Source organism: Apostichopus japonicus, chromosome 17, assembly GCF_037975245.1.
Source record: "Apostichopus japonicus isolate 1M-3 chromosome 17, ASM3797524v1, whole genome shotgun sequence".
Lineage (NCBI taxonomy): Eukaryota > Metazoa > Echinodermata > Holothuroidea > Aspidochirotida > Stichopodidae > Apostichopus > Apostichopus japonicus.
The window spans coordinates 2,522,446-2,797,500 of NC_092577.1; the positions used below are offsets into that span (position 1 = coordinate 2,522,446).

Below are 275,055 nucleotides of genomic sequence, written 5' to 3' on the forward strand. Positions count from 1 at the left end.
TTTTAGCAAAAAAATATCCCAGTGTGCCTGAGCATTTCAATGGAAGTTTCATCACTTTGACATTGACCAACAATCTAACTGTTTTCTTTTTTCTTTCTATTGATTTGGGAGTTGTTCTGATAGCAGTAAAACTTATTTCCAAGAGTAGCAACTGTACTCATTCGAAACAAAGTATTTTTACTAGAAGAAATCCTTTTAAGTACTCTAAGCATATAAATAGTATTTGAGTTTCACACTGTTAATAGCTTTTTGTTTCAGGTTCAGTTTCAATGCACCTTAAGTGGTTTCCAGGTTCATGTTATTGTTTTGTTTCTTATTTCTTTAGTATGTCATAGAATAGTATTTTTTAGTCGTTGCTATTTCATTCTAGACACTATCTCTTTGTAAGAGTGCTAAGTGCAATGGACAGCAGTATCCTTGGTAGGTTCATAAGGTAAATTGACCCCCTACTATTCAGCATTTATCAATCTTGCTTGAATAGTATTTTACCTTTGGAAGTCTAGTATCATCAGGAAAGTCCAGATTAATATGCTGAGATAGTTTAGTAGTAGCATGATAATATCACTGTTTTTCAATGCACTGGTAGACAAATTCACACTTTATCCCTGTTTTGGAATGATATCTAAACTGTTCATGTTAGTGTAATATATTGTTACATTGTTCTTTGCAGTGCTAATTCCACATATGCTGTATATGATGTTATCCTAAAAGTCTAAAACACCTGTCAAGATTGCATGTTGGTAAATAAAGATATGTGTGTTTGGTAAATTTGACTCTCGCAATGTGTTCCTCTTGGTATAACATTTATTTTTTCATCTAAATCTCGTTCATGTACAACAAATTCCTCTCCACATAGGATTCGCCCAGGATCACAAATTACTTTACCCATATATAGCAGCTTCATTTGAATACATAATTTTTACTTTCAACCACAACTTTTTACCGTGTATACAAACTGTTATTTGGTAAATTAACGGAAACATTCTGTCAAGAAACGAAAAAAGTTCGACCAATATACAAAAAGTATCTTGAATTTTACATCACTTTTTCCATGTTGCCACATAAAATTCTACCTGAATAAATAGAAATGAATCTGTTTCTACACAAACCGTAGTTGTGCATTTACAGGTGCTGTTGTACACTGATGAAAAAACAGATGGAAACTAATTGACAGCTTTTCTTTTGTAAATATACAGAGAAATTTTTTACAGTGTATATAACAAGTTTTAGTAGCCATTTGTCAGTCTGGGTTATTGTTTTCTTTAATTGAATTTCGTATTTAAGACAACCGCGGAAAGCTGACTGTTAACTTAGAGGTTGACCTTATATGCAGTTTTTCAAAAAATATGAAAAACAAACGAATGTTAGTCATGCAAGTACACAGGCTTACATGTACGAAAACGTTGGGTTATCGTTGCTTCGTACAATAAGGACCTTTTCTGACAGGCAATCCCCTCCCACGCACACACCCCCACATCCACATACAGGCTCCGTCCCGCGCATGCGTATATACCATTTCACGTTTGGAGATTCAGCAAAAGTTTAACCTGCAATATTCTGATGGTATAATGACTTATCTTGTATACGTTTCCACTATGCGCAACTTCATTCCCGTCGAGCTGCCTAAAGGGGTGTCGTATGTATCATTGTACATTTGTACGCTGCCATTTGTCTCTTTCCTTACCATATCTAACGCGTCAGGAGGAATCTCTCCACATGGGGGGGGGGGTGGGGTGGGCGGGGAGGGGGATATAGTCCTAACGTTCATTGCTTTTCACTTTACCAAAACGTTTCTTCCAGTTACTCGGAGTGATGTCGTTCCAGCTGCAGCACTTCAAGCAGCCTGTCAAGACAATGAAACCAATATACTGACAATGGAAGATCTTATCGAAACTGTTTTTAACCTGAGCTACAAATCATGACCAAGAAAGAGAAGTTTATACTGACTGATTTAAACGAAATCTTGTTCTATATGTAAAACGAATAAAAAGTTCAAGAAGCCATCAGATATAGCCACAGTTTCAGTTTATTTAATTTGTGTATTGAACACGTTACAGTTTATTTTACATCAGTAACATTTCGCTTTAATTACTTGAAGTGACATATGTCATATATATGTGTTATAATAAAATACAGCAAGTTCAAACTTTGTGCACAAAACTGTCTGAAACGTTCTGATTTAACAATTTGATATAATATCATCCGGATACATTTAATAAATGTCAGTGATTAATGTCGTAAATATCGTTTCAAAATTACTTTGCGTATACGCGTACAGTACGCCCTTTCTCTTTAAATAATTTCCACCAAAAATATTTCGTTTTTAAACTGAACATCCACAGATTATAAATGATGTGCTGAACGCTTCAAAATCATTCTCCTTTTCTTGCCAGAGACAGTAAAAAATGAGACAGTTTTTTCGGTGAATATTTTCCAGGGAAGAAGAGGCTTCATCACTACCTGGCCGAGGTATCTCTGCGCGCAGAAAGTAACGCCGGTTTCCAAGTCCATCTTGTTAGTAGCGTGAATGAAGATGTAATTCCCGAGTTGTCCACTTCTATAAAAGCCAATTTCAAGATCACCAACTAAATGCTTCGCCAGCTCATCTTCAAAGTGTCTCTTTAACATGAACACGTTTGTATGGATTAATTTTAAGTTGAGTGCTACCACGAGGTTTTCACACGTTACCGAATCACTGATGACGTCAGTCTGTGTTTCAGCGTGGGCAAGTTCAGGTAAGGATGAATCACACTGACTTCCGACGGATATGACGTTATCAATAACTGTGACGTTATTATTATTATTGATGACGTCATCAGATGTCGATTCTTCAATTGCGTGGCTGGTAACGTTGGTTACGGACGGTTTGGATGTCTTGTCAGATGGGAGAGGGTCGTCGAGTGAGCACCCACTGTCCTCCCTGCTGGTTACGCGCCTAGTATTACCGGAGTTTTCTGATCCAAAAAGGCTCCGGGTGAATTTATACGTAATTGCAGCGGTGGCGGCCACGCCCAACCCAAACACCAACAGATGGTTTCGAGTGAAACTGAAATAAAAAGGGATAAAACGAGGATATGAAAATGTAAAGTACAGCTGTATTAGTGGCTTGAAATCATAATTTCAGTTTATGCAGATATAAATAAAAGTCATAAGTTGATCCTCAAAAGATGCTAGAACACGTAAATATGGTCACCCAGACAAAGAATTCTTTGGGTGGCCAGAAGCACCCCTATGGACTTTTAAAAGGTATTAGCGCTTTTTAGGTAAAATCGACAGTGATACCCTCCGTTGAAGTTAAATTTCCTATACACGAATTTAATCAATCGTATAGTAGGCTACCCATAGGAAATGCCCACTTTATTTTTGTGTTACTACGGTGACTAAGGTAATGCCCTAGAGAACCCCCCCCCCCCCCCTTCATCATCTAAAATATAATCCATTCTGGAGAACAATTTTCTTCAGATGCAAAATTTTCATTCACATTATAACATGTAAAAAATAAATTTCATCAATACACTTTTGTATTCAATCATGAAATTATTTACGTATATATGAATAAGTTAATTAGCCATTTCATTAATCCTCCGAATATTATTCAAATATCGTCATGTGTGGATCTTTCGATTCGAAGCTTCTCCTATGAAATATTTAAATTAAGTAATCTCAGCTCTGAGAAACTCACCTTGTTACAACAAGCTATTAAACAGGACTTTTGTATTTTAATTCTGATCGAGTAGGATACTTCTTAAATATTATTTTCAGATAAAATAACACACGTTTTAAAGATGCAGAAGACAGTTGAAAGCTCATCAACGTTAACCAAGCCTGTTAAATGTTTACTTTCGAAAAGGTGATACCCCACTTGACAAACCACCGTCGAGATCACATGGGTTAACGTCTCGGTTGGAGAAAGGACCAAGTTGTTTGGATTTTGCGACCAGGTTCTATCTTGGGTGAATTTCCTTAAAAAGAACTACAATAGCTTAACAATTACAAATATCCGAATGGATCCCACAAACCTTCGTTGCTAAGTTAAGGTTAGTTAATGCAGCGGTCGTAGTTATTGTAATAAGTAGGCCTAAGTCTATTTCTAGGCTGCGGGTAGGCCTATAGAATCTACGCATTTGGGGAGTTACCTCTCAGTATTGTAAACGAGAAAGCTAAGAATTCAAGTTAGCTCAAGTAATTTTGTGAGTCAAACTTACTACATGTTCATCTGATCTTCTAGAACCAAATTATCACTTTCCATGCAAGTTAATACGTCCTGTGAGAACTACGTCCGTGACACGATGTAACAACACAAAACATATCTCAACAATAAACTACCGAAATAACATTACGTCACAGAGACTTTACGCGCGTCTCGCGTTGTTGAGTGTGGCTCTACGCATGTACGCATTCAAGGCCTTGGCTGAATTTAGGCAATACGCAGAGATCTATGATATCACTTGCCCAGAGATATATTGTAAAGCGCCGATGGAGAAATATTTATGACCAAAGATTAATTATATAACTATAACGAATATATGGCAAAGATTTTGTATAGCACCAAAGACGTAGATTCATGATACATATAGTGCTATTCTTACGGTTACATCTCTATGTTCCGACGTCTCTATGTTACGACGTCTCTATGTTCCGACGTCTCTATGTTCCGACAAATTGTTGGGACTCTAATTTTTTTTGACCAAAATTTTTTCGGACCCAATTTTTTTGTGACCCAATTTTTTTCGGACCCCATTCTTTTTGGACCCAATTTTTTCAGACCCAATTTTTTTCGGGCCCTTTTTTTCTCTAGCCCAATTTTTGGTCACCCAAATTTTTTTGTGGACCCAATTTTTTTTGGACCTAATTTTTGTGGACCCAATTTGTGGGGACCCAAATTTTTTTGGGACTTAATTTTTGGGGACCCAATTTTTGGGACCTAATTAGGAGTCAGGGAAAAAATTGGTTAGAAATCATGTTGGTCCAAAAGTTGGGTCCCAAAAAATTTGGGTCCGAAAAATTTTGGTCCAAAATAATTGGGTCCCAAAAAAATGGAGTCCGAAAAAAACTTGCGTCACAAAAGAATGAGGTCAGAAAAAAATGGGGTCCGAAAAAAAATTGTGGTCCAAAAAAATTGGTTCCAAAAAAATGGGGTCCGAAAAAAAATTGGGTCACGAATGGGATCCGAATAAAATTTGGTCAAAAAAAATTAAGAGTCCAAACAGTTTGTCGGAACATAGAGACGTCGGAACATAGAGACGTCGGAACATAGGGATGTCACCATTCTTACACACAAACACGTGAAGCCAGTACACTCTGCGTGTCTGCAGACGTATGATTGTATTATATCTGAGAGCGAGTTCGTATACACTTAACGATGAAACCGATTTGCGCGTATACTGCTTTACCGTATTTCTATGATGGCAACCAAACTTTATTTTTATTCGTAGTACAGAAAAGACACCGTTAGAGCAGAATAAAACTAAAACTTAGGCACACTTGATTTAATGTTAGGGTAGTAGTGTTTCTGACACGATATACAAGTGCCACTAAAAAATACAGTAAGGCTTCATTTTCAGTAAGGGAGGCAGTTCTCTTGTACCTTCCGAGCTGTAACATATCTCTACACACAACAGTACACGCACGCGCATATCTTAGGTCTTTGACAAAACGAATCTTAGAATAAGAAAGAGGGAGAATGATGTCACGTGATTTGAACTAAAGCACGCATATGTTAGTTGAGCTTTGTTAATACGACCGGAGGGAACCGGCGGGTAAGAGAAACGCTGTAAGGGCTGCAGAAATTGACTTGAACTGTCGCCCCAAGTTTTCATTGCTTGTGTGTTTGCAAATACCAAGTCTCTATAACCCCACGCCTCCGTTTGTGTCAGTATTAAAACTCCGAAGTACAGAAAAATGGCCATATACAGATTGATTCCTTGTTGTTGATATGTCTACTATCTTCGGGAACGTAATACCAACAAGTTATCCATTTTTTCCTCCTTGGGGAAAGAACGATGCGATACGGGGGAGGGGGTGGGGGGATGGCACCCCTCTGGACTCATTTTACTTACGATACATAGAAAACATTAATAAAGTATACAGACATTGTGCACGTTTTGACAAAATCTTTTTTTTTTATTAACCGAAATATCGCCAGGAGCTTACTGGAAAATGGTTCAAATTAATCACATATTTTGTTTTTAAACAAAATATACAGAAAAACAATAATCGGTAAAAATATTACCATTTGTAAAACGATATCTAGACAGTTATCATGGTAAAGATTTTCTTCTTTATAATTAAATGAAAGCTTCAGCCAGAAATTTGAAATGGTGGCGCAATTGAAGTTCTACACGTCAACAAGTTTGTATTAAAACCGGACACAGTAACCGCATTCCGCAAGTAAATAGAAATGGTGGCGCAATTGAACTTCTACATGTCAACAATTTTGTATGAAAACACTACAAAGTAACCTCATTCCCCAAGTGCATAATACCAACCCCCTTCACCCCTTCGAGACTGATCTAGGGAAGGGGAAGAAGAATACCAACATTTATGTGAACAGTCATTTTTAGATGCGAAATAATAACTTCAAATGCAGTTCCAGATACATTAAAACAATATCAAAATTTTCAAGCCTGGGTAACACCCAACCAAATATCATTTTGGAAAAATGAGATGTTTTACTTGTCCACATAGACTGCATCAAACGGACCTTCTTGTGACCTTCTCCTTGCTAAACGCTGGTTGTGTTTTATGCCTAAATTGGGTGTGCATTTTCCCTCACCAACCTCTATCCCAGACAGACTTCAAATGAATAGCTTTTTGTTGGTGGATTTCCAGAATTAGGTGACTTTTATTTTAATACTAAAATTCCAATGTAGTTCTTTAACTTGACTAGAAACACAATCAGTAGGTTAAATAAATCTTCTGTAAACATACACACACACACACAAATTGTTTTAAAATGGGTTAAGACACACTAATTCTGTAAAATAACTGACAACTCTGACGGCTACATCGCATGCATACAAATGTATGTACACACATACAAACATTAGAGACAAACATACATACATGTCCAATAAGATTCGCTTCACTTGTACTGGTAGTCAGCTTCTCAAATCTGTTTAACGTAAATGTCATTCAACCCCCCTTACCGATACACACTTCCTTGCCCTCCCCCTCCCCAATTCACACCCTTCCACCAAAGCAAATCAATGTTCATGAAAACAGAGAGTGGTATTAGAAGACATTGCTATGTACGATAAATTTTCGACCAAATATCAGAAATGACAAAGTAAATTGATAAAAACAAACATAATTATACAGATTAGGCATAAATTACTGCAACAACTAAATATGGCTCTTCTGAGATGAAACGTAACATTGTTTCCTGATTTATTATTTACATAGGAAATGAATCTGCTGAAATATGAAAATGACATGCCCCCTCTACAGATTGGTGTACCTTAATTATTCATTGTGACTGTCACACAGTGATGAGTGGTCGGTCACATGCCAGGCCTGATGTTTGCCTGAGATAGAGATATACAGATGAATATTCCCATACTTCCTTGCTGCCAGTATAGGTTGAACTACTTAGCGATGTTGGATTTGTGGTAGATGAGACAAGTTCTTGCATTCGAAAATACGTTAAAGAAATTAAACAAATGCTACACGATTACATTTAAAGTTATGATGTTTCCATATTCTCTTCAAATGTGTCCAAATATTTACAATGAAATCTATACATTTCTTTCTAGTGGAATGTACAAAACCACACAGTTGACTTTGTTTTTATTGCAATGGTAACAATGCCATACATACTTGTCGATCATGGGGGGGGCGGGGGAGGGGGGTCACATGCATGGAAAGTAGGCCCATCTATGGCAGTTACAGGCAGGGGTGGATTGGCCTTACAGTTTACCAGCTCGTAACAAGTGACCTGTTTGGGTGCGAGGAATATACTAATCAAAAGACTCATCTAGCAGAATGAGAATGAATTATCTATACGGGGAGGGGGAAGGGGTACGGGGTCACACAGAGTTACTCTTGGTTGCTAATTTCTTCCAAGGCATCAAATTCACCTCGTTTCAAAGGCCCCAGTGCCACGGATTGGATCACTGAGCTTGTAGTAATTTCGTTCCAGGTTCACTTTCATAGATAAACATTTATCTTGCTGGATCCCTTACACAGGTTCACTTTCACCAAGGTAAACATTTATCTTTCTGGATCACTTACACAGGTTCACTTTCATCATGGTAAACATTTATCTTGCTGGATCACTTACACAGGTTCACTTTCATCAAGATAAATATTTATCTTGCTGGATCACTTACACAGGTTCACATTCATCAAGGTAAACATTTATCTTGCTGGATCACTTACACAGGTTCACTTTCATCAAGGTAAACATTTATCTTGCTGGATCACTTACACAGGTTCACTTTCACCAAGGTCAACATTTATCTTGCTGGATCACTTACACAGGTTCACTTTCATCAAGGTAAACATTTTTCCTGCTGGATCACTTACACAGGTTCACACTCATCAAGGTAAACATTTATCTTGCTGGATCACTTACACAGGTTCACTTTCACCAATGTAAACATTTATCTTGCTGGATCACTTACACAGGTTCACATTCATCAAGGTAAACATTTATCCTGCTGGATCACTTACACAGGTTCACATTCATCAAGGTAAACATTTATCTTGCTGGATCACTTACACAGGTTCACTTTCATCAAGGAAAATGTTTATCTTGCTGGATCACTTACACAGGTTCGAATTCATGAAGGTAAATATTTATCTTGCTGGATCACTTACACAGGTTCACATTCATCATGGTAAACATTTATTTTGCTGGATCACTTACACAGGTTCACTTTCATCAAGGTAAACATTTATTTTGCTGGATCCCTTACACTTGTTCACTTTCATCAAGGTAAACATTTATTTTGCTGGATCCCTTACACAGGGTCACTTTCATTAAGGTAAACATTTATTTTGCTGGATCCCTTACACTTGTTCACTTTCATCAAGGTAAACATTTATTTTGCTGGATCACTTACACAGGTTCACTTTCATCAAGGTAAACATTTAACTTGCTGGATCAGTTACACAGGTTCATTTTCATCAAGATAAACATTCATCCTGCTGGATCACATAAAATTAGATGAAAACTTTAGGAAAATAAAACTAGATTCTAGATACATATGTATGTGATATCACCATAGCAACATCACACAGAAGTATATAAGACATTAAGTCTGCAAGGATCAACTATAGATGTGAGACTGGAAGGATCACTTTATCTAGCTACTAAATGTAAGTCTGGAAGGATCACAGGGATCAACTAGATGTAAGTCCATCAGGAACTTCTTACAACAACTAGTTTTACAAGTCTGTCCACACAAGATCAACACCTTAGCTCTGAAGCTATCAGGGTAAACATAATCAAAGTCAAAACAGTGGACGTAAGTACGTTAATTGTCAGAACAATATTCATGAAACAAACATGTGATTCCAAGAACAAAATTAAAAAAGTACATAGTACTTGGCTCAATGCCAGCATTCTATGATATCATACTCTGTCAGATGAAATATTACAATTACTCTTGCCAGTTGTATCCTTTCCGTGACCAGACTCAAATATCAATGACCTAAATGTTAGTTGCAAATAATCATACTTATAGCGTGTCAATTCATTTCCAAGTCAAGTCAAGTCATAGTAAGTAATTTTCCTGACTCAATTATCCTTGACTTGACACCTGATATTATCTCTACAGAGAAGACCTAACTTCACAATCTTCTTCTTCTTCCAGCAGCTGGGACTCATGATTCTGGTCACTTGTTTCTGAATTCATCTTAGTTATTTACATCGGGCCTCCTCTTCTATCCACCATCTATCTGCCTTCATTCTTCATGATCGGACGAGTTCTCAACCTTCCCATCCTCGCCAAATGCCGACACTGAAATTATAACCATCGAGACAATTACTGAGCTAAAGGCCACTAGATCTTGAGATCCCAACACATGAGTGAGACCACACTGTGGTCTTTATTTACCTATAGTTTATGTTGCATTAAACATTCCATTTGATATTAATATCAAATTCATGAATGCTTCAGTCATGTAAACAATTTTTAAACTAAAACTAAATTGATTAACTTTTGTTGAGTACATTTGATGCAGTCCGTGGTAGAAATATTTATGAAGGATGACAAGACTAGACCAATCATATTTCAGAAAAATGCTGAAACAACCAAAGAGAACAGCAGCAATCACTAGAAATACCATTTATCATAAGACTTCCTAAAGATGTAGAGAACGTCAATTTACAATAACATCCGGGTGGTTGTTCTTATTATATATTAAATTGATTGAAATGATTCTGTGCGTGTTTTTGTCCCTTCTGTTACTGTTACTTGTCATTTGGGCTATTTAGCCTCTGAAGAAGATCCTGCTAGGATCGAAATGTCAGGCCAACTTACTTTTACACATTCTCTTACACAGGCCCTCTAGTGGATAAGCAGTTTGCTAACAGTTTTATTTGATTTTTATATATTAAACATTTACATAGAGCATTTCCACAACAAGTTTACACTACAAAGATTTATTAATGTTATTATATACAATGTTTTGATTCCCTGTTTGATATAAACAAATCCTATTGTAATACAGGGCACAGTCAAATATTAATATGAGCTGTTTAATACGCTTTATGTACTTTACTACTGTAGTATACAAATTAGTCAGTAAGGATGTGTGTGTGTGTGTGTGCGTATATATACTTCCGTCTGTGAGAATCTCAGGAAAAGTGGAGCAAAGAGTTAAATTCACCTGCTGGATGGGTTCTCGTCATCCAATCCTTCAATTCTCTGAGGTTCTATGGAAAGACAAGATATTCTCTATGATTATAATAATTCAAAGCCAGGCCCTATCCGACTTTCTTTATTTGGGGGGGGGGGGGGGCAGGGGTAGAGGATTGAGACCATTATGGAATTTTCCATGTTTATGGCAGATTTTGCTTTCTAATTACATGGAGTCTTTTATTTTACGTATGATATATGTTTTGGGGATTAAATAAGAAAGGAAATCTACTTTTGAAAATCTACTTTGGAAACCTTGATTTCAGCTTTAATTTGTTAAAGGAACTTAGAGAATGTGTTCAGTTTTAATATAGAAATCACTCTGTATGCTTCAAAGTACGATTCTTGATGCTGAAACAGACCTTGATTTCAGCTTTAATTAGTTAAACGAGCTTAGAGAATGTGTTCAGTTTTAATATAGAAATCACCCTGTATGCTTCAAGGTACGCTTAAATTTTCCTGTTAATCCATCTATTTACATTCCTGTTCTGAATTTCTATTACAATGTAGGTGACTAACGACTTCAATCTCAAACAAATTAAGTTAAACTGCAGTTAGTAGTCTTGAAAGTTCCAATTTATCTTCTTTCGTGAGTAATACATATTAGAATTAAAAAAAAACCTGTCAAGGACTTTTCTTTAATCGTTTCATGAAACATCCAGGAAGGTGTCTTAGATTGACAAGGTTTAAAAAAATGGGCAACTTGTTCTTCCATTTTTGTTTGTTGTACCAATGTCTTATTTTTGGAGATTTTAGTTAAGTTTGTCTTAAGTGCCAGCAACCTCAAAATTGTGATTCCTGTAACCTACCAAGTTGATAGAAATACTTAGGTAAAGAAATAGTCTGAAGGATTAGAAAACAAAAAGCAAAAATTAAGAAATAATTTGATTTTGTTTTTCCAATCCCATGAGATAGTAAAATGCACATGTATAGCAAAAAAAAATCCACTTTTTGGGACAAGTCAATAATCGATATCCTAAATAAATAAAAAAAAAGCTTGACTGTTATTTCCAAATTTCTCCATCAGTATATATATATATTAGAAAACCTACCTATAACTGGTTGAGACTGTGCTGCTACCTTTCCAGTACTGTTCAGTGTGCACTGGTTAGAACCGTAACAGACTTTCAAGAATCTCACTTCTTGACTGAGAACAGTCTTACTGTTGGTCTCAAGCTCCCTGATTGCATTCGTAAGCTGTTTAAGAGAAAAGAAAAGAAAAAAAACCCCAAAAATACAGATCGGAGACAGAGAGACGATTGCTATCTTGATTGCTTTCAAGCGTCTATTAAGCTCAGAATTAAGAAGAGACTAAACATTAATTGCAAGTGCTGCTATTGAGTTATCAAAGGTTTATAACACAATTTTCTATCTGTTTTTGTGTTCGACTATGCAGGAATGCAACAGATACAGAGAAAAATAAAATAGAGGAAACAAATGCAAGAGAAAGGAAGAACAAATATAAATTACGAAATGAAATAAATTAATGAAATGAAATAAATGAAAATAAATGAAATGAAATAAATAAGAAATGAAATAAATTAAGAAATGAAATGGGGAGAAAAGAGAAAGAATAAGTGTAAAAGAGAAAGGACAGGGAGGGGGGGGGGTGAGAGAAAAAGCAAAACAGTGAAAGGGGAACAAAGGAGAAAAAGAAGTAGAAAAAGAAAGAATGGGTATCAGGATAAAGCAAGAAAAAAAAGCAAGAATAATAAAAGCCAAAAAACATAAAACATCGAATACAACCAAAACAAACAAAAGAGGGCAAGAACAAAATCAAGAAAAAATTGGAAAAAAAAAGAGAGAACGAAATAAGGATCAACGAATTCTATACTCATGGTGAAAATTTCAATTTTTATCTCGAAAAATTCTTTTTCCTCCATTTTGAGTCAATCTCTTGCATTGATTGGCAGTGAAATAATTTAATAGGTCAGGATATATCAGAAATCTTCGTTTTGATCAAATTTAGCCAATATTGATGAACTTTCAAAAGCTGTAAATCATCTTAAATTTTTGTCACTAAATTTGGTTGAACCTTGAGTTTACTCAACCTTTTTAGAAAAAAAATAGGAAAGGTACCTGGGAAACATTGATTTGAATGTTACATTAATAAAGTCCAACAAAATCACATCATGATAAATTGAAATTAGTTAGATTCAAATTGATTCAAAGATTTAAAATGAAACAAATTTTCTGGAACAATATCGATATCCTGTCTTCATAAACCCGCTAATTAATTAAGGAATAAGATTTCGTTTTGCAACCACACAGATCTCTTTGTTTCATTGATGGGGAATTAAAATTATGTGAAAATACATTAAAAAGTTTAGTAAGAAGGATTTTGCAGTGGTACAATAACCCAATGCACAAAATACCAGTTTACTGTAACCCTATATAATTGTTTTTTCAAAGTACAGTTGCTTATACATGCTTTTCTGTTACAAATTATTCTGTTATGTTATTTTGTTGTAAATTACAGAGAAATTTGTTGTTTTGTACAGAATTTTGATTTCTGTGAAAACATTTACTTATCTGCTTTTAAATTAATAAGAGAAATTTAAACTACACTCTCATATCAGGATTTATCATGGACTTATGACTTTTTATTAACTTTGGAAAATGGTTTGATAATTGGCCATGGCAACCATTGAATGGATGACATCACCATGGTAACTGACCTGAAAATGTCATTGTTTTTGTAAATTATGTACAAAATAATTTATTCATACGGAAAACAAAACATTCTCAAAAACCATCTGTATTATGACCAAGTCTGGAATTAAAAATGTTAACGACAAAGAAAATGCTACTTAGTATTTTTGAGCTAATAAAAGGCCTCATCGGTGTTTCTGAAACACATCGTTTCATTCTAAATGTTAACTAAAAACAAAAAAATGCACCTGAGAATACAAGTTAATTGTGCTACCATGATGGTCATGCCCAATCAGTAATATTTGTGACGGCACCTCCTGAGGTATGGAAAGTACAGCCTTCACTCCACACTACGTGCTATAACAAACATGAACTCCTTCAAAAACTGTAAGGTACTTTTATAAGTCTAATTTATTATTATTATTATGGTCATTATATTATCCCTTTCCCCTCCCCCCTTCTCCCACCCCTCCCCCTTCTCCCACCCCCTCCCCCTTGCCCCACCTGTTGTCTTCTTCTATTCTTACCTGGAATGGATCTTTCGATGGCCTCATGTCAAAATATTCTAGAAAACCGGTCACGTACTCGCAGTAGAGGAAGTTGTGTGTGTTGTTAATAGTTCTAATACACCAGTATGAATTATTCTGATTGTTGGTGCAGCCACAGACTGGAGCATCTGAGCACAAATTAATTACAGAAACAAAACAAGGGTCGTAATTAACGATGTATACAAAATAATCAACCTAACTCTCATAAATCCCTTTAATTATATAAAATCTAATTAGCGATTTAAAATACTGTGGAGTGAACAAGAAGGAAAAATAAGAGTATTTTGTGCTGGAAGTGATATATCACTTTATAAACTTTATAAAGCAGTATTCCCCATAAAATAACAGCCCAAGATGTCTACGTATATGTTAATGAGTAGACATAGACATTTAATGTAGGATGGACTTAGGCAGAATTTAAGTCCTGATACGTCTAACTCCAAGAAAAAGAAAAAAAACAAGGAATTCTTGTATTGTTTATATATTTATGCAAACTCTGTGAAATGGTCTTTTAAGGCTAAATTGATGATGATGATGATGATGATGATGATGATGATGATGATGATGATGATGATGATGATGATGATGATGATGATGATGATGATGATGATGATGATGATGATGATGTCAATGATGATGATGATGTCAATGATGATGAATTGAAGATGATGATGACGATGACGACGATGAAAGCAATTCAGCCACTTTTATTAACTTTGCCTTAGATCAGCATTCTCAGAAAACTAAACTATGGTACACAAATAAAACCTAAACTAATGGCAGTGTCTCTTTTTTTGTTTCTAACAATTTACAAGTGGGCAAACTTTCTTTCACCCACGAGAGAATATTTAAAGGCCTATGTAGGTAGAACTTCAAATGACCGATCTTCCATTTCCTGTATTACGTATGTTACACAATCATAAGTTGTACACAAACTTTCACTACAGCTCAACCAGATCGACTCCTCACCCACCCTTACATTACAACATAACAAAATTAATTTTGTGCCTTAAAGTTACCCTCAAAAAGCTTACAGATGTGTTTGTTTTTTGTTTTTTTCAATGATAAAATTTACCATTCCACAATGGAGGTGTCTTCCAGTGGGTGTCGTCGTGATAGAAACAACTCATCCCTGCGTCCTTACATCCCGTCTCTTCTTTCAACTCTTTCTTCTCTTTAGATTTTCTTCCACTCTTTCTACTCTGTCTTCTGCCTGTGTTTCTCCTATAACCACAAAAAAAAATAACCCCCCATAAACCCCATTATAGTAACTTCTTTTGTCCTTTCATTGACAAGGAATATATGAAATTAAAACAGAAGAATGAATAGTATGACCAACATTCTTGCCACTTGATAAAAAACCAAACTCTTTACACCTCACATTCTCTTCTGAGATATATTACTCGTCCCAGGAAATGATTTTGTAAAGCGATAAGATTTAAATTTCTTTCAAAATACTGAATATGGTGGTATGGACTCTGTATGTAAATACTGCAATGCACTTTGGGAATTGTGAAGCAATTTTCCCATTTTGCAATTTAGGATTTTGCTATGCAATATGTTTTGATAAACTATTCTATCTCCATGTTGATAGTAATAATCAATCTAGGTAAACTGCTTTGTGTTTCTGACATTTTTATTGGATAGGTAATCTAGTGGATAAATTTTCTTGCGAACAACATTGCTGGAATGTTTTCTGCATCTGTAGGTCAAACACCACATCCTCATAGCAGTTTGTTTTAGTTTGTACAAACTTTGTAGGTGAAAGTATAAATCTGGTTATGATGTCTTCATTGCAATTGAAATCAAGATATTTCTGTTTTAAATGTCGTTTACAAAATTTAAATCATTAATCTGTATAGGGAAAAAGAATTTTACAATAGAGTTGCTTTTTGATGAAAAGAAAACTGGCCCAATGTATCAAAATTTCAACAAATCAACCGAACAACTAAATGCCATTTTGTATAATTCCTGGCCCAGCAACTATTTAAGAACAAAAGTCTGTATGTAACAGACATGAACCAATGGAATTTTTTTTTATATTTTCAGTATCGGAAATAATGTTTCCTCAGGTAAACAACTGTCAGTTTGTCAGATAGGACTCTTAGGTGTAAAAATGTGTCAAGAACCTGACACAAATTGACTAATAGAACACTACTCTAAGTTTTGATTGCAACTTCCAATCTAACCAACTATATCTATCTCTTCCATACGGTTGCAGTATTTTCAATCTAACTAATCCGTACCTTTCTCTTCTGCATAGTTGCAGTACTTTCAATCTAACCAAACCGTACCTATCTCTCCAGTACAGTTGCAGTACTTTTGATACTAACCAAACCGTATCTATCTCTTCCATACGGTTGCAGTATTTTCAATCTATAAACCAAACCGTACCTATCTCTTCTTTGTGGTTGCAGTATTTCAATCTAACCAAACCGTATTTATCTCTTCTGTATGGTTGCAGTTCTTTCAATCTAACCAAACCGTATTTATCTCTTCTGCATGGTTGCGGTAGTTTCAATCTAACCAAACCGTACCTATCTCTTCTGTATGGTTGCAGTTCTTTCAATCTAACCAAACAGTATTTATCTCTTCTGCATGGTTGCGGTAGTTTCAATCTAACCAAACCGTACCTATCTCTTCTGTATGGTTGCAGTTCTTTCAATCTAACCAAACAGTATTTATCTCTTCTGCATGGTTGCAGTAGTTTCAATCTAACCAAACCGTACCTATCTCTTCTGTATGGTTGCAGTTCTTTCAATCTAACCAAACAGTATTTATCTCTTCTGCATGGTTGCAGTAGTTTCAATCTAACCAAACCCTACCTATCTCTTCCGCATGGTTGCAGTACTTTCAATCTAACCAAACCGTACCTATCTCTTCTGTATGGTTGCAGACTTTGACCCAGTGGTAGTTCATCAGATGGGTCCAACTCCTCACACATGCAATTTTTTCTTTTCCCACTTTTCCCACTTCTTGAGAAATTGCGATTTGCCCTGGAGGACTCTGGGAATGGTATCAAGTTAGCTCCTTTGGCTTTCTTAAGGTATTTGTGGATGTGTTTTAGATCGGTGATGTGCCGCCGATAAAGCCGCAAGTGAGCCTTGACGAGCCTCTCCTGGGCTTCGATTACGCTGTCCTCCAGCAGGACCTGGGGGAAGACAAAAATGTCGCAAAACTGCTCAATAAAAACCCTAGGGGGTTATTCGGGACATTAATATATGCAAATTTATGCATGAAGGATGGGATAAACGTGAAGCATGAATATATGCATGTTGCAATAGTTTCCTTAAAAGCAAGCATGTTTTTACCCCTAATTCTGAAGAACAGTATTGTTTTCTACAAAAAATGTTCTGAATCTTAGATCCATTTTAAAGCACAAGGGAACAGAGTTGATAATGAAGGGATGGGTCAAACATATCGGCCAAATTTTTGATAAAAGAAAGGAACCCTATTTTACCTCTTTGCTGCATTTGACTACTTTCTTCTCAACCCAACACATTGGTACTCCACCGACTGCATTCCTCCTAGCCGAAGAACGACGAGGACGAAAGAGGTTGCCAAATTTGTCTGCCCGAAGAAAAAAATTATTTAGACGTATAGGTACCGCACCACAAGTAGAGTAGTGTTCATCCGCTCAAAAGGTTAACCGTCAGAGAAAAGAGGTAAAAAGAACCTAAGGTAAAGCTTGTTTAAGCATGTTAACAGTTACTGTTAAAGTACAGATGGTGTGAAAATAGGGAGGATCGAAGGTGATATAAACCATTTTAGAAAATCTTTGGTTAAATGTTGATATTACTCCAAGCGAGCAGATGGACAGGTTTGGGTTCAGTATGCTAAACTTGCTCCTCTTCTAGCTCAAAATCTAAACGGTCATGATATGGAAGTTTACAAGTGCCATGATAGGGCCAATATCGCAGCTATCATGTGGTGGGTAGGATATACCAGTTGAAAACTTCTCTCTATGCTTTGGCAGTTCTTGAAAGTGACGAGTTTAATGTGTAAGTCAATGGAACAATTAATTGTCATGCGATACCTTTAAGTTTTTAAGTTTAAGCTTCTACCTATGACTTGAGTCTCGTGATAATTGATCAATGGAAAACAAACAAAATAAAAACAGAAATGGATCTAGTTATTCATGTTGCCTCATCAACACTGCACGCCCTGACCTCAGATCCATCATCCCGGAACCTTCTCTTCAAAGTCGCAAGAGAGAACGGCTGATTTTGAATACTAACAGTCTAGCAGGGCTGTACACATGTCGAGTAATAATAATGTTTCATAGAAGATACCTTTTTCTTACCACTGTAATGCATTAGCCATATTCTTTATATTAACATTTAAAACTAAGATATCTCCCAAATTTCAAGAGCTATTTCTAAGCTGTTTTTTTTTGGTGGGGGGTGGGGGGTGGGGGGTGGGGGGTGGGGGGTGGGGGGAGGGTTATTCACAAAGATCTCTGTCGTTTAAGTGAACAATGTATGGTCAACCGTTTGATTGAAGGTTTGAGTGAAGGTTCATTTCAAAGTCATAGTGTAAAACTGGAAAATCTATGAGAAAAATATCAAATTCAATGTTTATTTTTATTTCAAATTATTTTAAAAAAAAGGTTTAAATTCATCACCTAAAATTCCATTGACTCACTTTACTGATATGCTCTTTAATTGATAAAACAAATCTTTGAAGAGTGTCTCAGTTTGATTGATTGAAATCTTGTTTTAGAATTCTACTCTCGGAAATTTTGGCATAAGATATTGTTGCTAATTAAACTGCAGAAAACAAAAGAAGCTTTATTAAAATGAGATGTTTAGGACATCAGAGATACCATCTCCTCTCTAACCTCTGCTGCTGCCTCTCTTTGTGTGCCTCCTTCGTTTATCATCTCGTCTCCTCTCTGTGGAACTTTCGTCATCTTCATCATCGCAGTCACACTGATATGCTACACATTTTCTCACTACCCAGGCGCCGGTTTCATCCTTTTCACAATATTTCCCCTGGTTATCACAAGGAAGTAAACAATAACAGAAAATTAACAATTCATGGACAGTTGAAAGTGACATTAATAGACAAAACTATTGGTCTCATCAAAACGTTGATCGAACACATTTTTACATCCCCTCACCACACTTTTGAGGGGGGGAGGGGCTTTATCCCCAGAATAAAATTAAGGATAAAACAAGGTTCAGACCCCCCCACACCCCCCATCACTGGCAGGCTGAATATTACACAAACTCCTAGTGTACAGTGCATATGTGCGGTACTACTTAAAACAGTCGCAAAACTTTGCAACGTTATTTCATAAACTGCAAACTATATCACTAATTTGCATCCAAGCATTCTCCATTTTAGCAAACTTTATCAGAGTGGGGGTACCATCCCTCTCCTGGACAGCATAACATGGTCATCACCTTCTCCTCCTCAATCTTATCAGCCCCCTCCCCCGTACAAAAAGTCCCCACCTCCTGGGTCAACACATTGAACATTGTTTGATTTTTCCTTTAACTAGGTTATAACTTCTATTGATTGTACATTTTAGGCGTTATGTGTCCTACACCCTCTTGAAATATCTTTGCTTAAGAATGATCTTCTCATTGCTAAAGCTGATTGTTAAGTAAAATGATCCACATTTTTCGGTTCGAAACCACTTCCTCATATTATTCTTCATCACAAAGATATGAACTTTTCATAATTTAGTGATACTTTGTGAAATGGCATCTGGCAACAGCTTCAAGGTTTCAAGGATAAATTCACAAGAAGAATAGCATGAATAAAAGCTTTGTAAGAACATTCTACCCTGTAATATGTCAGGGAATGTTTTGACAGCCAATAAAAGGTAACATTCAAACAACCACTGAAATAACATTCAAACAATCTCCAGTTAGGGACAACATATTGAGACTTTTCAACTAATTGTGTGGACTGTTTTTCTCTTCAAAATAAGTTTTAACTGTCTGCCAAATTAAGGATTATCCCTTTGACTGTATCTCATGTCACTCCCCTTGGGGTGATGAATCCTTCCCCCTTCCCCTTGTCTATCTGTGGGGGGTCTCACCTGTCCCTCTTGACATGGATATTGGTAGTCCTCCCCTTTACACATCTCTGTTATACTATTTGCTCCTGCCTTCAACTGCCTCTGTATCAACCTCTCAACATCTTCTGGAGATCGGCTGCCAGAAAAATATATAGATAAAAAAATAATTGCAATGGCTCAAGTTCTGAATCCTCAATATCCCCCCACATGACTATGTGTCAACACCCACACTTCCAATATACTATGGCTTGTTACAATGGGGGGGTATGCAGCTTTTACAGTGGGTTAAAACTTGCTGGCTAGTGGGAAGTCACACAAATTTGATCGGTATAAACCATGTTTCTTTCGAAATATGGCAGTAGACTTTTCTCCCTGTTACATACTGATTTTTTCCTCAAGTTTTAATAAAATGTGTTTTGGCTGTTGTTGGTTACTTACTTTCATTCAATGTGCAATCAACTCATTAAATATGTGGAAAGTATATTTATATATGGTGATTCAGCCTTTAAAAATTTATGGGCAGTGACTAGCCTAGGGAAAATCGGGGACAAACTAAAACGAATGACAGCGAATGACCGAATGAAAATTGACTTTGTACAGGGTTAATTATCACTTGCGAATGACAGCGAATGACAGCGAATGACAACAAATGACAACGAAGGACAGTGTTGAGTGGAGATAGAATGATCAACGGAGTGGAGTAAATGCGGTTATTGGTTTTCTGCGCAAAAATGATTTGAGGAAAATCGCATGTTACGTGGTTGCAGGGTTTTGGTGTAATTTACGGATAGAAACCACAGGGAAAGTTTTTGTGTGAGAATGCGCTTGAGTGCTGAGCTTTTTACCTCTGTAGATTTATATAGAAAGATTACTGAAGCCGTTTCAAGATTATAGTAGCCTATTGTTAGTTTCTAACAATTAATATCGGAAAAATGACATTAAATTTACTTTTTAAAATCAGCCTTACAATTTCGCTTACTATAAGGTGCGTTTTTATCTTGTCCGTACTTTACTAGATCTAGATACCCACGAAGTCTGAACTGTGATATCCGGTTGAAGCAAATGTCTGTGCTGTCATTACTGTCATTCGTTTTAGTCAACGCAATTTTTTAGTGTGTACAACATATTGTCATTCGTTACGTGTAACGCAATTGTCATTCGTTTTAGTAACACCCGAAAATCGCAGCATGTGTCGCAAAGGAAAACATTTGGGAAGCAGGGAATGATTTATCCAGTATCACATCACAAAATGTTTACACTGCTACAAAAGTCCAAAGATGTAGAGCAGTTGTTCACACAGAAATCATAGTATTTCATGAAATACAAAGACTGCAAAACTGCTGCACAAAATTTTGCAGTGTACGGCCTAACCTTACGTTGTTAAAATAACAACTTCAAAGTGAAACTTGGTTGGGTCTGATGCAATGTTTTCATGAAACATGCTCATTTCGATTCCCGTTCGACTAAGGTTGGGCGCATTCTTCTGGTTTGTTCACCAATTATACTTAAAAATCAATCAATAATTGATGAATATATGTTTATTAAGTCAATTTGGACTAATATGTAGGATGGAAACCATGATCAAAATTTAAAAATTAAAAATTCATATCGCTGCGATACAAACAGCTATAAGGACATGGTTGTCACAGATGCAGGAAAGTTTCCAGGAAGTTTGTTAGACAATCAAGTTTCAGTCACTGCAGGGGTGGGCAACTTTTTTGAATGAATGGGCCAGATATATGGAGCGAAATATTGACTGGGCCGCACCTAACCAAGATTCCAAGGACTTTCAAGCAATAGGTGTGTGTACTTAATTTGTATTCACAAAAACACAATGTCAATACAGTACAGTTGATAATTAATGGGGATAATAGGCCTACCTGACAGCATCATTAGTGCCGATAAATTCTAAGCAGCTAGCTCGTTTTTTGTGATGATGTAAAATAGATTGATTTTTTCTTTTTCTTGAGACATCTCACAGGCCGCAAAAATATCAATGGCGGGCCGCATGTGGCCCGCAGGCCTTAGTTTGCCCACCCCAGAGTTACTGGAATGTCCCTTTAAATAATTTCTGAAGATGATGAGGTATTTACCTTCTCTCCACCATGAAAGAATCTCTCCACTCTTCATCTCCCTTGTATTTCCATCTCTTGGATTTATGATGAACTCTATAACTATACAATCACAAAAAAGACCGGAAGAAAGATTAATTCAAAATCATAAACAGACGCCATCAATAACATGGTTTATTACAGCTAAACCAGAAATTATCAAAAAGACGTTTAATTGAGAAAAAATGAGATGATAAATATGAAAATTACTTGGCGATGACATATATTTAAAAAAAAGGTCAGATATATAGCAATATGAGTTAAAGAGAGATGTCCTTTGAAGAAAGTTTTCATCATAAAGAATAAAATGACAGTTGAATTTTTTTCTTATCCCTCCACAAAAGAGGGCCACATTAGGCAGGTATTTAGCAATAGTGGATAAAAACGGACATATCTTTATTGATATGAGATAAACAGAAGGAGTCTTCGAGCGATGAGTAAATAAACAATAGATCAATTTTATCAGTGAGAATAATAAAGACACAAAACCAGACTAAATTTGACAAAAACAAGGTTAAAATGATATACTTTAGCAAGAAATATTTAGAAATATTCGACATAAAAGAAAGAAGGCTCACTAGCCTATATATAAGAATGGAAAACAATGAGATTTCACCAGGGAGAATTAGCAAAAAATAATACATTGTAACCCCCCCCCCTCTCCAGCATCCTCTTAAATCACAAAAAGGAGACAAAAAAAGAAAACACCAACAAAAGAAGGACAGACTGACCTTTAGCAATAAAGAGTTACAATGACATGTTGAATATCAACATTTGGACATAAACAGAACCTTCTACCACTTTTATACTTCGAAGGTAGGAATAATAGTAATAGAAATAATAATAATAATAGTAATAATAAAAATAAAAATAGTTATAATAATAATAATAGTTATAATAATAATAATAATTATCATCATAATTATAATAACACAAAAAAGCTGCAAACGGACCATATTTTGCATATAAATTCTGAGACCTAATGTATGCCAGGTCATTGGCATCTAGTCAAAAATGCAACACAGAACAGACATTTTTTATTGTAAGTGACAGTTCATAGGTGACAGTTCTTCTTTCTGTCAAACATTCCTCTTTTGCACTCATAAAAGATTATTTAGACCACACACATCACCATTCCAACATACTCAATTTTTGTGAGAATTTTCGTTATTTTTTGTTATTTCTGTTATTTCTAGTCAGAAAACTGGACTTTAATAGTTACCAAAAGTTTATGACTAAATCTTAAAATTCTACCATAGTTACTCAAAAATTGTTAAACAGCAACAATTTTTAGCATAACTGTGGTCACCTGTTTGGAACCTTTATTTCCTTTTGGCCTACTTTTAATAAATATAAACATATTCAGTTTATGAGAAATTGAGTTTCTGAAAGATCAATAAAAAGAAAAAGATATCTAGGAATTGAGTGCCAGTTTCACCAGGATGCTTAGAATATGTATCTTTTTTTTTCTCTTGATTAATATCCTTTAAAGTTTCTAGAGCCTATTTTCGAATTTATTTCAATCGTTATTAAGCATACTACACGAATAAAAGAAAATAATTCTCACGAATCAGGTGGAGGCTTTGACTGTATTTCCAAACTTTCTCCAATTATGATTAAAGAAATTATTTAGTGGCAGTCTATTGGGTATATGAAAATAACTCCATAACTTTTTCATTGCCACAGTCCTAGTTCGAGGATTTTACATCCTATGATTCAGGAGTAGTGAAGTTTTGAACGTCATGCCAACTTAATCTAATATATATAGTGAACAGTAGAGAACGATGAGTGACTGTGATGTCATCGCAGCACTTCATTTCGTGGGCTGCAGGGACACTATTATTAGCAAACTACACTGTAGCGAGGAAAGTTCAAATTTCTGAAAGTAAAATAGTGATTTTAGATGGAAGTTCCCAGTAAAGTTGTAAGTTAGCAATCTTTTGAAGAGTTGAAACGTCCAGAATTCCCTAACTCGGTTTTCTTCATAATATGTTGTTCAGATATTTGATATTTGAGCGAAGTCTGTACACATTCCTGTGTATTGTACAAGGCCACGCTTAGAGTGACATCTGATTGATTCTGACCAATGTGCTGCATTGACGTCACGTCTCAACGTAAGTCAGTATTAGATTCGAATTTTCTGGCAGGACGAGCCAACATTTCAAGCACTCTATCACATAAACTAAAATTTATCACAGGGCGATACAAAGACAAAAACTGATATGACCGGAAGGACTGGATCCTGTTTACACTAAAAAACACCTTATATTTTCTGGTTATCAAGTGATTCTACCGCTGATGTTTATTCCAAATATAAATACCGCAGAGTTTTGCAACGGAGAATTGCACTCATTCGATGCATGAGACAGGAACTGAAATTGTGAAATGTGTGGTGCTAGAGCAGTATAAATTTTAAGATGAGAAAACGAAACCAGCTGCTCTAAGTGACCCATTGTTATCTTTATCTCCTCTGATAAACTCTGTCTATTCTGGACCAGGTGTGTCTGGTCAAAAATTTCTTCAAAGTACACCTCCTCTTGGACAAAGGAGGTCTTCAAAACCTGAAGGCAACTTATATTTAACCACAAGTATAACAGTTTCTCCTCCACTCTCACAGAACAAGATTTGTTTATGTTTTTTTCTGTTTTTTATGAAAGGAAATCAGAACTCATAAATCTCCATTCTGCGAGGTGGTGGCCTCAATTGTTTGTGATTATAGCAATAAATATCTCTCACTGTTGATCATTAACTTTAACATAAATGTCCAAACAATGTAGACTCAATATGAATGCTTTCAGGGGGATTAAATATTGGTTGGGGGGGGGGGGGGGAGAAGAAGAAAGATTGGTCTCTTACTTTGATCTGGGTAGAAATAACTTGAGGAGAGAGACACCATCCATGTAGCTTGGAATTTCAGCACCAGCAATGTCTAGCAGGGTGGTGGCAATGTCAATATTAAGAACGATGTTGGGTACTCTGCAGACATAGAAAAGAAAAGATGTTGTCAGCTCTGTCTGTAATTTATATTTGTCTGACAGACAGATAGATAGACAGACAGACAGACAGATAGATAGACAGACAGATATACAGACAGACAGACAGATACATAGATAGATAGACAGACAGACAGATAGATAGATACATAGATAGACAGTCAGACAGACAGATAGACAGACAGATAGACAGACAGACAGAGACAGACAGATAGATAGATAGACAGATAGATAGATAGACAGATAGATAGATAGATAGATAGACAGATAGACAGATAGATAGACAGATAGATAGACAGATAGATAGATAGACAGATAGATAGATAGACAGATAGATAGATAGATAGATAGATAGATGGACAGATAGATAGACAGACAGATAGACATATAGACAGACAGACAGACAGATAGATAGACAGACAGATAGATGGACAGATAGATAGACAGATAGATAGATAGACAGACAGATAGACAGACAGATAGATAGACAGACAGACAGACAGATAGATAGATAGACAGACAGATAGACAGATAGATAGATAGATAGATAGAAAGATAGATAGAAAGATAGACAGACATACTGACTGACTGACAGATATATAGATAGACAGACAGACGGACATATAGACAGATATATAGACAGACAGACAGATAGATAGATAGACAGACAAAGAGACAGATAGATAGACCCTGTAACATGTCTCAACACTTTTAACTAGTTATGCATTGTAGTACTGTCATACAATTACATATGAAATACATTCACAACAAATTGGCCTCCTTAAATATATACACATTCCATCACTATTCTATCTATAGTCAGAGAGCCTGATGTTTTGATCCTGGTGGAATCTTCCATTTTTTTTCACAGGCTATTACATCTGAAATGAAGCAAGACTAAAGACACATTAAAACTAGACAGATGAACAGACAGTTAAATTGAACAATTACATGAACAGAATTTTTACTGAAAAAAAGGTGCTGTGATCTTACATAGTTGAAATTGGAATATCCATACTATGATTTTGGCCAGAACATAAAAGTACACTAAAAACTGATCTGTTTATAAGAGCTGTTTATAAAGTCAATCTTCCCTATTACAAAGTTTAATGATGATGATAATCATAATTGTAAAAAAAGAAGCATAAAATGAAATTAGCTTACTCAATATCCCGAGGTATGGCTGGTCCCCTCATGTAAAATGGTACTCGAATATCAAAATCATACGGGAGGGATTTTCCCTTGAGGACTCCAAATTGTCCGAGATGGTAGCCATGGTCTGACGTATATATGATGTAGGTATTGTCTAGTTCGCCCATGGCCTCCAATTCCCTGCAGACCTGTTATTAGACAGTACGAGAAATAAACATGTATGATAATTTTATTTTCATCTCTGTATGTTGTAGATATACATACATATTCACATGCATGCATATAAATACACAAATAGGCCTACATTGTAAGAATCCAAAATAGTTTAGGTAAATTTAAACCATCACTAGGGATAGTGCTCAACCAAAGGGAGCAGGTAACAAATAAAAACTATTAAGTAAACTTTAGTGGCACATTTTATGGATACAAATTTGTTTGGTATAGATGGCCAAGTCCACAGCCTACACTCCTTAGTCTCAAAATGTACACATTTGTAAATTTTGAGACTAGGTTTGCATTTACATACATAGATTGCACAAACACGGGACACTAGAAAAACACTCAAATGTTAATCAGCATTACCAAAGCAACAGTGGTGGAGCGTCCATACAGTCGGGGGGGGGGGGCAAATGCCCCCCCTGACGGACTCAAATGGACTGCTGGCGCCCTTTTCAGCTTTTTACCACTTTTTACTTATTCGCGATTATTGACTTTTTGATTGCGCTCTCATCTACCTATTGACATTTGTCACATTTTGTTGGTGTAATTTGGCGACGACACCTATTTATTCTTCATTTATCTGCAAATTAGCCAGGCCCGAAAAGAGTCATTTCCGGCGATCTAGGGAGTATCTTTACTCAATAAATGTCTGTACGCTACACGCCAACCTGTGGTGGCGCTCTGCTTAGATAGTGTGGAAAGCGCCCCTACAGACCATTTTCGCCCCTCCTGACCAATACCCTTAGCTCCGCCACTGCATAGCAACCTTTACCAGGAGAGAGAAACCAATCACGCAATCTGTCTGATGTCTTGGTATGCAACTTTGTTAACAATAAACTTCAGCCACAGGAACATTCCTTTAAAGTCTACATCTGAGAAGATCTCCAGCCACAATGGTTGCCAGATACATTCACAAAAAAACAATGTTAAATATCTCAATGATACAGAAAATGTTCAAAAGAAGTGATTTTGACAAAAGGACACAGAAAAAAACAATTCCCATCAATTTTGTTACACAGTGAACTTCAGTTACTGGATATCTGTTTAAGTCTATACATGAGAAGAGTCCACAGTGGACCGGTGTTTACATACCTTATCCACTGCGTCATCTACAGAGAGTAACGTCAAAAGTCTCTTCCTGTGCATGGCATCTGTGAAGTTCTGTTCTAGGGGAGTCATCTGTTGAGTGTATTGTAGTAACCAATGCTTGTCGTCGTTAGGTCCGTAATTCCAAGACGGTGTTCTAGAAGAAAAATAAAAAGAAAGAAGGCAGGTGAGTAGAACATCAAGATTAGAATAGGGGGGGGGGGGTGTCTAGTGGGGAAAGCTTTTCATTCTATGGTATTTAAATATGTGGGCATGTAATGAGAGGGGAGTGGGATTGAAAGGTATAAGGAGAGGGGGAGGTGAGAAGTGGGGGTCTGGGTACCAAGGCAAAGGGAAGAGAAGGCCAGCATGGAGAATAACTTCCTAACTGTTTCTCAGAAGGCAATGAACAAAGGGAAATCTTACTAACAATTAATGACAAGGTTTATACCTCAAACTTATCAAGGAACGGAACTGAGACTGAAGAGGGCACCCTCCTAGGTGTATACAAAATATTCTTAAACAGTTTATCAGTTCAATTGAAAACCTATCCATGTATTCATCTTTCATGAACAACTGTCTTTATAATCAAGCTTTCTCTTCAAAGAATGCGTAAGTTGGAAATGTTTCACTCCGATATTCTGCTTCTGTACACCGCGTTTCCCCTCTCCCTGTTTTAGTTAGTTACATGGCAAGGTCATCAAAGAGGATACATGACCACAACATACCCAAATGACCGTACTCTTTAAAACAAAACACACAAAGGACACAATTACAATTTTATTACTTGGAAGATCATATTTATAATTTCCCATTATCAAAAATGGTCAGCCAGGGCAAAACTTTCAATCGCGGTTCACCATGTTTTCTTTTCAAAATAGTTCATCATCCTGAGACAGGTAGAGAATCAAAACTACGATATGAAATGTTTCCCGAAAGTAAGTGAGGGCAGTATTGAAGTACTTAGCATGCATAGACTCCGCTGGCCAAACAAAGAAGTCTTCAGCTTTGAGTACAGTGTTTCTGTATGTTGCAGTGTTGGAAGTCACTAACTACAGATACTCATTTGTGCCTAACTCTATCCATATATTTAATTCACAAGTGAGAAGATAAGTTTCTTATTTGTAGGACTTGCTGTATATATGCACAGTCTATTGATACTTATACTATTGCTTTCCTTTTTTTCTTTTCTTTTTTCGTTTACGACCTGTGTAAAGCCGAATTTCCGATTGTGGACAATAAATTCAAATTCAATTCAAATTCAATTCAACTGTAATAGTAATTAATACCGACTTTGCGATCCGCATTATAGTCATTGCCCACTTTGCCCTCCGCCGTCCCCCTCACAAGTTTGCAAGTTCGGTAAAAGTGTCTCCTTAGTTTTTCCCTTTTGGGAAACCAAAAATGAATACTTCTAACTCACTTCAGGAGTCATAGAATAATTTGAAGCCTGGGCTACTTTTGAAATCTTCAAACATCAGTTCTATTAGCGTGCTTAAATTTACCTAATTATCCTTCACTTTTACAGGATAAACCATTAAATTTAAAGTGGATTGGAAATCCAGAACGAAGAAAAAGTAACATTTCTTCTCCAAATAAAGAAAAAAAGAAAACATGCACCATTAATCAGTGACAGCTTCGATGAATAACATTCTTTGGTCGATAAATTTTATAAATGATCCTTTCGTAGGTGGAAATGAGTTTGTGCGACGTCTAACGGGAGACGAGCCGAGCCTAGAGCTCCCTTCGCCTGCGTCGATTCTACGATATCCGTCTGGTGGTCTCATTTCATGCCTCCTGCAAACGTCTTCTCTAGTTTCTGACTGATTAGAATCGGGATTTATGGACAGGTATTTATAGGCTTGTGGCGGTGGTGGTCTTCTATGCAAGGTTATTTTAGGAGATTTATATAGCAAGGGAGGTTTTTTATTTGATTTCTTCTCGAGCTAAACGTCACATGATCACGGCATGGCTGTGTCTGCATGTTGTGCATTTCTGTTTTTTAAAAAGGTGTCCTTTTTTGCTTGAAATTTTTAAATTGTAATTAAAAAATTGGCTTTTGTTGTGTCAAAACTTAATTTTGACATGAATAATTGTTAATCTATTTTCACTACTTGAAATCAAACATTCCTAGTCAAGCTACAGGGTCTACATTGTCAAGGGATTATAGTATCAATAAAACACCAAAATGTTCTAAACAAATCAACTAAGAAAAATTGCATTATTTATTACAAAGAAGCATACAAAGAGTGTACTGTACTTTATGGTACAACCCTTCTCTATGAAGTTATTTCGATTCCCAATTTTCTACTGCATTATTTTGTATTTATGTAAGTATGCGTGTATGTATGTATTTTAGATCCTCCTGCAGGCAGGAACTCGCGCAGAAGCCATCACTGGCTTATCAAAGCCGCAAGCTGACCGAAGTCAGTCTCTTAGATATTAAACGTCCATGATTATGAATTGTCAATTGTCGACAACTCTGTGACTGGATGACATACATTAATCTTGGAGTGACTCGAACTGGGGACCTTATGATTGGAAGGCACCGGCGTTAACCACTGAGCTAACACTTCTGTGCAAGGCTTTGTTAGTATATATCACAAACTTCTCAATTCTAATACAAGCAAACAATTCTTATACAAATTTCTCAATTCTAATACAAATTTCTCAATTCTAATACAAATTTCTCAATTCTAATACAAACTTATCAATTCTAATACAAACTTCTCAATTCTAATACAACAAACACATTTACTTCCTCATCAACATGCAAGAGTAAAACATTGACAAACTGTCCGACCATAAAAATTCACATTTTCTGACAGCGTTTTTTGTATATTTTTTTCCTGGAGACAAAAATCACTCAATCACTGTTTTAAGGCAACATTCCTCGCAAACACGTCCGCCGCCCCCCCCCCCCCCATTGCAAGAATATTTCATCAAGGTGAAGAGATCATAAAACTTCATCTTTTATAGAAGGAATCCATCTCTCTTGATTTTAGACTGATTTATCAAACCGCAAAACAAGCTGTCCATCAATTTCTTCGCAAATTTTCAAAGATTGTGAAACATCTGACAGTAACCGGAGCCATTGTTTACATAAATGAAACAAACAAAACGAGTAACCTGCTGTCAAGAAATCTTTGGAGTTATCAGACAAATTGAGAGAGGAATAGGAAGAAAAACAAGTCCTTGCCATGATTCCTTCCGGAGAAGTACATCCGAGGAACAGGCCTTAAAGGAATCTAGTCCAGAGGAAAATTTATTGCTGACTTATAAAATAGGAACATATAATGTACTTAGCATATCGTGGTGACATTGTACCCCCCCCCCCTGCACCCCCTCCAAAAAGAATATTACTAAATCAAGTTTTTAAGGCACACATTCCTTGCAGACATGTCCGTCCGTCGTGGAAATATTTCATCAAGGCAAAGAGATCGTAAAGTTTCACCTTTTATAGAAGGAATTTATCTCTTCTCATATCCTGGTGAAATCTGCATTCAGTGCCTACATTGCAGATTGATAAGTTGAAATTCAGCAAGAGGAAATTCCCTCTAACATCCTCCAACCGTATAAACAGTATCAACTTTGTTAGTCGTATAAAGAAACTATCATTTTACTGAGCGGTGATATCAAACACCAGAGACTTGTTTTCCCTTTTTATATGCAGTGACCTTTTACAACGATCGGATATTACTAGGTCATCAAGGTAACCTTTATTAGCCAAATTTCATCTCACATCTAGTTTGGCAAAGACATAAAATTGGCAACAGTCTTCTTTTCAGAATCGCTTGATTCTATTATGGAAAGATATATTGAGGATCGAATCAAATGAATAGTTTCCTCTATTTATTTTTTGAAGAAATTTCTTGAACCTAATGTGAAGAAGACGTAGGAGAGAGATTTTAGGAAATATGTAAAAATATGCAAAAAAATTTAAAAAGTAAAAATTAAAGGCAGCGTTTTCGACATGTTTCCAACTTTAAGTAACTCCAGTAAATCAAATGTTTAATATTGATAGCTGTACACTTTTTTAACATGTTTTATAATTTTGTGATATATTCAGTGTGTGGTTCATTGCATTACATTGTCTGTTGGGGTGGGAACGCAGCCAGTGCAGAATGAATTAAAACGAATTGAAACCATTATAAAGCAACCGATTCAAATTTCAAGAGAGGAACAACCTAAAAACAACTCATCCGATAAAATAAGGTCTTCTTGAGGCTAAGCTAAATTCTGTTCTTAGCGACAGTAACCCCCCTTATATATGGATCTTTAGGTATAATTTAAAGCTGTCACAATCAATCATATGTTATGAACAAATGTTTAATTCTTTCGTGAATGAGAAAATTAAGGGCTCTCCCAAACGGTAAATGAATATAGATTCACATTTCTTATCCTTACCGGTGAAGCTGGTTATTCTTGAACTCCTCAGTGTATTGGGGGGCGCAGTCCTCTGGTCCATGGGGGCTTGGAAATGATAGGACCATGGCGACGGGTCCGTCTGGGAACGCTCTCTTAGACACCTTGAAGAATGACATGCTGTCGTTAGCGATAAGGTCTGGCAAGTAGTCCCTGGCGGGTGAAAAAAAATTATAAATAATCATAATAATGTCAACTTCCCAGAAAGAACTCAAGACAAAGTTCTTATTCATGAATGCGTATCCATTTGTTTAATAACTGTTGTGTCCATTTTGCAACGCTTCTGCTCCTGCAGCGCTTCTGAGCAGTTTTTTTTAACTGGATAAAAGCGCTTTACAAATTATTATTATTATTATAAAATACATGCATGTAACATCATATATATAGGTAAAACAGCTGTAGGCTACTACTGCAGTAAACGGTGCGTTTATATACTAGCTCTAACTACCATTTAACACACTGCTGATACTGAAAAACATTAAATCGACTTCAAATTTACTTTGAAAGGACAGATTTAACTTGCAAATTCTTACTTGTATATTAATAAATATATTGCAGGGAACGCATGAAATATGTATTCCATAGTAGATCGGTTTGGTGAGGAGGGGGGTTGGGGGGGGTAAGAGGACAGTCGTTGTGTGAGAGTAACGTTTCTATGGTAACCATATCAGAGGTACACTATCAAAGGCATGTCAAGCCTACAAAGGTTATCTGAGATTACTTGGTCTCGTAACATAACTTGAATTTGTAACTATGTCACCTTATGTGCATTATATTGTTGTCCACTGTATGTTACGAAAAACTAAATAAATGAAATGAAATGAAGTTTCCTTTACACACTTTTGTACACACACTGCCTGCATAATTGTCATTTGTTCAAAGTTCAAATAAAACCAATGTCACCACAGTAGAACCGTTCATACAATTTGTGCTCTAGCTGATCATTTTTGTTGCGCAGATGAAACATTTCTAACCTTTCCCATCCCCCCCCCCCCCCACAATACCTCTAATTTACAACCTTCTGAAACTGACCTGAAAGTTGACAAATCACCTCAGTTGAAACTGTCCCTCTCATGGGATCAGCTGACATAATTTTTTACAGATTCTTGGCATAATTCAAACTTTTTCTTTCATTTTTTGACTGTGTCATGTGCATGATGGATTCGATCATCTTGATGAAAACCTGTAATCCATTGCCAACTAGAAGCAAATATTCTTCTAGAACCCAACAATTGATTTTGATTATCTCACCCCTTTGTTCAAGTGTTAATTTACAAAGACAAATTTAATCACATAATTTTGGAAGAAATTGAGTTAATGTTCAAACCAAATTAAGTAAGTGATTTCTACTATTTCTAAACATGCACTAAACAAAGTTGCAACAATTAATACAGGACACTATAGAGAGGAACATTGGAAGGGGGATGTTGTATGTGTGTGTGTGGGTGCATTTGTTTTGCTATCTGACCGAGGACTTGAACAAAAGAATTTCAGGTCCTCGGTTGTGATTTCTAAAGAATCACCACGTCCTCGGAAGAATTCTGTTGTATGGGGTATTGTTAAGGTTAGGGTACGTGGATTTGAACAATGGAAAATACAATGGGGTCCTCGGTCTGAATGTAATACAAACATGCGTGTGCCTGTGTGTGTGGGGGGGGGAGGGATGATGAGGGAGGGGCTTAAACATTGGAAGAGGGATCCTATGGAGGAGGATAGGTGGGGTGATTGGGAGTGACATTTCCATGCAAGAGCAGCCAGATAAAGCTTTGATCATCAAGACTGAATATTTTCTTCCACAGTCGGTTTTTAAAGTGAGACCGATTGACCGGTATCTGTTCTCGATGACTCAGTTCAAACACAATGAGGATCATAATCTATTAGTCCCTGAAGTCTTGTCTTTAATTAATAATAATATCACCAAGTTCATCCAGGCAAATCTCTTGATATTTCGACATCTTCAATCATTTTTGCTCTACCTGCTTCTCTCCTCATTATGACATTTGTTTAGTACACATACAGTGTAGCTAAACGCAATGCAATGAAGTGTGACCCTACAGTATAAGGTTGTGCAGTGTGTATTCCAGTATCGGTTCACACAGTGTTCCAATTGGAACTTTTTTTTGGTCCACATAGGTATTTTTATTTCAAATCCCTTCTTCTTTCGATAAATAATGAAGACTTAAAAATATTTAAATATCTTTTACATGATTCAACAAAAGAATTAAGGACAAAGAGAATAGCTGGAACTAGTCTAAAAGTAAATAAAAAGGTGCAAATTTCTTGACACCATTTGCTTATAAATATGCAATAAATAGTATGCAAATATATGCAAAATATATGCAAAAATATGCAAAATATTGCAATAAATATGCAAAGAGAATAAAACTGTCAAAAAAAACTTCTTATCTACTGTATAAGCCTCTGTAGGTAAATATATGTCAGAGTTAGAAGTTAGAAGATGTGTAAAAGTAAGTGGGCGGGACGTTTCGCTCCTAGCAGGATCCTACTAGGATCGAAACTTTGCCCACTTACTTTTACACATTCTCTTACATAGGCTCTTTAGTGGATAAGCAGTTTGCTAACAGGTTTGTTTTTTTATGATTTTAGAAAGTACTGACGGTTCTATCCTAGAAAGCTCTTCTTGAGAAGAGCTTCAGAACTAAATGAAAACAGACTAAGACTACATGAAGAGACAGACAGACAGACAGACAGACAGACAGTTGAGACAACTTTATGTGCAATCAGTGTAAGAAACTTTGAGGTATAATATTCACGTTGATATTTTGCGTAGCAATTTCCAAAGCACTCATTTTTTTTCCTTTAAATCAAAAGTTTCAAAAATTCTTTGCTTTCCTGTCTAAAAATGTAAATAAGAAAAAAAGAAATGATATGATATGATATGATATCCCATAAATTATTCCCCCACTGAAGAGATTTTTCAATATTTTTTTCCTTCAATTTATCAATATTTTGTTAACTAGTGACCTAGATTTGGATCCACATCATCCTCACTGTATTAAAAATACCTAACTATCGCTGCAACCTCATATTTGCAGTCAGGGACGTTGCTAGAGGTGTGGGGGGTGTCTCACCCCCTAAATCTTGGTAAAACTGACATACCTGTAGTTGGAGAATTTGAGTGCGACAGTCGGAATTTCCGACTGTCGCACTCTAATTTTCATATATTCTTGTAATTTGTGAGTGACCTAAAATTTTCAGTCAAAATTGACCTTTAATCAGTCATAATTACCACGTTTTTCTTGTCACATTGAGGAATTGTATCTCGCGATCCTTATACTCCACCATACAAAATTTTGTATGATTTTGAATACTCTAATAAAAATGCCTAATAGAACTAATGTACTGTATAACGTTTGCCAGCTTCAATTCGGATAATTTAAGTATTAATTTAGCTATTGGGTGGGTTGACCCTGTTCGCTAGCTTTGAGTAAGTTCAGGATATACATTTAATAGTATACAATTAAAACACTCAATGCTAATCTACGGAAACTTAAAAGTGCCTTCAACATAAGAAATATAAGGTGACATTTTTCTGTAAATACGTCCCTGTTTACAGTAGCTCTCTTTGAGTCAAAACTGAGTTGTAAGTTGAAGCAGACAAGATAAAGACACCCTGGGAAAGTTTTGGTTGTTCATGTTATCAGCCATTGTATGAACAGAAACACCTAGGTTCTTTAACCTATGGTGTTATGAACAAATGTCTCCAACCGTGCCAGTAATTCTTCCAAAAGGGTTTATCTTTTGATACTCTCCACCAGGATGACAAACAAGTTTGTTGTGAAGGGTTTTAAGATGTCTCTATTGCTTTCATCACCATTCATGGCTATAAACTGGTGGCTTAGATGGTATAAAGTTAAAGGCGATATCTATACACGCATTGATCCTCATTTATCCAGTGGGGCTTAGGTTTAAGGAAAGCCAGATCCTAAAACTGTTGACATTCTGCCCAAAATTTCCAAAAGTGTCCAGAGGAAATTCTCTGGCTATAATCCATGGGAATTTATTAAAGGTCAGTGGTCATTTTTCAACCGAAATGATAGTGTTTGTCTCTACCAGGGGGCTAATATGGGCGCGTTATTCTCGACCTGGAGGGCTACCGTAGGCGCATTATTCTCGACCGGGGGCTACTATGGGTGCGTTATTTTCGACCAGGGGGCTACTATGGGCGAAAGAGAAAAAATTGTTGGAGCAAAGAGCCCAGATAAAACTAATATCTCACAAATAGCCAGATTGAGAAATTTGGATAGTAGGCCAGTAGGGTGCTCAAGTTGAGTCCATTTTGGGTTATTTTTATTTCACAGGGTGATTGTGCCCTCCTTGGGGTAGAGCAACCCATAAAAGATACTTCCATAGCAAATATAGCCAGCCTAGCCTACTCTGAATATATTAATTAATATATTAATTAATTAAAAATGATTATTCAAAGCTGCCAATGTGGTTATCTTATATGTACCAGCTACAGGTAGCTACATCATTTTGGAAGATAAAACAAACTTTACAAGGTTCGGACTTCAGTGAATGGGATGAGGAGGGGTGCAGGGTAATAGAATAAACCCCCTTCTGTATTTTTTTGGATTCAACTTGTGAAACTCAATTTCACAAACATATCTTAGTGTTCTGGCCACTGTCCAAAAAATGATCACTAATTTTTTTTTTATCCTTCGGGCTGTGGAACAGATCAAATAAAACTTTTTGGCCCATAGTGACTAATCAAGTTTTATAGTTCATGGAATTATAAATAAAGTTTTTCTTGTTTGCAATCAGTAACATTATAAGAGCCAAAAAGATGATTTTCCCTTCATAGAGTAAGTATACAGTCCCTTTAATTTTTCTTTAGCTATTGTTACTGATAAAAAGTTCTCAGCAAATCTCGACTTTTCTGGCTGATGAGAGTCAGTAAAAGAGTGTGCTAAGTCACCGCGACAAATGTTGGATTTAACAAATCCTTCAGACTATTGAAACTGATCTCTGAGTTAAAATTTGTAAGGAGAAAATCCTATCGATGATGTTAAGGCTATTACTGTCTTCCAGTTGTGCCGCTCAAATGCCCTTTCAGGATTGCTTAATAGAAGGTCTGTTAACTGTCTTAAAAACAAGCCTGTCAACTTTATTTGGAATTAAGCAGTAAAAAGAAGATATATAAAACCTAGAAAAATCAACCTGTCACAAATCTCTTATTGATTGATTAAGAGCAGTATTCGAATCTAGTATGATACAAGATGTACAGTAGACAACCCCCCTGAACTGGCCTGAGGGTGGAGAGGCGGGGTGGGGGGGGTGATTTACCGCTGTACCGCTGACATATATCAGATAATTCCTCAATTTGTTAATATATAATATATATATATATATATATATATATCTCTATATCTCTATATATCTATATATATATATATATAAGCAAATCAAGAAGTAACAGAATAGAGATATTTCTATCCTCAGATTTTCTTTTGGTTCATGACAAAGTGAAAGATTACATATATAGGCCTATGTCATCATTCGTTACTCATCAACAGAAAATTGATTTTACAACAGGAAACGGTTACAAATCCCCCCAAAATGCTGCAAAGTGTATTCAACAACTTCACTTCACAGCCTCGAAGGCAAGTAAAACAATTTGGGTGAAGGTGTGACTAATATCCGCGGGAATGTCTCACACGATCGAAAACACTCCTTCTCTTAATCTCAGGGCTTATGACCCTTTACCCTACATTTGGTAAAACACTATAGTCTTTATTTGATCACGTCGTCCTACGCCTGCTACCAGCCACCCCCTTTATACATCTGGACTTACAAAGCCTGTCAATGTAATGGCAGGCTTAAAATTGCAATCTACTGTTAAGTGTTTGCTAAGCTCTTGTCCTAGTCCCCGATGACATTCTAATGGGATCTGGGTAGTTGTTTGCCCAATCGGTCATGTCCATGGAATAAATTAAAATACGGACAGGAGTGGCTGGAACAGAAGTACAGTATCAAGACGACGAGGAAAGATGTGTTGAAGAACTAAATGAATATTTTGTGGAATTTAACTTGATGCTCATTTACATTTATATGAGAAACCGTGTAGTACTTGCTGTTTGCTTGTTTTTATTATTATTATCTATTATAAGTTTGAATCTCAAGCCTAAAGTCTGATCTACTTCAAACATTAGCTTGAGAATTTGTTTTTAGATTTTATCTCCCTTTTACCACCTGTACCTCTCTCCATCCCATCAAAACCCCCACACCTCCCCTCGTTTCTCCCTTCACCATCTTCTCACAACTTTCTCCCACTTTCCTCCCGACCATGCCCTGGATTGGTTGCATGTTCTGCAGTATTGGAATTTAGCGATTTATGCCATATTTGTCTTTTAAAATATTAAAAATAAAATTTTGCATAACTGCTAGCTGTGTGCAGACATATGTATATTATTCAAAGTAAGCTGTAAGCCTTCAAATTTCTAAGCCGTTATTTGAAGAATCATTTATTTAGCTCTGTTTATCTGTTCCTGTATGTTATTTATTAATTAGTAAATATTGTGTTGTTCAGCCCCAAATAATAAATAAATAAATAAAATCATAATTAAAGATAGAAGGTAACAAATGGAAAACAAAAATGAAAAAATAATAACATTTCAATAAATATCAATTTTACTTGACCTGCTAAATTGTCATTAGCTGATGTAACATTTATATTTCTATTAATATGATCACAACTTCTCGGATACGTTCGGTCTGCAAAAATGTGTTGTGTTTAATAACTAGTGTTGGCTTTTTTAACTGCCTTGGGCAAAGTATCCTCTTAGTGATATTTACGATGAGTGAGGCTTGTGAGGCCCGAGAGCAGAAGATGGCGTTAATACTCACTGATGGTAGTCGTAACCGTGTCGTTCAACTTGCCCGTTGTGGTTGATGGCGTATTTATAGAACTTGGAGTTACCGATAAGCCCCGCCCACTCTGTCCAACCCGGGGGAATATAGCTCCCGTCGTAGTTGTTCAAGTATTTACCGAAGTAACCTGCGAGGGGGACAAAATTGAAAAGTATTGATTTCTGGAAAGGTGAGGGAGATAATAAAAAAAAGAAATTAGTATGATATCTAAATAATATACAGAATTAAAGGAGAAGTGAACCTAGCCATCAGGTTTTACCTTCGGGTAAATTTGTAACTAACAATCTAACTCCCATAAATATCTAAGAATAGAATACTGACTCTCGTTGGCAGATATTTCGATGTAATAGTTGTCTCACAGAGCTGCGATTCTTGTCATGTCCTTGCGCCACTAGGAGTTGAAACCTTCAACGTTTGTCTTTTGTTCTTTTCATATTTCAAGATGAACATACACATGTAATAATAATCAGCAATTATTTTCACGACGCTTAAGCGACCACAAATGTGGGAGAAGCCTGCAAGGTTTTATGGATTACAACTTACACGTCTGGTGGCTTCCAATTCAACATTTTAACTCAAATTTGGAAACTTTAGGAGAGTCATTTCAGATGGAAAAACTGTAGATTGCCCTTGGATGAATAACCCACCTTACTATGACCCGGCCGGGTATCGAAACCCGGAACCTCCCGATTGCTTAAGCCTCATTGCTTCAAATGTATATAATGTATGTGTGTTTGTATGTGCATGTATGCGTGTGCATGTGTATGTGTGCATGTGTGTATGTATGTATGTATTGATGCTGAAACCAGTGCTACTATCAGGTCGTACATGTATATTTAAATACCGGAGTATTTGCATTCCACATTCCCAAACACAATTGCTGTTAATGAAAATTTATATAGCATAGAGCATTATAGCATTAAGTTCTCGACACAGCAAATTTGTAAAAATTGGTGAAAGTTTCACGAAATTGCGATCTGGCAAAAACAGACTTAGTTATGCCATTTGCATCAGTTGAGCTGACAAAAAGTCTTTGTTTTTCTTTGTAATATATATATACAAACCATTTGTCCATCAAGGAAAACAATATTCTAATATTCTTACTGTAAACGAGTTGCATATAGATTAAATTCTAGCATTTAAGAGAACATAGAACGTTAAGCCATCGTTTCCAAATTTATCACATTTTATGGATAAATCAACCACGATATTTAAGAAACAGGAGAGTAAATCTCTTCAAGGGCATCTGCTATGATGATAAGTTGCCATGGTGACAGCTAGCTCTAAAAATCACCTACTATTGTCTATTTTCTGACTTAAGGAAAGGCTTATTTGCATGGTAAAAATTATAGTTCACATTAAGAATAATACCAATACTTAGAGTTTGCGACAAGATAAATTGAGATGAGGTTTTCAACTGACATTCTGGAATATATCTCTCCTGTAGGTAGGCTATTATAAAGTGTTATAAATCGTTTGCTACTAGAAGAATTTTTCATATTTAGCTTAAAGGCATTGAAGACTCGCCACCAACCAGCGTGCCGCCATCTTTATAAAGTAAACTTTCCGTTGCTTGCAAGTGAAGTTTGTCTCTTGTCGCTACAAAATGCAGACAGTAATGAAACGTGATACCTTGTTATCTTTAGCTGGACCTGAGATTTCATCACTGTATCGTTTGTACACTGTGCTGTGGGTATTGACCGCAGCTGTATGTACTGACTGTACACTAGTGTCTAATTACTAACAGTAGCAAACTGTGTGTGTATTTTCTGGGATCGATGGTGGTGTCTAAACACTTCTGTTACACCTCATTCGAAACTAGGTCAGATTACCGGCATGAGACGTTTCTTTGTGCGCGAGTCTTCGCACCCTTTAAGGGAAGGCTTCTCTGCATGTTAAAATAATAGTTCACATTAAGTGGATACCTTACTTAGAGTTTGCGATAAGATAAGTTGAGATGAGGTTTTCAACTGACATTCTGGAATATATCTCTCCAGTTGAAAGGCTTTTATAAATCGTTATAAATTGATTGCTACTAGAACAAAAATTTTCATTTTTAGCTCAATATCCAGCTACAGGCGCGTAGCGAGGAATTTGCAAAGGGAGGGGCAAACCTGCGTACCAGAAAATTTTGGCCGATAATGCCTCCCAGATCGCACTTCCCAGGCCTTGCAAGTTGCATCTACGCATTTTCTACTTGAAATTACTAGCAATATCATAAAAACGTACCAAAAAAATATGCTCAAGGGGGGGGGGAGGTCGCCCCCTTGCCCCCCCCCCTTGGCTATGCGCCTGTCCAGCTATGTTATACATACCTGTCCTATAAGATGCTGCTTGCAGGAAGGCACCAAAGTTCCTTCTCTCCGGTCCTCTCCTCCAGTGAGGTGCTACACAGTAGGAATCCACGTTAGAGTAGACCTTATGATTGTGTACGTACTGACCCGTCAGTATGCTGCTTCTAGACGGACAGCACATCGGACTGGTCACAAACGCATTTATAAAGTTAGCGCCTTTACTTCCCAGATGATATCTAGTTTTATTCATTACAGTCATGGAACCTAATGGAAAAAATATATATAGATGACAGGAATTTAATGAAAAAAAATAAAAAAATTGGGAATTCAAGCTTCAGAAATGTTTAACATGGATATTACTGCTTCTTTAACATGCCTGCCTATTTATTTATTCTCAGAACACTCATCAAAAAGAGGAGGCCTGATACTACTGATTCAAATTAGCTTGAACTGTTTGTTGGCTTTCTTAACCTTGAGAATAATTACTAAACTACCCTTTTTTTCTTGCCATAGTTTGTTGTAATTGACAATTTAGCTAATTATGAATTTCTCTCACCCACATCGAATATAAAGACAGTCCTTTAAGGTTTCAATGGGTATATGCTACCTGCACTCCTGTATTTAACAGGTAGGGGCTACCTGCACTCCTGTATTTAACGGGTATAGGCTACCTGCACTCCTGTATTTAACGGGTATAGGCTACCTGCACTCCTGTATTTAACGGGTATAGGCTACCTGCACTCCTGTATTTAACAGGTAGGGGCTACCTGCACTCCTGTATTTAACGGGTATAGGCTACCTGCATATTCCTGCATTTAATGGGTATAGGCTACCTGCACTCCTGAATTTAATGGGTATAGGCTACCTGCACTCCTGTATTTAACGTATAGGCTACCTTCACTCCTGTATTTAACGGGTATAGGCTACCTGCACTCCTGTATTTAACGGGTATAGGCTACCTGCACTCCTGTATTTAACAGGTAGGGGCTACCTGCACTCCTGTATTTAACGGGTATAGGCTACCTTCACTCCTGTATTTAACGGGTATAGGCTACCTGCACTCCTGTATTTAACTGGTATAGGCTACCTGCACTCCTGTATTTAACAGGTAGGGGCTACCTTCACTCCTGTATTTAACGGGTATAGGCTACCTGCACTCCTGTATTTAACGGGTATAGGCTACCTGTACTCCTGTATTTTACGGGTATAGGCTACCTGTACTCCTGTATTTAACTCACCTAATAATAAATCTTGATCATCTGTTAATATAAATACTATGTTGGGCTTTCTGTTACTTTCTGGTGGAACAGTATTTGCCGATTTCCTCCTCTCAGGTGACCCTGCATTCCCACAATGCATCAGGATTGGTAATAATAAAAAAAAGCGAAGCATTCTCACTTCTGGAAGCAGCTTCATGGCACTTGCAAAGAACTGTGGACGAATAAGAAGTCAAAAAATGTCACAACTTGCAGGATAAATGTTCAAACATTCACCTTTAAATTTCACTTAAACAATGGAAACATCCAAACTCACCCACCCCTCCCTCCCTCCCTCCCTCCCTCACCCACTCCACCCCCCCCCCAAATTAGATGCATTACTGTTTTTAATCTTCAATCTGGCCTAGATATGCTGTTCTGGCTCATCCATTGCAGGTACTCTACTGAGATGATACGCTAAGTGAACCATCATAAGTCCCTCCATCGCCGCCCCCTCACAATCTCACTCCACCACCACCACCCCACTCAAACACCTGAGGACAATTAATCTCTGGTGCCTTTTCTTTGTTTTGTTATTCTCTCTTTTTCAAACAACCTTGAGAGGATGGAGCTTTACTTCTCTTTTTAGTTCTCTGCAGGGCATGGTTTGCTTTATCAGATTTTAAATGACTATATTTGAGTTAGGTACAAGACTATCTCTTTGAAACTAATCCCTGCCTTCTAATAAATTGGACTATCCCTTTGAGACTGATACTGCCCTCTGATACAGTGGACTATCCCTTTAAGACTGATCCCTGCTCTCTCACATATAATGGACTATCCCTTTATGACCAATCCTGCCCTCTGATACAGTGGACTATCCCTTTAAGACTGATCCTGCCCTCTGATATAGTGGACTATCCCTTTAAGACTGATCCCTGCTCTCTGATATACAGTAGTGGACTTTCCCTTTAAGACTGATCCCAGCCCTATGATATAGAGGACTAGCGGTGGCACCAGTCTCTCTCTCTCTCTCTCTCTGGATAAAATGTAGGTTAATGGTGAGAAACAAGAGACACATTGTGAGACTAATGTTACCCTCTATGAGCAGCTAATGGACGAAGAAGAGACAGAGAAATTGATTGATACGATGCATGTTGTGTGATGTTAGATGGAGATACCTCCATATGACTCACAACTCTTCGCTAACGACATTAATAAAGCTCCCACTGTTTATGAAGTCATCAAATCTAAGCAGATGTTGTAGCACTTAACCCTCTGTATTACTGAGCACCAAACTCTTAGATCGTGAAAAGACAATCAGAAAAGAAACATATTTTTATTTTTTTTTTTAAAGCATTCAATCCTATGATCTATTGTTTGCTAAGTCAAGAAATAAAATACATCAAAATTTTTCCAACATGAAAGATTGAAAAGAGAAAAGAAGATACATTTTCTCAGATTTTACGAATTCAATAATTATTATACATTTTGCTATATTTAGCATTATATTCCTATACTATAGGATTAATGCTATACTTATTCTCAGACTGCATTACTGTAGCCTTTACTTATGCTTTACTGTAGTAGGCTAATACCCTATAAAGTATTTAATAGCCCTCAAAAAGATGAAATCAGCAAGTCAAAAGAATAATCACTCGTTGACGACAAATTTTGTCGAAAGTGTACAGTATATATGCAAATTAGACTAGGTCCATTCAGAACCATTGGGCAAGTCATACATTAAGATTGTAACCAAAGAAATTAGTTGAATAAATATTTCCTTCAAATACTCTAACATCCAAAAACATGCAGTAAGCATCTTTACATCATGACAGTCAAAGACAAAGACAAACTACAGCTGCTAGCTGGCCTGAATAGATCTGTGGCAACTGTATTCTGAATTGGTTTGTAATTAATGCCAATATTTGTAATAAAAGTTACATACAACTGTATACAACTGTATACAACTGTATACAAACTGTATATAAACTGATACTAACTGTATACAAACTGGGGAATAATTAAATTTCCTTATTCCGATATAGCAAATTTCACCACGATCGACAAAAAAATCTAAACTTTAAATTAGGCATTTTTATGGTTTCATAATATTATTTCAGTTGGAAAAACAATAGACATTTAAGTCTAACATGTCATCATTGAATCCTGCTGCATATTTGCACCGAGGTAACAGAATATTTTTTTAAATGCGTTAAACTTTCACACTTGAATATTGCTAGGAAATTACCAATAGATTGTGACAAATTCATGAACAATCTAACACAAATTCCAGACTTACTTGAAATATTAATATATACCAAACACTTTTGAAACTCCTTACTTCCTCGTCACTAGTTTTCAGTTATCACTAATTTAATACTTGCCACGGAAAATATGTTATCTCTCTTCTTGAAACGACTCGCAAGCACAGACTTTTGCCGTAAAGTTTAAACTTCCGAAAAACGCCAGAAGTATTAGGTCACAACGAGGAGTATTTTCGGGCGACACCCTCTTTATCGTAATAATGTTAAACTTAAAACTGGAAGATTGATTTTCCCAAATTTCCCCCCTCCATTCAAACTGCTCAGAGGGTAAAAGAGAGAGTTCATCTGATGTTCTTTGACCAATTTGTAACTTGGCACCTATTTGCGCCTCGAAGGTAAACAAATTACCAAGAAGGCAATGCTAGTAAGGGCTATTCGACACCTGTAGTCATATATGAGCAAACTAACCAATGTGTGCAATTCGTATCAGAGGGAGACAAATTCACAACGCTGTGTGTGTTAGGAGATACTGTACATGTAATATGAGAATGGAAGGGAAACCTCAAAAAAAGGAATATTGAAACAGCTCTATATTGTTCCAGGAATAATAGAAGAATAAAAAAAATGAACCTGATAGTTTTACGAGAAATACACCGAATTTTTTGTCAAACTTGGAATATTCTAAAACGTCTGAGTAAAAATTAAGATTAAATATTCATTTACAATTGAAAGAAACCCAATTTACTTACAGCTTGACTTTAGAGATCAATCTTTTTCATTCTTTTCGTATTGAAAATGGGTGTGGGGGGGAGGGGAAGAATGGTGGGGGAGAAGACAGTTGTACCCAGTGAAGTCCTTATCCAAAATATCCACCCAATATACCAAGGATACCAATGTACACACTATGAAATTTACTTTACAGATATACAGTACTATGTCATAAGTTATAATGTGTCGAACTGAGCACAAAGGTGGGTAATGCACTGGAAAACACACTAAAACATTTACCATGGCCACTATAGTGTCCAATCGTGTCGGTATCCACCATATATCCGAAGCATACTGTTCTGTGGTACACTGTGTTAAGAGTGTTGGACACTACAGTGTCCTACTGTTTATACAAGGATGTCCACCATATGCCAGTTTCAGTATACTGTACCATGATCAACTGCGTATAAGACTTTGGACACTATATGTAGCGTCCTACTGCATAGAGACTTTGGACACTATATGTAGCGTCCTACTGCATAGAGACTTTGGACACTATATATAGTGTCCTACTGTGTAGAAACTTTGTACACTTTATGTAGCGTCCTACTGCATATGGGACTTTTGACACTATATATAGCGTCCTACTGCGTAGAGGCTTGGGACACTATATGTAGCGTCCTACTGTTTATGTTCTAGCTATGTCAACCCCATCCCATTGATATTGTAAGTGCAATACACTGGGTTAGAGTGCTGGCCACTAGTATGTATGGAATACCACTGCGTCCATCTAATTTCGGTGATACTGTACTATGTTATACAATAAGTGAGTGTGTTAAATAGACACTATAGTGTCCTACCTGTTTACCATTGTGTCCAACCAATCCCAGATGACTCCTACATATATTACATTAAGATACTCATCGTGTACATGGATACTAAATAAACAATACAGTTATAGCAGTGCCCTATGTATATTTTTTACCATACATACTTATCGATTAAATTGCAGAATTTAATAATTTGAACATATTTACAGTTGCGTATTACATTTTGTTCCCATCTATTAGATTATTCATCAAACTGGCAGCTATTGGGCATCCACAGAAAAATTGGATAACATACATCAAGTCTGTAATTTATGCATATATACATCTCAAATTTGATAATATCTTGCGAAATGGTAAAAGCCAGGGAGATGCTATTTTAAATGCTATAGCACCTCCCTGGTATAATGGACCTCCCCTCCCCCTTCCCCCACAATGACATCGAACCTTCTGTACTGGCAAAGCTCCATAAAAATAATGATAATAATATTGGGTCCATATTGCAACATCATGCAATCATTAATATTGTACACAATAGAAAGTTGTTGGATGGCCAAGTTTTTGAGCATGAATATTTTAAGTTGTATTTGATTAAAGTTCTAAATTTCTTATGAAGGAAATATTCTCATGAATAATTGATTTACTTTGAGAGCTAATTAACGCAGGTCTATGCAAAGATACTTAAATTTCTTCTCCAGGCCTTTGCAGTCAAGTTTCTACATGTAGAGAAACCTATACAGTCTTAAGCAAGTCAGGAATGTATTAAGATCATCAAAATAGTTTTGAATTTAAAGTTTTGATTTCTATGAAACCAAGTCACATTTCATGGATCATGAACAATGTACTTAATACAAGCATATCAGACACTGCTACACCATTTTTTGTTGAAAATTGTATTTAGCTACCATACGTAGTTAATTATTAATCCTTTAATCCAAACTAGAAATATCTATGTCTCACATAAGTAAGCCCCATAAGTAAACATAAGTCCCCCCCCCCAACCCCTTTCTACTAAATAATTTACATAGATTCAAACTTTGTCGTTCCTATTTTTGTTGAACTTACTGAGGGCATCTTGAATCTCTTCATCAAGTAACAGTATAACTTGTCACATGATTTTGTGTTTATTTAATTACTACACAAGGTACTATATATCCAATCAGAACAACAACAATTTCGCAGCTAGTATTGATTCCTTGGAGCAACCCCAGTTAATTCCCAACTTACAGCTATGTTAGTGTTAAAAGGAATGGAATATTGTTTTAATGTGACAGTGCGCTTAAATAAGCTTATTTGGCTCCATTCAAAATTATAAAAACAAATGTTCAAGTTATGCCCTATAATTTAGAAAAACTTACATTCTTTAACATCATTTATAATAAAATGTTTAGAAAGGGCTAACCTCCTGCCAGTATAAAGAGATTGTTGCAAATCATAAGCCAAACACAGCAATAGCAACTTTATGCTGTCCAAAATGAAAATATTTAATTACAATATTTTACATTAGAGAAGAATCTATGAAGCCATCCAGACTTGAATCACTCAAGTACTTTAAAGGGTGTGAAGACTCGCGCAAAAAGAAACGTCTCATGCCGGTAAGCTGACCTAGTTTCAAATGAGGTGTAACAGAAGTGTTAGACACCACCATCTATCCCAAAAAATACACACACAGCTTGCTACCGTCGGTAATTAGACACTAGTGTACAGTCAATACATACAGCTACGGTCAATACCCACAACACAGTGTACCATAGCAGCGTGGACATCTCAGGTCTAGATAAAATATAACAAGGTATCACGTTTCATTACTGTCTGCATTTTGTAGCGACAAGAAGAAATCGTCATTTGCAAGCAACGGAAAATTAACCTTTTCAGAGTGCGGCACGCGATTTGGGGCGAGTCTTCAATGCCTTTAACACACATATCTCTGCATTATATATATTTCCATAAGTTCACACTTGCACTTTCCCAAAGCATTGTCTTCAAGTTAGCTAGACCAATTATTCAAATCATTCATCCATGGATTCAAGATGCTATGTTCACTATTTTTATTAATGAATAGTCTAGATCTACATAAATGTATATAACCACCAAATATACAATCTGTCTAAAGGTTGACTATATCAAGAAAGTTGCTGCAATGCACACACATACTGTACACGTCCCCCCACCCCCCCACCCCACCCCCAACCTCCACCATACTACACAGATGCTAAAGAAATGAAAAATATGACAGATTGCAAGTAGTCGACCATAACAGGTTTACAATCTTCAGAAAAAAAAATTCAAAGAGCAAAACAAAAACTGGTCTACAACAAGAAACATGTTCCTGGCATATTTAGAATAATAACCTCAATCCTTCATTTGCTTGACTGAATCTTGTGATACAGTTGGTCTGTAATTCACTGAATTTTGTAAAGTACATGTGATATCTAAAACTGATGAGCTCTTTTGGTTAATAGTTCATGTTACTTTCCTTTTTTAATAATAAATAATAATATTAATAAATATATGTTCAAAATTGAGTTTCCCATTAGTAATCAATCCCCTTGAGGCACAAATAAAATAAAGTGTCTGGGAATTGTCCCTCCCCCCCCCCCCTTCTCCCATTCCTGCCTGCCAACTTTAGTCTTTAGCTTTAAAGTGTTTAAAAGAGTAGTACCAAATTCAACATAAATTTTCTGCCCCCCCCCCCATCCCCTGTCCTGCCATTCATTTTTTCTTTAGCAGCTTGAGGTAAAAGATTACTAACTATGTAACTATGTGTGTAAAGGGCGGCACCAACCTCTTACAGGGGAGGAAGGAAAGAGTGGCTGAAGATATTGTGAGGGGGTAGTGGTTGGATACAGTACCAATTAATAAAAGGACTACTTTTTACGGTTTCTCGTGTATTGGATGTAACTGACGCAAAATAAAATGGTTTGGGTTTTATTTGAATCATGTCAAAACTGGACCAGAACTGGGCCAGACACTGACCAGCCATCTACCGATCAAACGTAGTAAACATGACCTGGAAATCCTGGTCATATCAAGAGGCAGGATTCCTGTTGACAATTAGAGTAGCTTCATGCAGGAGATTTCAAATATTTGTTACTTTTGCTTTCAAAGGGATGGATATTCAGTGATGGGTGAATAAAATCATCACATGGCTTAATAATTAGAATGACTGAAAGTTAGAGAACAAACTCAACCAAATCTCCTCTTCAACAGCTGTCAATATATATCACATGAATGGCAAGTACTTACTTTTGACAAGACATTTAAGAGAGAGAGTTGAGAGATATAAGAGGAGATTTGGACTGAGAAAGTCCTCACAAAGCTTCTCCTGCCTGGATGGTCATTCTAAAAGCATCCCTGGCTATAATCCACATCTCCATCTCCATCTGTGATTAGAATTTCAATTAGTGAACCACGGAGCATGACACCTCCATACAACCTGGTTAAGTTGTAAACAAGATATTCAGAGGTTGTTTACCTGGTTGTCTGCCCGATGGTATGTATTCATTCCAGTCCACAAAAGTATACAAAGTCACCTGTCAGGACGTGATTAACTTCATCGTTGCTTTCATGTACAGAATGCATGAGTCTTGTTCAGTGTTGTTAGCTAGATGGGATCAGGGGGTGTTGTAGACTTTGTTTCTAGAGGCAAGCAATACTTTTCTAGCGGGGAATGCAGAACCAATTTTATAAGATATAATCTTTTGCATTATTATATTTGGGGGGAGGGGGGAGGAGACATATCAGTTTTATCTCACAGGTTCCTGGGTGAAGAGAGGCAATGGAGATAAAGTGCCTTGCCCAAGGACACAACGCAATCATCTGGCCAGGATCGAATCTGTAATCCTTAGATCACAAGTCCACTGCCTTAACCACTCGACCACAATGCTCTCAAAGACCCAAAATTAGGATCTTTCTACAATATATGATTTCACTTTGTGTTGATATCAGCATATTATGAGAAATGAATGACACAATTTTATGACAACCCCAGCTATGAATAATTTGTCAAACCTATCAATCACTAAACCAATCCATCAGTAATACACAGAGTGTTTCGACACCAGTGGAGAGGCTGCCAAAAACAACCTGTGAGGGATTGGATTGCTGTTGATAGATATTTAGCCAGGAATGATGATCACAAACAAACTCAACAGCTTTTCATAAATAAAGTTAACTTAAAAGCACAACGAATCACTGGGTTTAGATTTGTGATCATTTCAATGCAGTCACAGCTCCTTCAGCGATAATAAAAAATTACATGACAAAACCCTTTACTTTATGATTCTGCTAAAATTGCTAAATTAGGGAGGAAAATTACTGCCATATATTTAGATACTTACATCCTTTTCAAAAAATGAAAAAACACTTTTTTTCTTCATTTTGTACATAAATGGACATGAATATATACAAGTTTTGCACTGGGAATGGTGTTATGGTGAACTGTTATGAAATCGATACATATTCCCCACCCCCACCCTCCACCCCCACCCCAAGATATAAGCCAGAGAAGGGGACTACTAATACTATGCTATATCCTGGCTTACAAAACATGCATTAGTTTCTTCCAACCTACTGTGTCTGTGCCCATTAGCTTTACATCCAGTACAAATGGCTGCAAAGTAAACTTTGGCATAAATATATACACCAGCATGAAATGGGATGGAGCCAACACGATTACGGCAATTATTTATTTTTTTGCTTTCCTTTTTCATTCCGAGAAAACTTCCAGGAGCTAATGGAGGACAGTATATATTTGCCTAGTATTGATTTGTTTTAATTTGTTGGGGCTGACTCCATGACGGCACATTCGAGGACTCGTTATTTTGTGGTTTTTCTCGTAGCTCTAGGGTTCAACAGAGACACGGGCGATTATTTCACAAAGCTGCATGATTTAAAACCAAGTTCCATTTAGAGTCGGCGAATCACGTACTGAGGGTTTGGAAACCAGAGGTGGCCTGTAGAGAGGTTAATTGAAATGCAAAGTTTGAGTGAGTGACTAATTCTGTCGATGGGTGCTCTGTGAGAGAGACGGTGAAAAAACCTGGAGGGAGGATGCAGAATGGGAATACTTGAGTAAGTCGAGAGGTCTTAGCAAACTCTTTAACCTTCTCAGGCGCCTGGTAAGACGGAGCTTTAATACTGTATATAGAGCATATCTCACTGTATTGGAATGTTGTCATAGCAACCACATATATATATATACATCCAAAGAACTATGTACTGAATATTGGACTCATTTGCAATTTTCTATGTTGAGACTGTTTAACTGTTGTTGAATATAGTTTACAGTAAGAATACGTTACAGTAGATTGCGTGGTAAAAAAAAAAAAAAAAAGGTGTTCAGTATGGGGGGGGGGTATATTAAAGCTATAAATGCTGAGTTAGTTTAGTCTAATCCCATGCTGACTTATGTACAACGACTCGCAAAAGTATTCGTAACTTACTGCCGTAACTGTGACTGAACTATCGACCAAAATTTACCGTATAGGAGTAAAAAGTCAAAAAACTTGGGAATGCCTACTTTCTGTATTCTACAACTCATTCGATAATTTGAGGTTATTTTCGTGGAAAATTTGCTGCTTTGTTAGTGGATTTAAGAACGTGCTCATGCCATGGTATGCAAACGCAGCATTTGAAAATATAACTAAATTAAGAACACACTGCAGTATAAATAAATATATTGTAATGATAGAAATGTCTCAAAATAAAAAATCTATCTCTATATTACATGAAACATGTCTATAGGTCAGCTAAACATTTTCTGAAAATCCACAGGCATGAAATCTTATATAATCAGTTACTTAAGTAACAATTTAGGTTTTAGAATTACACAATTTTAGCCTCTGGAGCTATAATAAAATGCCAGTGCGTAAAATATCTTTCTTAATTGCATAAATTAATATCCCACTTTCATTTTACTTGAATAAATTTGACTGAAGAAACATTACTTTTGTCCCAGCAGAAAGAAAAAAATACAAGTGCCCTTTTTTTCATCTAAGTGGAAACCAGAAAATCAGCCGGAAGTTCGAGGCCTGGGAAAAAGACAAAAATATTTCTGTTCTTGGCCACACTATGGCATAGAGTTTGCATTTTATATGCCGATATTCATAAAATTGTGTAAAATGTGAAAATTCTGGATGTTGCTTTAAACAAGTGAATAAACGGCTGGTGGTGTTTCCATGTGACTTTGAAGAAGACAGCTACAGTAGGTCATGGAAAGAGAAGAAAATGAAGAAGGGGAAAAAGACCATGGTGTGAATTGTAACTAATGAGAAGGTTATTAAAAAGTCAGCAGGGAATCTAAAACAACTTGGTTTATAATTGTGACAGATAAGGTGAATATTCTGGCCTTGCTCTGGGACTAATATGAAAGCTAGTTCTGTACTCCTAAAATCAGCTGCAGGCTACAATAGGTCTGGAGAGATTGTATATATCCCAGCATGGAATGGTATGTAACAATAGGTACAAGGCTACACACATCTCCCTGCATGCCAGCAACGTTATACTAAAATAAACTTATAAATTCTACCTGAAATCGTTCCTTTGAAGGTATTTTGCAAGAAGTGATGGCCAAAAGTCCCCTGATTGACCTCAGTTTTTTTCTTGGGGGGGATGGGGGGAGAGTGGAATGTTCCTTCTTAGGGGTGGGGGAAGGGATTGGATTTTCAATGGCTGCAGATCAAGATTATTAGTGATATTTCTTAGGCATTTTATAAATTTAAGGCCTGGAGTTGGTGGGCGTCAAAATATATTGTGCACTATTCTGTATAGGATATGGAGGGGGGGGGGGGAGGGGAGTTGGGTGAGTAAGGAGTCATCACTTGTTTGCACCAAATCATTTCATTTAGTGTGTAGTACTGTAGGATATCAGGCAATTGATGCTAGTTCACATTAGCTACACTGTTAAATTAATTTCAATATCATAGAAACCTTGATCCACTGATCGAGATATATATCAATCAATTGGTCTTTCTACTCCTCTGCTGTCCATTCCCCGGTCAAACTACATAATTTAATTGCATTGTATTTGCAAGTATATATGGCAACATCTATCTAGCCTAACACATTTTTTCCACTGAACCTGACTGGTCTTAAGGTAATTAATGAGATACATTATTAGATACATTAATTAATCAGGGTACATTGCTATGGGGATTTTAGTATCATAAAGTTATCAATACATTGTAGAAATGAGGTGTAGCAATTAATGAGGACAATTGTCAGTGAGGTGTACCATAAGCTACAGTGTTAAAGGGTGTGAAGACTCGCCCAAAAAAAAACGTCTAAATGCCTATAATCGTCCATTGCAGGTAATCTGACCTAGTTTCGAATGAGGTGTAACAGAAGTGTTGGACCCCACCATCGATCCCAGAAAATACGCACACAACTTGCTACCGTCGGTATAGACACTAGTGTACAGTCAGTATATACAGCTGCGGTCAATACCCACAGCACAGTGTGTAAACGATACAGCGATGGACATCTCAGGTCCAGCTAAAGATAACAAGGTATCACATTTCATTGCTTTCTGCATTTCGTAGCGACACGAACAAAACGTCACTTGCAAGCAACAGAGAGTTAAATTTTTCGGAAGGCTGCATGCGGTTTGGGGTGAGTCTTCAATGCCTTTAACATATGTATATATATATACATATATATATATATATTACACCTCTACTACAGCCTGTTAGCACTGTAAACTTGATCTATATCTCTTGTACAGCTCCTGAGATATCTCGTCATGATCTTATAGTCTAAACAATATTATCTATTTGTTATCAATTTAATGGAAGGGATTAATTTAGATTGATTAATAACGTCAAATGATATTATTGATTAAACTGCTCTCCCAAAGTACGGAAACAAAACGATGCAAACATCTGTACCTCGAAACGTACTATATAGATCTTTCAATGAAGCCGAGAAGAAATATGCCAAAAATTGCAATTAACCCAAGTCGGGGGCCTGAATCAACATCAGGAACATGTTTCAGTGAATTGGCCTGTTAAAAGGAAACCAAAAACTGAGTTACTTAATGAGAGGACTGCTTTTGGTTTTATAATGTTTGCATTACAAAATCCAGACAAAGATTTGTGTTCTCGATACCAGCTCGGCAAATTCCGGCAATGCTGAACAATTTGTTTGTTTACAATGTTTACTTTAATACCAGCAAATAGCTTGCCCTACATATGACACCAGTGATAAATCGCCACATTGTTTGTTGACTTGAAACTTTCAATGAGCTGCATGCTCCGTTGTTGACCAAGCTTATAGTCACTTCCATTAACTTCATATACTTTAAAGAAAAAGAATATTTGAAGTAGTGACAAAATACATTTCAATGGTTTTTTGAAATTTTACACTTTTAATATGCACGCACTTATGCTGATGAACTCCTTGATAAAAAACCGAGCAAAGAGACCGAGGAGGACTGTACACAGTTTTTTTCAATTTTTTTCTTCACGAACTATTAAAATTGTATCGTGAGCTTTCTTGTACGTGTGGGTTACATTCTGTCCTAGCGTCAACAACCAGAGCCCACCGAAACACTTTGAGAAAGAACAAAACAGCGGGTTGTGCACAGGCTTCCATCTGAGTATCATTTAGCTTACTACAGAATTACAGTATCAGCTCTACAAGATGGAATATCGAGGAGACAACGGTAAAAAACACTTTGCATTTTAATTTATGTCCGTACAATAGTTAATAGCTAGATTGGAATTGTATGTCTGTTTACAAACTACTGTAATGCAAGTATAACGTTACCATAGTCAATTACTGTAGGCCTATAGCATAGGTGGCACAGAGTGGCCATATGCTGCAGCAGCACCCACAGGCCAATTTGTGGCCCCATGGACAAGTTTCTGCGACATACTTCTTCAATTCCAAAGTACACAAGGTCTACCAACTCCAGTACAGGATAAAGTTACAACCCCCCCCCCCCACCCTCTGCCTTCATTGATCCACATCAGACCTGTCATGCACCCACTACTTTGCTACCTCTAAATTCTCCCATTCAGAAATAATATCCATTCAGAAGATATCCTTGTTTGTGGACCACTTCATCAAACCTCTTGTTCCTCAGATATATTCTTATATCCATGACACTACAGATTTCCTCAGGATACTTGAAGATATCAAGAACCAAATCCCCAGTACAGCCATCATCAGTACTTTCGACGTCACTTATCTTTACACTAACATCCCTCATGCTGAAGGTATCGCAGCCACGTGTGCAGCCCTGTCTAAGAAGGTCCACCCTTGTCCACCCATCTCTGACATCAAAGTTCTCCCATTCAGAAATAATACTACTTAGAAAATAAATGCACTATTACATCTGGGAATACAAAAACTGCACACTATCTATCCCCTATCTGCCCTGTATCTATCCCGTATCATGCCCTGTATCTGCCCCTATGTTCCCCCTATCTGCCCCCTATGTGCACCACAAATACTGACACTGGAGCCTGGTGGTACAGTATGGTACTAAAGTGTTGCTTGACGTTATTCTGTCATACCTCTTAACTCATAAATCAAACTCACAGTGTAGCCTGTACATTTGTTGCTTAATACAGATGTGCACATTATTTATTCGTCTTCAAAGTTCCACGTAATATGACCGTACAGCCTCTAGCAGTCTCGGAAACCAATGTGTAAGTTAACCTGTTGACTTAACTTTAATAGTTGTGCCGCAGTGCCCCACACTGCGTGCTATTTAGTCACGCGCCAACAACAGTAGTCTGTCTGCACAGTGAGAATTTGAAAATGTAAATTTAAAGATTTCACCATATTCATAGCCCAATAACCTATCGAGCAGCACCATTCGAGAAGATTTGCACCACTTCTGCCTGCGTAATACTTACAAATCTATCAGCATTGTTACGAACGCAGGATTCTGTGTCTGGGACGCAATCTTTTAGCCTGGGACGCAAAACCTGCAAATTGGGGACGCAAATTCTTTTGTTTTTTTCAGGAACTTCAAATACATACGTGATGTCACAAACTTCAAGTACACACACTCGCAACTAGGCCCATGCAAGCATATTAACGACCAATTTTTTGAATGTCTTTCTTTCTTTCTTCCTTTTCAAAACAACCACCACTTCTCAAAAGAACCAACATTTCTTCCAATACCTTGTACAGATGATTGAATTTGTTCGAAAACAAATAATTCTGACATTCTTAGCGTATTCATAGCCCATAGCATTTTCATAGACGTAATGTAAGAGAGTTGTAGAAGTTGCAGAAGTGAGCACTGCATGATGCCTAGGCCAACATATATGGTAACATATAGTCTACCACAAAATTTCCCGATTAAGAATTTGACAGTAATTTTGTTGTATACTAGTTATTTACAGCTTTCACCTTTTTTTTTTTTTTTGTGCACAATATAGACCAATCACTATAGGCTTCCGCTACGTACAAGCCAATATTTTGTCAGGGGTCATTATAACTAAGCATTGTGCATTCCTGTAGAGGTATTTCAAAGTGCATGTTTAATGGAGGACTGCAGGGATGCCAGTCTTTTGGAGCAAACATTTTAATATCCTGGTAACAATACTGAAATATTGGGGTGTCAATTCAGACAAGCACATGTGAATATTGCAAATAGCAGTATCATGAGAAACTGTCAGAAAATTAGGCCAATTAAACAACTCTTTTCATCTCTAATTGCCAAACACATATAACGGTGTCTGCTAACTCTAATGACCATGCAGTCTGCAGAGCTCAGAAAGTGACATTTCTGAAGGCAGAATTTTATTTAAATTTATGATTACTTAGCTCAAAATTCGTGAGTGGAAGGCACAGAATGGGGTTAAAGCAAACTTGTGTCGGAGGCAATGCCAGAGTGAGGTCTCGCCTAATTAGGATCCCTGGTTGGGGTCTACGCCCTGCAACATATTTTCTGTTCATTTATAGGCCTAAATGTTAGGCTTATATAGCCTAGCTTTAATAATGTATAGGATACCTTTGCAGAACTTGTGCATGGCTAACCTAACCCTAGATTATGTGAGTTTGTCACATAAGTTCTAGCTGCCATCTTACAGTTACATGCACTTCTAAGTTCTAATAGAGTTCACTTTGACAATACAGAGTCTAACAATGTATGCCTGCATGACTTACTTTGTCCAGCCTAACAAGTTACGCTATACTAAGTCTAATGTTAGGTTGATCCTAGGAATCTCTACAGGCCTAGGTTACTTCAAGCGGAATAAGGCCTACTGTAGTCAGTAATACTATTAACAGTTCGGATATATGCCAAGCCGAACTGTCAGGGCCTAGGCTAGGCTTAATGTTAGGCCTAGTTACACAAACATACCTCCGAGTTAGTCTTCCCGCAGTTGTAAAAGAAATAACATCTCCTTTGCTGACAAAAACGGTTAATTCAGTTTATCCTAGGTCAGACTTTTAATTTCCACGTTCAACAAGAATCCCGAAGTTACCCATACGAAGTTAGCTGGAGTAATACTAACTTACAGAACTTTCTAACAAGTTACAAGTTACATTACTGGCTACCGCACTTGCATTAGGCGTTATGACGTATGAGTCACTAACGTTAGTTGGATGTTCCCAACACACAGACGCCACACTTCTGTATTGAGGCGCTTACTTTTTGCCTTCAAGATTTACCATATAACGTGTGTCATCCATTCTAATAACTGAACGCTCTCAAAATACTCTGCATAGCTACTTACCACGTTTATGTGAATAACTTTACAATGCAGAAGAATAAGTGTAGTCAAGCCTGGAGAACAAATCGTTAGATTCCTACTCCCGCTTCATCAGTTTCCTTCCGATTTTGCTTTCTTCGTCTTCGCAAGTTCTCCATGAAACTTAGTATAAGAAATAAACAACCTGACTAATTTTGCTGTGGCAGTCGCTATGAATGTTGGCGCTATGCAAAATAAAAGCAACGACGCACATTTGGGCAAAACAACGTCACTTAAACGGACGCCATTCATTGGTTTAAAGTTTATATCCAGTGATTTGGTTCAAGAATATTGAAGCCATAGCACTGTTAACAACGGGATTAGCTGGATACGTTTTAATATCACGACACAAACACAAAAGATAATCCAGACATATGTTTTCCCTTTTATTTTGAGAGTTTTTCAAAACATTCAATCGTTAAATTTAATCCAGTGTTAATTGTCAATTATTAAGATAAACTGACCCCGTCCTATAAGACGTGTTTAAAAATCCAAAATTGATTGTTCGCAATATTATAAACTTTCGGGTTACGTGTAAGAAAATAATAATAATAATAATTGTAACACGAAGAATTGCTCATAGTTTTGCATTCAAGGCGAATAACTCTCCAGTGGTTAGGTTCGAAAGTCGTAAAGGTATATTCTGCACACTTCATCAACATCACACATGTATCAAGGTCAAAGAATCAATTCTTTTACGTCATAATTTTATTTGGTGTAAATGATGTAGGATCGCATAGGAACATAGGATGATTTCATTGGTCTATTTCAAATGGTATGACGTCATAAAATTGATATTGTTAATGTCCAAGTTATATTGAGTATTAATTTCAAAAGTTATAATTTTTCGGGAAAAAAATAAATGTCATTTAGTCTGGTATTAAATTAAAGAAACATCATCTCTTAATTGCACGTTTTGGGACGACTGGGCATTCAATACGGTACTTAATCACATATATTGAGAATTAACTATCTGAGGGCGTCCCGGATAATGACTTTATAGGGGAGTGACTAATACACCCTTACAAAAGAGATTTTGTGTTTCAATTGATTAAGTGTAGATCGCATAAGACATAACGTTGACAGATTTCACCGTGATTAACAGATTGTATCCATTACTCGAAAAAGTGATCATCGTAAACACTTTCAAAAAATATTTCTCATGTTTTCGAAAAACTATGAGCAGTGGCTTGCGCAGATATAGGTTGGGGGGGGGGGGGGTGAGGGCCACAACCCTACCTCCCATCATCAGTCGGGAATAGAAAGCTCGCTTTGGGGGAAAAGATTCGGTAGAGAGAGTTTTTTGTTAACATTCAGCCGGGGAAACCTTTAGACCACTGTAAGGGTGGATACGATCAACATATGCAACTTCTTACAACATCTTATATTTATTAGCACCAGCTTACATTTAGAGCTAGTAGTATATACTAATATATGGTTTAAATATGCCTCAGATTACACCAGTGGACGTCTTTTAACTTTTAAGAGAGAGGTGAGGTGAGGAAGGCGAGGGACATGGAAGTCGCCTTCTTGATCCCAGGGACACAGCCCTTGTTTTTTCTTCAAATCCTTGATTTTTCCCTGGACCTTTCATGAAGCTTTAGCTACTCTTCCTAAAATTAGTCGGGGTCAATTTAGATTTCCCGCCAACCACCCCCCTCCCCTGAGTCCCCTCCCCGCATCCAAAACTTTGAAATCGTATCCACGTCACTGATTAAGAGTGGACATCTTATCAGTCTTCTACGCGGGGAATTTGATAGGGGTTTTATCTGAGTGAATATAAAAAATAATTGAATAGGCTATATAATGTTGTATACAGACCATTTATGAAACACAAGAAACTACTGTCCTTTGTATCAGCATTGTATGATATAGTTATGCTAATTCATAAATGGATAGCGATATTTGCCAGCCAATTTTTAACCAATTGTAATAACAAGGAGAGCGTGTATAATCGGAATTTGCTGGGTCGGATCCAGGATTTTAGAAAGGAAGGAGAGGATATGCCCACGGGGTCGTTCAACCCGACGCATAATTAGGAAGACTCGGAGGGGGTCTGGGGTTCCTCTCCCAGAAAACAAAAGTAGACTTGAAATGGTGAAGTCTGAGGCATATTTAGGCTATTAATTAGGTATATAATTAAGATCTAAAAATAAGTCTGTGCTTATGACTACTTTTATTTTGGGTGTTAAGAAAAAGGGTGGACCTACACATTAAATATAATTCTGCCTTCAGAAATGTCACACCGTCACACTGTCACATCGTCACATCGTCACACCGTCACACCGTCACACCGTCACACCGTCACACCGTCCTTGTTATAGGGTGATTTTAAGCGTCAAGAGGTAGCTTTACACGTTATCTATATATGATATTGTCACTGACAAAAGCTCAAAGGTGTAGGGATTAACGACTACATACGGTATATCCTAGCAGAATCTTGGCATTGTTGCTTAGGTATGATACGATGGGTTTGGCTTATAATGTCCTGAATAAATACATGCCGTTAAAGTTCCATTTAGAATTGTTACTATTAAATTAACTTAATTATTCATGTGTGCATAGCACAGGAAAATATCGGTGAATATATATTAGAGAAAGACATTTTATTGACATTAGCTTCTAAATGCGTCATTAAGTCTGAATGTGATCGACCGCTTTTGCACTTTCTAGCAAAATCTTGGGTGACCAATGTGAAGACCTTAAAGATAAATTGACGTTTACAAATAGCTCCCTCAGTTTTACACTTTCTCGTCGGCGCAACTGCATACAAATAAATACAGTTGTTTACCACAGTTGCTTTGAAGCCGTTTCCGCCATAGTCGATTAACCACCTGTTAATGCAATTCTGCCTTCGATTAAGCCATATTTCCAAGTAGTGGGCAACTGTTGGTTTCACACGGACATCATCATTACAAATACATTGAAAGCCTTCGTCATATAAAAATAAGATATTGGTGATATTGATGCATGGTATACCTATTGTTTTCATACAAAATAGTCTTAAAACAATTGTACTCATTCTAAGGGCGAATCGAATTGTACTCAAGTTGATTTTACAGCGGTTCTACTAATCTGCATCATATACCTGTTAAATGGGAACAAAATCATGAGTGGAGTACATTGTCCCGTGTTTTCGAGTACACAACCACATCCCCCATGCCCACCTCCCCCCCGTTTCTTTGAGTACGATTATTGGGGAAAACACGATGAGTATATACGAGCAAATAAATGTTTAATGCACTACTACTACAGAAAAGTCTACTCGAGTACGCCTTAGGACTCGAGTACCACATATTCGATTCTACGGCGTTGCCTGTATGAATTCCAGACTGGCTTTTATACAGTCGGGTATATATACTTGTTATAACGATACGGGTCTGGATGGATTTGTCATCGATTTTCAGAAATGTAAATAACCTTACGAGTCAGTTATCAAAGTATGACAATTTATATCAAATCATTTGACAAGAGTTTTTAAATACAATGAAGTATAATTTAGAGGAAATTAAGTTTGATGAAATTCCTTCGATTTTAATAATTTTGATAAATTCCATACTATCCCTCATCGAAAATATTCATCTGACATTGATTGAATGATGAGCTATAGTGAACTACATTTTTATAGGCTCAAGATGACTAAATTTCAACGCGCGCAGCTGTTTCAAAACCAATCGCAATATTACAATGACTATGTACACTGCCGCTAACAGACTAACAAAAGGTTATAGACAAATAATGTTGTTAATACTTCCCTTGGAAGTCAAAAGTCAGACATCAATTTGACAATTGAATAACCAAATGTATGTATTAAAGCCGATAATTCGTAACCTCAACATCTACTAAAGCTTCCTGGAATATTTCCTGGATTTTTCTTCGAAATCACAGGTTCCCCGGGTTATAGATCGATCTGCATGTATTGTAATTTCCGCTGCAACCTTTATTTCATCGTCTTTCAGCTCAGCTTGCGAGCCAAAATTTCTGTCACTTTTTGCCACCGTATTTGAATGACTGCCATTTCGTCATTTTGCCTTCGATGTGGTCATTTGAGGTCAAGAGAGGTCATTTTCTGAAAACTTAAAAATACTACTCCTCGCAGAGCATTTGTCCAAATTTGCTGAAATGTTGAGGATATAACGTTTGAATGTTGAAAGTTGTTCAGGAAAAAGAATTGTTGTCGTCATGTGAGGGCCCACATGCAGTCGCCTTGAACACACAATAAATAAATAAATATATATATATATATATATATATATATATATATATATATATATATATATATATATACATATATATATATATATATATATATATATATGTATATATATATATATATAAACATACATATATATCTCTCTCATGTGGCCAGATTTCACTCGTTTGCTACGATGCTGTCTAAATATATTAATACAGACCACGAAGTTCTTCATCGTTAGCAGTGCATGAAGAGATTATTAATTAATAACGTAACCTATACATCAATTCCTCAATATATAGGCATACTATATACTGCAGTGTAACAAACACCTTTAATCTGCGAATCAAAGGATTTGTCACACCACCTGTAGCACTTAAAGGGATATCATAATGTTGGTAGACGATGTCAAACTTATATTGAAGAGGAAAATATTCCAAGCCGTTAAACGAAATCTCCATCTAACTTTACCTTCATATATCTTGTCCCGGCATAATTTGAGGTATGAATGATTGAATGTAGCCTATTTCGACTGGTTAAACATTTCTTTTCACCAAGAACTGGATCACAGTGGGCGTCCTGCGATGTCATCAGGGTTGTTATTCATGACGTGGCGGTGGTGGTGGTGGTGGGGGGGGGGGGGTGGGGTTCTAAGGGGACGGGCTAAAAACGTGGAGGGCAATGAGATTGCAAAATGGTGCTATAGTTTGCAAATTTTGAAACAATGTTGAATAATTTTCGGCTGTTAAGACATACTTTACAAACAAGTATACAATTCAGATTATAATATACCGGTATTATATCGCGGGTATAATATACTGGTATAATATACCACGGGCTTGCATGGAAAGACCTATTATAGATTAAACTGAAACGTTACACCGGATGTTATCCCACGTGACCTATAATCTTCTACCTATCCATACCCGCCTGATTTACCCAGAATCCAATCAATTAGCCACTACCCTAACCTTTAATCCGTCTATCCGGGTAATCTGTTTTCAAATATTAATCATATCATACCCTTCATTGATCCCGCCAAGTTGTCCTGATATATCCACGAGAAGATCCTGTACATCATATGTCAAATACGTTACATCTAATTGGAAGTTATAACTGATCGTGTCCGACAAGCCTTTAATTTGTAGAACAACGTTTTTTCGATCATCACTAAACAACTTCATTTGAATTAATCGTGTCGTGATTTGGTTGCTTTTTGCCATGATTTTATGAACAGTATTTTGTTATACAGACGGTGCAGTTTGGTGTGCAAGTGTTTCTTCTATACACTGCTATTGAATCATAGAAGTTTTTTTGCTTCTTGCCGTCGGTCAATCATTTATTTACAGGACGATTTTAGTGTCGTGCGCAAAAGTTATTTCAGAGTTTTTTTACAGAGTTGCCCTTATCATTTTAACACTACCGTCATTTTTGTATCTAATGTTTACATCGCCGTTGAAGTCCAAGAAGGATAACGATCATATTACATTGGTATATGCAATAAGCACCATTGTACTCATTACAGAACAGAAAGAGAAAAGAAAACAAAAACAGGTTACGAAATTATCATGAAAGGTAAGCTCTTGATTTTTACTCTAATCTCAATCTTTACGTAATATATTTTTGGCTTTCTTTCTGTCTCCGTGAAGATGGTATAGAAGCGATAAGGATAAGGTGAGTTTGATACCGGTAATGCATATTGTAAAACATTCTTGCAAATTCAAATTGACTTTTTGTATGGGTCACATGGCCGTGTAAGATTACAATAGTAGAGTGTACAAGGCTATAAAAGCGATTATATATAGGCTATCGTATACGGTAGCCTACCCACGAAATAATAATAAAAGTAAGAACGAAAGGAAATCGGCAAACTTATATATGGGTCTCCTTTTATTGGTGGTACAGACGTTTATCTTCACGTAAAGACATTCCTCTATTCAACATGAAAAACACATTTATTCATGTGCTGTTATATTTAGTCATGTGTAGTCACATTACTTATATTTATATATATATATATATATATAGATATAGATATAGATATATATATATATATATATATATATATATATATATATATATATATTTAATTGAAATTGTAATTAGTTGGAAAATATATACATATATATCTATATAGTTATGTGGAGTCACATTTATTCATATGTAGTCATATATGTAGCCATGCATGTGGAGCAACATTTATAAGTGTGTAGTGATAGGGATATATGTAGTCACATTAAGTCATATGCAGGCATGCATGTAGTCTTCTGTAGTCGCAAAATCCATATTCTGGCATGTGTAGTCATGCAGAGTCATATCTAGTCGTATGAAAGTTTTCGGCCCTCTCCATTGGTCAATCAGGTCACATGATCGACGCAAATATTATATTGATATAATGGTATTAATATACATAGTTTTGTTACTGAAGGCACGGTGAATGTCAAGGGTTGGTATATATCCGTGAAGCACATCCATTCGTTTGACTGATGTGGCTTTTACTTTGAATGGATAAGAAACAATTCCTCTCGGGGGGTTAATTATGGTACTGAATGCAACCTGCATTAATTTCCCTGTTTTCAATGGTCTATCACATACGAAATCAATAATTATTACTGACTTTGTTTTTCTGTATAAAAGTCATGCCGTTTGAGTTTAGAATTAAAGGAATGTGGTGTATAAAAACACATCTTAATTTAGTACGTAATATTTTTTAATTAAATGAGATTAAGAAGGGGGGGGGGGGGGAGCGTCAATGATCAGAATAATATACAGGGTCGACTCATAGGAACGGGGTCTAGGGTTCCTCTCCCAGAAAAAAAACACCCATTAGATTTGAAATGGTTCCTCGGTCCCCTATCCAGGGAATTTCTTGGTCTACCTTTGACCCTGCAGATGTTTGCTTCAAGTAGATTCGTCAAGAATCATATGAATTGGTTCGAAAATGAAACAATAACAACAACAGCACATCAAGTTCAACTAAGTCCTCATGGTTTTATCTCAATGTTGGATAAAATAGTTCATCCAGCCTATAACTAGCCAGCACAAACGAACAATAAATTGTAACCACACCGACCTGTTAACCAAAGACCGAAGGTTATATATGCTGACGTCAGATGACGTCATATAATTCAAACCAAAGTATACAAATTTCAATATTTGGCTAAACGAATCGTCTTGGCCCTTCAGTTGTTACATTGATAAAGTACATTTTTTGAAAGAGGGGATAATGAAAGCTGAGACTTAAACGAAGCAAATTGTTATAACAACTCCCAGCTTAATATCTTGCGTCGTTGTTGAGATATAAAACATTACAGCCCCCTCCCCCTCACTTTGGATAAGTGCATTGCGCAATAAGATGTGACGTCATTCTTGCAGGTACTATATACACTAACAGCTGGTGTGTTGCTTTCTCTGTAATTGAAAATATTATACTGTATAACCTTGAAATATAATTTGATTGTGTGATGGGATGTTATTTTATGTTGGTAATGTGTGATTAGGTGACTTCATCATTAACTAAACAGTTATATCAATTATTATTATTATGTATAAGGGCCCTCATTGCAGCATCAGTTTAAACTAGTGCAACAAGACATAGAGACAGTTTGTTGTGTTACCCATGTATGTGTCAACACACACTATTAAGCAATGTACTAATCTGAATAAAAATAAATCAATTTCAAAAAGTTTAGTTCTCCGTAACGGATCGAGCGATGGAGATGGGAGTTGAATTCTATTTTAATTGCTCTGTGATATTATTATTATTATTTTTTTTTGAAGTTTTAGGCTTTGTTATCCCTTTAACGTGTCACCGTACTTTTCATTACATAAGCAGTTGGTGTACAAAAAATACAAGGTAATCATATAATAATAAAAAAGACAAATAATAAATATAATAACAAAAAAATTAAAAACAGTAATATTCAGTGATAATGCACAGAATACTGACATTCACCATAAAACATGCATCAAAGAACGATGGTATTTCATAGCCTAATCCATGTAAAACATTTTATGAAAGAAACGCTTGGTCAATTTTTCAATTTAGAAAAGCTTTCCCCGCACCCGGAGAGATGATTACCACTAACTGTATCGACCCGTAGCGAGTAACGAGGCCTCATGGTAATGGTTTAAACAACGTACTTTGGGAAATTGTATTGCTTCAATTGAAGTCTATACAAAAAATAGGGTAGGCCTATTTATTAGAGAGAAAAAAGGTAAACTTACAAAAACCTCGCTATATGCAAGTTCTAAATCAAGGAATATTCTTTTTCCTCTCTTAATAGCTTTTATGATGACACTGACCAGGTTTAATATTAAAAAATAGGCAAATTTTGTCAATATTCCGTGGTTGAAATCGTTTTCCTAAGTGGTATAATGATTGCCATATTTCCGTTTGGCGAGGAGGAATAAAATTGATATCGAAATTTCGATGATTATTAAATTCGTATATTAGCTTACTTCTCATAAAGAGCCATCCCGACAATCATGGTTTGTCAACGAATTCAAAAGTCTTGTTATGGAGAACAAATGTTAAAACAACCGATTCTGAGTCAATCCTCCATTTATTGTTTATTACAAAGCACGAAGATTAGTGGGTAAAAAGATAGGTATTATTACCGTGTAAAACATCTCAATTTGCATTTGGAAGACACTTTCACTAATTAACATGGTATTTACTCAAGGTAGTATTGCAAGGGGTCGAAACCAAGTCACGTGTCTTTTAATTTGCACCGACTGTAATTCAGAGGCGGATCAAGGGTTGTAACCAAAACTACAGAATGAAATGCTTCCCGAAAGGAATATGAGGGCGGTATTGACGAACTTAGCATGCATAATGCATATACATGTGTGACCTGATTAATTCGCTTTGACTTAGGCTTTGAGTACAACGTTTTCTGTATGCTGCCGTATAAGACGAATCTAACCGTATAATAATAGTAGTAACCGACTTTACGACCCGCGTTGAAGTCATTGCCGACTTTGCAATCGGATATCCCACTCACAATTTTGAAAAGGTCTCTGAGAGTGACTCTATAGTTTCCCCTTTCGGCGAACCATAAAGGAGACATTATGGTTCTGTGGCCGTTGCTGAAGCCAACTACCGTATATATATTGCTCATCACCAGCCAAAAATAAAGGAAAGATAGATAGAAATGAGAAGGTGAATTCTGAGGCATATTTAAGCTATAATTTTCAATCTTAATTATAGGTTCACACGCAAGGTTGTGTTTTATACGTACTGTTATTTTTCTTGTGTGTTAAAACGGGGTGGGGTGGGGGTGGGAAGGGATGTGTACAACCCCAAATACCATGGATCCACACCAGTAATTTTAGTTAAAACCTCTTTTCTATGTTGGAGTTAACAGCAGTTAAAACGCAAATAGAAAAACTATCAAAAATTGTATTTTTCAACTTTTAGTTGATTATTTGAATTACCTTTAGATATTCAAGCTAATAGAGTGAGTGAATGATATGTATTTGAAACGGTCATGCGTTGGCAAACCCACAACGATTAAAAGAAAAGCCATTCTAACCTCCACGGGGATTCCAACCATGGCCTTAAGCTTCTAATGCGAGGAACGTTTATAACATTGTGGACATTGCCTATTTGTCCAGAGATGCGTACAATGAGATCTTCATTCCTCTGTAGTCCTCGGCACCTTTTCTCTATAGAGATCAAGCATGGTCATATACTTGCAACCCGTAATCACTTGCGAATCTTCAACTCATGGGAGACCCAGAATATCTCGGAAGAAGTAGCCCAGGAGACACGTACGTGGGTACCGAAATTATACCAGCAAAAATATCGGAGCATAAGAAAACTTCGAAAGTATAGACTGCTTGCGTGCAAAGTGCCCCTTACCGAGTACTTGATTTTAAGAAAACACTTACAGTATGTTTGAAGGTACTTTTAAGTATCAAAACAGTTACAAAAGGGGGAGGAGAGTGGGTGGGTGAGGCGGTGGGGTTGTGTGTTCCGGTACAGCGGTCCCCGTCCTTGGATCCGCCCCGTATTCTGAATGTGATCAAAATGTGCTAAGCAACCACCTGTAACATTTCTTGGACTGAAGGCCAGAACTAAATGTGTATATATATCATGCACAATTTATTCCGAGCCAAATGAATTATGACGTCATCGCAAGCACATCATATCACAGTGCGTACGGATGAAGTTGGGTGGAGGGAGATGTGGTACAATGTGAGATGACATGGTGTAGGGGTGTGCGTGTGGTGGTGGGGGGGGGAGGTTCATGTAGCCCATGCATGATATCAATCGTTGGATTCACCAATTGCTAGTATTTTAATTTGCATATCTTCATTATTTATTCCAGTATTTGTACATGCTTTTCAACAAAAGGGCTCATTCAAAAATGATGCTTTCCCATTTCATTTTTCAACAGATTCGGGCGCTTTGTTTAGTCACAACTTTTAAAGTTTCAATGAAACAACACATTTTAATTAACAAAGGGTTATATTTTGCTTTACCAAAAGGAAATGGTAAGAGTGTACCGTACTTTTTTATTCTCAACATCTTTCAATCATAAATTAACAAGGTGATTATAATAACCTAATTCAGTACTTTGAAGGGCATCTATTTACCCGGAACGACATCAGATGCCATCTGCTGTAATTCACTGCCTGGCTTAACGGCCGGGTAAGACCAGTCGAAATAGTTTACATTCAATTAAGACACATCTCGTGTTGAGATTTTGGGTTTCCAACTAATGTACATATTCATTGTAGGGCCCGTCTAAGTGCATCATACATAGCGTCTCAGTGCATCGTACATAGCGTCGAAGTGCATCGTACATAGCGTCTAATTGCAACGTACACTGTGTCTTATTGAGCGTCCATAGCGTCTAATTGCGTCGTACAAAGCGTCTCAGTGCATCGCACGTAGCGTTTAATTACATCGTACACAGCGTCTAAGTGCATCGTTCGTAGCGTGTAATTACATCGTACAAAGCGTCTAAGTGGCATCGAAAACCAGGTTGGATCCACAAAGAGAGAAATGAAATCTTCAATTTTCCTAAAACATGAGAATAAATCACATTCATCCCATATTACCCCGTCTATTGCGGCATGACAACTCTCAGGCTTGGGGAGTAGCTAATTTGATACAGTGTCCCTTATTATAATTTATCAATGTTGTTAAAATCCAGTGCGTAATCAGAAAGTCGCAAACCAGCTTACTTTTTTTCAATAAGGAACGTGTCGCACAAATGTAATATACCATTAGGGGTACAACCAGGTGGTCATCACCCCCCCCCCCCCACCACGGCACCTGAACTGGCTGTCGTCGTCTCGAACACTAGATTGGAACAAATTCAAACCCCACCCCCCTCCACCCACAAAAAATTAACAGTCATCAGGAGCGACCGAAAAGTTTAGAATGTTAAACATTCTAAACATTTTCAATTTATTTTTCATGACACTCCAAACTTTCTCCTGGCTTTCGTTTAGTGTTACAATTTAGAAACACATTTAATTTTAAGTCAAAACCGGATATTTATTTGCATAACTAACTATCGGTGTTGTAGATTATGTATATTTGGAATAACAACAAATGTTACAGGTGGCGGTATCTGTTCGGTCGCTTTTCATTATATTTTAGATCTTATCTTAATTATTTCCTTACTTTAATTCGGATTTCCCATGTATATCTACTATATCCTTCAACCAGTCATCGGAACGAACTATTGTACGATTGTAATCGGTGACATATAGACCTTCTATGCGTTTTTTTTTATTCACGTACACAAACACACACACGCGCACGCACACAAACGTACAGACTAACCAATCCATCCTTAATTCGAGTGATCCTTTAAGCATACAACATGCCATAACAACTCCCTGCTTTAAGTAACCATAGAATATTGTGTGCTATCATCTTCACGCAAGCAAACTCTCTCGAATTCCTTTATGACTCGATTTTTAAGCAAAGTCATGATGCTTCAGTCTCGCTACTACTTTTTCTTCTATTTCTTACAAGTAAAAGGAAGAGAGGCACCCATTCGTTATTAAGTGTTATGGGTAACAACAACACGGTATCGTTAATGTTAGAGAAATGGAGAACGAGAGGAAAATTCATCTCCTAGTAAAGTATCTTCTTCATCTTCTCTGCCTCTCATAGCTCCTGCTAACCAACAAACCACCATATATGGTATTGCAGACAGCGCCAGTGTGATATCGATTGAGGAGGAGGAGGAGCAGAATGAGGCGGAGAAAGAGGAGAAAGAGGAGTCTGAAGTAAAAGAGGATGGGTACCAAGCATCTTCACCATCTTGTCGTCAAGTGTGTACCTTCATCAGCCTGGCATTGGCCCTCATAATGGACAACGCCTCTTACTACATGAAAGAACCATTCTTCCCTGTCGTGGTAAACAGCTTTCAAGTTACTGCCATATCAAGTCAAAAGTTTAATCAAAAATAATAAACAATAAGTTGGTGGGAGGGGCAGGGGAGGGGAGGGGAGGGGGAATAGGTTCACATTCTCGCGTGGGGATGTGATAAGAACAGCGGGTGGGGTTGGGAATTTAAACGGCGGCCAACGTTCAGCCCTTCTTTTAGAATGTTACCATGACTTATGAGACCATTGGGCTCGATATCCTAGGTAACATGCGTAACACAGGTGTTTGTTCCTCTGATGACAGAGTGTTAATTAGGCCGTGTTACTGTTGTTATAACACCACTGTGTTAAAGACCATTTTATATATAATTTAAAGGTACAATGTCCTCTCACTACAGAGACTGCTTATAGACTCTGTTACTGTTGTATCAGTAACAGTAGGCTACTGTGTTCGAAATCCTTGAAATATACCTTAAAGATGTGTTTTGGAACTGTTTTCTTTATCGTCATGCATAAGTTTATCATCAAACTGGATGTATTCAAACATGGAGAGGTTACTGAATCATCGATATAATCAGGGGAGGATCCAGAAATTTAAGAAAGAGAGCGTGTGGCTCAGAGGCAGTTGAAGCCGATATCAATGATGTAGGGTCTGGTCCCTCCCACCCCCCCCCCCGACCGCCCCTCTCAGATAGAAGTGGAATGGTGCAATCTGAGGCGTTTACTTCGATAAAAACATATCCATAATTAGGTCTAAACGCAAGGTTGCGCGCGTTTATAGCTACCTTATGTTTTGGTGAAATTTAAACGGGGGTGGGTGGGGAGAGAGGGAGACGGGAGAGGGGGGGGGTTGTTCATCCACACCCTCTGAAAGAACGACTGGCAGTTAACTGATTTGTTCTAATTCATCACAAGGATTTTAATTTTTACTACTCTGGTCATAATGATTCAATATGTCTTGATAATTTTCTTATAAACAGTATACTAATTGTATTTACAGGCAAAAGGACATAACGTAACGGAAGCCGAAATCGGTGTTATCTTTGGAAGTCATTTCCTGGTGGCATTGTTATTTTCACCAGTTGTTGGCAAGTTTGTGAGTACCAATTATTATTATTATTATTACTATTCTCAGGGACGTAGCCAGGGGGGAGCATGGGGAGCGACCGCTCCCCCCCTTTCAGTGTCGATTTTTTTTTGTAACTGTCGTTTTTTAGCATGGTATTTTGTCAGTGCTCTTTTGATCTTGAATACTCGTCAGCTCCGTTAACTCGATTGTAATCGTAGTAACATTCACGCCTACTGATTCAACTACTTAGTTTGGCAGATGCAATTAGCTAAATTTAGCTTATAGCCAATTACAAACCTACAGTTGGCCACTGTGTAATAAAATGCATATTGCCTACCTAACCGCACTCTATGGAATGTCACGAACTGTATGCACAACAACGTCGACAACGTTCGTTCTATGAGTCGTCCTAAGGTGTTGCACGAACAGCATGTTATGAAGCTATAAGCTAGCAATCGTACGTGATACGCACTTCCTGTAATAATTATTACACTGCTAATACACTGCGATAACGATATTTGTTTTTAGGCCACTGCATATCTGGCAATATTACAAAATAAAAAAGTTTATATTGTCCATCAGTTAAGTTCGTCAAATGTATTAAAGTCCAAACAATGGACAATAAACAAGAATCATCCTACTGGAAAAATTGTAAATGAGCACTATGTTTGTCTTTCTGATATATTATGTAAAAGAACATGTAAAAAGAATTCAAACAGGAAACAAAATCTGCTGATTATGATATCATATGATCAGGGGCGTAGCCAATATGTAGCACTGTAGGCCCGGGCCTACATTTTTTTTTGGCCAAGTTATCTTTTTTTTTTTAAAAACACCCATAATTCAAATCGATAAGCTTGCTGGACGAGTTCAAGAGTCTATAGACAGGAAAAACTATTGAAATGAACGTAGCAAGAATATGGCTAAATTAGGTGACCTATTCTTCTGTCATCTAGGCTGTCATTTCTATCGCGTGCCGTTTCATTCAACACTCTACCCGCCGAAAAAGACTAGGATCCGATCTTGTCAGTTTTTTTAACATGTAGTTAAGAACCCGTTTACGCAGATAATATTTCAGTTGAGAAAACAGTTGAGAAATTTACATCAGATTGCAATCGTCGGATACCTCTCGCCTTCTCTTATTAGGCTAACTTAAACATTTAGCTACAGTTGTATCAAAGACAATTACTGGCTATAGTTATATCAAAGACATTTCAGGCCTATCTTTGTATCTATAAGTATCAGAAGTTGAAACGTAAGACTACTCTGTACGTGTACCTTGCTAATTTTAAATACATTATGTAGTATTGAATTAGACATTTAATAGCTACAGTTGTATCAAAGACAATTACTGGCTATAGTTGTATCAAAGACATTTCAGGCCTATCTTTGTATCTATAAGTATCAGAAGTTGAAACGTAAGACTACTCTGTACATGTACCTTGCTAGTTTTAAATACATTATGTACATTACGTACTGTTTTAACTCATTTGTTTTTTGGGTTTAAAAGTGATATTGAATGAGGTGTCTCAATATTAGCAAGAGGCCAGGGAACCAGAATGAACACTCGGGAAGGGCCGTTTCCGGCCATCTGGGGGGTTTGTAAACCAACAATTTTCTTGTACGTTCCGCGCCAACCGATGGTGGCGCTCCGCTTAGAAAGTCGTGCCTACAACTTTGAAAATCCATATCAATCGCAAAAAGTGCTCCCCCCTTTCAAATTCCTAGCTACGTCGCTGACTATTCTTATTACAAATCTATTTTACAAGGCAGAACGCTTAGGTGGGAGGCAAGAATTTGTAACGACAACATGACATACCCGATACTACTTCCTACTTGTCGGTAGAAGTATATTTTGCTTAACCTCTTTAGATACAGTCTGAAGGTTACTTCTTGTTTATATCCCGAGAGAGAGAATTATAAAGAGCCATTTTGTTTAAAGGTGACACAAAACAAAACAACATCCCTATAGAACCAGATATTTCATACTCTATATTTCATACTACTAATATACTCACAATAAGCTTATACTAGTGCTCTCGATCGGAGTGTGAAAATACAAATATAGAAAAATTAAATTTTCCCACCTGGTTGTTTTCTATAATTTGTTTGCGAAATAAGGAACCTTTTTTCTACCTTTTTTTGGGACAACAAATGACTTATACTTCCCATAAGGTCGAGTATATATAGGCAGTACCTATACATTGTGTACACCTGCAGGGCCAACTTTCAACACGGATTTCCAACTTTCAATCTCCACTTTTGTTAAAGTTTTCATGAACTTTTTATACTCATGTTGGAGCTTTTTGAGGATTTGAAACCATGGGATTACTGGGATAAGACGTAGCTTGAATAAATAACTTTAGGTCTTAGCTATAGTTAATATGTACCTTTCGAGAGGTACAGACCGACCCTTCATGACACCTCTTTTGTCACCTTCTTGACCGTGTCTGCAGGTCTGTCCATTGCCGTCCGAAATCTGGATGTTTTCAGTTGCGATCACTTCTACATAATGGATTTATTGTGCGGTAGATTTTGGCTCATACTGTAAACTATAAGAAATATGACGCCTTATCTCTGAAATCAATGAAAAATGAGAGATAAAAGCGGGGATAGATTATCGATATTGTAAAGGACAAAATAACACAACTTTGAACTGTTGAACGTTTTACCCTTTTCTTCGGTATTTTGAATTCATCGTCGTTTGCCAACAGAGAGTCCTGATTGCCTTGAGGGAAATCAAACTCAAATTTCTTAGAATAAGAAAAACATCACGATGAAATAAAATAAATAAATAAATAAATAAATAAGACAGCAAAAAAAAATTGGAAAGAATAAGAGCGTGGTAGATTTTACACTAGTTTGTTGGATATCGACTCAACATAAAATATTAATATCTTTTATACTCTATTGGGCGCTAATTTTTTTTTTTTTGCAATTTGCATATGAAATACTATCTTGCCCATGGTTGGCGTGAAATGGATCTCGTCAAGCAAACCGAGGAATATTTTCTTGAATGCGTTGTCTTACATGGTCTTAATTGATGTTATTGATCGTTCAATACAGTCAGTTAATTACTTATAATTGTAGCTGAAATCAGCTCGATTAACACAAATGAAGAAGATATGTTAGTTTAGACTTCAGTGACATTTACAAGGACAGAATGAGATGCAATGTTAACATTTGAATCAGAACCCCCATTCTCAAGGAATTAAAGGGATTAGACGGCGTACTTCCGGTGGCTGAAATTTGACGGCTTATCTAAAATGCTGGCGACTCGCTGCATCGTTTAGATGTTAACTTTATTTTCCCAAGTCACAAACTTTAACACATGAAATCGAATTCCACATTTTGGTGTGATTTTAAGTAAAAACGTATCTTAATGTCTAATATAAGAAACAAACCAAACAACATGTACTTTATCATATCATTTCTACACCCGATTCCTATATGCAAATTAGACTAGGTGATATACGAGAAAATCGTCATGATTGTTTTACAAATAAAGGAACTAAATTAACATGCTTTCTCTCAAGATTTTGAGGGGAAAAAATCCAATATGCTATTTCATTAATGCACATTCAGTCCTGATTTTACTCGCTAGGAAATATCCATAGGAAATGTTTCTTCTCTGTGAAGGATATACGCCTATAGGAAGTGTGTTGTGTTGTTCATGAAAATGTATACCCACTATCGGATATGTCCTTACAATTAAGTCCAACTAAGATAACTAAATTTTGAATGACAAATATTCATTGAATATTCATGTCCATTGAATATTCATCAGCGTATAACCAATTGGGACAATTTCCTAATGCTAATACCTCTCTAAACTGTACTCCAATATCATGCTCTCAAAGCACTGGTATTGACAGTACAAACAGTTCCTAACCTTGATCTGATAGAAACATGATATTCGTACTCCTCGTATCGACAATACGAGAGCTCTGAAGCGAGACATAACACTATACAGTATAGAAACAACTGTCCCAACTGGGTGCCATGGGCAGCCAATGAGGACAATTTTCCACTGCTAACATCACTGTACACTGCGGTTCTCTCCATATCATGCTAATTCAAGGCACTTTACACTGTCAGTACGAGTGCCTTGGAGCAGGGAGTTGTTATGCAACAACTACCTGCTTGGAGTTTGGTTTCGAACTACAGTACACAGACAGCATTGTCCTGTTGGGTGCAATGATTGTATAACCCCCCCCCCACCGCCCCCTGAGGCAAACCTCAACGGCAAAGCCAGACTTATAAAAGTACAATGGCGTCTTTCCGAGTAGGATTCCTCTCCTGCTATGTTATTCGCAAAATCACTGCATTGAAACAGATATGAATTGTGTTACTGCTAATGGGACTCGGAAAACGTAAATCCGATTCAATTCCGACTACCACAAAAAGAAAAGAAAAAGAAAAGACATCATGTTCTTAGCTACAAACAAATCAAAGCCACATTGTGACGTAAGTTATAAATACGTGACCGCGGATACGTGACGGGATTCGCGAATCCCTGACATGAATATACAAATGTTCAATGACTCACGTGACCAAATCATGGAGCTATCCGCAAATACAGAAAAGTATATATAATTAAGTTCTGTATAAATATGAGATCCTTGGTAATTCTTATACAGATTCAGCCACAAAATGGTTTCTATTGTGCTCTATAATCATTGGGGAGGAAGGGGAGGAAGCTTCCAAAAAGTGGGGGGGGGGGGAGGGGCACAACATCAGAGGGGCACTTTCTCATTCCACAACGAACACTCGTTATGCTTTCGACCGATACACACCGGCCTTCTCCCTTAAATATATATGATATGTTAGTATCAATACTATTATGGTACACGTGAATAATTAAAATAAAATATTAAAATTAACAAAGGCTTAAGGATATCCAAAAGACAGTTCTTCATCAAAGGGGCAAATTTTATTTGCCAGCAGGGCAAAGTTGCTATTTTGGAAACAAGTGGGGGCGGTGCCCCACCCCGGCTCCTACCCCCTGTATACAATCCTGTTTTTTCTTCTCTCTCTCCCTCCTCTCTCTCATTCTGTCGTGTAAGTCAACGGCTCATAATTAGGGAGGTGGAAGAAGGCTTAGTGCTGGGGGGGGGGGGGCAGACAAAAACTTAATGGGCGAGGGGATATGTGTCTTCAATTTGTAGAGGGGTGGGGGTGGAACAAACCACAAAGTTATCTCAAAACTTCCGCATAAAGTGGATCATTTGTGTATTCTCTGCCATAAATTGCAGTATTTGAATGTTTTTCAACAAAATTCAATTTTTTTTAGCAATAATCCAGGGAAATTCTTAATTACAATATTGCTAAATTTTCCTACACAAAAGACCCTTTTTGGGAAGAACTGTTTGTATAGTGTTATTTTGTATTACCCCAGGGAACGTTTTGAGGAAGGCTTTTATTAACCCATAATTATATAAATAACAAGAAAACTAACACATTTTATTTTAGCAATAACCCACTGGGAACTTCTTAATTACAATATTGCTAAATTTTCTAACAAAAATTCCCATTTATTTTGGGAACCGTTTGTATAGTGTTATTTTGTATTACCCCAAAAGGGAAACGTTTTGAGAAAGGCTGTTATTAACTCATAATTATATAAATAACTAGAAAACTAAGTTTCCTTTCGAATCTGAAGGAATTATTTTCAACTACTAAACAGAATCATCGCAACCGGTTACACGGCGCCAAGTGCAATTCTTTTAGAGTATATATGACGCAAACAATTTTCCATTTTCCCCGGTTTGGTACTTTTGATATAATCGATTTCATTTATTGAAAATTCTATTATTGTATTATTCTAAGAGACAAAAGAATAATAATCACCTAAAGGAAAGTAACAAAAGAATTTTCAAAATTATCAAATAAAGCTGTTTCAAAAACAAATAGCAATACTTAGCTATAGAAAAATTACTGGCACAATTTTTTTTTTGATATTTCCTTAACTATGATTAATATATAAAGACTCAAATTCTGCCTAAAAATCATCCTTTAATTGTATTTCTATTGTTTTAATCCCTTAATTATATTTCTACTGTTTCAATAATTTTAGCTTGAATATTTTTTTCATTTCGTATATAGTTATGATAATTAACACAATGTAAAATTGTTGGCATTTGCGATGATAAGAATTATCTTGTAGATCAAATGAACATGATGTCTTCGTTGTGTTGTTTATTGTTAGCAAACTTTGATAAAGACACACAACGGCAACAGCTACAACGAACACACAGCAAGTATGGAACGCGAAAAGGGCAAACTTATTTCGTTGCTAAGATTATCGTATAAGTTTAGACAACGGGATGTTAGACATCAACGTGAGTTTGAGCAACAGCATGGTAAAACAGCAGCAACAACTTTAATTTAGACAACAACAAACTTAGTTAAGACAACGAAATCAGTTTGCCCTTTTCGTGTTTCATAAGCAAGAAGCATACTGAGTAGAAATGCGGAATAAAATGATTCATTCTTATAAAAAAAATCAAAATGTTTTTTTTTGTACCCTGCCATCTTTTCCTCTTTAGCTGCCAGTATTCGGTACCAGACGTACGTTCCTAACAGGTCTGGCTATTGGAGTCGTTACTGATGTCATGTTCATGTGAGTTACCCACCCACACCCACCCCCACCCACCCGTCCCCCACCCACCCCCCTAAAACAAGTAAACGATATAATTAGCAACGATTTAACATGTAGCAAGGTAATATAGCTTAACCTAACACTCGGGTTTCACACATTGCTATTCAGGCGCTAATCCTCTGGGAGTGGAGAGATACGATTGGGGGGGGGGGTTGGGGAGGAGGGGTTGGCAGTTAGCACCTCCACATTTCAACCCCACACAAAATTGACGAGTATAGTTATTAGCAAAACCTTGCGTTTGGACCTGGGTAAACGACCCCATGATTGCACTACTTCTGTATAAAATCCTGAGCCCATGCATGGCTGCACCCCTTCTCCCCTTGATCGAAAAACTCCTACTGAAATACAAAGTAGCATTAACTCATTTCCCAAATAACCAAAACCTTTCCGTATTCAAAACTGTTACATAAAGCCTCAATCCCAACAGAAAATTCTCTTTCCTAAGTGGTTCTAACCCCCGACTCCAGGTGTACTATATATATTAAGAATAAAGCAAAAATTCCGACTAGAAAGTAGCAACCACTTCCGACCCAAACAATAGAAACCGCTCCGTCTCCAAAAGCCTATTTACATAGAAATTCCTCCCCTTTATAGAGATCCCTACCTAATTGTCTCTTTAGTTCCGACCTCGTGTTTATGTATGGCTTCTATTTACATACGTTTATTCTATACAATGTTATATAATACTTCACTTACCAACTCCTTGACTGAACAATAGACAACTTTCCCAAGAAAAACGAAAAGAAAAAAAAAGTGTCTATTCTATAAAAACAATGCTATTATCCCCGTATAGGACCTCTCGCGAGGTCGATTAGGGGTTAAACTCATTTTTTGGTTGGTTTTGCACCCCTTCTGTATAAAATCCTGCATCTGCCTTTGTTTCTGTACCATAATAAAACACATCAACCTCCAACAGGTACATGGGCATATGACATTGGACATTGAATTGAAGGTGAATGAGGGGGGGGGGGGATACGTTCCAACCAAACGATTCGACGTCTTAATAACCCTTTTTTTTCTTTTTCTTATAATATCATCAGAGTACAATATAATTACAATTGTAGTCATTTTTATTTAGTTTTGCAACAACAGAAATTTAAATACTAAAGGACAATTGTTACTAAAAATAACCCGAAAGAAAGCAAACTTTGTACTTTGTTTTAACAATTGGGACTAATTCTTACTTGTGCAAAAAAGGGGCACTTTTGAGGTTTTTTAAATAAATTGGAGGAGGGGGCCATGCCCCTGTGCCCCTTCAGGTCCACCCTCATTCACAGCTTGTACGATTGCAATATATTATTAATATTCGCTAGGTTTTGTAAGTTTGTACAGCACACCCCAGATTGTAGATTTTCTTTGTTTGTGGATTCTTTTGATAGTTACGTCAAACTTTGCGAGAGCAGACACGCATTCTTCTTTGCATCTTTATCCACGGAGTGTGTTGCGGCAATCGGAAGCGCTGCTACAGACACCGCGGCACTCGCCATCGTAGCACAGGTATTCCCTCAGAACGTCGCAAAAATGATTGTAAGTATTTTCAAACTTTTTTCTTTAACAAATATGTTTTCGTGTACTTTACAAAAAAAAAAAATCTAAAGTGATAAAAAAGAGCTGAAGGAATGAAGGGCTTTTGTATTGTTTAAAGGTTAGAGGTTAGAATGGTTCATAAAAGTTCCAACCATTCAATATATTCCCCTGACAAAAAAGAAGATTTAAATGGATCATTACATGTCCTGGTTAAGGTAACATGCTGTGACGGTTTCACTAAACAAGGCACGATATAAACAACAATAACAACAACAAACACACAAGAACAACATACGTTTTTGGAACATTCCAACATATTTGAGAGGAATATTTGTTAAGTTTAATGACATTTTTATTTATAGGAGAGGAGTAAGGATATTTATTAATATATAAATGAGCATGTCACACAAAAATCAAAATATTTATAAATAGCGAAAAACACAAAGCAAAATAAAAATAAACACAAAACAGAAACAATAATTACAAAGCGAAATGAATAAACAGAAGTAACGATGATCATAAATACAAACAAATATAAATAAACACCCAAAAAATAAATAAACACAAACAAAAATCAAAATATTTATAAATAGGGAAAAACACAAAACGAAGAAAAACGAATAAACAGAAAGTAACGATGATCATAAATACAAACAAATATAAATAAACAACTCAAAAATAAATAAACACCAAAAAAATCAAAATATTTATAAATAGGGAAAAACACAAAACAAAGACAAATGAGTAAACAGAAAGTAACGATAATCATAAATACAAACAAATATAAATAAACAACTCAAAAATAAATAAACACCAAAAAAATCAAAATATTTATAAATAGGGAAAAACACAAAACGAAGAAAAACGAATAAACAGAAAGTAACGATGATCATAAATACAAACAAATATAAATAAACAACTCAAAAATAAATAAACACCAAAAAAATCAAAATATTTATAAATAGGGAAAAACACAAAACGAAGAAAAACGAATAAACAGAAAGTAACGATGATCATAAATACAAACAAAATATAAATAAACAACTCAAAAATAAATAAACACCAAAAAAATCAAAATATTTATAAATAGGGAAAAACACAAAACAAAGACAAATGAGTAAACAGAAAGTAACGATAATCATAAATACAAACAAATATAAATAAACAACTCAAAAATAAATAAACACCAAAAAAATCAAAATATTTATAAATAGGGAAAAACACAAAACGAAGAAAAACGAATAAACAGAAAGTAACGATGATCATAAATACAAACAAATATAAATAAACAACTCAAAAATAAATAAACACCAAAAAAATCAAAATATTTATAAATAGGGAAAAACACAAAACAAAGAATAATGAATGAACAGAAAGTAACGATAATCATAAATACAAACCAATATAAATAAACAACTCAAAAATAAATAAACACCCAAAAAAATCAAAATATTTATAAATAGGGAAAAACACAAAACAAAGACAAATGAGTAAACAGAAAGTAACGATGATCATAAATACAAACAAATATAAATAAACAACTCAAAAATAAATAAACACCAAAAAAAATCAAAATATTTATAAATATAGGGAAAAACACAAAACAAAGACAAATGAGTAAACAGAAAGTAACGATAATCATAAATACAAACAAAATATATATAAACACCCAAAAAATAAATGAACACAAAACAAAATGAATGAACACAAAACAAAAAGGACAAGCACAAAACAAACAGAACAAAGAACAAAATAAAAGAACGAGCAATCCATGACTATTTGGGGGTTGATTTTCATTCTGTCCTTTCCCTTATTTTCATGAATTCATGAATGTAATATACAATCTCACCCATTCCGTCTAGTATGCTAAGCATGAAACCGGCGTTGTTTTTCTCTCCCTGCCATGACTATGCAATGACGTGACATAACACTTTCCAAGCAATAATACCGGTTTAGTGCATTTTCCAATGACATGTTTAACAGCTTTTCCTGACATATCACTTGTTCGTTGGATTACATAAAGATGTTCCCAGCCATCTCCTCCTACGAATCATGTCGATAATAGAAAACAATTTACAGCTTTGATGTGATAATTTTTACACTAGACCGTGTTAATGACACGAACTGCCCGATGGTGTTTGACATAATTAATCTTAACACATACATATTCAATGAATACGAAACACATAGCAGGCTTTCTGATTGTCAGACTCAACAGAATAATCATGTCAAGAATAAGACGCAAAGGTCGTCTCCATTGGCCGAAAAAACTGCTAGAATGTCCAACTATATATGGTCATCTCATGGTCTGACCCTTACAAACATTTTGGTGTATTTTTACTTTTCATCTATTTTTTATTTTAATATATGTATCTTTAGGGCAAAACTTAATCCTCCTTGTATTTTTGTATGTTGGAGGTATAAACTTTTCGAAAGCATTTGGCAACAGCAGAATGAAAGATCTCATCATAGCAATTTAGCTAAAAGTTTTTTATTTTCTTCTTTCTTTTTATCTCATTAATTATATTGAAAATAATTTTCCACAGAGGAATATATGAATAGTTCTACCAACAACAAAAAATCAGTGGCAATTTGATGAAATTCAAAATACAATGAAAATTATACCAGATAATCAAAGTTTCGAATTTATCACATTTTCAAGGATAAATCAAAACGAATAATTATATTACGAACATTGTAAAGCATTTTGGAGATGATCTGATAAGATGACATTACAGATAACCTATACATTCACTTCCTGAAGTCAAAGAGAGTTTAAATAAAGTTTAGAAAAGGTAACATTCATTCAATCAATCATATCTCGAGTCTGGGACAATCTGTGAACATATCTGTAAAGGATTCAACCCCCCCAAACACCACCACATCCCCCCCAAAAAAAACCACACACACAACAGCCAGGAACGTTTTTTTCTTTGTCTTCAAAAGTTTCTATTTTGTTTAAATTCTCCTGTTCTCTCATAAATAACTGTTCATCATCTCATAGTCAGTTTTGCTGCTGTTGATTTCAGTAAAGTAGGACACTCCAAACTCCTATCCTCTTGTGCACCAAATGCGCGGCGCTCATTGTTACGTTAATGTAGACATGGTCATTATGCGCATCTCGCAATGTAAACTGAGGTGTTAATTCAGTTAATATATTTAGTCTATACGAGATGAATATGGGGCTCGGTTTTAATGTGCGTTTGTCCCCGGTATTACGGTTGTACAAACTAGAAATAGGCCGTTGCATTGACTATTGAGGTCATGTCAACTCTATATAGTCATATTGCGAGGATATCCGGTTATGTTGTTCTAAGAATGGTGTATATTAGTCTCAGGTAATAACGCAATTCTGCAGTAATGCCCCCCCCCCCCCCCCCATGCAGAGCGATGCTAAATCATAGTTTCTGAGAAAACGGACTCGCGAAAGGTTTCTATCTGGTCCCCGTGAAGAATAAACGGGATATTCGGACTCTTATAGCATTAAAAATGCACCTATCATTGACTTGCTCTACCTTATCTAGGTATATAGTAAATTACCAGTCGTTAGCTAAACCTTTGTTGTTATTAAAGAAAACGCACAGACCACCCCCCCCTTCCCCGGGACTTAGGTTCCCAACCCGGTGCCAACGAATGTACAAGAAGACACTCTACGGTCGACATTTACAATTTTTATGCAAATTGAAACACATGCAAGCCCCAAGGGAACATTGATATACTTTAAGAGGTGAATTGCACATTGGAAGTTAAATAATCGGGAAAGCATTTAGCTACGAACCCAGCCTGGATGGACTTAATTTTCCGTTTCGGAAATAATTAAAGTGTCCCAAGTATTTTGGTAACATAATTCAGGGATTTGCATTTAATGAATTCTATATCCATGTAAAAACTCAAAAGTATATATATTTAAAAGTTATTTGTTAAATTTAAGGAATTTCCTCTTCTCTGGCATCTGCTTGATATTTTAGGTTAGGCCTACAATGATCTTAGCAAACAAACCTTAAACACTAAAGGGATAAACTAAGCTTAAAAACTTTATCCTGTATAATTTGACTCTATTGTTCAGTGGCCCCCAACTATCTCTCCATATTTCTGAAATGTGTCTTTAGTCTGTCTGTTCGTCTGTCTGTCTGTTGGTATCAGTTTGCCTCAGTGAAGGAGTTTCTGCCAAATAACGTGGAAAATCCTTCAATCGTGAAGAACACTAGTCATGTGACTCGAGAACACAAAACGTTATCATAACATTTTTAAAAGAGCCTCTAAAATATGTTTTTATAACGTTAAATGTGGTGTTATAAAAACGTCGGCATAACGATTTTATGAGATATTAATGTTATATTAATGTTTTAACGAAAAAATGTTTTGAAATAATAGCCTGAAAACGTTTTCGTGACATATTTATTACACCACAAATGACGTTATCAAAACAAAAGACTAAACGTCTTAATAACGTTTTAAAAACGTTTTTGTGTTTGCTGGTATGGCCTTACACCAGGGGTTCCCTAACTGGGGTGCATGAACCCCCAGGGGTGCGTGAGTCCATCCCAGGGGGTTCGTGGGACGTTTCTGAAAGTCAAAAGTAGAGTACTTTTTGTTGAACTAAAATCTGATATATCATATATAATTTAGTAATGTACAAAAGTGGTACCTATATGGACAAACTCTTTTCGCGTTCCATACGCATATGCTGCCATAGTAGTACCGTACCGTGCATGTCATAAATAACTGAAATATGAAACAGACAAAGGCCGCGTGACTTTGATGAAGTTGGTGTACGCATGACAGTACGTTGTGAAGATTAAGCGCTGATCTGATCTTGAAGTTTCCAAATAAATATTTGTTTATCTATTGTTTTTTTTTTCATTACAATATTACACTATGAACTTGATCTTTTACGAAGCACTGTTATGCATATTATAGTATAATAATGACTCAGATCGTGTCTCGAAATGTTGGGGGTTCGTGGACAACTCTGACATCCACAGGGGGTTCGTGGGGGGGGGGGGGTGGAAGGTTAGGGAAACCCTGCCTTACACACTGAGCTACTGATCAGTGCACACAACGACTGTTTGCTGTTAATGACCGGAGCTCGTATAGGCAGGTCACATTATTCAAATGATTAATATAACTCGTTATTTGGTCTATATTTGTTAAAACTGTACAGTTTCAGTTGTGAACATCCCGCAAACAACACGACTGCCCGCAGGCGGGAAAAAAACCCCGCTACTATTCAGTTTTCTTTCCGACTGAAGTCGACGTGACTTTAAAGTGGCAAATTCACGATCAGTCGTAATCGTAAACCCACGCATACTGCCTGCCTATCCATGAGTTTTGTTTTCCTACTAAATAACGAGTCGCGTGCGTCGGGATGGTGCATTCAATAGGTGACAGCGACTCTCAATTCGTGACTATATTTGGTAGTCAATAACTGCTATATTATGTGCTTTTCCTGTTAAAAGTAATGATTGTTTCAGTTCAATCTAAGATTAGATCAGGGGTATAAACAATGTCTAATTATAGACTGTATTGTCATGAAAGTATAGAGTTGTTTTCCCAAATTTGTTATTTGTTCTTTTTCTCTGAAGGGTATGGTAGAAACCTTTTCTGGGATCGCTTGTCTCTTCGGACAACCGATGGGAGGATTACTCTACCAGGTAAGGATATGAAATCCATTTGCCTGTTTTCAACAACATATTTCAACAAATATGTTGTGAGAGCGTGGTGGCCAATTGGCTAAGGCGTCGGACTCTTGATCCAAGGATTGCTGGTTCGAATCCTGCCTGGTTCATTACATTGTGTCCTTGGGCAAGATGCTTTATCTCACTTGCCTCTCTCCACCCAGGGCTTAAATTGGTACCTGTGAGGTAACTTGTCATTGGGCGCAGTATATAACTGCTGCCAACTGGTGGGATTGTCTCTGGGACAGGTTATCATTGACCAGAGGTAATATAACGTCTGTAAAGTTGAGACCTATCGCTGGTATAAAGCGCTATATAAAAAAAGAAGCAAAACAAGCAAAAATATGTAATAATTCATGGATTTGTGAAGATTTTGACCTATAAGTGTGACCCCCACATCCCCACCCCTTCCCCCAAAACAACTACAACACAGTTCTACTATATAGATTGAATTATACCGGTTCTATTCTGTTCTCAAACACTCCTTCACACAGCCATTTTCCCTCTTCATATGGGCTAGTATCAAATCATATATAACGGTAAAAGCAGCTATGACAATTTCAAATATTTGTCTTTTATTTTTTATTTATGATATTTTTTGAAATTATATTTTATCCAGCCAATCATCTACATGTCTCTTGGAATGGCCTTTCGAAGCAAAAAAGAAATAAAATATTAAATACCATCATTAAGCGCTGTGATCTTTTGTAGAGCGCTCTATCAAATACATAGTAATAATAATAATCATCATAATAATAATAATACAACCTTTCGCGTTCAATCCACCAACTAGAAAAGATAAAATCCTTGACCTAAACATCCGCAGTGTGCTAATAAAAGAATAATTTAGTACGGTAGTGTACTTCACTGAAAAGAGAAGTCTTTTATAGATCTAAGTGGATACAGACCATCAAGCACTTTGGTAATTTGACTAAGCGGACATTTCTTGGTTAAACCATCTCTAAAATTGCACTTTCCAATGGACACTGTATCAAACAACAATGAAATATGATAAATCTATTTTTGGCTTCGTCCAGTTGTCATCTTCCGATTATACCTCATAGCAAACTTTAATTACGTTTAATACGTCATAGTCCTCGCAAACGTTTGGTCACTTAATAAACCTTTACACATGCGCTCTTGAATTGCTTTGTCAACTTGAACGGGCAAATATAATATTTAATAATTCGTATTAAATTGTTTTTAAAGTTTTATGTATTGTTTTTAACATGTGGTTATTGTTTTTATTCTGTATTGTATTGTACTGTATTGTTTGTTATATGTATGTGTTGTTTGTATTTATTGTTGTTAACATGTTGTTGTTGTTTGTAAGACGTTTGTATTGTTTCGTGTTTATTGTTTATGGTATGTATCTATTGTTTTTTGAAATGCAGCTTTTGTTTTTATTCTGTATTGTATTGTACTGTATTGTTTGTAATATGTATGTGTTGTTTGTATTTATTGTTTTTAACATGCTTTTGTTGTTTGTAAGACGTTTGTATTGTTTCGTGTTTATGGTATGTATCTATTGTTTTTGAAATGCAGCTTTTGTTTTTCATCTGTACAATACTATATTGTATTGTATTGTAATATGTATTTGTTTTTATTGTTTTTAACCTTCTTTTGTTGCTTGTAATACATATTTATTGTTTATTGTTTGTATTTATTTATTTTTAATATGTATTTGTAGTTTGAAGTATTTATTATCAGAATACGTTGGATATCAGTTGAACTTTCAACGTTCTATTTCCTACAGTTTGGTGGTTACGAGCTTCCATTCCTTGCATTTGGCGCCATTACGTTAATATGCCTTGTTATCAACTTTATCTTACTACCGTCCATCGGTAAGTTTACAGGTTTTTAGTTTTTTTTTGTCGAATTTATCAGGTTCTACTAATGGAGAAAGTAAACTCCTTTTCCGTAACCAGTTAATTTTGAAGGAGACATGTACACATACATAAGGTTTTAGAATAGTCACCTAGGATATTGAACCTGGGCAAGAAAATCGAATCAATTTGATCCACACTCAAGCCCCAGTCTCCTCCCTGGTTCTGACTGTAACCGTTCGATCATGACAATTTTATTTCAAGTGAGTATCACGAGTTCATTCTAAAAGGTAATTGGTACTACATATCATGGTTAAAGATGGAAGGGCGATATATTACGCATACGAAGTAAATCGGGTAGCTCACCAACTGCGCTGTTCACATAAACCGTTACAGTGAAATGTGGATACTTTCTGTTTACCTTACGAAGTGACTCATGGTACTTCAACTGGTACTTCACTTGACGTAACTCCGTCATTGTAAATTTCCTTAAAACATTGTCCTTACCCCTCTCGTGGATGCCTTACCCTTACGGCAATGCCTTACCCCTCCAGTCGATGCCCTACCCCTCCCGACAATGTCTTACCCCTCCCGTCGATGCCCTACCCCTCCCGACAATGTCTTACCTCTTCCGTCGATGCCCTACCCCTCCCGACAATGTCTTGCCCCTTCCGTCGATGCCTTACCCCTCCCGACAATGTCTTACCCCTCTCATCGATACCTTACCTCTCTCGTCGATGCCTTAATACCTTCGTCGATGCCTTACACCTCTTGTCGATGCCCTACCCCTCCCGTCGATGCCCTACCCCTCCCGACAATGTCTTACCCCTCCCGTCGATGCCTTACCCCTCCCGACAATATCTTACCCCTCTCGTCGATGCCTTACCCCTCTCGTCAATGTCTTACCCCTCCCGTCGATGCCTTACCCCTATCGTCAATACATTACCCCTCTCGTCGATGCCTTACCCCTCTCGTCAATGTCTTACCCCTCTGGTCGATGCCTTACCCCTATCGTCAATACACTACCCCTCCCGTCGATGCCTTACCCCTCCCGACAATGTCTTACCCCTCTGGTCGATGCCTTAACCCCTTCGTCGATCCATAGTTCGAGACCATGTTACATACATGTGAGATAGACGAACAAGATAGGAATTAGCTTACCTGAAAGCGTTTTTCTGGTCGATGATTAGTTTCAGTTTTAGACAATCCAGGGATAAGGCATTGATAGGGTTCTTTAGATATCTAACAAATTATAGCTTCAGTTCAATCAATCTTGTAAAAGGGTCGTAACACGGACAGGATATGGCATATGCAACGGAAGTAATATGAAACCCATTAAGCAGTAGCGACTCTCTTGGTTGTTGCAGTACAGAACAAGTTCACCAGTTGTTTATTCCAAGATTATATGCTTTAGGCAAAAATAAATAATCAAGTTTGATCTGTAATAGACTGTAGTGCTGTCATCAGTCAAGGTTATATTGATATTTCCATTTTTAACTTTTGAGATTCGATCCGTTAGAGAAAGACTTTAGGGCCGGCCCAAACTTAAACTTGACATGTTTTAGACGGATACGAACCTCTGATATCGGTCTACAATGTATTTCCATGGTACTTTTAGGTTTTGTTGTTGTTCCTGAAATGTACCTTTGAAACAAATGATGCTAATTAATGGCATAGTGACTGATCTACTTAGTATCGCAGATAGACCATCAGATCAGATCACCATAAGCAACACAAAACTGAATAGGAAAACAAGGAAACTTCATGGCATTGACTAACATGTTAACAATACATTGTTTTAGACGACATCCAAAAATCTTCTCTCGTTTATATGAAGTGAACTGGCTTTGTTTGAGCTGCGTTATTAGACTTTATAAGATAATTTAACATACAGACACATATCGAGGAAGCCACCACGTCATCATAAATTGAAAAAAGGGCATCCCATGGACTTGACATATTTTAATGGAACGTTACAATCACTTAGTAGTTTTAGTAGCCTTTGCTCTTTAGACAAATCCATCAGCGTTTATGTAGTGGCTATGATATGCCACTTGAAAACTTCCATTTATCCTATAGGAGGCTTGTAGAGTGACAAATTTTGTATGTTAAGTCAATAGGTCAATTAAGTGTGGCACGATGCCTAAAGAGTACGGATCGAATAGTACGTCACGATTTTTTGTGTAGAGACCAGATCATAATACGTTTTCTTTTAGTTTTCAAATGATAGTACAAATTAATGTCATACCAATAGACCAATAATGACAGAGTGACAATAATAAATTGTTAAGTTAAACGACTTTAATTTAATTTTGAATGTACATTTACAAACAATTCTTTGATTTTTTTTTATTGTTTTGCAGAGAAAACGTCCTCATCTCCGGGTTCACTCAGGGAGTTGATTAGAATTCGTGATGTTTATCCTATCTGCCTCTTCGTCTTTGTGGTGGCCTTCTGTGATGGCTTTCTTCAGCCGATACTGGCTCTCAAAGCTTATGAGGTACATGTGTTACGCGTGTTACGCGTGTTACGCGTGTTGAATGTTGCGTGTGTTACTTATGTTGCATGTGTGTTGCGCGTGCTGCGCGTGTTGTGTGTTGCGTGTTGCGTGTGTTACCTTATGTTGTATGTGTGTTGCGCGTGCTGCGCGTATTGCGCGTATTACGCGTATTGCGCGTTACGTGTGTTACGTGTGTTACATGTGTTAAATGTGTTACATGTATATATATATATATGTCTCCACATAACACAGAAGATCACATCAGAGAAATGGCACCACTAACGACCTGTAATTGAACTAGCCGACTTTTTTTCCGGCTATGAGAAACCACATATACTTCATGGGATGCCAATTAACTTGGCATATTGTCATATTAGTTCAGGAGATGACGTAAGCGTTTAGAGCGGAGGTTATTTCCTATATAGTTCTTTATATCTTCAAATATCACATGGTTACTGTAGCTGCATCCTCTCTGGAGTACGAGTGTATGTTTAAATAGGATGAGAAATGCAATGCCATTTTCTCTTAGATTTTTATTTAATGGAATAAATGTTTTAATTATTAATTTAGTGAACAGACGGTTTAAAAAGTGGTGTGCGCAAGGGAGGGGGGGGGGTGGAGTTAGTGGCAGCGCGACATGGCCCGATCGCCATTGTCAGTAAAGGGTAAATGGTTCAGTCGAGGGGGTTGTTTCATTGATTCAGGGAAGAATGAGAACAATTCTCCCTCACTCCCCTATTAAGGGTATGTATTAGAATCATCTTGCATTTAAACCTAATTTATGGCATCAGAGTGCATTATTTGAGGTCTACATTTTCCAGTCGGCTTCACTGACAATATAAGGACATAACCCTATTTTATATAATCCTTGATTTGCCCTTACCATTTCCATAAGGTCGAAGGATATTTAGAATTCCACCGTTTTGTACTTTTTATACTGTTAACATAATACAATTCAATAACATTGCAGTTCCTTATTAGTTTGAGGTTTTGCGAACTTCCAATTAATGAAGAATTATTATAAAAGCTTTGAAACTTCGGATTTGCTTCATGTTTACTTCACTCTTTTACCTGCCTCCTCTCAAATCATGCACTTTCCTATCTACCTAACCCTCTGTATAGCGTTTCAGTACTACGCCCCCAATAACATAAATCGATTTAATGTGCAAGTTTGTAACACGAGCAAGTTGCATCAAATAGTTGGCGCTATTCATAAATACAAATAATAATAATCACTTTGATATACTTTCAGGCTACCGACTGACCACTTTGCCGCCCCTACTATATCTATACTAATGCGAATTTGTTTGTTGAATTTTGGCGGCAACCTCACCGTACACCATCAAAGTTAAATCTTTCAATAAATCTTCTAATCGGGTGAATAAGTGTAAAGGATTTTAAAGGAACCGTCCCAGCAAACAGCGTGCCATATGACACTGTTTGAATTGTGACATAATCTCTAACTAAAGTAATCTACTAATGATTGTTAAAAGAAGCTAGGCTTGACTAGTCTAGCACTTTTGCTAACTTCCCAAGTAAGATTTGCAGAGTTGATGCATCTAGAAATCCTAACACAAGTGTGTAAGAATTGACCAATCATAGAAACATGGAATATTGTATTTCGTTGTACTATTAATTCATGGAAACAATGTTTCTTATCGCCGTATTTTTTATCTCTCTTCTCTCTTTTCTGTTTTAAGCTTGATCTTTCCGCAGCCTCCGTTGGCGTCCTCTTTCTACTACAGGGCATCGTGTACACAATCTTTGCGTCAATGTGTGGGTGGATAGCAGATTCTAATGGGGTAAGTGGAATATATTTTTTTACCTTGATACTATCATTACTTGCTTAAGGTGATACCGTGTCCTACTTGCTCACCAAATTTTTAATTTGATTTGCTAAAGTTTCTGTAATCGTAAAAACCGGTAAACCTTAATTTATTGTTAAGGATATATGCTAAAGGCCTTATGGGATTCCAATATGATTTGTCTCCGTTTCATATTTCGTAAAAGAAGTTGCTGGTGGGAACTTTGTCTATCTTTATGTAGGAAGTGTATCTTGTTAATCTTGTGAAAATAACCATGCATTAAACCATATTAAAACAGATAGTTTCATGTACATGGACTAAAAGTTAATATCACATAAAGAAACTATTAAACAATCAAAATTATTTTTGTCCTTTTACAGAGTTACTTAAATAAACCAATGGCTCTGACTGGGGTCTTCATCATCTCAATCTCGTTTCTCGTTATGGGCCCGTCACCAATATTTTCTCTCACCAGCGAGTGAGTAATACCTCATGGATATTCAATTTGTCTATTATTGTGATGTCACTCATGAATAATCAATTTCGCAATTGTTGTAACTTCATCGTATTAAAAGACAAATCTACTGTTTGATAATGAACTGCGCGTGCGTGCTACAACATTGGCATTACAGGCCATGTGCACGATAAACCTACTTGACTGGACGTTGAAACTTAAAGTTTCATATAGTCTCTGCTCAGTTGCAATTTCAGAGGCTAGCTGCGTAGCCAACTAGTTCGGAGCCTGTCACGGCGCTCACAAGCGCCCTCACTTTGTAAATACCTACATGACTATATTCCCTGGTATGTTGTCCGCCCAAAAATAACACCATGAAAAACCGTAAAGTTCTTCCTAATACTGCAAGCACTCCACGCGCACTACAATTCTGCGTATTTGCAGGCACATGAAGTTCTAGTTACATTTGTGTTTACCTGTATAGCATTTTATCCTATGCGGCATCAGAACGCCCTCTCTGGCCCTATATTGCTTTGTATAGCAATTACCACATTTCCAGAAGATGGGTACGGCTAGTTACAAGGAACGACTGCCAACAAAGCCATTGTATAAGCCTGTCCAGTGTATTACATTACAGAACATGTGAAAGGCATACGAGAAAAGTGAAATTACCGTCTTTATTAAATATATATTACATATATTATATTAAATATTACTATAGGTTCCTATTGAAACGACTTACTGAGAAAGACCGAAATATACATGTTCCCGGTTTCCAAGCTTCGTTTTGATTGATATCCATTTGATGTTTTATACTATACACTATCGGTAAAGACCGTGAAGCTTGGACGTTACTAAGTACTATAACACTTGAAGAAGAAAAAACTGCAACAAATAAGCATTGTTTGACGAAAAATCAAAGACTTCGTGAATTTTCTTGCTTTTTATGATGTATTTACTCATTTCTTTTTGATATATATTTTTTTAGGAGTATGCAAACTCCAGTGCTAGCAGTTGGATTATCATTGATGGGTGTTGGCCTAGCCATGGCGTATGTTCCCACATACCCGGAACTGATTGGAGCTGCTTTGTGAGTTGAAAACCATGACACATTTTTATCAATAAGGTAAATCAAGTTTAATCATGAAAAATTCAAATCAAAAATGCGCCCTAGATTCATTGAAATTGCTTAATGGTTATCTGTCCAGTCAAAATGGAATCTGTTATAGTAATAGAAGTCAAGGGCGGACTAACGTTTGGGGCAATCGATTCAACGCCAGAGAGCCCGGGCGATATGAGCCCACCAGCCTCCATAATCGTCCAATCAAATATGATCTTCACTCACGTTTCGATCCAGTATTGCGCGTTCTACGACATTATATTTAGAGGTGGGGCCAAATCGTGACACAATGATTGATGTAACGGGATGAGACCCCGTCACCTTTCTCGGATGGCTAATCCGCTCCGTAGAGGGGGCCCATCAATGACCCATTTTGTCCAAGGTCCGTATCAACGTCAATACGCCCTTAGAAATGTTATGTTTTGTTAGTTTATCTGTCAGTATAGTAAACCAACATTCCATGGAATTTTATATCAGTAGAATAAATAAATGAATTAACAATATTTTTACTCTATTTTTCATTTATTTCAGTGATAATGGTATGGTAAATGACTTGAAGACACAGGGCGTAGCTGCGGGACTATCAATGGCTTTGTTTAGTCTTGGGTAAGTCACTTACTGGATAAATGGCTTTACATTAAATCCTCGCAATTAAGACGGCAATATTTAATCGCTAAAGAAAACTTCAGACTAAAACTAGAAGCAGTTCAAACCTACTGCAGCTACAGCCTCGTTGTATGATAGCCTACTAGTTAAGATTGCTTGAACTTATACTTGTACATTTTCTGTTAGCTCTTAATCACACTAATAAATCAGTAATAGGCCTATATTTGTTTTACAATACATATGAACACTTGAGTCGATCACTTTGTGTCACAATTGCATGTATAAACCGCTCAGTGGGTAATTATTCAACGTAATGTGACCGCAATTCATTTGATATAAATTTCGTCTACCCGGTTCGGAAGTACTGTGGAAAGTTAATAGCCTGTCAGGCGGGTGAATGCCCCAAATCGACCTAAAAATTGACTGTTGTTGCACCTTACCGAGGTTTGATAGGTGGTTATAATAGAGGGATACTTCAGCAATGAGTTTTCACTTGCTGGACATTATATGAGGTGTTCCCAATCGTCTGAAGAAATAAAGAGGTCATAATAACAATAAAGTAAACTACTTTTCAAAAGTTTTTTTTTTTAACAGGGTTTAGCTAAAAGTTTAGCCATTTTGTATGAACCTTAAAAGCCGCATTCCATTTTAAAGTGTAGAATCGATCGGGTACAATACGAGAAATGATAATGCTGAGTTCATCCAATTATTCGCATCTTCGCTCGCAAATATCCAGTTATACGAAATATTCTAATTTCTAAAGGGTTTATACATCTTCGCTCGCAAATATCCAGTTATACGAAATATTCTTATTTCTAAAGGGTTTATACGACGGGAATGTGTTCTTTCTTCATGGACATGCATTTTCATTAAGTTATACCCTTTAATCTTATGCCTAGATGTGATCAGAAAGGTGTTGCCCAATGATTGCTTCAGGCATATTCGTGACTATGTGCTTTTTGCTGAATTTCTTTTGTTTACAGAAATGCTTTTTTGCTTTCGGATAAACCCTGCTTCATGTTATGCCTAACGGCAAATTAGTCATGTCAGGGTATACGGGTAACAGCTAAATGCTTGACTTGTATCGACAATACGTCGTAAATGATATGTGATTTCTACATACATTTCTACATGTATTTCTCATACATTTCTAGGTGGTTAGTGCCATGTAATAAAATGCATGTCTAATCGCTACTAAGCTTGGCGAAAATGTATGAACTGGGTGGAATGCTATATGGTGAACTGAATATTTAAACCTTACATAGTGAATATTCATGAAACCTAAGATGTGTACCATAGCGATGAATATTCATGACCCTGTGTACTTCTCTATTTTAATCTTTCAGTTCATTCATTGGCCCAATCGCCGGAAGTTCAGCGTATCAGTTACTTGGATTTGCATATTCAACGTCTTTGGCCTCTATCTTGTGCCTCTTCTTTGGCTTCATAATATCCATATTTTACATTTGGAGGACGTTTTCTAAGACTTGAAGCAACAAAGTGTCGATCATCAACTGGATTATGCAAAATGTGTGAAGAAAAAATTCCAAAAACCATTTTATTTGTCTTCACAAATTCATTAATGTGGTCTTTCACAATTTACCATCGTTTGACGTTAATAACATGATTAGCGTGATTGAAGAAGAGGAAAACAGAGAAAAGTAGAAAGAAATGATAACAACAAAGCTTGAATGAGAGAGACAAGTTATGTTGCTCCAAGATTCGGAAAGTCATATGCTGGATTATAGCTGTTTACAGGTACTCTAGTTATAATACAAGACAAAATAAATATGTTTAAACTAGAGAGCCTGGCGTTTCGATCAGAGGCTGACTGAAACGAAACGATTAAGAACAATGAATAGAGCAACAATAGAAACAACAATAGAGAGGAAAGATGAAAGGAAAGAGCGATGAGAGGATTAAAGGCAGTGGAGGTAAACTCTGCGGGGTGTAACAATAGGTTTAAGGCCTGTTGAGATAAACTTGAGGGGGTGTAACAATGGGTGTAAGGGCTGTAGAGATAACTCTGAGGGGTGTAACAATGGGATTACGGGCTGTAAAGATAAATCTTAACGGGTTGTAACAATGGGATTAAGGGCTGTCAAGATAAACTTGAGGGGTTGTAACAATGCATTACTTTGTATACAACAAATACCTAAAGATCAACTATCAATGCATCTCTGGATTATTGTATTCATCTCGCTTATCATCCTCACACACACATATTAAAAGTTGGTATAAACACAGTTGGTTTGGACCGAGGAGACTGCTACACCCTCCCATCCTTCAACTACATGGGGCATCGTCTTCAATGCCCTCAGGACCACATACCTACTTTTACAGAATCCTACATCCGCCTCTGCAGAGACATATCCGATCCACAAATTAATCCGATTAACACTTGCTTACATGTCGCTTTTCAAACTTAAATTTAAGTTTAATATTTTATTAAGTTATGCAGCTGATTTATGATATCACAAATTCATATTTATCTCAAAGTTTAGTTTCATACCGAAAGATTGTTTAATAAAACCAAGTTCAGGCAACTGGAACAAGCATGTTATCCTTTCTTGTTATCTCTCCTACTTCTTGCCCAATTCAAATGACTTTTGAGGTTATTATTTCAGTTTATTTTCGATCTTATTTTTTCGGATGACAAATGCAGCTCGTAAGGTGAATTTTTTTAATTCTTTTTTTTTTTTTTAAAGAAATTACCCAAAAAGTTATACATTTTTGCAAGACATCTCAGTGGCTGTTGGAATGTGCCGATAAGGCGTAGGCGGTTGACGAAAAGATAAGACTCCAAACTAAATTAAATAGTTGTCTATTGCTTCACGTTCAGTTGGTGCAATATAAGGTAAGCGGTGTGTTGCACCCGAACCGAATTGTACAGTTGCTTATAATAGCGTTTTCGACTTGAATATATTGCGCATTTATATGCATCCGTGTTATAACATGATAACACGTGTTATGCTAGAGGCACATTTTATTGCGGCCTGTGTTAAAAAAATATATATATATAAAAATATAAAAACATATACAAAATACAAAATATATAAATATTTTATATTATAAAGAAAAATAATAAATAAATATAAAAAAAATAAAAATAAATATAATACCACTACGATTTACTGTATTGTATCTTTAACATATCTAGCTCTCGCATGCTCCCTAAACATAACACGTGTTAGTGTGTTATAACACCCTGGCATATAAATGCATAATATGCTATACGTTAAGAACAAATATAAGCTCACACCTTTTCGGCTTGGGTGGGTATTTTAGGTATGTCAACCAGCGGTGACCGCAAAAGAGGAGGAGAGGGGGAGGATGGCGCGCCGCATATTCCCCATCGTCTATCAGGGAAGATGGTCCAGTCAAGGGAATTTGTTCATTAATATAAAAAAATATATGCCCTTTTAGACATTAATTAACATCAAGTATGACTGACAAACAGTTTCCCCTTATTTTTTTGGGGGGGGGGGGGAGGGGGAGAAAACGTTTACTATTTGCCCTTATTAGCACTGACATTAGGAAAGGCCCTAGCCCTTGGCCCAAACTCTTTGACAATTTTTTCTTCAACTCTAACAAGACTTCAAATATGACAATATCGTAATATCCTGATTTATGAAAGAAAATACCTGACAATTTTTTTTCTTCAACTTTAACAAGACTTCACATATGACAATATCGTAAGATCCTAATTTATGAAAGAAAATACCACTTCCTTTTTGTCTTCGGTTGGGGCAACCGAATGCAAGGCAGAATTCTGGCATGTTTACATTTTGGTAAGTTGGTATTAACATTATTGTGCTGAAATTGACAGTGAGCTTAAGAACGACTTTCGCATCTTGCGCAATTTGCCAGATTTGGTAATGACCACGGAATCTCCATGTTGGCACATGTCTTTTAACCTTCCGCACCATCCCAAAACAGGAGTGGTCGAGCAGGGGGTGCGTGGGAATAGCTCCTTAGTCCTTCCCCTCCATCAGTGGTAGCAAAAACTTAAAATGGAGAAGCACTAATTTTCCATATGTGTAAAAAGGAGTGCCTCTTCCGTTGAAAGTTGAAAGGAAGCTGGCAAAGAAAAATGCACAGAGGTGTTCCTTTTGTCATGGCGTGTTGAGGTAATGTTGTGGTTTACTCAATCGTATTCAATTTATGCATGTTCCACTTACTGCCCTCCGAAGATTTGCTCCCCCTCCCCCTCTTACCCCCCCTCCCTCCCCTCCCAAACCACATCATCGTCCACCGCCTCTGATCCCAATTCTCATCCAGAAAATAAATGTCGATCACCTTGGACTCATTATTTTGATTACCAAACGTATAGTCACAGCATCTGTCACAGTTGCTTTAATGTTAGTTCTGTTTCCGTCGACCATTCGTGTAAACGATCAATTTAACTCTTAAAGGGATATGCTCGATATCAGCCAGAAACTGTAACACGATGTACACAAAGTAATCAACGTTACAACGTCAATGCCCTATCGCAACCAATTTTGTTTTGCCAACTCCCTCCCTTCCTCTCCCCACCCCCTCCCCCTCTCTCTTTATGTACTTCTTTTAGTTTCTTCCTCTTTAAGAAACAAAAGAGTTATTTACTCTTTGAATAGTCAATAAATGTCAATAGAGTGGAGATCGTTATAACCTGAATATATATTAACCATTCAATCAATACTGCTTGCTTTACAAAGGGAATCATATTCCTACAAAACAGTTACCGCTCTTATTGGCTTATGTCTTAAAAACGGCTGTTTCTAACAGAAATATTGTTCCCTTTGAACGATATCATTGATTAAATGACAGTAATGGAAACTGGAGCAAGGTTTGTAGAGATCTCAGTATATATAAGCGAGTCACTTGTGATAAGATTTTTAAGTTCTTTTTAATGGCTGTACTGCTTATTAAACTGCTCATCATAGATGTGAGTTTGCCAACATGCTAATTCTGCAATATAAAATGTGTGCGTGTGTGTGCCAATATGACCAACCTAAATATGGATTCAATATGTGTTCAACAAATTGTGTTCAACAAACAAATGGTGTTTCCTTCAAGATGCACCTATGAAATCACAGATTTAATTTGACAAAAAGACAGTCTCTGACACAACTTTGAAAGCATGATACATCACAAAACAGTGCGATTTCTACTGGTTGCTTTGGGTCTCAGAGGGTTTCTGTTTTTTGGTCTCAAACATATATTTATAACAAACTCAGCCAGTACGATAAATGTCAGACCTATGGTAGTACGCCTATATTTGATGTACCTCAGTGACTACACACGTCACATGGTTAATAGTCAAATAGCTTACGATAACATACCAAACAAGCATGTCATTAAGACATAACACATGCGAGCCCTGAAATAAATATGTGTATAGAATAAACTCATGGTGTGTTGAGAATCGTATTCCTGACAGCCAGAGTTACATATATTTTTAAGTACTGAACGAGGAAGAATCCTGGTGACGTTCGCAAAACCACTTCGTAGCTATTTATAGTTGTCAATGCAATAGTGAAATATCTTTTATATCATAATAAGATATATAAATCACAACATGAACATAGATATATAAGTATTGATTAATATTCGTCAATATTGTAATGTGCATTTGAAACATATGGCGGGTCTTGATTGGTTAATACAGCTATGTTTGTTCCGAACTCACTCCTTAAATGCACAACGATTTACGCTCGAAAATCAATGCATATTGTCTTGTGTTTCAGGAATCGATGATATTTTAAAAGGAAGCTTAAAGAATGTGCTTTGCCCTTGAACTGTGTGCTGCTTTAGTCACGTGTCACTGAACATCATGGTGTACCGTTATGAAGTTAACGCACATCTCTGTATTGATATTATTATAATACAACCTAACCTAAATTAGAAACGTTTCATAACAATCTTTCATACCAAATCATGTTTCCATCTGTAGGCGTGTTTTTGTCAGCCTGTTAGATTGTTGTATTGGGAAAAACAAAGCCATCGATAAAATCCTTAAAAGAATTATCTGGTAGCCCTTATAAGTTACTTTATAAAACGATAAATAATTTTCCAAAAATGTTTTCAAAGTATGAGAACGCTGATATTGCGTTTGACAGAGAAAATATTTTTAATCGTTTAGGATGGAAATTTCAAATATACTTTGAACAGTAGAAAACGTGACGTCAACTTCTCAAATACAGATCGCGCCATAACCCACGCTCAATAAAGTTCCTACAGTAATCACAACAAAAACAGCGTTTTAATACAGATTAATTTCTTCCTTAATTTTCGGTGAAATTTCTTATAAAATACATAGCCTATGTTATTAAAAAAATCGTTGAGTCGTCATATAGGGAGTGCATCGGTGATTTCGTGACTATTGGGTAACAAGAGGTAAGTTTGAACAGTAGACTCCTCTCGGTAGGCTACTATATACATTCTACTCTGACATCGATTTCGCCAAGTTTCATCTTTCGATGTTCCAATACTTTTCAAGCTTCCTTATACTGTAAATTTGATCCGTGAATTTATTTAGGCTATTTCGAAGAACTGTTCATGAACTGTGGTTTGAGTGAGCGAGTGTATTATGTGCAACGCTATATGTATGTACCAACTGGGCATGGTAGGCTGTATATACGTACATTCGCGATGTGTACGTATAATAGGCAATCACCTGTGCGTGTATACGCGAGAGTGTGATTGCTGCGGAAATGGGAGTGCTAACTTCAAGTCGCTCGATTTGCCTATTTGCCTGCACTACGTCATTCACCAAATCGAACAAACGGTAATTTTGGTGAGAAACTGAAGAATTTGAAAACCAGATTTCTAGAAGAAGAAAACGTCGAATGGGGACAATTTTCACATGGTCAGAAAGAGTAAAATTAGAACTATGAGGACAATGTATCCAAATCTTCCACCAGACAATTCCTTCAAGGCAAAGAAAAGAATACACTCTTGCTGTTTAGTAGGTAATGGTGATGGTGATGGATAATGATGATGATGATGATGATGATGATGATGATGATGATGATGATGATGATGATGATGATGATGATGATGATGATGATGATGATGATGATGATGATGATGATGATGATGATGATGATGATGATGATGATGATGATGATGATGATGGTGATGATGATGATGATGATGTTGATGATGATGGTGATGATGGTGATGGTGATGATGGTGATGATGGTGATGATGATGGTGATGATGATGATGATGCTGATGATGATGATGACCATGACATAGGAATAAAAAACGTTTGATAAATAATAACAAGTCTCAATTGTCCTTAACGGGGATTCCATGGATAAAATTGCTAGGGTGTTCAACGTAAAAAGAGAGTCAATAAATATACGAGAAGGAAAACTTTTCAATGGAGTTAGTAAGTTCGATAACACGATAACATAGAGTCCATTTATTGAAAGAAACTGTCTTCTATCTAAACTACATTCTGGGTTTCTTTTTACGATACAAAATAAAAACCTGAAATGACTTAGTTGCACAAGCATTGCACATGATATAATACTCAAATGATTTTACACAGAATATTCAAAATAAATAAAAAAAAAAGCCAAACCTTTGCTGTTATACTGCGCCTACACGAATGCTGAACAAAGTACTATACAATATATGGTTAAAGTATAAGCTAGTTTCGACTAATATGGCATATGTGTGTTGACACAAAGTGAATGATGACATTGGATCTCATGGTCCAAGCGGTTGTAATCGAATATATACAATTTGTGATATAGATCTGTTAGTATAACTTTGTCGTGAACCCCCCCCCCCCCCCATATATACCATTAAGTGTAGTTATTACACATAGGGAGGTGTTTCCTCAAAAGCTCACCACTTCTTTCACTTATACCATCTCTAGTTACACTCATTGACAATTAAAATTGAGAAAATAGTGATTTACAGTTAAGTCGTAACAGCAATAATCGTGTTTAGGAAAGCCAAAAATATATTAAAGTATAAAAAGAACACAATTTAGAGCAAGGCTTTATTTAACCCTTGTGAAAAAAATTATGTACATCACTGTATTGTATGACATATATCTCCTAGCCATACCTCATGCATGCATACCTCATAGGGTATTTAAAACTCATCTCTAGTAAGAAGTTTCTAGAAGCAGCCAATTCTACCCCCACCGCCCCCCTTTCATGATGACTTAATTATTTTAAAATTATATTATGTAACATTTCTCCTCGTTTCCCTCATGAAAACGACTTCCTACCAAAACAGGTGTTTGATGATTAAAACATATGCTCAAAATAAGCTAAAATCCTCTCTTGATAAGCTAGATTTCAAAAACTGTGAGGCCGTGGGCTCTGGCAGAGGGAGGGGGCCCTCGGTCTAGGAACCCGTTAGCTGGAGGGGTTTACTCTCAGGGAGTGTTTTATTTTTGTGATTAGTCACTCCTGATGTGTACGCTGGTTTTGACAGGGCTGGGAGAGTCAGTGTATAGTCAGCTCCCTTTACCATGGTTGGTTGTTGGTTAATTTTTGTATGCTATACATTCTGAGTAATTTGCACCTTTTTGAGTTTTCGCCATATTATTCATCTTTATATATCCGCCATCCTGCAGGATCTGCTCGATCAGGCTTGACCGCCCCCTCCCCACTCCCGCCCAATTGTAACACACTGCAACTGTGAGGACTCACATCCTGCTCATCAGTACTTCCAGTTCTTGCCCTCTGGTAAAAGGTTGCGTACATTCAGAGTATCAAAGAGGCTCACAAATAGTCATTATCCTGATCTTGTAAAAATATATAATATACATAATGCCCGCTGATTGGTTCTAGTCTTGCCTTCACGTTTTAGCCACTGCTTCTTATTGTGAAATATGCTATATTTGTTATACTTTTTTTACCTCTGAATACTCTTTTTATATCATGAGCAGTATACATAGTACCCTTTTATATCCTTTACCTAGTCATACGAATTGTTTACATTTTTATTTATTGTCTTAATCGTTTCATTGTTTTCGCTTGAGCTCCTGTTTTCATCCAATTTCCACTGTATATATTCTATCCAATGGCTGAATAAATATCTATCTATCTATTTATATCCTCCGTTTTGCTAAGAAATTGACAATACATGGGATTGCGTTTCAAGAGTATATATGTGAGAGAGCACAGAAATAGAACATGGGACAAATAGCACACATTTTCAAACAAAAAAAAGTAATCAAACGAAACATAACTTTAACATGAACAAAGCGACACACTTGTAACTCGATCATTACATGTTAATTTAATGGCATCAATTAACCATGTTTACATACCAACAGAACCGCTCATAGACACGTACAAATGAAAAAATATCTTCACTTAGCTCAGAAAAGGGAATATTTTTTACATTATCCGATGTATTTTACCATTTTAAATTTATCAGTAATAATTAGACTGTAAGGGGGTCGGAGTGGCACAATGACTCCATGCACATAGTACAACATTGATTTTCGGTACAGCTTAAGTCATTTAGCTTCCAGTTGGTTCCTTGTAGCCAACCTATCACACAATTCTCCGAGCCTCCATCATTATTAGGCTCACCAAGACCCCACCAACTGCAGAAATAACAAAAGACATGATGAAGATGAAGTTGATGAACTTGGATGGTTTGCAGTAAATTACTAAAATCGTTATACACGTCGTTTCAGGTTCACTCTATACTTTCGACTGTAAAACTCAACAAACTGTTGCTAACAGACAATAGGAAAATGCTCTTCCACTCGGGCAAAACAGTGAAAATCAGCTGCCACATTTGTTATCATCGTGTATATACTTTTATTTATTGTTTTATTCATCGTGTTAACCCTATTTGTGTTCCTTTTGTTGTCCTATAGGTGTTGTCCGTTTGGCGTCTCATATATACCATTCACCAGAATGGTCAGAACATGTGGTTCTCCTTTCATCGATCAGAAATACATTTCCAGCAGGACAATTCTTTCATGTTAAATTTGAAAATTAACGAACTTGTCTGATATATTTTTTCAGCTATAGTTTTTTTTCTCTTGAAAATACGGTACGTGCAAAAATAAGCCTTCGTAAATGCATTTATACCTGGTGGTAATAATATCGATGTAGGCAATATCTATATATATATATATATATATATATATATATATATATATATATATATATATATATATATATATAGACTATACATATCAGTATTGAACAATGGCTGAGCAGCCTTTGATAGGGAACACAAGAACGGACTGAGATTCTGGCTAGCCTGATACATACCTATCACTCAGATTTAAGTCAGGACCTTCACTCCATTTGAATTGATTATTAGTTCCTCGAATGATATCGACCCACACCCGGTCGCAAGAAGAAGATTTTGTATGTGTATTCATCAGATCATTGAATATCTCCTGATGAAAGAATAAAATATTGGCTAAGCTAAATAGTCACAGGTTACTGACATTACACTGACGAGAAATAGATGTGTGTCTAATACTATAAAAGCAATATTAGGTATATAAATGGTAGATACATTATATGTTCAATTGAGACCCTTTAAGACCTAATACTGTCTTTGAAAACTCGGACATATTAAGTTGTTTTATATATATATATATATATATATATATATATATATATATATATATATATATATATATATATATATATATATATATTTATATATATATATATATATATATATATATATATATATATATATATATATATATATATATATATATATATACATATATATATGTATATACATATATATATATATTAGGCAATAGTTTGGCCAATTATACCAGTATAGGTGTTTAAAAGTTTGGAAGAGGCTAATTATAAGAGGTGGGGATATTGTAGTTATTGGTACAAGCTACAGTTGTACCATGGAACTATTTAGTTTCACTGACATTTAACACATAGTTGACCTTTACAAAAGATTTCAAGAGATTTCAAGACACTCTGTGTAGGTTTATTGGCTCTGACCCCTATTCCTTCTCTTGTACTAATCCCATGTAAGTACACCTAGTTAAGCCAGTCATATTATACTTATTGTTTACATTACATGAATTTTAGCACTTAACAGTTTAATATCCCACAGAGAGTAAAAGAAAAAACAACAGAGAAAAGTGATTGTTTTCATTTTAATGTATCGCGACATTAGTCTTCCGTGCTTACCTCTGCTGTTTTGTTGGGCTGCTGCACATGCTCAAAACCGAACATTTTCCCGCCAATTTCTCGGCAGGCATTCTTTGCCATGTCATAGTACTTTAAATCAGCAATTAAAGAATTGCAACCTTGAAAAAAAAATCAATATTTATATTTAACAAAATGAAATAAGAACATAGGAACACATCAAAATCGTTAATCGTCATGGAGGTCTTCATCTTATTTTATTTATATGGCTGTTATGATTATGTTGTACTGTCGTTACGTTCGCTATTGTCAACATAATATTATCGTACTGAGAAAACCAAATATCAGTTGAGATCGGAAACAGGAGAATTGTGGAAAGTGTCTGTAGACTATTAATATCACCTTTTATTAAAAACATTGTTTTTCTTCTTTCATGTTTCTAAGTGTATGGTTGTTCCGAGCTATTCTGTCATGCTTTAAAGTGCTTTTGTTCTTTTATTGTTTCTAGGCTGTATAAATACAAATCTTGCAAAAGGGCTCAGAAAAGAATATTTACGAGGTGATTTTTCAATATTCTCTGAAGTGGCGGGGGACACCGCTGTAGTAATGTCGTTTTCAGCTTCCTGTGAGCTGCTAGGAGGTTTGTTACTATTAGTTGGCGTCAGTTCTTCAATCATATAAGAACGAAAGAAATATTAGCTGTAAAAATCGTGAGATGTTATTCGGTATAAAACTGCATACATATTATAAAATAATAAAAAGATTTGCAATCTTTTGACGATAAATATTGATATTTCACAAAATAACATGATATGTAAGTATAGGCCTGACGTTTCGATCCTAACAGGATCTTCTTCGGAGGCTGAATGACAAGTAACAGTAACAGAAGGATCAAAAACACGCACAGAATACACACAGGTTTGTATCTATCCCTTCTGTTACTGTTACTTGTCATTCAGCCCCTGAAGAAGATCCTGGTAGGATCAAAACGTCAGGCGCACTTACTTTTGCACATTCCCTTACCAGGGGCGTCGGAAGCTATTTGGGATTGGTACGGCAGATCAGAGTGTGGCCATCTATCATAATTATCGGGGGACGTTTGGCAAGTCAAACTACGCTACGCGCCACCATGGTTGGCGCGTAGCGTAACGGAGAAAAAAAAAATGCCTCCCAGATTGCAGGAAATGGCACTTCACGAGCTTGAAAACAAGACCCCTGCCATGCCAGAGTAGCCACATTTAGCCTAATTGCTTGTTTCATTTTGGTTCTTTATATTTTGCCTTTTTTTTTCTTAGTCCTACTTTTTTTTTCTTTTTTTTTGGCGCCGTGAATATTGGTCCGGCGTTCGCCGGACCTACCGTACCGGCTCCGACGCCCCTGCTTACACTGTTTCTTTAGTGAATAATCATGCAGTTTGCTAAGAGTTTTGTTCAATTTTCATTAAAATAAAATACTATTGGAACATTGTACCAAATCATCATCGTTATCGTCATAGTAATCATTACATCTAATCAGAAAGATGACGATTTTGAAAAGTGCCTGGAGGGTTTTAGTTATACATACTAGTTCGATTCAACACGATTTTCATTTAACATTACATCCTCTGCTATAGATTTCTTGTTAATTTTGTTGTAGAATGCTGCATTAACCCCCCCCCCCCCCTTTTTGTTATTGATATCTCACAACTTTTCAATCTATCATTTTATGCTATTAGCTGCTTTTGCACTTATAATTCATAATTGGCTACAAAGTGAAGCAGAGGTCCATACTTACGAGGTGTGGTTTCAGCAGCCTCTGTAATAGAGGGCGTCACATCTGTGGTGCTGTCGCTTTGAGCTTCCGGTAAGCGCTTGGAAGGTACGTCGAATACGTTACCTGTAGTGAGTAAACCGTAGTGAGCACACTAAATGTCATTCGAGATTAGAAAGTTGACGATTTTGAAAGGTGTCTGTAGGTTTTTAATTATTCATGCTATAACTGGATGTACTGACCTGGTTTTCAGACTGGACAGCCTATACTTCCTTGTCCAGTCTGTTGTTAAATGCTATATTAAGTTGTTTATTCCATTCTTTTTGCTAAAAGTAAGTGTTTTCTCAAGTTATTTCGTAATGCTAAATGTGGTTTGGTATACTTTATTTTGTTATTGGTCTATATAAATATCATCTTAAAACGAGGTCCAGAAATGAATATTTACGATATGCAGTGGTCTCAACAGGCTCTTTAGTGGTCTCAACAGGCTCTTTAGTGGTCTCAACAGGCTCTGCAGTGGTCTCAACAGGCTCTTTAGTGGTCTCAACAGGCTCTGCAGTGGTCTCAACAGGCTCTGCAGTGGTCTCAACAGGCTCTGCAGTGGTCTCAACAGGCCCTGCAGTGGTCTCAACAGACTCTGCAGTGGTTTCAACAGGCTCTGCAGTGGTCTCAACAGGCTCTGCAGTGGTCTCAACAGGCTCTGCAGTGGTCTCAACAGGCTCTGTAGTGGTCTCAACAGGCTCTGTAGTGGTCTCAACAGGCTCTGCAGTGGTCTCAACAGGCTCTGCAGTGGTCTCAACAGGCCCTGCAGTGGTCTCAAGAGGCTCTGCAGTGGTCTCAACAGGCTCTGCAGTGGTCTCAACGGGCTCTGCAGTGGTCTCAACGGGCTCTGCAGTGGTCTCAACGGGCTCTGCAGTGGTTTTAACAGGCTCTGCAGTGGTCTCAACAGGCTCTGTAGTCGAAAGAGACACATCTGTGGTACTGACGTCTTGAGATTGCTTTGAACTGCTAGGAGATGTGTTTCCATTGGTTAGCGCTCCACCTTCAAATATAAAATGGGTGAAGATATTATAAGCTATATACAACGCGCCGTGTCATTGGGAACACTGCATGCTTATCAACACAATAGAACTATACAAATGTATACGTCAATGCGTAAAACCACTTTGAATCTCTGCCGTTATTTCGAAGTAGTAAACAACAAGATGGCGACGATGATGACGACGATGCAGACGATTACGATGACGATGATTAAATGTTAAATTGTTACTCCAGCTTTGCTTTTGCATGTGTCGACTCCAATATTTGTGACTGCGATCAAACATATATGTATATGTGATATCTGAACGTACCAGTTGCTGTATCTTGTCCAAGTGAGACGCCCCCAAGACGATATGAAGTGCAAGGAGCTGTGGCATTCCTCGTTCTATTAACACAATCAAAGCTTCCATTCACTAATCGGTGATACTTGTAACAGACCTTAGCTGTCAAATGATAAAAGTACTATACATATGTGTTTACCTCCAAACACAACACTAATGCTTCATATATCCCTTCGAGATCCAGCCTTTCTCTAAAGTTTAAACGCAGCATATAATGTTGTTCCACATTTCCCATCGTTATTCCTATATTCAAGAAACGTCAAACATGACAGTTAACCAATCCATGTCCTGCTTTTCTTTAAAACATTTGTAGGAAAATTTCGTCCCAATAATTCTTAACCGATTGAAGTGCAATACCAACAAAGTTTCATTATCAGACCCACGAAGCAGTATGAAGGAGAATGTTTATTTTTAACGAGCCAGTAATGTAGGTTGCAAAAATGGAAAAACTGCAGTGTCTTAATATCCAACACAGCAACATATGGCAGCCTGAGAAAGTATAGATCTCCCGTTAAAGTCAATAGAAAAGGACACTTCTCTTCCCATTAACCTATGACCCTGTAGAGCGGTAACATTATTCAAGAGAATAGACCTGTATGCAAACGTTGTGGCCCTCGGTGTTAAGATAAGCTTAGAGAGACGTTAATTACAGTTGCTTATTATGTAAATTGGCCTTCAATAGGCTTTATGCATTACTAATATCATAAATAAAAGTGAGTGGCAAAAATGTTGATATCATGCTCAGTAAAAAACAAATTGCTGCCATAAATCTAACTAATCTAACTATAGAGGCTAATATATATATATATATGCTAATAAGAGATTTATCGAAGAAAGCTTTTCCAAGGCCTTTAATGATCATCAATAACCATTCTTATTTATATTTATATATATATATATATATTTATATACATATACATACATATACACACATATACACACACACACATATATATATTTATATATATATATATAAATATATATATATATATATATATATATTTATAACTATATATAACTTCAACCATACAGATCATAACAGAAACAAATTATGCTTACCTTCCGCCATGACTATCACTGTTAAGAGGAGGAACGAAAGTTTTTCCAGACGCATTTTCGTTGAATTCTGAAGAACGTAACATTTGATGCTCCCAAAAGGATGGCATGTAAACCGCAGAGAGGACACAAAATATACTAAACTATAATCGAGTGTAGTACCCCACACAGTAGATGTAGAATAAATGAAATATCGACTTAAATATAATCCACTTATTACAATATAATTCTCCTCGCCGTTCACTTCATTTCCACCGGTATATTATTTGTTCTTTTCTGTGTGCAATTGAGTTACTTTATGTTCTTTCTGTCTGTCTTTCTGTCTGTCTTTCGTTCCTTCAAACTTTAGTAAATAAATGATTTTACTTTACTCGACCAATTAAACACACGAAATTCAACAGAATTCTTACTAATAAAAGCTTTCCTTCCTATATTTTAATGGAAAATATGATTTTATCCAAAACTAGCCTGTAAAACAACGCGCATCAGCCTGCTCACGTCGCTGTCACCGACCAATATAACGTGTCGTCAATCGTATATTTATCATCACTTTTTGAAGGCAACTCTCAGAGCCGTATGTAGAGATCTGGCAACTATGTGACGCTCACGCCCTCAAGTTAAAGCCATAGTATACTTGCGGCACGTTAACCAAGGCCTTGTGTGCCATTGTTGGGCTAAAATTATATTAGCTAATGTTCCGAATGACTAAGAAAATGATAAAACTGTCTCTACTTGAACCTCAAATCTACGATGACCGCATATTAACACCTATTTACGTCACTCAGACATATACGAATAAACCAAGGTATAGAAATGGAATTCTAATTTCAAGATTTCCTTGAAATTCTGTTTATGCAAAGATGCATGTGACAATATTTGTATACAATTATATATATTATTTTCATCAAATACTAATATTTTTATTTTATTTAGAAAATTTTATTAACAAGAGTATTTCCCGCAGTGGTGCGATTGTTAAAAAGGTTACGATGTCATGGAAATGCTTGATATGAGTAATAAATGAGGACCATCATGGTCATATAGGAATAGGTGATGGTGGTTCCATGCATTCTGTGGTCTGGTTGGGAACCGTCTGTTTGTGTGAATGTGCGTGCCAACGCGCGCTTGATAAAAAGTATTTCGCAAATTCCTCCATAATTGGCAGTAATTGGCGTATAATTGGCGTATGGGATGTCGTGTCTCCATAACCCATAGCGTCTTAAGGTCATATTCATAGGTCAAAAGTCAAAGTTCAAATTAAAATGCGCATCATTTAGCCTTGAAGGGCTTAGCGAAATGACAAATTGGCCGAAACTCTCAAATTCATTTGGGATATTAGACTTTTAACATTGGCTGCGCACTGATTAATGTAAAGCGTCAAAAGTCATATGCTCATTGGAGGTAAAACTTCTGCCAATTTGTGGCGAAAAGGTGTTTCTAAGGTGTGCCATTAACCGGATGGACTTTTGAGGGTATATGGCTGGGCATGGGTTGTAGTGCGTCCGTGATCTATGTCGTCATAAGGTCAAAGGTGAAATGACCAAAAACAATATTTTGGCCTTTACGAGCATACCAAATGACAGAATTACGGAGACCTATATGTATTCAAATCACCAAATTTAATTTAGGAATAGATTTGCAACTTCAGTTAAACGGCGTTTTATTATGATCTTCTTTACCACATTTTTCATGTCTCAATTTTTTGTATGTTTTTTTTCATCTTGGTAACATGTTTCTTACAGAAACAAAAACCGCCTATGTCATGTGAAAGGCAAATAAAAATATCACCCATAGTTTTCTGTAGGTTGCTTGATGTATTATATTTTGGTGGAATAATTGGCCCAAGCTATAGTTCATCTTCTCATTATTTGCTTATGGCAGTCTATCACTAACGCTCCATGACCATTAACTATTCACTCACATGATTTAAGGAAACATTTAACTCCCAAATTAAGTATGTTACTGAACTATATATTATCTTTATGGAGACTTGAGTAAGTCAGATTTTAAGGAAACCGTCTTATTATTACATAACACCAGAGTAACGACTGTATACTTGTGATGATAAAACTTCAACCAAATTGTTTAATAATCACAAGATATTTAATCAAAATATTTCACACCTGTTTCAAACTCGTGGCACATTTCACATAATATTCAACTCGAAAATGTGACACCAAACAGCTAACTACCATGCTGATGAAAGCATGATATGTTCAAAATAAGACGTTACAATGTAAAACAGCGAATGTGTACAAAAAAAAGTCCAAACATTTGTTATGCTGCTCCTCCTCGAATGCTGAGTAAAATACTTAACTCAATCTGATGAAAGCAAAGGCAAGTGCTAAATATCCATGTTTAGCCTTTTGGCACTCTCGGCGGCCCATATGACATACATGCCCATATGCCTGTGTAGAAATGTGCGTCTAGATAATCATTAATATAGAAGCAATAGGCACAACAATACTGGATCAAAGCCCAAGTTGTTGTGATCCAAAGTCTTATATCTGATGCACATTTATTGTTTTAGTTGTATGAAACCTCGTCATAAAATATATTCATATACCATTCACATTCGGTACTACACACAATATTCCGGTCTACATCCATCCTTTAGATGCAATTAATTAAAAATTAGTCAAAATTAATAACATTTACATAAAGTCGTGAAAAGAGTATTCGTGTTTAGAAAATGTAAACTTAACATCTTCAATCTGTATAATGAAGTACGCAGTACATACCGATAAATAAGGATCAAACTCATATTTCAAACCATAAGAAAACTATCATTAATGATTATTATCACATAACTTTACGAAATCTATGCTGAGTTGGAGTCAATGTGGTTTCCTGCTAACAGTCTTGTTTCTTTGAAAGTCGCAGGGATTTTCGTCCACATTGATAGCATAGAATATATAGTCCCCTGCCTCTGGTCTTTACATGGTAAAATATAGGCTACAAGAAGGCAATTTGGGTACATATTTACTGGTCAGCTTTGAAACCTGTTTGTCGAAATATTAGTAAAAGAAAATGAGTAATACCGGAAAAGTGAAAGCATGTTAAAACATGATATGATTTCAAACAGTCTAACCAACTCGAATATTTATATTTTCAATTAAATACAAACCAATAAAAAGATGCATTTTGCCTAGGCGCGTAGCTTTATAAGTCTATTCCCTGCGTCTAAACACGCAAGAGTACACAGCCGACCTAGTCTTTGCATAATTTACCGTCCCACAGTTACCAGTTTGGACAATATTGAGTCCCATGACCACATTGTTGTATCACCTATCGACCAAAAGATTATGCAGATGCAGGTTGTTCATTTTAGATCTTACCTTTATCGATTTCTAACAAGAGTAGTAATGGTGCATGCATATTGGTCATTCTTATCGTCTGACTAAATCAACTAATTTGATTGGTTTAGGAACCATTTTCACCTCGTGTTAGGAAGTTAGTTAGTCTTGCCGCACACATCAAAAGGCGTAAGGTATCAAGGGCTTTCACGGACTTTCACGGAATAACCACAATATCACTAAATATGTACAATTCTTACTAAACATTCCTATAAGGTAAATGCAGGACAAATGAAGAACGGGTCATTTTCGTTAACATAAAGTGGGACATCACTTCTTAATCATGAAATGGGCATTTCGGGTTGGTCAAGAGGAAGCTGGGGGAAACGTTCCCTTGAGCTCTCACAACCGGTGTTCGTTGTCTGTTTAACTTGTTATAAGTAATAGCCTCTGTATGACACGGAGGCAAGTCTCTAAGTTGCTCATTTCGTACATAATTTATCTATTCTCTTAGAATACATGTCAGTACATTCACTTGCATCAAGATATGTGTCGTGGGCAGCATACAAAGAACAAACACCCGTCGAAGACGTAAACAGCACTGCGCAGCAATCCACTGTTTGGCTTCCCATTAACTGACAGGCTGTAAAATCTGGAAGAAACATCTCTATTATGTTTGTCCCAACTGCGCATGCCTGGGTCACACGTGACCACTCCCCCAAGTCGATTCTGTCTGCGTATCTCCAGCCATTTCCACCTCCACATGGCTGTTCGAAATTAGATGGGTCCAAGATATTGTAGCGATTCTTTTTGTTTAGATGGCAGATTTGTTGCACCTTGTTGTAGTTTACTGAGATGCATGTTTCAGATTCCAGACTCTCCTTACTGCATTGAGCTTTACATTTTGCTAGACCAAGGACGTCGTTCAATATGATTTGGTCTTTAGTAACTAAGCAAGCGATTAACGTTTCGCTCCATGGATCTGCAAAATATGAAAGTTAAAGAGAGAAATTATGAAAGATCATAATATTGCAAAGAATGTCGTTGTTATCAAATGACAGAGAATTTGGGGTTAACATTGATGGGTCACTTAAGCAGGTACACCTGTTGGCTTGTAGGACATTAAATGTCGCTCTTTGCTAAGGATCGACTATGAAAACCAAAACTGCTACACCTATCGTAATTACTTCAGATCCACTCAACGCTTGCGACCATAACTTCCATATGACGATCAATTGAGCTGACAATTTCAATGTTTAACCCTATAGGAGAGGGTCATTCGAGACGAATGGCTGGAATCAACTAGAACTGCATTTGCCTGCAAAAAGGCAGAATGGTAGTGCTCGTGGAGTGCTTGCAGTATCAGGAAGGACTTTTTGGTTGTTCATGGTGTTAGTTTTTGGTTGGACAACACACCAGCGAGTATAGTCATGTAGGTACCTACAAATTGAATGCGTTTGTGAGCGCCGTGACAGGCTCATAATAAGTTGCCTACGCAGCTAGCCTCTGAATCTACAAATGTACATAGACTATATGAAGCTGTACGTTTCAACGTCAAGTCCTGTAGGTATCGTTCACTTGGCAAGAAATGCGCGCACGCGTACTACAGCTACGAAGCCCAGAGAAAGTGGGGAGTTTATCAACTAAGGGAGGGACCTAAGAAGCCTAGAGAAAGAGGGTGAATTTGTCAAATAGGGAAGAGACCTAAGAAGCCCAGATTCAGATTCAGATTCTCTTTATTGCATCCCAAGCTGCAGAAATTGATTGCTCACAATATAAAACATACGTATAGTACATGAAATACACACAAAATATATCAGACTCTCAAATACTAAGACAAAAGACTTAGGCAAAAAAGACTTTGGCAAGATACGTAAAAACGGTAAAATACAAAATACAGTAAAAACAGCACCAGAGATACTTGTGAAACATTGGATTGCACAATGAGCAAGATAACTGACCTGACGAGTAAAAGATTCATTATGAAGTTTAATACAACGAGGGATAAAGGAGGATTTGTAACGGTTTGTAACGGCACGGGGTAGTCTCATCCGCCGACTGCGGGGTATTATTGCACTTTCCAAATTAATGTGTAGAGGGTGGCTACTGTTGTTGAGATCCCCAGCAAGTTTACTTTGAAGGTGAAGATGATATGAGGTGTTCACTGACTGCTGACGTTCGCCTAGGATGCGACTGACTTGGCTTATAATAGAATCTATCCGTTTTCTGTCGGTACCATTTGACATTACCTCCCCAATAATTAATGCAATATGACCACACACTGAAAATCGCAGAATTGTAGAAATTAGAAAGAATGTTTCTACTGATGTTGAAGGTGTTCAATTTCCGCAAGCAATAGAGTCTTGGATTGATCCGTCTTACCAAATAATCAATGTGGTCATGCCAATTCAGCTGATCATCCAAAACTACGCCAAGGTACTTATAGGACGAGACCCGGTTTACAGCCAGGTCTTTGATAACAACAGGAGGAGGTTCATGATCTCCTTTCCTAAAATCAATCACCATTTCCTTTGTCTTCTCCACGTTAAGCTCAAGGAAATTTTGATCACAGTAGTCTACAAACCAATTTATTTGAGACAAATATTCACCTCCATCATCTCTTGTAATCAAACCCACTTATGCAGTATCATCAGCAAATTTAATTACAGGGCAGCTGTCATGTTATGATCTAGCATCTGAAGTATAAACAGTGAATAAAACGGGGCAAGAACAGTTCCCTGTGGTGCACCAGTGCTCGAAACTAATGTGCTGGACACACAGTTGGACTGGTTGATCCTAACATACTGCGACCGATTAGTGAGATAATTGAATAACCATGTGACCAGGTTATGCGGGACGTTCATGTTTAGCAACTTATGTACCAAAACATGTGGTTGGATCGTGTTGAATGCAGAGGAAAAGTCAAAATACGTAATTCTAGCAGAATGACCTGCATTTGACTTTTCCAGATGGGAATACACTTTCTCTAAGCAATAAAGAATTGCGTCCTCAGTATTGCGCTTTGCATGATAAGCAAATTGCAGCGGATCAAAGTGTTCACTCACTAAGGGTTTCATGTACCTTAACACAATGAAAGAGGGTGAGATTCTCAACTAAGGTAGGGACCTAAGAAGCCTAGAGAAAGAGGGTGAGTTTTTATCAACTAGGGTAGGAGGGACCTAAGAAGCCTAGAGAAAGAGGTGAGTTTATCAACTAAGGGAGGGATATAAGAAGCCTAGAGAAAGAGGGTGAGATTTTATCAACTAAGGTAGGGGAGGAACCTAAGAAGCCTAAAGAAAGAGGGTGAGTTTCTCAACTAGGGGAGGGACCTAAGAAGCCTAGAGAAAGAGGGTGAGTTTCTCAACTAAGGGAGGGACCTAAGAAGCCTAGAGAAAGATTATGAGTTTTTATCAACTAAGGTAGGAGGAACCTAAGAAGCCTAAAGAAAGAGGGTGAATTTCTCAACTAGGGGAGGGACCTAAGAAGCCTAGAGAAAGAGGGTGAGTTTCTCAACTAGGGGAGGGACCTAAGAAGCTTAGAGAAAGAGAGTGAGTTTCTCAACTAGGGGAGGGACTTAAGAAGCATAGAGAAAGAGGGTGAGTTTCTCAACTAGGGGAGGAACCTAAGAAGCCTAGAGAAAGAGGGTGAGTTTCTCAACTAAGGGAGGGACCTAAGAAGCCTAGAGAAAGAGGGTGAGTTTCTCAACTAGGGGAGGGACTTAAGAAGCCTAGAGAAAGAGGGTGAGTTTTATCAACTAGTGTAGGAGGGACCTAAGAAGCCTGGAGAAAGAGGGTGAGTTTCTCAACTAGGGGAGGAAATTAAGAAGCCTAGAGAATGAGGGTGAGTTTTTCTCAACTAAGGGAGGAACCTAAGAAGCCTAGAGAATGAGGGTGAGTTTTTCAACTAGGGGAGGGACTTAAGAAGCCTAGAGAAAGAGGGTGAGTTTCCCAACTAGGGGAGGGACCTAAGAAGCCTAGAGAATGAGGGTGAGTTTCTCAACTAGGGTAGGAGGGACCTAAGAAGCCTAGAGAAAGAGGGTGAGTTTTTATCAACTAGGGTAGGAGGGACCTAAGAAGCCTAGAGAAAGAGGGTGAGTTTCTCAACTAGGGGAGGGACTTAAGAAGCATAGAGAAATAGGGTGAGTTTCTCAACTAGGGGAGGAACCTAAGAAGCCTTGAGAAAGAGGGTGAGTTTCTCAACTAGGGGAGGGACCTAAGAAGCCTAGAGAAAGAGGGTGAGTTTCTCAACTAGGGGAGGGACTTAAGAAGCCTAGAGAAAGAGGGTGAGTTTTTATCAACTAGTGTAGGAGGGACCTAAGAAGCCTAGAGAAAGAGGGTGAGTTTCTCAACTAGGGGAGGAAATTAAGAAGCCTAGAGAAAGAGGGTGAGTTTCTCAACTAGGGGAGGGACTTAAGAAGCCTAGAGAAAGAGGGTGAGTTTCTCAACTAGGGGAGGGACTTAAGAAGCCTAGAGAAAGAGGGCGAGTTTCTCAACTAGGGGAGGGACTTAAGAAGCCTAGAGAAAGAGGGTGAGTTTCTCAACTTAGGGAGTAAATTCATGGAGAGGAGTTGAGAATGTCAAAGGAGCAGAGGAATATGGAGTTTTATTAAAATGTTATACATATATAGAAACAAATGTAACTAACCTTTACATTCAAAAGTGTTTGGCATAGACCAAACTCCTACTGGACCGCCTTGGCTGACACAAGTTGTTTCCGCGGCAAAGTTGGGAATATCCCCGGAACTGTCACAGATCAGGAGGCATGTGTCATTGACCCTGGTTCCGGTACAATTAACGGCTTGGAATGTGCCGTCTGTTGCATTAGGGAGGTCAGCTAGCAAACATCTTACTTCTGTATACATTAATATAAAAGGATGATTATCTACAACAGTTTGTTATTCTAGTTAAGGGCTTCGAGTTGATAATCACTGTATGTGAAAAGTAACAGATTGTCTTATAATGTATTAAATCTCTCTTGCATTTAGCTAATAATTAAAAAAAAAATGTGTGACATTACACTAGCTTTAGGGCTTTGATTCTGGCGAATGCTCGGTATTAACATTTCAAAGGAATTTGGTTAATTATGATCATAACTGTTCAAATTTTGCTGCATGTCTAATTGATTGAAAATTATCCGGTGTGCTTTGTAGCGGGGTTTGCTTCGTTTGGGATTGCAAGGCAATATGACTGGGAAAAATAGGGGATTACGATTTTGTTTAAAATCATATGGAATCACCTACTTGCTGAGTATTTATGGAATCACTACTTACTTGTTGAGTATTTAAGAAACGTATAATTTGAATTGTAATATAGCATATAGTCTCATTTGGTCAATACCAATCTTGGTAAACGAAGAAGAAAATGTGTCATAAAAACAAACTTATCCTATATTGATTATCAAATAACACATAACGCATGAACCATTTTTCCCGTTGACAGCGAATAGCAAACCTTGATAGGACATTGGTTTCTCTGGTCACATGTGTAGGCTAGCGCGATCATTTCATGACAAATATCCGACAATTAAATTTTGTAAGGTTTTCATCAATATGAGTAAGCTCAGCTGGATTTATACCTGCGATTTTTCTCATAATTATTAAAGACGGGATCTGTTGAAACGTATTTTCAAAACTAGCGTATAGATTGATATATACTTCTAACAGCGTTATAAATAATCAAAACAAAACAAACACCGCTGTTAAAATGCTGAAGACTCCATTGACAAAACTTCAATAAAATTGCCTGTTTATGAGACGCTAAAAATGGAGAACAATGCAGAGGTCAACGGTTGCATTTTTTCTTTTGTTTTTCTGTTTTGGGCGTTTTCTATAGTTTTTCCTTATTCATCTGCCTCCGATATGGATTTTATCAAATAACATAAGGTTTGCGTATATAGTTGTTCACGAGAACTGTTGAACGCAAATATCTCCATCAATTGAGATTGAGTTTGACGTTTGTGTTCCTTCTCCTTTTTGTTTAATAAAGTACAAGATTGATTATCATATTTTCTTCACTCAGAAGTGTAGACTGAATTCGTCCCTATTCTTAGATTTGTCTATGGCTGAATCATTTGAAAAAAACTTACCTTGGCATGAATAATCTGATATTTCGTTTGACCACACCCCGGTGGTTTCTCCATCTATCAGCTGACAGTGTGTTTCAGTATTCGTGACTGGATAGTATCCATCATAGCAAGTCATATTACACGAGTCCCCTACGTTATTAGTGCAGTTACTCTCGTCAAAATAACCATTCAAAACAGATGGTAGACTGGCAAAATCACATGTGATTGCTGTATAAAATATAGAGTAATGATTAAATTTACACAAACATTAAGAAAGTCATAAAAACTAGGTGCCTAGAGAGCTGCTGTATCTCTCTCCCAAGGTGAGGGTTGGATGTGACAGGATTATGCTGCTTGCCCCTCAATCCCTAAAAAGTACATTTGGAAATTTCAGTTCATTTCGGTTGGCTGGAATAGGAAACATCAAGATCAAGAAGAATGCAAAAATGCATTGTGGTTTCGATGATGTAACATGAGCAGTTTTCTTCAAGAATTTGACATAATGTATAGTGAGGGTGTACATGTTTACAAGGGTTTCACTATTTGACTCTGATGACCTTTGACCTCCACCAAAAACAATAGGCTTCTTGTACTCAATATGGTTCTTCTACACACTAAATATGAGGTCCTCCCAAGCTTTTGTTCTTGAGTTATCGTGTTTACAAGGTGTTCACACTTTGACCACTGGTGACCCAAATGACCTTTGAACTCCACCAAAAACAATAGGCTTCTCGTAATCAATGTGGTACTTCTACACATCAAATATGAATTTGGTTAGACCTTTTCATCTTGAGATATCGTGTTTATACGCTCGGTGGCACAAATGCATACACACACGTCGTCATCATGAATGCATAGGTTACGATTATCATCGAAACCAATGAAAACAAAATATATCACCATAAGATAAAGGAGGATAAAGGATGAGAGGCCATCCCCATTATCAGTCGGGAGAAATGGTCAGTCTGGGATCAATGATTTCAGCTGGGGATGAACTAGACCAATAGATATAATAGTCATGAACAAACTTCTACAACAACTAAGAAAGATCTCCAATCTCGAGATACGACAGTGCTAGAGACTTGATCAAGTTTCAATATGTGCCTCAATTGTTTATATTTTCCATCAATTATTACAATGTTTATTTCCTGTAATGCAGATACGTTGGTATTGCAAACACTGAATTTAAGTTCTTAATGTCCCAATTTTGTGAACCCTTGGTGCATTTTAGCAAATCGAGCAATATTTATTTCACTATCGAATGCCTTATACCTTTGCTCACTGAAATTACAATTTTTGTAATGATCATGAAAAATCGATTTTACGTAGAGACGACAGGTTAACATCGATAAAGACATTTATGTATATATATGCAATATATGCATATGTTTACACGGGATACATACATATATATGTTTACACATATAGATGCATATCGTCAAATATATATATACATATATATATATATACATAGACATGTCTGTTGGCGTGTGTTGGAAAGTAAGATATATCCACGAGGAAAAAATGGAAAAATGATACTTTCATTTCCAATTTAACGTTCTAAGTAATAAAGTTGGAAATGAAAGTATCATTTTTTTTCCATTTTTTCTTGTGGATATATATATATATATATATATATAAATATATATATGTATATATATATAGATATTTATATATATATATAGATATAGATATATATAGTATTTGATTAAAACAACAACTTCCACACTATCTGAAAGACAATTGAAACAGATACCTTCACAGGTCAACCCATCACTTGGAGACCATTCTCCGGTTACAGCTAGAAACCATGACGTCGTTTCTGCTTCAATACAGCCAACTTCCATGATGTTCGAGGAAAAGTATCCATAGTTACAGGATAATGTGCAAATAGTACCACCATCATAAGAAAATGATGAAGAGGGACAAGAAGGGAAAGTACCGTGGGGAACTTCCGGTAGAGATGAAACTAAACACTGCGGTCCTGTGCAATCAAGAAACAAAAAGCAGAATTTCTGTATTACTTTCAACCATATGTGTAACATTATGTGTTACATTATATGCATCTCGCTGTATTTTTAATGATATTCATTGATAAGTAGATCTATACCAGAGAGTAAGAGGAAACGAGAAATTTAATTAATCTATAAACAGACGCCTGAAATGGGCCGGCCATGTCTTTAGGATGCCGGAGCATCGGCTTCCATACCAAGCATTCAAGAATGACTTCAGCAAGCCAAGACCTCCAGGACGACCACCTTCAAGATGGAAGGACCTAATCCAGAAAGACCTATATATAGGTATGACAACCCAAGCTGCTGAAAGCTGCGCAGCAGATAGACCAGATTGGCGGAGGATTACTCGCCAGAGGGCAAAGGGACACAGCGTCCTACGCACCTAAGTCAGTCAGTCAGTCCTAACGATAGAACAAATTGTGGACATACTTATAGTAATACATGCATATTGAAGAGAATGAATTACATGCGCTAAGACATAGGAACAGAGGAAGATGGTGCCGGTGCACTGTTGCCTCCAACCCTTTCTCCACAAACTAAATTGGGGCCAGGATTGTTCTGCTATCTCACTCAGCAACTAGAGTCGCACTCTACGACAGCGCTAAACTTTATTCAAACAGATTATTTTCATTACCAAAAGAATGCCAGGCAATGAAATAATCAATGATTTGTTTCAATACGTCCAATTATTTTTCCCCCAATTTTTTTTAAAAGATTTTTATGCCTTGTGTTTTAAGATCTTGACTTTTAAAGTTAACATCTCGATGCAAAACAGACATTTGTGTACATCTTGACAAAAGGGGACATTTGGACATAATAGAAAATTTCCAATGTCCTATCTGGGTACCCAATGTACATGGCTTGATCAGTTTGTAAATGTGCATAAGAGACAACCATTAATCAGTATAAACTGAAGTGTGTTATAACACCGTAATCAGTATATAAACTGAAGTGTGTTATAACACCGTAACACTTGTTAGACATGTCAGAAGACGCTACTATGGAATTTGTAACAGAGAATTCATTAATCAAATGCTGTTTCAACTAATGACTGGTTAAGAGTCTAAACAACTGTCCCTATACGTTTGACCAGTAAGTGTATACCGTGTAAAGATGGTTCAAAATTGAAGACTTTAAGCGTTTTGCAGTAAACTGTCATACACGTCTGTTAAAATGTGGACGAAATTATTGGTGAAACCTTTAGAGTCGTCTGGTTAGTCCAGTCAATCATTATGTTTAGGCTTGTGTATTTAGTATTTTCTGTTTGTAAGTCCTTTCTCGGTAGCAATGAACTGGTCATAAATGTAAGACATGTTAAGAAATGATTATAACACACATCAGTTTTTACCTGATTAACGGGTACTCACCTTTACGCATGCCTATGTAAATACATGACAGACAGAGAGAGGCTGGGATGGGGGGGGGGAGGGTTGAGGTAGGGGTGGAAGGGCTGGGGTGAAGAAGGAGATGACAAAATAGTTGACTATACTTACTAGTGCAATCCAGAGATGTATCTGACCAAGTACCATGACCGTTGCTGTTACCACAAGTAGAAGTCGGTGTATCCAAAAATGAAACATGATAGTAACCGTCTAAACACGTGACCGGACATTGGTCTCCAAAGCCGTTTCCAGAGCACAGCGAGATATTAAAATAACCACCGCTTACTTCTGGCAGATCCGAATATGTGCACATCACGGCTATCAATTATTGCAAATAAATGATAAACAGATATAATACAAAAGATAAAAAAAAGTGAACATTTATTTCACGGTGTTGAAATTGTTGATAGGGACACACTGTTGTCAGAAAATGTAGACTTTATCTTAACGGGACAATATTCCAGTTGAAAAGTCCCTCTTACTGCCTTGTTCCTAACTCGAGATTTAGTTGGTTGGAATGTATTACATATATATACTGACTGGCTAAATTCCACACTATAATCCTAGGGCTTCAAATAAGAAAAAAGGTCGTCTGTGTGATTTCAACATGGTAGAGATTCTCCAGAATGAGTAAAGGTGTGAAGACTCGCGCACAAAGAAACGTCTAATGCCGGTAATCTGACCTAGTTTCGAATGAGGTGTAACAGAAGTGTTAGACACCACCATCGATCTCAGAAAATACACACGCAGTTTGCTGCCGTCGGTAATTAGACACTAGTGTACAGTCAATACATACAGCTACGGTCAATACCCACGACACAGTGTACATAGCAGCTTGGACATCTCAGGTCCAGATAAAAGATAACAAGGTATCACGTTTCATTACTGTCTGCATTTTGTAGCGACAAGAAGAAAACTTCACTTGCAAGCAACAGAAAGTTAACTTTTTCAGAGCGCGGCACGCGGTTTGGGGCGAGTCTTCAATGCCTTTAACTTCCCTGTTATTTAATTATCCTTGAAATGTGATGCATTTGTTTGCTTATGGCCATTAATGATTCCTGCATTTATTCAAACTCAAATTGCCTATTTTTGTTATAGAAGATTATTTTTCCTCTATGTAAGAATGATTGACATTTTATTCAGCAAACACAAAACATGCTCATTATATCTTAGTCTTTATGGTGATAACCTCATTCACTCTGCTGTAGCCATATGTCATCACAAAATATCACCAATTTAAAACAAATTCATATCTTTGCGATACAACATGCTAAGGATGCAATGGCCTATTAGAACTTCAGTCATCTTCAATAATAATCTTTTCTTTATACACCGTGGTTGGAAGACTCACGCAAAGATAATGCTTCTGTCTATTTATTTTTAATTATTTATTTATTTGTTTTGCCACAAAAGTACAAGGTGGAGGGAAGTCTTCCATTAAGCTTAAAAGCCTAACAATGTGGAAGACTCCCTGAAGAAAGAAAAAAAAAGAAAAGAAAAGACAAATATACATATATATATATATATATATATATATATGTATAAATGCATATACATAAATATAAATCCAAATTAAATGTTCAATATATATATATATAGTAATTACATACAGGTATACTTTGGTAGTAGTCAGTAACTAGCTATTATTTCCTTACAAAACCACTTCTTAAATGATGTCTATAATTATGTGTTGCATCGTGAACATAAAAGCTTGATTTCGCAATCTCTCCTTGCGTGATACGTTTGTATCACCCAGTTGGGACAATTTTTTCTATACTGTAGTGTCATGTCCCGCTTTCAGAGCACTTGTATTGTCAGTACGAGTAGTATGAATATCATGTTTGTATAAGATCAAGGTTAGGAACTGATTGTACTGTCAATACCAGTGTTTTGAGAGCATTATATTGGTGTACAGCTTAGAGAGGATTTAGCATTAGGAAACTGTCCTAACTGACTGGTTTACATACCTGAGCAAGTCACATTGGACCAAGTGCCAACATCAGTTCCTACATATTGGCATTGTGTTGACGAGCTGTGATAACCCTCGTTACATTCCACCGAACAGGTATCACCCACCATGATGCCTGTACATGTTTCCATGTTTATGAAACCATTTTGAATGGTCGGAAGATCATCTAACGCACATCCTACAACTGTAAAGAAACCAAGATATAGTGATATTAAAACAGCGTTGACCTTGGTGAAAAACATGGGGGGGGGGGACATTTTTTCATATCTGCTGCCATGTACCTTCTATCGAAAATTTCAAATCGGATGAATTTGAAAGTACGTTGACAAACTTGATCATTATTATCCTGTTACATGACTGGCATAACTTCCTGAACAATTTCGACATCCCGACAACGCCGTCACTAAAGGGCAATTTAAATATTGTTACCCATATAAAATAATTACTGGGCTTCGGTGTATTTACCTGCAAGTTCAATTCTGTCTAGTTCTCGAATGACTTTATACAGGAAAATCGCATGCTTAAGCATTATAATGTCATCGTCATGTTTTGTTTCATGGCTCGATTGGTTTAGTACCAACATCATAATACATAACGGTTCGTCTTTAATGGTCCATGCAAGTATCCATATTTGAGACAATTAGCTGGGTTTTTTTTCAATAATGTATGCAGTATCCTACAAACCCAGCGTTAAAATTGTCAAAAATCAAGTAAAAACGTCACTTTTACCTTGGCATGAATAATCTGGTATTTCGTTTAACCACAGCCCGAAGGTCTCTCCAGCTATCAGCTGACAGTGTGTTTCAGTATGTGTGACTGGATAGTGTCCATCATAGCAAGTCATATTACACGAGTCCCCTATGCTGTTAGTGCATTGACGCTCATCAAAATAACCATTCACAACAGATGGTAGAGTGGTCAACGCGCAATGTATTGCTGTACAAGAAGAGAAAACAAAATCTAATAAAAGATCAACGAAATCAAACTTGCTAGATTTATGCACTTGAAACTATTTTCTATACGTGTCCATACAACTGGGGTGGGCAACTTACGGCCCGTGGGCCACCTGCCGTCCGCCTGTGACTATTTTGCGGCCCGTGAGATATCTCCAAGAAAAAAATCAATCCATTTTACATCATCACAAAAAACGAGCTATAGCTGCTTAGAATTATCGGCACTAATGATGTTGTCAGGTAGGCCTATTATCCCCAATAATTATCAACTGTACTGTATTGACATTATGTTTTTGTGAATACAGGTTAAGTACACACACCTATTGCTTGAAAGTCCTCGGAATCAAAGGTTTCAAATCAACAGCAGGTCGCTGGTTAGGTGCGGCACTGTCAATTTTCACTCCTAGTATCTGGCCCCTTCATTCAAAAAGGTTGCCCACCCCTGTGGCATACAAGGTAAGAAAGTTTTCCCTTGTCGTTAATATGGGAAACTAAGGTGGTAATTGAAAAAAAAGGACATGAATCTTTGTATATGTATGTGGGTATTAGACGCCTTGAGTTAAAGAAGCGACGATAACTCGGTGAGAAATACCTGGAGTTAATTACATATGTAATGTCCACGTGTCCTTTGCGAAGGACGAAATCCTTTTTGTTATTTGGATTGGGTCAAATGTGGTGTACGAACGACAACATAATAGTTTTATACAGTCATATGTTGTCGGTGTGGCAGTACTTGTTATTAATATTTATTTGTTTCATCACAAAGTATAACAAGGTGAACAAGACAATATAACTGCAAATAAGTAAAATATGTGAAAGGAAGTAAACCAAGAAACCCTTTTGGGCTTAATCGCACAGAGTACTCTCATCAAAGAAAATAGATAACCTTAACACCTATAAAAGAACTACCCCCACAAAAAAAGAATATATAACTAAATCTACACCGGACCTGTGAGGCTTACAATATTTTATCTTGAGAAAGAGAGGAATAGACTGTTGTTTGGGGCAAGGAGCAAAGTTGAGGGTTCCCCTGCCTTTTTTCGAAACAAAACGTAAGTTACATAACTATGAATTGAGTGACAAAAATCAGTCTACACTGTAGAATCAGATGGTCACTATTGACAATTTGTCTTTCTGTTTGTGATTTGTCTTCCAGTCACAGCATAACATGTAGAAATAATGAATGACATACCTTCACATGCCACACCATCACTTGGAGACCAAATTCCGGTGCTGTAAAATGATGTTATCGGTAGTAGAACATTGCAGACAACTTCCTCTGTGTTCGATGCAAAGTATCCATAATTACATGATAAGCGACAAGTTGTACCCACTTCGTAGGATGGTGTTGTTGAGGGACACGATGGATAAGTACCATGGGGTACTTCCGGTAGAGATTGACTGGAACATGTTGGTTCTAACCAGTGAGTTTAAACAGAATAAGATTTTTCAGTTAAGTATGATAAATTTGCAAATTACAACCTTCCATCTACAGTATTCTATACATTGGTCATGTATTTCAAGTGCTCATCATCCTAGCTGATACAATAAGTAACATTGAGTGAGAGGGACCTCATTGACTTTTCTTAAATCATGACACTTACTAGAAAAATTGCATATTTATGAAGCAGAGAGGAGAGCAAAGTAACTTTACTTTGCTTTCTGATAATCGCTAAAAGTTGATCAATATCACAAAGAACGATCTGATTGGCTCCCTTTGGTTCATCATTGTTACTACATTAATGCATATTCATGAGGCAGAGAAAGAGAACCTTAACTTTACTAATCCCACTCAAAACTGCTCATAGGCCTACGTAATGACAACCTGAACTAATTAGCATAAAACAATGCCCTTAAAATGCTACAAAGATATAGAAATGAAAAAACTTTCTCCGATCTTACAGTAATATGAATATTCATAAGCACTGGCTGTCTTCACTCTTCTGTATTGCCATCCATACACAGCTGAATATTTGTGGATACACAGTGTCAGACAAGAGGTCTTATACCATAACAATGTTTCATGGCCAATGCCAGCGGTTGGAAGCATTTAATGATATATCCATACGGTGGGGAAAGATTTCTATGCAGAAGGTTCACCGTACCACCCCATTCGCGAAACATAGCTCCACAAAGCCAATTTTAAGGTGGAATATTTGTCAATTATTGACTTTGCCAGCAACTTTGGGATCAGAGTATACATACGGTGCGTGAATAAATACCACTGTGTTCAGTCTGATTCTCAAAGTGTTATATAAAGAGAGAGTGAGCGATACCCTAAAGAACAGCAGCAAGTTCACAGTGTACGATAGTATCAATATAGGGATCAATATTTATAGAAGTGTCTATTCTCACACATGCCAAAAAAACACAAAATATATGATATTACGAAGGTTAAGCGACCAAGTATGTTGGAGAAGCCCACAAGGGCTTATGGATTACAACTTTCACGTCGGTTGGCTTCCAATTCAACACATTAAATCAAGTTTGGAATCTTACATACTTACTAATACAAGGCAGAAAGAAGGAGATTGACCAGGTCCCATGATCTCCATTGTTCTGGCAGGTAGAGGTCGCCGCGTAACTGAGAGGATAATAACCATCTGAACACGTGACATGACACTCGTCACCGGGATTATTCCCAGAACATAACGAGATATTATAATGACCACCGATTACTTCTGGTAAATCCGTATAACTACAAGTCACGGCTACAAAAGAAAATAAATAAATGAAACAAAATACAGAAATAAAACATCACAGATGAAACCAGACAGTAATATGAGAGGCCGTGCTTCAAATTACGAAAAAACTCATCAAATGATCATCTTTGATTTCGAAATTATACTGAAAACATGCATCTATTATGAACGGAAGAATGATTTATTACGTATTACAATATATACTACATGACCTGTCACATCCCACGTCGCATCACTTACATCAGATTACCTTGCCGTACACCGCACCATATCGTAACATATAATATCATTTCATACCTTACCGCACGGTATCATACCGCATTATATCATATTATATCAAGGCATAGCATATCTTATCTTACCATACCTTACAACACTGTATCATACCATATCATAACTTACCATATGATACGGTACCATATTATAACATCCGTACCGTAACGTACCCTGAAAGACATTCATCCCATTGAAACAGTTAGGTGTCTAAAATGAATCCTCATCAATGTCTGGGAACAACTTGATCACTCAGAACCTCCAAGATATTATATTTGAAAACATTTAGAAATTGAAACCAGCTCAAAGTTGGAAAGCATTACTGACAACACCTCGATAACTAGGGATATCAAGTGGTGAATACCTTGACACGTGACACTTTCACCTGACCAGACACCAGCCTGCTCGCCAATATTTTCACACACGGTGTAAGTTTTGGTGTAATAGTTATGGTTGCACGTCACGTTGCATACGTCACCGATGCGATTACCAGAACACAAAGAAGTGTTAAAACTCCCTTCTGTAACAGGAGGCAGTTCCTCATAAGGACAAGTAATAGCTAACAATATAGAGAGAGAAAAAACAATTCAAATACAAACTACACCCTATTTTGTATGGTGATATGGTTTCAAACATTGCTAATATTGTTTAACACGTCCGTACCTCATTTCCCTTTAACAAACAAAAAGATGGAATGATATCTATACAACATTAGAGCACGAATACACAAAACAATGGCACGTCTACCTCTCCCGAAACCCAGTTGATGGACAAAAAACTCAGCAGTGACCCTTTTTATCAATAAACGAGGCCTCTTTTTCATAAAGTGCTTTGTTCTCTCTTTAATGAATAGGTGCACTTTTCTTTTGGTGCAGGGAGAATTAAGTGTCTAAAAGGAATTCTCATCAATGTCTGTGAAAAACTTGGTCACTCAGAACCTTAAAGATATATCACTTTAAGAAATTGAAGCCTGCTCAAAGTTGGAAAGTATTACTGACAACCCCTTGATAACTAGGGGTAACAAGATGTGAATACCTTGACACATGACGATTTCACCTGACCAGACACCAGCTTGCTCGCCAATATTTTCACACACGGTGTAAGTGTTGGTGTAATAGTTATGGTTGCACGTCACGTTGCATACGTCACCGATGTGATATCCAGAACACAAAGAAGTGTTAAAACTCCCTTCTGTCACATGAGGCAGTTCCTCATAAGGACATGTAATAGCTAAAATAGAGAGAAAATAATAAAACAATTAACATACAAGCTACACCAGTATTTTTTATGGTGATATGGTTTTATATAGTGTTTAAAATGAATTCTCATCAATGTCTGGGAACAAGTTGGTCAGTCAGAACCTCCAAGATAGTATATTTGAAAACTTTCATAATTGAAGCCTGCTCAAAGTTAGACAGTATTACTGACAACCCCTAGATAACAAGGGGTATCAAGTGATGCATACCTTGACACGTGACGATTTCACCTGACCAGACACCAGCCTGCTCATCTAAATCTAGACTCTTTTCACACACGGTGTAAGTGTTGGTGTAATAGTTCTGGTTGCACGTTACGTTGCATACGTCACCGATGCGATTACCAGAACACAAGGAAGTGTTAAAACTCCCTTCTTTAACAAGAGGCAGGTCCTCATAAGGACAAGTAATAGCTAAAATAGAGAGAAAAAATAAAACAATTAAAATACAAACTACATGTGCTCTTATTATGGTGATACCGTTTCAAACATTGCTGATATTTTTTACCACGTCCGTACCTCATTTTCATAAGCAAACATATCGATGGAAATGATAACTATATATACAACATCAGAGTACGAATACACAAAACAGTGGCACGTCTCCTTCCCCCGAACCCCAGTTGATAAAATAAACTTACAAGTGACCCTTTTTATCACTAAACGAGGCCTCCATTTCATAAAGTGCTTTGTTCTCTGTTTTAATGAAAAGGTGCACTTTCCTTTTGGTGCATGGAGAATTAAGTGTCTAAAAGGAATTTTTCATCAATGTCTGGGAACAACTTGGTCAGTCAAAACCTCCAAGATATATGTTTTAACACTTTTAGCAATTGAAGCCTGCTGAGAGTTGGAAAGCATTACTGACAACACCTTGATAACTAGGGTTAACAAGATGTAAATACCTTGACAAATGACGATTTCACCTGACCAGAGACCAGCCTGCTCGCCTAAATCTAGACTTTTTTCACACACGGTGTAAGTGTTGGTGTAATAGTTATGGTTGCACGTCACGTTGCATATGTCACCGATGTGATTACCAGAACACAAAGAAGTGTTGAAACTCCCTCTTCTCACAGGAGGCAGGTCCTCATAAAGACAAGTAATAGCTAACAATACAGAGAACAAAAAATAATTAAACAATTAAAATACAAACAACACCACTATATTTTATGGTGATATGGTTTCAAACATTGCTAATATCGTTTAACAGCCCTGAACCTCATTTCCCTTAACACACATAATCGAGATGGAGGATATAATACCTATACAACATTAACGTACGAATACACAAAACAATGGCACGTCTGAATCGCCCGACCCACAGGTGATTGATAAAGTAAGAAATCACTTTTTATCACTAAACAGGGACTCCGTTTCATGAAGTACTTTGTTCTCTCTAATAATGAAAAGGTGCACTTTTCTGTTGGTGGAAAAGTAAATGTTTAAAATGAATTCTCATCAATGTCTGGGAACAAGTTGGTCAGTCAGAATCTCCAAGTGTTATCTTTTAAAACTTTTAGCAATTGAAGCCTGCTCAAAGTTGGAAAGCATTACTGACAACAACTCGATAACTAGGGGTATCAAGTGGTGAATACCTTGACACGTGACACTTCCACCTGACCAGACACCAGCCTGCTCGCCAATATTTTCACACACGGTGTTAATGTTGGTGTAATAGTTATGGTTGCACGTCACGTTGCATACGTCACCGATTTGATGACCAGAACACAAAGAAGTGTTAAAACTCCCTTCTGTAACAGGAGGCAGGTCCTTATAAGGACAATTAATTGCTAGAATAGAAAGGAAATATAAAACAATTAAAAAGCAAACCACACCAGTATTTATCATGGTGTTATGGTTTCAAATATTGCTAATATCGCTTAACACGTCGGTACCTCATTTTCCTTAACAAATATCGAGATGGAAATAATTCCTATACAACATTAGTGCACGAATACACGAAACAATGGCCCATCTCCCTCCCCCGACCCCCAGTTGAAGGAAAAAACTCAGAGGTGATCCTTTTTATCACTAAACAGGCATGCTATAAAAAAAAAGTGCTTTAATATCTCTTTTAATGAAAAGTGCATTTTTCTATTGGTGGAAAACTAAGTGTCCATCATGAATTCTCATTAATGTCTGGGAACAACTTGGTCCGTCAGAACCTCCAAGATATTATATTTGAACACTTTTAGCAAGTGAAGCCTGCTCAAAGTTGGAAAGTACTACTGACATCACCTCGATAACTAGGGATATCAAGTGGTGAATACCTTGACACGTGACTCTTGACACGCGTGACTTCAGAGAAAGTAAGAAATTACTCTAATCACTAAAACAGGGACTCCGTTTCCTAAAGTACTATGTTCAGTCTAATAATGAAAAGATGCACTTTTCATTTGGTGGAAAAGTAAGTGTGTAAAATGAATTCTCATCAATATCTGGGAACAACTTGGTAATTATATATTAAAACTTTTAGAAATTGAAGCCTGCTCAAAGTTGGAAAGTATTACTGACAACACCTCGATAACTAGGGATATCAAGTGGTGAATACCTTGACACGTGACTCTTTCACCTGACCAGACACCAGCCTGCCCGCCAATATTTTCACACACAGTGTAAGTGTTGGTGTAGTAGTTATGGTTGCACGTCACGTTGCATACGTCACCGATGCGATTACCAGAACACAAAGAAGTGTTAAAACTCCCTTCTGTAACAGGAGGCAGGTCCTCATAAGGACAAGTAATTGCTAGAATAAAAAGGAAATATAAAACAATTAAAATACAAACCACACCAGTATTTATCATGGTGTTATGGTTTCAAATATTGCTAATATCGTTTAACACATCGGTACCTCATTTTCCTTAACAAACATTGAGATGGAAATAATTCCTATACAAAATAAGCGCACGAATACACGAAACAATGGCCCATCTCCCTCCCCGACCCCCAGTTGATGGACAAAGCTCAGATGTGATCCTTTTTATCACTAAACAGGCCTGCTTTTCAAAAAGTGCTTTAATATCTCTTTTAATGAAAAGGTGCATTTTTCTATTGGTGGAAAACTAAGTGTCCATCATGGATTCTCTTTAATGTCTGGGAACAACTTGGTCCGTCAGAATCTCCAAGATATTATATTTGAACACTTTTAGCAATTAAAGCCTGCTCAAAGTTGGAAAGTACTACTGACACTACTTTGAAAACAAGGGATATCAAGTGGTGAATACCTTGACACGTGACTCTTTCACCTGACCAGACACCAGCCTGCTCGCCAATATTTTCACACACAGTGTAAGTGTTGGTGTAATAGTTATTGTTGCACGTCACGTTGCATACGTCACCGATGTGATGACCAGAACACAAAGAAGTGTTAAAACTCCCTTCTGTAACAGGAGGCAGGTCCTCATAAGGACAAGTAATTGCTAGAATAAAAAGGAGATATAAAACAATTGAAAGTACAAACCACACCAGTATTAATCATGGTGTTATGGTTTCATATATTGCTAATATCGTTTAACACGTCGGTCCCTCATTTTCCTTAACAAACATCGAGATGGAAATAATTCCTATACAACATACGCGCACGAATACACGAAACAATGGTCCATCTCCCTCCCCCGACCCCCAGTTGAAGGACAAAGCTCAGAGGTGATCCTTTTTATCACTAAACAGGCCTGCTTTTCAAAAAGTGCTTTAATATCTATTTTAATGAAAAGGTGCATTTATCTATTAGTGGAAAACTAAGTGTCCATCATGAGTTCTCATTAATGTGTGGGAACAACTTGGTCCGTCAGAACCTCCAGGATATTATATTTGAACACTTTTAGCAACTAGAGCCTGCTCAAAGTTGGAAAGTACTACTGACAACACCTCGATAACTAGGGATATCAAGTGATGCATACCTTGACACGTGACACTTTCACCTGACCAGACACCAGCCTGCTCGCCAATATTTTCACACACGGTGTAAGTATTGGTGTAATAGTTATGGTTGCACGTCACGTTGCATACGTCACCGATGTGATGACCAGAACACAAAGAAGTGTTAAAACTCCCTTCTGTAACAGGAGGCAGGTCCTTATAATGACAAGTAATTGCTAGAATAGAAAGGAAATATAAAACAATTAAAAAGCACACCATACCAGTATATATCATGGTGTTATGGTTTCAAATTTTGCTAATATCGTTTAACACGTCGGTACCTCATTTTCCTTAACAAACATCGAGATGGAAATAATTCCTATACATCGAGATGGAAATAATTCCTATACAACATAAGCGTACGTATACACGAAACAATGGCCCATCTCCCTCCCCCGACCCCCAGTGGAAGGACAAAGCTCAGAGGTGATCCTTTTTATCACTAAACAGGCCTGCTTTTCAAAAAGTGCTTTAATATCTCTTTTAATGAAAAGGTGCATTTTTCTATTGGTGGAAAACTAAGTGTCCATCATGAATTCTCATTAATGTGTGGCAACAACTTGGTCCGTCAGAACCTCCAAGATATTATATTTGAACACTTTGAACAATTGAAGCCTCCTCAAGTTGGTGAGTATTACTGACACCACCTCGATAACTAGGGATATCAAGTGGTGAATACCTTGACACGTGACACTTTCACCTGACCAGGCACCAGCCTGCTCATCTAAATCTAGACTCTTTTCACACACGGTGTAAGTGTTGGTGTAATAGTTATGGTTGCACGTCACGTTGCATACGTCACCGATGTGATGACCAGAACACAAAGAAGTGTTAAAACTCCCTTCTGTAACAGGAGGCAGGTCCTCATAAGGACAAGTAGTAGCTAACATAGAGAGAAAAAATGAAACATTTAAAATACAAACTACACAAGTATTTTTCATGGTTTCTATTTTTTTCAAATATTGCTAATATCTTTAAACACGTCAGTACCTCATTTTCCTTAACAAACATCGAGATGGAAATAATACCTATACAACATAAGCGCACGAATAAACGAAACAATGGCACGTCTCCCTCTCCCGACCTCCAGTTGATGTAAAAAGCTCAGAGGTGATCCTTTTTATCACTAAACAGGGCCTGCTTTTCAAAAAGTGCTTTAATATCTCTTTTAATGAAAATGTGCATTTATCTATTGGTGGAAAACTAAGTGTCCATCATGAATTCTTATTTATGTCTAGGAACAACTTGGTCCGTCAGAACCTCCAAAATATTGTATTTGACCACTTTTATCAATTGAAGCCTGCTCAAAGTTAGAAAGTGTTACCGACACCACCTCGATTACTAGGGGTATCAAGTGGTGAATACCTTGACACGTGACACTTTCACCTGACCAGACACCAGCCTGCTCGCCAATATTTTCACACACGGTGTAAGTGTTGGTGTAATAGTTATGGTTGCACGTCACGTTGCATACGTCACCGATATGATGGCCAGAACACAAAGAAGTGTTAAAACCCCCTTCTGTAACAGGAGGCAGGTCCTCATAAGGACAAGTAATAGCTGAAATAGAGAAAAAAGCAATTAAAATACAAACTACATTAGTTTTTATTATGGTGATATGGTTTCAAACATTGCTACCATTGTTAACCACTGCTGAACCTCATTTTCCTTAACAAACAAAATGATGAAAATAAAACCTGCAAAACATAAGAGCACGAATACACAAAACAATGGCACATCTCCCTCCCCCGAACCCCAGTTGATATAAAAAAAAAACTTATCAGTGACCCTTTTTATCACTAAACGAGGCATCCTTCTCATAAAGTGCTTTGTTCTCCCTTTGAATGAAAAGGTGCACTTTGTTTTGGTGGATGAAGAATTAAGTGTCTACAGGAATTCTCATCACTGTCTGGGAACAACTTGGTCCGTCAGAATCTCCAAGATATTATATTTGAACACTTTTAAAAATTGAAGCCTGCTCAAAGTTGGAAAGTATTACTGACACTACCTCGATAACTAGGGATATCAAGTGGTGAATACCTTGACACGTGACTCTTTCACCTGACCAGACACCAGCCTGCTCGCCAATATTTTCACACACAGTGTAAGTGTTGGTGTAATAGTTATTGTTGCACGTCACGTTGCATACGTCACCGATTTGATGACCAGAACACAAAGAAGTGTTAAAACTCCCTTCTGTAACAGGAGGCAGGTCCTCATAAGGACAAGTAATTGCTAGAATAGAAAGGAAATATAAAACAATTAAAAGTACAAACCACACCAGTATTTATCATGGTGTTATGGTTTCATATATTGCTAATATCGTTTAACACGTCGGTACCTCATTTTCCTTAACAAACATCGAGATGGAAATAATTCCTATACAACATTAGCGCACGAATACACGAAACAATGGTCCATCTCCCTCCCCCGACCCCCAGTTGAAGGACAAAGCTCAGAGGTGATCCTTTTTATCACTAAACAGGCCTGCTTTTCAAAAAGTGCTTTAATATCTCTTTTAATGAAAATGTGCATTTATCTATTGGTGGAAAACTAAGTGTCCATCATGAGTTCTCATTAATGTGTGGGAACAACTTGGTCCGTCAGAACCTCCAGGATATTATATGTGAACACTTTGAACAATTGAAGCCTCCTCAAGTTGATGAGTATTACTGACACCACTTCGATAACTAGGGATATCAAGTGGTGAATACCTTGACACGTGACACTTTCACCTGACCAGACACCAGCCTGCTCGCCAATATTTTCACACACAGTGTAAGTGTTGGTGTAATAGTTATTGTTGCACGTCACGTTGCATACGTCACCGATTTGATGACCAGAACACAAAGAAGTGTTAAAACTCCCTTCTGTAACAGGAGGCAGGTCCTCATAAGGACAAGTAATTGCTAGAATAGAAAGGAGATATAAAACAATTAAAAGTACAAACCACACCAGTATTTATCACGGTGTTATGGTTTCATATATTGCTAATATCGTTTAACACGTCGGTACCTCATTTTCCTTAACAAACATCGAGATGGAAATAATTCCTATACAACATAAGCGCACGAACACACGAAACAATGGTCCATCTCACTCCCCCGACCCCCAGTTGAAGGACAAAGCTCAGAGGTGATCCTTTTTATCACTAAACAGGCCTGCTTTTCAAAAAGTGCTTTAATATCTCTTTTAATGAAAAGGTGCATTTATCTATTGGTGGAAAACTAAGTGTCCATCATGATTTCTCATTAATGTGTGGGAACAACTTGGTCCGTCAGAACCTCCAAGATATTATATTTGAACACTTTGAACAATTGAAGCCTCCTCAAGTTGGTGAGTATTACTGACACCACCTCGATAACTAGGGATATCAAGTGGTGAATACCTTGACACGTGACACTTTCACCTGACCAGACACCAGCCTGCTCGCCAATATTTTCACACACGGTGTAAGTGTTGGTGTAATAGTTATTGTTGCACGTCACGTTGCATACGTCACCGATGTGATGACCAGAACACAAAGAAGTGTTAAAACTCCCTTCTGTAACAGGAGGCAGGTCCTCATAAGGACAAGTAATTGCTAGAATAGAAAGGAAATATAAAACAATTAAAATACAAAACACACCAGTATTAATCAGGGTGTTATAGTTTCAAATATTGCTAATATCGTTTAACACGTCGGTACCTCATTTTCCTTAACAAACATCGAGATGGAAATAATTCCTATACAACATAAGAGCACGAATACACGAAACAATGGCCCATCTCCCTCCCCCGACCCCCAGTTTAAGGACAAAGCTCAGAGGTGATCCTTTTTATCACTAAACAGGGCCTGCTTTTCAAAAAGTGCTTTAATATCTCTTTTAATGAAAAGGTGCATTTTTCTATTGGTGGAAAACTAAGTGTCCATCATGAATTCTCATTAATGTGTGGCAACAACTTGGTCCGTCAGAACCTCCAAGATATTATATTTGAACACTTTGAACAATTGAAGCCTCCTCAAGTTGGAAAGTACTACTGACACCACCTCGATAACTAGGGATATCAAGTGGTGAATACCTTGACACGTGACTCTTTCACCTGACCAGACACCAGCCTGCTCGCCAATATTTTCACACACGGTGGAAGTGTTAGTGTAATAGTTATGGTTGCACGTCACGTTGCATACGTCACCGATGTGATGACCAGAACACGAAGAAGTGTTAAAACTCCCTTCTGTAACAGGAGGCAGGTCCTCATAAGGACAAGTAATAGCTAAAATATAGAGAAACAAACAAAACAATCAAAATGAAACTTACACCAGTATTTTTTAAGGTTTGAAACATTGCTAATATTGTTATCCACTGCTGAACCTCATTTTCCTTAACAAACAAAATGATGAAAATAAAACCTACAATACATAAGAGCACGAATACACAAAACAATGACACGTCTCCCTCCCCCAAAACCCAGTTGATAAAAAAAACTATAAGTGACCCTTTTTATCACTAAACGAGGCCTCCTTTTCATAAAGTGTTATTTATCTCTTTGAATGTAAAGATGCATTTTTCTTTTGGTGGATGAAGAATTAAGTGTCTAAAGGAATTTTCATCACTGTCTGGAAACAACTTGGTCCGACAGAACCTCCAAAATATGATTTTTGAACACTTTGAGAAATATGAAGCGTGCTCACAGTTGGAAAGTATTACTGACAACACCTCGATAAATAGGGTATCAAGTGGTGAATACCTTGACACGTGACACTTTCACCTGACCAGACACCAGCCTGCTCGCCAATATTTTCACACACGGTGTAAGTGTTGGTGTAATAGTTATGGTTGCACGTCACGTTGCATACGTCACCGATGTGATGACCAGAACACAAAAAAGTGTTAAAACTCCCTTCTGTAACAGGAGGCAGGTCCTCATAAGGACAAGTAATAGCTAACATAGAGAGAAAAAATAAAAAATAAAAATAAAATCTATACCAGTATTTCTTTATGGTGATATGTTTCAAACATTGCTAATATTGTGGACCACCCCTGTACTACACTTTTCTTAACAAACAAATGATGAAAACAATACCTTCAAAACATAAGAGCACGAATACACAAAACAATGGCACGTCTCCCTCACCCCAACCCCAGTTGATAAAATAAAACTTACAAGTGACCCTTTTTATTACTAAATAATTTGGGGCCTCCTTTTCATAAAGTGCTTTGTTCTCTCTTTTCATGAAAAGTTGCACCTTTCTTTTGGTGGAAAAGTAAGTGTTTAAAATGAATTTTCATCAAAGTGTGGGAACAAATTGGCCCAGTCAGAACCTCCAATATATTATATTTGAACACTTTTAGCAATTGAAGCCTGCTCAGAGTTGAAAAGTATTACTGACAACAAGTCGATAACTAGTGGTATCAAGTGGTGAATACCTTGACACGTGACACTTTCACCTGACCAGACACCAGCCTGCTCGTCTAAACCTAGACTTTTCTCACACACGGTGTGAGAGTTGGTGTAATAGTTCTGGTTGCACGTCACGTTGCATACGTCACCGATGCGATTACCAGAACACAAAGAAGTGTTAAAGCTCCCTTCTGTCACAGGAGGCAGTTCCTCATAAGAACAAATAATAGCTAAAACAGAAAGGAAATATAAAAAAAATAAAATACTAACTACACCAGTATTTGTTATAGTGATATGTTTTAAAACATTGCTAATCTCGTTTAACACTTCGGTACCTCATTTCCCTTAACAAACATCGCAATGGAAATAATCCCTATGCAACATTAGCGCAGGAATACACAAAACAATGGCACGTTTGACTCGCCCGACCCAAAGATGATGGAGAAAGAACTCAGAAGTGTCCATTTTTATCACTAAACGAGGCCTCTTTTTCATAAAGTGCTTTGTTCCCTCTTTTAATGAAAATGTGCAATTTTCTTTTGCTGCATGGAGAATTAATTAAGTTATAGCTAAAATAGAAAGGAAATATAAAACAATTAAAATACAATCTACTTTGTTTTCTCTCTAATGAAAAGGTGCATTTTTCTTTTACTGGAAAATTCAGAAGAAATTAATATTAATCGTTGTTTTGTTAAAATACTTCCAACTATCATTATTTGTGATCTAGAATGGACTAAGTGTAACTTTTCGAAGCGTTTCGATGTGATTTTGTAGCTTGTGCCCTGAAATCGAATGTCTCTCTGCTCTTCGAAGTTTGTCCCTTCCAAACCCCATCCCAATTCAAATTCTAGAATGAAACCCTCTTCCGCTGTGCTCCGAATAAGTTAATGGAGAATATTGATTCACTAAAGCAAAACAATAATGTAGGCTGCTATTGATATCCATTGCCAACATTTTTAGCTCAGCTGAGCTATAACGATCGTGCAATTCTGCCGAAATTCTGTCACATTTTGCCACCGTGTTTGATGAACTGCCATATCTTCATTTTTCTTTCAATTTGGCTGAAATCTCGTCAGTGGTTTGTGTGAGTTAATTTTTCATACATGTGATATTTCATCATTTGAAGCTTATTTGAGGTCACGATAGGTCATTTTCTGAAAACATTAATAATGCTACTCCTGCTAGAGCGTTTGTCCAAGTTTGCTGAAATGTTGTGGATATAACGTTTGAAATGGCGGTAAACCACAGTTGTTCATGACAAATATTTTTGTCTTCATGTGAGGGTCAAAAACGGGGTTTTCTGTAAACTTTTCAGTTATTATGAAATGTAGGCCACGGATCATACGCAATGAACATGAAATTTGGTTTCAACTCTTTAGTATTCATGACCAATTTGTGTTTTGATGTGATTAGCAAAATGTCTTCCATCTTAAGTTTCCCGTCTTTTTGGGATATAATTCCACCCGTGGGAGACTTGATCAAGTCAAATGTTTACGAGTTATTCATGCTTGCTATCTAGTTCGATGCTATTCTCTGTAAAAAGACTACTTGGCAGAGTTGCAATTTGAAATTTTCAACAGTTCATGTGTGGAATACATGTGAAAATTACCTATATTGTTAAAGCTGATTATGATTTCTGCTGTTCAAAGTTTCTCTGTGGTACGTCGATTGTAAACAAGTTACAGGTCGTTCCATTATTGTGTGGGTGTAACTTTTGTGGGCAACTTTGGGTTAGCACAATTTAACCGTAATATCCACAACCTCTAGCAGATTTAACAGAGGAATATCTTTTTCACGTTTTCGTTCTATTATTGCATGAATTGAAACTACGAAGTGCATATAATGTTGCTTATTAGTTTTTTAAATGTGGCATAGTTTATCCCTAGTAATAATTACACCGATCTATTGCGTAAACTAATTCGTGATAGTGTTTCCACTTTGAAGGAAATTCCCGGAATAAGACAATATCGGTAACTTTTTCGGGGAATAACAAGGTGCGGTTCGTACACAGCCTACAGTAATTAGGGCTAACAACCGTTGAAATCAGTACATTGACATTTATCTCTATGTATTTTTTAAGACAAATGTTGACAACTTTCTAACATTGTGACAAAGTATATGTCTGACAAGAAGGAGCATATGGCAAGGAAGAAAGGAGCTGTTAGGAAAGGAAATAACACCTCGCGATATGTCTTATATGTGTCACAGTCCCGATGCAAGGGGACTGGGGTTAGAAGCGGATCAGTCGTTCAGTAGTTTGGTTTTCGTGCCCAGGTTCTTTCCTGGGCGACTTTTTCTTAAAAAGTATATGTGTCGCACAAACAAATGTATAAACTGCCCAGAAACTTATTGCCAATCAAAACAAATTTCTCAGATAGAAGTTTAGCTGAGCTTCTGCAGAGTTGTTGCTCTTGTTATACTAGGTACGGAACATCAGGTTGAACAAGTTTTACCGTTACAGACATAGTCTGATGATGCAATATAAACAGACTTTGTTACTTCTGTTGTTCCTTGTTTTTGTTTTGTTCGCCAAGAAGAAAATAAATTTCGACATGCACGGAAGGGCTTTAACTTGTTACAGTAAAATCTTGCGAATAACGCAGAAAGCTCCTTATAACCTAAAATATGTGAGTCAAACCCTCCACTGTACAAGCCTGAACCGAAACGATTGTGATACAGAAGTGAGAGACAGATTTAGCGGAGCATAGGAAGGGATACGCGGTGCAAATGTTCCAAGTATTACATATACTACAAACACGGTTAACTCAACCACCATTTTGTGTATTACCTTCATCTGTTGTTGACTCAGCAGTGTCTTCAGTTGTCATCGGTGATGTTTCTAGATTGAGTGTCGTCACAATTTCTGCATCTTGTGTAGAAATTGGCGCCGAACTTGTCTCAACTCCAGCCGTTTCAATTGTTGTTGTTTTACCTAACATTGAGAAAGATGGAAAAGCAACATAGCTTATGCTGTAAATATTGGTACTACTGAATGAAATAAATAAAGACGGACGGACGTAGGATTTTGAAAACGAGAAAGTGTTTCAATGATGTCGTTCTAGCCGACTCCCTTGAAGGGGAGTCTAGTCCTCCTCCAAAGGCAAAAAAATATACATGATTTGAGACGTGAAATAGAGCATTCTGTATTGTGTGTGTGTGTGTGTGTGGCGTTGATAAAAGGTGTGCACACACCTAACCCGTTCCCTTTCATGGACCCGTTTGATAAATATCATTTTCAATCTTCAGACGGAAACGTTAACTTCAGAAGATGCAACCATGCAGGATTATGGAATATTGTTTTGAAATGACTCAATCCTCCATCCATTAAAGTAACTTATTTTTCTGTACTGTTGTTGTAAGTGATGTAGTAGAAGTTAAAGTTTAATGTGAACGTAATTCTAAAATTTCAAATTCCAAGTAAAGTCCATGTTTTAAACTATGGGAATAGTTGGTTTTATATTGCGTGCGCGCAATTAAATCCACAAACTAACAAGCAGTTAGAAAAGTTAAGCAAATATATACAGTAACGACATATGAGTGGTAAAACTAAAGGAATAAATTAAAGTCGAAACAATACAAGAAAATATCAACTAAGCAGACGAAAAGAAAACCAAAGCCAAAAAAAAAAGCCCAGCAAAAACAAATAGCATGAAAACAAGCGTTTTTTGGTATCGTAAAATATTTTTCACACCACATGGCATTTTTGCCATGATTATTCTTGATTTGTTTATATTGACTTATGCACATTATTAGTCCTACCTGTAGTTGTATATGGATCCAGGCTGCTCGAGGGATTTAGAAATGATACGCTCTCTGTTGTACTAGATTGTTTTTCTTGTGTGGTTTGAAACACAGAACTAGTCTCTTCACCAGTCGTTGGGAATACTTTTGTCTGACCTGAATCAATCAGTGATGCAGAAACAAGATCATAACGTTACATGATAACATATCATCAATTATTCGAGCCTAACCAAGGTGCTAACAATTAGTTGGCGATTGGGAAATCTAGAAACTATTACTATATCAATTTGGTGAGCTGGCTGAGTTTGGAACTATGACTAAGAAAAATACTTTACTAACATATTTACCACCTGATTCAACTCATAAGTAACCAGTGGTGAATTTTCCTCTCTTCTAACCCCCCTCCCCCGTCCCCACCCCTCACTTGCAAATCCTAATACACTATAAGGCGGGTAGTGGAATGTAGATAAGATGCATATGCACGTTTTTCCGAGAACTATGAAAATTTTTGTCCTAGAATTCTATTGAAGAGAAAGATAATAAAAGGTAATCTTAACAAAATACACGAGTGATCGACTAAAGATAGAAGAGGCAGACCAAATATTATGCGTATAATATTCTACTTTTGCGAACACATTTCGCATAAGCAGGTGATATAGGCTCACTCTGTAAGGCTAAATTTAATGATGGTTGACTTCTCCATAAAAACTCAAACTTACCAGATACAGTCTGGATATGCCTACAAACAAATATACTTTCGTATATGTCAACTTGGCGCAAACTATTCACTCCTCCTTGGCCTGTGATTTAAGAAACAAAAAAAGAATGTTTATGCCATTTCATTTCCCAAATTTAACTTGATAACCGCCCAACCGTAATAGGTATAATTTCATTGGAAATGTTTAAAGTTTAATAACTGAAAACTAACATTTTCTCTTAAGGATTACAAAATTTGGAATTTAAGACAATTTTAGACAAAAGTTAAAAGAAGAAACAGCAAGAAAAACAAAAGAAAAAAAGGACGTGCATCTCATTTTCAGAAACAAATACTATAGAACACTTGTTGCATCATCAAAAGAACAACGATAATCAATTAAAGACAATAGAATGAAATAAAATGTTACCATTGACAGCTGATAAAAGGTGTCCAACTACTAAAGTGGTAAGAAGGTAAAACGAAAACATTATGTCATTTTGAAATTGTCGCGAAAGTATAGAATCAAGGGACGTGGTCCTCATTGGCACCGTATCCGGGTGGAGTCATATGCCTGGTTAAATGTTGAATACTTATATGCACAAAATATTACATGCATGGTTTCAACTTAAAAAAAGAAGAAAATATCCAACGTCATCAGAACGATATTGCTTAAAATATGTCATGAACGTTTTCCTTGTTCGGAAAAAATAGATGTATTCATACATCCATATAGTTTATCAGTCGTTAGCCTTCGAACGTGCAGTTTAGGTTTCTATAATGTACCAGCAATTTTGTTTTACACATTGCTGCATGAATAACAACCGAATAGTTGGTTTTTTTTTTCAATAATAAACTTTCCTTGAAGTGAACCTTGAGAGATTATTGAGTCTGCAGTTCAGCGCGGTACACTGTAGTTTAATATATGACAAGAATTCAGTTCATAATTTCAGCTCCAGCTTGACTTATAGATTGATATGTATATTATAATTTAAATACTTACTTCTAACTGTTATGTGCTCTACATCGGTCATATCGATTGCCCACATTTACCCAAGCCTCCATTCGCAAACTCGACAAGTAAGCGTGTTTCACAGACAATAGAGTTGAGGTTTTTCCCCATCTTTTTCTTTCATTTGATCATAATGTCATTATGAAATAGCAAAGTTAACGATTCTTCCTTTTTTGAGATGTTTTGAAAAGCATAAAGACAAAGAATCATGTTATCAATTATTGCCAAAGCGTATGCGATACCGGGTATTATCTACTGACGATGGTCGCATCGTAACTTGAAAAATTATTGACAGGCATTCGATTGATTTTCTAATTTATTGACTTTCTAATATTTTGAGAACTTTCTTCTAAATTTTCAGATGTTTACTCTAATATTTATATAGCAACATGTTTCATTAACTTGAACTAATTATATTAAGATAGTGTAAAAGGTCATCGTAATTGGACATTGTTAAATTAAAGGTCGTTATACTGTGACAGTGTCAGAGGTCATTAAAATACGGAAGAATTAAATGTCATTATGTTATGACAGTGTCAAAGGTCATAGGCATACGAGGCGGGGGGACAGGGGGCAGACTGCCCCCCCCCCAATTTTTTCCAGAGGACAAGAAATTCGGGCAAAAGTCCTGAAAAATTCGGGCAGCCTATAGACTCTCTTAAATTTGTAGACTGAAAAATTCAGTCTAAGGTTCGACTGAAATTTATTTCAGTCCATAAGACCGATTTCCAGACGCTAAGACTGGAATTGTTTCCGAACGAAATTCAGCCTACAATAGACTGAATGCAATACCCAATAAAATCATTGTATTTTGTCACGTGCTCATTTTAATTTCAGTCCATGCGAAGACTGAACAGTTAAACCAATCCGGTCTGTCCAAATTAATGACGTATTCTAATCTACATATGCCCGGCCGCGTACGTAGGTACGTACGAACGTTGAATCGACTCGCCATCTTAGCTGAACTTACCTTGAATACCGAGAGAATTTACGCTTCGTTTTATGTGTAAAAACTAACCTTTTTAAGCTTTCCACGAGGGTATAAGAATGGCAGAAACATTGAGAACGTGTTTGGCAGGTAAAGGATATGCAGAAGAAGTAATATCATTGCTCGAAAGTAATATTAAAAAAGGCCGTTTTTAATCGATTCATACTCATACGCAGTCATAGCGTTAACATGAACAATGCTATGCCTAGTACAGTAGTAGTACAGTTGGCTATAGCCTAGTATAGTTATACTATGGCCCGGTATACACTGTACTGTCAGACTGTCGTACATGTACGTCTATTGTGTCACTGGTTACGAGTTATTTAGTGTTGGCCTAGGCCTAGTGATATTTTACTAATTATTACTAAAGTAGGCAAGCCTATTCAGAGTGTGCCAACTGAAATTAATAGGTACCGGTTAAAACGAAAAAAAAAGGCTTAGCCTAACGTTATGCCCCTAACGTTAGTCCTTAATAAATGATTTTTTTTTTTGAAGAAAATTTATTCCTACCCTGCAGGCTGCGCATACAAGTTTACTTAGCCTAAGTGAAAAGGCATGGGCTATATACCCGGCCGTTAGGCACTGGTGCTATAGGGCTCAGTATGGTTTCTACTTGGTCACTTCGTGGGGTCACTTATCATTACAGTCAATGGAGAAATACTAGATTTTTCACTTCTTTAATTGTAATTTAAAAGAAAAGTACTGAAAATGCTTTCTTTTTCTTTGAATATGTTTCAGATAAATGCCTAACACATCTATTAGTAGCAAACAAAAATAATAACACATTTCCATACCCATCTAAAATAGGAGTGTTGGACATTATTGGCTAATTCAAGCCAGTGGGGCGTGGGTAATCAAATCGTCCATGACAGGCCGCTGGCCCTTTTACGGGTTAGCTCAGTTGGTAGAGCACCAGACTGAGATGCTGAAGGTCGCAGGTTTGAATCCTGTGCCAGCGATTTTTCAGTAGCTTTATTGCAGGTAGATGTGCTTTGCAGCCAGTTAAGTATGTTATCTGTAGGCTAGCTTCGCATTTTTCCATTGTAAAGGGCATTGAGACCGGTTTACGTATAATGTGCTATATCAAGTATTTCTAATAATCATAACCTTCTTTTCAGTCAAAAGATAACTGAAGAAGCAAAATTCAGATTTGATGTAGTAAGTTTCATAATTGTGATACTAGAAAAATCTCCTAGCATTCTGATTTGCAGTAATAAAATGTTTACATTTCTTTCAGATAAATGAGGAGTTTCGATTAATGTTTGCCGAATCCAGGGATAACTTCATCACAAAGTGGGATGGATATAGAGAACGCATCATAGAAGTGAGAAAGAAAACCTCACCAGCTATCGCAAATATGATTGATGCTTTTGAGGAAACTGATAGTAGTAAGTTAAATTAGTATAGCTATCATATTTCAAAGTTTTCTTTGTATGCCTTTTCTAGCTAACCAATCAATAACGTTTTGGGCATTACCCCTTGGTAAGAGGCTGGAAAGTTCTAAATTTTATTCTTTTTCTCAATTTGGGCAAATTGTGGCCGCTTGATAGATAAAGGTTTAAAATTAAGACCGAAAACTTAATTGTTCTTATTTTTTCTTATTACCATATAGGCAATAATAAACATCATAGTTAAATTTTCTGTGAATATTCTTTGAAATCAAGCACTTAAAGTACTATAAACATTTTTTCCTGTTTACGATTAGAAATATGACACAATTTAATTTGAGCAGATTGCCATCCAAAATTCAATGAACCATAACTTTAAAAAATCAATATATCAATAACTTTATAGTTTGTGAAAATACAGAATTATTTATTTGGATGTATAACTTATCTGGATTATATTCAAAAAGGTTATTTATGGAATGTGCCATTTGTTCACATTTACTTGTTCTATGATTTATTGCATTTAATTAGCCACATACTATGCCTTGGAGGTTATGTTTAAAACTTCAAACTCAATTTTCTTTTCAGAGGATATGTGTGCTTTATATACATTTATATATATACTGCACAGGTCAGTGACTATGTTAAAGCAGAAGCAGCAGTCCACTAGCAGAGCAGGGGCACTGTTGTACTTCCTTCAGAACAAACCTGTGAGTATTTTATGACAATATACTGTTTATTCCCTTGCTCAATGCTATATAAACACCCCTGCGTTTAGTGGAAAAGTTTTGGTTTTACAAAATTTGCTTGGCTAAACAAAAATTGGCTTGTTATGTGGAAAAAAGTTTGTCTGGTGTATATTAAGGTTAGCATCATATCCACTGGGTCTTATGGCTCTTTTCCATTGGCGCTACTGAATGGTATAGGCACTGGCTCTATAATCATCATGGCTGAATGGAAGTGACTTGTATAGAGTAGGAAAAAACACTTATTATGGCAATGTAAAGCAGGAATAATTTATTCAGCACTGTCTGATTGGCAGCGATACTGACAAGAATGTGGACCAAGGCGGAAAACCGGCAAAAAGGGAATTTAATAGGGGTGTTTGGGGGAGAATGCCCATTGTGGTCACTATTGTAGTAAAGTGACATAATATTTTTAAATGTAAAGCCAACCAATATATATGCCATTTTTAGTAAGGAATAACAAAGATAGAGATGGAAAAACGGTTGACTTATGAACCCTTCAGGTGTCTGAGATGTACAATTATTGATACTGAAGGTACACTCTGCCAGTCTGTCCAGGGTTTGTAATAACCAAATTTTGTAAAGTTGTCTGTCAAAGGTTTGTGAATTTTTAGTGACATTCTAGGGAGATCATGTAAGAAGTTTAGTTTATGTAAAATTTTATTCTCGTATGAATAAACTGGAAGTCTCATGGAATATTTAGATTGGCAGTTTGCCTAATGTTCAGATGTTAATTTAATAGTATGGAGTAAAATATACATATTTTTTTGTCATTTCTTTCTAGCTTGACACCAGCATTGATGCTACCGCTGCCGGAATAGATGGAAAGTATGTACAACTGTACATACTTTCACTCGGACCTGCCCAAAATCCGTCACAGTTCTTTATTTTTGGCGGATAGAATTCCAATTCCTGCAGGAACAAGTAACAAGTGGATAGATTATTTAAAGCACATTACACATTTAATGTGCATTATGCTTTGGCACTTCATCAATTCTGTGAATTCTTAGCTGCCTTTTTATATGGAGTGATTCCTGCTACGTCAGTAAAGGCACCATTGCGTAGCTTGGCATCTAACATTAAATTAATTTCTCCTAAGTAGCTTTTTAGAGTGGTGTTGCAAGTGTTTATTTGTTTGCTGTATTTTCATTTTGATGTTGTGTCATGTAAACAATTGTTTTGTTTATTTAAACACCAGTACTATCGGTATTATAACTTAGTTTGGTACAATTCTGAATTGTAATCCATCCATTGTCGGGTCAGTCAGTTTCCAAAAATGGTTCAATTATGAGAAATGAGTGTCAGAATGGTGTGGGCTGGTAAGAGATGGGGTTGGGAATAAGCAGCAGAAATGAAAACCCTGAAGGGTAGGTGGAGAGGTTGGGAGTATAAAAAATGTTGGGGTGACAAGAGGCTGGAGTTTGGAAGAAGGGCTTGGCCAAATGACCTTTTCCAGTATTTGTCCATTGTCGGTCACTTTCCAAGTCGCCTATGCCAGCATCCGTTCATTGTTGGTCACTTTCCAAGTGGTCTTTGCCATTATTTTTTCTTGAAGTACAATTTAGTTTAATATTTTAAATTTCGCTATACCAATATCTGTATAATAAAGAACTTGCCCTGTCATAATTGGTTCGGGTTATTATTATATTTGCTACAACTGCTGCACATGGGTTTCACTTAAAAGTATGAATTTAAATTAAAACATAACAATAAATGTTTCAAGCCTTAGATTTTTAGGACACTATATAAAAAATATTCCAGTTGTTAATATACATTATTTTTTATTTAGGAACTTGCCTTCTCTGTACATAAGTTGAGTGTAATCTGTTATCCGTCAATTGTAATCCGTTCATTGTCGGTCACTTTCCAAGTGGCCTTTTCCAGTATTCGTCCAGTGTCGGTCACTTTCCAATTGGCCTATGCCAGTATCCGTCCATTGTCGGTCACTTTCCAAATGGCCTCTGCCAGTATCCGTCCATTGTCGGTCACATTCCAAGTGGCCTATGCCAGCATCCGTTCATTGTTGGTCACTTTCCAAGTGGCCTTTGCCATTATTTTTTCTTGAAGTACAATTTTAGTTTTACATTTTAATATTCTTTATATCGATATCTGTATGATAAACGAACTTGCCCTGTCATAATTGGTTCTGGTTATTATTATATTTGCAGCAACTGCTGCACATGGGTTTCACTTAAAGGTATGAATCTAAATAAAAACTAAATTAAAACTAAATAAAACTATAAAAATAAATGTTTCAATCCTTAAATTTTTAGGACACAAAATAAATTAGTTATGGTCAAATTAGAAATTTCTGGTAAACTTGACCACATTTATAGAGTTTGCATGTCAAATCGTCGGCACCGGAATTGCAACTTTAATTTTTGGAATATTTCATAACTAAAACTTTACATTTAATTTATTTTTGTAGTTTAGGTAAATAACCATTATTTAGACCTAAGATATCATAAATAAAACCCAAGCAAACAAATTTAGCTTTTGTACTATTTTTTGTTTATATTTCTTAAATGTATCCAAGAAAATAAATAAAGACAGTTTTAATACAGTTTTTAAACTTTTAACAGGTTTTTTGTTTTCTTATTTCCATAGTTAGTGGAATGTTCCCATGAATTATTGTTTTATTGTATATTGTAAAGCAAAATCTTAAGTTAAAAATATGTAACTATCAACCTGCTTTTTTAACCAGTTGATTCTAAAATTATACTCCATTTAGGAATTTTTACAATTTTACGGGGAAATTTCCTTTAACCTGCCTGGAGGGCATAGTTGTAATCGTCCCAATTTAGTGCCTTTGGGCAGTTTTTTGACTGGCATATTGGACTATTAATCCCTGAATTAAAAGTATAAAATGACGATATTCTGTCTAGCCACTTTTTTTTTAAAGTCTAATTGAATAAAATAATTTAAACCTTATAGGCTGGATTCTAATCTAATTTGGCTTAATTTCAGTCTAAGAAAGGGTAAATTCCAGTCCTGTTACACTGAAATCATTAAGTCTAGCTAGACTAAAAATCAGTCGTTTTACAGACTGAAAATTTTCAGTCCTTCCTTAGACTGAATTTCAGTCTGAAGGAACTGGTCCCTCAGTTCGTCCGCTCTTAGACTGAAATTTCAGTCTATTAGACTGAAATTTCGGTCTATAAATTTAAGCTTATAAGAGAAGAAAACAATATATATATTTAAATATGCAGTAGCTTGCCCGAATCTTTTTCATATGTTTGCTCAACAATTCCGTGGAAAGCGTTCTGTGTTATTTGTTTTGTGACATTAATATTAATATAGGCCAAGTGATTTTTTTTATTTAGCATCATGATGCCCGAATATTTCCGTGTAACACCACCGTAAACGCAGCTCATCTGGGCTACCTCGCTTTTTGCACTATCGCCCAAAATTATTAACAGGGAACGCCGCTCACAATCGTGGTGACATGCATGCATGGAGATAAGCAGTCTCTGAAGTGAAAAACTTTTCTAACTAGTCAACTGTATACATGGACATCCCCGACATGAGTATATATAAGAAACATTTTCTTTTTCATGGATGGTGGGGGGGGGGGTGCCGACAAGCCTAAAAGTACAGGTTTATCATATTCTTTGTTATTATTATACTTTTTTGTGAAACAAATTGCACACGACACAGCGACATTTTCCCGCCTACAATGTATATTTTTCTGGAGGTAGCTGAGAACTGTGTTAAAATAATAAATACCGTAACTAAATAGTAGCTTAAAAAATATACTGTCCTATTTTTCCCCTTCAAAGTGATTTTACTATTTTTTCTTCTTCTAATTTACCAAATTTTTGGGGAAGTGTAAATTTCTAAACGTGAGATGATAATATAAAGAATGTTTAGATGAAACTTGCAAGGCCTCAGAAGTGCCATTTCCTGCAATCTGAGAGGCATATTTTGCCAAAAAATCTCTTGGACGCTACGCGGCAACCGATGGTGGTGCTCCGCTTTCATAGTGTCACGGGAACTTTCGGGCACAAAAGTTTCTGCCCCCCCCCCAAACCGAAATGGTCCCGTGCGCCTATGTCAAAGGTCATCATACTACGATACTGTGGAAGGCTTTTACATAGTGATGTTGTCGCAGGTCATCATTATATATTGCGGATCATAAAATAATGCCCCACCTCACCCATAAAATTGTTCGTGCTCCCGACCCCCAAACATAATATCTATCCACAGGCCTGCATTAAAAATTCTGACTTTCTTATCTCGACTACATTGTATCTGTTTTGTATGGTAACAAAGCTAGTATAACAACTGCTGATGACGTCAGAGATTTCATAGAACTGATCGAAGGATTCTTTAATTTTAAAATGAAAGTAATAGTTCGACTGGCTTAAACATCGCTCTGATCAATTCCTGGCCCAATAAACCAGTTATAAATAATCATGTTAGGCTGACCTACAAAGAGATCGATCCAGACTATGACGTTTGGAAGAAACTTGGAAGTTCACAAGATCATTTGCTATCCATAATTACAAACAAGCTTGAGAATTAAGTGAATCATCGGTGACCAACGATGTCTATGATCATATATTGTATCCAAAGACAATCAATCATTTAGGAAGATCGGTCTCTCGCGTTAAAGTGTTAGCTCAGTGGTTAATGCTGGTGCCTTTCAATCATATAGGTCCCGAGTGCGAGTCACTCCAAGATTAATGTCGTCCAGTTACAGAGTTGTCAGTGGCGTAGGAAGATACTTTTGAGTGGGGGGGGGGACTGAAGACTGATACCCGGCCTGGAGGAGGGGTCTAAGGGGAGGGGGTGTCCCCCTCCCCTTAGACCCCCCTGGATTTTTTTTGCATTTCCAGGTGGCCTCAGATGCAATTTGGTGCAATATAGCACACTTCAACCAACCCACTCCATTTTGTATATAATTTTGCATTTTCACTTGGCCTTAGATGCAATTTGGTGCTCCAAATGATATTTTTTTCTCATTTGGAAATGAAAAAGGGGTTTTCTGACTTGCGAAGCGGGGGGGGGGGGGGGGCGGAATGATACTTCCGCCCCTGCATAGTTTTCACTGGGGGGCTGGCGCCCCCCGGTTCCTACGCCCTTGAGAGTTGTTGACAATTGACAATTCATAATCACGGACCTGAAACTATGAATCTGAGAGACTGCCTTCGGTCAGCTTGCGGCTTTGATAAGTCAACGATGGCTTCTCGAGTTCCTGCTTGCAGGGGGATCTAAAATACAGACTTACATACATACAAAATATGAACCAGTCACGTTATAACAGGGGAATAGCACCCAATCAAGGTTGTAATGTTCTACTGTGGTAATGGCAACAGGATTTAACAAGTCAAAAGTACAGTGTTTGTTCAAAAACTGCGTAGACAAAGGATTATATAGTCCCTGTCTAATTTTCCATCGCTTACCCTTAGATAAAGAAAGATTGATGAAAGAATTTGAGGATACTAATTGCAAGCAGCAACTGAAACGATTAAGTTGGGCAAGCCCATAGAATTAAACTACTTCAACTTCTATCCAGGGCAAGCCTGAAGTTACTAAATTAAGCCTCTAAGTTGGAAGATGAAGAAGGTGATCTAACAAGAGCCCAAGGGCACTGTGTTTCCTTGCGTAGGGGTATATGACAATACACATAATATTATCATAGCAAACTTGGGCTCAAATAGTCCAAGTAATTGTGGTCCTACATGTACCCATAAAGCAACCAACACTATAGCCAACACTTTTGTGATCACAAATTGTGATCAGATTTTTGATTGGAAGAACTTTTGAGATCTGAATATGGCGTTGAAAATGTAAGAAATATAAGGTCACCTACAAGCGTGTCAACAGATATGATAACACTGGTGACCTCATATCACATGACCGTTAAGTTTGAAAATGTTCCACCACCCCATTCACAACTTGTCCCAAATATCAATCGTGTCAGACCTTGGCACTGGGAGTTAATTGCATTAAATGTCTAAAGATGAACTTGTATAACTTCACACACAAAGGTCACCTGGGGTCAACCCATTGACATTTTTGATTGGTGAGACGTGAATATAGCATCAAAACTATAAAAATTCAAATTTTTTTTCTTTGCCCATTTTCTCACCCAAAATACTAGTTTTTTAACATTAATTGACCTTTGGTGACCTCAGATCACATAACCGTTAAGTTTGAAAATATTGCTCTATACCATTTGCAACTTGTTCCAAATTATCAACCATGTCACACCTTGGCACTGGGAGTTATTGCATTAAATGTCTGAAAATTAACTTTGAACTTGTATAACTTTACACACAAAGGTCACCCGGGTGTCGACCCATTGACATTTTTGATCGGAAGGTACCTTTGATATCCAAATCTAGCATCAAAACCAAACATTTCCTTTTTTGCTCGTTTTCTCCCAAACTAAGCACATTTTTTTCTAATGTGACCTTTGACCTTGGTTTCAGATGTAGTTTGATCTCATGATTCCAAAAATCAACACGACAAGTCTGTACAGCCATCCTAACTCCGACCGAAAACTTTGACCCCATATAAGTTCGCACACAAAGGTCACACGGGGGTCAATCTATCTATATTTATGATCGGAAGGTACCTTTGACATCTGAAAATAGCATCGAAACTGTAAAAATTCCCAAAACACTTTAAGGTCACCAGAGGTCAAATTGAGGTCAAGGGTCACTCAGACGCGGGTCGACAATTGGATTACATTGAAGCAACTCCAAACCCTAACGGACAATTCGTTCTCAAGTTATCGCAAAAATACTCATTTTTTAACATTAATTGACCTTTGTTGACCTCAGATCACATGACCGTTAAGTTTCAAAATGTTCCCCTAACCAGTTCACAACTTGTCCCAAAATATCAACCTTGTCGCACATTGGCACTGGGAGTTATTGCAGTTTTAGTATTTTGTGTTTTTGGACCATAACTGACCTTTGTGGGCACCAAAAACCATAGGGATCTTCCTCTTACTATGTGCTATCCACCCACCAAGTTTGATCATGATCAGTCATTCCCTTGTTGAGTTATCGTGCATACAAGCTAAAGCGTCACACACACACACCCACACATGTTTGTGTTTCATTCAGACCGAGGACCCCATTGTATTTTCCATTGTTCAAATCCACGTACCCTAACTTTAACAATACCCCATATAATAGAATTCTTCCGAGGACGTGGTGATTCTTTAGAAATCACAACCGAGGACCTGAAATTCTTTCACACGCCAACCTGAATAAATAGGTTCCTTTGCTTTTAGCAAGGAACCAAAAATGCAGCATAAGATAGCATAGCATGTCCAGCAAAGGACATAACAGTTAGGAAACGAAAATCACCTAATATAATTTGCACTTCACGTGTGGAAATACGCACCTGAGTCCATAATTACCTCCCCAAGAAAAAAAGGACCAGAAAACACCAGTGTCTGCAATTTTTCCCTCTCCTTGATGGGGACTTAATTACCCCTCCTGATCTTTCCTTCTACTAAACTTATGTTCAAACTTGGTGGGTATATATGCCCGACCATATAAACTCGTGCCTGCATGATTGACAACGTCCGTGGTCAAGAAACCTAAAAATGATTTATTAGCCACTTACTGCTTGTCAACATGTAGGAAAAAAAGTCATTAACCCACTCGATATGTGGAGGGTGATTTGACAAATGAAAAATAAACAAGAGCTTATTACTGACCACATTCCTAACTAGAAAGAAAGGTTTTCTGAAATTAAATTCTGCTAGCATTAACAATTGACTTGAAGCAAATTAGAAACTTCTCTTGAAAACAATATCATCCAGCTATAGTGCTTTTAAGGATTTTACACTTTCCCCCTTGCTGAGATCAAAAGACCTTTGATCTTACAAAGAATTGCTGGGCTCTTGTATTCATAGGAAAGTCATATGCCAATATGACATCTAATCAAACTGCCTATCTAATAGTCATTATTAAAATTTCCTGAATGTAACCTATGCTGACCCCAAATGACCTGCACCCTCCACCTAAACAATAGGGTTTGTGTACTGCAGTTTTGTATCTGGAAATATTGTATTTACAGTTGTTCCAAGTTTTCACACCTGGTGACCTTATATGTACTGTGACCAACTTCAAATTGTCCACGAACTATACAATGAACAAGGCTATCATACTATGGATATATAAGTTCCTTTCATTTGGTGGTTCTAATGAGGACATTTGATACATTCACACTTGCCCTCTGCTCACCCCAAGTGACCTTTAACCTCCATCACAAATGATAGGATTCACCATGTTAGACTCAGATGTTTAACCACTTCAATTGATGTCTCAGATGTTTAACACAGCCAATTACCTCCAAATTAAAGTAGCATAGTGGAAAGATAATAGTTTACAACATATATTGTGCCTTACAGCAACCTTAAAGTCCACAAAAGCTTGACAATTTCATGTGCACAAGAATATCCTTTTATTCCTCCATCTCCCAATCACCTCATCCACCCCTTTTATCACCCTCCACTCTCAACATCACCTCATTCCTCCCCTTCTATCACCAATCCTTCACCTTCCCCTATCACCTGATCCCTCGCATTATCACCACTCTTCAGCCGCCTCCTCTCCTCACCCTTTCCCCTGCTTTCACTTACTCTTCACCCTCCTCATCCTCTCACTGCTTCAACCTCTCTTTACCTTTAAGTAAGTAAAATAAACAACACTGATGACACAATAAGAAATCAAACATCAAAGTGACTGTTTTTATGGAGTGTATTTCTGTTTCTCAGAATTGACAACAATCATCTTCTATTTCTTCACTGGTTTCAAACACCACATGAGCATTTTCCTGGCGGGTTTTAACATCTATTTGCCTTTCTTGGCTCTGATCTTCCTGGAGTAGAACTCAAGCTCCTTGCCTTCCAAAATGTAACCGTCTGCACGTCCACATTGGCCTGGTCTAGATGATAGACAAGCTGTGAAAGACACACAAAAAAAAAACTATGAATTGTAAAGAGAAGTCAGGGAAGACAAATGCCACATACATGCCATGTCACATACTTGCCATGTCAAATGCCACATACATGCCATGTCAAATGCCACATACATGCCATGTCAGCTAACCAAAGGCCTGCAAACTTAGGGGACAAGACTCTAAGATTGGTTGTGCAAAGTGTTTGCTCATTTCATGCGATTTCTTCACGATATCGAACACTTTACTTCCATGATTTTCAGAGCTTGGCGATGATGGTAATCAATCGACCTATATTGCTAACATCAAGTCCTTGCTAGCTTACATGCGCTCTGAGCATCAGTTTGGGGGAATGGGGCCTTCCCACGGGTCTACTATATTATGGCTGTCTGCTTGAAGGGTCCAGGTTTGTGGGCCCAATAGTCTGTAGACTGCTGTACACAAATGGTTATATATCAAAATTACTGTAAACATCGCAGACCCAAGCAGGATGACATCAAATTTCGAAGGGGTCAGTATGATTAATCTTCAGTTAATGGGACTTGCCCATTTTTCAGAAAGACTTATCGTTAAACATCATACCCCTTTGAGTAGGATACTCTTTAAACGTCACACGTTAGCAAAAACGTGTAACAAACCTACCCATAACCTAATAAAACCCCTTCCCAGATTTCCATATCTTTAATTGATCTGTAAATGTAACAAGGTACCCACTTTTGATTGTGATACCAGCCCAACGAGGTTCCTTTATTCAATTATTTCAACGCAACATACACCAGAGATTACATCAGCATTTGTGATCCTGGTTGGTGGGCGGCTTCAAACGTTTGTGAAGCTTATATTAAATTACAATTTGACACACACGTAGCGATATGATGCTTACCCAGGAGACGTCCCTGACCAAACTGTTCTTCAAGATTTGTTGCTACTTTGGCGGTTTCCTTCCTTTTGTTGTACTTTTTCATGATCTTCTTGGAGCGTTTGCGATGCAGTACTTCTTCTTCTGCTTGTGACTGAAATAAAAGATAAAAATACTGACATCTGTGTCTCACAGAAGCCTCAATGTGAGGTGGGGGGGGGGGGTATTTTTGTCCAGGTCGAAGTGTCAAGGAGAGTGAACACAAATTGGAATGTAGCCTACTTTTGCAACTCTCTAGAGCTGAAGGTTTATGTGAGGTCACAGTGGGGTAGATTCTAGTGTGTTTTATGAAGCACTCTTAACAAAAAACAGTTTTGTTTAGCCGGTCACTCGACTATTCCGACACATACTGGGATGATTGAACAAGACTACTCCATGTTTATTCTGAAAAAATTTGAGTCAGGCTTAGAATTTCACAACTTTAGTCAAACAAAATGAAGGTACTTAAAAGAGCTACTGACTTAAATTACTGTAAGTTCTCACAGGCATATTCCTGAATAATAACATACACCAGTTACTGCACAGGCTTATGAGAGAGGCTGAGGGGGACTCAATTAACTTGAATATAGCCTGATACTGAAACAGTAAAACAAGGCTTATATTAAACACAGAAATCAATCTTTCAATGACAATTCATAACAGACTTATTAATATACGTTAACATGTCTAATGTCTATTGGCAGAAAACTGCAAGTGCTATTTATTTCTGCCAGCAAACAACAAATTCCACTAGCATTTAGCCAGTAAGTAGCCAGGATTTCAAGGCCTATGAGCAAATCCTCATATTCCTTTCATCAATACACATTGCACAAACAGTTATATTTCAAAATTACCTGAGCGCGATGACATTAAACTTAAAAGAGGTCAGTATGAGTCGTCTTCAGTTAATGGAACTCGCCCATTTTTCAGAAAGACTTATCGTTAAACATCATACCCCTTTGAATACTGCCAACACATTTCTTGTAACTGTGTTGAGGTCAATAACATATTTTTTTTGGTGAAAAATATACTGCTATATATATATATATATATATATATATATATGTTGTCTATTTTGCAATTGGATGCAAGAAAAATTGACAAATTGTTTCCAGGCTGACTGACAAATGGCCATGCAGCAATTTTTTATCACCATCCTTTTATCACATTAAGAGCAATGTTCCATTCCAGTCCAACAGGGAAACAACAGGAGGATATTGGAGACCCCAAACCACCTTTCTTCATTTGCCAATGATTTACATTTCTTACTGCAGTTATGTAGTATCTTTGCATAATATAACTTTTACAGCTGTGGTATGTGGATAAAATGAGGGCAAAATGGCAAATTTGGGATGACACTACAAGAATTTCCTCAAAGATGATTTCATCCCCGCCCGAGAAAAGAACGAGTCACTTATCCCGTACCAGTTTGGCGCCCTTCTTTCTGGCGAGCGGTACTGTGTAGTGAGCTTCGTACCACTGACGGAATGGAGTGGAGTCGATCTGCACGATGCAGTTCTTCACCAGAGTCTTGGTTCGCACCATCTCGTTGTTGCTGGCATTGTACAGCACATCAATGATACGGGTCTTGCGTGCGCAACCTACGAGAAAATAAAAAAATTGAAAATACTATTAAACCTAAGTACAGAATGTAATACACTGCAGAATCATTCCTTATTTATTCGACCTTTTCTAACATTTTTCTAACATAGCTGTAAACATTTACCATCAAATGTATAGGCCACCACATATAAACCATCGACTACCATCTAGTGTGCAAACGCTTACAATGCTTAAACAGAAAATCCCGATTGCAGATTTTTTTTTTGTTAAATTCCTGTAAGGTGGCACAACAGCAGGGAGGGGCCTCCAAAGTTAGCCGGGGTCAGAGGAAACCCAACAAGTAGCAGTCAGTGTAACTATGACGTGTCATCCGCTGTGTAAAGGGAAGTGTGTCAAAACGACACACTAGCCCTAAATCAGATAGAAATCATTGATTAACATCATTCTGCTACTTAGTTCAAGAGTTCTACAAAACCAATCAAAAGAACGCATTTCCCCCTCCACATGATAAACGGGTAGGATACTGAATGTAATACACTGCAGAATCATTCCTTATTTATTCGACCTTTTCATTTCTCAATTTATACAGTTTAGCAGTCAAAAGGAACAGATGGTTGGGTTGACTAGTTAAGTTTCAATTCACATGACCGCAATTCAAAATATTCTTTTAACAAAGGATTAAAGATGAAATGGTGCCTGTGCCACAGTTTTCTAACATAGCTGTAAACATTTACCATCAAATGTATAGGCCACCACGTATAAACCATCGACTACCATCTAGTGTTCAAATGCTTACAATGCTTAAACAGAAATTCCCGATTGCAGATTTTTTTTTTCATAATTCGGGCCGACTCCAGGAATAATTTAATCCAGTATCGCATGGCAAAATGCATAGATGCAATACAGTCAAATTGCTCCAAATATTTATTTTTCACATAGGAACTATAGTACCTTAAAAGAGATAAAACTGCTGAAGAAAGGTTAACCACTTAATTACTCCCTGCTCATGCACATGTACACACAATATACATGCTGGTTTCATGACATGGGTTCCATGTCTGATGAAGGCAAGTTATCAAATTATCACAGTAGATGGTCATGAAATACAAACTATTTATATTATTTCATAGGTTTGCATGGAGACTTGTTTCAATTTGCAAGCAATGAGTACAAAGTATTTTTTTTTCACCTTCTGATCCCCAAGCAAAGTTTCCAGAGTCCAGACGGAGAGCCCTGTGTTTGATGTTACCGCCCCTGCAACGCACCAAATGGATACGTTTGGCACCCAACTGAAATGAGAAAGCAAAGCTGTTTTATACATCTGGTAACCATTCCTGTATTAAGGTGGCACAACAGCAGGAGAGGAGCAGAGAGGGGCCTTAAAAGTTAGCCGGGGGTCTGAGGAAACCCAACAAGTAGCAGTCAGTGTAACTATGACGTGTCATCCGCTGTGTAAAGGGAAGTGTGTCAAAACGACACGCTAGCCCTAAATCAGATAGAAATCATTGATTAACATCATTCTGCTACTTTGTTCAAGAGTTGTACAAAACCAATCAAAAGGACGCATTTCCCCTCCCCACTGATAAACGGGTAGGATACATTTCATGGTTGACTATTTAATAAGTATGCACAGTGCTTCCAGACGACCAGGTTTTTCTTAGAAACGTAAAACTGCATCTGAAATGTGGCCTTACTTCGAAGGCCATAGTCGCAAACCATCTGATATCTCCCAAATGAAGCATGGTTTTCCTTACGGGTTTTGGAGGAGCCCCTCCATGAAAAGCATTTATACTTTTAGGGGATAAAGATATCGATTGGGGCTTGGATTCGGTTTGCATCTTCTGAATTCAACCTCATCTTTGAATTTTAAACATGTGTACTGAGAATGGTCTTTACCAGTTTAATTATCTTCCTATTTAGCAAGGTAATATCCGAAATCAACTGCCATCAACACTGGTATTGGTAAGTGTGTGGAGGCAGTGGGGAGAGTGAGGGAGAAACCGATGCAAAGGAGGAGGGGGAGAAGGGAGAGATATCCATTACCTTTGTGTTGGCAGGTGGGCGACCCAACTCGAACTTCCTCTTCTTACGGATCGGCTTACGCCTTCCTCCGGTCTTTCGCCTCTTATGCCATCGATCCCGGGAAATACCTGATTAAATGCAGAAAATGTGATTAATATCTAGCAATGGTCCAACACTGATTAGCAGTGACAGTAACAGAACAAAGAATATTTAATAACATGATGTTCATGTTGGTGGCAGGCATAGGCCAGTGGGAACTGACCAAATGTAACTTTGATATTGCAGCCAAATCCTTGAGCTATGCAACCCTGTTGCTTAAGTTAATGGCTATCTGACCTTTTATTTTAATCTTTGAAATGTTGGCCTATTGTTTACCACATACTTCGGCCTAAGCCATGGCAAAGGATAGGTCTAGGCCTAGCCTAAAATAAAACTCACCACCATCTAACACAGTACTACTTGGCTAGCCTACGACTATGGTTTACTCCTTGATGCGTTTACTAGACGAAAAAGAACAGGTCATGCCTGCAAGAAATAATGAGATACAGTAATAGGCACTAGGCCTAACTACAGCTCTTTCAGTTAAGTGTACTGTAACGTTAGGCTTGGCTAGTAACGTACGTACTTAGCGTAAAACCATACTCGCAATGTTAAGCAGAGACGGGACCAAACTACTGGGCTACTCGTAGTTCTATTACATCTTGTGACAAACGATACAAATTGGAATTCTGTTATGACATTCGCAACCGTGGTTTATCCTTTTTACAAGCCTAGGTTATGTTGTATCAAATGTAAAACAAGATTCTGGGGCCGCAGCCTACATAACAATTTAGACATAGCCTTACACTTTTGTGTTACTACATGAGCAGTCAGTACGAAAAACAGGTAAGCTACTTATAGTCATGAATTTTAACGCTTCGATACGAATAAAATATGCTCAAATTATCCATTCAATACAGATATATTTAATATCCACATGAAAATCTAGGAAATACAACATGTTTCAGTCTCAAAAAGACGATTGCAGCGGATTTTCTACTTAAGTTGTTAAAGTTTCACGTACCCATGTTGAGGAGTTTCTGAAAAGAGGCCAGGTGGTTAAAAAACAGACGTCTCTTGAATTAGCATTTCATGTCTATATTTATTGTGAGTGCCCTTGAATACAGCTCAAAAAATTGAGGAAAAATAATTGAAGATAGCTGTTTTCAGTTAAGATTAGAAATAATTATGCCAATTTGTAATAAAAAGAAAAAGCAAATTTTTTGAGATAAATACAAATAAGAACAATAAAGGAATCATATTTTTCGAAGGTGGTGGCAGCATTTTCAAATTATAATCATTGTTAGAGGTAAATAGTATGGTCAGAATGGCGGCATCATTAAAAAAGTTGGAGCAAGACTCGAACATCGAAAAAGAAGCAAAAAAGCTGATTAAGGGGACCTTGAACCTCAATGTATTGTATCATTCGAAAATAACATGTTTCGATAAACTCATTTCGAAACTATCTTCAAATAGCTAGTTGTGTTATTTAATCTTAGATAAAGCCCGACTATAGCTTGACGGCTAAGCCCAGTATTAGTATGTAGACCAGTGTATCCTAAACTAAGTATGCATTGGTTTGTACTAGTTTCGCGAAATCTTTGTACAGTGCAGTGCAGGACCAAACTAATAGGCTAAGCTGAAAAGATGTAGCCTAAACAATACTAATTTAGGCCCCAGACTGAGTTCAAATTTGACAGCTTTCTGCTCAATCAATTTTCGTGATTCTAGGATTTAAATCCATGCATATTTGGTCTGTATGCAAAGGTTTTTCTGATGCAAAACTATCACATGAAACTGAAGACAGTTTTCTTTTTCATGACTGCTGTTCATCAATTTTTCAGAATATGTTAGTAAGAGCATTTATTTTGATATGTACACAGCCTTATTAATTACAGACAAGATTATGATTAACTGGCATAATTTTTCAGGCATTGGAAAGGCAAAGTTATTTGCACTTCTCTATCTTCTTCTCCTTTCCTTAACATTTCAGGAAGTTTCAGAGAACTTTAAGAGGTCCTTGCACTTTGTACTTTCAAATTTTAAGTTTCATCGTTACCTGGATGTGAACAGCCATGTCACTGAAAAGACTCTTAGAGGGTAATTTTTGTCTCTTTAACTTTAAGTAAAAGATTAGGAAAAGTTAGTCGAACCAGTTTAAGATCATCTATTTGAACTGAGAACACATACATGTGTGTACATGATTTTCAAGTGAGGTTGTAATTTTAATCTGTGAAATGCAGTATATACTAGCTAAAAATATAACCTCAGTGTCCACTGCCTAAATCTGAAGAAAAAATAATATTATACAATGAATTTCAGAAACAGATCTAGCCTACCCAATAGTTATGATTTTAAAATTGCATATCGCATTGGATTTGTAGTCTATATGGTATTTAATTTGAACATTCAATGGAAACAGAGATGTACAGGATTAATTAATATATTGTCTTAATCTACTATAAACAGGAACTCTGACATCAGACATAAAATTCAATTCTTTGCCATGAAACTACAAAAACATTACTACATGAAAGTGTGGGACACAACAATTTTCTGCACCTCGCAAAATGGTTTATAACCAGTCATCTAGGAGCAACCAGATGGTTATGACCACATAGATGTCCTAGCTAGTGATGGAAATCCGATTGTGTATGAATGCTGTATGTAATATACATATGTTTGAATATTATAATTATTGATGAACTCAGAAAAATGCCAGTTTGTCAGCAAACTGTGGAATGACAAACTTATAAGTCAACCAATTTTAATGCAATGCGACTCAAACTTTTAGAGTACAGTATGTGGAGAGGATGGTAATTTTTTGAAGAGGATGGTAATTTTTGGAGATGGTGGAGCAACAGCCATCTGTGATTAACATGATGGAATGACCTTGAATATAATAATTATTGAAAAATAAAAGTTAAAATCCAACTTAAAGGCATGGAAGACTTTAAAGGGTGTGAAGACTCACGCAAAAACAAACGTCTAATGCCGGTAATTTGACCTAGTTTCGAATGAGGTGTAACAGAAGTGTTAAACACCACCATCAATCCCAGAAAATACATACACAGCTTGCTACCATCGGTAATTAGACACTAGTGTACAGTCAGTACATACAGCTGCGGTCAATACCCACAGCACAGTGTACAAACGATACAGCGATGGACATCTCAGGTCCAGCTAAAGATAAAAAGTAATCACCTTTCATTACAGTCTGCATTTTGTAGCGACACAAACAAAACGTCATTTGCAAGCAACAGAAACTTAGCATTTTTAGATGGCCGCTTGCGGTTTGGGGCGAGTCTTCAATGCCTTTAAGGTTCAAGAAATCAAGATACAGTAGAAGCTTTGCACTTCAAAGTAAAAACGTTTTGATGTTTGATTTTCGACTCATGAAGGATGAAGCGGTGAATTTTAGACCCGTAGCAAATGTAAATTACTATTATTTGAAAATACTGAAATGATAACTTATTAATTACGTCTAAGTCATTTCAACAATTTTCTGCATAAATGTCATCTTATTAGGGTTAGATATTCTTATCACGAAGGCCCTTTTTAAGCTGCCGAAACCAATTGCCAGATTTTAAGTCAAGTTGAGGGGATTTGTGAAATTAATTTCCAGACTGAGATAGAACCATTAAAGTAGTTAACCAGTTACGTACTCTGTATTCCCAACAACAGACATTCTGCATAGTAGTTTGGTCTGTTTTGGCTTACAGATATTTATTTCTCTACTGTTAATTGTTGGTTAGCTACTAAACATTTAACAGTTTCTAAATATTACTATGTTTCTCATGAAAATGACCACTGAGGTACAATGGTTTAAAATTTAAAAAGGAACAATATCCTTTTGTGGCTCTCCTTTTTCTATCTTTGTTTTTTTAACTGTAACCCCTCCTTTCCTTCGGTCAAGGTAATTAGGACAATGGGTCAGCAATATGTGTATCAAGTGGGCCTAGGCTTCAAGACAGGATAAAATTGTCTCCATGTCCGAATGGTTCAATGCTGATATTCAAAACAACTGCTGAGTTTGTTCTACACAGGTTTACAATGAGAGACACAAAACACAAAGAAATGTACCATGAACTATTTATATTTTCAATCCTCCAATTATGGGAAATGGGGATGTTATAAGGCTATCAATGGCACAAGACAATAAAAAGTATCTACATTTAAGCTTGCACGGTTTCGTGAAAACTTACAACCGGTTTTTCTCTAGCAAAAAACCGAATCTGGCTCAAAAACCGGTTTTTTTTCCCCTCCTGAATTGCATTGAAAACATCCAAATCTCGATCGCTAAGCTGCGTATTTTTGAAGCTTTATCAACAGCGGGTTCAAGTCTGTTCGTTCGCAGTAAATTGTTAAAAATAAGAATAATAAATTCAAGAAACGTTAACGTTTAAGTTGGAAACATGTGTTCATGAACGTAAACGAAAAACCACCTGAGAGACGCCTTGTCTGATAACTGATAAGAAGAAAGGTTTAAAGGAAAATTACAAAGAAAATAAAATCCATTAGCGTACAAAGGAGAATTGTCACAACAGCAACAGCTGTAATTTTCAGCCATGTATGCAACATTTTTACTCCTTTAATATTCCTTGACTCAAGCCTGACGCCAGGTGTCTCTTGTGAATAATGGACTGTGATTGTTCTAATGTTACTTGTTGCATCTTAGTTGTTAAACTCAACCCCCCCCCCCCCCGCGATTGTTCTAAAGTTACTTGTTGCATCTTAGTTGTTAAACTCAGAGCCCCCCCCCGTGATTGTTCTAATGATACTTGTTACATCTTAGTTGTTAAACTCACAGAGCCCCCCCTCCCCTGCGACTGTACATGTCGTATTGTATTGTGGATTGCGCAATGTATCTTTCAAGTTTTAACGTTCATTTTTTGAACACGAACTGTGATCAATGTGTTTGAAAAGATTTTCTCCATATCCTCTACTATTTAATTGAAGTTAAATAGTAAGAAGAACACAAAGAGGACAAACACTTTGATTGTAACAATTTATTTTGAACTGCATCTCGTCATTTGAGTGTGTACTTCTCACAACTACTAACGTTGGCCACCAAGGTCAGTTCAATACTACAAGGTCGCTTAACTGATGCACGCATATATGGGCTGCATAGCCTAATGTTAGGCCTAGCTATCCACCCTCAAGCACTGGTTATGGCATGTGCGGATCGTAGCTGACAATGTCGTCTATCAGAAAAGCTTTCTCTTGTTGCAATTTACTTTCATATTGCAAAAAGAACAGTAAAAAGGAGAAACCAAAGTCAACAAACCTTTTTTTTTCAGTTTTTGCAATTCACATTTCGGTTTTTTCCGGTTTTTTCGGTTTTTCGGTTTTCTTGAAATAAAAAATAGTACCGAAATTCGGTCGGAAAAAACCGGTTTCGGTACTAAAACCGGTTTACCGTGCAAGCCTATCTACATTACAAATATGTCAACTTGACCACACTCTTAAATATCAACTCTTAAATAAGCATACTTGCAGTTACATAACATACTAGTTACTGTGGTACTGAACACTGTACATCAAGATGCAGGACAGGTGGTATAGACAATATTAACAATAATAAGGTTACAGTGTGCACTGTACTATACACTGAACATTTAGAACTTGATACACATATTGCTGACCCATTGTCCTAATTACCTTGACCGAAGGAAAGGAGGGTTACATAATGTTAGATCTTGAATTAAAAGTAAAGCAACTGCACTGTTATTATTTTTGTTGCAGGTTGTATGAAAAGTTTGAAATTCATTCCCAGCCAAAGAAGGCCGAAAGACTTCAAGAATTGGTTCAACAATTTTTAGAAGCTCCATTGGGAAAGAAGCTTGATCTACCAAGGGTGAGAATTTTTTTCAATTTATCGCTATTATCCACAGGGGGGGGGGGGGGGGTAAGGAGGATATTTGGTTAGGATCCAAGCTGAATTCAAATGTAAACAACTAGTTGTCTGTCGGATGACCTCCAAACCTGATTTTGGTTGACGGAACAGAAATTTGGTCTTGTAGACAACTTGACAATCATTTACAAGTTTTCCTCTGCCACCCATCTCTCTGGAGATAGGCCAACGATTCATTTGAAGAGGAGTGTTACTGGCCCAAATATGCTGTTAAAGTAAGATTTGGCTAAAACATGAAGAAAATTCAATCTCCTATGTTCAGTTACATTAATCTAAAATTGAAGATTTGTTTAGGTAAAACTAGTTATAATTGTTTTTATAACTGTCTTGTTTGATTTATTTTTTTTTTATCTTTTGTCAGGTAAACTAGTCATAAGTTATGTTTTATTTGACCAATTTATTTTGCTTGAATTGATATTGATAAGTGAACCAATTCTTAGTTTGGTGTCCTTTTATCTCTATACATATTATCCCTGGTCTTAGCAGATACACAACATTATTGTCAATAATTTGTCCATTATTTTTCTCTTTTCTTATATTTTTAATTATATCAGTTAAATCTAGCTATGACTTTGTTTTTATTCCCTCACAGACTGACACTCACTATGCAATATTATCTGTCGTGCTGAACTTGTCTGAAACTCCAACAAACTCCAATTTACAAGGCTTGGCTGCAAGACAACAGGAAGGTAAAACTTTTGCTATATTACAAATGCAGTATTCCACCAATGCTTAAGACAAGAAAAACCCATTGATTACTGTGAACCCAGGGATCAATGGTAAAGCAGATTGTTCATCGATGAGAATGATAGAACACTTTGAAAGGAATTCTGCAGTTTTCTTGGAACAAGTCTGACACCTGTGAATATTGGAGTCAGCTCGATAAATTTTTATCTCAATACATTACATGTATAGAGATATTGTAACAGTAAGTGGGACTCTCTCTTCTCTTAAAAATTTTTCAGCGTCTTCATATAAAGTTCTTTTTCTCTGGAATTTTCAGAGCAAGCATATATCATATAGGCCAACAAAAGTTACTATTTTTTATTCGAGAATTTTATCTCATTCTATGACTTTTTCACCGATTTATGTCCAAATCGGGCCAATTTGGACTGAAATACAGTTTAAACACATCATTTTTGCACACGCTCCGAAACCGTTTGTAATATGTATGATTTGCTGAAGTTTCTTTGCTCATCTGTCAATTATTATTCGATGTCCATGGTTTTTATGGGCACGTGACAATTTACTTGTCAACGATTGGTTTATTTTTTGCGGTTTTGTATATTATGTAAAGCAGTATGTAGAATAGACAATAACACCGTTGTCTCATTGGCTCAGTTGTAGCATGTGATGCTATTGTCACTCGCGATTGGACTATTCTGTTTTTGAAGGGGCGGGACAACTAGTGAAAGCATCGCATCATCGCCACATGTAGCGTCATTACGCTCTTAATTCACCATCCTTTAAAGACGTATTTCTCTTCACTCTCATCTCAAGCCTTTTCAAAGTTATCTTTACGAAATTTTTATGAAAGTTAATCGCTTTCGCTTGGTAATTTGTCATCAAAGTATCGCCTTGTTATTACACGTTTGTAAAACCGAAAGGAAAGGACCAGGCTGTTTTTAATAGGTATGTATTCTCTGTTTTATCGAAGTTTCTTCTATTCACAGAAAAGGTTAGGCTAACCCATATTCTTAACATATTCTTAACCGTACCAATATGTCTCAACATTAATACGAGACATTGGATTTAACGAAGTCGATTGTCTGTTTCAACCTTTGTTGAAAATTTTTCTTCAAATCGTAGTGGTTCCGTTATGGCTACCTTGATTGTGGGGATATCCGCTGATTCTTCTTATCTAAGCTCGGGTTTTGCTAGGCCATACTACGTTAGGCTAATGCTAGTTGCTACCTTCTGTTGAACTGTATCAGTGTGTAGATCAAGCCTAGGCTAGGCCTAATTTACAATGACGATATCTATAGGCCTATAACCTGTTATCATGTTATTGTCATGTACGACCTTCCGTGTTTGTATATTGATAACCTTTTTTTTTGTAACTAGCCTAACCTTATATTTCAATCTTAGGATATTCTCAACCGTACCAATATGTCTCAACATTAATACGAGACATTGGATTTAACGAAGTCGATTGTCTGTTTCAACCTTTGTTGAAAATTTTTCTTCAAATCGTAGTGGTTCCGTTATGGCTACCTTGATTGTGGGGATATCCGCTGATTCTTCTTATCTAAGCTCGGGTTTTGCTAGGCCATACTACGTTAGGCTAATGCTAGTTGCTACCTTCTGTTGAACTGTATCAGTGTGTAGATCAAGCCTAGGCTAGGCCTAATTTTACAATGACGATATCTATAGGCCTATAACCTGTTATCATGTTATTGTCATGTACGACCTTCCGTGTTTGTATATTGATAACCTTTTTTTTGTAACTAGCCTAACCTTATATTTCAATCTTAGGCCTAGGCCTAAGTTAGGCCTAATTTTACGATGACGATATCTATATCCTAGGCTTATAACATGTAGTGTTATCAATTTATGACATTGGCGTGTAGCTTACGTCCCTCCGTGTTTGCATATCGGTAATTTTTATTTTTTGTAGCTAGCGAAACAGACCTAGGCCTAGCCTAACTCTAAGATCTCGAGACATCGGGTTTAACATAGTCGACTGTCAATTTCATTCTTTCTTGAAAAGTTTTCGTTAAAATGGAGTAGGTTAGCCTAGGCTTGTTCCGTTACGGTAATCGTGATCGCCAGGGTAATCCTCTTATTTGGGTTAGGCTCGACTTATTTTTCACTAGGCTAACTCTTTTGAACCTGATGTAGATCTAGGCCTTTGCTAGGCCTAGGCCTAGTATTTTAGTGATGATATCTTTATAATACTTGATCATGGCTGTCACAACACTCTTTTTTTTTATCTCAGTATTTTTTTTGGCTAGCGTAATCGGTCCTAGCCTAGGCTAGTCTATACCTGGGCAACTGGAAATTTGTGTGGTAGCCTAGCTAGTTTTAACCAGTCAAGACCAGGTTGGGGGCTAGGGCCTACTTACTGTCTACAGTGACTAAAGTCGATAGACATAGCTTTTTCAATAGGACATCAAGAATATGATCTACGCTAGGTCTAGCTGTATGCCTATTATAATTTGGCAGTTGCATCTTAATATTTTTTTTGTAGCTATCATAACGTAGTCCTAGTCTATCCCATTAATTTGAAATTTGTTTAGTAGCTAGTTTTATTCGGGCTAGTCTAGGCCAAGCCTAAGTCGGCTTAGGGGCTGCTAACTGTCTACAGTAACTTAGGTCGATAGACCAGCTTTCTCAATATAATATGCTAGGAAATGCTCTAGCTATTGCCCTGTCATCGACGTCCTTTCTACGTTGCATGTTATTCTAGATAACCTACTGTGACTAGTAATAGTCACATTGGTCATAGCCTAAGTTATCAGACTAGGTTAAGTTATGCCTAAGATACTGAGGATCTCTACTGATCCTATTAATATACATGCTGACACAAAGACATATAGTTATATCCAAGTTTTGGGTTGTATCAACCTAATCTATGTCTAGGTTAACAGAGGTCTGAGAGGCATAGTCCTTTCAATATAGCATTGTTTTAATAGTTATGTTAGCTTCTAATTTGGACATTAACTGTCTAGTTTAAGCATTTATATTTTTGCCAATTGCAATGATTTTCCGTATTGTTTGTCTAGTCTTAATTTAAGACAAAAAAAAAGATCTGTTTTGTACCTAGTTTAACATGGGACTAGGTTTACAGTCACATAGGTCTAGAAGGCCTACCTTTCTTGAGTCTGACAGTTGACATGGATGTTATACATTCTAGACATATAAAGATCTGTTTTATAACTTTTCTTGCATGGGACTAGGTGGACAGTAACATAGGTCTAAGAGGCTTAGCCTTCTCGAGACTGACCTTTATATATATGATGTACTATTCGTTATGTTTGCTTCTAATTTTACCATCGACAGACTTTGGTATTTATGTTTTTACCAATTGTTATGATTTTACCTTTTGCAGTAAGGTAACCTTAGTCCTTAACAATAAAACTGTTTTGTACCTAGCCCAATATAAGTCTACAAGGCCTAGCCTTTCCAAGTCTGGCAGCTAGAATTTTTTTAATTCGTGATTTTCAGTTCTAATATGGCCATTTAAACCATCAGTATTTGTTTGATTTTTAAATTATGCTATCAGTCACGACGTTTTAGGATTTGAGTCTATTAAACAGTCGAATCTTTTGTATTTAAGGCACAATTCTTTCTAAGGGAAAAAAATATCAGCAATTACAATGATTTTCCTTCTTGTAATAGCCTAGAGTGATATTCCTGTTTTCGTTTATTTACTATTGTCATCAATAAAGTCGTTTAGCCTTGGGTCCAAAGGATTCATTCCGATGTTGTTAAGGCACTGATTATGTTAAATGGAAGTGAAATCTGCAAATTAAATTTTGTAGTACAATTCATTAAGAATGTACTAATGTAATTGATAGGTGCATTAGTTGTTTGTTTTCTAGGATTTCGTGTGAGAATAATAAACCAAACAGGGTACAGCTATGTTGTTGTGATTATGGGTTCGTAAATATTCCTATAATATCTATTATGTTGCATTGAAATTGTCTAAATATCTTTTATTTAGTTAAATATTTATCCTTTGCTGTGTTGGTTAAATGTGTTATCATGTATCTAGACGCCCCTGTTGTTCACCCCTTGGATGGTTTTGAATATATGTTACGAAAATTCAGAAAACTAATTACTTTTAAATGTATACAAGAAGTTGTCATTCCTGATTGAGTGACATATATTCATTTTGGTTCAATACTTAAAAATATCTTCTTGGCGCTACAACATCTTACTGTTCAATGGCCTTATGTTATCCATAATTTCTTTTCTTTCAGATCTCCTGGTTTTCTGGTAATTGTCAAGATCCACTTTTCAAGGTAAAGTATAAGTTTGTCAAAAAGTTTGAAAATGTTGAGTTTGGTAAAATCAGCTTACTTTACAGTTCTTAAGTTTGAAACTATAGTTTGATTGGTTGGAGTTCAACAGAGGCTTGCAAAACACAGTTTGACCATTTATATAACCTCAGCTGTTTTCGCACTTTCATATAAAAACCAACCTGATCAATCAGACTTTGAAGACTTAACAATGAACTCAAAAGTTATGTTTTATTCTATAAACTAGCCTTGGTCGGCTATGCTATAAAATGCCAAGGAAATCAAAACGATCTGCTGCCGCTAAGGCCTCTTATGCCAGACATCTCAATAATACAGTGATAGGTTCCCTTCATCAAGGCGATGCAAGATTTTCTAGTGATACAGCTGGAAAGCAATGTTCGTGTAATGCTCTGGTTTCTCTTAGCTTTATCAACATCTATGATGTCATGACAACTTCTTGTATTGATAAAGTGCTAGATGAGGGTGACAAGTTGTATGGAATTTTACGTAAACAGCTACTTGCTTCTAATTCACTCCATGTGTCTGAATATTTAACTACAAATGATCTCCCAGTGCAAGTTTATATCGATAACATCTTACACAAATATAGATATTTTGAAACCATATATGGGAAGCTTTTCGATGATGGATGTGTTTCTTCAATTCTAGAGCCATTAGATATTGTCGTGCAACATGCTTTTTGTATTTCAAAATACAGTATTATGGTTTTTGGAGGCTACATGATAGCGTTGTTTAAAAATAATGCTAACAAATATGGAATTTTTGATTCCCATAGCAGGAGTGATGTAGGACTTTTGACAGAAAATGGTAAAGCTATATTGTTATATTTTTCTTCCATACCAGATCTTGTTAATCACTTGCACTTATTGGCCAAATCTCTATTTCAAGATAAATCTATTATTTTGGAGATAAGACCAATAGCAATCCAATCCATCATGTCCATCCCTTCTGCATCAGTCAATATGAATGGTTTTGAAACCTTAACCTCATATTTTCAATTTCAAAATTGCCAGCAAGAGAAAATTGAAAAGGCAGGTACAGCATCCTATCATAAACAGCACCTCACTTCCAGTTCACCTAGTTCAAAACATCAGCAGCTTTATAAAACAAGAAACAGAAGGAAATTACCCAAAGAGAAAAAGAAAACAAATCATTCCATGTCTAAAAAGGAGCCAAAGAAATCTCAGGGTCACAAAGTTTCAACAAAATCTAAAGTGACAAAAAATCAAGAAAAAACAAGTAAGAAAAGAATCAAGTCTTTTAAAACTGTAGAAGATCTTCACAAAATGTTCTATGAGAAAATTAAGAATGGTCCTATGTATGTTTGCACCTGCTGTCAGCAGACTTGGTTTAAACATTACGTTTGTCAACTATCAAATGATTCAGGGTTACCACATAACATATTGGCACAGTGTCGTAGTGGTTATTTATCAGTTGGTGGTAAAGAGTGGCTTTGTATTACATGCTTAAAGTACATAAGAATGGGTAAAGTACCTAAAATGTCTATAGCAAATCATGGAGGATTTCAGAGTAAACCAGAAGAACTCAACCTCTGTAATCTTGAAGAAAGGTTATTGTCTCCTAGAATACCATTCATGCAATTGAGAGAATTACCCAGAGGGGGACAATTGTCTCTAAAAGGAAACGTCGTAAATGTTCCAGTTGATATTATGCCAACAATTACTGCTCTGCCCAGACGTCTCTGTTTATCTGAAACAATACCAATCAAGTTGAAGAAGCGTTTAACGTACTCATCTAGTGCCTACATTGAAAATGTAAGGCCGTTAAAAGTAATGACAGCTTTGCATTGGTTGATTAACAATGGATCTCTCTTCCAAGAATTGAAAGTTCAAATAACACCAGAATGGCTAAAGGTCATATCACATGAAATGCAAGTTATGTCTGAAGAACAAGATGAAGAACAACAAGGTGAATGCATAAACGTTGACACATTTGATGAAGTTAGTGATAATGTAGAAGGGAATATGGATACACTACTAACAGCTTCAGAATATGATAGCAGTCAGGTTATGACTATTGCTCCGGGAGAAAATAGCACACCGATTTCTTTTTTCCATGACCCGGATGCAGAGTGTCTTGCTTTTCCGACAATATTTTGTGGCCAAAGAAGGATAGAGCCACAGATACCACTTCATTTCTCTGAAATATGTAAATGGGAACTACGAAGTGTGGATAGACGTGTAGCTACTTGCATACCAAATCTATTCTTCAAGTTAAAGAAGATACAAATGAAACAGATTTCTGACAAAGTTACGATCGCTATAAGGAGATGTAAAACAAATGGTAAAAAGTTTACAGCTAGTGATATTTTGGACCAGGATACGATGAATAATCTTGTAAAATTAGATGAGGGTTACAGGATTTTTAGGAGTATTAGGAATTCACCACCATATCTTGAAAAAAGGAAGAAGGACCTCCTAGCAATGGTCAGACAGCTTGGATTTCCCACATATTTTGTATCCCTCTCAGCAGCAGATACTCGTTGGTTGGATTTGCTAAAAGTTCTTGGTCAATTGGTCGACAATCGCACATATACAGATGCAGAATTAGAAAATATGAACTGGCAAACACGTAGTAGATTAGTTAAATCAGATCCTGTCAGCTGTGTTAGATTCTTTGATCATCGACTACAAGTATTCATTTCAGACGTCCTTAAATCCAATCTGCATCCAATTGGGAAAATTGTTGATTCGTTTGTGAGAATAGAGTTTCAGCACAGAGGTTCACCACATGCTCACATTCTTTTTTGGATTGAAAATGCTCCATCTGTTAACAGTAGTACCTCAGAAGAGATAATATCATTTGTTGACAAATATATTTCATGTTCTAATGTGGTAGATCCTGACCTAGCAGATTTGCTTAAACTTCAGATACATAAACATTCACGATCTTGTCGAAAAGGTGGCAAACCAATATGCAGGTTTGGATTTCCTAAACCTCCAATGCAGAAAACGATGCTATTGTATCCAATCAAATCTGAAATTACAGAAGCTGAGTATGGAAAACTTACACAAAACTTTTTATATGTCTCTAAATTATTAGCAAATGCTAAAGATGGGGAACTAAATATGACCTACGATGATTTCCTGAAAGATGTTGATCTATCTGAAGAGGAGTACATACAGGCAATCCGTAGTAGCATAAAAACTCCAACTATTTTTTTAGAGCGTACCCCTGCAGCCATTAGGGTTAATTGTTACATGAAAAATTTGTTAGGCACATATGGAGCAAATCATGACATTCAGTTTGTTACTGACCCATATGCATGTGCTGTTTATATTGTGGCATATATGAGCAAATCACAAAGAGGAATGAGTCTATTGTTGGATCAAGCATGGAAAGAAGCAAGGGAAGGCAATTCAGATGTAAGAAAACAAGTTCGTATAATTGGTAACAAGTTTGTTAATGCTGTGGAGGTTAGTGCACAAGAAGCTGCATATCTTTTGTTGCAATTGCCAATTACACGATCATCACGTTCTATTGTTTTTATCAACACATCTCCCTGTGAAGAGAGAACATTTCTTTTAAAGAGTAAGGAGAAACTTGAAGAAATGAATCCTGATGCTACAGATATCGAATGTGGTAACGTCCTGAAACGATATGCCACCAGGCCGAAAATTCTTGAACAATGGTCTCTGGTTGATTACGTTTCAAAATTAAATGTTCATTTCCCAAAAGAGTTAGAAGACAAATATTCAGATGATTATGCAGATGATCCTACATTTCAAAATGATGATGCTACAGATATAAATCTTCCCACGAATAGTAGTGTTAACATCACTTTACCTTCAGGTATAAGGATCTCGTCTTGTAAAGTTCAAAAAGTCATTCGATTTGTCAACTACAATAAGGAAACAGACCCTGAGAATTTTTCTAGAGAAAAGTTATTGCTTTACAAACCATGGCGCAAAGAGATAGAGTTGCTTGGTCGATATAAATCATACAAAGAAAGTTTTTTGTCATGTGCTAGTCAAATAAGACCTTTGATGCAGGAGTATGAGCCAAATAAAACGTTGACTTTTGCAGATTTAATTGAAGTAGGTAGAGACTACTTTGAGGATGAGTTCCCGACAGTTGCTCCTGCAGCACAACAAATGGAATCAAATGAGTCAGAGGAAAGTAAGAAAGAAAGTATTGAATATGCCTTCTATTGCCCGACAAAACAATCACATCAATCTGTAGATATAGCAAATGAGATTGGGTTACCATCTGCAAATCAAGTTATTGAGAATGTACAGAGGCGTATTTCAGATGAGTTGTTTTTTAAATTGTTGTGTTCTTTAAATACAAAGCAAAGAGAATTTTTTATGCATGTTATGCAATGGATAACGACCAGAAGAGATCCTATGCATGTGTTTCTCACTGGAGGAGCTGGAGTAGGAAAGTCAGTTGTTATTAAAACTTTATTTCAAGCTTAACATCGACAATTATGTTCGAATGAAGGTGACAGCCCCGAAGAATGTAGAATTTTACTCTGTGCACCTACTGGAAAGGCTGCTTATAATATTCAAGGGCAAACTATTCATTCAGCATTTAGTATTGATCCAAACCGTGGCTTCAACTACAAAAAATTAAATGGAGACAAATTAAACACTTTGCAAGTGAAGTATGCTAACCTCAAAGTTGTAATCATAGATGAAATCTCGATGGTAGGAAATAAACAGTTCATGGTTGTTCATCAAAGGCTTCAAGAAATTATGGGCAATAAAGAGCCATTTGGAGGAGTTCATGTAATTGCTGTGGGAGATCTTTTCCAGCTAAAACCTGTAATGGATCAATGGATATTCTTAGATCTGGGCAGCGGTTACGGACCTCTGACGCCAAACTTATGGAAACAGTTTTTTACAGTTCATGAATTAACTCAAATTATGAGACAAAAAGATGATAAACAATTTGCTGAATTGTTGAATAGGTTAAGAAAAGGTATTCATACAAAAGCAGATATCGACATACTACAAAAAAGAAAAGTGAATCAGCAAGAAGTTATAAATCCTTCTGTCCCCAGATTGTTTCCCTCTAATAAGTTAGTAAACGCCTATAACGAACTGACATTTCAATCTTCAGGTAGAGAAAAACTTTTGGTTTCTGCTAATGATTCAATTTGCTCTGACATGACGGATACCATAAAAGAGGGAATAAAAGCTGCCATACCCACAGATCCGTCAAAAACCTGTGGTCTTTTTGGTGCTCTTCCAATCGCTGTCGAAAATAAATACGAAACTGTCGTGAACGTCGATGTTGATGATGGAATAACAAATGGTAGTAGCTGTGTTGTAAAAAAATTACAATACCTTGATTCTAATAACCCAAGGCCAAGTATCATATGGGTCCAATTTGATAATCTAGAAGCAGGTAGAGAAGCAAGATGTCGTTATAGACAATACTATTCCCCTGATATCGATGTCAAATGGACCCCTATTTTTGCAATCAAGAGAACATTCCTTGTAACTAAGAGAAAGGTCATGGCAGTAAGACAACAGTTTCCCCTTAGACCAGCTTCTGCAAAGACTATTCATAAGGCACAAGGAGATACACTTGCAGAAGTTGCTGTTCATATGGGTTCAAGGGTTATGCCACATGCACATTATGTAGCACTTAGTAGAGCCACAACTATGAACGGACTCCATATATTGGAACTAAGTGAGTCGAAAATTAAAGTAGAAGAAGCAGTTAATGTCGAAATGAGACGAATGACAACAGAAGCGCCCATGATACTATGCTTTTCACCTTTGTATTCTATGCAATCATCTGTTCTGAGGTTGTGTTTTCAAAATTGCAGGTCTTATTACAAGCATTACAATCATCTTAAAAGTGACCAGATCATAACATCATCTGATTTGATATGTATTGCTGAAAGTAGATTAAAAGCAACTGATAACAACTTTGAGATACCAGGCTACATTTTTGAACGAAATGATCAACGACAAGAAAATGTTATCAGACCCCCTCATGGCATAGCGATGTTTGTATCAAATAAGCTAAAGTATTTCAATGTCATCAAATACACATCTAAACTTTTTGAATGTATGACACTAACAATTGTGGACCCCTTCTTACAAGTATCAACAGTTTATAAAGCACCATCATGTTCATTTGGACAATTAAAGGAGTTCATTCTTCAACATTTGTTCAAACAAATAGATGTAAAGAAGCGCTTTATTATTGTAGGCGATTTCAATTGCAACATTCAACATGACTCGAGAATTGTACAATTCATGACATCAACCTTCAAGTGTACTCAATGTGTTAATGAACCTACGACATCATCCAACACTACAATAGATTTAGTCTTTTCAAACATACAGATTGCCTTATGTCAAGCAATTTATTGCGCATGGTCTGATCACAAATCTGTCCAAGTCTCTGTTTAATTTACAATTAATTGTCATAACAGATTTGTCACTAACTTAAATTAATAAGTATGATATAGCCATTCCATTTATATTGTATATATGTAACCTTTCTCTTTTCAATCATTATTTTCTGATGTACAGATGAGTACCATGATGATAAACATTTTAACCGAGCCTGAGGCAAGAGGGCTCAACCACTTCTGTTATGGAGTGACGCAGGAGAGTGACATCGTCGAAGTGTTCCTTGTGACTGTGGGCAAAAGCCTATCGAAAACTTTGGGGAACAAGATCAACAAAGGGAAATTTTACATCATAAACAATTTTTCCCTCAATAAGCGGGAAGATTGTACCTACCTAAGACTGCCTGCAGACAAGGCCAAGGTGATTGTTTTCTACATATGATTACAGCAACTTATAATTACAAATAGTCTTCAATCACTAATCAAATCATTTCAGATTAATTAAACCCTCAAAGACATTTATTATGTTGATATAATTAATAATAAGTCATCTTAAGAATAAGAATCTTTTAACGATTTTATAGCATTTACACAGTTCCTTGTCTATTTCAGGTTTTCCAAACATCGAAAACATTCGATTTACCTAAGGAAAAATTAAAAGAATTTTTCATGGCCACAAAATGTACCATACCAGATGCCTTGGCTTCCCCGAAAAAGAGGAGGCTAACGATTGAGGGAACAGTGGACAAGGTAACCTATCCTCATTGAAAAGGAAAATTTCAATGAAGTTTTTAATTACAGAGACTGAAAACCCAAGTGTTGACATAAGCTTCAAATATCAGTAGTTCCTAGTGGAGAATGGATCATGTCAAATAGCATTTTTGGTCTCACAATACTGCGTCCTTGTCATTATGTCAAGCCCCTGCAATCGATCATCAATGGACGACAAGAAGAATTTGCGTCATCGATTACACAACCATTCGCTTTAGAAAGGCCATATATTTTGAGCCCTCAAGCTGTTCATAATTATTATCAGGATTGACAAAGAACAGCATCGTTACAAAGAATAGGAAATTTGAATACTGTGACAATATTTAGTAACTTTAATGTTTTGTAAGTAATTACTTCTTCATAACATTAAATTGTTTTTTGATATCTTATAAAAAGGTCTACGAGCTTAAAGAAGGGGCAACATGGAAGAGGAGGGACGTTATTTTGTCAGATGTGTCGACAAAAAAGAAGATATGCTGCAAGCTGTGGGGCCAGCACGCAGAATCTGTTGCGGGTGTCAGCGAAGGCTCCACTGTTCAGATATCAAATGTAGAGGTCGACATTTTTAATGAAAGGCATCAACTAAAAACAACCTCGCTCTCTGCAGTTAAGGTATGCATTATGCTCATATACAATTGTACCCATGCCTTCCATAGGTTTAACATGTCAAATTCAATTTCCTGAATGGTTTGATCAAAGATTACCTCTTTGTTTCATACTTCTACTTCTTATAAATGATTTTCTTTTGTGTAATGAAAAATCGATTCCGACCGGATTATATTGGTTGAATTTTATGAACTATCCAACAAAATCTTGTTCTGATCGTCCCAAAATTGGATACATGCATCCATAGTAGCCTTTGTTATAAGCATCATTAAAAGATTAGTGACCTTAGATCTCATAATTCTCATTTCATAATTTTAACGAGATTGCATCAATAAAGAGAACTGCAAACTCAAAACATGCCTGCACCTACCCTTCCCAATAATAATATAGACACTTTTATTACCTTCTCCAAACACCAGCCCTCTATATTGTTTCACATCATTTTCGCCATTTTCTTACAGATACTAACCAACCAACAGAGAAGATCTGGAGACTTTGAAATTGTAGGGGTAGACTTAGAAGAGTAAGTTATGCTAACAATTTTTTAACTTCATTAACAGTTAAAATTCTTTACGATGTCGCTCCATATCATACTTAAGAGGGTATTTGTGACGACATGCTTGTAACAAATACCTCAAGATGTGAAGCTTTGACAGTCAACAGGTATGAATAATTTATGCCATATGTGGAGGGTGGGTGTCCCATAATGAGTAAATAAATCATACAGATTATATTGCTAATGTGATGGATATTAATAAGGTCTTAAGATAAGCCAAACCCAACATTGCAATTACATGTCGTCCACATGGTGATTTATTAACACTTTTATGAGATTATTGATACCACTAATTTTGTTTTTGAAATTGACATGAATATATATGAGGAGTCTGGCTGGCCACATTTTGAAACAGGTTTATATACATGATAACTTAACAAGACAATCATTGATTAATGCAATTCTTGACAGGTGGGTGGTCCCTTTTCATTGTACTTGTACTATAACGAAGTATATTGTGCAAACCTTGTAACACTGTCGTTCAACAAGAAGACATGTATTCATATCATATTTAGTATGAAGGTGGACCAAAATAGGTACAATATACGTGTTTTTTACAGTGGAAGACAGTCATTTAGGGTCTCCCCCAGTAAAGTATAAATATTGTAAACGCAACCAAAAATACCAAGAGAGATCACTTATATATGATGTTGTTACACTACATAGACAAAACCAAAAGTTTTGTACCTGCGTTTTAGAAGTGGACCAAAATTCCCAATAAAACTTCAAGGGAAAATGGAGAAAAAAAAAACATAACAGTAATATGATAACATAACACATTTTTACCTTATCTTCTTTCTTTCTCTTTTTGTCAGAAATACAAGTTATGTTATAACTGAGTGTGGGAACACTTTTAAGATGCTCAAGTCCATTCTGGAGAAGTATGACATGTCTCCAGATGACCTATTAAATGTGATGCCGGTTAAGTGCCACTTAACGCTGGAGGGAGAAGAGATCGTGGAACTTGAACTTAAATAATCATGTCCTTTTATCTTAAGTTCAACATTTATTTTTGTTAGTTTCAGGTTTAAATCGACACTTTATAAGTTTTTTTTCATATAAGATATCTTCAAACAAACATTAGATCTACGCGATTCACATTTATATTTGTTATTTTCAGATTTTAATAAACTAAGTTTTTTTTTTATATATCACATTTCTATATAACATTTTATCTGCACGTTTCATATACTTTTTTTTCAGATTTTAATCAACTCTATATATTTTTCTTTACATGAAATATATTGATATATGACATTTAATATATTTTAAGAGTTTAATTAACATTTAAAGATATCTTTGACTTTGCACTTTGTATAATTTTAGAAAACTTCCTTTTTTTTCATCATTTGATGTTCTCAACGCCACATTTTATTTATTTATTTTTAAGTTTAGTTCACATTTTAATATATCTTTAACATTGTAGATATCATTGCTTTCTAGCCATTCACCCGACAACAATTCGCAAATTCCTTTTCGTCCTATTAAACAAGGGCGTTATCAAGTTTTCATATTTTTTATCATGTTTATTATGACCAGCAATTCCTGCCTTTTTTAAGTAATATAAAACCTTTTTTCTTATCTTTAATTCATTTGTTTTCTAACCTTTGTACTTCATAATATAATTCAGTACTTTTAAATTCATTCATTTTATATCACCTTGATATCCCTTTTCGTCTTATTAACCAGGGGCATTATCAAGTTTATATTTTTTATCATGTTTATTATGACCAGCAATTCCTGCCTTTTTTAAGAAATATAACACCTATTTTCTTAAATCTAATTCACATGTTTTCTAACCTTTTGTAGTTCATAATTTAATTCAGTACTTTTAAATTCATTTCATTCTTTGACTTGAGTAAATAAACTTTGATAAACCTTGAGACACTTTCCTGTTATATTTGCGTCAATTAGTAAAATTTCATGGTAGGATGTTGATAGTGTCACGATAGCACTATGTAAGTTTTCCCTTCAGGGTGTTCATGAATTCAAGATGAGCTCACCTAGGTGTCTTTTGTGGCCCAGGCCGCCACACTATATTTTCAAATTGCTTCCGTTTTCAGTGTATGGAATGTCAATGAAACTTGGTCACATCGTTCCGCAGATGAGGGTTGTTCAGAAAATTGAGGTCAAATGTCATTTAGGGGGTTACCGTGACAACCTTTGTAATATTTTTAAATATCTTTCCCCTCAAATTTTTTTGGAATCATATTCGAAGTTGAACTGTAGATTGTGTATGAATAATGTGATACATAATAATTGTCAAAAGTTAATTACAATTAATTCCTATTGCTTAAAATAATCTGAGTCCTCACCTTTTTCCAAAATCCTTAAATTTGTCTCCAACACTCAGTAGTGTTGTTTAAATTTGTGGTTAAGCTGTGCAGAGGAGTTAGTAGAATTAAAGCAAATTAGGGGTTGATATTAACTGTTGAACTGTAAGCATGAGAGCCCTATAGACAATCGGCAATTGCCAATTCTTAGTCTTTGACCCTGAAGAATGTAGACAATCAGCCAGAATTTTGGGAAAAATGTGCAGTTATATCTGCTCAGGTAAAGAGGGGGAGAGTTAAATAAAGCAGGTCTATGGTATTAATGGAGAGAATGGGTAAAAAGGATTTAAAAGAGGAAAAAAAAAGGAATTACAGCCAGTGGTGTGGCCAGGATTATGTTACCGAAGAGGGAGAGGGAGTATCCCTCATAGGTCCAAAAGTTTTGTGGGTCCTACATTTTTGGCTTGAAAAGGTATGAACTTCTATACAATTGGTGCTTTAGATTGTTCTAAATTGCACATCCATATCCACCACTATGAAGATATGTTAACAAGAAGATCCTTTGTATATTTCACATATCAGAAATACTATTCTATGAACATAAAAAAAAGCTAATTAATGTCTAGACCTGATACATCATCACTATATGACCAAAATGTCCAATAGAGACTGATTAAGATGAATATGCCATAAAAAAGAAGGATCTAAATTCTATGACATTACTAAACTCTTCTTGGCAACAGGCAATAACGTTAATGGTTAGACTCGCAGGTTGAATGTAACCTGCAGAGACTTTGTGGCAAACGCAAGTTCCCTATGTGATGAACCATGATTGATAATTGTATAAACAACGCAGAGATATGAAATTAATAATCAATATAACAAATTCCAGTATTGAGATACTGCATCATTGATGCTCTTGTTAATCTTAAACAAAGCATGGTAGATTTTTGTATTATGTTCAGTGAAAAGATGGACTTGCTTCAAGTCTATGACTTGTAGCAAACTGTTAATTGTCTGGGCAAGTTTTTAAAGGAAGTCCTGTTGTCAGGGACAACCAGATCACTGTTCAGACAACCGATGTGGAGGTTGTCCAGCGAACGACCAGTTGTATAGACGTCAAATTCATGTAACATTGTAGATAGTATCCCCACATAGTTGAAATTATAAATTGTTAACACCCTCAAAAGGTTGTGTTCTATTCACCAAATCTACACATCTCTTACAGTGTACACAATGGTCAATGCTATTTTTTTTTCTGACAATCAAATTTGCTGTGAATTTTGAAGATCAATGAAGCCCTTTTGCGTTGCTTTACAATAGCTTAGAATATATTCTGATATATATATGCTCTTGTGGGATTTGTTCAATATTTTGCTTTAATCTTCTATTCGTGTTAAGCCTTATAGAAGTCCTGAATGCCCTCTGAAAATTACCTTACTTAAAATCAAAAGCCGTTTCTCTTCTTCACTTGCTCGTCAACCAGATGAAGAAGAAGCTTTTGATTGGACATCGTACTTGCTGGCAGATTTGCCACCGCTGAAGAGATTTGCGGACGATTTTCCTTCGGATGAGGAGTGGAGTGAGGAAGAGGAAGAGGAGGAGTCGGTTTTAGTACCGCTACCCGGAGGAGCAGAGGGGGACCTCTCTGGAGATGAATCAACCCTCCGAGAGAGTAGCATGGGGTTGAGCAGGCTGTCAGAGGGAGTGGTCAACGAATATTGGAAGGATAAGGAGAAGTGTCTGATCTCCTCTGGTAGAAGAGCTGGTGATATACCACATGACTGGTACGTCCATGACAGACCTATTAGTCTTAACGGTCATCGGTAATCTGCCAGATATGCTACAAAGTTGGATTATGGTCAGTCATGTTCAAACTTTGATAAGCATAATTTTCATTCCACCCTCAAAGAATTTCCCCGCACTGAGATTTTGCTAGCAAATATTATATATATATTTGAAATGGCAATTAGTTTGAAAATCCAGCAAAAGGAGAAAACATTCCAGCCTCTACTAGGATTCAAATCCAAGCCTCCTGCTCTAAATGCAGTTGCCCTAACCAAATGGGCTATGGACACTGATTGTATTTCCAGAGGTCATCATTCCACTGTTGGACTTGTATTGACCAATCAAGCCCTGTTTGGTGACATATTTTGCCTTACTCTTGCGATCAATCATGATGCTAGCCAACTCCAGATCATATGTGAATCCTAAGGCTGGATCTCGAAAGAGATGGTTCGCAAAGAACTGCAGTATTTGACCGTAATTGATGCATTTTCACAGAGAGTTGTCGAGATTTTAGAAGTTGTCTCATTTTTTATCGTGGATACTTTCTTGTTCCCCAGGGTAGCCTCACAAAAAAGACTTTTCAGCGTGGACAGGTCGGAGGTCATAGCAAATGTTCATCCACTAACAGAAGATCAGGTTGTCAGGGAAACACTATGGCTTCTAATGGAACCAAACAATGGTTTTGTTTACTTCATAAAGGATCAACAAATCGTTCGCAATGATCGCATACTTGTATCGCATCTCACTCGGGTAAATTTGATTTCTTGTCCTCAAGTTTTTTATTTGTCCCTAATCATTTACAGTTTACAGTTTACTTGTATCACATCTTAATTTCAGGTATTATTTTGTTGGACTCAATTTGCCTTGTCACTGATCATTCGTCAATAACAAACCTCAATACTGCAAAGATACAAAGTAGCGTGGTTTGCTACCGCGAATCAAGGAGCATAAAAAAAATTCAGCCAGATAAATATGAATAGTTATATAGCCATACACAAGAAAAAAAATACACAAATTGTATGATAAAAGGTGAAATAATCATGAATTTCTTGCTAATCACAAAAGTTTTCAGAAAGTCATCCGTGAATTGTTACCAATTTTGTGGCTTAAGTAGAAACTTAACATTTGCATTAAGGATATCTCTCATAAGTTTGTTTTGTCCATGGTTTGAATTTTAGTCGTAAACAGGTTTGGCTGATAGTAGTATCGTTATCCTTAACCCAAGAAACCTTTGAAGGGTTACTCGCAACGTTTCTGCATTTCTACGTAGAATACTCTCTATGGCATCCAAAAACTTGTAAATAAATTCCATAATTTAGAGAACAATTGTGTCTCTCGTAACAAACGGTAACGTCATCAAGGAACTTTGCACGAAATGCAATTGACATCACCGATTAACAGGTGCAATTAACATTACCGATTGACCAGTGCAATTAACCGGTGCAATTTACAGCACCAGTTAAGTTCATTTCAGATATAATCAGGAAAAAGTACATTTTTTTGGGTGTTTTTTACAAAAACATCTACAGAAAATGTTCACGTAACTAACAGCTGTATTTTATTAATTTCTGCTTCTGTTTGATTTCATATTTTGTTTATGCTGCTGAAATTGTGTTTTGACAATTTTTTCTCTTCTTTTACAAATTTATATATTTTGTGTCCCAGGAATCTTTATCTCATCTTTTGGACGAGTTCACAGAGGTTGGAAATAAGCTCTACAGTCTCCAGTGTTTCATAGACGCTTCATTCTCGTCGTTCGCGGCCGATCGACCAGCAGGTGACATCCATACGCCCCCCTCGCATTGCATCACCGCACAGGCATTCGGTGATGCCATCAGGGACTTTCTTCAAGATTTCCGTCACGAGGTCCTCATATTGGAAAAGAAATGTGTTAGCCAAGGTGAGAGTAGGGCGATTAGTTTTTGCGGTATTTTAACCTGAAGTCAGAGTTTGATAACATCTGCAAAGAATCATGATGGGGTATGTCTTAGCTTCAGGAATCCCAGCAAGAAGCATACACAGCAATGAATAGTATCAAAGAGGAACTATTCTAAGCTCCTTTAACTGATTAAAGTAGAAATCAAGGTTAGTCTTAGCTTCAGGAATCACAGCAAGATGTGTACACAGCAATGTATAGTATCAAAGAGGAACTATTCTAAGCTCCTTTAACTGATTAAAGCAGCAATCAAGGTTTGTCGTAGCCTCAGGAATCACAGTAAGAAGTGTACACAGCAATGAATAGTTTCAAAGAGGAACTATTCTAAGCTCCTTTAACTGATTAAAGCAGAAATCAAGGTTTGTCTTAGCTTCAGGAATCACAGCAAGAAGCATATACAGCAATGAATAGTTTCAAAGAGGAACTATTCTAAGCTCCTTTAACTGATTAAAGCAGCAATCAAGGTTTGTCTAAGCTTCAGGAATCACAGCAAGAAGTGTACACAGCAATGAATAGTATCAAAGAGAAACTATTCTAAGCTCCTTTAACTGATTAAAGCAGCAATCAAGGTTTGTCTAAGCTTCAGGAATCACAGCAAGAAGTGTACACAACAATGAATAGTATCAAAGAGGAACTATTCTAAGCTCCTTTAACTGATTAAAGCAGAAATCAAGGTCTGTCTTAGCCTCAGGAATCACAGCAAGAAGCATATACAGCAATGAATAGTTTCAAAGAGGAACTACTCTAAGCTCCTTTAACTGATTGTAGCAGAAATCAAGGTTTGTCTAAGCTTCAGGAATCACAGCAAGAAGCATACACAGCAATGAATAGTATCAAATAGGAAATATTCTAAGCTCCTTTAACTGATTAAAGCAGCAATCAAGGTTTGTCTTAGCCTCAGGAATCACAGCAAGTGTACACAACAATGAATAGTATCAAAGAGGAACTATTCTAAGCTCCTTTAACTGATTAAAGCAGCAATCAAGGTCTGTCTTAGCTTCAGGAATCACAGCAAGAAGTGTACACAGCAATGAATAGTATCAAAGAGGAACTATTCTAAGCTCCTTTAACTGATTAAAGCATAAATCAAGGTTTGTCTAAGCTTCAGGAATCACAGCAAGAAGCATATACAGCAATGAATAGTTTCAAAGAGGAACTATTCTAAGCTCCTTTAACTGATTTTAGCAGAAATCAAGGTTTGTCTTAGCCTCAGGAATCACAGCAAAAAGTGTACACAGCAATGAATAGTATCAAAGAAGAACTATTGTAAGCTCCTTTAACTGATTAAAGCATAAATCAAGGTTTGTCTAAGCTTCAGGAATCACAGCAAGAAGCATATACAGCAATGAATAGTATCAAAGAGGAACTATTCTAAGCTCTTTTAACTGATTAAAGCAGCAATCAAGGTTTGTCTAAGCTTCAGGAATCACAGCAAGGTGTGTACACAGCAATGAATAGTATCAAAGAGAAACTATTCTAAGCTCCTTTAACTGATTAAAGCAGAAATCAAGGTTTGTCTTAGCTTCAGGAATCACAGCAAAATGCATCCACAGCAACATATTCCAAGCTCGGTTTACCAAACATTAAAATGTTATTGAATGGGCTTTTGGTAGACATCAGTCCTTTCCAATCTAGGAGTCTCACCTGAAATGTTAAATTGTCTGAAAATTGCTTGGTTTGATTTAGGTGTAATGCAGTTAAGTTATTTCTGTTAATAGACAACTTTTACGTTCTTTTCTGTTCTTTGTACAGATTCAATCCTTACTCTCACAACACTCAGAGATACACTTCAGCCTTGGTTTCACCAGATTGATGTAGTCTATAAAGTCTTTAGCAAGTGTCAAAGGTCAGAGGTGGCTTCCTGCTGCTCATTTGTACAGAGAATGGTATCTGAAGTAGAGCTGTCCTTATCGTCCCACATTCAACTAGCTTCAACAAATCTTACAGCTGTGAGTACCAGTAATGTTTATTCTAGTGTCAAAGGTCAGATGTCACTTCCTGCTGCTCATTTGTACACTGTGAAGGAGTATTATGCAAAAGGTCAATCGATAACAGTATGAAACTTTCAGTCATATGGATTTGCATGATCCTACACTCTATGCAGTGATTATGTACTCTAATGTTTTCCCGTCTGAAATGACTTTCTAAATTGAAAAGATTCCAAATTTGAGTTAAAATGTTGAATTGGAAGCCACCAGACCTGTAAGTTGTAATGCATAAGCCCTTGCCGGTTTATCGCTTAAGCTTTGTAAAAATAACTGCTGATTATTATTAATTATTATTATCTCAATACATTACATGTATAGAGATATTGTAACAGTAAGTGGGACTCTCTCTTCTCTTAAAAATTTTTCAGCGTCTTCAAACAAAGTTCTTTTTCTCTGGAATTTCCAGAGCAAGAATATATCATATAGACCAACAAAAGTTACTATTTTTTATTCCAGAATTGTATCTCATTCTGTGACTTTTTCACCGATTTATGTCCAAATCGGGCTGAAAACACACTTTTGCAGACCTGTTTTGCACACGCTCCAAAACTTATGTTTTATGAAAGAGAATAGAATAGAATTGTCTTTCAACAGTGGTATCGTCTAAGATAGGGTCCTATGTACTATATATTTTATTAACATTTTAAACTTTCATTTGTTGTTTACAGGTAGGTATTAATAAGTATTTTACTAGGTGTTTATGACATTTTATGGCTTTTATTTGCTTTATTTGATGTTTAAATGATTTTTCTTTCTTAAAACAACACTGAGCTGCCGCCCCTACTTTTAGTAAAAAGGTCCGTTTTTGATGATTAAGCCCCGCCCCCAAGTCTGTTTTGTAGCAGATTGGCTATGACTCATGACAGCTACCTGTTAGATATACGAAAATGGCTTCCCTCGCGACCAATTTTCTGTACTGTAGTTAGGTACGCGAGGTGTAGTGTATTGCATGCTAATTACATATACACATTCTGTACTGCTGAATTCTACGTAGTGCATTTAATTTATATTAGGCCTTCGTTTTTGTAACATCCATTTAAGGATAGTACTGGTGTTCAGGTAGCTTTTCAGAGCAAGGGCCATGATAAGTTTGTTTGATTGCCCTTCATGTATTTTGTATAATTACGTATACACATTCTTGTATTTCTGAAGGCTACTTACTGTAGGCCTAGTGCATTTAAAAAAATATATATATATAGGCCTAGGCCCCCTAGGCCTATTAGGCTTTCAGTGATAGCCACATTAGCATTGTACTGGTGTTCAGACAGCTTTTCCTAGGAAGGACCAGGGTAAGTTTGTTTGATGGGTACGTATAAAAGAGGAGCCGGCCATTGCATCACAACTTTTATAAGACTATAAAAATTGTATAAGGTTATGTTTTTATTTATAAGGATATAAGATGTATAAGGTTATAAGAAGTATGTTTAGCTTTCTTTTGAACCTGTAATGTTTGACATCAAATGTACAAAGAATTAAAATAAAATAACAAAATGGAGAGGAACTGAGGTGGCTATTAGGGGAGGAGGAGGCCACCCATCACTTGCATATAAAAGCTTGTAATCTTCTTTTTATTTTACATTATTTTTTCCAAGTCATAAATCCATGAAATCTTCATGTCAGAAAAATTGAGATGGAAAAACGTGGGTTGTTTTGATATCTAGAAGTGGACACAGTTTTGATGGTAGTCACCACTACAGTCTACAGTAACATACAGTAGGTCAATAGGCCTAGCTCTCAAGGCAGGCATCAAGAATATGGTCGAGTTGTTCGCCTCTTCTAATTTGGCCGTTGTCATTGACGTCAAACTATATGACCAAAAAGTCCAACAGAGACTGACCCAAGATGAAGGATACCACATAAAAAACAAGTTCTTAAATATTCTATGACATTACTAAACCTTGCAACGTCGTTCTTTTGACTAACAGGCAATGAGCGCTAAAGGCAAGACTAGCAGGATAAAGTGTAACCTGCAGAGACTATTCATGGCAAAGTAGCAAAAATGCAAGTTATATATTTTTTGTACCATGATTGATATTGATAATTGTAGAGACAGAGCAAAGATTTGAAATTAGGAATCAAAATTAAAACTTCCAGTATTGAGATACTGCGTCATTGATGCTCTTGTTATTATAATGTGTAATACTGTTAATACCTACACTGTATGCAGCTTTTATCTGCCTTTTGTATATGTCATCTTGAACAAGATACTGCTACATATGATTGGTTTGACCTCTCCTGAGGTAGCAGCACCTTGTGCAGCTCAAACAGGACCTATTCCCTCCCATGCACACTACAATGATTGATTAAAAGTACTCGTTATAATTCACAGGCAAGAACTCTTGTAGTTATCTGGATGAAAACAATGAGACCGTACCTGAATTTCTTGGATCACTGGCTCACTAACGGCACCCCAAATAACCCCACGGGAGAATTCAGTTTTCATAGGTGAGATGAAATTAACTAACATAATTAAATTGATTGGGGGCTTGACATATTTCATGCAGAATTTCAGTTTGAAGTGAATGTATCATAGTAACCAAAAGCCCAGTCATCCATTTGACGAGATTTCCTTTTAGTAACCTCTAGATATCTGATTCACTGTTGTTTAAGTGAAGCTAATGATTCGTGCCTAGTAGTACTAGTTTTATAATGTTCATACATTTCCTGTCTGGCAAACAATTAACAGTTTCTATGTGGGAGATGGAGATTTCAACTTGTCAACACACTACTATATACAACCCGGTTGTAACTGTAGAAGCAACGGGGGCGGCCTATGATGAAGTATTTTCCTCGCAACCAAATCGGTGTGTTCAAATGGCAATTAGTTCCTTCATCGGCCGACAAATGGATGACCCAAACCTATCATGCATGAAAGCTGAGGGAGATGAATCCCCTTGACAAACATGTGATATGTGATGGAACTAAATAACAAGTGGCACAGTTTGTGTTAGCTCTATGTGAAGCTGTATATATATGTATATAAATATATATATATATATATATATATATATGTATGTATGTATGTGTGTATGTATGCGTGTGTGCGTTTGTTTTTCTATCCGACCGAGGACTTGAACAAAAGAATTTCAGGTCCTCGGTTGTGATTTCTAAAGAATCACCACGGGGTATTGTTAAGGTTAGGGTACATGGATTTGAACAAAGGAAAATACAATGGGGTCCTCGGTTGGAATGAAACACAAACATGTGTGTATGGGTGTGTGTGTGTATGTATATATATATATATATATATATATCTATATATATTTATATATATATATATATATATATATTTATATATATATATATATATATATCGTCCGTACTCAACTCGACCACAGTGATTCTACTGGTGTGTGAATGCGTATAAAATGGCTTTATATAACTGTAAATGAGGGCATATTACCCAATTGTTATGATTGAACAGAGTGCACCCTTGGTGGTATGGACTTCGGTCTGTGACACAAGGTCCGGGATTCTTTGATTCCTACCTTTGTCTGATGAGTCCCAATAGGATGAAACCGGTCGTGAAGTGGAATTTGTCTGTTGTGTTGATCTTTATTTATTTACTATATATCTGTTTACCACTTTCTACACATTCATGATATATGCGTTAGAGTTCTTTTTCTTGTATGAGGGAGGTATTCTGGTCTGATATGTATATTTTTATATAAACACACAGACACATACATATATTTTCTCGTTTCTTCTGAACAGAGACTCCAATGTGAGTGTCCAGTCTGATAGTTACTGGACCAAATCGTTTGTACTGCCTTCGCAAGGACACTCAACAAAACACTTGTTGTCCCCTGAGGATGCCAGTACAATCATTTCGGACAGTCTGCCTCTTTTCCTCAAACCTGTCTATAAGCAGATACTTCAGGCTGGAAAAGCTATGGAACTATTACACGCGATGGGTTACTATGTGGATGAGTTTGTCACTAGGCAACCAGGTAGGTTTTTGCTAATTTTATAGAGGGCAGCAGACCATTATTAGTCTCGGAGACATTCGTGACATGCATTCATGTCGCTTTCGGACAGACAGTTGCTGTCGATGTGTCATGGTCCAACATAAGCAAGTCATGTAGCGCCTGCGTTTATTCCGGTTTTCCATGTATTCGTCTTTAAGATAGGGTGAAATGTCTGGAAATCCCATTAACGATAAATTGACTCGATTTAATTTTAATTACTCATTCCTGTCTCTAATTGATAGAAATACATAACTCCTCACTTTCCTAAAGTTCCCCTTTAATGTCACCTCCTCTTCTTATCTCCTAATAACTAGGCTTCACATTATTCCACGACTTTCAAGAGGCCACTTTTCAACTGTTGAATCGTTACCATGGTAATGTATCCAAAGAAGTTGAAGAAGAGACAGCTGATCCTGTAGTGGATCCATCCTCGAGTAGATCCACTCGACGGATTCAGGACGTGCATTCCAAGGATCCTCTGATGACAGAAGCTTTCAAAAATGTGTGCAGCATGCAGGAGGCTTTAGAGGTACAAGATGGGGGCAAGGAAGATGCTTATTCAAGGTAAAAGGCTCTGCTGTTTAATAGTGCTTGTCTAGGTTCACACTTTATAGTATAATTGGGGTAGTAAGAGATGGAGGAGAAACAATAATGAAAAATCAACCCTCCCTCCTCACCCTCACCCCACCCTCCTAAAACTTACCTAACCCTCTCTGTAATAGAAATATGTGTCATGAACAACCAAACCCTCCTTCCTCACCCCACCCTCTAAACCTCACCCCACCCTCCTTAACCTCACCCCACCCTCCTTAACCTCACCCCACCCTCCTTAACCTCACTTCACCCTCCTTCACCTCACCCTCCTTCACCCCACCCTCCTTAACCTAACCCCACCCTCCTTAACCTCACCCCACTCACCTAATCCTCACCCCACCCTCCACAGCCAGGAGACACAACCCATGCAACCATTATCATTCGTCTCTATAATAGAGATAACTGTCATGGACAACCAACCCCCCCTTCTTTACCTTACCTTACCTAACCCTACTCACCACGACACTCCAGAGCCAGCAGACATAAACCCCTGTGGTGCACAGCTTCCCCACACAGCTGAAGAAATATCTTATTTTATTAAGGCGATATAACAGACTTAATGTTCCTTCACACACAAGGCTGAAGGCTTGATCAAGTCTAAATATGACAGTAGAGAGCCACCATGTGCTTCATTTTTATCTCAATACATTACATGTATAGAGATATTGTAACAGTAAGTGGGACTCTCTCTTCTATTAAAAATTTTTCAGCGTCTTCATACAAAGTTCTTTTTCTCTGGAATTTCCAGAGCAAGCATATATCATATAGGCCAACAAAAGTTACTATTTTTTATTCGAGAATTTTATCTCATTCTATGACTTTTTCACCGATTTATGTCCAAATCGGGCCAAATAGGGCTGAAATTCAGTTGTTGCAAGCCTTTTTTGCACACGCTCCGAAACTTGTGTTATTGCGCAATCGTTAAACACTTCGCAAAAGCGGTGAAATGCATTGTAGGAGCTTAGCCCATCACTATATTTTAGTACACTGCGGCTTGGATATCGTCTGAAAATCCGTTTTAATACATATTCATAAAGCAGCAATCGAATTGCTTCAAGCAAAACTTTGAACAAAAGAAGTTGAATATTCATTAAATATCTGTTTGCGACGATGTCGGACTCACAATGTGGATGAAATTCGGAAATTTCTTTGCCTCGGCTTGAAAAATAAAAACGAAACGTAAGTAAAATCCTTTCATCTTTCGAATTGCACATTTTCCGTTTTCAAGAAAGTACCACCTCCATCGTCTGGTCGATTGTTTAAAACAAGTTAAACAATGATTTGAGGCTAAATTCGGAGTTGTTCCAGCATTCTGGGTTGAATTAAAGTGACATTTTTAAGGTTGCACTTGTTAACGGGCATCAACGTATCCTATCGTGGTTAATTGCATATGTACATATATATGCACGTTACCATAGTGTGTAGCCTAGGGTTATAGTTTTAAGTATTCTATAGTGCAGTGTATTCATATTACGGGACCGTGTGTTTATGAATTATGATGTTTGCTTTCAAGACATTGTTTACGAATACAATGTCGTTGCCTTGAATTTTGGAGGACCTATATAAGCACTTAGTAGTAGGGTAGTGATAGTACAACTACACAATACTAAGCCTATGCTGATATTATTAGTTTACTACTGACTAGAACTGTCACTGGTGGTTTTCAGCACTGGCAATACCTTCAAGCCCAGTACATATTATAGTAGCCTACTTGAAAATTAAATAAGCTTATATTAAAAAAAGTACTGCCTTGGTCGGCTCTGGTTAGTTCTAAGTATAGTTTTACCCTTGTGTGATTTTATCCGGTGTACCCAGATACATAGGCCCACCTGCTAATTCTGGATAAAGTCAGTGACAAGTGAACATTGGTTCTCTACTTTGCCCAACGGATAAGTGTGCACTGAATTTTCGTACAGTGTTTGCAACGCATTTTGGCAGTATTCTTTTGTTTGTGAATTCATATTGCAGTTAATTTTTTTTTTTTTTTTAGTTTTTGGTTGTGCATGTGCCTATTTCACTTTGTTTCGAAGTTCTTCACCCTGTAATGCTGTCTGTATGTTTCTGTCATTTTCAGAGAGAAAATGCATTTACAAGTTCCACTACAAAGTGTTATGTAATATGGGCTTGTTGCATTTAAAAGCAATGTGAAGTCATTCGTCATGTGCCTAATATATTGTCTCCTATTATCCAACGTTCTGTTAACATTTATTTTTGTTTTCTTTCATTTTCAGGACTCTTTCTGCATCTGCAGGTTGGATTCTCCTACGTGGGCACTTGGGATATAGTAACTTTTTAGACTTCTTAATTTAATTCAGTACTTTTCACGCCATTTCATTCTTTGCCTTGATTCAATAAACTTTGATTAACCTTGAAAAAGCCCATTCCTGTTATATTCTTTTGCACTAAATTGTACATTCATATTCACCAGTGTGAAGAAAAATTAACAAGAAGTTCCTACATAAGATGTACATTTCACGTATCCAAAGATACTTTTCAATTCATCACGAAGATAAGCTGATTGATGTCTAGGAACCTGATACATCATAAACTATATGACCAAAAAGTCCAACAGAGACTGACCCAAGATGAAGGATACCACATAAAAAACAAGTTCTTAAATATTCTATGACATTACTAAACCTTGCAACGCCGTTCTCTCGACAAACAGGCAATGGGCGCTAAAGGCAACACTCGCAGGATGAAGTGTAACCTGCAGAGACTTTTCGTGGCAAAGTAGCGTAAATGCAAGTTCTGTATTTGTTGTACCATGATTGATATTGATAATTGTAGAGACAGAGCAAAGATAGGAAACTAGGAATCGAAATTAGAACTTCCAGTATTGAGATACTGCGTCATTGATGCTCTTGTTCTTATTGCTTTTCCCTTTATCCACTACAATGTTTATTTCCTGTAATTGAGATGTTGTTTTTCAAATGCTCAATCAAAAATACGGAAGTGCTTAACATGATGAAACGATGACACTGGTTTCAGTGGCAACACCCTCTTACATTCTACCTCGATATGATGAAAATCAAAACACAGAAAAAAAGAACAAGTTACGGATCCTAGTGACATTAAGACATCACAGATTTACAAAGGTTTACACAGGTTTACAGCTCCCAAACATTAATTCTTTACGCTACAGAATCTCTCAAACAGAGAGATTTTTCTAATCTTGTTGGGGGAGTTGCTCTTTATGAGGATCCAACAGTCTTTGACATGATGTATAGTTTGTGTTTTTTTTCTCTTTGAATTTTGGCTTGCATCGTTTAAACTTTGGGATGACACATCCTTGGTTCACATCCTTGCATCCAGTATTTTTATCAAATCATGAGTTTGACTTTATGGTGTCTCAATGTTTTTTTTATTTCTCTCGGGACTGTCCTCTCTTCCTTTTTTGAAATTTGGCTGTCTAGCTCAGTCCACTACTTTGTTCTTTACTGGCATCAGTTTGACTTTCCGCTATAATCTCAATTTTTTCCTTCCTCCTCAGTCTGATGTTACCTGAAGATGGTTTCATACCTCCACTGGAAATCCTTCTTCACAGAGGTCTGAATCCGCTCATCTTAGACCTCTGTTCTCGGATCAATCAGAGGCTGTTGGAGGTATTGAAGGAGCAATACCATCTGTTTAAGTACCTCTCGGACTTAAAGGTGAATACTAGACCTTCTTGTTTGATTCACAGCGGTATAATGCTCCATGCAGGCTTCACTTTAGACAAAAAACTAAATCTGAGATGTAATGAAACAGTTTCAACTTGTTAAGTTGATTAAGTGTTATTACTACAACTTATTCCTTTTGAATTTGAATAGGTTTTTTTTTTTTAGTCCTTTCCAAATCTTAAATTTATTTTATTTTATTCCTAGACTCTGTAACAGAAGCCTTCTCTAAAAATATAACCTGCATAATTGTATTTTCATAAATCCTTTCCATTTAATCGTGACCTTGTAGAAATATGAATAGATCTTTGTTAGGATGTATAAGATAGCCTGCGGTCCCTTACAATTCATACTTTTTGTTTGTAACAATTTGGAAAACCCCAAAGGGGTTTTTAACGAGTATTTAACAGAAACAGAAACAAACCAGTCATCCATGATGATCTTCTTATGTTACAGAAATATTTCCTGTTAGAGGCAGGCGACATCATGAATGACTTCTACAACAACCTCTTTGATGACTTGGCTAGTCGCGAGTTTGTTAGAGACGTCCTCTTCGAGAACCTCCTCAATTCAAAGTTACAAGATACTCTGAGGTCTAGGTGGAGCGAGGACTCACAACGGTATGTAGAATATTGAAGAAGAAGAAAACCCTCTTAAAAGCATTGAAGACTCGCCCCAAATCACGTGCAGCAATCTGAAAAAGTTAACTTTCTGTTGCTTGCAAATGACATTTTGTTTGTATCGCTACAAAATGCAGACAGTACAGTAATGAAACGTGATACCTTGTTATCTTTAGCTGGACCTGAGATGTCCATCGCTGTATTGTTTGTACACTGTGCAATGGGTATTGACCGCAGCTGTATGTACTGACTGTACACTAGTGTCTAATTACCGATGGTAGCAAGCTGTGTGTGTGTATTTTCTGGGATCGATGGTGGCGTCTAACACTTCTGTTACACCTCATTTGAAAGTAGGTCAGATTACAGGCATGAGACGTTTCTTTTTGCGCGAGTCTTCACACCCTTTAACTCATTATTGTTAAATAGGATACTTTTGTTGTTGCAAAAGCTTTACAGAAATGATACCATCAAAGATCTGGGACTAATGTGGCCTAGTTTTTTGGGGCTCTCAAGAACCACGTACTGAAATCTTGGAAAATATTGATCTTTATGATATTTTACCTCACCATATGGCATTATTCAAGAGAGCAGTATCTGCTTTTTTTTTATTCTATAATTTTAAGTTTTTAGGGGTGAATAAAGTCAATTTTTCTAAAGGAATGAAGTGACCCAAAATATTTCGGAAATTTTCTTCTGTGAACTTACCCCCCAGCTTACCATTTTGAATTATATTCTAGGATACTAACTTCATGTAATGTGGACAGAATATGTTGGTTAAAACTGCAGTGTGCAACTACATGTGTGTACAATGGTACAGATAAAAAAGTGCCAATATTTCAACCATCAAAGCTACTGCAGATGTGTTAACCATGACAGCAATGCAGCATATGTCATAAACTTTCTACAAGCGATTGAGACCGTAATTTTTAACATTGAATATCATCTCTAATGCTCCCCAGAAAAATTTCAGTTTTGTTAGAATATCTCATTTTCAGTAACAAAACAATTCTATACTGTAAAATCCTTACCAGTGAATTAAATGGTTGCTGCTTTGTCAATGTGATGACTGATTCCTGATACCGTCCTTTACATGTTTCTGCATTAGTCAATAGATAATCCTCTTCATTTTGGTGTGCACAAGTTCATGTATATTAACATGTATGGCTTACCGCACTATGAATATGTTTCGGCATCGTAACCACTTAACGTTTTCATCTTCTGGTTCTTTGGTGTCGATATTGTTTGACATTATTTTCATTTTTTTTCATAGATTATTTATCATAATTGAATCGAAAGATGTTCTGGTACAAGGTGGACTATTCTTCAACTCTATGAAGCTGGACTATAAGGTTCGTTTTTTTTCCTTTCCTGAAGCTGGACGCTAGCACTTGTACGTAACCTATATTGAAGCTGGACTATAGGAGTTCTATGTAACTTGTATTGAAGCTGGACTATAGGATTTCTATGTAACCTGTATTGAATCTGGACTATAGGAGTTCTATGTAACTTGTATTGAATCTGGACTATAGGAGTTCTATGTAACCTGTATTGAAGCTGGACCATAGGATTTCTATGTAACCTGTATTGAAGCTGGACCATAGGATTTCTATGCAACCTTTCTTGAATCTGAACTATGGGATTTCATTGTAACCTTTACTTATTTTTTTTTTTTTATTATTATTTCTAAGATGTATTGAGATAAATATCACTGCTGTTTGTGATTTTTCATCGCTGTTTCATTTTTCCTAGGTTCCTTGGCCTATTAACCTGCTAATAACTCCTGCATGTCAAGAAAAGTATAACAAAATATACCAATTCTTACTGTCCGTGAAGAGAGTAAAACACTGTCTTGAGGAGATCAACTTTAAAGGTTTGAAATATTTCTTGAAGAATGCATCAATTTCATTTAAGACTTTGCTTATTATTGGGAATGGGCAAACTGGTGGGGGTGGGTTTTTTTTTTTGCGAGGTGGGGGGTGGTGGCTGTTGCCATGATATTATATTGAGAGGAAAAATAGAACCAAAAGAGGAGCTATTTGATTGGCTTATAAGCTTACACCAGCCTTGAACCTGTAGTTTAGTCTCATTTTCATGTTTATTCTGATAAAACATCCAACAATTTGTGGTAGTTTGATCATTTTGATCATATTTGGATTTATGCTCAGAAATCATAGTAGAGGGCTGGAACAATCAAGTTTAAATACCTGCTTTTAAAGAGATACTCCGGTAGCTGTATTTAATTGCTGTATAAATAAAATAATGAATTGAAAAAACATTCAAAATTCCGCTTTTTAGGTCAAAGTCACATGCTCGTATCATTTGTTAGCATTGGGGATTATCAACAAACAGTGTGAAATCCTTTTCAATTAAAGATAAATGTTTCAAGGTCAGCCACTGGAGTATCCCTTTAAGTAATCTCAGGTGGTAGTATTGAAAATTGTAGGCACTTCCCCTTTAATGCCTTCAGATCTTCTTTGATGCATAAACTAACCAAACAAGCATCCCTGGGGGGGGGGGCCGGGGTCACAATTATAACATACAATGAAGTGTCCATATCAGGACCTGTCCGTCATTCAACTACACATATGTATTTTGGGGGGGGGGAGGGGGTTACAATAATAACACACGATGAAGTGTCCATATAATGACCTGTCAATCATTCAACCATTGATTAATTAATGAATATTCATTTTCTTTGTTCGTTCTGCTTCCACCAGCACATTTAAGAACTATCCAAGATGGCCGACATCAGGATGCGACAGATAATTCCCACCGTCCAGACGGCAGCATGGTCACACCGCCCTCGCTTCTCCATCAGTTATACCTCTTGCGATTCAGATTGCTTCATTTTGTCGTAGCTGTCCACGATTACCTCATGACAAGGGTAAGACCATCAGGGGGGGGGGGGTTGCCTTAGTAACCCTGATGATGTAGCTACGCTAGTCGGCGATCATCAGTCTTACCGACCAGCATTGGTCAGAAATAGATGCCTATCCAACCGACAACCAGTACTTAAAAGTCCATCAGTAGGGCAGAATTCAAGACATTCTAACATATTTACCCAAGTTAGTCGGGACATTGAAAACTATAGACCATCATTCTACTTGTACTGGCTATGTCCTTGGTCATGGCAAAGCATTGAAAGATATGTTAATTAAAACACTGTGTAGAACTTTGAATGATATCGTGAACTATATTGTAGTATTTCCTACACTGTGGATAATATCGTGAACTATATTGTAGTAATTCCTACACTTTTTGATAATATTGTGAACTATATTGTAGTAACTCATACACTTTTGGATGATATCATGAATTGCAGTAATTCCTACACTTTTGGATGATATCATGAACTATATTGTAGTAATTCCTACACTTTGGATGATATTGTGAACTATATTGTAGTAATTCCTACATTTTGGATGATATGGTGAAATATATAGCTGTAATTCCTACACTTTTGGATAATATCGTGAACTATATTGTACTAATTCCTTAATTTGGTACTAGCACTAATCTTTCCACAATTTAATCAGAACTTGAATTAAGCTCCAACATAGGACAAGGCAACTTTTTACAGGTAAGTTAGAAATTGCTTTTGATTTTCATAGAAATAACTTTAAAAGACAGTAAAGGTTTAAAAATTAATAAATAGCACCAAAGATCTGAAGAAGAAAAAAAAGAAGGCAATATTATTGGGAGGAACCAATTAAAGGAATGTTTAAGAAACAGGAACGAGTCATAAATCAATACATCCGTCACAAATTATTTATTTATTTATTTATTTGATTAATTTATTTTTACTCTGGTAGATTTTACATACGACCAGCTTAGAATTCAAAGACAGTTTATCGTCAGCCGAGAGTCTAGATGACCTGATTTCCGCCCACGATAGGTATCTGGCAACCATCGGCGAGCGTTGCTTACTCCATCCTAAGCTCAGCATGATCAGAGAGGCTGTCGTGAAAGTACTAAACATGGGCATGAAATTCCATAGAAAATGGATGCTAGGAAAACATACTTTCAGGTGATATGTACTTAATATTCTCACTGTTTCACAGTATGACAATATCAGAAGAAGAAGAGGAGTATGATCTGTATTTAAGCGGACAAAGTCCTACCAACCCCCATCCCCCCGCCCCCTCCTCTGCCACCCAACCCCCCCCGAAACACACATTCCCATAGAGACAATATAAGAGGAAGAAGAGTATGATCTGTATTTAAGAGGACCTAAACCTACCACCCCCCCCCTTCTGCTCCCCCTTTCTACCACGCAATCCTCCGGCACACAACCACACACTCTCTAACTCCAATTCCCATAGATTTGTCTAATGATTATTTTGAATGCTTTAGACTGTTTCTGACCCATAAATGTATTTTAAGATTTTGTTACTGGTCTACAAGTCCAAAATATGCAGCATGATGTGTAAATTACACAATCTCCTTCTGGGAGACTGGTGAATCTATAGTCGTGTTTCCATCTTCTCCCTTCACGGAGAAGCACACCGAACTCTTACCGAGAAAAGGTTTTTGACAAGAGTACTGACCATTCGCTAGTTTTTATTTTTTTATTCCAAGTCAAAAAACCACCTCTCGTAGTGGAGCATCTCAATTTCAATATATCATGTCCTCTCATTAGGATTTTTTCAATCTCTTTTTGTTAAGTCTGTCAACATCTTTCGTGAGTGATTTTTGCTCTAATGTCTGTTTTTGCTTCTCAGTTTGGAGAGCCTTGCTGCCATGAATAAAGAATTCACAAATTGCAGCTTTTTCCTGTCCAATACGTTACACACCGTGACCAAGAAAGGAACATTCCCTCACTGTAAGTGGCCTCCAATGTTCATGTAAAGCAATATAAGTAGATGAGTTTGCCTTTCATAAATTCTTTTCTGAATGGATTCATTCGAGCCACACCACAAGTAATTTTGGGGGGGGGGGGTATCGACGCAAGAAGCACAAGTATTTGATAGTTAACCTCAACTATTACCTTGTAGTTGACCCTATGCTCACATTGCAAAGAAGAGCCGCACCAAGGCTGGGCAATGAATAGGCTTGTTTTATATCGCAGTTCCTTTCATTGAACAGATGTTGTTTGACCTATTAAAGCAGTTTAATTTTAATTTGTCTTCCAGTTTAGCTGAAAAATTTTTTGTTCTGGTTTCAAACCAGCAGGTTGATTGTCAATTATACCTTGCAGCTTATAAATTCTGTTCTCTGTAGGTACATATTAATCCATCCCTGTTTTCATGTAATGACTTCAGTATGTAATATTACCGTTCTGAAAACAATATAGAATTGCCATTCCCTTTTATATACTTTTTTTTTTTTTTTTAGTATCGTTTAGTACGGGTGTTTTTTATATTGTTGCTTTTGGCTTTTTACATTTTTTGCCTTATTGGTCCTATATATTTAATATTTTGGATTTTTGTTACTATTTGGTTCTAGGTTTTACATTTGTTAAGCGCTTTGAGCAGCTTTGCTGAATATGCGTTATATAAATATTAATATTATTTTTCATCTTTCATAGTGGAATCTTTGTCAGTGACCATTGGTAGTCATCAACTCACGGCTGACCCTCACAAGAGAAGAGATAGGTGACCGGTCCAGAGATAGGTGACCGGTCCAGAGTTGCTGTCCATGAGATATGTCCAGACTTTGTTGGCTGGCCTATCGATACATCCAGAACGTTTGGCCCAGTGATCGCTCCCAGGCTTGTCGGCTTAACTGATGGATTGATACAGTTTGTGAAGGGTGATACGCCAGTCCAGGGGTGTTAACAATGTGACTCACGTTAGCGTTATAGGGAGGTGAAAGTTTGAAGAGAGTCAGAACAATTGGATTAATTCAACCTTTTAAAGTTAAATATTAATTAATTGGATTGATTAGAAGGGTACTTGGAGGAGGGGATTCAGGGGTTCAGGTGGGGTGGGGAGGGGAGAGCTTGCAGTTGCACCCTGCACTTGATTTCACAAAATTACATTGAAAAGTCATATATGTTAAATGCTGAGTAACTTATTCTTGATTAATTGTGAAGCATGGTATATGATAATGGAACAAATGGATGTAGAGATAAACAGATCATAATAGAAATCAAGATTGGGAGTTACCAAGTTCATTGAGTTGTCTGATCTAAGAAACCTCTAAAAGTTTTTTTTTTAAATGCTTTCTGAAATGTGTAACCCTCTCAGACAATTGAAACCTATGTTCAGATTCATCATTACTAGCCCCAGTCAGGAATCATTTCATGAAGGATAATTTTGATTTAAATATTGTTGCCAGGGTAATTACCCTAAGCAGCAGAGTTCCTGGGGTGGGGGGTAAGTTTGCAATGTGATGGACAGGTCCAACTAGGCCATGGGCACTGATTGTATATCCAGAGGTTGGAACCTGCAGGACCTAAGGAAGGTGGTCATTCCACTGTGTGTGTGCATGTATATATCTATATATATATATATATATATATATAAGTTAAAAGTCTTCAACTGTTGAGAGGAAATATTGTTTGGAAAGAAATTAGCTTCATACAATCTCTATATTGAATTGTTTAGTCCTCATTTCTCAACTAAATGTACATATAGCCTTTCCCTTATAAAGACAATCCTTTATCAACTTTAAAAAAAAAAAATTCAAATTTATATATAGCCCAGAGACATTACAAAACTCATCGCCAGTTATGATGACTTCCTTAATAGAACTGTGCGATCCATCTGTTACAATAAAAGCATCATCAGTATCATTGGAAATTTTGAACGTTTGGTTCAGAATTGAAATACCATGAATATTATTGTTTGAATTAATTTAAGGTACTTAAAATCTCAGTACAAGTAATAGAAAGGTACGGACTAAGTGGACACATTTGACGGAAGCCCTTAAACTCGGAGGCAACTTGATGAGAATGATGGCAATGTCTTATGCATAAAGTCTCAATCTAAACAGTCGAATACTTCCGCATAATCCAGGAGACGCTGGATCAGGGTAGTTGTCACAATAATTGGAAATGAAATAGATATCAGATGATAAAAACTATAAACCCAAACTAAACAATAAGAGCAAACCATAGATACTGTAAAATCCAGATTAAGAGGAGCAACATAAAAGAATCTTTGTATATCCCGGTGTACAGACTGAACGAATTCCTATATCTGATTGCTCGTTGCATTGAAGGATAGTACAGGGAGTGTGTAGTGACAGACATTCTGTGGAGATGCAAGCACTAACAAACGGATAGTACAGGGAGTATGTAGTGACAGTCTGTGGATATGCAAGCACTAACAAACGAATAGCACAGGGAGTATGTAGTGACAGTCTGTGGAGATGCAAGCACTAACAAACGGATAGTACAGGGAGTATGTAGTGACAGTCTGTGTAGATGCAAGCACTAACAAACAGATAAGTACAGGGAGTATGTAGTGACAGTCTGTGTAGATGCAAGCACTAACAAACAGATAGTACAGGGAGTATGTAGTGACAGTCTGTGGAGATGCAAGCACTAACAAACGGATAGTACAGGGAGTATGTAGTGACAGTCTGTGTAGATGCAAGCACTAACAAACAGATAAGTACAGGGAGTATGTAGTGACAGTCTGTGTAGATGCAAGCACTAACAAACAGATAGTACAGGGAGTATGTAGTGACAGTCTGTGTAGATGCAAGCACTAACAAACAGATAAGTACAGGGAGTATGTAGTGACAGTCTGTGTAGATGCAAGCACTAACAAACAGATAAGTACAGGGAGTATGTAGTGACAGTCTGTGGAGATGCAAGTACTATCAAACAGATAGTACAGGAGTATGTAGTGACAGTCTGTGGAGATGCAAGCACTAACAAACGGATAGTACAGGGAGTATGTAGTGACAGTCTGTGGAGATGCAAGTACTATCAAACAGATAGTACAGGGAGTATGTAGTGACAGTCTGTGTAGATGCAAGCACTAACAAACAGATAAGTACAGGGAGTATGTAGTGACAGTCTGTGTAGATGCAAGCACTAACAAACAGATAAGTACAGGGAGTATGTAGTGACAGTCTGTGGAGATGCAAGTACTATCAAACAGATAGTACAGGGAGTATGTAGTGACAGTCTGTGGAGATGCAAGCACTAACAAACGGATAGTACAGGGAGTATGTAGTGACAGTCTGTGGAGATGCAAGTACTATCAAACAGATAGTACAGGGAGTATGTAGTGACAGTCTGTGGAGATGCTTGCAAGCGCTAACAAACATACGCCAATATGTTTCGTCATGAAATGTGTACTCTGCCCTCTTAAAGTAAGTTAACAAGGTTTCATTATATACATAAAACTACTTATATGAAGAGTTTTATTTTTAGTTGATCGGTACCGTGGCCGAACGGATAACGGCGGTGGCATTTGAATCAATGTGGCGTAGCAATCGGGATGGGCCGGATTCGATACCCGGCCGGGTCGCGACTTTTTTCCCCAAACAGGTTTGCAATTAAGATTTAAGCCAATCAGACTGCTCGTTACGTCAGCACCAATAATGACCATCGCTTGGAAGTTTCGAATACATACACTGAATAACACTGACACTTAATTAAGTCTAGTTACGGGGTTTTCCCTTTAAACGCCATAACTTTATGCTTGGATCACATGTTAACCTTACTTATGATACTGCACTGTGTACACAGTTATAATACATATAGACCTATAGCACATATGCGAAGCACCCTGTACGAAACTTTCACTGTGCGATAGTATCGATTAATGCCTTCACAGAAAACTTCGATCAAACATCGATAGTAGATGTATGTATGTATTTTAGATCCTCCTGCAAGCAGGAACTCGCGAAGAAGCCATCATAGTCTTATCAAAGCCGCCAGCTGACCGAAGTCAGTCTCTTAGATTTATATTTAACGTCCATGATTATGAATTGTCAATTGTCAACAACTCTGTAACTGGACGACATACATTAATCTTGGAGTGACTCGAACTCGAGACCTTATGATTGAAAGGCACCGGCGTTAACCACTGAGATAACACTCCACTCCACTAGATGATACAATCATAATAAACTAGTGTGCTAAATATATATAAACCAATTCCAAAGTTTCGAAAAGCTTCGGGTAATTTTGAACGGGTAAATCCGTTGCAACGAATGGATGCAGACATTTTGGTAACCTCGAAGTGAAGGCTTCTTTGGTGATGACGTAACTTTTCCGACCAATCATGAGCGACTATTTACACACAATTGCAAACCTGTTTGGGATATAAAAAAAATCGCGGCCGGGTCATACTAAGGTTGGTTTTTCATCTTAGAACAATCTACGGTTTTCCCATCTGAAATGACTTGCTAAATTGAAAAGATTCAAACTTTTGAGTTAAATGTTGAACATGGAAGCCACCCCACATGCTATTTTTACGAATTTATGTCCTGTTCCTCTTAATAATAGGCTATTAAGCTAGCAGCTTTACGAGATAGTGGCAAATCAAAGCAGGGAATACAGGCATCGAGAGCCATGGTCAGGGAGCGACTTTTTTAACTGCAGTACTGTTTGTCAATTGGAGCTGTACTACCCAATCAGATTTAAGTATTTTCTGTGACGTAATATATTGCATATTCATAAATTACATGTAACCAGAATCGCAGTCGTGCAGACATACATTAATACTTCGTACAACATATATTTTAATCTCCTAATATTTCCTTCAACTTTGTTCTGACATATTTTGCTATATTCAACATCGAATGGTTCAAATGAAAGGGATATTCCGGTGGTACACCATACAAGACTAATATGAAAGTCAAAAATGTTCCGCATAGGTTGAGACACGATCTCAATCTATTGCCCCATAACGCGAGATATTATTGATTCAATGTAACCTATTGTGATTGGTTGAACCTTCCTTGAATTGGGTCACAATAGGTGGTCTGTCTGGGCAAGATATATCTTTTAACTGTCTCTTATAATGTATCCTTCACTACGTTTGGAATACTTCCTTAGCTGTCAACTTTCAAATCTTTAGTTAGAATTGCATCAAATGCAACTTTCTTGTAGAAATATTATTTTCCTCTATGAACTCATGATTGGATTTTTAGGTACATTGCCCTTGTAGACACAGATGAATGCAAATGCAGAATATAGGCCTAAAATGAAAATAGGGCTGAGTCTAACACAAAATATTCAGAAACGCCTTTGAACTAAGGTGTCGCTGTTTGGACGAGTTGGAAAATACCGGTGTGTCCTCATTTTCTTTCTTGTTCTTGGTAACATATGTGTACATGTTCAAACCTGAGGCTGTCTTGCTATATTGGCCCCAAATATGCTAGATATTCAAGTATGGTCATCTTTGGGTAAAATGCTTAAACTGTACCTTTTTAACAACCTTCGGGAAAATTTTCCTCACTGGGATATATTCAGTCATCTTGTGTGTTCCTTAAGAATGTCTGAGAACAATTTGGAGAGTAAAGACATCCGGGAAAGTACTTCTGAAAACTTCTAGCAATTATAGCGTGCCATAATTTGGGGCCTATACTGACTACCTTTAAAATCTTGGTCAGTAGTGAACAAACAGCATATGGCCCCAGCTGGTAACTGACTGCCTCACTTATGTAACAATATATGTAAGACTCTGACTATATACCGGTTCTGAGTTGATTTCATACTTGACTTTCTCTCTGAATACTGTCTGCAATTTTCCCGATTTTAAGGTGGCAACCACAATTTTCTCGGATCCATCTTCCTCGAACGCTGCTAAGCAACGTGCATCTCCTTCTAGAGGTATTGTTGCCAATAATTCAAGTCCATCTTCGCTGTACTGTGATAGGACTCGTCGCAGCTGGCCAGCGACGCTATGTAACCAAATGATGTAGACAGAATTATTCATATCCTTACATACGCTGAGTGGTTCCCATACACCTTTCTCATCTTCTGGTTTGGTAAATGTATACATAAGCTGCGATTCTCCGATAGAAACCGCACATGCGTTTCTACCTCCATAATCACAGACCAGAAGATTCCCTCTATGTACCGCTATATCCCTCGAGTGACAGATTACATCTGGGAGTGTTATGGTGTGACTGTAATTCAACTGGTCATCAAAGACATAGACATCTCTACAGTTGGTACCAACGATGATGTGGTTGTTGATTGGATCAGTGGTAACACAGTAAACACATCGACCAATAGACCAGCTGTCTATCTCGTTGCTGATGGTTCGTTTCTCGTAGGAGCCATCTCGAACATCATAAAGACCTATTTCGTCCGGTATACATGCTGTAGCGATCTTAAATTGGGAAAAGAAACTACAAAAGCGATTAGGATAAGAAGATGTCGTCTGCCGTCTTCTGATTGGATCGTGTCTTATCATCTGCCCACTGTTTGCATTGATAACTGAGATATGTGAATATTCATGAGATACAGATCCTGTGATAACAATGCGACCATCCTCGCTGCGCGCCATACCATCAATACAACATCCTTTAGCTGCCATACTGTCAATTACCACAATCGATTTATTCTCCTCGGTAATTATAGAATTTTCACTGTCAAAATTGATGATATCATCAATAGCAAAATTATATAAGATATCTAGCTGTGGAAACTCTTCTTGAACATCTTCCAGTAGATGTCGACTAGCTAGGGTTATATCAGAGAGATACAGAGCATCCGACCAGGCATCTTTAGAAGCCATCATATTGGACGTCGTTCTTTTAAACGTCTCGTAACGTTCTATTTTATCTTCTACTCGTTTTAAGATCTGCTGAAGGTCGGTTTTGTTCTTTATCGTGAGAATGTTTGTAGAAAAGAGAAGATGGCTCAAACGTTCTTCTAAGGATTCCATTCTCGTCACCAGTTTCTTGACCTCTGAGTTGTGATTGTCCATGACTACTTGAAGCTGATCCGAATGCTTCTTTTTCTTTTCCTTGATGGCAACCTCGCATTCTTCTAAGAGCTTTTGCATTTTCCTCTCTGTTTCCAGCCTTATTTGACTACACTCAGTTTTTCTCCTGTTTTCAATCTCTGATAATTTCTGTTCCAGCTGAGTCTGTTGTTCTTGGATGTTTGCTTGGATTCTATTTATTTGTTTCTCATATTGAAACTCCAAGTTGGCCGTCTTTGCTGCGACATTATCTTCCAATCTTCTCTCAGTCTCTTCGGCTCTCTTCGGTACGTCATATAATTTCGAAGCATGTTGATCGAGTTCGGTAAGTTTCGCGGTTAATTTTTGTCTTTCGACTTCAGCAATTTCAGTTACGTCTATTGCAAAGTGATCCTTGTGTTCATTAGAGGTGCAAGCAACACAAACTGGCATTTTTTGGCAAGTAAAGCAGCATAGTTGGACTGGTTGCATGGAATGATCGTCGCAGGTGGGGATGTCTCTACGGTATGTTATCTTTCCACGGGTTAGATTGTTTTCTGTCAAGTAAAGAGTGTATTTCTTATGAACTTTATAATGTAATTCATTTTGAAGACGGGATTTATGACACTGGTCGCATAGAATCTCGTTGCATTTGAAACAGTAAGCTGATCGCTTAGAACAGCTGAAACAAAGCAAATTTAACGGCTCGTTTTCAGGTTGTGGTTGAAGATGCTTCAAACGAAGCAAACTTTTCATTTGAAAGTCGTCCTGAAGTCCGGATATTCCCGTCTTCGGAATTCTACATTTATATTTGCAAGTTGGACATTCAATTTTCTCGTTGTGTTGCGCCGTCTGGTCGAGGTCTATCAAACAGCTTTGACAGAATCGGTGAAGACATGGCAGCAACTTTGGTTCTATCAGTTCGTTCGAACATACAGCACAGATACCAAACACGTAGTTCGTCTCCATCATCTGCAGGTTGGAGGCCATTTTTTACGAAAGAAAGAAAGATTTTTCTGTGGAACCGATAAGAAGAAAAAACTGAAACTAAGAATAGCTACTCTTAACAGTTCTTTTATAACTGTTATGAATTTCACGGTCACTATCGTGGGTCTAAAGCATTGGTAGAGTACTGGTTGACTTATTATCTAATTTGATTCTTCATATAACGAGGCATTAACTTGTTTGATGTTGGTTGACTAACGCACAGTTACGGCACAGTGTATAGTTTTATGGTGACAACAACAATCACTGATTTGAATAGTATTGTATTGCGCAATGTCGATGTAAATTGTCAATGTCTTTAGGGTTAGCATCCCAGTCGCTCTCTGTAATATCCGACTATCAAAGGTCTACTTGATTTCCTTGTAATAGTCCACGATAGTTATCGTGCAATTCATAACAACGTGTGACGAAGTTATAATACAACACTATAACTATCGTGGAACTCAAGGGCGGCGGAACCGCTTTTCCTCAGGTTAAAAGTGTGCCCTTTCTCTACATAAAAATTGAGGTGTCTCAAGTTAGCAAGAGGCCAGGGAACCAGAATGAACACTCGGGAAGGGCCGTTTCCGGCCATCTGAGGGGTTTGTAAAACCAAAAATTTTCTTGTACGCTCCGCGCCAACCGATGGTGGCGCTCCGCTCAGATAGTCGTGCATACGACTTTGTAAATCCTGGCTACGCCCCTGACTTTAATGAATTTTTGTGGGTCAAACTCAAAACTATTTCGAATGAAAAAAATTGGTTAAGATATTAACAAGAAAAACTCTAATTCGGAAGATTCCTACATTAGCAACTAGCATGATTTCAACTCATTTTGTCTCAAATGAAAACTTGTTCCTTGTTTCCCAATTTGCACATTGGATATTGCAGTGCTAGTATGCATATTTTTCTTGAGGGGGGGGGGGGGCGGGCGTTGATGGAGTGATATGTATACGCAAATAAGATAATGCAATAAGAATTATAAAGGGTACTAAATATAAGGCTGCATCATTTCAATCTAATTTCTGCAAAGTGCCCTTTGATGTCGGTGCCCCCCCCCCCCAGATTAAAAGTGCTTCCGCCGCCCTTGGTGGAACTACATCACCAATATCCACCTTAGGTATCTTACATGGCAACAACGAGAATCGGGTGATCGGGGAGCCACATCCGCAACACAACGATGGCATGTATTGTATTTGAATGTATTTTAGATCCTAGATCTTTACCGTTTCCCCGCATGCTGGATAAAAGTTTCCTGTTTCTTAAAATTAACTGGAGTTCTCAAATGACATTTTAGACTTGATTCATTTCAACGATCCAGACAATGTATGTGTGTGTTTTTGTATGCATGTTTGTATGTATTTTAGATCCTCCTGCAAGCAGGAACTCGCGAAGAAGCCTCATTGGCTTATCAAAGCCGCAAGCTGACCGAGGTCAGTCTCTTAGATTCATAGTTAACGTCCATGATTATGAATTGTCAATTGTCAGCAACTCTGTAACTGGACGACATACATTAATCTCGGAGTGATTCGAACCGGGGACCTTATGATTGGAAGACACCGGCGTTAACCACTCGACATCGTAGACTTTATATGCATGATTAACAATTATGTATATGTGTCGGTGCAAGGTCCGCTTGTGATATTTGATTAGAATTGTCACTATTGAAAATTTCAATGATTAACTGTCTTGCCTCTGACGGCTGAGGATACAACCCTTTCCCAAACTATACCTTCGCTTGTTTGGTTAAATTTGCCTGCGTCCCTCTAGTCCTATACATAGGCGTACGGGACCATTTCAGTTTGGGGGCAGAAACTTTTGGGCCCGAGTTCCCGTGACACTATATAAGCGGAGCGCCACCATCGGTTGGCGCGTAGCGTCCAAGAGATTTTTTGGCAAAATATGCCTCTCAGATTGCAGGAAATGGCACTTCTGAGGCCTTGCAAGTTGCATCTAAACATTCTTTATTTTATAATCTCACGTTTAAAAAATTAAGAAATTTACACTTCCCCAAAAATTTGGTAAATTAGAAGAAGAAAAAATGGTAACATCACTTTGAAGGGGAAAAATAGGACAGTATATTTTTGAAGCTCCTATTAAGTTACCGTATTTATTATTTTAACACAGTACTCAGCTACCTCCAGAAATACATAAATTGTTCCACGACACGTAGGCGGGATAATGTCGCTGTGTCGGGTGAGACTGCAATTGTCTCACAAAAAAAGTATAAAAAATAACAAAGAATACGATAAACCTGTACTTCTAGGCTTGTAGGCACCCCCCCCCCCCCCACCATCCATGAACAAGAAAACGTTTCTTATATACACTCGTGTCGGGGATGTCCAGGTATACAGTTGACTAGTTAGATAATTTTTTGATAGTGCAAAAAGCGTGGTAGCCCAGATGAGCTGCGCTTACGGTGGTGTTACACGGAAATATTCGGGCAACATGATGCAAAATACAGAAAATCATTAGGCCTATATTAATATCACAAAACAAATAACATAAAACGCTCTCCACAGAATTGTCGGACAAAAATTTGAAAAAGATTCGGGCAAGCTACTGCATATTTATATACACATATATATTTTTTTTCTCCTCTTAGGCTGCCCGAATTTTTCAGGACTTTTGCCCGAATTTCTTGTCCTCTGGAAATTTGGAAACTTCTACGTATAATGGTGACATGCTTTCTACATAGTGCCCAAACACTACCGTACTGTACGTTAGGTTGATCGTTACCGTTGTAGTATACTTAGGCCTACCTTGTATTCCACCTTCTTCAATAGCTGGATCTGACTCCCGTTTAATCAAATGAAGTTCAATGAACTATCTTGCCGTGCGTATTGAAGACATATTACTACTACGTATAATGGTGACATGCTTTCTACATAGTGCCCAAACACTACCGTACTGTACGTTAGGTTGATCGTTACCGTTGTAGTATACTTAGGCCTACCTTGTATTCCACCTTCTTCAATAGCTGGATCTGACTCCCGTTTAATCAAATGAAGTTCAGTGAACTACCTTGCCGTGCGTATTGAAGAATTGAAAAACTAGTCAAACTAATATACTCCCTCGTAGTTCTCTTCTAAAGTTCTCTTATTAGTTCTCTTCTAAAGAGTATTTCTTGTAAACTTTATGGAAGCAAAAAGATTTACATGTTGGTATATCGTAGATTGGTTTACAATTCTTACTGTCATAAATCAATAAAAAATTGTCAGTGCCTTTGTACATGCATCGCGGGCTAGCTATAAATATCCTTACAGATAGTTTCGATTCAAAGCAAAAACTATACGCTCGCCTGTTATCAAATTTCGTTCTAATTATGACGATATTATGCAATAACAAGGTCTGTTTTAAATGAGGATATTGTTTAGATGATTTCTATGAATCTTAAAGCTCAGTTATTAGTGCATTTTCTTTCACTTTTACTTTCCCTTTTCTATTTTTCAGTTTTGTAATTGAAATATGGACTTACCAAGTTACAAATTTAAATATTATTATGATTATTAAAGAGTATTTTTCACTTTCATTGTCTGTTTTTATGCTTTATTTTTGTCTAATTTACAAGTATACATATGAGGTCAGGCGCCATGTAGCATGTCTCTGTTAGTTTCTCCTTTATATTTGTGACGTGTATTTGTAAACACCCTAGACTGGTGATGATGATTTCAAAACTATTGATGACCCTATATAACCAAAATAATGCATGTAGGTTGCATTAACGAACTGTCCGAGTTCCCACACACATACCGGAGAGGGAGGGGGGGGGGGCGAACCATGTTGCTCCACTATCTTGGGCCTTACACCGATGTTTCGTTTTAAGATTGTATACACAATTGGAAGATATTTCGACAATTTCGGGGTTGTAAGAGATGGGGGAGGAACAATAATGAAAATCAACCCTCCCTCCTTATCCTCACCCCATCCTCCTAAAACTTACCCAACCCTCTCTGTGGTAGAACTATGTGTCATGAACAACCAAACCCTCCTTCCTCACCTCACCCCACCCTCCTGAACCTCACCAACCCTCTTAAACCCCCACTCACCTAATCCTCACCCCACCCTCCACAGCCAGGAGACACGAACCATACCATCACTTTTGGATAACACATCCCTATTTGTTCTTTCCTTGGTTCATCTTCCTGGCATCCAGTATTTTTATCACCCATAACTTTGACTTTATGGTGTCTCAATGTTTTTTATTTTCTCTCGGGACTGTCCTCTCTTCCTTTTTTGGAAATTGGCTGTCTAGCTCAGTCCACTACTTTGTTCTTTACTGGCATCAGTTTGACTTTCCGCTATAATCTCAATTTTTTCCTTCCTCCTCAGTCTGATGTTACCTGAAGATGGTTTCATACCTCCACTGGAAATCCTTCTTCACAGAGGTCTGAATCCTCTCATCTTAGACCTCTGCTCTCGGATCAATCAGAGGCTGTTGGAGGTATTGAAGGAGCAATACCATCTGTTTAAGTACCTCTCGGACTTAAAGGTGAATACTTGACCGTCTTGTTTCCGTCGCAGCATTAGAATGCTCGAGGCAGGCTCCACTTTAGCCAAACTCCAAAAATCTTAGATGTTTGAAACAGCTTCAACATGTTAAGTTGATTAAGTGTCATTACCACAACTTATTCCTTTTGCATTGAATAATTCCTTTTGCATTGAATAAGTTTTTGTTTTTTTTAGTCCTTTCCAAATCTTAAATTTATTTTATTTTATTTCTAGACTCTGTAACAGAAGCCTTCTCTAAAAATATAACCTGCATAATTGTATTTTGATAAATCCTTTCCATTTAATCGTGACCTTGTAGAAATATGAATAGATCTTTGTTAGGATGTATAAGATAGCCTGCGGTCCCTTACAATTCATACTTTTTGTTTGTAACAATTTGGAAAACCCCAGAGGGGTTTTTAACGAGTATTTAACAGAAACAGAAACAAACCAGTCATCCATGATGATCTTCCTATGTTACAGAAATATTTCCTGTTAGAGGCAGGCGACATCATGAATGACTTCTACAACAACCTCTTTGATGACTTGGCTAGTTGCGAGTTTGTTAGAGATGTCCTCTTCGAGAACCTCCTCAATTCAAAGTTACAAGATACTCTGAGGTCTAGGTGGAGCGAGGACTCACAACGGTATGTAGAATATTGAAGAAGAAGAAAACCCTCTCAAAAGCATTGAAGACTCGCCCCAAATCACGTGCAGCCATCTGAAAAAGTTAACTTTCTGTTGCTTGCAAATGACGTTTTGTTCGTATCGCTACAAAATGCAGACAGTACAGTAATGAAACGTGATACCTTGTTACCTTTAGCTGGACCTGAGATGTCCATCGCTATATTGTTTGTACACTGTGCAATGGGTATTGACCGCAGCTGTATGTACTGACTGTACACTAGTGTCTAATTACCGATGGTAGCAAGCTGTGTGTGTGTATTTTCTGGGATCGATGGTGGCGTCTAACACTTCTGTTACACCTCATTCGAAAGTAGGTCAGATTACAGGCATGAGACGTTTCTTTTTGCGCGAGTCTTCACACCCTTTAACTCATTATTGTTAAATAGGATACTTTTGTTGTTGCAATAGCTTAACAGAAATGATACCATCAAAGATCTGGGACTAATGTGGCCTAGTTTTTTGGGGCTCTCAAGAACCACGTACTGAAATCTTTGAAAATATTGATCTTTATGATATTTTACCTCACCATATGGCATTATTCAAGAGAGCAGTACCTGCTTTTTTTTATTCTATAATTTTAAGTTTTTAGGGGTGAATAAAGTCAATTTTTCTAAAGGAATGAAGTGACCCAAAATATTTCGGAAATTTTCTTCTGTGAACTTACTCCCCAGCTTACCATTTTGAATTATATTCTAGGATACTAACTTCATGTAATGTGGACAGAATATGTTGGTTAAAACTGCAGTGTGCAACTACATGAGTGTACAATGGTACAGATAAAAAAGTGCCAATATTTCAACCATCAAAGCTACTGCAGATGTGTTAACCATGACAGCAATGCAGCATATGTCATAAACTTTCTACAAGCGATTGAGACCGTAATTTTTAACATTGAATATCATCTCTAATGCTCCCCAGAAAAATTTCAGTTTTGTAGAGTTTCTCATTTTCGGTAACAAAACAATTCTATACTGTAAAATCTTTGCCAGTGAATTAAATGGTTGATGCTTTGTCAATGTGATGACTGATTCCTGGTACCATTCTTTATGTTTCTGCATTAGTCAATAGATAATCCTCTTCATTTTGGTGTGCACAAGTTTTTGAATATTAACATGTATGGCTAACCGCACTATGAATATGTTTGGGGATCTTAACCACTTAACGTTTTTCATCTTAGTTCTTTGGTGTCTAGCTGTGTTGATATTGTTTACTTTAGTTTTACTTTTTTTCCATGGATTATTTATCATAATTGAATCTAAAGATGTTCTGGTACAAGGTGGACTATTCTTCAACTCTATGAAGCTGGACTATAAGGTTCGTTTTTTTTCCTTTCCTGAAGCTGGACGCTAGCACTTGTACGTAACCTATATTGAAGCTGGACTATAGGACTTCTATGTAACCTGTATCGAATCTGGACTATAGGATATCTATGTAACCTCTACTGAAGCTGGACTATAGTATTTCTATGCAACCTCTATTGGACTATAGGATTTCTATGTAACCTTCAGTGAACCTGGACTATAGGATTTCTATGTAAACTGTATTGAATCTGGACTATAGGATTTCTATGTAACCTGTATTGAAGCTGGAATATAGGATTTGTATGAAACCTCTATGGAAGCTGGACTATAGGATTTCTATGTAAACTGTATTGAAGCTGGACTAAAGGATTTCTATGTAACCTGTATTAGATCTGGACTATAGGAGTTCTATGTAACCTTAATTTATTTTATTTTTTATTTATTATATCTGAGATGTATTGAGATAAATATCACTGTTTGTGATTTTTCATCGCTGTTTCATTTTTCCTAGGTTCCTTGGCCTATTAACCTGCTAATTACTCCTGCATGTCAAGAAAAGTATAACAAAATATACCAATTCTTACTGTCAGTGAAGAGAGTAAAACACTGTCTTGAGGAGATCAACTTTAAAGGTTTGAAATATATTTCTTGAAGAATGCATCAATTTCATTTAAGACTTTGCTTATTATTGTGAATGGGCGAACTGGTGGGGGTGGGGTTTTTTTTATTGCGAGGGGGGGTGGTGGCTGTTGCCATGATATTATATTGAGAGGAAAAACAGAACCAAAAAAGGAGCTATTTGATTGGCTTATAAGCTTACACCAGCCTTGAACCTGTAGTTTAGTCTCATTTTCATGTTTATTCTGTTAAAACATCCAACAATTTGTGGTAGTTTGATCGTTTTGATCATATTTGGATTTATGCTCAGAAATCATAGTAGAGGGCTGGAACAATCAAGTTTAAATACCTGCTTTTAAAGAGATACTCCTGTAGCTGTATTTAATTGCTGTATAAATAAAATAATGAATTGAAAAAACATTCAAAATTTCGCCTTTTAGGTCAAAGTCACATGCTCGTATCATTTGTTAGCATTGGGGATTATTAACAAACAGTGTGAAATCCTTTTCAATTAAAGATAAATGTTTCAAGGTCAGCCACTGGAGTATCCCTTTAAGTAATCTCAGGTGGTAGTATTGAAAATTGTAGGCACTTCCCCTTTAATGCCTTCAGTTCTTCTTTGATGCATAAACTAACCAAACAAGCATCCCTGGGGGGGGGGCGGGGGTCACAATTATAACATACAATGAAGTGTCCATATCAGGACCTGTCCGTCATTCAACTACACATATGTATTTTGGGGGGGGGGGAGGGGGTTACAATAATAACACACGATGAAGTGTCCATATAATGACCTGTCAATCATTCAACCATTGATTAATTAATGAATATTCATTTTCTTTGTTCGTTCTGCTTCCACCAGCACATTTAAGAACTATCCAAGATGGCCGACATCAGGATGCGACAGATAATTCCCACCGTCCAGACGGCAGCATGGTCACACCGCCCTCGCTTCTCCATCAGTTATACCTCTTGCGATTCAGATTGCTTCATTTTGTCGTAGCTGTCCACGATTACCTCATGACTAGGGTAAGACCATCAGGGGGGGGGGGTTGCCTTAGTAACCCTGATGATGTAGCTACGCTGGTCGGCGATCGTCAGTCTTACCGACCAGCATTGGTCAGAAATAGATGCCTATCCAACCGACAACCAGTACTTAAAAGTCCATCAGTAGGGCAGAATTCAAGACATTCTAACATATTTACCCAAGTTAGTCGGGACATTTAAAACTATAGACCATCATTCTACTTGTACTGGCTATGTCCTTGGTCATGGCAAAGCATTGAAAGATATGTTAATTAAAACACTGTGTTAGAACTTTGAATGATATCGTGAACTATGTTGTAGTATTTCCTACACTGTGGATAATATCGTGAACTATATTGTAGTAATTCCTACACTTTTTGATAATATTGTGAACTATATTGTAGTAACTCATACACTTTTGGATGATATCATGAATTGCAGTAATTCCTACACTTTTGGATGATATCATGAACTATATTGTAGTAATTCCTACACTTTGGATGATATTGTGAACTATATTGTAGTAATTCCTACATTTTGGATGATATGGTGAAATATATAGCTGTAATTCCTACACTTTTGGATAATATCGTGAACTATATTGTAATAATTCCTTAATTTGGTACTAGCACTAATCTTTCCACTATTTAATCAGGGCTAGAATTAAGAACCAACATAGGACAAGGCAACTTTATACAGGTAAGTTAGAAATTGCTTTTGATTTTCATAGAAATAACTTTAAAAGACAGTAAAGGTTTAAAAATTAAAAAATAGCGCCCAGCCAATGTAAAAGATCTGAAGTAAAAAAAAGACGAAGGCATTATTATCGGGAGGAACCAATTAAAGTAATGATTAAGAAACAGGAACGATCCATTAATCAATACATCCATCACAAATTATTTATTTATTTATTTGATTAATTTATTTTACTCTGGCAGATTTTACATACGACCAGCTTAGAATTCAAAGACAGTCTATCCTCAGCCGAGAGTCTCGATGACCTGATTTCCGCCCACGATAAGTATCGAGCGATGCGATGCTTACTTCATCCTAAGCTCAGCATGATCAGAGAGGCTGTCGTGAAAGTACTAAACATGGCCATGAAATTCCATAGAAAATGGATGCTAGGGAAGCATACTTTCAGGTGAGATGACCTTAATATTCTCACTGTTTCATAGTATTAATATGATTATTATTTGTTTCATCACATAGTATAACAAGGTGAAAAAGACAATATAACTGCAAATAAGTAAAAAATGTGAAAGAAAGTAAACTAAGAAACCCTTTTGGGCTTCATCGAATAGAGTACTCCCATCAAAGAAAATAGATAACCTTAACACCTATAAAAGAACTATCCCCCCCCCCCAAAAAAATAGATAACCTTAACAATAACAATATAAGAAGAAGCAGAAGAGTATGATCTGTATTTTAGAGGACCTAAACCTACCACCCCCTGATCCCCTTCTCTGCCACGCAACCCTCCGGCACACAACCACACACTCTCTAACTCTAATTCCCATAGATTTGTCTAATGATTAATTTGAATGCATGAGACTGTTTCTGATCCCATAAGAGTATTTTAAGATTCTGTTACTGGTCTACAAGTCCAAAATATTCAGCATGGAGTGTAAATTACACAATCTCTTTTTGGGAGACTGGTTAATCTACAGCCCTGTTTCCATCTTCTCCCTCCACGGAGAAGGACACCGTTCTCTTACCAAGAAAAGTATTTTGACGAGAGTACTGACCGTTTGGCACGTTTGCCAGTTTTCTTCATTTGATATCCGAGTCAAAAAACCACCTCTCTTAGTGGAGCATCTCAATTTAAATATATCATCTCCTATCATTAGAAATTTTCTCAATCTCTTTTTGCAACTGTCAACATCTTTCGTGAGTGATTTTTGCTCTAATGTCTGTTTTGGTTCTCAGTTTGGAGAGCCTTGCTGCCATGAATAAAGAATTCACAAATTGCAGCTTTTTCCTGTCCAATACGTTACACACTGTGACCAAGAAAGGAACGTTCCCTCACTGTAAGTGGTCTCCATTGTTCATGTTAAGCCCTATGAGTAGATGAGTTTGCCTTTCATTAATTCCTTTCTGAACAGCTTCGTTCGAGCCACACCACAAGTAATTTGTTGGGGTGGTATCGACACAAAAAGCACAATTATTTGGTAGTTAACCTCAACTATTAGCTTGTAGTTGCCCCTTTTCTCACATGCAAAGCAGAGCTGCACCAGAGCTGGGCAATGAATAGGCTTGTTTTATATTGCAGTTCCTATCATTGAACAGATATTGTTTGAACTAAGCAGTTTAATTTTAATTTGTCTTCCAGCTTAGCTGAAAGTTTTTGCTGGTTTTGAAACCAGCAGGTTGATTGTCAATTACACCTAGCAACTTATAAAATTCTGCTCTCTGTATGTACATATTTATCCATCCCTGTTTTCATATAGTTACTTCAGTATGTTATATTACCCGTGCTGGAAGCAATATAGAAGTGCCATACCCTTTTATATTTGTTTTATATTTATTTTATATTTTTTTTAATTTTTTTTTAGTATCGTTTAGTACGGGTGTTTTATATATTGTTGCTTTGGCTTTTTACATTTTTTGCCTTATTGGTCCTATATATTTAATATTTTGGATTTTTGTTACTATTTGTTTCTAGGTTTTACATTTGTTAAGCGCTTTGAGCAGCTTTGCTGAATATGCGTTATATAAATATTACTTGTTATGATTATTTTTCATCTTTCATAGTGGAATCTTTGTCAGTGACCATTGGTTGCCATCAACTCACGGCTGACCCCCACAAGAGAAGAGATAGGTGACCGGTCCAGAGATAGGTGACCGGTCCAGAGTTGCTGTCCATGAGATATGTCCAGACTTTGTCGGCCGGACCATAGATACGTCCAGAACTATTGGCCCGGTGATTGATCCCGGGCTTGTCGGCTTAACTGATGGATTGATACAGTTTGTGAAGGGTGATACGCCAGTCCAGGGGTGTTGACAAAGTGACTCACGTTAGCGTTAAGGGAGGTGAAAGTTTGAAGAGAGTCAGAACAATTGGATTAATTAAACCTTTTAAAGTTAAATATGAATTAATTGGATTGATTAGAAGGGTACTTGGAGGAGAGGGTTGAGGGGCAGGGCAGGGGGGGGGGAACAAGAGAGCTTGCAGTTGCACCCTGCACTTGATTTCACAAAATTACATTGAAAAAGTCATATATGTTAAATGCTGAGTAACTTATTCTTGATTAATTGTGAAACATGAGATATGATTAAGGAACAAATGAAGAGATAGACAGACAACATCAAAATCATAAGCAGAAATTAAACTTGCATTATCTGATCTAAGAAATCGCTTAAAGTTTTTTTTTTCTTAAATGCTTCCTAAATTGTCTAACCCTCTCAGACAATTGAAACCTATGTTCAAATTCATCATTAAAAGCCCCAGTCAGGAATCATTTCATGAAGGATAATTTAGAGTTAAATACTATTGCCAGGGTAATTACCCTAAGCAGCAGAGTTCCTGGGGGGGGGGGGGTAATCTTTTCCAGAGCTCTGAGTTGGAGGGTCACCACCAATTTAAGGTGGGGCATAGAACCCTTGTCATGTAACATGTCAAGTTCTTGTACACGAGATGGTGTATATATATATATATGTATTGTATGTATATACATATATATATATATATATATATATATATATATATATATATATATATATATATATATATATATATATATATATATATATATGTATATATATATATATATATATATATATATATGTATTTTACTTTTATACTGAGTTGGAAAATCCAGAACAGTGCAAAAACTTCCAGCCTCCACCGGGATTTATATGCAGACACCCTAACCAACTAGGCCATGGGCACTGGTTGTATATCCAGAGGTTGGAATCAGGACCTAAGGAAGGTGGTCATTCCACTCTGTGGGCATGTTTATATACACACATATATATATATATATATATATATATTTATATATATATTAATATATATATATATATATATATATATATATATATATATATATATATATATATTTATATATATAAGTTAAAATTCTCCTTACTGTTGAGAGAAAATATTGTTTCGAAAGAAATTAGCTTCATACAATCTCTATATTGAATTGTTTTGTCCTCATTTCTCAAGTAAATGTACATAAAGCCTTTCCCTTATCCAACTCCCTACATTGATAAGCCACAGCTGTTATAAACAATAAAACAATCTAGTCACACTGAAGTGAACAAAATTGGGGATTGGAAAAAGTGGACCTTAGGGGAAAAAGTGAGCTTTCTCCAAATTAATATATAGCCCAGAGACATTACAAAACTCTTTTGCTAGCTATGACAACTTCCTTAATAGAACTGTGAGATCCATCTGTTACAATAAAAGCATCATCAGCATCATTGAAAATTTTGAACGTTTGGTTCAGAATTGAAATACTGTGAATATTATTGTTCGAATTAATGTACAGTTCTTAAAATCTCTGTACAGGTAATAGAAAGGTACGGACTAAGTGGGCACATTTGACGGATAACTCGTAAAAATAACATGATTTAATACACATGATGAGATAGTGTTCTCAGTTCAGGTCCAAAGTTTTAAAAAAATGGCAATGTCTTATGCATAAAGTCTCAATCTTAACAGCCGAAAGCTTCCCCATAATCCAGGAGACCCTGGTACAGGGTAGTTGTCACAATAATTGGAAATGAAATAGATCAGACGATGAAAACTATAAACCCAAACTATAAACAATAAGAGCAAAGAGATACTGTAAAATCCAGATTAAGAGGAGCAAACTAAAAAAATCTTTGTATACCCCGGTGTACAGACTGAGCGAATTCCTATATCTGATTGCTCATTGTATTGAAGGATAGTACATATGTATGTAGTGACAGTCTGTGGAGATGCAAGCACTAACAAACGGATAGTACAAGGACTATGTAGTGACAGTCTGTGGATATGCAGGCACTAACAAACTGATAGTACAGGGAGTATGTAGTGACAGTCTGTGGATATGTAAGCACTAACAAACGGATAGTACAGGGAGTATGTAGTGACAGTCTGTGGAGATGCAAGCACTAACAAACAGATAGTACAGGGAGTATGTAGTGACAGTCTGTGGATATGTAAGCACTAACTAACAGATAGTACAGGGAGTATGTAGTGACAGTCTGTGGAAATGCAAGCACTAACAAACAGATAGTACAGGGAGTATGTAGTGACAGTCTGTGGATATGCAAGCACTAACAAACAGATAGTACAGGGAGTATGTAGTGACAGTCTGTGGATATGCAAGCACTAACAAACGGATAGTACAGGGAGTATGTAGCGACAGTCTGTGGATATGCAAGCACTAACAAACAGATAGTACAGGGAGTATGTAGTGACAGTCTGTGGAGATGCAAGCACTAACAAACGGATAGTACAGGGAGTATGTAGTGACAGTCTGTGGATATGCAAGCACTAACAAACGGATAGTACAGGGAGTATGTAGTGACAGTCTGTAGAGATGCAAGCACTAACAAACAGATAGTACAGGGAGTATGTAGTGACAGTCTGTGGAAATGCAAGCGCTAACAAACATACGCCAATATGTTTCGTCATGAAATGTGTACTCTGCCCTCTTATAGTACTTTAACAAGGTTTCATTATATACATAAAACTACCTATATGAAGAGTTTTATTTTTAGTTGATCGGTACCGTTGCCGAACGGATAAAGGCGGTGGCATTTGAATCAATGGTGCGTAGCAATCGGGATGGGCCGGATTCGATACCCGGCCGGGTCGCGACTTTTTTCCCCAAACAGGTTTGCAATTAAGTTTTCAGCCAATCAGACTGCTCGTTACGTCAGCACCAATAATGACCATCGCTTGGAAGTTTCGAATACATACACTGAATAACACTGACATTTAGTTTCACAGTCTAGTTTCGGGGTTTTCCCTTCAAACGCCCTAACTTTATGCTTGGATCACATGTTGACCTTACTTATGATACATACGCTACATTCCATTGTGTTCTTTTTTACGTTATCTAAGATTTATGAGCCGTTTAATTGAAATCGCAATTCAATTCGTGGAATGTGTACACTAAAGTCAAATTCACGACGCGAGATCACGAGTCTTGAATGAGTATACGAAAAACAGTATAGTCTGCAGTATGTTATATTTCCTTTACTGCACTGTGTACACAGTTATAATACATATAGACCTACAGCACATATGCGAAGCACCCTGTACGAAACTTTCACTGTGCGATAGTATCGATTAATGCCTTCACAGAAAACTTCGATCAAACATCGATAGAAGATGTGTGTATGTATTTCAGATCCACCTGCAAGCAGGAAGCCATCATTGTCTTATCAAAGCCGCAAGCTGACCGAAGTCAGTCTCTTAACTTCATATTTAACGTCCATGATTATGAATTGTTAATTGTCAACAAATCTGTAACTGGATGGCATACATTAATCTTGGAGTGACTCGAACCGGGGACCTTATGATTGAAAGGCACCGGCGTTAACCACTGAGCTAACACTCCACTCCACTAGACTCCACTCCACTAGATGATTCAATCATAACAAACTAGTGTGCTAAATATGTATAAACCAATTCCAAAGATACGAAATTTTGAACGGGTAAATCCGTAAAGACATTTTGGTAACCTCGAAGTGAAGGCTTCATTGGTGATGACATAACTTTTCCGACCAACCATGAGCGACTATTTACACACAATTGCAAACCTGTTTGGGGAAAAACATATTCGCGGCCGGGTCATAGTAAGGTTGGTTTTTCATTTTAGAACAATCTACGGTTTTCCCATCTGAAATGACTTGCTAAATTGAAAAAGATTCAAACTTTTGAGTTAAATGTTGAGCATGGAAGCCACCCCACATGCTATTTTTACGAATTTATGTCCTGTTCCTCTTAATAATAGGCTAATAAGCCAGCAGCTTTACGAGATAGTGACGAATCAAAGCAGGGAATACAGGCATCGAGCGCCTGGTCAGGGAGCGACTTTTTTTACTGCAGTACTGTTTGTCAATGGGAGCTGTACTACCCAATCAGCTTTAATTATTTTCTGTGACGTAATACATTGCATATTCATAAATCACATGTAACCAGAATCGCAATAGTGCAGAAATACATTAAGCTTCGCACGACATATTTTTCAACCTCCTTATATTTCCTTCCACTTTGTTCTGACTTATTTTGCTATATTCAACATCGAATGGTGCAAATGAAAGGGAAATTCCGGTGGTACACCATACAAGACTAATATGAAAGTCAAAAATGTTCCGCATAGGTTGAGACACGATCTCAATCTATTGCCCCCTAACGCGAGATATGATTGATTCAATGTAACCTATTGTGATTGGTTGAACCTTCCTTGAATTGGGTCACAATAGGTGGTCTGTCTGGGCAAGATATATCTTTTAACTGTCTCTTAATGTATCCTTCACTACGTTTGGAATACGTCCTTAGCTGTCAACTTTCAGATCTTAAGTTAGAATTGCATCAAATGCAACTTTCTTGTAGAAATATTATTTTCCTCTATGAACTCATGATTGGATTTTTAGATGCATTGCCCTTGTAGACACAGATGCATGCAAATGCAGAATGTAGGCCTAAAATGAAAATAGGGCTGAGTCTAACACAAAATATTCAGAAACACCTTTGAACTAAGGTGTCGCTGTTTGGACGAGTTGGAAAAAACCGGTGTTTCCTCATTTTCTTTTTTGGTAACAAAAAAAAAACTTGAGGCTATTTCAAAGGTATGCTATATTGGCCCCAAATATGCTAGATATTCAAGTATGGTCATCTTTGGTCAAAATTCTTAAACTGTACCTTATAACAACTTTCGAGGAAATTGTCCTCACTGGGAATATTCAGTCATCTTATGTGTTCCTTAAATATGTCTGAGAACAATTTGAAGAGTAAAGACATGCGGGAAAGTACATTTGAAAACTTCTAGCAATTATAGCGTGCTATAATTTGGGGCCTATACTGACTACCTTTAAAATCTTGGTCAGTAGTGAACAAACAGCATGGCCCCAGCTGGTAACTGAATGCCTCACTTATGTAACAATATATGTTAGAATCTTACTATATACTGAGCTTTCTTCGTACTTGACTTTCTCTCTGAATACTGTCTGCAATTTTCCCGATTTTAAGGTGGCAACCACAATTTTCTCTGATCCATCTTCCTCGAACGTTGCTAAGCAACGTGCATCTCCTTCTAGAGGTATTGTTGCCAATAATTCAAGTCCATCTTCGCTGTACTGTGATAGGACTCGTCGCAGCTGGCCAGCGACGCTATGTAACCAAATGATGTAGACAGAATTATTCATATCCTTACATACGCTGAGTGGTTCCCATACACCCTTCTCGTCTTCTGGTTTGGTAAATGTATACATATGCTGCGATTCTCCCATAGAAACCGCACATGCGTTTCTACCTCCATAATCACAGACCAGAAGATTCCCTCTATGTACCTCGATATCCCTCGAGTGACAGATCACATCTGGTAGTGTTATGGTGTGACTGTAATTCAACTGGTCATCAAAGACATAGACATCTCTACAGTTGGTTCCAACGATGATGTGGTTGTTGATTGGATCAGTGGTAACACAGTAAACACATCGACCAATAGACCAGCTGTCTATCTCGTTGCTGATGGTTCGTTTCTCGTAGGAGCCATCTCGAACATCATAAAGACCTATTTCGTCCGGTATACATGCTGTAGCGATCTTAAATTGGGAAAAGAAACTACAAAAGCGATTAGGGTAAGAAGAGGTTGTCTGCCGTCTTCTGATTGGATCGTGTCTTATCATCTGCCCACTGTTTGCATTGATAACTGAGATATGTGAATATTCATGAGATACAGATCCTGTGACAACAATGCGACCATCCTCGCTGCGCGCCATACCATCAATACAACATCCTTTAGCTGTGATACCGTCAATAACCACAATCGATTTATTCTCCTCGGTAATTATAGAATTTTCACTGTCAAAATTTATGATATCATCAATAGCAAAATTATATAAGATATCTAGCTGTGGAAATTCTTCTTGAACATCTTCTAATAGATGTCGACTAGCTAGGGTAATATCAGAGAGATACAGAGCATCCGACCAGGCATCTTTGGAAGCAATTATATTTGACGTCGTTCTTTTAAACGTCTCGTAACGTTCTATTTTATCTTCTACTCGTTTTAAGATCTGCTGAAGGTCGGTTTTGTTCTTCATCGTGAGAATGTTTGTAGAAAAGAGAAGATGGCTCAAACGTTCTTCTAAGGATTCCATTCTCGTTACCAGTTTCTTGACCTCTAAGTTGTGATTGTCCATGACTACTTGAAGCTGATCTGAATGCTTCTTTTTCTTTTCCTTGATGGCAACCTCGCATTCTTTTAAGAGCTTTTGCATTTTCCTCTCTGTTTCCAGCCTTATTTGATTACATTCAGTTTTTCTCCTGTTTTCAATCTCTGATAATTTCTGTTCCAGCTGAGTCTGTTGTTCTTGGATGTTTGCTTGGATTCTATTTATTTGTTTCTCATATTGAAACGTCAAGTTGGCCGTCTTTGCTGCGACATTATCTTCCAATCTTCTCTCAGTCTCTTCGACTCTTTTCGGTACTTCAAATAATTTCGAAGCATGTTGATCGAGTTCGGTAAGTTTCACGGTTAATTTTTGTCTTTCGACTTCAGCAATTTCAGTTACGTCTATTGCAAAGTGATCCTTGTGTTCATTAGAGGTGCACGCGACACAAACTGGCATTCTTTGGCAAGTAAAGCAGCATAGTTGGACTGGTTGCATGGAATGATCGTCGCAGGTGGGGATGTCTCTACGGTATGTTATCTTTCCACGGGTTAGATTGTTTTCTGTCAAGTAAAGAGTGTATTTTTTATGAACTTTATAATGTAATTCATTTTGAAGACGGGATTTATGACACTGGTCGCATAGAATCTCGTTGCATTTGAAACAGTAAGCTGATCGTTTAGAACAGCTGAAACAAAGCAGCTTTAACGGCTCGTTTTCAGGTGGTGGTTGAAGATGCTTCAAACGAAGCAAACTTTTCATTTGAAAGTCGTCCTGAAGTCCAGGTATTCCCGTCTTCGGAATTCTACATTTATAATTGCAAGTTGGACATGCAATTTTCTCGTTGTGTTGCGTCTGGTCGAGGTCAATCAAACAGCTTTGACAGAATCGGTGAAGACATGGCAGCAACTTTGGTTCTATCAGTTCGTTCGAACATACAGCACAGATACCAAACACGTAGTTCGTCTCCATCATCTGCAGGTTGGAGGCCATTTTTTATGAAAGAAAGAAAGATCTTTCTGTGGAACATAAGAAGAAAAACTGAAACTAAGAATAGCTACTCTTAACAGCTTTTATATATATATATATATATATATATATATATATATATATATATATATATATATATATATATATAAATATAAATATAATTTATGTGTGTGTAGTAGTAGTAGTACAATGTAGTATACCTATCCGAGTACCTCCGATCACCACCACATCTCTAAAATAGGCCCGTCAGTTCACCCGTATATCGTACTTGTAACAACACCATCATGCACCCCCGAAAGTCCCTCCACCTCGACAACAACAATGGCAAAATGTGGATGAAAAAGACTCCCGTTAAGCCTTCGACGTTACCACAGGGGGCTACGATGGCGCCGGACTATGTGAACTTGTAGCTGCTTGTTCATCCTGTTATGGATGTTACATTATAACTTCGTCACACATATGTTATGAATTTCACGGTCACTATCGTGGGTCGAAAGCGTTGGTAGAGTACTGGTTGACTTATTATCTAATTCGATTTAAATTGTTGCTGTTGGTTAACTTACGCACAGTAACGGCACAGTGTCGTATGGTGGCAACAACAATCACTGATTTGTATTGTATTGCGCAATGTTGATGTAAATTGTCAATGTCTTTAGGGTTATCATCCTAGTCGCTCTCTGTAATATCCGACTATCAAAAGCCTCCTTGATTTCCTTGTAATAGTCCACGGTAGTTACCGTGCAATTCATAAAAACGTGTGACGAAGTTATAATACAACACTATAACTATCGTGGAACTCAAGGGCGGCGGAACCGGGGGGCACAGAGGGCACGTGCCCCCCCCCCCACTTTTCCTCAGGTTAAAAATGTGCCCTTTTTCTACATAAAAATTGAGGTGTCTCAAGTTAGCAAGAGGCCAGGGAACCAGAATGAACACTCGGGAAGGGCCGTTTCCGGCCATCTGAGGGGTTTGTAAAACCAAAAATTTTCTTGTACGCTCCGCGCCAACCGACGGTGGCGCTCCGCTCAGATAGTCGTGGCATACGAATTTGTAAATCCTGGCTACGCCCCTGACTTTAATGAATTTCCGAAAAAATTGGTTAAGAAATTGACAAGAAAAACTCTAATTCGGAAGGTTCCTACATTAGCAACTAGCATGATTTCACCTCATTTTGTCTCAAAAGAAAACTTGTTCCTTGTTTCCCAATTTGCACATTGGATATTGCAGTGCTAGTAGGCATATTTTTCTTGAATCAGACTACTCGTTACGTCAGCAACAATAATGATCATCACTTGGAAGTTTCGAATACATACACTGAATAACACTGACACCTAATTAAGTCTAGTTACGGGGTTTTCCCTTTAAACGCCTTAACTTTATGCTTGGATCACATGTTAACCTTACTTATGATACATACGCTACATTCCATTTGGGTTCTTTTTTACGTTATCTAAGATTTATGAGCCGTTCAATTGAAATCGCAATTCAATTCGTGGAATGTGTACACTAAAGTCAACTTCACGACGCGAGATCACGAGTCTTGAATGAGTATACGAAAAACAGTATAGTCTGCAGTATGTTATATTTCCTTTACTGCACTGTGTACACAGTTATAATACATATAGACCTACAGCACATATGCGAAGCACCCTGTACGAAACTTTCACTGTGCGATAGTATCGATTAATGCCTTCACAGAAAACTTCGATCAAACATCGATAGTAGATGTTTGTATGTATTTTAGATCCTCCTGCAAGCAGGAACTCGCGGAGAAGCCTCATTGGCTTATCAAAGCCGCAAGCTGACCGAAGTCAGTCTCTTACATTCATATTAAACGTCCATGATTATGAATTGTCATCAACTCTGTAACTGGGCAACATACATTGATCTTGGAGTGACTCGAACTCGGGACCTTATGATTGGAAGGCACCGGCGTTAACCACTGAGCTAACTCCACTCCACTAGATGATACAATCATAATAAACTAGTGTGCTAAATATGTATAAACCAATTCCAAAGTTTCGAAAAGCTTCGGGTAATTTTGAACGGGTAAATCCGTTGCAACGAATGGATGCAGACATTTTGGTAACCTCGAAGTGAAGATTTCTTTGGTGATGACGTAACTTTTCCGACCAATCATGAGCGACTATTTACACACAATTGCAAACCTGTTTGGGATATAAAAAAAATCGCGGCCAGGTCATAGTAAGGTTGGTTTTTCATTTTAGAACAATCTACGGTTTTCCCATCTGAAATGACTTGCTAAATTGAAAATGATTCAAACTTTTGAGTTAAATGTTGAGCATGGAAGCCACCCCACATGCTATTTTTACGAATTTATGTCCTGTTCCTCTTAATAATAGGCTATTAAGCTAGCAGCTTTACGAGATAGTGACGAATCAAAGCAGGGAATACAGGCATCGAGAGCCTGATCAGGAGCGACTTTTTTTACTGCAGTACTGTTTGTCAATGGGAGCTGTACTACCCAATCAGCTTTAATTATTTTCTGTGACGTAATACATTGCATATTCATAAATCACATGTAACCAGAATCGCAATCGTGCAGAAATACATTAAGCTTCGCACGACATATTTTTCAATCTCCTTATATTTCCTTCCACTTTGTTCTGACTTATTTTGCTATATTCAACATCGAATGGTGCAAATGAAAGGGAAATTCCGGTGGTACACCATACAAGACTAATGTGAAAGTCAAAAATGTTCCGCATAGGTTGAGACACGATCTCAATCTATTGCCCCCTAACGCGAGATATGATTGATTCAATGTAACCTATTTTGATTGGTTGAACCTTCCTTGAATTGGGTCACAATAGGTGGTCTGTCTGGGCAAGATATATCTTTTAACTGTCTCTTAATGTATCCTTCACTACGTTTGGAATACGTCCTTAGCTGTCAACTTTCAGATCTTTAGTTAGAATTGCATCAAATGCAACTTTCTTGTAGAAATATTATTTTCCTCTATGAACTCATGATTGGATTTTTAGATGCATTGCCCTTGTAGACACAGATGCATGCAAATGCAGAATGTAGGCCTAAAATGAAAATAGGGCTGAGTCTAACACAAAATATTCAGAAACACCTTTGAACTAAGGTGTCGCTGTTTGGACGAGTTGGAAAATACCGGTGTGTCCTCATTTTCTTTCTTGGTAACATATGTGTACATGTTCAAACCTGAGGCTGTCCGAAAGGTATGCTATATTGGCCCCAAATATGCTAGATATTCAAGTATGGTCATCTTCGGTTAAAATGCTTAAACTGTACCTTTTTACAACCTTCGGGAAAATTTTCCTCACTGGGATATATTCAGTCATCTTGTGTGTTCCTTAAGAATGTCTGAGAACAATTTGGAGAGTAAAGACATGCGGGAAAGTACTTCTGAAAACTTCTAGCAATTATAGCGTGCCATAATTTGGGGCCTATACTGACTACCTTTAAAATCTTGGTCAGTAGTGAACAAACAGCATATGGCCCCAGCTGGTAACTGACTGCCTCACTTATGTAACAATATATGTTAGACTCTGACTATATACCGGTACTGAGTTGATTTCATACTTGACTTTCTCTCTGAATACCGTCTGCAATTTTCCCGATTTTAAGGTGGCAACCACAATTTTCTCTGATCCATCTTCCTCGAACGTTGCTAAGCAACGTGCATCTCCTTCTAGAGGTATTGTTGCCAATAATTCAAGTCCATCTTCGCTGTACTGTGATAGGACTCGTCGCAGCTGGCCAGCGACGCTATGTAACCAAATTATGTAGATATAATTATTCATATCCTTACATACGCTGAGTGGTTCCCATACACCTTTCTCATCTTCTGGTTTGGTAAATGTATACATATGCTGCGATTCTCCTATAGAAACCGCACATGCGTTTCTACCTCCATAATCACAGACCAGAAGATTCCCTCTATGTACCGCTATATCCCTCGAGTGACAGATCACATCTGGTAGTGTTATGGTGTGACTGTAATTCAACTGGTCATCAAAGACATAGACATCTCTACAGTTGGTACCAACGATGATGTGGTTGTTGATTGGATCAGTGGTTACACAGTAAACACATCGACCAATAGACCAGCTGTCTATCTCGTTGCTGATGGTTCGTTTCTCGTAGGAGCCATCTCGAACATCATAAAGACCTATTTCGTCCGGTATACATGCTGTTGCGATCTTAAATTGGGAAAAGAAACTACAAAAGCGATTAGGATAAGAAGATGTTGTCTGCCGTCTTCTGATTGGATCGTGTCTTATCATCTGCCCACTGTTTGCATTGATAACTGAGATATGTGAATATTCATGAGATACAGATCCTGTGACAACAATGCGACCATCCTCGCTGCGCGCCATACCATCGATACAACATCCTTTAGCTGCCATACCGTCAATTACCACAATCGATTTATTCTCCTCGGTAATTATAGAATTTTCACTGTCAAATTTTATGATATCATCAATAGCGAAATTATATAAGATATCTAGCTGTGGAAATTCTTCTTGAACATCTTCTAGTAGATGTCGACCAGCTAGGGTAATATCAGAGAGATACAGAGCATCCGACCAGGCATCTTTGGAGGCCATCATATTTGACGTCGTTCTTTTAAACGTCTCGTAGCGTTCTATTTTATCTTCTACTCGTTTTAAAATCTGCTTAAGGTCGGTTTTGTTCTTCATCGTGAGAATGTTTGTGGAAACGAGAAGATGGCTCAAACGTTCTTCTAAGGATTCCATTCTCGTCACCAGTTTCTTGACCTCTGAGTTGTGATTGTCCATGACTACTTGAAGCTGATCCGAATGCTTCTTTTTCTTTTCCTTGATGGCAACCTCGCATTCTTCTAAGAGCTTTTGCATTTTCCTCTCTGTTTCCAGCCTTATTTGACTACACTCAGTTTTTCTCCTGTTTTCAATCTCTGATAATTTCTGTTCCAGTTGAGTCTGTTGTTCTTGGATGTTTGCTTGGATTCTATTTATTTGTTTCTCATATTGAAACATCAAGTTGGCCGTCTTTGCTGCGACATTGTCTTCCAATCTTCTCTCGGTCTCTTCGGCTCTCTTCGGTACGTCATATAATTTCGAAGCATGTTGATCGAGTTCGGTAAGTTTCACGGTTAATTTTTGTCTTTCGACTTCAGCAATTTCAGTTACGTCTATTGCAAAGTGATCCTTGTGCTCATTAGAGGTGCACGCAACACAAACTGGCATTTTTTGGCAAGTAAAGCAGCATAGTTGGACTGGTTGCATGGAATGATCGTCGCAGGTGGGGATGTCTCGACGGTATGTTATCTTGCCACGGGCTAGATTGTTTTCCGTCAAGTAAAGAGTGTATTTCTTATGAACTTTATAAAGTAATTGATTTTGAAGACGGGATTTATGACACTGGTCGCATAGAATCTCGTTGCATTTGAAACAGTAAGCTGATCGCTTAGAACAGCTGAAACAAAGCAAATTTAACGGCTCGTTTTCAGGTTGTGGTTGAAGATGCTTCAAACGAAGCAAACTTTTCATTTGAAAGTCGTCCTGAAGTCCGGGTATTCCCGTCTTCGGAATTCTACATTTATAATTGCAAGTTGGACATTCAATTTTTTCGTTGTGTTGCGTCTGGTCGAGGTCTATCAAACAGCCTTGACAGAATCGGTGAAGACATGGCAGCAACTTTGGTTCTATCAGTTCGTTCGAACATACAGCACAGATACCAAACACGTAGTTTGTTCCCTTCATCTGCAGGTTAGAGGCCATTTTTTTATGAAAGAAAGAAAGATTTTTCTGTGGAACCGATAAGAAGAAAAAACTGAAACTAAGAATAGCTACTCTTAACAGTTCTTTTATAACTGTTATGAATTTCACGGTCCCTATCATGGGTCGAAAGCATTGGTAGACTACTGGTTGACTTATTATCTAATTTGATTCTGCATATAACCAGGCATTTAATTTGTTTAATGTTGGTTGACATACGCACAGTTACGGCACAGTGTATAGTTTTATGGTGGCAACAACAATCACTGATTTGAATAGTATTGTATTGCGCAATGTTGATGTAAATTGTCAATGTCTTTAGGGTTAGCATCCCAGTCGCTCTCTGTACTATCCGACTATCAAAGGCCTCCTTGATTTCCTTGTAATAGTCCATGATGGTTATCGTGCAATTCATAACAACGTGTGATGGAGTTATAATACAACACTATAACTATCGTGGAACTACATCACCAATATCCACCTCAGTTACCTTACATGGCAACAACGAGAATCGGGTGAGCCACACCCCTAACACCACGATGGCATTTATTGTATTGGAATGTATTTTAGATCCTCCTGCAAGCAGGAACTCGCGAAGAAGCCTCATTGGCTTATCAAAGCCGCAAGCTGACCGAAGTCATTCTCTTACATTCATATTTAATGTCCATGATTATGAATTGTCAACAACTCTGTAACAGGACGACATACATTGGAGTGACTCGAACCGGGGACCTTATGATTGGAAGACACCGGCGTTAACCACTGAGCTAACACTCGACACTATAGTTTATATGCATGATTAACATATGTATATGTGTCGGTGCATGGTCTGCTTGTGATATTTGATTAGAATTGTCACTATTGAAAATGTCAATGATTAAATGTCTTGCCTCTGACGGCCGAGGATACAACCCTTTCCCAAACCATACCTTCGCTTGCTTGGTTAAAATTGCCTGCGTCCCTCTAGTTCTATACTACGTACAAGGGTGACATGCTTTCTATATAGTGCACACACACATATACGTTAGGTTGATCGTTACATTTGTAGTACACAATTATACCTTACCTTGTATTCCACTTTCTTCAATAGCTGGATCTGACTCCCGTTTAATCGAATGAACTACCTTGCCGTGCGTATTGAAGAATTGAGAAACTAGTCAACCTGATATACTCCTCTTAGTTCTCTGCTAAGGTTCTCGTATTAGTTCTCTTCTAAAGAGTATTTCTCGTAAACTTTATGGTAGCAATACATGTTGGTATACTGTAGATTGGTTTACTATTCTTACTGTCATAAATCAATAAAAAATTGTCAGTACCTTTGTACATGCATCGCGGGCTAGCTATAAATATCCTTACAGACGGTTTCGATTCAAAGCAAAAACTATACGCTCGCCTGTTATCAAATTTCGTTCTAATAATGACGATATTATGCAATAACAAGGTCTGTTTTAAATGAGGATATTGTTTAGATGATTTCTAGGAATCTTAAAGCTCAGTTAATAGTGCATTTTCTTTTACTTTTACTTTCCCTTTTCTATTTTCACGGTGGGAAAGATTTGTAAGTGAAATATGGACTTACCAAGTTACAAATTTAAATATTATTATTATGATTATTAAAGAGTATTTTTCACTTTCATTGTCTGTTTTTATGCTTTATTTTTGTCTAATTTACAAGTATACATATGAGTTCAGGCGCCATGTAGCATGTCACTGGTTAGTTTCTCCTTTATATTTGTGACGTGTATTTGTAAAGACCCTAGACTGGTGATGATGATTTCAAAACTATTGATGACCCTATATAACCAAAATAATGCATGTAGGTTGCATTGACGAACTGTCCGAGTGCCCACACACATACCGGAGAGGGAGGGCGAACCATGTTGCTCCACTATCTTGGACCTTATACCGATGTTTCAGTTTAAGATTGTATACAAAATTGGCAGGGATTGGCGGGATGACGTGAAGGTGAGGGTCCTTTAATTATTGGCGAAGGAAGTTATCATAAAGAAGGGGTGCTCTAGAAAAACGGGTGATGTCTAGGGTCTTCGCCATAAGATGTTTAGATTTGTAGATGCTACGGCGGTCCAGGTGGGACACTAGTATATGAAAATGTCGTCTAGTATTTTATGTTCAAATTCATTAAAGTTTACAAACTGTATGATCATTGAAATATTGACTTTTCGCGTTAAAATTGGCGATGAGTAATTGAACAGTCCATTGAACACTTCCTCCTCTTCGTTTCTCATAGTGGAGGGCAGCTGCTTCATCTGCACACACCCACACTACCCGCTGTCCCCTCTCCCCCTGATTGCACGCACGTGCGCTTGAAGTCGCTTCTTCCTTGGGCATTGAGTTTGATTTATTGATAAGCAATTACTTTGTCAAGCGCAGTGTGCGTTAACCGGTTGAAACCTGTTCGAACTCCGTAAGGAGCTCCTTCAGGACAGGGATTGGGTTTTGGGGGGAGGGAGGGGTTGACAGAGATAGCACTACCAGGAGGGAGTTGAAAACATGATCATGACAACACAAAGACTGAGGTCGATATAAAAATAGCAAAGACAATTAGATGGAGGAATGCACAATGGAAACGTCTTAGGGTCCCTTCTCTTGTTTTAATTGAATTTCTTTTTCTGTTTTCTTTTTTTCCACTCCCTCCCTCGCAAGTTAGAGAGGGTAGTTAATAATTTAGTCTCAGCAGGCCTCAGAATGCTTCAATTTTTCGTCCCGTCTGATAATCATTCCAGTGAACCACGTTGCTGTTCAACAAAGGTCAAAGGTGTCTCAAGTGCTTAACTAAAAAGTCTGAGAGTCAAATGACTTATCAATCCCTGCTATTAACTCGAAGTAAAGCAAATACATGTTATCAGTTTATAAATTCTGTTTATAGAGGTATTTATATGATAACCATTAAAGGTCAGCATTAAAACACCCTAATAAAATAGCATATACACTATAGAAATGATAATAATGGCCACTCATACTCAATTTTAGTAAGCGTTTTACTTCTACCCTTAAAGCAATTGAATGCTTATCCATTATTGCACATAATCAGGAGAGTGTTAACTTCCAAGAAGGTGTACTTTTCACAACTTTTAACAATTTTTATAATGTTCAACTTGGGAAGGTTTGGTGAACAGATCTCCACACAGCCATCTTCACCCACTGATTTTCAACCATTCAAATCGCTGCATGGACTTAAACTTTGACAAACTAAGCTTTGCCTAATTTTAAGTAACTTGAACTATAACTCTAATTAACTGTTCAGTAATTAACTAACTTTAACGAAACTTTGACTCATATTAGTTGTACGATTAATAACTATTCTCAATAACTTGTACATTGTGAAAGAGACAGGTTGAACCAGTTATCCTGCAAGTACCATAGGCCTAACACAATTTGAATATAGTAACTCCGACTGAAAGAGTAAATTGTCGGAAAATAGTCCTATATGCAGTGGCGGGACTACAGAGGCAAGGAACCCCTACCCCCCCCCCACGTGATGTCACAATGTTAGAGGGTGATGTCACAATGTCGGTGTGTGATATCGCTTTGTCACTGTGTGATTTCACATTGTCAGAGTGTGATGCAACATTGTCAGTGTGTGATGTTGGATTGTTAGTGTGTGATGTCACAATGTCAGTGTGTGATATCGCTTTGTCACTGTGTGATTTCACATTGTCAGAGTGTGATGCCACATTGCCAGTGTGTGATGCCACATTGTCAGTGTGTAATGTCACAATGTAGGTGTGTGATGTCACATTGTCGGTGTGTGATGTCACATTGTCGGTGTGTGATGTCACATTGTCGGTGTGTGATGTCACATTGTCGGTGTGTGATGTCACATTGTCAGTATATGCAATGTTGTAATTTTTCATTATATTTGAAGGTAAGCAACATTTATTACTAATCATTGTCAAAGCAAGAAAAACAAACAAGCACGTATAACAAATAAACAAAATAAAATTCACTTCTAAGCATGTCAGAGTCATTTCAGAGTCGATGTGTCATGCCACATTGTCGGTGTGTGATATCTCATTGTCAGTATATGCAATGTTGTAATTTTCTATTATATTTGAAGGTAAGCAACATTCATTACTAATCACTGTCAAAGCAACAACAAAAAACACACACACAAACAAGCACGTAAAACAAAGAAACAAAATATAATTCACTTCTAAGCGTTTCAGAGTCATTTCTGTAATCATGGCATTTATAAGAACTGCCCAAGTCTTTAGGCTTACATATGAAGGAACCATGAAAGGCGATATCTTCCAAAGAGTAGTATTTTTTTGTTCTCTTAACTGTTGATTTGGCGTTATAATTATTATCAAATATTGGTTTATTGCACTGATTAATTTCATTTTGTCCTTTATCTGTATAAGTCCTGCTATTCCGAACCAAAAAGATGGACAGAGAGGTGAGTAGTGAAGAGTTTGGTGCGTTAGCCCAATATATAACTAGCAGCGAACAGTCCAGGTAAAGTTTTTGAGAAATTACCCTGTAAACATCTTGACGGTCATTTAACTAAAGTGGACCGATTACTTAGTCTAACATACAAACCCTTAGATTAGCTCCTCAACACAAACCTAAACTAAATGGGGATACATAGACGACTGTTATGAACTCAAATAACATGTTAACAATAGAAATTAATAAAATAAAGGAGGGGTAGTTTAATATAATCCAGGAGTGTCCTGTTGTTAATATTTACTTTCACCCTGACAACTTTTGAATTATCCACCTGAAGTATTATATTTTCGTATGCAAGACAAGTAACACCGAGCCAAATATCGATGATTTCTTTTATAAATTTAAATTTGCTTTGAGCGTTGAAAGTTTAAAATATTTTAAGCGAAAACAGCCACGGAAAAATAAAGTGAATTTTCCAGAGCTTAGAAATGCTTTTTCATTTTGTCCAAACCTGTTTACGTAGATGTTTCGTATTTAGCTGTGTGTAGTGCTATTGGTTTCTTTTGCTGTCTATTTACATCAGGTGATATTAACTGCAGTTGCTTGAATATGTAACCGACCATACCATTTTGTTTTTGCAATGTATAATTTTAATGTGTACCATGTTAAGTGGTCGTGAATACATATGGTGGAGGGGGAAAATGTTGTTAATATGAAGCTCAAAAAACATGTTTTTGGTGAGTTATCAGAATTTTAAAACAATGGATTCATGTTCAAGCCTGCACTGTGGAATCGATATCATCGTCAATGTTAGACTTAATCGAAGTGGGGTTTTTTTTATATTAAAATTACTAATTTACTAATTTTAGTAAGTTTTTATTTAAGAAAAAAATGATACTGCGTATGGAATGATATAACACTGCCACCATTACAAGTTTTAACCTGTTTTTATTTATTTTTTTTACTGTACGTTCGATGGTTAGTGATGCATACGTGATACCGCACACAGCGATCCCTAACAGACATGAATAAACCATGAACTATACAGCAAATTAATACAGCCTGTTCTCTTCTCCAACAATTGTGCAATCTTCATCCGTGCCACCATTCTTCGGTGTTAGCGTGTATTCACAATTATTTTGGTCGAAAAAGACTTCACACTTATTAGGATTCTGGACTGCTGGTCTGAAATTGCCTTCCCTATGTAGAAAAAAACAAAAAAGGGTTGAAACAAAAAACGAAATAATCGATTGAAAAAGAAATTCGAGGAAAGCTATATATTTTCACTTTTAGACATGTAAATTAAAAACCTTCTCAGGTGTATCGCCTGGGCTAAATACCAAAAACAGGAATATGAATAATAATATTTAATCTAACGAAGCAATTTATGGAAATCTAAAGTTATCAGTGTTTTTTCTTTTAAATCTCGATGAATGATTCACATGCAAATCATGAATTAAATATAATTAATCATGAAAGAAATATAACTAATCAAGTCAATGTTGAAAAAAGCGCCTGTAAGGATATGTACTAGAACAAAAACCAGCACAGATAACCACCAGTCAATAATAAGTTACTCACTGGCAGTTAAAAACTATATAAATATATATGTGTATATATAAATATATATATATATATATATATATATTATTATTATTATTAGAGAAAACCAGGATTTTCGTTATATTATATATATATATATATATATATATATATATATATATATATATATATATAATATAACGAAAATCCACGTTTACTCCATATATATATATACAAAACGTAATGAGTTGGACAATTTAGAACAGTGAAAAAACCAGCCTCCACCGGGATTCAACAACAACAAGAAGGAGTTTAACCCCTGATCGATCGGGTTAATAACATTGTTTATATAGAATAGACACTTTTTTTTCCTTTTTTTTTTTCTTGGGCTAGTTGTATATTGTTCAGTCAAGGAGTTGCTGGTAAGTGAGTATTATGTAATCACGTTGTATACCCGAGGTCGGAACTAAAGAACCAACTAGGGAGGGATTCGAACCCAGGCCTCCCGCTTTATATGCGGACACCCTAACCACTAGACTATGCTGATTGTATGTCCAGAGGTTCGAAACCGATAAGGAAGATCGTAATTCCACTGTAGGCGTTTGTCACCTGTATCGAACAATACTAGTTCTGTTTTTGGTGACATGTTTTGCCTTACTCTAGAGATGAAACATGATTCTAACCAACTCGAATTCATTTGTGATTCCTAAAGCCGGATCTCAAAGGGATACTATAATCAAATTTTTGTTAATAAAATGGAGGTAAACGACAAAGGCAATTGAATATATATATAATTGAAAACGTAATGAGTTGGAAAATTTAGAACAGTGAAAAAAATCCAGACTCCACCGGGATTCGAACCCGGGCCTCCCGCTTTAAATATATTTATTTATATTGTAGTTTTGTGTGTAAACTTACCTTGTGCAACACTCATAGCCGGTACCGTCACTAAAACATGTGCATTTCTTACATGGATCGATCTCAGATAAGAACTCAGAATCCGGTTCACACAATGGATCGCTTGGATCAACAGGAGTTGCAAATGTTGCTATGGAAACAAGAAGGTAAGTTTACTAATTAAAACTCTTTTATTTCTCGATTTCCAGCAAGTTTAAATCATTTTTGTGACCATCTTCATCATCATCACTCACACAAACTTAATTCAGCAATAGGTCAAAACATGAAACCTTCCGTTTCAATTTATTTAAATGGTTGCTTCTGTTTTAATCGAATTAACTCATTACGAATGATTAATCTCAGGAGAGTTACATATTTAACCCTCCTACCCTTACGTCATCATCACCCACGAAGACATACATTTTGCACAAAAGTTACAGTAGATCTGTAATCACATGCATGCTAAAAGAAAATCAAGGAATTTCTAAACATTTCGTATTTATTTTTTATATATGTTAGAGCTGACAGTGATCCAAAGCTCACCCCACCCTCCCTCCCCCCGTACTGCCATCCCATGCAAAATAGCAGGTAAAAAAAAAGACCTCCACCAACGAAATGGCCAGCAGTAACAAAAATATAGGATCTTCAATACCCCTCCCACGCCCCTCCCACACCCTCCCACCCTCCCTCCCACACCCACCCCTCCCCAACACCCTTCTCACGCCCGTTCCCCTAGACAGACAAATAATAGAGATTTAGCTCACTTTTTATAGTTTGAATATTGAAACAACCAAATGTACACGTGTACATGTAAGTACTGGAATTGATCGCGCGCAGGGGCGTATCCAGGATTTTCCAATAGGGGGGGCGCCAGGCACGAATGATCGCCGTCCTGGGGGATGGGTCTAAGGGGAGGGGTGTACAATTTTTGCTTTCAAAGAAGGGCTGAAATGCAAAATGGTGTCATATGCATGGGCGGCGATCCGTACTTCCGAGTGGGGGGGGGGGGGATATGACCTTGTTGACTATCTAAGCGTAGCGCCACCATGAGTTGGCGAGAAGCGTCCAAGAAAATTTTGGGATTAACAAACCCTCTAGATGGCCGGAAACGGCACTTCCCGAGGTTTCCAAGCGGCATATACCCAACTTTAAAATAGGGATGTCATGTCCGAAATATCTCATAATCAGGATCCAAAATACTTCTTTTTTTTTAATTTCGGGTGTTATTTTGGGAAAATTGCCCCTATCAATCTTGTTTCAGGCGCTACGTTAGAATGTTCGAGAGCTCTGTTATATTATTCGATGAAGAAAATGGCCTCATGCAGGCTATTATAGGCCTATACACATGCAATACACAATTACACATAGTTACATTCCTAGGTACCGATTGCTAGGGCATCCAGGTGAAACGTGTATTAAGCATTACCCTGGTTACATGAGATTCTCAGCTGTTCGAGGGAACATGTACGTGTGTAGGCCTACTATAGGGCCTATATGAATACTATGAGGGTGCATATATGTACTATATCAATACCGTGGGCGCAATAATACATTTTGTTGTTATAGGGCCAATGAAGCCTACAGTCAACTATTTTTGCTTTATAAAGACGCTTTATTTGAAAAGATCGCACTGCGTTTATGGTAGGCGAGAAATGAAGCTAAAAAAGAGCCGTACATTAACGAAGATGCATAAATGTAGGCATGAAAATATTCTTATCCCTGGCATTTGGTGGGGGGGGGGGGATATGGTGCATTACATCCCCTCCACCCATTTTCATGGGGGGATATATCCCCCCTCCACCCAGGATCGCCGTCCATGGCCATATGTGATCCATTTTTCGACCTTAATAATAAGCAACATTTCCAGTAAATATGGACACAAGTATGGCTGGCATGTCATTTAGTGTTTATAGTGATAATACAAACACAATTACCATCTATGTTTCTAAAACTATTATGCCGCCGAACTTCGCCAGAACCTTTTTTTGGCAAACAAAAAATAAAGCATACGGGAGGGGGGGGGGGGGGGTTGAGCGATCACCGACATCTCACATAAAGGTCGTCATCAATTTTTTTTTTTTTTTTTTTTGCTAAACTTTTTTTTTTTTTTGGTGACGGCCAATAGGGGGGGCGCGCGCCTGTTGCGCCCCCCCCCTGGATACGCCCCTGGCGCGACTATGGAAGTTAGTACGGTAGCTCCCCTAACACCCTGGGCCCAATTACCCGATCGGTCGGTCCACCCCTAAAGGTGCTAAGCAATGATGAGTTCAAGTGATAGTTAAGTATAGTGTTCCACTGAAATCAGACCGTAAAGGAAAATATAAGAGTTAGACCGTTGCTTTCACCCTCTGTAGTTAATGTCGGCCATTCTACCTAAAAGACACACCCCCCCTCCCACTGGTGTCAAACGGGGTTACTGCTAATGTATCCATAGCGTCTCATAACACGCATTGTTTGGTCAATGAAGCCTTCAGCATTTCAACAGAGAGCGTTTTCGTATCAATCCTACATCTCCCTCCACCCCCCCCCCACCCCTCTCTCTCTCTCACTCTGTTAAGTAATATTTGAATGCTTGCGCAAACTGCAAAATACAGACACCACCGAGGCAAAAATAACTTAAGTATGAAAAAAAATCTTTTTTTGGTATATCAAACCATCTATATATTTGTGTACATTTTTAGTTCAAAACATTTTTCAATTAGATGTAGGACAAAAAATATTATTTTCACTCACCGAAAGTGCAAGAAGCTTCCCCGCGTGTCACTAACATAATCATGATGAGCCCGAAATACACAATTGCCGCCATTTTTTTCAGTTGCACCGTTTCGAAGTTTCTCAACGATTTTGCGTTTAATTATAAAAAAAAAACTTTCTTAAAACGTTTAACGATGTGTGAGCCGGGTTTGTTTGGAAGCAATCGTCAAACATGTACAATCTTTATGATTGGCAAAATTTTATCAGACCCATGTAATTGCAAACCTTGCTTATATTTATGAGAACCCAAGGTGTAAATGCAACGTGTTTTATCATGTTGAAATAATATTAGTGATATTGGTTGAAGGTTTTTTAGCTGATATATTTTACACCACCTACAGGTGTAAACATAAATACCACGGCCAGTCTACTATACAATAACCTTTCTCATATTGATCCTTATTGAAAAAAAATATTGAAATTCAACTTTAAAAAAAAAACTGTAAACCAACTGTAGATCTACTGCAAAAAGTTTGTGTAGGTAAAAGTATAAATAAGAGGGCCTGATTTTTCAGTCTTCGTCAAAGGCAAAAGGAACCGAAAAGAGAAAGGACATGATGAAAACTAGACAAATGCACAGACAACTTTAAAAATTGAAGTGTAATAGTGTTAACAGTGGCGGAGCGTCCATACAGTCAGAGTGGCGGATCCCAACCCCCCCCCCCCCCTGACGGACTCAAATGGACTGCTGTCGCCCTTTTCACTACTTTTTACTTATTCGCGATTATTGACTTTTTTATTGCGCTCTCAAAAGACTATTGACATTTGTCACATTTTGTTGGTGTAATTTTCTGACAAAATGGCGATGACACCTATTTAGTCTTCGTTTAACTGCAAATTAGCAAAGCCCAGAAAGGGTCATTTCCGGCGATCTAGGGAGTATCTTTACTCAAAAAGTTTCTGTACGCTCCGTGACAACCTGTGGTGGCGCTCCGCCTATAGATAGTGTCGAAAGCGCCCCTACAGACCATTCTCGCTCCCCCCCCCCCCTGACCAATACCCCTAGCTCCGCCATTGAGTTTCAATGTGTTCTATCTGTTCTCGTTTGCCTCTGACGAAGATTCCGTGCATGAAAAACTGAGTTGCACTGTCTTTTGAAGAGGATTTTACGTGGCATACTGACCTAAAAGCTGAGATGGCCTGCTTCTCCGCTCACTATTTATAAAAACTTAAATTAGGAAAAGTCCAACACTATGGCAGAATTCATATTCATATCCTATTAAAACAATTGTGAACTCATTTATGAAAGCTACGCAAACTTTCCATTTTTACCCTACTTTTGTTTGCTTTGCTTTTTTTTCCCCAGGAAACTGTACTTTCCCTTAAATAAATAAATTTAGTTTTCTTGATGGTTATTCAAGGATGACACTTTATGTTCATTATATAATTAATTTTAGAATTAATTAGTTTTGAGAAAGGACCCTTTAAACAGCTGAATTTCATCAATTAAATTGACTGGACTACTAAGTCTAATACACATGTAGACCATGCACTGAGTCAGGTTTTTTCCGATGAAAAACAAACTTTTTTGTCCTCAAAGGACATGTTTACAATGTAGCACATTATTAAATATAGAGTTGAATGTTTCACAAAGGGGTGCTCTGATGTTAACATGAAGTTCAAAGAAACATATTTTCAATTAATTATTAGCATTTACAGAAAACAATCAAGAAACGTTAACAGGAAAGCCTGTACTGAATAACTGACGTCATCAGCAGTTACGCAATAATGGAGTATTACAGAGTTTTGACATATTTGAAAGGTGAATGACTATAAACGGAACAGCCATATAGCTGTTGTTTTCTTTCAGTTTGGACTATAGTATATGAAATATCAAAATTAAATTCTGTCTGAAAACATCCTTTAATAATACGAGTTCAAGTTGAGTAAGAAAACTTCACTTGCAAGCAACTTTTTTTTCAGAGCGCGGTACGCGGTTTGGGGCGAGTCTTCAATGCCTTTAATGCGCAAATGCTAAATTTGACGTCACTTAGGTACCTGTGATTTTGAAGGGTGTGAACTTGACCTCCATGAGGCGCCAACATTTCTCCTTTTTTTTGTGGCAGGATGCATGAATGTTCATCCTCGATTTATCAAGGACATTACTTGCAAGCATTCTAATACCGCACCTCTATTGTTAGACTATATAGATTTTAGGCTATATATACTATCGCTAATGCAAATCGAAATGCTTTTTATGCAGAAAAAGAAAACAACGGGTAAAAAATTGTTTTTTCCTAATGGCTTAAGTTGATTGCTTACGATCTTTAGGCGAAAACAACGTCCTCGTTGCAGTTTCTATCTCAAAAGTATGATTTTTTCAATTTAATTTTGTGTTATTTGGTAAATGCATCTAGCAACGAGTAATCAGGGCAAATCAGCTGAAAATGTCTCCCTTTATCATTTCTATAGGATTTATCTACACAGGAAAAGAATGGTTCTACTAACGACGAAAAAGGATAAATTTTGATAAATTTCAAAGTATAGAGATCTTTGACATACAGCTAATTAAACATTCAAATTGTATTATGATTCAAGGAGACATACAAGAAGATTATAACACCCTAAGTTAAGCTTTTGTAGAACATTTGCCCAGATGATTTTACAGACCCACTTACGGTGCGTTCCCACGAAGCCGGGCAATCCCAGACCCAGCCCTGACATCTCCAAAAAAGCAAGGTCAACCAACTGTGAATACCAATATTCCATTGGTCTATCGCTTGCGTGACTCACGCAGCGTCGTGTTGGACTTTCGCGTGCGTGTGTTTACTAGCTCAACGGTCTCTAACACCCGAGTAACACGTAGGGACATGGATCTATAAAACACCGGGCTTATTCGTTGCTATTACGTAATACAGGGGTTAAGCAAACCCCGGGTTCGTGGGAACGCACTACTAGTTTGACCCATGACTTCCATAGTCAAAACTGTTCATTCTCGTAATGGATCACACTGGGGGGGGGGGGTCAAATTCTTCCCCTAGGGAAAAAGAAGTCCCTGCTGGGCACATAGGCCTACCTATTATAATTCTATGAGGCTATAGATATATAGTCACTTTCTCAATGCATATTCACATCTAGTCACCGTCACCAGGACAAGATAAATTACCTAAAACTTGCTGTTGGGTTAAAAGAAATGTACAAAGATGTTTTCCGTATATCAGCCTTTTCTGTGCGAAGGCACGAAGAGTCCTGAAACTACATATGTTTACGTCACGGTCTTCCAAACATTTGGCCCTGCAAAGCTCTGACAAGTTGCATTCCATTATTCTATTGATTGCGACTTTTTCTCAGTTAGTGGAAATAATTAAATGTGATTTTCCTGTTAGAATTGAGTGTGTGTGTTTGTGTGTGGTTATTGGGGGGGGGGGGGGGGCATGGTTTTGTCATAGTCGGTTACACGATGAGAAGGCTACACAATTTAACATTGCCCGCCAGCGGACACTATATGAGACTTTAAACAGCCTTTGTTTATGTTTCAATGAGTAGGCCTATACATAATATGGTTAAGTTGGCAAACTGTGCCTTCCACGCTTCCAAAGACTGTTAAATTTTTGGACAGAGTTGACTGATGAGTATGTATATCATGTTCCCTACCGCTGGGGTGGCGATCCGAGTGTTAAATTCCGTATGGAATATTTTTTATGTATTTCTTTATGCCGCATGCGTTACGTTTGTCGTGGATATGTTAACTTGCATTGTTCTTGGTGATGTGGGCCTGTACCTTCATGTTATACCTGGTATAGACGGGTAGATCAGTTGTGGGTAGTCATGTCATGAACAGGAACACCTTAACTCTTAAAACATGTTATTATTTTGTTATTATCAATTCGATAGACTCTATTCTATTCCCGCAGTTGAACAGTAGGTTGACCCAAGTATGCTACCGAGTGTTAATGGTAATTCATGGTCAAACTTGTCATCTTTCATTTTAGCCACCTTCGTTAGGCCCTTCCCTCGAAGCATTTTTCTTCACTAACTGAACCCCTTGAAGATCGGTGATAATGTCCGCGTAGGTCAGAACCTCCACTATAGAATCTCAGTTATGTACATACTATAGTACAGTTATAGAATGTTGCGTATCACTTCATGGAGGTCTACCCTACCGTGCTTGGCCGTTCCTTAAAATCTTTACACAACAGTTCTGTTCAAGGGTCATCAGTATTTGCCCAAAGTTGCTAAAGTTCTTGTAGTTTGCAAATGTCGGCTGCATTCGGCCTTCCTTGAAATGAAGTTTCTGGTCCACAATACTAAACTGAGTTTGGACAGCGTGGGAAATACTGGAGAAAATGCTATTATTTCATTCGTCGTAGCTAATTTAAAAGAATAATGTAGAGCAATTTATTCGTCAAAATAAATATTTTTTAATTTTTAAAAATCCGACAAATTATTTTAATCGATGAAAAAACGCTTTTGTTCCAAGATAATTATAGAAAGTGAATCCTATCGAGTAGTGATCTGGCAACGTTACACAGCATTTCGCATAACTGCTGTCATTGCTGTTTCATACATCGAGCCAAATTAGTTTGCAGAACAACATCAGTACAGGCCAAACGTCTTCTAGAACAGAAAAATAATAATACAGACGAAACTTTCGCTTTTGCCACCATAAATCATCATGTCGGGTGCACTATTTGGACACTCTAGCGTTCCTGGGAGGGCACCAAGTAAGAATCTCGTGGAGTTTAGGGCTGGTAAAATGCATCTGAAGGGAACAACCGTCACTCCAGACAAGCGCAAGGGGCTATTGTACGTTTACCAGGCCGACGATTCCTTGATCCATTTCTGTTGGAAAGATCGAACCAGCGGTGTAGTAGAAGATGTGCGTATTTCTTGTTATGTTTCAAATCATGTTTAAGGGACGGCATAGCTGTCAAATACCCCGCGTTATTGAAACTTAACCAAAATAGGTGCTACGGGCTACGAGGTAAAAGTGGATGAAAGAATGACTTTGTAGCCCGTTGGCTCGTAGCTACGAGGTAAAAGTGGATGAAAGAATGACTTCGTAGCCCGTTGGCTTGTAGCCAGTTTACTTAAAAACAAGGTTAGGGATAGGGGTTAGGGATAGGGTTAGGGGTAGGGTTAGGGAACTTCTGACTTCGTAGCCCGTTGGCTCGTAGCCACTAAATTCTTCGGAGTAATTATAGAATACAGGGCCACTCGATGATACTATCTGAGCATCCGGATGCGCGGATGCTCAGTCTCACCCCAGTACGTATGTGAGTATAAAATGTCAAAGTCCCAGTTCTTTCTTTTTGAGCGGATGCGTGGATGCGGAGTGTCCTTCCCTAGTACTTCTGTGGTGGAATTTTAGAGGGCGTCACACATGTACGGATGCCTTTTAAGAACGACACACTATTGATGTGGAATATCTTCGTACATACGGGACTTTCAGTATTGGAAATACGTGATGGTATATGTCGAAACTTTTCGAAAATTGTAAGTCCATTCCTAGTACTCCCGGGGTGGATGCGCGGATGCGCGGATGTGGAGTCAAAATGAAATACGTGATGGTATATCGTATATGGGGAAACTTTCGAAAATTATCTAAGTCCTTTCCTAGTAGCATGGTGACTTCGAAGTTCGGACACTTAAGACTTAAAACACCCCAAAACTAAATCTTCTGGTCTAAATCACCAGAAAATATACTTCATATGGTGGGAGAATTGTGTTATAGCACGATACACGGCCAAACTTTCTTTCCTGCAAACTGTTTTCACGTTGTTTTCCAAGAAGATTCTTCGTGATTGTGGAACTGGTATTTCTTTGCTAGAGTATTGCGAAGTTCGGACACGCAACCCACAGTGTGGCGCTGGTGATAAAATTGGTGGCGCAGTTGCTTTTTCAGTAATATAACAGACTTCATAGATCTCCGTCATTTTATTGACTAATATGTAAGTAATTTCTTGCACACGGGCCATTTTGGAGAGAAAATAACTGTAGCTTCGTACTTTTTGGTGAAATTTGGCTCTTCCTGTCAGTTGTCTTTTTAAAATCGTGTATTTCTTAGGGTGTCCGAACTTCTCAGTATGCCGAACTTCGCACTACTGACTATACTCCCGAGGTGGATGCGCGGATGCGCGGATGCGGAGTCAAAATGAAATACGTGATGGAATTTTAGAGGGCGTCATACGTGTACGGACATGTACAGACACACCGCGCATCCCCGCATCCGGATGCTGGGAAGAGTTAATGAATGGCCCTGTATTCTATAATTGTACCAATTCTTCAACCCCTATTCCAACACTTCTGACTTCGTAGCCCGTTGGGTTTACTTAAAAACAAGGTTAGACCCAGTACAGAAGCCCGTTGCATGTCGCCCCAGATCCCCACGTTCCCGTTGGATGTCACCCCACATCTTCAGGCTTTACTTTCCTATATAGAATGACTGCGTAGCATGTTGGTTCGTAGGCAACAGAAACAAAACCGGACCACGTAACCCGTTGGATATCGCCCGTGTTACAAGTATATATGCATTGTACATTCGAAAAAAGGGAAAAAAAATGTTTAAGTCCAATAATCTTAACAATTTTATAATAGCGCCATTTACTCAAGCACATTATAAGACTGCGTTGGCTGTTGTTCGTCTCCGTCAAAACCACAATCTCGGATCCAGCGGGGTATTCTGCAGCTACTCCTAAGGGACCTCATACACTTATGACAGATATGTGATGTAAATTCTTTCTGATAAGAAGGAGGGAATGTGAGATGAGCTCATCAGTCATCACACAGTAATGACTAAATATCGTTAATGTAGCCTTGCTGTAACGTTATGTATTACTATTAGTATTTTTAGGCTACGCTGGACTAGCCTAGGCTACTGATAATGTTACACTTGTTGGGGAATGAGTTCGAAGAAACAATGATGGGCTAGGCTTAGATTGCGACAAAAATATTGCAGATTCAGCAGCATTGCTGTATTATTTAGCTGTATTAATGCCCTTTGTGTTTGAAGCCTAGCCTAGGCTACTAGTACTTCTTGTTTCAGAGGTTGATCATGTCCATTATCTGTCTGTTTTAATAAAAAGATTGTATTCCTTTTCCAATTGTAAGCAAGATAAATCTGTTGTTGTAGTTAGTTCATTATTTTATATCCTCTTTCAGGATCTCATTATATTTCCGGATGACTGTGAGTTTAAGAGGATTCAACAGTGTACAACTGGTAGAGTTTACCTCCTCAAGTTCAAATCTAATGCTCGCAAGTTTTTCTTTTGGCTCCAGGTAAATGTTTCTTCTTTACAATACATGAGTCCATTCCCATTTGTTTAATTTCTCCCTGTCTTTGATTCAAGTTTTTTCCCACCATGCCCCAAAATTTGAGCTTTTTTACTGGCTAAATGCCAGTGAATTTTGCTGTTTGCTAGTAGACAAAAATAGTCATTTCTTTCAGTAGACATTACGTACATTAAAAGTGTGATAGGCCTAAGTCCTTAATGACATATCAGTCAAAGATTTATTTCAGTACCTACCATAAGCCCAGTATTACAGCTTATTATCAGCAAGTATTATTGGGCTGCTCTCTAAAGTCATGTACAGCATTTGATGTGTTTTGTAATTCAGCAAACTACCAGTCAGAACTTGATTTTAACCAGCAGATATTTTGCAGTACTGGTGTTAGCTAGCAAGTTACCAAAATATGTATAGTACAGACAGTTCTTTATTAATGTGATGTTTGCAATGCCATACAGAATGAATTATAACTTAAACCCTGATATGTATATTGAAGCATGTAGTCACAGAATGCTTCAATGAAAACTGTTTATATTGTAGCTGATCTTTTCACAGCGCAATACAGGCTGTACACAGTATTGGGCTAAAACTATGGAACTCTCTTCCTAGTCACATTTAGGGCAGTAATTCTCTATGTTCCTTCAAGAAAACCTGTAAACACTACCTAATAAATAATTGTGTATAATTAACAGGCTGCCTTTGTTTTTTTTTTGTGTTTTTTTTCTATCTCTCTGTGCTGTCTTAATTATTTCTTATTTAAAAAAAAATAATAATGGTTTTGCCTCCATTATTTGTCTCTCCTATTTAGATAAAGGAGGGCTCATGCATATAAGCTCACCTGAGCTTCTTTCTTTAGAGTTCCTACCAATGTATAATTCATTTATTGCACTGCTTGAATGCTTTTTTACTTTACCAGTTTTGATTTATATAAAATGTGTTAGAAACTCAACTCATTTATCACGACCATATGTATGTAAAATTCATGTCTTTAATCGCTTCTAGGAACCAAAAACTGACAAAGATGAAGACAACTGCAAAAAGGTGAATGAGACACTGAACAATCCCCCGGCTCCAGGCTCTAGCTTGGGTGGAGGCCTTGGCGGTGGTCGTGGCGGCCTCCCAGCAGAGTTGGCAGGATTAGGGGCGAGTCTAGGTAAAAGTCAACACCGTTTGATCCTTCTTTTGTTTACTGGTTTTATTCATCTTAATTTATACTTTCTATTTTGGATTCTAGCTTAAATTTAAACTTTACAGTCTTATTTGGGGTTTTTATGCTGTTAATAGGATTTGGTTTAAAGTTGAACTTTTCGATTGAATTTGGGTTAAGATCTGCAACTCTGAAGTAGAAATTTTTCTAAAATGGTGGTGGTATTATTCAAATGTTGACCTTGTGTACAGTTAAATGATAATCCAATTATGTTTCTTTTTGTCATAAGGTATGGAGCAAATCCATTTAAAAATGCCACATCAATCTATCTTTAACAAAGTATGGAGCAAATCCATTCAAACATTCCACCTCAATCTATCTGTTTCTCCTTCTAATTTTTTCTGTATCAGGTGACAGTGGCCTGCAGAGCATGCTGGGTAATGTTGATCAACAGCAGCTGATGCAGTTGCTAGGCAGCAGTGGAATGGGATTGGGTGAGTTTTCCTCCTTAGTGTTAGTTAAATTACACAAGTTTTGTGTTATTAAAATGTTATAAATGCTCAATAATAATAATCATAAGTTGATCCAGGATTTTATAAAGAAGGGGCAGGGAATGTGTGGGCCTGGATTCTTTGAAGCTGACTGCTAGGTAGGGCTGTAGGACTCTGTGAATGGTTCCAAATTCTAGCAAGTGTATTGTCATGTGTTTGTTCTTCTAAAGTGTGTTAAGACACACACAAAACTGAAGGCCTGTTATTTCTATGAACATATTTGTTGATTTGAACTGTTTTTAAAACCACCAGTAAACTGTATATTCTTTTATTGTATATCTATGACAGGTGGCCTTGGATTGGCCGGTCTGTCGGGTCTCACTCCCCAGCCAACATCGTCCTCCCCATCTGCGGCCAAGCCACCTGCATCCAATGCCACGTAAGTATCAAGAAAAAAACTACTGCTGAATACTCATTCAAAGTAAGATGGGTTTCAATCCTGTCAAGCGAGACGCATGATTTCTTTTTGCAAAATTCAAAGTATTTTTTATCCAATGCCATCTTTCTTTCTTTCTTTGAAATGTAGATGCACCCTCTCACCCTCTACCCCCCCCCCCCTCCTAAAACAGTCAGCCCTGATAAAAATCTAAGATGTTGTCAAGTATTGTAACCTGGTTATGAAACGTCGATGGGGACCACACATCTTAGATGATGAATAGAAGGAACTCTTTCCATCTTAATAAATGTTTATCCCTAGCTCCTAGGTGCCTCATTGGACATCAACATCCTAAGAGCTTTGCATATTATGTTTATTCTTGGTAACTTAGAAACTCATATGTGTGTATCTCTCTGTTTGTGTTCAAAACTTGAAAAGCCAGAATACCTTTAATTCAAATATGCAAAGCAGTTCCCATTTGCTAAATAATAAAGTGCTCATCCAAGTCAGAATAATAATGTCATAGTTAATGTTGCAGAAGGTTACTTATTATGCTAGATCTTGTCCAAAAAATTCAGAATGGTGCCTTGTGACTTTTACCTCTGTATTTACCCCTTTATGCAGCAGTATCCCTTCTCCATGTCAGGTTCTTTGCATTCAGACAATTTTCGGTTTTTCCTGATCTCTTCTCGAATCAAAAAGGATTTTAACTGCAATGTTATTCAAAAAAGCAACAACTGTCTCTGTTTTGAGACATCAGAATGAGAGACTTCATTTAATCATTTGGCTCAGTTGCCATAGAAACATCTATCTCCCTCTCCATCACTAGTTTGTTGTATGAAGGTGTATGGATAAAAGTTGTCCTGAATTGTTAGATTAAAATGATCTTAATAGTATATAGTATATAGCTGAGGCTAAATACCAGCTCAATACAGCTCGCTGTGTGGGTATGAGATTGGAATCTTTGTAGAATTTAAGAGCGACATAAACTCGATACATGGGATGCTATGTAAGAACACGCACACTGTCGGTGAACGACATGGCACCTGTATTTCAGTTGGCCAAACTCTCTCTATATAGAAATATAAACTATAGAATATAATATAAAATGTAGATATATAGACCTTTAGAAATATATTACTTGAGGGCATCTGGTGAGAAGTGCATTATCAGAGTTAACTAACCACATTGCTCTACTTTATACATTGCTCTACTTTATACAACCGTATCGAACTTCATTAATGTTCTTGTCGACAGCGCAAGTACCAGAACTGCCACTACTACGTCCAACACCACGACCCCCACACCGACCCCTACCGCTAACCCCACCCCGACCCCAACCACCAACCCCACCCCGGCACCAGCACCGGCCGAGGCGGCAGCGGCTGCTTCCTCCATTCAGTTGAGTGACTTGCAGAGCATCCTGAGGAACATGAACAGTAAGTTATTAATCAGCTGCTAAAGGCTTCAGTCCCAACTGATTCCTTCTGTTTTTAGGTAGAAAGTAGAAGTATACTGCTACTGTTGTACTGTAACAGTGTGTATTAATGATATACAGTAGATTGATACAATGGGTGTTTCTGGATGATTCAACAGGGGGTCAGATAGAATGGAAAACAAGTCTGTGATCAGGGTCTGATATATTGCCAGCACTGGGTGGGTCAGGGTGTGCAGTGGGGTTGGGGGCGGGAGAGAAGGACTGTACAGCATTTGTGGACACTGTAAGGTGATGGACCCTACAGGTTGTGCATACCACCCTACAGAAAGATTCATCAGAACGAAGTGTGCAAGCTTTAAAGCGATGCACTGAATAAAATCGACGGTAGAGAGTGATACGTTAATAGTATACTTCCAGGTAACCTTGTTAGTAACTCTCACATTAGTGACATGTTACCACACACTAAATCACTGGGTAGCAGGGAATTAATTTTGTGATCGGAATTGGTTTAGCACTTCTGAAGGTTCTGAACAATCCCTTGCAAAGCACTACGGTGTAAAAAACAAATATCTTTGTTATATATTATTATTATTATTATGCATCTTTGCGCTTGTGTTGTATTGCATTTTGCATTAATTTCTGGGTAGAGGTCATAGTAGGGTCAGTGCAGAATCTCGGCTGGAGCCAAAACTATGACCATGCTAAGAGCATTTGAAGTGGGAATGTGCTTTTCTAAATTTAAAATAAAGTTCTTGAAAGCATTTTGGTGCGTTTAGCTGTGCTGTAATATTAGAAGAACAAATGTGACAACCACTGAGGTAAATACTATGTCATTAATATCAACATGAAATGTGGACAAAAGTGTAATCTTTGCAGTGTAAACCATACTGCAGGAATAAAAACATTTTTTCCTTTTATGTTCCGATATTTCTTCCTTTCTTTCCTTTAACTTTCTTGCCTATTCAATATGAAAATCATCAGTCTATTATAAAATGGTATATTTGATATTTCATTCTCAACAGTACCGACCGACCAAACACCTCAAGCTAGTGGTAAGTGTCTATTCACCTTTGTATTACTTCTGGCAAATTGAGGAAAGCTTATCGATGAAGCAGACGCTTTGTTGGGTCTGATAACCAGAAACAATGATATGCATCTGTATTTATGCCTGTATGGTAGAGAAAAACTTACTGCGCACAGGCCCTATGAGGGGAATGCATCAGAGGGCCTCGATGAGGGGCCTGGAAAATATTTACAGGGTGCTGGGAAAACATAGAGGGGGCTGGGAAATATAGAGGGGGCTGGGAAAATATAGATAGGGCTGGAAAAATATAGAAAGGCTGGGAAAATATAGAGGGGGCTGGGAAAATATAGAGGGGCTTGAATAATATAGATGGGGCTGGGAAAATATAGAGGGGCTGGGAATATATAGATAGGATTGAGAAAATATAGAGGGGGCTGGGAAAATATAGAGGGGGCTGGGAAAACGGGGCTGGGAAAACAGGGGGCTGGGAAAATATAGAGTGGCTGAGAAAATATAGATAGGGTTGGGAAAATATAGCAGGGGCTGGGAAATAAAGAGGGGGCCGGGAAAATAGAGGGGGCTGAGAAAATATAGATAGGGATGGGAAAATATAGCAGGGGTCGTGAAAATATAGATAGGGCTGGGAAAATATAGCAGGCGCTGGGAATAAAGAGGGGGCTGGGAAAATAGAGGAGGCTGAGAAAATATAGATAGGGATGGGAAAATATAGCAGGGGTCGTGAAAATATAGATAGGGCTGGGAAAATATAGCAGGAGCTGGGAAAATATAGAGGGGGCTGGGAAAATATAGAGCGGGCTGGTAAAATATAGAGGGGGCTGTGAAAATATAGATAGGGCTGGGAAATATAGCAGGGGTTGGAAAAATATAGAGGGGGCTGGGAATATATAGATAGGATTGAGAAAATATAGAGGGGGGCTGGGAAAATATAGAGCGGGCTGGTAAAATATAGAGGGGGCTGGGAAAATAAAGAGGGGCTGAGAAAATATAGATAGGGCTGGGAAAATATAGCAGGGGTTGGGAAAATATAAAGGGGGTTGGGAATATATAGATAGGATTGAGAAAACATAGATAGGGCTGGGAAAATATAGCAGGCGCTGGGAATAAAGAGGGGGCTGGGAAAATAGAGGAGGCTGAGAAAATATAGATAGGGCTGGGAAAATATAGCAGGAGCTGGGAAAATATAGAGGGGGCTGGGAAAATAAAGAGGGGCTGAGAAAATATAGATAGGGCTGGGAAATATAGCAGGGGTTGGAAAAATATAGAGGGGGCTGGGAATATATAGATAGGATTGAGAAAATATAGAGGGGGGCTGGGAAAATATAGAGCGGGCTGGTAAAATATAGAGGGGGCTGGGAGAATTAAGATGGGTCAAGAATAATGTATTCTCATGTTCCTAATATATACTTACGGAAGAATGAAATTGCAAATACTGTTGCATAATTGTCCCAGTGCCCTATTTGGTCCTCGATGCCTCTTAGATGGGCACCAAAAATGATATCATAAAACTCAACCATTTCTCTTATTGAGCAAAAATTAATCATTTACGGATATTTTCATATTTAATATTTCTTACCTCACTATCATGTTTACATAAAGAGAGACCATAAAGTTTTAAAACATTTAAATTTAAAAAACTTAAATATAATGAAAGATAAATGAATAATGTTCCAATCATCAATATCTGTAAAGAATGAAGCTTCAAGTGTGGAAAACCTATTTTCTTGAATCCTTCATTAAAATGTTAGGAAGAAAGTTGACATGTTTCTCTATTCTAATATACAGTGTTCTATTTCCGTTAAAAATGGTAAATTCATAAAAAAAAATTAAAAAAATAAAGTAAATGCTATAGCAACAGTTCGTTTGTCATGCAACATTGCAATTAGAAATGAAATACTTTGAGTGTAGCGGGAGAAAATCGAGAGGATGTTTAGCATCATCTGCGACAAAAAAACTTGTATTTTCAACGGTCCAGGGAGTATTAAGACAAAAGTCAGATTTTTATGTCCAATAAAACAAAAGACTGGCATGTGGCTTTTATCTACGACTGATGCCAAACAAAAGAAAATAGCAGGAAAAGATACTTTCACTATCTCAAATGTTAGAAGTAATTCTTCAAATTGACGTGACTCTCTCTTAAGAGAGAAAATATTGAAACTTTTAAGATATTTCTAGACAACGTTACTCATGGAAAGTAAAACATAAAGCAGTTTAGTTATAATGTGTTTTGTCAAGGATAGCGCATTCAATTTGTGATGCTAGGCTGAAACCGGTACTCCAACACCCGAATAATTAATCAACATTCTGCTCTCCTGTATCTATTCTCTCTCCCTCCATCACCAGTCGATTTTGCTCAAGTCTTGACGTCCGACGTCATGGCCCCCCTCCTCGAGAACGAACGGTTCCAAGAGCAACTCCTGCAGCACGCCCCCGAGGGTGAAAACTTACCCAGGGATCCTCAGAGGCTCCGCGAGACCATTCACTCGCCCCAGTTTCAGCAGGTGAGAAATAAATCGATGGTTCAACTCGGTGGTCGACAATGGAACACTTTTATCTCAAAGAGAGCCAAATATTTCATTTCATTTATTTGTTTCTTCACAATATAAATACAGAGAAGTTAACTAAGTGACAAAACATATCAATAACAGCAAAAATCGTGAAAGGAAGCACTCCAAAAAATCCAGAGGGCTTGTCTAGTAGAGCGCTCCCATAAGTAAATAGAGAGAACAATACAAGAAAACAGTAACACTTATATCCACCCACATACCAACTAAATACGTATAACCCACCACCCACAATACATATATACACATATGTATACATACACAATTGAATATAATCACACCCGTCCGTTGGAGACCCCACGTCGATATTTTGTTCCAAATTTGAGAAGCGGTCGATTTGTGTATTTTAAATTGCAACTGGTTTTCTGGAACGTGGGATGAGAATAGGGTGGGCCTGTGATTACATCGGATCGGGTCAGGTCGGGTTCGTCGAAAGCTCCACTATCGTTGATTTATCCAATGAAATGCGATACATTGGGAGTGAATTCTCAGGTGTCATAGTCTTCTGTGTTCAAGGAATGTCATCGAAGGGTTCACGTGTTTAGCAGAAATATTAATATCCCTTTATTCAATGATGTGTATTTTATATTAAAAAGAAAAAACAATGAAAACTCTTTTGTTAAATCAATTAATCAATTAAATCATATCACTCTGACGTTGCCAGGCGCTTTCATAATTGTTCTCTTCTCTCTCGCTTTATTAAAGGCAATGAGTATGTTCACCGCAGCATTTCAGTCTGGACAACTGGGCCCTCTCATTGGTCAGTTTAACCTGGGAGCGGAGGCAACAGAAGCAGCTAACAGAGGGGGTAAGTCGTATATATTGAAGGGCAAGAAGTGTTGATGATCTTATAATTATGATCTCTAAGCCGGGCTCGCTCTGCCCAACCAAAGAAGGCTGACCAAGATGCAACTCGACTGTCATTCAGGACCCAGTATTCTGTGGAGGTCAAGACCCATCCAGCAATTCCATCAAATGACCTCCCCACGCTGAACGACTATTAATACGCTGGTCCTGCGTGGGTGAAATCCAAAATGACTGTTCTTACATATGTTGAAACTGGGCGGTTATAGTCGTGAAAGTCTGAACACTGCAGGACCGTCCCCAACTACCAGTCGGCAAAAAACACTGCATTTTGAGTTTCTTCTGTCTGTTTGTCCATCTGTCTGTTTGTCCATCCGTCTCTTTTGAACGTGTCTTTGGTGCACTTTCGTGTCAGTTAGCTGCTGAAGAAGATCCTGCCAGGATTGAAGAAGCATCAGTTTACCCTTACTTTGACATATTATATTTTACCTACACAGAGCTTTTTGAAGTAGAATAAGCAGTTATTTGACCTTTTTTATTTAAATATTTTTTTATCTCTGTTGAACTTTGTTAGATTTGGAAGCTTTTAGTAAAGCACTTCAGGGAGCAGAAGGAAGTAAGGAGAGTGGAGGCAAGAAAACGGAAACTGAAGACAAGGACGGCAAAAGCCAGAAGAAAGATGAAGATGAGGATGATGAGAGCATGCAGGTGGACTAGAGGGATGATAGTGCTGCTGCATCAATCTCTCATTAGTTTTCTCATCTTTTTTCCTTGTCTTTTTTTTGCCTGTAATTCACCTGCAAAATTAATCCATAATGTTAGCTTGTTGAACTTGGTCAGTTAATTTCAAAAAATGTTACTCAAAACCTACGTATTAGTGTATTGTCTGTTTTTTAATTCTTCATTTTTGGTTGGTTTGTTTGTTGTTGTTTTTAAAACAATATGATTGCAATATGTCACAATGTGACTCCATTGCCGAACAGTTTGTCATGTTGTGACTCCATTGCAAAACAGTTTGTCATGTTGTGACTCCATTGTAGAACAGTTTGTCACGCTGTGACTCCATTGCAGAACAGTTTGTCATGTTGTGACTCCATTGCAAAACAGTTTGTCACGCTGTGACTCCATTGCAGAACAGTTTGTCATGCTGTGACTCGACCTTACAATTATTCACCAAAGGAAAGATGAATTAGCGAGGAATTTCGTTCCACGTACAGATTTCTCTGGTCCAGGAGACTGTGTCTTGTTGCTAGTGTCAGTCACATCTGATAAGTTTACTCAGTAGCATTCAATTTTTGTTCCATCTCCTTCATCATTTGAAAAGAACCCTGAGGAGTCAAGCTATCGAATTGTGAGGTAAAATGCAATTCTGAGATTGAATAGTAATAACAACAACAACAAGGCAAAAAACAAAGACGCATACAGACCTGCTTATAAGAGAGTCTGCTGTGTGTTCAGTTGAAAACCTTGCAGTTGACCTGTTAACTGCCCCCGCCATTCCGATTGGATAGCGAAGGCAATTTCAGTCTACGTTGCCGTAAGAAGAGTTTTTGTTGCCCGCTCAGTTCTTAATACAAGGCATGTGACGAAAGGTATTATATACAAAGTGGCTATTCTTTCGACTAGTCGTAACAATAATTCCCTTCTGCGCATGCACAGTTGCTATTTTTACGAGTAGGAGTACTATCTTTACGACCAGGAGAAACAGTAATTTCCGGTTAGGGTTAGGTTTAGGGTTATGGTTGGATTGAGGGTTAGGGTTACCCCTACGACATGCGCAGTTGCTTTATTTACTTTGAATTCGCCGATGTTGTAAGAATAGTTTATAAATAATTGTTACGACTAGTCGTAAGAATAGCCACGGTCTATTATATATAACCCTGCAGGCTGTTCATTCTGACTTTCTATCTCTCTCTCTGTGGAATAAATTTTTGCTAGAATGTAAAGCTCTAATAAATTTAAAACTCAGAATATGTCTACAATTAAAAATCATTTATCCTTTCCCTCTTGATTTGTCTTCTCATTATCCTGATGGGCTTCAGATTATCAATCCCAACACCCCCGCCCCAACATCCCCCCCCTGGATCTTGAGAGGTATTTCAGGGGTGATGATCCTGGTGTAGTACAAGACTGTCTATGGCTTTTTGAGTACTTAGCAATTAGTGAATTATTTTCAGTTTTTCCAAGAATCTCATTCTTCCCCAACTGAACCATTTCCCCCGACTGACGATGGGAGGGTCCGTCGACCCCCCCCCTCCCTCCCTCCCCATCCCCCACTTGTGCCCACAACTGCACTGAATCAAATATAATAAAATATCGTTCCTCTTCCATTAGAGTATTGTTTCATAACATTTTCCACTCTTTTGGTAATCCTTTGTCTTCGAGCAAACTTTTGCACCTTTATTTAACCAGCTGTGTTTGAAATTATTCTTAAAGGAAAACGTGTTTTGTCTCTGGCTATAGCATCGCACGCCCTCTCCAAACCCCATCCCGACCCACACCGCATCCCCTCCCTGCCTTACTATAGAACCATACAATTATAGATGATATATCATTTTGACTATATACCAAAGGGTCTGTATCCATCACATTCGGGATGCTGGGTGGGATACGGGGTAGGTCATTCCTCTTCTCTGCTAGATTTTCCTCTTCCCTTCCCTCCCCCTCCTCGACCTACCCAACGAATAAGATGCTCAGTCCTAAATGAGTTTGCCTCCCCCCTAAGCTGATTGTAATGTACCATCGGCATATTGATTTATTATGCACAAACGTAGGACATTTGCACCAAACTTCAGCCTTTCAGAAAGGTACCATTTTATTAAAGGTACCTGATAATTAACTCTACATAGCTAAGTATCAAAAAACTTCAACACAAGTGAAGTTTAATATAATACACTATGTGTAGTCACCATAATGCAAACAACAGTTTCAGATGGGGCCAGGGCGGCGATTTGTTTCAAATATTGGGGGGTACATTTGCCTGGGTGCAGGCGCGTAGCAACTTCATCTCCAAAATTGTTAGCGCGCTTCGTGATATTTTGTATAGGCCCTATCTACCAAATTTCATTACGGATGCGGTCCGTCTCGTGGGAGCAAATCAGACCTGGATAATGGTGGGGACGCGTATCTGTTCTCTGATACTATCTAAGCGGAGCGCGACCATTGGTTCGCGCGTAGCGTACAAGATTCTTTTGGGAAAATATACCTCCCAGATCGCCGGAAATAACACTTCCCAGACCCAATGATGCTCCAAAACCTCCTTAAATTTGAGATCTCATGGCTTAGAAATTTAAGTTGGGGGAAACACATGGGCGTCTGCAGAAAAAAAAATCAGGGAACAAATAATCCAAGTAGACTTTTGTATACGATGGGTTTGGGGTCCTCTCCCAGAAAACAATTATAGACTGCCGCAAATGCGATTTCCGTCCTATATTTAATAACTGTGGATAAATGTAATAAAATGAGAACTGCTGCATGTTATTTGCACAATGCTGGATCAAACTGCGCCAAAGTTAACTACAGGGAAATTTGCAATGCAGCGTTTGGTCAAGACAAATTAGTTGGGACACGGTATATCATGTCCCCACCACTAAAAAAGTTGGGTGTGGACGCCTCCCGCTGTCCCCACCAGGATCTGCGCCCATGGTCCGTCTAGCTAATTCATTTCTAAAATAAGTAAAAACTACTCTCGGTGAAAGTCTGTGTCGTTTTTTGGTGATATTTAGTAACAAATTGTGACACGGTTAGACATGCGCGTAGCGAGGAATTTGCCAAGGGAGGGGCGAAGCCTATAGACAAACTATCTAAGCGTGGCGCCACCATGAGTTGGCGCGAAGCGTAAAAGAAAATTTTGGGAGAAAATGCCCCCAGATCGCGGGAAATTGCACTTCCCAGGCCTTGTAAGTTGCATCTATGATTTGGATAAATAATCTCACGCATTATTTTCTATTTATAGCCACAAAAAACTATGCCACCAAATATTGGGGGATATTAGATACTATATCCCCCCACCTAAAATATTGGGGGGACATGTCCCCCCCCCCCATGATCGCCGCCCATGGATGGGGCAGGGTTGCCCGGGGGTAGAGGAAGGGAGGAGTAAGGCTAATGTTCAGAAGTATAGTGTCCACGTTTCAAGTAGTTGCTGACAAAATAATTCAACCCTTTCCCTCTCCGCCATCATAAGATAAGACACTGGTTGGATAAAGTTAAACGGGTTACTGTTTATCTTGCCGACAAGATTCGTGTTTCGCTGTAGCGCCCTCTCTTTGTCTGCTCTTAAGACCATGTCCCAATCATTCCCACTTTCTCCTACCCTTCTTTCCTCTCCGCCTCCCACAATTCACTCTAAATGACTATTGTTGGTCGAGCTATCAGTAATATGTTAGGGAGAGCTTATTCTCTTATTTTTAATCTGCAACTATTTATTTCATTTATACCGCAGATTTGAAAAATATCCTATCTAACTGCTGTTATGCATTTCTATTACACTAAATAATCATTTAATACGTTCAACGCATAGTAGTTTAGTATAACAATTTAAATTGCTTTTCATCTCAATCTTGAGGAGACTTTAGTGATCTTTGAGAAAGAAAGTGCCCAATACAACAATGGGGTTAAAATAAGTTTGACAATTTTTTTTTGCAAAGTGCTTGTTTGCTAAACTTTTGCTTCATTAAGCTGGTACAAAGCAGACAAAATTTGCGTTGTTGATAGTTTTTGATAACTATTCATTTCAGTTTTACTGACCAAGTATTACACGCAAGACTAGTTTGAAATTGATCTTCTAGTTACGATATCGGTCTTTAGATGTATAAAGGTGTTGAGGAATTTGTCTGACCGAACACTTCTGAAGGATGTTAGCAAGTACACAAATATTCATATTGTTGTTTATGAAGGTCGAGTAAACAAATTAATTGTCACCAATTCCGCCGGAGTAAAAGTAAAATGCCGTACTTAGGACTAGAAGCTGGTGCAAGCAGTGTATGTGAAAGTGTGACGCTCTTGTTATCAAATATACTTCGGTATAAAATATTTTGATAATCTGTAGTACTACTGAGTCAACAAGTGTTTCCAATGTTGGGAAAGCATATCTAGTCACCGTACTCAATATCATGACCATGCATGCAGTATTTAAGAAGACCTAGCCTGCCCTATTTTTGTATCTGATGTTATACTCATATATTCAGGAGTGTTAGCTCAGTGGTTAACGCCGGTGCCTTGCAATCATAAGGTCCCCGGTTCGGGTCACTCCAAGATTAATGTATGTCGTCCAATTACAGAGTTGTTGACAATTAACAATTCATAATCATGGACGTTAAATATGAAAGTATAGAGACTGACTTCGGTCAGCTTGCGGCTTTGATTAGCCAATGAGGCTTCTTCGCGAGTTCGTGCTTGCAGGAGGATCTAAAATACATACACAAACACATACCAGCCTTCTTTCAATGTAAAGTTCGAGGCTGAAGCATTTTTACTGTTAGTAATGATCAAAAATAATTCCTACGTAAGGAAATCCGAGGTAATGCTTATTCACGAAACCATCCACCCTATTGACCTTTGACCTCTCACTGTCGCGTCATTAACCTTGCCGGTAAAAACAGTGGTCAATTAATTTGATTATCAATCATGTGAAATGCAAATGAGACGCATGAGGACTGAGAATGGGTTATTTTCCAGGATGATTTAGTCTTTTAATTGCAAATTTGAATTTTAGAACACAACAATAACAGTTATTTTAGTCCATTTAGGCGGCATGTGTAGGCGGCATTGCATCACATATGATATTACGCCATCATACACTTATCTGAAATAAAGTGCAATGCAATATTGATATCTCTCAATAACGGAGACCAGACCAGAAGCTGTAAGTTACGTTTGCAGCAGTGTGTATGTTTACACTTGCTACGTGATGTATATTTTGGAAATCGCAGTCTTCGTCAACCCCTTTTTGAGGAGTTGGGGGAGGGGATGTGTGTGGGGGGAGGGGGAGGCATAGGGCTTCTTTAAGCTGCCGATTCATACACTGATTTCTGCTGTACGTTATGGAACCCATCATAAATACGTCATCGAAATATCACCAGTCATGATGCAGCACATGGATCCACATATCATACATATTGTTAAGTGTGATATTGACAATAGCATTATGAACGGTATGACCGTTTCTTACCTCACCCAACCACCTACCAGACATAACCCCCCATTCACACCCCACCCCTCCCGAACCCCTACAGCCCTCGTTATTATCGAATCAGTCGGTAATACGCTGTATATGATTTTTTGCTCTAGCTATAGCTGGTTCCTGTGTTGAACCTTTGACAAAATGTTTCTGGTTTCTAAGCATATAGGCGTACAATTAGTTGGTTCTTTTATTAGTACCATGTCCGAAATAGAATTTATGTGACGGAAGACAATACGTGAGAGCCCGCCCCCCCCCCCCCTCCGCCACAAAAAAACAGTTTAGGTTTTGGCATAATAAGCATTAATAAGCACTCTGGTGCCACCTGTGCTAAAACTGCACCAATCATAACAAATATACATGAAAGGGGTTATTTTTAGTCTGCGAACGATAAGCAGTGTATTATGTTTGACTTTACTATTGTTTAAATTTTCCTCTTTTTCCCCATCATCGTTCAAAACATTAAACCGTCGAACCGTAAACCATTGTCGTTTTGTCTATAGGTGTCTGGAGGGGACATCGGACAGGGATCCAGGGGTGCGGAGGTGTATATCCTTTATTCAATCCCACGTATTCAATATCTTTAAAGTAGATATTAGCACAACTTGCGTGTAAACCGAATAATGCACATTATGGTATACAAATGCCTTACACTATCTTAACCTATACAAACTTAGATATTCCTGTACAAATTTCCGTCGGTATCTACCGATTCTTTCTTTTTACCCACGCCCTCCCCCCCCCCCGCCCCCCCTCCCTCTCTTTCCCAGAAATCATGTGAACGAATTATATTTTGATGGGATTTTCTAGCAAAGACGATATGCTAATTAATCATATATATATATGAAATGAAGTCACCATAAAATGGCTACTTTCAATGTTTTACAACATTATTTATAAGACCTATCTTTTAGTCTGAACTGGTGACATATCGAGTCAAATATAGTAATATTCAGGTCTACATGCAGTCTTCGCCAATTTCGAGTCCTCGTCAATTTCGAGTCCTCATCAATTTCGAGTCACCTTTTCCGAGTTGGAATTCAATACTTTTCGAGGCGGATCCGAGACCGAGTCAAAAAATACCGAGTCCGAGGCGGATCCGAGACCGAGTCCAATAATACCGAGTCCGGAAAGCGCTTGGGGTGGGGGTGGGTGGGCGGGGGATGAGAGTAGAATTCGAATTTCGTACTTCCGCCATAACTAAGGGAGACCAGAATCGCTGACCTTTGACCTGGCGAGTACCTTAATCGTGACGTAAAGTTTGTTGGTAATGATACAGAACATGATTACTGATAGGCGACTTATCCTGTGATATGGATTCTCAATGGGAGGGGAGGGGGGGGGGGGGATCTCCAACCATGCACTGAATAAAACACACCAGGGAAAGAGATTTCTCCTGGAAAGTTGATTACGATTCCGTAATTGACGCTTCTAAAGTCAAAGTTGCGGTGCGTACTTATGGTACAGTGGTACGTTCATTATCTTCAAGACGTACTGTCATGCGTACACCAACTTCAACAAAGTCATGCGGCCTGTGTCTGTTTCATAATTCAGTTATTTATCACATGCACGGTACGGTACTACTATGGCAACATATGCGTATGGAACGCGAAAAGAGTTTGTCGTTAGGTACGACTTTTTTACGTTAGATATATCAGATGTTAGTTCAACAAAAAGTACTCTAGTTTTGACTTTCAGAAACGTCTCACGAACCCCCTGGGATGGACTCACACACCCCCTGTGGGTTCATGCACCCCAGCTAGGGAACCCCTGCTCAACACTGTTGAAATTGTTGATGAGTATTGTAATCTGGGTATGTGATTTTAACTATAACAGTAGATTTACAAAGGCTGTGAATAAACAAGTGAACCAAGCTAGACGTGCCCTTTACAGCCTATTGTGTAAATCTTAGAACCAGACAGTTCCCGCATTACTAGATTTACAAGTTCAGCTTTTTGATCAACTGGTTCTTCCTGTTCTGCTCTATGGATGTGAGATCCGGGGCATTGATAATTTGAGCCAAGTTTCATTTAAAAATTCTGTAAAGAAATTCTTAACATGTATACTCCGAATTGCATGGCATATGGTGAAATTAGGACGTCACAAGCTGATTAATACAATCGACTATAGGCAAGAATGGTTAATTCTTAGTGTAGAATTGTAAATAGCAGTGAGTATCAATTATCGCATATGATGTACAAGTTCCCTTAGGTCTCTCCACGATCAAATTATTTATGCGTCTCAAAGTCAAAAGTATTCTTGACGAAGCCGGAATGTCATATGTGTGGAACCTACCGAACGGGGCCAGCCAAGTTCATTATTCTTCTGACCCATATATTATACCCCAAGATTAAGTAGAGCAGATTAAGTAGAGCAATTACGACTATAGGTGACATGTATCAACAGGATTGGTTTGCCAATGCACAGTATAATTCGCATTGTAAAGTGTATAGAATGTTCAAGACCAACCTTGAATTCAAAAAGTATTTAAACACCCTCGATATCCGAAACCGTAACTATTTGGAGTAAATATCGTTGCTTGCAATACTAATATTCCGCTTATTTCTGGAAGATATATCCAAAAGATATTGTGTTTCATGAGCGGATATGTAATTTATGTATAACAGTAATAAATGAGTTGATGAATTTCATTAGAATTTTCGAGTGCCCAGCCTTTAAGAAAGGAAGAAATCTTTACTTAAAACCGTATGTCAGAACAAGACTCATAGTTCGATTAAAGATGCATGATTTTTTTTTTCAATCGAAGTCTAAACTAGTCTTTATTTCCAATTTAAGTCAGTTTTGTGCTAAGATAATAAAAACCTTCTCGTAATTTTTTGTCACATCAATTGCTAGCGCTTACTGTAGTGCTGGGTGCCACACTTTTCTCATCTTATACTTCACTGAGTTTTTTTTCTTCTTGTATCTCTCTTGTGACTGCCATCTAAATTATGTTATGTGTAATCTCTATAGTAACGGGACAGGAGACTCTAACAAGCATTTGTTTCGTGTTTCTTTCTTCTTCTTTTTTCCTTTTATTTGTGCTTTATTTGTTTTGGTTAAGTTCTGTTTAATTTATGGTTTGGGTTATTGTGTTTTTGGTTGGGTTTGATTTGTTGTGTCTGGTCTGGTTCATGGTATTTGAGGGTAAGAGGGTAAGAATTATTACATGGAAATGATGACTGTGCGGAGTAAACAGTTATAACGCGCCTTTCAAGTCAAATCATATTGTTCATTTTTGATGAGTTAACACTGTATAGACGTAATGAATTGGTATTTACTTTGCAGTTAACAAAGATCCAAGGGGGGGGGGGGTGTGGCCTCAGGCAATGATAAGTATTTCAATCTATTCAGCATGATATATTGTATAAAAAAATCATTTTAGTTTCAACAAAAGAGTATTCATTCGTTTATTATTCATGCAAATGCTTAGCTAGCATTACCAGTTTCAGCAACTTCAAAGGGAATGAGTCAACGGCATATAACGCTAAATAACTCCATTGAAGGAGCGCCGATTGCATTGTTAAACAGGTCAGCCGGGAGATAATTACACAACCGTTACGGGTGTATAACCCTTCTTTGAGTATTTATATTAGCACGACTTTGCGTATAGAGAAACTTACATACCTTATTCATTGTCTAAATACGCATTTGAGTGCAACCATTTGACGTCTAAACATGTTTTTTTTCGATTTGTTTCGCTTCAACGACCCAATGGCTGCACTGCTCTCACTATAACCTCTTATTAAAGACTCCTTTTGCCTCTGCCCCCTTCCATAAAATTTCGCGCCCCTTCTTAAATCAGTCGGTGGAAATTTTGAATTAACTCCCTTCCCCTACCGATTAACCCCCTTGCCCTACCGCGATTAACCCCCTTCCCCTACCGTTCAAATCCTGTGCACGCCACTGACTGACGGTTCACAAACCGATGCTAATATCGTTACCAAACTGCAACTCTGTAGCTTAGGCTACAGAAAGTCCATATATCTGCTGAACGAATGTGATGCTCAGTGAATTATTCATAATAAGGCTTCATTGTCATAGTTTGTCTTGGGTACAGCCACTTCAAATCCCCAAGCTAATATGTCGGTTAAGAAATGTTAATCCATAGAAAACCATGAGGTCGAGTGGGCCAGGGCTTTTATGCCACCGGGTTTATGGGGCACAAGCACGCATACCTATGTGGGGCTCAGATCTACCCACCCCTCCCCCACCCCTCCCTCCACTTGTAGACATAATATTACCCCCTTAAAAAATCCTATTGTACAGTCAATATGACATGTATGTGCGGCAGAAGCTAAAACAAATGAACATTCTTCAACATTGTCTAACGCCAAATATAACACCATTTCGCATCTAAGCGCCCTCTTTGTACCAAAATATCTCACAAGGGTGGGGCCCCTCCTTCAAATTGACGACGTAACATCTAAGCCACCCCCACCCCTCCACATCCCCGCCCCAGCACAAGTATGATGGCTTTGCCCATGCCCTGGAGCGTCATGCAATTAGAGTCAAATTTATTTCTCATCCTACCGTACGGAAGGAAACATATAGGCCTGAAGTAGAAAAATAACATACGGTATAGTATGAAGGGCGTACTAGAAAACTTAATGAGCATTGATTAAAATGAGCGTGGCAGTTGTTGCCTTTACGGAGTAACGGATCACGAATTTTAACAATATGTCGGCGGTAATTTACCGGCAATGCCTTCAGTTAGTTCGAATCCGGCTTAGTTTGATCGCATACGTTGGCAATACAATTAGCAAATCAAAACTTCGCAATTTTTTTTTTTTTTTTAAACTGCTCGTGAAAAATCTGTGAACAAAAGACTACCTACCGTGAGTGATTAACACAGCGTGAATTTATTTAGTGTTGTGGTTATGATCATTGTTTTTATTTTTATTGTTTTTTTTTATTACCATTTATAAGGATTGTTGCTGCCGTTTTTATGGCCTTCAAATCGACCAGAAAAAAACGAAACAACAATTATGTTTTTGAATATTTCTTAAATCTGTGCGTGGGTTTGCATACCCGTACCCCATAGAGAGTTTATTGTACAATAGACCATGGAGCTATAAACAGAATAGACCTACCTATAATTACGGTGCATTCCATGCTTGTAATACTGAACAAAACCTTTCTGGCACCCTGTTTTTTCCTTGAGACCGATGAAAATGAGAAAACACTGTAATTTTCTGCCCTTACTACACTTGATTTGATGGGTCCTAAATTGGCCCCCGCCTGACCCCGAGGTTGAAGAAATAGCTCTAAGAAGATTTTTGTCGTTGGTGCATTAATTAATTAATGCATTTATTCAATCATTTATTTTCTGCAAGTAATATATATATATATATATATAAATATATATATATATATATATATATATATATATATATATATATATATATATATATATATATATATATATATATATATATATATGTTGATACTAGATGAGACTAGTGGAACACTAGTAGTTGTTACTCGGAGTTTCACGCGTTATAGCGATCTTCAGACAACATTTATATATATATATATATATATATATATATATATATATATATATATATATATATATATATATATATATATATATATATATATATATATATATATATATATATATATAAATGAAAATCGTAATGAGTTGGAAAATCAAGAACATTGAACAAACTTTCAGCCTCCACCGGGATTCGAACGACGGGCCTTCCGCTGTTTTAAGCAATAATGATAAATGGCACAAGCGTAAATCAAAAAGTAAAGTTTAAAGAAATCGGGATCCCATGCTGATGAACGGGGGGGGGGGGGGAGCTAATCTCCACCTTGAACTAGTTGAATAGTAATATAAGGTTCTTAATGCAAAGTTTCTTACTATTAACCATATAGACAATGGTCTGATGAGTGTTAGACTATCTAGTTCAGTCACTTTAATTGATGAACCTCATCATTCAACATCATCATTTTGATCAGAAATTAAATGTGCTATAGTAATATAACCAGCTGGAACCATAGTACGGTCTACTACATATTAAACTAAATTTAGTATCTATAAAGTCATCTTTTAGTATACTTTATTGTTTATTGTTTTTTTTTTTCTTCTTCTTCTTCTGTACCGACAAAAACCGAAGATAACCCATCACAAGTATCAATTAAAAAGAAAAATTAAAATTAAAAAGAAAAAATTAAAATTAAAAATAAAAATAAAAAATAAAAATAAAAAAGTCCCCGCATCCACTCAGTAGTCTGCCTGAAAAAGACAAAGTAAGGAACGAAGTGGTTGATCAATAAATTGACTGATAGATCCATCGATAGATTTAGCATCATACATCGATAACTATAATTATGATTTGCCGATATTCATCCATGCATCGATAAACATCATACATCAACATCATTTATCAACATCCATAATTTTCTTTGATCGACTAATCGACATGCAATAACTTGACTAATTTATACAGGTTTTTTTTCTTCCATTTATATTTTGGTCCTCATTTCATATCTCGATAGATGAATCCATCGATAGGTAATTCTGCCATCGAATGATCGATCGTAAAATAGATAAAATCTTCGATCGATGTATATATATATGATACATCGGTTAAATCGATCCATCGTTAGTAAGTCATTTAACTCGGTACTCCTTCCTTTCCAATAATCTTTTACTGTCTCGAATTATTACTGTTTATTATTGTAAAATATTATTGTAAGTAAAAAATTTAAAAACCTTTTAAGGGGTACATCCCTGGCCCGTAACACTGTGACATGTGTAACCTGCGTCAGAGCCTGGCGCTTCTCGACATTCGTTCCCTCCACAAGGATTCCCCATGCACCCTGTAATGTTGAGGGGGGCAAAAATATATCATTATTTATGATTATTTTATCTCTAACGTGCATGCATTAAGACTTTATTTATTGAGTGATTCCAAAGGGAATTCTATATACCTACAGTGCTCTTATAACCATGGTGTGCTATACTAGTGCTATACCACCGCCTTACAATTTATCCAAACCGTGTGAAAGAATACATAAAACCATCCACCATGAAGAAAGGACGGGCTTATCACTCCCCCTCCCCCCCTCCCCCCCCCCACACACAAACATTTCCCTATGGTGGCGTCTAGAGGTGATGGGATATGGGAGTCACGGGGACATAGCCAATGGGTCCGGCATAATTTAGATCGTCCGAGGAATTATGGAGTGGTCCGAGGTAAATATCGATAAAGAATAGCATATTCTCATTTACTTAACGTATACTTTAAGGCAAAATGAAGGGTGTCATAAATTGTAGGGCGGGACATACTCGTCTACGAGAGGAGGGAGGGAGGGCGACTTGTCTCACAGGCGACTTCGGTCTCGCCAATATACAGGTACATATTATCTTTAAGTGTACCAGTGTAGTCTTTGGTGTTCAGAGTCGTGTTTAGAATTATTATGTTGGATCAATGCTACAATGCAACAAGAAGATCCAAGCGAGTAACTAATTCTAAATAGTAACTAATTCTAAATAGTTTTTTTTTTTTTTTTGGTGTGTGAGTGTGTGTTGCAACAAGCAATCGAGTGTTAAATGAACGAGGCGGTCCTCGCGTGAACTAAACTATGATTCAGATTCGATTTTCACGAAGCAGTGTAAAATGGGTTGGACAGTTGTATAGCTGCTCCCTGACAATGGTTGAACATGAGGAAGTTGCAACAAGTTCCTTGATATATATATAGGGAGGAGTCACCAGGAGTGTCCACAGCCAGGTCGGCCTTCCGGAGAGGAGACAGTTATGTCCCCACCCATGATCAGCCTGTCCAGCCACATCGCCACCCCCCCCCCCCACAACCCTACCCTCTTTTGGAAGTGTCATGCTCCCGGAGTACTACGACTTTTATGAAAGTATATTATGAACGAGAATTTCCCAGGGTCCCGTAAAATGATCCCATTCACGACCTCGCTCCCTCCCCAAGCCACCCCCCCCCCCCCGCCTGGCCCGTTTGGTGATACCTACCGATCACCGGTTATATATTTATTGTAATACGAAATACGATTGATGATTGAATTAGCGTCTTACCCTCCATCGGGCCGCCTGCGGGTGTCACAGTAACCTGTATCGGGCAAGTTGCCGATGCGCCCGCATTATCCAAGCAGGTGCACACGACTGACGAGGTCGTTATTCCAGGGAAAAAGGAACCCGACGGTGGCGAACACGTGATACTCAGAGTGTTATCTGATTGGTCAGCGTCAGTACAGGTTGGTGCCGGCCAATTGGCCGTGTTCCCGTCGATATCAACGCGAGACTGGACCACGACATCTGGGGGACACATTATCTCCGGGTCATTTGCTGGAGAAAGGAAAGGTAAAGTTTAAAAGGATATTCCGGTGGACCTTCAAGACACTTATCATAGAAAGATCTTGGTGACCTCAGAACAGATGTTCTTCAAAAGCTATTATTTCTTTCCTATATTATGAGTCCCTTTTCTGTTGATATATCAATTAATTAGCTTTTGATACATGTAGAATGTTTCGCTAAACTGTCTAAGTTCTCTAATGATTTGCCAAAAAAAACGCGACATTTTGTAGAAAAATTATGTTCCTCTATTCGTAATTAATATGAAGAAAAACAGAAACAATTTCCAGTTGGTAAGACATAATAACATCGTTCACACTGCTGCTACCAGATAAATTAGCAAAATATCACCAAATTAAAAAAGATATCATATCTACCAAAAAAATCTGGTGATGGGGATCCCCGTGCCCCCACCCCTTGGGTGGTAGATCCCCATGCCCCCAGTTGAATCTCCCACGTGACAGGTAGAGCAGAGTTGAAAAAAAGGGGTGGGGTGTCACCCCATATCCCTGTATCCCCGCCAGCTTCCCTATCACCTTACCCGTTCAAATAATGACATGTTGAAAGTACTCAACTAACCTACAATGGTGACAGTGAAAGTACACTGAACTGTCGCTGATTGGGCGTCAGTACACGAACACGTGACGACATTGCTACCAATACCAGGGAAGAATGTATTGGGCATAGGTGAACAGCTTACTGCTAAGGTAGTATCATCTTGGTCTGGGTCGGTACAAGTTGGAGGGTCCCATGATGCAACGTTACCTTCGAAACCAGGAAACGTCTCAACAGAGACGGGGTCAGGACAGGTAATAGTTGGTAGAGTGTTAGGTGGCGGATTACCTAAATGAAGATAAACATTCAGATAAACGATGAAAGCTGTATTCCAGTCGCTTTATTTATCGTTATATGTTATATGTTATATGTTACATATATATATATATATATATATAAAAGTAAAAGTGTTGAAAGTATCTCTTTCGAGATCCGGCTTTAGGAATCACAAATGATTTCGAGTTGGTCAGCATCATGTTTGATCTCTAGAGTAAGGCAAAATATGTCACCAAAAACAGAACTAGTATTGTTCGATACAGGTGACAAACGCCTACAGTGGAATTACGATCTTCCTTACCGGTTTCGAACCTCAGGACATACAATCAGCGTCCATAGCCTAGTGGTTAGGGTGTCCGCGTACAGAGCGGAAGGCCCGTGGTTCGAATCCCGGTGGAGGCTGAAAGTTTTTTTCACTGTTCTTGATTTTCCAACTCATTACGATTTTCATTTATATATATATATATATATATATATATATATATATATGTTGATACTAGATGAGACTAGTGGAACACTAGTAGTTGTAACTCGGAGTTTCACGCTTTATTGCGATCTTCAGACAACTGGTAGCTTCAAGTTATGCTCCATGAATGTATAGGATCCTCGTCGGGATTACCGGGGATTATGCGGTTGTTGGTGTATTGTTCTGCCGGTGTATTCTCTTTTGCGTCCGTTCTGTTGGTGGGTTTGTAAGACTTTCTTCGGTGTTCGGCTGTAGGTGTATTCTCTTTTGCGTCCGATCTGTTGTTCGGGTTTTCTGCCTTCCTTCGGTGCTCGCTCCTTAGTTGTGTGTGGTTCTCTTGACGGTGTTTGGTGGTTGGGCTGGAGTTGTTTATGTAGAATTTGTTTTCGTGGCGACATTTCGATATGAGCTCTGGGCGTTTGTTCAGGAGGGTCCGTTTGTCTGTGTTGATAATGATGAGTTTTTCAGTGAGACAGAGGTTGCACCGCTTCGACTCGTTGCTGTAGGCTTTGGCTCTGCTGGCGATCGACCAATTGATGGTGAATGGCTGGTTGTTCTGTTTCAGCTGCCAGATGTGCTTCGAGAGTTCCGTTGCGTTTTGGTGTATTTCGTGGTTGAGCGACATCTTGTGGTTACCGTATCTGAGCTTGAAGGGGGGTTCTGTAAGGCCGATGTATGTCTTGCAGTTGTCGATGGTTTTCACTTCGGCCTTGTATATGATGTTAGATGCCTGGCAGTTTCCATTTAGTGGGCATGTGTCCTTTTTTCGGCAGTTGCAGGCTTCCTTTTCTTTCGATGTGTGGGTGGCTGCTATACGTTTGTTGTGTCCTTTGATGATGCTGGCGATGTTGGGCATGCAACTGTAACTGACTTTCACGGTGTTTCTGTTGAAAACCTTGTGTAGCTTCGATGTCTTCGGGAAGTGTTTGTTGATAAGTTTCAGGAATGTGCCTCCTATGTTCGTGGCTACGTTGCTGCTAAAAGGTGGGTTGAACCAGATGATGTTGCGCTTTCTGTTTCGGTTGTTCTTGGTAGGTTGGTGGGCGATGTATGAGAGACCCTCGGTGTAATTACTTGACTTGAGTGCTTCCTCGTAGGCTGGTGCGGCTTTCTTAAAGATCTCCTCGTCGTGGGAGATGGCGGAGATACGTCTGCTGATTGAGGCTGGCAGGGACCTGATGATGTTTGGTGGGTGGTTG

At 37.3% G+C, this 275,055-nt stretch overlaps 15 protein-coding genes and 1 long non-coding RNA gene across 29 annotated transcripts in view; 8 read left to right on the forward strand and 8 right to left on the reverse strand.

Moving 5' to 3' along the window:
- Positions 1-1,209, forward strand: part of LOC139954899 (uncharacterized) — a 5,443-nt gene extending 4,234 nt beyond the window's left edge. For all 4 annotated transcript variants that reach the window (XM_071954876.1, XM_071954879.1, XM_071954880.1 and 1 more), the window contains one exon: positions 1-1,209. This exon is cut by the window's left edge and continues 637 nt beyond it. The gene's annotated coding sequence lies outside the window, so the exon portion shown is untranslated.
- Positions 1,210-9,701: 8,492 nt separating this feature from the next.
- Positions 9,702-58,119, reverse strand: LOC139984697 (extracellular sulfatase Sulf-2-like). Of its 3 annotated transcripts, none has more exons than XM_071998708.1 (18): positions 57,962-58,119; positions 42,506-42,698; positions 41,289-41,531; positions 38,950-39,100; positions 32,065-32,235; positions 27,664-27,814; positions 26,365-26,540; positions 25,064-25,183; positions 22,190-22,270; positions 20,118-20,232; positions 18,906-19,059; positions 17,526-17,635; positions 16,939-17,216; positions 15,141-15,289; positions 14,045-14,193; positions 11,918-12,062; positions 10,837-10,882; positions 9,790-9,965 (listed from the first exon to the last, which is right to left on the reverse strand). In XM_071998708.1, exons 2-18 carry the CDS (start codon positions 42,681-42,683, stop codon positions 9,935-9,937), a joined length of 2,448 nt encoding a protein of 815 aa, XP_071854809.1. In that variant the 5' UTR covers positions 42,684-42,698; positions 57,962-58,119; the 3' UTR covers positions 9,790-9,934. The 3 variants fall into 3 exon arrangements, with proteins under 3 accessions (XP_071854810.1, XP_071854809.1, XP_071854808.1); XM_071998707.1 differs by lacking the exon at positions 57,962-58,119 and adding an exon at positions 57,586-57,849; XM_071998709.1 differs by lacking the exons at positions 10,837-10,882; positions 57,962-58,119 and adding an exon at positions 57,586-57,850 and having other exon boundaries at positions 9,702-9,965.
- On the forward strand, positions 54,589-96,320 carry LOC139984698 (MFS-type transporter SLC18B1-like). 3 transcript variants are annotated; one of them, XM_071998711.1, is made up of 13 exons: positions 54,595-54,927; positions 70,312-70,556; positions 71,527-71,622; positions 78,144-78,217; positions 79,636-79,783; positions 85,369-85,437; positions 87,218-87,305; positions 89,651-89,787; positions 91,488-91,589; positions 91,973-92,070; positions 93,035-93,136; positions 93,698-93,772; positions 95,119-96,320. In XM_071998711.1, exons 1-13 carry the CDS (start codon positions 54,906-54,908, stop codon positions 95,261-95,263), a joined length of 1,401 nt encoding a protein of 466 aa, XP_071854812.1. In that variant the 5' UTR covers positions 54,595-54,905; the 3' UTR covers positions 95,264-96,320. The 3 variants fall into 3 exon arrangements, with proteins under 3 accessions (XP_071854814.1, XP_071854812.1, XP_071854813.1); XM_071998712.1 differs by lacking the exon at positions 54,595-54,927 and adding an exon at positions 63,290-63,746; XM_071998713.1 differs by lacking the exon at positions 95,119-96,320 and having other exon boundaries at positions 54,589-54,927; positions 93,035-93,172.
- Positions 96,321-104,003: 7,683 nt separating this feature from the next.
- Positions 104,004-109,125, reverse strand: LOC139984523 (uncharacterized). The gene is made up of 7 exons (XM_071998435.1): positions 109,071-109,125; positions 107,982-108,113; positions 107,075-107,671; positions 106,654-106,755; positions 105,437-105,547; positions 104,923-105,041; positions 104,004-104,150 (listed from the first exon to the last, which is right to left on the reverse strand). Exons 1-7 carry the CDS (start codon positions 109,123-109,125, stop codon positions 104,004-104,006), a joined length of 1,263 nt encoding a protein of 420 aa, XP_071854536.1.
- A 1,527-nt stretch (positions 109,126-110,652) lies between these two features.
- Positions 110,653-143,804, reverse strand: LOC139954845 (sushi, von Willebrand factor type A, EGF and pentraxin domain-containing protein 1-like). Its single transcript, XM_071954809.1, has 29 exons — positions 143,144-143,804; positions 142,739-142,819; positions 142,038-142,175; positions 141,067-141,210; positions 138,305-138,508; positions 137,625-137,819; positions 136,956-137,150; positions 136,282-136,476; positions 135,608-135,802; positions 134,934-135,128; positions 134,259-134,453; positions 133,573-133,776; positions 132,875-133,069; positions 132,200-132,394; positions 131,527-131,721; positions 130,571-130,765; positions 129,878-130,081; positions 129,186-129,389; positions 128,756-128,950; positions 128,085-128,279; positions 127,253-127,456; positions 125,938-126,162; positions 124,522-124,728; positions 123,791-123,976; positions 121,935-122,141; positions 120,183-120,410; positions 118,448-118,654; positions 117,008-117,214; positions 110,653-113,345 (listed from the first exon to the last, which is right to left on the reverse strand). Exons 1-29 carry the CDS (start codon positions 143,256-143,258, stop codon positions 112,846-112,848), a joined length of 5,805 nt encoding a protein of 1,934 aa, XP_071810910.1. The 5' UTR covers positions 143,259-143,804; the 3' UTR covers positions 110,653-112,845.
- A 593-nt stretch (positions 143,805-144,397) lies between these two features.
- Positions 144,398-149,426, forward strand: LOC139954848 (uncharacterized). Its single transcript, XR_011788214.1, has 4 exons — positions 144,398-144,803; positions 145,951-146,101; positions 146,690-146,811; positions 147,632-149,426. It is a non-coding gene; the product is annotated as an uncharacterized lncRNA (long non-coding RNA).
- A 6,129-nt stretch (positions 149,427-155,555) lies between these two features.
- Positions 155,556-161,372, reverse strand: LOC139954855 (small ribosomal subunit protein eS8-like). The gene is made up of 6 exons (XM_071954820.1): positions 161,319-161,372; positions 160,277-160,383; positions 159,423-159,522; positions 158,096-158,271; positions 156,656-156,785; positions 155,556-155,776 (listed from the first exon to the last, which is right to left on the reverse strand). Exons 1-6 carry the CDS (start codon positions 161,320-161,322, stop codon positions 155,667-155,669), a joined length of 627 nt encoding a protein of 208 aa, XP_071810921.1. The 5' UTR covers positions 161,323-161,372; the 3' UTR covers positions 155,556-155,666.
- Positions 161,373-161,608: 236 nt separating this feature from the next.
- On the forward strand, positions 161,609-220,859 carry LOC139954850 (gamma-tubulin complex component 5-like). Of its 2 annotated transcripts, none has more exons than XM_071954813.1 (19): positions 161,609-161,708; positions 162,288-162,394; positions 166,040-166,151; positions 166,801-166,897; positions 183,220-183,520; positions 184,079-184,271; positions 185,187-185,421; positions 187,210-187,406; positions 189,775-189,890; positions 191,160-191,395; positions 191,728-191,977; positions 213,421-213,580; positions 214,063-214,225; positions 215,501-215,580; positions 216,079-216,199; positions 217,048-217,214; positions 218,150-218,355; positions 219,141-219,241; positions 219,966-220,859. In XM_071954813.1, the coding sequence occupies exons 1-19, from the start codon at positions 161,613-161,615 to the stop codon at positions 220,034-220,036; spliced, it is 3,009 nt and encodes a 1,002-aa protein (XP_071810914.1). In that variant the 5' UTR covers positions 161,609-161,612; the 3' UTR covers positions 220,037-220,859. The 2 variants fall into 2 exon arrangements, with proteins under 2 accessions (XP_071810914.1, XP_071810913.1); XM_071954812.1 differs by lacking the exons at positions 213,421-213,580; positions 214,063-214,225; positions 215,501-215,580; ... (3 more) ...; positions 219,141-219,241; positions 219,966-220,859 and adding exons at positions 195,501-195,660; positions 196,123-196,286; positions 197,557-197,635; ... (3 more) ...; positions 201,008-201,108; positions 201,814-202,819.
- Positions 166,975-182,653, forward strand: LOC139954854 (uncharacterized). 3 transcript variants are annotated; one of them, XM_071954817.1, is made up of 7 exons: positions 167,065-167,840; positions 171,134-171,175; positions 177,709-177,948; positions 178,140-178,277; positions 178,695-178,910; positions 179,366-179,427; positions 180,276-182,653. In XM_071954817.1, the coding sequence occupies exons 3-7, from the start codon at positions 177,709-177,711 to the stop codon at positions 180,436-180,438; spliced, it is 819 nt and encodes a 272-aa protein (XP_071810918.1). In that variant the 5' UTR covers positions 167,065-167,840; positions 171,134-171,175; the 3' UTR covers positions 180,439-182,653. The 3 variants fall into 3 exon arrangements, with proteins under 3 accessions (XP_071810920.1, XP_071810918.1, XP_071810919.1); XM_071954819.1 differs by lacking the exon at positions 178,140-178,277 and having other exon boundaries at positions 166,975-167,840; XM_071954818.1 differs by having other exon boundaries at positions 167,065-171,175.
- Positions 171,184-175,635, forward strand: LOC139954849 (uncharacterized). Its single transcript, XM_071954811.1, has one exon. The coding sequence runs from the start codon at positions 171,442-171,444 to the stop codon at positions 175,630-175,632; it is 4,191 nt and encodes a 1,396-aa protein (XP_071810912.1). The 5' UTR covers positions 171,184-171,441; the 3' UTR covers positions 175,633-175,635.
- Positions 175,850-177,694, forward strand: LOC139954852 (uncharacterized). Its single transcript, XM_071954816.1, has one exon. The coding sequence runs from the start codon at positions 175,861-175,863 to the stop codon at positions 177,583-177,585; it is 1,725 nt and encodes a 574-aa protein (XP_071810917.1). The 5' UTR covers positions 175,850-175,860; the 3' UTR covers positions 177,586-177,694.
- LOC139954851 (uncharacterized) lies at positions 204,978-212,298 on the reverse strand. Of its 2 annotated transcripts, none has more exons than XM_071954815.1 (2): positions 212,045-212,298; positions 204,978-209,121 (listed from the first exon to the last, which is right to left on the reverse strand). In XM_071954815.1, the coding sequence occupies exon 2, from the start codon at positions 209,093-209,095 to the stop codon at positions 206,852-206,854; it is 2,244 nt and encodes a 747-aa protein (XP_071810916.1). In that variant the 5' UTR covers positions 209,096-209,121; positions 212,045-212,298; the 3' UTR covers positions 204,978-206,851. The 2 variants fall into 2 exon arrangements, with proteins under 2 accessions (XP_071810916.1, XP_071810915.1); XM_071954814.1 differs by lacking the exon at positions 212,045-212,298 and adding an exon at positions 211,851-211,994.
- Positions 220,860-223,208: 2,349 nt separating the features above from the next.
- LOC139954856 (uncharacterized) lies at positions 223,209-234,614 on the reverse strand. Of its 3 annotated transcripts, none has more exons than XM_071954823.1 (2): positions 234,360-234,614; positions 223,209-227,569 (listed from the first exon to the last, which is right to left on the reverse strand). In XM_071954823.1, the coding sequence occupies exon 2, from the start codon at positions 227,541-227,543 to the stop codon at positions 225,309-225,311; it is 2,235 nt and encodes a 744-aa protein (XP_071810924.1). In that variant the 5' UTR covers positions 227,544-227,569; positions 234,360-234,614; the 3' UTR covers positions 223,209-225,308. The 3 variants fall into 3 exon arrangements, with proteins under 3 accessions (XP_071810924.1, XP_071810925.1, XP_071810923.1); XM_071954824.1 differs by lacking the exon at positions 223,209-227,569 and adding an exon at positions 229,106-233,278 and having other exon boundaries at positions 234,360-234,604; XM_071954822.1 differs by lacking the exon at positions 223,209-227,569 and adding an exon at positions 229,106-233,323 and having other exon boundaries at positions 234,360-234,604.
- A 2,823-nt stretch (positions 234,615-237,437) lies between these two features.
- On the reverse strand, positions 237,438-243,138 carry LOC139954857 (uncharacterized). The gene is made up of 3 exons (XM_071954825.1): positions 242,876-243,138; positions 240,164-240,293; positions 237,438-238,903 (listed from the first exon to the last, which is right to left on the reverse strand). The coding sequence occupies exons 1-3, from the start codon at positions 242,946-242,948 to the stop codon at positions 238,756-238,758; spliced, it is 351 nt and encodes a 116-aa protein (XP_071810926.1). The 5' UTR covers positions 242,949-243,138; the 3' UTR covers positions 237,438-238,755.
- Positions 243,139-247,406: 4,268 nt separating this feature from the next.
- Positions 247,407-260,016, forward strand: LOC139954858 (proteasomal ubiquitin receptor ADRM1-like). The gene is made up of 10 exons (XM_071954826.1): positions 247,407-247,715; positions 249,998-250,114; positions 251,126-251,276; positions 251,681-251,764; positions 252,110-252,200; positions 253,455-253,636; positions 254,658-254,687; positions 257,021-257,178; positions 257,947-258,049; positions 258,620-260,016. The coding sequence occupies exons 1-10, from the start codon at positions 247,512-247,514 to the stop codon at positions 258,760-258,762; spliced, it is 1,263 nt and encodes a 420-aa protein (XP_071810927.1). The 5' UTR covers positions 247,407-247,511; the 3' UTR covers positions 258,763-260,016.
- Positions 260,017-269,799: 9,783 nt separating this feature from the next.
- LOC139954859 (uncharacterized) overlaps positions 269,800-275,055 on the reverse strand; it is a 23,929-nt gene continuing 18,673 nt past the window's right edge. The window contains exons 4-7 of the mRNA XM_071954827.1: positions 273,139-273,402; positions 272,284-272,553; positions 270,954-271,060; positions 269,800-270,473 (exon numbers count right to left, since the gene is read on the reverse strand). Coding sequence (XP_071810928.1) covers positions 270,957-271,060; positions 272,284-272,553; positions 273,139-273,402 — 638 coding nt within the window. The 3' untranslated portion in view covers positions 269,800-270,473; positions 270,954-270,956. The remainder of the gene's footprint in view (positions 270,474-270,953; positions 271,061-272,283; positions 272,554-273,138; positions 273,403-275,055) is intronic.

What these genes read in the sequence shown, in the direction of transcription:
- LOC139984697 (XM_071998708.1), bottom strand. Translation starts at nt 42,683, where the DNA reads ATGAAGCTGCTTCCAGAAGTGAGAATGCTTCGCTTTTTTTTATTATTA. An exon ending in GACACCTCCATTGTGGAATG is followed by an intron (nt 14,194 to 15,140) that starts GTAAATTTTATC and finishes ATTTGTGCTCAG; the next exon opens with ATGCTCCAGTCTGTGGCTGC. An exon ending in ACAGTCTCAACCAGTTATAG is followed by an intron (nt 10,883 to 11,917) that starts GTAGGTTTTCTA and finishes GTCTTTCCATAG; the next exon opens with AACCTCAGAGAATTGAAGGA.
- LOC139984698 (XM_071998711.1), top strand. Translation starts at nt 54,906, where the DNA reads ATGGAATATCGAGGAGACAACG. An exon ending in AGAACGTCGCAAAAATGATT is followed by an intron (nt 79,784 to 85,368) that starts GTAAGTATTTTC and finishes TTTTCTCTGAAG; the next exon opens with GGTATGGTAGAAACCTTTTC. An exon ending in TGGGAGGATTACTCTACCAG is followed by an intron (nt 85,438 to 87,217) that starts GTAAGGATATGA and finishes TATTTCCTACAG; the next exon opens with TTTGGTGGTTACGAGCTTCC.
- LOC139984523 (XM_071998435.1), bottom strand. Translation starts at nt 109,125, where the DNA reads ATGCGTCTGGAAAAACTTTCGTTCCTCCTCTTAACAGTGATAGTCATG. An exon ending in TGGACAAGATACAGCAACTG is followed by an intron (nt 107,672 to 107,981) that starts GTACGTTCAGAT and finishes TTATATTTGAAG; the next exon opens with GTGGAGCGCTAACCAATGGA. An exon ending in AGCCCAACAAAACAGCAGAG is followed by an intron (nt 104,151 to 104,922) that starts GTAAGCACGGAA and finishes TTCTTTCATCAG; the next exon opens with GAGATATTCAATGATCTGAT.
- LOC139954845 (XM_071954809.1), bottom strand. Translation starts at nt 143,258, where the DNA reads ATGAGGACCACGTCCCTTGATTCTATACTTTCGCGACAATTTCAAAAT. An exon ending in TGAAATCGTCACGTGTCAAG is followed by an intron (nt 128,951 to 129,185) that starts GTATGCATCACT and finishes TCTCTATTTTAG; the next exon opens with CTATTACATGTCCTTATGAG. An exon ending in TGATGGGTTGACCTGTGAAG is followed by an intron (nt 118,655 to 120,182) that starts GTATCTGTTTCA and finishes TATTTTATACAG; the next exon opens with CAATCACATGTGATTTTGCC.
- LOC139954855 (XM_071954820.1), bottom strand. An exon ending in CTTTGCTTGGGGATCAGAAG is followed by an intron (nt 158,272 to 159,422) that starts GTGAAAAAAAAA and finishes ATTTTCTCGTAG; the next exon opens with GTTGCGCACGCAAGACCCGT. An exon ending in GAAAGAAGGGCGCCAAACTG is followed by an intron (nt 156,786 to 158,095) that starts GTACGGGATAAG and finishes CTTTTATTTCAG; the next exon opens with TCACAAGCAGAAGAAGAAGT.
- LOC139954850 (XM_071954812.1), top strand. Translation starts at nt 161,613, where the DNA reads ATGGTCAGAATGGCGGCATCATTAAAAAAGTTGGAGCAAGACTCGAAC. An exon ending in AAAGAAATGTGTTAGCCAAG is followed by an intron (nt 185,422 to 187,209) that starts GTGAGAGTAGGG and finishes TTCTTTGTACAG; the next exon opens with ATTCAATCCTTACTCTCACA. An exon ending in GTTTGTCACTAGGCAACCAG is followed by an intron (nt 191,396 to 191,727) that starts GTAGGTTTTTGC and finishes CCTAATAACTAG; the next exon opens with GCTTCACATTATTCCACGAC.
- LOC139954849 (XM_071954811.1), top strand. Translation starts at nt 171,442, where the DNA reads ATGCCAAGGAAATCAAAACGATCTGCTGCCGCTAAGGCCTCTTATGCC.
- LOC139954852 (XM_071954816.1), top strand. Translation starts at nt 175,861, where the DNA reads ATGGTAGGAAATAAACAGTTCATGGTTGTTCATCAAAGGCTTCAAGAA.
- LOC139954854 (XM_071954818.1), top strand. Translation starts at nt 177,709, where the DNA reads ATGAGTACCATGATGATAAACATTTTAACCGAGCCTGAGGCAAGAGGG. An exon ending in CCTCGCTCTCTGCAGTTAAG is followed by an intron (nt 178,911 to 179,365) that starts GTATGCATTATG and finishes ATTTTCTTACAG; the next exon opens with ATACTAACCAACCAACAGAG. An exon ending in GTAGGGGTAGACTTAGAAGA is followed by an intron (nt 179,428 to 180,275) that starts GTAAGTTATGCT and finishes TCTTTTTGTCAG; the next exon opens with AAATACAAGTTATGTTATAA.
- LOC139954851 (XM_071954815.1), bottom strand. Translation starts at nt 209,095, where the DNA reads ATGGCCTCCAACCTGCAGATGATGGAGACGAACTACGTGTTTGGTATC.
- LOC139954856 (XM_071954822.1), bottom strand. Translation starts at nt 233,296, where the DNA reads ATGGCCTCTAACCTGCAGATGAAGGGAACAAACTACGTGTTTGGTATC.
- LOC139954857 (XM_071954825.1), bottom strand. Translation starts at nt 242,948, where the DNA reads ATGGCGGCAATTGTGTATTTCGGGCTCATCATGATTATGTTAGTGACA. An exon ending in GGAAGCTTCTTGCACTTTCG is followed by an intron (nt 240,294 to 242,875) that starts GTGAGTGAAAAT and finishes TTGTTTCCATAG; the next exon opens with CAACATTTGCAACTCCTGTT. An exon ending in GGCTATGAGTGTTGCACAAG is followed by an intron (nt 238,904 to 240,163) that starts GTAAGTTTACAC and finishes TTTTCTACATAG; the next exon opens with GGAAGGCAATTTCAGACCAG.
- LOC139954858 (XM_071954826.1), top strand. Translation starts at nt 247,512, where the DNA reads ATGTCGGGTGCACTATTTGGACACTCTAGCGTTCCTGGGAGGGCACCA. An exon ending in CATCCTGAGGAACATGAACA is followed by an intron (nt 253,637 to 254,657) that starts GTAAGTTATTAA and finishes CATTCTCAACAG; the next exon opens with TACCGACCGACCAAACACCT. An exon ending in AGAAGCAGCTAACAGAGGGG is followed by an intron (nt 258,050 to 258,619) that starts GTAAGTCGTATA and finishes GAACTTTGTTAG; the next exon opens with ATTTGGAAGCTTTTAGTAAA.